At 38.2% G+C, this 243,793-nt stretch overlaps 1 protein-coding gene across 5 annotated transcripts; it reads right to left on the reverse strand.

Moving 5' to 3' along the window:
• Positions 1 to 11,242: 11,242 nt before the first annotated feature.
• ARHGAP28 (Rho GTPase activating protein 28) lies at positions 11,243 to 220,892 on the reverse strand. Of its 5 annotated transcripts, none has more exons than XM_079109222.1 (18): positions 220,622 to 220,892; positions 88,889 to 89,091; positions 80,132 to 80,349; positions 64,702 to 64,794; positions 58,239 to 58,328; positions 52,146 to 52,230; positions 51,021 to 51,163; positions 47,939 to 48,104; positions 47,738 to 47,829; positions 45,006 to 45,083; positions 38,093 to 38,255; positions 33,356 to 33,438; positions 29,992 to 30,189; positions 29,198 to 29,311; positions 25,499 to 25,555; positions 23,645 to 23,769; positions 16,232 to 16,296; positions 11,243 to 14,490 (listed from the first exon to the last, which is right to left on the reverse strand). In XM_079109222.1, the coding sequence occupies exons 1-18, from the start codon at positions 220,795 to 220,797 to the stop codon at positions 14,396 to 14,398; spliced, it is 2,244 nt and encodes a 747-aa protein (XP_078965348.1). In that variant the 5' UTR covers positions 220,798 to 220,892; the 3' UTR covers positions 11,243 to 14,395. The 5 variants fall into 5 exon arrangements, with proteins under 5 accessions (XP_078965348.1, XP_078965347.1, XP_078965350.1 ...); XM_079109221.1 differs by having other exon boundaries at positions 52,146 to 52,233; XM_079109224.1 differs by lacking the exon at positions 220,622 to 220,892 and adding an exon at positions 135,729 to 136,094 and having other exon boundaries at positions 52,146 to 52,233.
• Between the last annotated feature and the right edge of the window lie 22,901 nt (positions 220,893 to 243,793).

A 243,793-nucleotide genomic window follows, 5' to 3' on the forward strand; every position in this document is an offset into this window, starting at 1 on the left:
AGCTTTAATCGTAGTGTTAGGTCGTTTATTGTTGAGTTTTACTTCTTTTATTAAATGCGGCTCCATGAAATAAATTTCCCTCTAAGTACTGCTTTCATAGTGGTCCCAGGATTTTGATATGATGTTTCTTTGTTCTCATTACCTCTAAGAATTTTTTAATTTCTTTCCTAATATCTTCTGTTATCCATTCATCATATAATAGCATTATTGTTTAATCTCCAGATGTGGATAGTTTCTGTATTTACTCTTTATTAGTTTCTAACTTCCATCCATTATGATCTGATAGAATACATGGAGTGTCTACTTCTTGTATTGCTTACATTAGCTTTGTGGCATAATATATGGTCTATTTTAGAGAAGGATCCATGTGCTGCTTGAGAAGAAAGTGTATTCGCTCTTGGTTGGATGGTATATTCTATAAATGTCCGTTAGTCTAATTATTGATTGTGTTATTGAGATCTTGGTTTCTTTGTTCCATTTTTGTCTGGAAGATCTGTCCAGTGGCGTTTTAAAATCACCTAGTATTGTGTTATGGTCCTATTTGGTTTCGGAAATTGAGAAGGATTGTTTGAAACATGGATGAGCCACTGTTTGGGCGATAGATGTTATGATTGTTATATCTTGCTGATTTATGCTTCCCCTTAAGCAGTATGAAATGACCTTCTTTATCCCTTCTGACTAACTTTGGCTTGAAAGTCCACATTATTGGAAATGAGGATGGATACTCCAGCTTTTTTGCTGAGTCCATGTGCATGGTATGTTTTTCCCCATCCTTTCACCTTTAGTCTATGGGTATCTTTTTCTATGAGGTGAGTCTCTTGTAGGCAACATATTGTTGGATCCTTCTTCTTATCCAATCTGCCAGTCTATGTCTTTTGATTGATGAATTGAGGCCATTAACATTCAGGGTTATTATTGAGATATGATTTGGTTCCCAGTCAGATGGTTCATTTTTAAATTCTATTTATTTATTTATTTGACACTACTTGGTTCCTCCTTTATTTGACAATTCCTTTAGGATAATTCCTCCCTTTGCTGATTTGCTTCTTTGTTTTTCATCTCTTCCTCATGAAATATTTTGCTGAGAATGTTCTGTAGTGCTGGCTTCTTTTTGTAAATTCTTTTAGCTTTTGTTTATCATGGAAGGATTTTATTTTCATCCGTCAAATTTGAAGGTAAGTTTTGCTGGGTATAAGATCTTGGTTGGCAATCCATTTTCTTTCCAGGGCTTGAAAATGTTGTTCCCAGGCCCTTCTAGCTTTTAGGGTCTGGATTGAAAAATCTGCTGGATCTGTATTGGTTTCCCCCTGAAGTGTAATTGGTTCTTTTCTCTCACGCCTTTAAAATGCTGTCTTTATTTGGTATGTTAGGTATTTTCATTATAATGTGCCTTGGTGTGGGTCTGTTGTAATTTTGTGTATTTGGAGTCCTATAAGCCTCTTGAATCTTGATTTTCCATTTCATTCTTCAGATTTGGGAAATTTTCTGATATTATTTCATTGAAGAATTGTTCATTCCTTTGGCTTGTTTCTCTAGGCCTTCCTCAAACCCAATAATGTTCTTAAATTTGGCCCTTTTCATGATATCCCATAGTTCTTGTAGATTCTGTTCATGATTTCTTACCATCTTCTCTGTTTGTTCAACTTTGTTTCACGGTTAAATATTTTGTCTTCAATGTCTGAGGTTCTGTCTTCCGGTGTTCTATCCTACTGGATATGCTTTCTATGGAGTCTTAATTTGGTTCCATGTTTCCTTCCTGTCAAGGATTTCTATTTGGTTTTTTTTCAATATCTCTAACTCTTTATTGAAATGATCTTTTGCTTCCTGTATTTGCTCTTTTAATTGTCGATTGGTGCAATCATCAATGCCTGCATTGCTCTTTCATCTCATCATTCAGTGCGTGCATTTGCTCTTTCATCTCATCGTTTGCTTCTCTGATCATTTTAATTATGTACATTCTGAACTCCTGTCATTTCTTCTGCCATGCTGTCATTGGGTTTTATTGATGTAACATCTAGATTTGTTTGCAGCATTTTTTTTCCTTGTTTTCTCATATTGTTCAGGTATCAGTGGACCGCTGAGATATTGCAGATTTCCTCTATTGACTTACAATGTCCTGATGATTTCTATATATATCCCCTCTTAGCCTTCAGTAGGCTGAAGTCTTGGAGGAAGTTGATAATGCGGTGCTCCACAGGAAGCTACCTCTCTAGGAGTGGTGGCCTTCAGGTGGGGTATATTCCCTGCTAGTGGGCAGAGGTGCCTCCACTTGTTGACCAATGGTCATCCAAAGGGGAACTAGGCTGCGGGCTGAGCAAGGCCTGTTTGGGCCTGTGTCTCTGGTTTTACCGTCCTTGTGGGGAAACCTCACCTGGCAGGGAAGACTCACCCAGTGGGGAGGTCTCGCTGGTCAGTTCTCTCTCCTAGAGGTTCCCCTCAATTTACAGCTCCGCCTTGGCTGGGCTGCCTTCCTCTGCAAAGTTCCCAGGGGCCTGGCCCCACCTCCTGTGCCTGGGAGCCTCACCCTTCACAGATGAATCTCCTTAGGCTGCCCCTCCTCAGAGAATCTGCCCGCAGTCCTGGAACCTTCACTCCGCCCCTCGCGTGTCTCTGTGCGGCTCTTCCACCAAGAAGCCTCCTAGATCCTCGGACCCCTGCTCTGCACCTAATCGCCTGGCTATGTGGCCCCTCCTCTGAGCAGCCACCTGGGGCCCCGTACAATCGCTCTGAGTCCCAGAGACTCGCCACACGCCTCTTCCCCCAGTATTCTGGCGCGGTCACTAGGAGTCCAAGCAACTCACTGCCACCACCCACCCGTAGCCCTGGGCAATCAATCACTCCGAGTCAAAGTGACCCTCCCCGTTCCTCCTCCTCCTCCAGGTAACCCCCCGGGTGTTCAGGAGTGGTCGCTCTGAGTGTCTCTGAATCCATGTGACCCGCTGCACACCTCCTCTGGGCAGCTGTGGCCACTCGAGACCAAGCGACCCACCGCGCTCCTCCTCCAGGCAGCCCCCCTGTGTTCAGGAGCGGTCACTTTAAGTCCAAACAACTCAACCACTCGCCCTCCTCCTCTGAGAAGCCGCCTGGAGCTCTAATGCAGTCACTGCGAGTCCAAACGACCCGCCGCGCTCCTCCTCCTCCTCCTCCTACTCCTCCGGGCAGGCCCCGGTGTTTCAGAAGTGGTCTGAGTCCAAACAGCTCGCCACGCAGTTCCCCCTCTGGCAACCGCCTGCAGCTCCGGTACAGTCACTCCGAATCCAAGTGGCCACGGTCCTCCTCCTCCTCCTCAGGGCAGGCCCCGGTGCTCTGAGTCCCACACAGCTCTCCCCGCCGCCCCTCCCCCGGGCAGCCACCGGAGCCCCAGTGGTGGCTCCGAGTCCCAGCGCTGTGCTGAGCAGCCTCCTCTACAACGCTCCCAGTTGTCTGGGTTCACTGCTCCAGCAGGGGGAGGGGTGTCTCACCGGCAGCTCTATTTCACAAAGTTCCCTGCATTCCGGGACTACCATCCCATCCGGGACACCTCCCCAACGGGAGAGACTCACCCGGCTGCTTTGAGTTGGTCCCAGTCTCTCAATATCTCCTCTTTTGAATCCTGAGTCCTGGAGCAACAGGAAATGCAGCCACCTCTAGGGCCGCCATCTTGAAAACCCCACTTTCTTATATGAATTAATTTTATGAATTAACACATCTCCCTGGTTTTGAATTTGAGTCTATTATGAATAAAACTACAATAAACATTGGTGTGGATATATATTTTCATATTCACCTCATGTGGGTAAATACACAGAAGCTGAACATCTAGCTTATAGGGCAGGTATGTTTTTACTGTATTGTCAGTTTTCTAAACTGGTTCTAGTTACCCTCCCACCAGGACTGGAGGAGAATGCCAGTTGCTCGGTGTCCTTGCTGGAACTTAGTAGTGTATGCCTTTTTAATTTTGAGATTTCTTGAGGTCAGGTAGTGCCATCACATTGTGGTTAGTATTTCCCTGATGAATGATGATGTTGAGAGCCTTTTTATGCAGACTGACTTTTGTTAGGTGTTAGTTCCAGTCCTTTGACCATTTGAAATAAATTTGCTGTCTTTAACATTATCGAGTCGTTAGAGCTGTTTACATGTTTTGGGTATTATGTGTGCATGCATTTCCCCCCCAATCTGCATCTTCCCTTTTCATTAACGTTACATTTGCTGAGCAGAAACTCATCATTTTATGCATCCAGTTCTATGGCTGAGGTTCTGTTGTCCTGTTGTAGTGTCACAGAGTGAAGGCTACACGTAGAGAAGACTTTCCAATGTGTCATTTAAGGATATGGAGCTAAGGAGTAGAGCAAAGCCTGCTGCTGTGTGGGGATTAAGATGTCAGTCAAATGCACAGCAACTACCAAGCATGTGCTGACATGTTCTAACACAAGGTTTGTAAGATAATATCTTAGGTGTATGGAAGTGTTGTTAGTTGACAAAACTCAGGTGAACCGTTAAAAGTACCTCCTCCCCCAACTCTGTAACTTCTGCCTGGAATGTCAGGGAAGGTGTAATTTATTGCTGGGAAGAAAAGAGAAACATGACTTACTCAGGGGTAGTCCCAGCATCCTTGGGACGCCTGATTTTTGCTGGTCAGACTACATTTTGCATAGGTCTTTGGAAATGGGTCATCTGAGACAGTGAGCAGGTTTCCAGTTTGACCTAATGGAAAAGCTTGCCCCAAGACTCAGAGTCAGAACCTTCCAGGAGGTTAGAAGGTAGGGTATGCAGTTCCTAGTCAAGAGTTTGAGAACAGATAACCTAAATATGCCCCTGAAGCCATCAGTTAACTGGGTGCTGAGTATGACAACTTCATTAGTCATGGAAGCAGCAAGGAAAAATGGAACAGTCTGGGCACAGTAGTGCATGCCTGTAATCTCAGCGATTCTGGAGGCTGAGGCAGGAGAATCACAAGTCCCAGGCCAGCCTCAGCAATTTAGTGAGGCCCCAAGCAAATTAGGGAGACCCTATCTCAAAATTTAAAAAAATAAAAAGGGCTGAGGATATATTGCTCAGTTGTAAAGTACCCCTGGTTCAATCCCCAGTTACCCCCACCCCTTCTCCCAAAATGGAACACAGCAGGAACCTGTACCATGGGGTGACAATTTTCATTACCCTTATACATCTATCAGTTGGATCCATCCCAACAGAAAAAGGCTGGGGAAGGCGCATCAGCTTGGTTATCACTCAGGGGCTGTTCTGTGCACCAAAAGTCAGGAGCCATATCCCTGGGGGATTGCTATATCCTTATACAAAGAAGCTTTATTTGCATGGCGTGCCCCAGGCAGAGACTCAGAAAGAGGTGATTGATCCACCTACCCTCCACCGAAGTGCTGATAAGGACCAGGACGCCCTTTGAGTGGTTGAAGGACAGATGGAGACCCACAGTGGCTAGCACCCATGTTAGTGACAGCCTGATGGTGAGGCCCAGGGGATGGTGTTCACGCATGAAAGAAGCCTGGGAAATGTGCCCACCTCCTCCACGTCCAGCTGGGCGGAGGTCCTGCTCCCAGTCTAAACCCACGCTGTGGGCATCTGGGATGTAGGCCAAGGCTTTAGAGGCACCCCCAGCACCACTCTCTACGTAGGGGGACGATCTGAAGAACCTCTGTCCCCTCACTCTTCTGGAGAATTCCAACAACAACACGACTTTGCAAACAGCAATGACAACGTAACTGCAGTCACCCCTCTGCGCAGCTCAGACTACCTTAACTGTCAACTTGAAACAGAATCAAAACCCTCAGCTGCCTCCGGTGACAAATACTAGGAAAGCAGAACGAAGGTATCTATAATTAAAGATGGAACAAGGAGATGGTCTAAGTGGCTGGGCATAGTGGCACATGCCTGAAATTCCAGTGACTTTGTAGCAGGGGAATCACAAGTTCAAAGCCAGTCTCAGCAACTTAGCGAGGGAGGCCCTAAGCAACTTAGCAAGATCCTAACTCAAAAACTTAAAAGGCTGGGATGTAGCTCACAGATAGAGTGCCCTGGGTTCAATCCCCAGTACCAAAAAAAAAAAAAAAAAAAAAAAAGTGACAGTCAGTCTAAATGGTTTAAAAGTGCTCTCATTCACATGTGTAGAATCTAAAATGGTTAATTTCTCAGAATTTGAGAGCAGTATTGTGGTCCTAGAGGGTAGGAGGGAAGCTGGTCTATACCAAGTTACAGGTACTTAGGAAGAGTAAGTTCTGGTGTTCATTTATGGTACAGGAGGGTAAGAAAAGTTAACAATGATGTATATTTCAAAATAGCTAGAAGATTTTGAATGTTCTCACTGCAAAGAAATGATGTTTATAGTGATGAATATGCTAATTTCCCTGATTAGATCAATTACACAGTGTATACACATATTGAAACATCACACTGCATCTCATAAATATGTACAATTTTATGTACCAAGTAAAAATAAAATTTTTAAAAAGTACAAGCCAGAAGAATCTAGCCATGTTTGTGTTCCTTATGACTATTACTGCTTTCAAACTTGATCATCTCCAAATTTACCACTGGGTTGATATGGAAAATGCCAAAAGAAACTTGTCAAGAGATTTTTGATTTGAGGAACTCGAGATGAAGATAAACTTACTAATAATAATGTTTTTTTTTTTTCCAGTATGGATGGAATGGATTTTGCATGAAGATTTTGAAATCTAGTTGGCAACGTGCTAAGTTTGGAGTGCTTTAAAGGGGACACTTTTACTAAACTGGATAAGTTATAATGTACTATGATTTGATGTATTAAACACTATCATGTACTATTATTTAATGTAAAATATGTCCATAATCCCCATGATAAAAATATGAGAGTCCAACTAAGATGAACTGGATATATAATAATTGCATTGGTCCAGAGATGTAAGAGAGGTGGTGTCCCACTGGAAAAGTTAAATCCTGATGCTTATTTGTATTATCGCTTTTATACATATTTGTATATTAAGGGGGTTGGAAATAAGTCATGCCGTGAGAGGATTGAAATAAAGGGTTAACATAACTTTTTCTCCTCCTCCTCTGTGGAAATCTGACTTCAACTTTCTGGCTCCTCTCCCCTGGGAGTCCTGGCTACCCGGAGAGCATTGCTTCCTCATAAAAGAATGGCAGATCTAATGACACACATGTATGCTTAGTTATGATTTTTGTAACCTTTCTCTCTTGAATCTTATTCTCAACTTGAGTAGAGAGATGTACTGACATGAGGTTGTGGCTCTTGCAAGCACAGAAAGATCAACAGAAATAATTCCTCAGACTCACCTCTCCCTATGCATTGCTGAGGACAACCATGCTCAGCCCTGTTTTGCTCCTTGACGAGCAATTTGACAGCTTTGCTTAGGGGTTTTATATGGTGTCCAAAAGATACATAAGCTGCTCTTCAGGGATGTCATGCCCAAGGTCACTCAGGAAACCTGTCAATTCCTATACTTCTTCAACAGCGCTAAGCATGGCATCCTGGGATTCCTTATCATTGGGAACTTCTTGGACTTTCAACTAAAAACAAACTGGCATGAGGTGATGATATTAACTTGCTAAATTGATGTAGAGGGTTTTATTTTGTATTTGTTTTTATTTTCAATATATTTTGTGCCTATTAAGTATATCACGAAACCATACTTTTCGAACTATTTCATTGCTGAATCAAGAATTGGGGGGGTTAGGGCTGGAGTTACAACTCAGTGGCCTAGCACGTGTGAGACACTGGGTTCAATCCTCAGCACTACATAAATAAAATAAAATAAACGTACTGTGTATATCTACCACTAAATATTCTTTTTTTTTTTAATTAAAAAGGAGAGTTGTGGGATTAGAGAAAAATGTGACTGAAATATCATTGAAAATGAAGAATGTGCATTAACTGTTAGAACTGGACCACATTGTAATTATTTCTAAGCTATCTGTTGTGGAACTGGTAACCTCTAAAGCAAAGCACTGAAAGAATTACGAAACCAGAAAATAGCATCCACAATCTTATTGAGCATTAGTTCAATTTGTGAATTCACTATAAATAACGATGTGGTCTTATTGATTTGGGGATTTCTGTATGTAGATTGTTATGTGATTGGGTTGGTACCCTCCATGGTGTGGAGTAAGAAAAAGAAAAGCCCCTGTTGCCAGGCGAGGTGGTGTGGGCCTATAATCCCAGCAGCTGAGGCAGGGGGATCAAGAGTTCAAAGCCAGCCTCAGCAATGGCGAGGGGCTAAGCACTCAGTGAGAATCTGTCTCTAAATAAAAAATACAAAACAGGGCTGGGGATGTGCTCAGTGGTCGAGTGCCCCTGAGTTCAATCCCTGGTACCCTCACAAAAAAAGAAAAGCCCCTGTCATCTAAGGACATGAGTTATGCCCCAGGACACACCTGCAGCAGCTCCACAGTGCTAAAAAATGCTACAAGATGGAAGGGCAATCATTTAAATGAATTGTCCTTATGTACAAGATCACATATGACAGTGCACGTATGTTTGCTACCTAAGAAAGTTTGGGTAAAAGTCATATTAAAATTTCAAAAACATATTCAAAATTCTATTATGGAAAATTTCAAGCATAGAGAATATTATATCGAACATTAGCATGCCCATCAGCATTCTACCATAAATATTTTAATGTATTTGGCCTGGTACATATCTACTTATCTATCCTATTACTTTTTAACATGTTGAAATTAAATTGCAGACACTTGTAAATTTTATCCTGAATATCTCAGCATGCATACCATTCACTGCCTAAAGATCAATATTTATATATTATTTGCAGATTAGCGTCTTCAGAGGTGACATTTACACATAATAAAAATGCATAAATCTTAAACACTCACTGAGTTTTGACAAAAGCGTACATCTAAAATCCTACCAAAATATTGAACAGTACTGTCCCATGAAAATACAACGTGAGCCACAAATATGTTAAATTTTCTAGTAGCCAAGTCAAAGGAAACTGCTGAATTTTATTTTACTCATATATTAGCTAAGTCAATAAAATATTAGCAATTCATCATGCAACCAATATGCTCAGCAGGACTTGTGGCTAGTGGTCCAGAGCTGGACAGTGCAGATGTGCAATGTCTCCATTCCCTAGGGAGGTCCCTGGTGCCCATTCCAGTCATTCTCCATTCTATGCAGAGAGATTTTTGTGATTTCCGCCCCGCTGTGGTTCAGTTTTGCTTGTCCTTGCATTTCATATAAACAGGTCTTTTGACCTGGCTTCTTTCACTTTGCGTTGTTTCTGAAATCTGACATTCACGTCTATATCAATGTATTCTTTCTATGTACTGATTTTTCTTAATTGACACACAATAATGGCTCATCGTTATAGGGTACAGTGTGATAATTCAGTACTGGCCTGTCTCCAGTTACACTGCTATTGACAATGTCAGCATTCATCCATGCTTGTCATGATTGGTCTTTTTAACTTGAACTATTGGTGAGTACATACAGTAGTATCACGAGTTTTAGTATGCATTTTCCTAATGACTCAATATGTTGCATACTTTTTCACATGCTCATTGGCTATTGTTTCTCTTTTGAGAAGGGTCCATTTTTAATCCTTACACTCCTTTTAAAATTAGGTCGTTTTCCTTTTCATTAATGAGTTCTTTACATATCCTAGATCCCAGCCCTCTGTTAAACATGCTTTACAATATACTTTCCCCAAGCTGTGGTTTACGCATTGATTTCTTGATGCTCTCTTTAAATAGCAGTGGTTTTTTAAAAATTTTGTTAAAGTCTCATTTATCAGTCTTGTACATGTGCTGCATTTTGTTCCAAAGCACCTTTTTTTTTTCTTTAATTAAAGCCTAATGGATTTGGATTCTATGACCCATTTGGATGAATTTTTGTGTGTCATGGTAAGGGGTCCACTCCTGTCCTTCCTTTGTTCCTGCCTGCCTCTTTCTGTATGAATATCCAGTTGTTCTAGGGCCATCTGTTGAAGTTTCTTTTCCCTACTGGGTTGCTGTGTTGAAATCAAATGGATGCCTGTATCTGCGTTACTGTGTTTCACTGATGAATTCATGGATACTTATTATGCATCACAGTGTTTTGATAGCTCTAATTTTGTAGTAAGTCATAAAATAATTTATTCTAAGAACTCGACTACTCTTCAGTAAGATTAGATAGTCTAGATCCTATGTATCTCTATGTGTTTCATAGTAGTTTGTCATTTCTACCAAAAAAAAACCTATCTGATGTTTGGGATTGCACTGAATCTATAGATCTATTTGTGGAGAATTGATATCCTGCCAATTCTCTTTCATCCAGAAACATGGTATAATCTATATATTTATTTACCTATATTTTATACTTCTATAGAAACATTTGCAGCTTTTAGTATGTTTTGTGTATACTTTGTTTAACAAACTTGTAGGTATTTTACAAGTTTTGATACTGTAGTAAATGAAAGTTTAAAAACTTATTTCCCAATTGTTTGATGCTAGTATAAAAGTAAATTGACTTTTATACCGTGATCTTTTATGCATGACCTTGCTAAATTATCATTAATATGAATAGTTGAAGATGTCTAAGGGTTTCTATATGAATAATACAAGTAATCATACCATTTAAAAATATAGGCCATTTTATACTTTTCTAATCTTTATGTCTTTTATTTCTTTTTTTTTTCTTTTGTTTTTTATTCTTGGGCAGGATACATAATAAATACTGAATTAAAAATCACAAATTGGTTTTAAATTTTGTCAAAAGTCTTCCTGTATCTATTGAAAAGATCATGTATGTATGTGTATGTGTGTGTATAAATCATGTATTTAGAAATCATCTAACTAAAAACCTGCACAGACAAAGCACTAACGAATGAATTTAGGAAACAGTGGCTTATTCAAGTGATTCTATCCTTTACCTTTAACCGACCACCAAGCAGCTTTGCATAAGACCATCTTGTTCCTGAGAGAGATGGGCTCAGACACAAACCTTCAAACTTTAAAACTCTGTTTGTTCACGGGCACTCCTGTGTCCTCAGACTAGTCAAACATAAGAATTTTTGTGAGAATATTTTCATTTTTTTTTTCTCTTTATTTTAGGAGTAAAATGCAACATACCCATTCTACACGACAATGAAAACTGATGGGACAAGAGAGTCAATATGAACTTTGGAGATGGGAGGAAATGTACAACATTGGCATTTTCCAGAGTTCTCAATTTACACAGTTTGAGAAAATAGTTGAAAAGCCCCTGAAAAACAATAGAAGTTATTTCAAGTGAGGTGTGTGTGTGTGTATAAAACTGTTGAAATGCTTGAAAGTAATATTTTAAACCTATGTCATTTTTTTTTTATTAAGTGATATAGTTATGGAAAATAGTTGAAAAATGTCTGTCAGGGGCACTACTTAATCTCATCATATATTGATTATTTAGGCAAGTCATATACATGTGAAAAAGATAAGGGGACATTTTATTCTCATGTTATTTTCAGTCAAAGGAACTACATGGACAGCAGTTCCAAATGCAGGACAGACATTCCTGCTTCTGAAAACCTGCATCTCCATGTGATTAGAAGCACAAGATGGTCACTAAGGGACATAAATGCTCTGAGTATACCACAGGCCACAGTTGCAGAGTATTTTGGTTTAAAGCGTTGTTAAAAATACTTTACATCATTAAATGTATATTAATAAATGTACACTGAAAGCTAACTGAAGTGACTTAAATAATATGACTAAGACAGTTTGTAACAAAAATTGTTAAAGTCTATTAGTTTTTTCCCCAAGAAAGGCAAATGAGGTAGTTGATACTGTATATACATTGTAAAGAACTGACATTCCAGTTTGTTCAAAGATTGACTCAAAGAATCATGTTCCCAAGTGAGCTTTTGCAGAATGGAGGAAACAACGAGCCAGCTCTAGGAATTTTCCTGAATGAGTGCTCCTAAACGTAATTACTTTCCTGGAAGATATTATTTTCCTAATTATGTACCAAGAGCACTTGGGAGGGAGTGAGGGTGAGAACTGTATTTACAAGCCAGATATCTGACCTTCCTTTTGTTTGCAATACACTATTCATTTTTACACACTGGTCACTGAACCTTTTAAAAACAAATCTCGCTAAGGCAAAAGATCTTTCAAAACTTAAGATGACAGGCATTTTCCAATTTAAGGATGTGGCAAGTTGGAATAAATCTGAAAACCTTTAGAATCTTTGTGTAAGCTTTAATGTGCTTTCAGTCAAAAGACATGAAAACTCTGTAATAAGGAAATTAAATGAATAGATCTATGAATTCTCTACATAAATATAGCAGAATTTAACTATTCTAATAGAAATACAATGAAAAAGATCAGTTTTCAGGTATCTAGGCAAGCTACTGGAAGTTTCTTCCACATGTGGGCATAAATTACTGCCATCTTATGTCTTGGGATTTGGCAGCTATCTAAGGTGAAATGTTTATTTCTGTTGTTTGAATTGCAAAAATGATAAAAGTATTTTCTTCCAGACTCTGGAAATTCGTTATATAAACTCACATGCCATTGAGTAGCCAGCAATACATTGAAAACTGATGAAATGTAGGAATGAATATAAACTGACAGAATACAAATTTAGTTTCTAATGGGTTTTCAGGTTAAGAAAATAAAATTTTTCATACGGGTCAAATGAATGGATCATTGTTGCCCCTATAAAAGTGCAATAAAATTCTACAGGTCAGAAATGCAATTATCTACATGCTGAGTATAAATAATGCTTTGTATAGACATCAAGGCATAATGTAGCATGTGAAAGATTTCTTCCATATATGCACTTTGAATGTTATCACTTTATATGTTTTGAGACTTGATAAATACATAAAAAATGTTTTTCTGCATTTGTGATTCAGCTTTGAATTGCAAGAGAGTGGTTTGGGCCTTAAATCTTATTTAAACTCATACAAATCCATCAAAATCTCAATATGAATTCCATGTTAGAGTACTTGTCTGGGATAAATGAAAACTCTGTCCCTTTTCGGGCTAGCTGTAGGAGGCCCGTATCTGCAATCTCAAGATGAAAGGCAGTGCTGTCCAATCCCTCAGCACATTTCAGATTTGCTCTAAATTAGAAACACGAGGACTGTGTGTTCTGGCCAATTCCAAGTCCTGAAAATGGCTCTGCAAGATCTTGATATCGAGGCAGTTCTCAGCTTACCATATGATCATCTGATTCTGAGGCCTGATGCTAACTAAGCCACAGTGCTTAGCCATGTCTATGATTAATAAATAAAAGCAAAGTCTTTTACAGCTTATAAAATCTGGATCGAATGGTATTTTTCGGCACTCTTGGATAAAGGCAGTTCTGGGTTTTTAGTTGGGACTTCAGGAAATGTAAAAAACGATATGTTTGCTCAAAAGAGGAAATTGGTGCCTGGCACATGAGAGGATTTCCATTGAGCACCACAACCATGATGAGAAAATAGAGGCTCTGTGCCTGCTGACTACAGCAAAGGTTCAAAAGCGTAAGACACCCTTTGTCAGACTGAGCTTTACAATGGGGACCTGTGCTCATAAGACAAACAAGCCATAAAATACCAATTTTGAGCCAGGTGCAGTGGCACAGTCCTATATTCCCAGTTATTCAGGAGACTGAGGCAGGAGGATTGCAAGTTGGAGTCCAGCCTGGGCAACTTAGCAAGACCCTGTCTCAGGATAAAACTTTAAAAAGGGTAGAGGTATAGCTCAGTGATAGAGCACTTACCTAGCATCTGAGAGGCCCTGAGTTCAAGCCCCAGTACCAGAAATAAAAAAGACAAAAAAGTTAAAAACTCAAAAAGTCAATTTTCAATACTCAATAACAGAAATGTTCATTTGCATCAGGAAGTTGACTGTCATCACGCAGCATGGCATGACATATTTAACAACAGTTTTCTTTAGACCAAAGTTCCTCCTCCCCAAATTCAGAGGCAAGTCAGAGCACTGATAAAATGTCACTTTATAAACTGATTCTCTTTGGGAAGTAGGTCTGGATTATTTTGTAGGGCAGAAAGTAAGGCTATTTCTGGCATTCTTGCTCAAAAGAGGTCAATATATGTATATAACACAAGTATAAAAAAGGGTCTTTTTCACTTCTTGTGTTTGGTAGCATTGGCTACATCAAGAAGTGTTGCCGATCCCCAGGTACAGGGCCAAGTTCATTTCTGCCGCAAAGTCGAATACTAGAAATTATTAGAGTTCCGTATTCTCCATTGCCCTTTCTTCTGGAAGGATCACATTTGCTTTCCTTTTATCAAGGAAACGTGATGAGGAAGGTCAGCTCAAGGGATGAACCAGCTCCTCTTCCATAGTTCAAGTGGACAAAGCAGGAGATACCACTCCTTGAGAAACACAGACAGGGTTATGGGAACAAACACGTCAAGGCAGTCTTATTTCCCCCCACAAAATGTAGAATCTTTTGGCATAGAACATTCCATAGCAGCCATCTTCAAAGACTCGCTTGGGGCTTAATCACCCATTCTGCATGAGGATTTACACGATATACATCCAGTATATATGCATCTGGATCCAAGCAATGCTGTCCTAAAAGAAAGAGAAATTCAAAGAATGTTTTCAAGAGGGCACCCTTCTGCCTGTGCACGTGTGTAAGGTTCAAATCAGGCCAAGAGTTCTCAGCCAAAAGTATATTTATTTTAAAGTTTTTTTAGCAATGCGTTCCTCTTTTCTCCTTCCCTCCCTCTGTTTCTAAGACTGAAATAATTCAAAGAAATCTCATATGAATTGTGGAGAAACAGACATAGCCTCCACAGGCACAGTGTTCCCTAGCTTCAACACGTCTATTAGAAAAACAAGGCAAGAACTTCTTTCAGTATAAGCTGACCATTTATATGCTAATACATAGCCTCTAATGGTTTTACAGACAGTAACTTGAGAGGGGCTGAGAAGATTCAGGTTTATTTTAGGAACTGGACATTTTGTTGCTTTGTGGAAGTAATGCTCATAAGCAGGGGAGGGGTGACATGCAGGCACTATTCTAGGGGCTGGGGCAATGCCCCAGGTGGTCACAAACACTTGCCCTTAGGGTGCTTATGTAGTAGATAAACAAGTAAAATAAAGTCAATTCAGGGGTGATAAAAATATTAGAGAAAAACAAAGCATAGGGAAAGGGTACAGGAGCCAGGAAGACCTCACTAGAAGAGTTATCAGCCCAGAGGGGGAAGAGGCGAGAGACAGAAGGATATCTGAAGGGAGGGCATCCTGCAAAAAGCCAGAGCAAAGGCAAAGCCACCAGGCAAAGTGAGCCTGGTGACTAGAGGGACTGTTTTGGGGCCAAGGAGAAGCCTGGGGTATCTGTCAAGATGAATCAGCATACAGGTATACTTAAAGCCATGAGATGGGCTGAGAACATTGTGTGAAAATACTGAAGGAGTCTAAGGAAGTCAGAAGCTTAGATTATCCTCAAAATCAGGAGAAGAAAGTGTGTGTCAAAGAGAAAGAAGACCTCAGGCAGCCAAAGCACAGAAGGGATGACTGGGCCTCATCCTGAGTTCTCTGGTGGCACTTGAGAACAGTCTTGGAGACGTGCTGGGGGCCAGGGGGAGGCTTGACAGGAGTGGCTTCAAGAAGAAATGGGAGTAGGGATAACTGACCGACTGAAGGAGTTTGCTGCAAGTGGAAGAAATGGGAGTGGACTCGAAGGGGGTCAAGAGAGTTCTGTAGAGTTGAGAGAAATGACCCACATTTTTTATTCCAACAGAAATGAAGCCATTGGGAAGGAGAAGTGGATGGTACAGGAGAGAGCAAAGGCAGGACTGGAGCAAGGCCCTGACCAGACAAGAGAGGACCTCCCTCAGGGAAGCCAGGGAGGAGGCAAGAAGGCCACACGTTGGGGCACAGACAAATGCAGGGAGCTCAGAGCATATGGACAAGGGTACAAGGAGAAGGGATTTTCCTTGGATCCAGTCCTATCAGGGAAATCAGAAAAATGGTCCTGGGCTCTGAGCTAAAGTGGGAAAATTGAAGAAAAACGGTGTGGTGCTTCTCGAAGTTCTCAGTGCTCTCTGTTATGCGTGACTCTCCAGAGAGACTAGACCTAAGTCTGTTCCACATCCAAACTGAAATATTATCACTTAAATTTTAGAATATTGTAGACAGGTCATACAACTGTTTTTACATTAGATTCAAAAAATGGAAACTTACTGATTTTGACTTCTCATCCAAAATAAATAGATAGAACTTATAAAATATACCTTTATAATAACAACATATTTCTTTTCAAGTCATCAGAGAATTAAGAAGTAAAAATTATTTAAAAAACACTTACCTATATTTCCTCCGATTTCATATAATCTTTGGTTCTGAATCTTAATACATTCTGATGAACCATGACTAAAAATAGAGAAGGCAATAAAATTTTAACTCTCTTTCATGATTTGAGGTAAATTTGCATATTAGACAACATGAAAATAAACAATTCATTCTGTCTTGATGAAATACACCCCATAAAACCATGTGACAGCTGAAGTCATGACAGAAACAATTTTTTCCTGTTTGAGACAGTTAAGGAAGTTGAAGTGCAGAGAATTTGGGATGACTGCAAACCAAGATGGCATGCTCTGTGGCCTCCACCACCAGAGAGCCATTCTAGCCATGACTGTCAGCACGCTGTTAGGGAGGGAACGGACGCTGACACATCAAGGCTGGCCAGGGAGCAGCTGCATGTTTAATAATGACTTGTTATTGGCCACAATTCAAAAGTCAAGTTTCATTTCTGTATTTGCCAAAAACTGAATGACATTCTCTGCTCAGCCCATGTCACATTCCTATGTTTTGCAAACTAAGGTTGACTTCTTTGTTAAGTCTCTGCCTAGAAAAAAAGTAAGTCAGAGAAAACAATTGCCCAATTCAATGTTTCTACCCCAGACTTGAATGCTGGGATAGAATAACCTGAAAAGACCACTGCTGGTCTCCCTGCACGCCAGGAGCTCGGTTACTTCAGATTGCCCTTGCCTCTCTGTTGTGAGGAAGAAAGATGAGTGCCCTCTTCTGTCTGATTAACTTTTTATTTGAGATAACTGTAGATTTGCATTTATCTGTGAAAAATCATAAAGACAGATCCTGGTACCCTTTGCACAACACGACGTTGCAAAACTCCAGGGCAATTCCACAACCGGAATGTTGACCGTGATGCGTCAAAGCACAGAACACTTCCATCACCACAGGCACCCCTGCTGTTGCCTTTTTAGGGTAACTTCACCTTCCTCTCCCTACTCTACCCTACCCCCACCTCATCCCTGGCAACCACTATCCTAGTCAGCATTTTACAAAATTCACAATTTCATAAATATTGTTGTGCAAATGGAAACACACAGTATGAAACCTTTCTGTATTGCCTTTTTCCTCCCACTCAGCATACATCCTGAGATTCACTAAGGTGTTATAGTTTCCTTGCTGAGCCCTATGCCCTGGTGTGAGTCATCCACCTGTTGAAGGACATCTGGTTTTATCCAGTTTTGACTACATTAATAAAGTCGCTGTGAGTATGTATGTGCAGGTTTTTATATGAACACAAGTCTTCATTTCTTTGGGATAAATGTTCAGAAGTATGAATGCTGGGTCACTGTTGCTGAATATTTAGCTTTATAAGAAACTGTTGAACTGTTTTATGCTGTAACTGAACTATTTTATATGCCTGCCAGCAACATAGGGGTGATCCAGTTTCACTGTATCTTTGTCAGTATTTGGTGTTGCCACTTTGTATTAGCCATCCTCACAGGTATGTAATGATATGTCATTGTGGTTCTAATTTGCATTTCCCTAATGGATAATGTTGAACATTCATGTGCACACCTATTATCTGCGTATCTCTTTGGAGAAATGTTAACTGTATGTTTCTGCTAAGTGCATCCAAGTGCCCCTGTGTTAGAGGCTGTCTCCAGCTTGTCAGGGCTAGTGGGTCTTTAGGTAATCCCCTTGAAGGGGATTATGGACCCCGGTTCTTCCTCTTCTTTTTGCTTCCAGGCCATCAGGTGAACCGTTTTTGCTCTGCCATTTGCCCTGACATGAGGTGCTGTCACGGGCCTAAAAGCAATGAGGCCAATCAATCTGCGGACCAGAACTTCCAAACTTTTGGGTCAAAAGAAACCATTTCTTTCTATATATTGATTTTTCTCAGGTGTTTGTTACAGCGACAGAAAGTTGACTTCATAATCTCTTTGGTAAATGTTTTGTTCATGTTCTTGCCCATTTTCAAATTGGGATCCTTAGGAGTTTTCACTGTTTTGAGAGTTTGATTTATGTATTCTAGATTCTAGTCCTTCATGGAATACGTGGTTTGCAAATTTTTTCTCCCAGTCTTTTGCATGTCTTTTCATCCTACTCCTAGGGTCTCTCAGAGATAAGTTTTTCAATTGTGATGAAGTCTAACTTATCAATTTTACTTCTTGTGTATCATGGTTTTGGTGTCAAGGCTAAGAATTCTTCACTACTCCTGGGTCACAAAATCTTTCTCTGCGATTTTCTAAAAGTTTTATAATTTTACATAACATATTTAACTGACCCATTTTGAGTTAATTTTCGTATGATGTGTGAGTTTTAGTTCAAGGTTTTTTTATCCCCCTGGGGATGTCTAACTGCACCATTTGTTTGTTGACAAGGCAATCCTTCCTCTGTCGAATTACATTTGTGCTCTTGTCAACAAAATTAGTTTCTAGAATAGTCAAATTCATAGACACTGAAAGTAGAAGACTGTCTACCAGTGGCTAGGGGCAGAGCGCCCAGTTCAGTGGTATTAAATATATTCATAATGTCATGCTACAACCACTTGCATCCATCTCCAGAGATCATTTCATCTTATAAAACGGAAAATCTATGCCCATTGAACAATAACTTCCCGTTATCCCCTCCCTCAGCAACTACTATTCCACTTTCTGTCTCTATGATTTTGAACTCTAACTAGCTCATAAAAGTGAATCATATAGTACATGTCTTTCTGGAACTGGCTAATTTTACTTAAGGTTCGTGTGCCACAAATAAAGTGCTATCTTCATCATATCTTTTAAAGGGTGACTTAAACATGACTTACCCCTGTTAATCTTGATTATGTAGCTTGAATCAGATTTGTAAATTATAGAATTGTTTTTCCCTCTTCATTTACTCTTTGGAAGGAAGTCACTTTAAATAGATCATTTCAGAGGTCTGGAACCCCATCATTTTAAAATATAATTGTCTTATATGCATTCTGTACACATACTGAATACCATGTCAGATGGTGGGAGCTTTGCCTCTACCATCACACATGATTTAAGAAATGCCTGAGAAGTTGGATAGTTTAGTATATTTAGCACTATTTTTTTTTTATCCATTGTGATGTTCTCCTTCCCTATCTTATGTTTCAAGCCTTGTTATCATTTTCTGTCTGTTTACAGAACTTCTTTATAGGTAGGTTTATTGGCAATAAATTCTTAAGTTTTCCTTCATTGGAGAAAGTCTTCATCTTCCCTCCCCTTCTTGAACAATATTTTTGAATACAAAATTGAAAGTTGATGGATCTTTTCTTTCAGTACTTGAAAAATGTTATTATACTTCTTTCTGACTTTCATGGTTTTAGATGAGAAATTCACTATGATCTGAGTTGACATAGCCTTACAAGAAATCATTTCTTTTTCAATACTTTCAGGGTTTTCACTTGGTCTTTAATTTTTACAAGTTAATTATACTGTTTTGCCATGAATTTCTTTAGCTTAACCCTTTTGGTTCCCTAAGTTTCTTGAGTATGTAGTTTATGTCTTTTGCTAATTTGGGAAGTTTCCAATCATTACTTATTCAAACATTTTTTCCAGTCTCACTCTGTGGCCCCTCCTTTTGTATACTGATGATAGGAAATCTAGCTCCCTTTACAGTCCTGGGCAGGTTCCTGAGGCTATGCTAATTTTTTTCCAGTCTATTTTCTCTCTTGTTCAAAATAAATATACTTTATTGACATTTTTTTTCCCTTAGCAAAAATTTTAATTGGATAAGGATAATGATAACAAGCACAAAAGAGTAAGGAAAAGATAAACATACAATTTCCAGCAATGATGAGATAGAGTAAAACAATAATTTGATATCTTTTTTCATTTTCTAGAATAAAATATAAAGTTCTTCCTGCTTTCAATAATCATTTCCTAAATGGAATGACTGTTATTTGAATTGTATGGTCATCATATGACACAGGAATATGAATTTCCCAAGGTTAGGCAATTTCACAAGACCTTGCCTTCAATAAAAAAGCAAACACTAAAAGTCCTGGAAATATAGAATGGTAGAGTATCCCTGTGTTCAGTTCCCAGTACCAAAAAAAATGGTAGAGTAATTGGGGGCTTTCAGATGAATATATGTTTATGCAAATGCTCAACTAGCTCCTCATAAATTACATAGATGACCTCCTTCTCTATATTCTGATATTTAAAGTATATGTTTTAATCTCGACAAAATACTAATTTTGCCCACTACAAACCTATTTGCCCTATCAGAGGGCTTTACTGGTGACACAATTAGCCAGTTAAATTTTAGGAAAGGTTCACTCACCATTTGGGAAAGCATTTTCCTTCTCTTACAATAGAAACATGGGAAACCACGTTAGCTGGGTAAGAATGAGGTAGTATGTCACTTAAACTGCCTCTGGCTGCCATATTAGAATAATAAGAAAAGCAAATTTGAGATTAAAACATATACTGTAGACATGTTAAGTTTTCTAATTCAATCTTCTGTTATCTCCACTCCACCACTGAGTCTATTAAGCAAGATTTTTATTTCAATTATTGCATTTTTTTAGTTCTATAATTTTCATTTGGCTCTTTTTTTTTTAATAACATGTTTCTTTGCCCAAATTTTCTGTTTTTTCATTTGTTCTAAGAGAACCCATAATTACTTGATGAAGCATTTCTTGGTGACAGTTGCTCTAAATCCTTGTCAGATAATTCTAACAGCTAATTTCATTTAATGTTGGTATCTGTTGTCTTTTCTCATTCATGTTGTGGTTTCCCTATAATAAATGATTTTGCATTGTATTTGGGTTATGACATTGTGAAACTCTGATCTTCATTTTCCAGTAGGCAGTCTTCCTGTTGACGTTTAGCACAGGTCTAGGTGGACACATGTATGTTAGGCCTCTTGCTGAGTCCCAGCTGCCTCTTTGCCTCCATTTGGGGTGTAGAATGAGCTTGCTGATATTAGGGTGGGAGTTAGAGGCTGACACAGACTGCTTTATTGTTGTGGTGGAGGGTAAAGCTCAGTTTGTCATTGGTGCCCAGTAACAACAAAGGAGAGAGGGGGTAGAAGCAGAGTGTACGCCATTTCTACTTCCTACCATCTGTTTTACCAGACATTAGACAGAAACTGAACTTCCCACTGGGAGGGCAGAAATCAGTGGGGGCAGGAGAGAACAGGGATGCTTGACTCAACCTGTCTGTTTCAGTTCTTTTGATCGGGGTGGGGTAGGAGCTCAGCTCCCCGCTGGGCCTTACTGACCTGAGGGAGGAAGTGGAGCATAACCTGCCTTTTGCTGCCTCATTGCTGTGGCTTCCCCAAGTCTCACTGCTGCTGGGGGAGGTGGCAGTTCAGCTTACTAAAAGACCCCGAGAGTGCAGACAATCCAAAATTGGGAATCAGATCCCTCTTTAGTTCTATTAAATGGGGAATGGGAGATCTGTTCCCTACTTGGTCCCACTGAAACTGTGTGGCAGTGGTGTGATTTTTCTGATGATGTTCGGTTGGAGTAGGGGTGCTACTGCTCACAAGGTTCTCTGTGGTTAGGCGCCCCACTCCAGGTCCTTTGGTAATGGGAACAGGCTCTCCTTGGAGACCCTTGTCATCTGCCTGATGTGAGGTCCAGGCTACAGGCTACTGCAGTGCCTGCTGGGGTACATGGGAGGCAGTAAGGAACCTCTCACACCTCACAACCATGTTGTTTCTCAAGGCCTCTTCTTTCCACCTTTCAGAGTCTTCCTGATTGTTGTGTTCATTTAAGAGGGAGGTCCTGGGAGGAATAGTACTTATTCCCACTTTTGGTGCTTAAGCATAAGGAGCAGTGAATAGAGAGAAAATAAGCCTCTGCTATCATAGACAAAACTGGTACCAGTTTGCAAGTTTAAAATTGAGCTATCCCTACTTCTAATAAAAGAACACCCCAAGATCTTCTGAAGAAGCTGTTTCAAAGGATTTGAATCTACCTGTAGTCATTGGTTCTCATTTGTTTTTATTTGAAGCATTTTCTTTCTACAAAAGGTCTACTTGAGAGTACAGAGGTAGTTTTGTAATATATGAAAGTAGGAATCTACTGGATACCCAAGTCCCTGGAATGCTATTTCAAGTCTTTATATGATTTCCTAGGAGGTAATTCTACAGTATTTTAGGTGCCTGGGTCAGCAGCAGAGAGGAGTAAACATTCAGGGCTCCTGTTGGCTTCTGTCTACTTTTCCTCTTTAATGTAAGCTTTTACATGTACGTGTGAGTGTGTACGTGTATACGTAGAGTGCACAAGTCACAAATATATGACTTGATGAATTTTCCAAAGTGAGTACACCATGTGGCCAACACCCTCATCTAAAAAAAGGCTTGGAGGCCTCCAACATGCTTTCTCACTATGCCCTCCCCCTGCCACCAGAAAACCACCATCCTGACTCCTAACATCACAGATGACTTTCACTGGCCAGCTACTCTTGTTTATTCTTTTAACTGAAATTTTTATTAAAATAATTGTAGTTTCACACATTATTGGAAGAAATGATGGATTCTTTGTACTTTTGTCCAGTTTTCACCAATGGTGACATTTTGCAAAACTGCAATCAGGATACTGATGATAAAATACATCAGTATCTCCCAGCTTGACTTGTACTCAATTTTGTGTGAATGAAGCTCAATACAATATTACAGAGGTTTGTTGATCCACCACACAGTGGAGTCCGGCAGCATAGTTCCAATTTCACGAGCATCCTTCATGATGCCCTTTCATAACCATGCCTGTCTTCCTCCCAAAATCACCCAAGTTAATGGCAGATATTAATTTATCCTCCATTTGTAGAATTTTTCATTTAAAAAATGCTATATAAATGGGATCAGACAACTACACACTTTTGGAAATGGCTCAGCACTGCTACTCCTTTTTAATATGAGTGGAATGCTTTTTAAGGCTATCCATGAGTTTAGACCATTGAACTATATATAAGCTACTCATCATTTGAAAATCTCAAGGCAAAGGTTTATCCTTGCATAAGCATTCCTAGACAAAAAAGGATTATGATTTATGCTCTTTATGGTTACTGATGGCAGATATCTAAAATCTAAGTATTATTCTGAGTCTAAGGATTATTAGTAGTAGATTAGTGTATTTTCAGGAAAGCAAAAACTATGGTGCACATGAGGATGTCTAAAGTAATGACATTCCTGGAAAACTATCAAGATATCTACAACTAACTTGCTTTATTTTTTTCATTCTAATAAAACATACAACTCATTGAATAAATGAAGCAACTAAGAAAAACAGTACCTCTGAAGAACCCCACTTGTAGGATTTCCTTTAGAAAACAACTTATGTGTTTGACTATTCTCTACTTTTAACCTTTATAGCCTTCTGGTAAAATTCACAAAATAATAGTTCTAATTTTTCAAAAGGTCAACTTTGCAGGTGCCTGGAAAGTTACTCATCTGGTACAAGTCACTCTTCCCTATGAAGGGACCTTCCTTCATGCTCACTCACCTGTTTTCATATTGAAATTTTGCCAATATGTCTTTAGCTTTGGTTTCACTATTGAGTTGAATGGCCATGGACACCTTAGAGAGAAGCGGAGCATGGACCCTTATGACTCCTTCCGGCACGTCAGACTGCCAATGAGGGAAAATTCAGTACATTCTGTCAAACTAGGATGAATTATCAGTTCAATGACTGCATTTAAGAAACATGAATTAGAAACCATGTAATTGGAATTAGAAAATCATGTCAATATGACCAACACTTAACCAGAATGAAGCACTGTTTTCTTTTTAACCAAGAGAATAACTACTGACCAAACTTAGTCTGGGTTTTTACTTTCACTTATTACACATTACCTTACTGTAATGCCTTAAAATGAGAAGAGTAAAACTGGGGTCTGCCAGAAAACTAATATTTCCATCCATGTCTTTATTGAACAATGTACCATATAAATCTATTTTAAGCATAATTCAACACTTAAACTATTTTAAGAAGTCAAATTTTTGAAAATTTTAGGAATCAATTCTCAAATACCCTGTTTTCTTAGTTAGTGACCATGAATGGCCAGCCCAAATAAAATTCCACATGGGCACTTGAAACTAGCCTGCAAATCACTGTACAGAGAAGAATGTGGACTTTGTTGGGGAAGAAGGTGGCTTTGCTTTTGTAAGATGTGATTGGCAGACCTTGAGACTTCCAGCTAAATGGAATATGCACAGGGTTGGGCTGCTGTCTGATTAACAGAAGTTTCTGTCTTGTCAGAGTAGAAAACTCCATTTGTTTAAAAAAATTTTGAATCTTTTAACCATTGATTACCTGGTAGAGGAAGAGAAATAAATTTCTATTTGAGAATCTGGCTATTCCTCGGGTAACTGTTCTAAAACTCTACATTCTTAAAGGAGGGCACTACTGATGAAGAAAGTACATAGGAATTGACTCTAAACATACGATTGAAAAACAACATTATAGGGTGAACTATTTCCCTAGAAATCATGTTTTGAAGTCCTAACCCCAAAAACTTCAGAATGAGATCTTATTTGATTATAGTAATTACAGATGTAATTAGTTAAGATGAGGTCAAACTGACATAGGTGAACTCTTGATCCCATGTAACTTGTGCCCTTCCAGAAGTGGAAGAGAGACAGGGACACACATCAAAAGAATGCTATGTGAAGATAGAAGCGGAGATTGGAGTGGTGCATCTATGAGCTAAGAAATGCCAAGAACTGTTGGCATCACCAAAAGCTAGCAGAGAGGCCTGGAACAGACCTTTCCTCACATCCCTCAGAAGACTTGGTCTTGCTGACATCTTGATTTGGACTTTTAGCCTCCAGAACTATAATTTCTATTGTCTTGAGCCACCCTGTTTGTGGCGCCTTATTATGGCAGACTTGGGAAACTGTAACAATGGTTTTTAAAAGGGTCGGTTCTTATAACATTTTCCTAGTATTATCAGCAAGAATTGAGGAAACATGCCAGAAAATGGATGCTGAGGGATTTGGATTTGAGAGGTGGCAGAGTCCCCGGCTCACTGCAGCCAAGACTGTACTCCCAAAATATTCCTTGATTATCTCATGTCCTTCCCCTCCCAACTCCGCAGGCAGAAGCCTCTGCAAGATAAATTTCACACTTTGACATTATTGGACCTATGATCATAACAATTCCCTTACAACTTTCAGTGGCATTCGCACTTGTATACAGGATTCCTAACCACACCTCTATACAACTGATCTATGTTCCATGCTACAAATGTCAAGTTTGAAGGATTGATCATGACCAAAATTATACAGGAATGTGGTAAATGCAGCCAGAGAGTATGTAGGTTGTTAATAGGGGAAGGGAAACTATTTGTTTTCTTACCATTCTTCTAGAAGAGGGTGATTTTTGTAGTACCTTTGATGTCTTGGGGCTTGTAACCTAAAGAAAACAGAATTCATGTTGGGAAACAAGCATATGCTGCTTGTGGAATCTGGTACAATCTTTATGGAAAACATTTTGGCTGTATTTATCAAGTTATACAGTGCATATGAATTTTGACCCCATACTTCTCCATCTGTAAACTTATCCTACAAATATACTTCATTTGTGAACAATAACATAAGCAAGTTTATTCTCTTTAGTACAAATTATAATATCAAAAGATTGGATGCCATCTAACTGTTCAACAATCTGGGGATGCCTAAGTAAACCATAAACCTATGGAAAAACATGCAAAATAAGCAAAGAAGCAGGCTTTGGGAACTCATGCAATGACAACTATGATTTCTTAAATCATAAGGCAAGATGCAGGACAGTGGTTCCTGTTTGTTATCATTCATGTAAAACAGGGAAGAACATGTACAGTTGACCTTTGGTATCTGCAGGGCATTGGCACCAACATGCATGGATGCTCAAGTCCTTAATATAAAATGCATAGCATTTGCACATAATCTAGGCATAGCCTCCTCTGGATGACCTAGGACAACATATATGCTATGTAAATAGTAGTTATATTTTTAAAGGAATAATAACAAGAAAAAATGTCTACATGTTCAGTGATAATGTGATTTTTTTTCTTCCTGAATGTTTTAAATCAGATCAGCAGAGGTGCACATGGACACAGAGGGTCAATTGTATTCATATTTGCCTATATGTGCACAGAGCATATGTGAAAGTATATATACTTGTATGCTCCTGTGTAGACACATTCTATTATTGGTGAAATTATTTGTCTTTGGGGGGGGTAGTCAAAACTGGCTAATTTTTTCCCAGTCTTTTCCAGCTTTTCAATTCATAACTCACTAAAGACCTATCTATTCTAACCAAAATTAAGAATTAAAAACACAGTATATTGCTAGGTGTGGTGGCGCACACTTGTAATCCATGGCTCAGGAGGCTAAGGCAGGGGGATGGTGAGTTCAAAGCCAGCCTCAGCAACTTAGCAACTTAGTGAGACCTTGCTTCAAAATAAAATATAAAAAGGACTGGGGATGTGGCTCTGTGATTAAGTGCCCCTGCGTTCAGTCCCTGGCAACAAAAACAAACAAACGGCTCCCCCCATTATATTATAATAGAGCTTAAGAAAGACCATTTCTTCATTTTTAAGTGCTTCCTTCTGTAGTATTTATAAGCTTTATGTTTGACCTTGGTGCTACATAAAACCAATCCACATACATAATCCCAGATAGTAAAAGAACTGACTCTCATATAGCAATATAAAGTTTATAAAGTGCTTTACATACACATTATATGAGTCAAACATAGTGATAATTCTGTGATATAGATATGACCTTTCTTCCAATTCATAAGATAAAAAAAAAAAAATTGAAGCTCAAAGAGCAAACGAAATTTTCCCATGCTTATAGGTAGTAACTGGCAACCAAGCCTCTTCTTCAGCTCCACGTGTATCATATTTGTGCCATTAATATTTTTCCAAGTGAAAATGACAGCATAAGAAACTCTAAAAGTCTGTCCCTCCATAAAAGCAATGGCAAGCACTGTCAGTATCAACTTTTCAGAACTCCAGAGGCTGACCCAAAGGTTGCAACCAAGGGAGTGTCTGAATAAGAAAAACAACTGAATCTCAGTAAGAAAGCTTTGTGGTGTTTCCGCTTACACTCTTCCCATCCCTTCTCCCTAGCTCTGCAAAAGCCTTGAAGACAACAGCCTGCATTCCTGGTACAGGTAAGGAGGGAAAAAAATGGACATTATTTACAAGGAATCCTAATAAATTGTTTTGACCTGTCTGGGCGCTCCCTGGAAGACTGGTTCAAAACACACGCTTCATGCTGTCTAACTTGGAACCTGACCTGTGCTAAGAGGTGTACTATTGAGGACATTTATAGGCAAACGCTACAGTCACAGTTGCCTGATGCAGTGAATAAGAGCTGGGGAAAACAGGTACGTGAAAATCCTGAAAGTCAAGGCTGGGGACTGAGATGCATTGGGGAATAATGGTTTTGAAAAGCTTTGACATATCTGAGAATTTAAAGGGCTAAGTGCTTGCCCAGTAATGGAAGCACAGGACTGAAAAGACCTGGAAAAGGCATAAACTCTAGCCTCTGGCTGACCTCCAGACTCTGTGCAAGCAGGAGGCAGAAGGCTCAGGCAGAGTTAGAAACTGCTTGGTGGGTGTGGGGCGGGGGCCCCAACACTCACATAGCTCCTCTGCAAAGACTGTGAGGTTGGTTTGTTTGTAGGCATTGAACAAAGCTCCCATCCAGGCATCAGCTAGCCAATAAGCTAAAGGAGCAGAGAGTTCAGTAGCCACACAAAACAGTACAGACATTAATAAACTTAGTTCAGCAGAAAAGTCACTAAGCAGGTACAAAAGCAGTGGCAATCGACTCTGGGCAGGGGGAGGGATCTGATTTCTAAAGCTGCCACATTATAATATTTGGAATGTTCAGTCTTCAACAGAAAGTTAGTAGACAGTCAAAACAGGAAAGAAAATATGGCCCGTATATGCAACTACTGAAAATAGAAGTTTCAACATTGTGAATATACTTAAAAAAAAAAAATCACTGAACTGTAGACTTTAAAAGGTTAAAATGATTAATTTAATAGTTTAAATTTTTCATGAATTAAAACTCTCCCCTTCCCGAATTCAAGTGTTGGTTCTCCTTATGTGAAGTCACTTTACCTACAATCCATAAAGGACTACAACTCTTCATCACAACTGTAGTTAATCAGGTAACAATACTGCCTCCTGCCTCCAGCCTCCCTGCCTCCCTGCCTCAGTGTTTACTGCCCTCTTTCTCTGGACAAACATCCCATCCTTTCTCTCTTTTCAGTGCTACCCAGCCTTCGTGATATAGCTTGCATGCCACTTCCTCCGTCAAGTCATCCATGATTCCCCAAGCTGGAGCACTATCTTTATCCTCTGCACAACCCTGGAGCACTGTCTGCAGAGTTGGTCTGTCACTCATGCACACTCCTGGGTATTCATGCCCTTAGACACACTTGTTTCTCACATTAGGTGCAAGTTCCTTCAAAGGCAAAGTGAGTTTCAAGAATCTGGATCCTCCTTAAGGTTGAATGTAATCAATGCTTGACATTCAAGTTAAACTGAAGCAATAAAGACATTTCTTCTAAAACCTGTTTCCATTATGTACCTTTACACAAATAACTGTGTTAAATGAAAAATTCCTGGGAATGCAATTAATTTACAGAAAATCATTTGGTGATTCTCTCTCCTATAATTCAATCACTAAGGAGATCTCTTTCCCTACTTATTTGACATACTGGATCCTGGATTGCCCTTAAATCTAGTTCACAAGGACAAAAATGTCGACTTGTAGCTTTTTTGAGGACCATTTTAGCTGTTCCAGCAATTCCTTACCAAAATGTTAAACAATCTTCATGACATACGTATCTCAACAATGTCAGTCAGAAAGCACAAAATTCAACCAACAGAAAGACTACAGTACTCTCTTTATGGACACACCTCCCACAATGTTGATAGTCACAAGACCATACATACAATTTTTGGTTCTAAATTACCAAAAGTTACTTTGGCCTTCATTTGAGGAGTAAAAGTCTAGAAAGTGAGCAGTGTTGAGTTCCCCTTGTTGCTCTCACCTCACGTTCTATGGTCTTCCTCCGGAGCAGCTTTTTCACACTTGGGAGCTGCTTTTTTAACAACATGGTGGCTTCATTCATCCTTCTGACTTGGGTGATTAAGAAAGATGGAACCTGGAGAAGAAAAATAGCTTGATTAAAGGGAAACCACTTTTAAACCTCCCTCAGTTATATTAGCTTCTCCACGCCACTCAGCATCTTGGAACCAGGAACTGTGGCATTTGACTTGTAGAAGTTGGGGGTGTGGTGGGGGAAAGATTTCTGTTCAAGAGGGAAAACGTGCTAAAAAGGAGTTCTCATAGAATGTACAGGCATCGCTCGGTACTCAAGGCAGACTAACTGGTTCCTGGGATACCCTCAGATACCCAAATCTGAGGATGCTCAAATCCCTTCTATAAATGGTCTAGTATTTGCATATGACCTATGCATATACTTCCATGTTCTTTAAACCATCTCTAGATTACTTATAATACCCAGGACAATGTAAATGCTATGTAAATACTGTATTGTTGAGGGAATGATGATACAAATGATCTGTACATATTCAGTATAGATAAACATATTTTGGAAATATTTCCAAACATTTCTCTGAATTTTAATCTGTGGTTGGCTGAATCTGGAGCTGCAGAACCTGTGGATTTGGAAGGCTGGCTGTATGTGGTCAGTATAGCATCTGTCTTCTCAATTTCCTCCCTCTAACTAAGAGGGTTGTGTTCAATCCTGGAATCCTTATATCTCCTGGTGCTGGTGGACTTTGGAGGGGAGCCTGACACAGTCATCTTGTTGCTACTCACCTTCCATAGAATTTTCTGGTACTTAAGCATTAGGCGAATGATGTGGGCTGCGGTGTTTGCTAACAGTAATTCTTCATAGTCAGAATGTTTGCTTCTGCTGAAGAAAAGGTTTGGTGCCATTACAGTGGAAATGTTCCACATACTCATTCGGTTTTTTGATTCATTGGCAATCACTTTATTGAAGAAAGTCATGAGGGCCTAACAAGAAATAGCATTGTGTCACACTACTGTAAACTGTCCGAAGGTTCCAGTGGCAGCGACCACTCATTTCTATACCCATTCACTGTGCCACTGCAAAACTGTCAAAAGTGTAGAATGCATGAATGTGTCATATTCCCCACAGACAGCTTAAAAGTTCTAAGAAGAAAAGTGTATTCAATTGTTTATTTCATAAAATAACTCCAGTTTTAGATAATTTATTATTTGGTGGGTCTCTACAAATTATAGTTTGCATTTTGTTATTTCTTTTGTCCTAAACAATTTGACAAATATCAAAATTAAACATAAAACAGGGAGCAAAAACTCTGTAGCTCAAATAAACATGAAATGCAGCATATCAGGGGGATAAAGTAATTCTTCAATAAAACCTTTAATGTGAAGCATTACCGTTAAAAATGATTTACTGTTTCCTTGAGAAATAAAACCCATTTAAACAACATGAACATTTCATTCTTCTGCCCAAATGTAAATTTGGTTGAAAAAGTTTAAAAATTTTACTTCTGGGTGATATTTTTCTACTGTTAGTCATTTCTGAAATCTTCAACTAGCCACAGGCAAATAATGTTTATGTACAGCTGTTCTAAGCAGAGTAGAAGGAAGGAGGAAGATAATTTGAGAAATCTTGTTAAGTTTGCACAGCCACCGAAGTATAGATTCTCACCTTTAGAAATTCACCAAGAAGACTGAAGTCTCAAAAGGAACTAATCTTTGGTTTTACAAATTTCAATTTTACTGCAATTATTTGTCATTGAGAAAATGCATAGCATATGATAGCAATAATAGTTCATTATTTATGTGAATAGTTTAGTATTTATCTGAAGATTTAACATAAGGCAGGCATTATTCCTAGTGCTTTATACTTATTTGCATCCTTCTAAACCCTAAAAGGTTGCTACTACTATTAATCCTATTTCACAGATGAGGAAACTGAGAAGGGCCCAGTAGCTTTTCCCGGCCCCAGTTAATTAACTGGCAGAGCCAGGATCTGAACCAAGGGAACCAGTTCTTGAGCTAGCATTCCTTTATTTCTTTAAATATTTTTTTAGTTATTGACAGGCCTTTATTTATTTATATGTGGTGCTGAGAATCAAACGAGGTGCCTCATACATGTGAGGCAAGTGCTCTACCACTGAGCTACAACCCCAGATCTTGAGCTAGCATTCCTGACCTCTACACCACACCATTATATCCAGGCACAATGCATATGTGTGTGGGTACATGTGCATGAGGGTGCACGGACATGGTGTACATGTTAAGTATGAGCATTTATAACATCACCAGTTCCATGAACTTTTGGGAGGATCCTCTGTTAGAAATGTATTGGATTCTCTTGACAATTGCTGCATCCTCAGTTATATGAAAGGGTAGATGAGATTTTGACTCAGATATGTATTTTTTAATTTAAAAATTAGCTGGGCACAGTGATGCACACCTGTAATCCCAGTGGCTCAGGAGGCTGAGGCAGGAGGATCGCGAGTTTGAGCCAGCCTCAGCAAAAGTAAGGTGCTAAGATCCTCAGTGAGACTCTGTCTCTAAATAAAATACAAAATAGGGCTGGAGATGTGGTTCAGTGGTCTAGTGCACAAGTTCAACCCAGGTACCTCCAAGCCCCGCCCCACCCCAGAAAAGCAGGAGGATCACAAATTGGTAAACACCCTCAGCAACTTAGTGAGACCCTATCACAAAATAAAAACTAAAAAGGGGTGGGCAATGTAGCACAATGGTAGAACATCCCTTGGTCCAAACCCTAGTACCACAAAAATAAAACTAAGTTTAAAAAAATTGTGTATTCAATATTTAGCCAATCATTTATTTAAATCTCCTTTTAGAAGCAGGACTGAAAACCTAAAGTAAAAACTTAATAACATACAGAATTTATATATACCTTTAATTTAATTTCAGTCTTTAGGTTCTAAATTTGAATATAAAATGTATGTTAATATACCAACTTTATATTCAATGCCAAATATGTTTACTCAACTAATGATTAAATCAGAAATAACACAGCTATAAAACTAAAGACTGCATTGGAGTAGAGTCCCTTTAAATTTCCACTTTTCTTTTTAGAGCTTGACTAATAACTTGTTTGGACACTGCCTAAAATAACCATTGACTCAGATATTGGGCACCAGATGAATTTTTGATTTTGATAAAATAACATTGTTCAGACAAATCCCCAAAATGAGCTAATGAATTTCTCTTTAAAAAAGTTAATGAATTATATTAGAAACTGACATTTTTATGGCTCTTATATGTTGAGGATATAATCAACACATAACTGACATAAATGTTTTATACTGTGTTCGGGAAAGGTCCTCACCACAGAGTGTCTGACAAGAGGCAGCACAGTTTTGTTTTCAGCATATGTTTACTGGGCTCAATATTATGCACTTTTCCAAAGATTCCAAATATCTGTACACTTAAAGTTTCTATTGCATACAGATTTATCTCGGAAATGGCAAGAGAAATGTTTTCTTTTCTTTTTTTAACTGTCAAAGAGCAAAGAAATAAATTTGAAATAAAGGGAGGGATATCTGGAATGAAGAACTATGAAATATGATTCTATCAAATGGTCTGTTATATGTTAATGAACAAATCACTTCTCTCAACTTCATTTTCCTAATCTGCAGAATGGCCAGATTCTATCAGGGGCTAAAATTATGAAATTCTAAAATTACTTACTTTGTATTATCTTCAAACATTTTAAAACATGAACATTTTAGAAATTTCACTTAATTCAATGACTTCAAGTTTCCTCCCAAAGACACCCATCATATATATATTTTTTGTCACTAAAGTGAGCAGCCGAGGAGCTACAATAACAGTCTTGTATTTCACAGGTTTCAAAACGGCCTCATTTACTTCTGACATTGTTCCATTTAAACCCTTCATCTTTGTCTCTTCTCCTCCTTCTAACACCTAGCCAGTGCCCTGCACGTGGGCAGACACTCAGTATCCCTTGGATACTGCTTCTCTTCCCTTCTCTTCCTCAGCCCAGTGGCAGTGAGAGGGTGCAAAGGCAGTAAGGTTACAGCCTGCTCAGATGGCTCTGTAAATTGTCACCTATTTTCAACTTTTCCCGGAGCAGTCACTTCTTCTGAGCAATATGAGCCCCATGACAGACCATGAGGTCAACACAACATACCTGGGCTGTATCCCTGTTGGCGTCAGGCAGTGCCATGACCATCAGGTGCAATGCTTGAAACTGCACTTTGATGTGAGGCCCTCCTAACAAGAAAACAGAAATGATCACACGTTTGAAACAACATTGATGTATTCTGACAGTGTTTCTTGCTAACATCTGGTGGCACAGGAGGGCTCCTGACAGCTTTCAGTGGTAAGAACTCAGGTTCTGCGCTCAACAATGTAAATTTGTTCATTTGGACAGGAGCCTCAGTCTATCAACTCCCCTTCACATCCCACAATGCCACTGTAGAGGCAGGTGGCCAACCAAATCCTTAAAATAATCCCAGATTTGTATAGCATCTCCATTTTCAAAGAATTTTAATAGACCTTGCCTTACTTTTATACCATAATACAAAGTCTGATGCTCAATTTAATAGCAGAAAAGTCAATATGCAGCAGGGTATAGTTATTAAGAACATTCGTTACAGAACCAGGTTCAGATCCTATGTCTATTACCAAATCAGTGTGTGAGTTTGGGCAGGTTATGTAAGACCTCATAGATTTCTTTTTATCTACAAAGTGGGAATAGTCATCCTACCTACCTCACAGGGCTGATTTGAGGATTAAATGAGTTAATAAATACGCTATGTTTAAGTCAGTGCCTAAATATAGTCATGGCTATATGTGCGTGCTCTTGCGGTCAGTGTCACCAGTTCTAGCTGTTACAGGGACATTTAAGGAAGGTGTCTATGGTTTGATCTTTGGAGACTGTTAAGCAGTCTATTCCTTAAAGTCGCAAGATGGCGCCAGAGGGTTGGATTTATATAGAGGGAGCCCATCCACACAGGATAATCCACAAGCAGCCATGCTGAAAATTTGAAGTACACTAGAGAATCCAGGCTTTCCTTCATCTTTCTGTATTCTCCTCAGAATGGTCTCTTGGTGAGGAGTTCCTGCAGGAAAGCATTATGTGCTGGAATCCCTTGGGAGTTCTCAAGTTGAGGAAAATCTATTTATATTCAATGGCTGAAAGGCAGGCAGTTGCTTATAAAGTTACTGAGCTTCACAGCAGTGGAGATGCTTGTGACAAGTCACTAGGCTAGTGGAGATTGTGTGTACTGGAGTTAGGGATGGGTGACAAGTGTGCACAGTCATGTAACAAAGCAGCAGTGAGAGGCATATTTATAAGGATCAGACCACATGCTCTTAGCACAACCCACATATCGTTTAGATATGTATGTCAAATTCGTAAACAAAAAATTACATAAGTTCAGGATGTAATTGAAAACCACCAGTGCACATTGACGTGAGCTTGCCTGAATAAGATCCATCGAGAGAATGTCTCCATACAGAGCATTTAGGGACAGAGAGACATTATTTTAATACATAAACTGCAGGTTGAAGATTGTCTCTAATCTTCCAACATAATACAAAAACACCTCTGGGTGGGGGAAACGAGAGATGCAGATGTAGGCTTGGGAGCGCTCTATTTCCATCCATTTCACAGAAATTATGAAGTTCTCTTTACAATTAAAAGTTTCATTTGGCAAATAATCCATTTTCATTTTACTGAGGAAACTTGGCCCTAAACCGTTCTGTGGTTAATAGTTTTGTAGTTAATTCATTTAATTCATCCTAGTAGAGAACATTCTTTTTCCTGAGGTCATTATTCTCCCAGAAAGTTATTAACACTTTCCAAGAAAGTATATGAGCCTCAATTGATGAGTCTTTTAATTGTACAAGCAATTTTGGGGCCAAGATTGAAAAGAGAAAGTAATTACACAAGTGGGAAAGAATCTGTGCTCTATGAACTCCATTTGAGTATCAAAAGGGTTGCTTAAACACACACGCACGCACGTGTTCACAATTCTCTTCAGAAAGTCTCGTTACAACGAGAGCTTCCTTCAGGTGGCAAAAAGGCCATTATTTCCTGCTGGTTGCAGGCCAGAACTCTGGGCTTCCTGCAGGGTTATCTGGTATCAAATCAATCACCTGCAATATGGTATTTTTCACTTTCAAAGTCCTACAAAGAAGTGTGGACTCCTTTGTGAACCCTTTCAGGTGATTTTTCAAATTATCCCCCCGACAGTGAAGTGCACCGGCTCAGTCACAGAGCGAGTAAGGGTGGGAAGATTCATTTATTCATGTGCCTTCCTTAATGTGATTCTCAGAGTGGCTCTGACCATTGGAGGGCTGAATCCTCCTTGCATAATTCATATTACCAAGACTCGCAAACAAGTAAACAAAAACACAAACCCTCTGTGGCATGGCTTCCTTTGATGACTTCTAATTGACATATGAACCACAAAGCAAAGGGAAACTAATAAGTTTGCAGTCCATTTTCTAGGGCAGCAAACATCATAGAAAATCCTGGAAAAAAATTTTTTTTTAACTTAAAAAGAGGAAATTCTGTTTCTGTTTTGGCTGAGTGAGCTCCTACTAAAATCAACCATCCTAAATAATCTTCAGACTAAGTACAAAATCAAGTTACCTGGGCCAATGGAAAGTGAACAAAACAGGCCAGCTCAGGAGGGGAATAGGAATCAGCACAGGGAGAGTGTCATGTTTACCTGGCTCCTAACCTGAGATCAGACCACAGTCAGGGCTGTGTAGGATGCCAAAAATGCAATAAGGACATAAGTAAATAATCCTACTCTCTCTGGCCTGAACCATAGCGTAGGGTTGAAGGCAACCACAGTTCCTGGAAAGTTATGGAGCAGTCAAAAAAAGGAGGGATTCAGAGATGGAAGGCCCTGTTTCTGGAATAAACTCCACCCAAATCAATGGCTGACCCATGAACCATGCAGGTGTGGGACAGCACAGCAGAGATTGGATAACAGAACTGAGACTTGCTGAGCTGCAGTCCAAATGACACTAGCAACTAAAGTTCAGTCGAGCAAATTACCAGCTTAAAACAGCACAAACAAACCAACAAACACTCTTTAGAGGATTATTACAGAATCCAGTCTCCAAACACACATTCATGATGTTCCAAAGAGAATTTAAACTTACTTGACATACAAAAGTAACAAGGAATTATAATCTATTCTCAAAGGTGAAGACGGAGATCACACCTGAGATAACCCAGCTAGATACTGGAACTAGCAGACTGGTTTTTTTGTTTCTTTATTTGTATTTTTGTTGTGGTTGTTTTATAGTACGGAGGATAAAACCCATGGTGCTTTACCAATGAGCTACCTCTTCAGCCCTTTTTTATTTAGGGAGAGGTTCTTAAAAAGAGGCTGAAGACTGGTCTTGAATTTGCAGTCCTCCTGCCTCAGCCTCCCAAGTTGCTGGGATTACAGGTGTGAGCTACATACCCAAACAGGGCTTTTGAAGCAGCTATCAAAATTATGACCGACGAAGCAAAGAAAATGATAGGGCATCTCAGTGTATGAATAAAAAATATTTAAAACTCACCAACTGAAAATCCTAGAACTGAAAACTAAAGAACCCCACAATTACCTTTAATAAAAATGACTAAAATAATGACTAGATCTTAGGGGAAAAAAGAAAAAAGGTACTGGTCACAGACTACATATTTGAATTAAAGCTTAGAAAAGGGTTGCCTTGACTATTATAGTCTCTTAATAAAAGACACAAAGGATTATTTTGTGACTCTGGTTCAGTTAAAAAATTTTAAAGACAGGGAACTTATAATCTTTTCAGACAAATTTTCTTATATAGCTTAGGATCTATGTTATTTTATTTCATTAATATTTTAGTTATTTTATAGTTCTAGTCAACCTGCAGAAGGTGTGAACTATCAGATATAAATATCACGTGTTAAGCTCACATTAACATTTTAAAATTTGCATTTCTGGCTGACATTTTCAAATGAAAACTTTTCCCATTAAAGCCTGAATTTGGTTCTTTTTTCCTGCATGGTGACCATTACCTGGAGCTGAGCAGTGGCCAGTTTCTGTAGATGGGATGTGTCCTCTTAGTTTGGTCACAGCCCTTTTCCGTTCATGTAGAATGACCATTTACTTAACGTACTCACATATTCTTAGGCTCGTGGTCCCTGACTTTACCAGGTTAGTAGGCAAAGCCCCTAATACCCAACCCATTCCACTTTTCTGAATTTTTCTCTTGTCATATCCTCTAACAATACTCAATCCTTAATATCAAACATTTAAATTATTCCCTGATTGCCAAATACTGCCACACAGTTCAATTTTGTGCATTCTGTCAAGTACCTCATTTAAGATCTAAGTGATGAGACTCTGTGATTTTCAGAAACACTGTGATATTATGATTTTCAGGAAAAAAAATGTTTCACACTTGTTGCATGTTGCATTGTCAGACACAGACAGATTTAAAGAAGGGAGGGATCTCATGTTTTTGAGGGACTATTACACACAAGGCACTATTCTTGATGCTTTTATTCAATACCCACAATGACCCTGACAAGTTATTATTTGCAATTTATAGGTGCAGCAGTTGAAGTTCAGAAAGTTTGCATGACTAAGAGATGGTTACACAGGAAATCAAACCTTAAGAGCCTCACCCTCCTGCAAATCCCTCTGCCCTTTAAACTAACACAAAGCCCTCTAAATCATATCTACCAAATTTAAATACATTAGTATGTAAATGGATGAGTGTTTATGATCAAACTTAATATTTCAACCAAGCATCGTCAGGAAACAGCGAATCGATACATTGTGGTCACATGTCATTGGGCACCTCTCTTCTGTTCTGTAACTTTATGGACCTAAGCTATGAGGTCAATTCACATTTAACATCTTCCACTTACTTTCCATTAGAGTGATGAAGGCAGGTATATATTCCACAGGGAAGAGAGAAGTGGGTAGTTCTCTGAAAAATGCTTTCAACATTACTGCTGCTTCTCTATGGCACATTTTATCCCATTTAAATTTATCAGCATTGAACTTGGCATCCAGTTCTTCACGGTATTGCTGCAAATCAAGGAAGACAGCAATGAGATGTAGTGCGTTTTTACTACCTGACGCTCTTTATCCCCTTTGAACACTATCATTAATTAAACAATTTTTGCACATAGAGTGATAACGCAGAATCTATTAAACTTTTTTGCAACATGATTAAGAGAACTGCATGGCTGATTATGAATGAATTTTTAAAAATGGTTTTGAGAATATTTAAAAAATAATGTTAATCTTGAACTATACAGTATAAAATTTCTTTACTTAGGTCATAGTTTCCTTTCTTTGGTTTTGGCAGGAAACCACTATCCCACGTGATAAATGCACTGCTAGATTTTGACAAAGTCCCCATTCCCTTCTTCTCTTAATCCCTTCTGCCTTTGTCACTTCTATTTCTAAAGTAGATCTAGAATGTGCACCTCTCATACAGAAGGAGAAATATTCACATACAGAAGGAGAAATATTCCAATAAAGTACCTCTGACCTCACTACACCATGCAGGCCAATGACATCTTCCTGGAACAGTTACAGCAAAGTTTTATGCCAAGACACACACATGTCCTCCACATGTTTGCATGCCTGCCAAATCCTTCATAAGCTTTGGAGCACTGTGCAAATACTTCAAAAAACAAACAAAAAAGTACTAAGCCCCCAGAGGTTCTACTTGTCTTACAAATTTTACATTATCAGTTCATCTGATTATCTTGCCACCCATTATTTCTAAAGTCAAACTCATTTTCTCCTGCTCCCTTGAACTACAAGGTTTACCTATTATAATAGGTAATTAGTCAGTCTCCTGACTGACACTAAATGCTCTGAAGAGGATACTTTGACAGAAACTCTGAAAACCCTTAGAAGCCTAATTCTTCTGGCTTTGAACACACTCAGCCAAAGTCAGTCCACACATCTCACCTTTTCCTAACATGAGCAGTTTATTAATATGCCAGGCACAGATGCTCTCGTGGCTCCCAGAGTCTGTAAAATGGAGATCCTTCATATGACAAGTTACTTACAGAGATATATGAAACTGAGATCCACCCTCCAGCCTCTACCAATAAGTCAAAAGGACATTTCTACAGCTAACCAAGAGATACTTTGCTGATAAATACACTGATTCCAGTTGTCCTGAATAAAGGATGTCATGCATCAGATTAGCTCTGGAAAAGAAAGATGCATGAAATCTATTCTCTGCTTTTCGGTGTCTTGTACACCAGTGGAGGGGACCATTTCATGAATTGATAATACAAATTTGGAATGTAAATACTACAAGAAAGTTCACATATTGGCACTGTAACAGCCATCAGAGAGAGTAAACCAAACTGCTAGAGCCAAATCTTGAGGAATTGCCAGAAAAGAGGACACACAAGGGCATGCTGGGTAGAAAGAGCAGCTTGAGCAGTGACAGGTACTCATGGACATCCCAGTGTGCTTGGAGAGCCCCAGATTGGTCAGTATTGCTGGAGGAAGGAATGAGCCTGGGAAGCTGGCCATGGACAGTCCGAAGGGGATGGGACTGCTTCCTGTAGTCAGTGAGGCAACTTGGGACATCGCTAAGCTGGAGAATGACAATGTTGGATTAATCTTTTGAGGACATCCAGACTGGAAAAATTATTTGGGGAATTTAGGGTTTGGCACAGATCAGAAGTAAGCAAAAGAAGTAATGAAAACATACAACATCCACCAAAGGACTATTACCAACCAGTTATAGGTAGAAAGGAGAGAGATGCAGGTGAGTTGAAAGAAAAAACAGGAGGAAGAGCAAGAGTTTTCCATCAGTTGCCTAGTACCCCTACAAAAGGGAAGGGACAACTGTTCTTCAAATGGGTAGGAAAAAGCAAGAGCAGAAAAATTCAGATTCATTTTCCACATACCTCTGCAAAAGGAACCCATCTCATTTGACTCTCCTAACCTGTAAGTGGTTTCCGGTCACCTAAGAGACAACAAGGCACCAAGACCTAGGATAGGCAATATTATCAGATCCCAACAACCCAAATGACTGATTTGTATGGCCTGTGCTTCAAGATTCTCACTGTACTATAGGGGTATTAAAATGATCTCCCTTATCTTGAATAGTCAAAACTATCTTGAATGGAAAGAACAAAATAGGCATTACACTAGCTGACTTCAAAATAACTACAAAGCTATAGTGATTAAAACAACATAGCACTGGCATAAAATAGACATATGGACCTATGGAACACAAAGTCTAGAAGTAAACCCACATACCTGCAGCCCACTGATGATCATCAGCAAAGGTTCTAAGAACTTGCATTGCAGAAATGACAGTCTTCCAATAAATGGCACTGGGAAAATTAGGTATCCACATGCAGAAGAATGAAATTGGATTCCTACCTTTCATAAGTTACAAAAATCAACTCAAAAATGAATGAAAAAATGAAATGCAAGAAATGAAACTACTGAAAGAAAGCATAGGAGAAATGCTTTAAGGACACTGGAATGGGCAAGGATTTTTTGGACAAGACCTCAAATGCACAGGAAAAAGAAGCAAAAAGAGACAAATGAAATTACACAAACTAATTATGCTTCTCCTTAGCAAAGGAAACAATTAACAGAGTGAGGAGATAACCTACAGAATGGGAGAAAATATTTGAAAACTACTACTGACAAGGGGTTAATGTTCAGAATGTATAAAGTCTAAAGACTCAATAACAAGAAGCAAACAAGCAAAAAAAATCCAACCAGAACAAAAAATGGGCTATAGATCTAAATGGACAGTTCTCAAAAGAAGACATACAAATGGCCATCGCATATAAGAAAAAATGTTCAATGTCACTAGTCATCAGAGAAAGGCCAATCAAAACCACAGTGAGGCATCACCTCACTTTAATAAGAAGGGCTGTTATCAAAAAGACAAAGGAAGTGTTGGCAAAGATGTGAAGAAAGGAGACCCTTGCACACTGTTGGTAGGAATGCAAACTAGTTCTGCTGTTACAGAAAACAGTATGGAGGTTCCTCGAAGATTTAAGAATACAAGTACCATATGATCCAGCTATCCCACTATGGGTATATGTCCAAGGGAAAGGAAATAAGTTTTCAAAGGGACAGCAGCAGGCACTGTAGCATTATTCACAACAGTCAAGAAAGGGAAACTAACTAAAGTGTCCATTGACTGATGAGTAGATAAAGAAGATGTGTTCAGATCCACCATGGAATACGATTCAGCCATAAAAAGAATGAAATCCTGCCATTTGCAACAACATGAATGGATCATCACGTCAAGTGAAATAAGCTAAGCACAAAAGACAAGTATTATATAATCTCACTCACAGACCTCGCTCATATATAGGCTCTTAAAAAATTCATCTCAAAGAGGCTGAGAGTAGAACTGGTGGTTATCATAGGCTAGGGAGAGTAAGGGAAAGGTTGATCAATGGGGACCAAGTTAGAGTTAGGAATGAGTAGTTCTGGTGTGCTACTGCACTGCAGGGTGACTGTGGATAATGACATTGTACTGTGTATTTCAAAAAGCTGAAAGAAAGAAGTCTGAATGTTCTCACCATAAAGGAGTGATAAATGTTTGAAGAGAGAGATATGTTTAATCTGATGAAAATATTATAGTACATATACATGTATCTAACTATTACATGGCATCCCATAAATAAGTATAATTTTTATGTATCAGCTAAAAATAAAGGTAAAAATGACCTCCGTGAGATTAAAATGGATAAAACCACATAAAGCTCTCAGAGCAGGGCCTGCTACACAACAGTAAATAAAGGCCAGCTCTGCTCCCTCCTCCTAGGTCTCGTCTACCCAGTCTTCAGTGTCAGTCCCACGGGAACCTACAAATGTAAGGTGTGAGTGTTTGGGCAGCAACACCACATCCTCTTGTCTAGATGGCTGATATAAAATAACACCAAGAAAAAGAATGCCCTCTTCTGATTTTGACCAGAGCAGGCTAGAGGGTATGGGCAGAAATGACATTTCCACGGCAGCCCTACATGTGAAACCACATAAACCAGGTATGAATTTACTCGGCCCCAAACAGGGAGCACCCAGAAGGTATAGAAGTCAGTTTTTTCTGTCAACTGTTAATGAGACCAGAGGCAAGGGCTGGCACTTGGGTTCTTAAATCTCCTTTGAGCAGAAGTGCAACCGGCCAAGATTTTTGAGGTAATTTTCATACAAATGAAAATGACTAGCCTGCAGCCACCAGCTCAGGAACAGAAACCAAGAGGCCAGGTAATGTAACTACAAGCCGTTTAGTGCTGCCAGAGAATAATTTAAATGAGTCAAAAACCGAGAATCTTACATATCAAACTGTCTGCCTTCTTCAATAAAATATTCTCCTCAGTGTCTGGCTCAGATTTCCGCCATATTTTGAAAAGAAAATCACTAAACACACCAAAACATTAAATTGGATCCAAATGATCTGCAGCCTCCAGGAGCTGGCCTTGTATTTGTGTCCCTCTTTGGCTAAAGTCTTGCAATCTCAGGGCTGCTTTCCGATCAGTCTTATCAAGTGTTCACAACACAAAGCCAGGCTGGATATTCAATAGTGAAGACCCCAAATAGTTGCTGTCATTTACTTGGCACAAGGTGAGGATCATTACAATATAATAATAAAAAAAAAAAAAAATCTTTTCCCCAAAGTACACTGTCAGAAAAGGTAGTGCAGTGGCTGAAGAAGAAAAGAAAGAAAGAAAGAAAGAAAGAAAGGAAGGAAGGAAGGAAGGAAGGAAGGAAGGAAGGAAGGAAGGAAGGAAGGAAGGAAGGAAGGAAGGTAGTTTGAGGTTTGAATAAAGGAGAAAAGTCAAAGCCACTGTAGTACATCAAGTTTCAATGCCTCTCTAACTGTAGTACTTTCCTGTTTTTGTTCACTGGCTCAGATTCCTTTTGCATTGGTTTTCTTGGAGCCCGAACCATGAAAACATCTGGATTACATTTTTCAGACTAACAAGGGATGGAATAAATAGGCTGACACTAGATAAAACCGATTAGGGTAGAAAAGGGACTTTGACCTAAATGTGGTTCAGGAATGCATGTGTCTGTAAGAATACTTTGAAAGGATGATTAGCCTTTGATAAACATTTTTCAAAGATTAGCTCAAGAACAGTAACTTTTGCTATAATGTTAAACTTGGTGCACATAAGATATATCCTACAGTTTCTTCCACTGGTTATTTAGGAAAAAGAAATTTAGATCTTACCCATTGTGCTTTTCATAAACTCATGTGCACATGCACACACACACAGATAGAGGAACCAGAATATAGGCAAACATAGCTTTCCAATTGGAGTCTGATTTTGTTCAGGAAATTCATTTCTTTGACCTTATACTCGGGTTTCTGATTCCACTGATAACCAAAGATTTAACCAAAACTAGTAACAGTTTTCACCTTCAGATTTAGGAGTCAGAAGTAAATCTAAGAATCAATTATTTGAGAAACTGAGACAAAAAGTAGATTGAACATGGAAAGTATAAACCTAAGGAGCCATTAGGAATTTACCTGCCTTCCAAGTGAAGCTATATTTAGCGAACTCTGCTAAAAAGAAATCACAACTCTGAATATGCTCTCATTCCTGACATCACTGGAAATGGCCTGGCACCCTGCTCAGATTTTCCTTCAAAAGAGAACTTGCCACTTGCATCTGCAAAACATTCAGGCAGTTGACTCTCCCAGCTGTTAGCCCCTTCTCTGCAGGAAGCCCAGTCCGTGGCTGCTAGGTCTGCTGGATGGCCTGAGGCTCACCCTGCCCAATCCTGCTTCCTGCCCCCTAGAAAGGGTAACCTTCAGAAGCACTATCCCTTAATACAACTCTCTTCCACTACTAATCCCTCTTAGCATCAGCTCTCTAGAGAATCCAAAAGACATGGGCTATTTACTCTGTTTCCACTTTAAAAATATCTTGCCACACTTCTGTATAAAAGCCCTGAGACTTCTTGATACAAACAGAATTTCCCAAAATAGGTACCAAAATGACTTAATGAAGACACACCTTTCTGCTTCTATGTGTTTCCTTGGAATAATTCTTAACACAACCAAATTCATTGTTGCCTCCCCCTGAGACTTTTTTCTCAGGGGATCATCATTTAATATCCACAAGCCAGGGCTGATCCAAGGACAGGGATGAATTCTTCATTGTATGTGCCCATCAGAAGATGCAGTGGGATATTTTACTGGAAATTAATGAGAAAAGCTTTTCTTTTCAATGATTCTTCCCTTTACTGTTTTGCAGAGTTTGCACTTTTATAGAAGAAGGCAAGGTAAAAGGATTCACATGGCTTGAGTGGTGTGTGTGTGTGAACACCAACATTACCATAAATGGAACTGGGTTTCGGAATTGCGGAGTGAGTGCTACAGTGGTTATGACCACTGTTACAAACTCTTATAAGAGCTTCAACTGAAAGGAAAACCAATGAATGTCTCTAAGCGTAAAGTGGTAATGGAAAGAAGGGCTGGCTCCCATGCTGTTGGCTTAGTGACTTTCATGACAAAAGGTACACAACCAACTAAAGTGGTTAACCCACAGAACAGGGATGGGGCATTTTGAATTTTCAAATTGAAAATAAGCAGCAGTTTTTGAAGTGTTGTTTTGTTGTTATCGCTTATTATTATTAATGTTTAATTTAAAAGGATCATGAAACAAACACATAATCATAGGTACCAAGGAATATTAGGAAGAGTCAAATGATCGTATCAAATAATTAGTGACAACAAGGAAGACTACATTCCTGATTTCCCTTTGGGTTGAATCTAACTAGCTTTGATTTCTAACAAGGAACAAAGAAAATGTCAGGTACCTTAACTTTGGCAGTACATCCTGAAAGTCGAAAAATTCCTTCAGATTCCAGACCTGATTCCTCGACTTTCTCAAAAAACTAGAAAGCAATGATATATTACAAAATAAGCACCTCTATATAATTTCAAACATCTAAAATAATGACGATAGCAATAATCAATATACTGAGCATGTACATGCAATTGGTACTTGAGTGCTGTGTTAATTATTCTCAACCACCCTCAAAGGTCAACATAATCCTCCAATTTGCAAATGAGCAAATGGAGATTTCGAGTCCTTACATAACTTTCCCCATGATCAACCTCCTACGAGATGGCACTGGCTCTCCCAAGTTTTTGTTCTTAACTATAACATGTTGTCACTTAACACTTTAAGATTGAACTACTACTGTATCTTCTTCTGAAGACTGATCAGTAAGTAAAGATTCTCAATCTTTGCAACCACCCTGGCTAAGACCCTATGGGACTTGTAGGTATCTGACCAAGGAGTTAGGGATTGCACAGGTTAATCACTCTCATGAGTTCTCACAGTGGTGATGGTTGCTTAAAAAAATAATTGGAAGATCACTATTTACTGTATATTGCAGGTCATATCTTAATCTCAGAATTTTACATATATTGGCTTGTTTAATCCTGGCAGTAATTACATATAAGGTAGGTACTATTAATATTTTCATTTTACTGCTGAGAAGACTGAGGCATGGAAAAGAGAAATTTCACACAGTAGAAGGAGGATCCAGCATCTCTATCTCCTCTCAAGAAATGATGGTGCTTGGAACTCAAGTAGTTCTTCTAGGTACAAAGAGAAATAGATATTCAGGAAGAAAAAATGTGTAAAAAAGACTCTCCTACAGGAGTGAAAGAGGGCAATCTCAAATTGTCTTATATAAGGAATGCCTAATGTCAATAGTAATGATAGCTAATGTCTACTGAGTGACTAATGTGATAAAAATCCAGATTTCCTTTAACTAGCACCTCTTGAGCATCTTTTGTTTGCTACCATTTGCTAAGTTCTGTGCTAGGTTTTTGGATCTACATAACAACATAAATTTATGTGTTGAATCGTCTGTCTTAGATTTCTATGAATTTTTCTTTGAACTGTTTCCTTCACGTAGAGGACAAGGGGCATTGTTTTGGTTTTAATTCAAAGCAGGGAAGAAAATCTTAGTCACCACGAACTCTGGGCCTGGAGACATGCTGCGTTCTTTTTCCATGCTACCTCTTGCTGGCTGTGTGATTTTGGTAAGTTATCTTACCTTCCTATGCCTCAGTGGCCTCAACTGTAAAAGGGAGATGATAACACGGAGCTCCTTGGGCTGCTCTGGGTTGACTTGAAGGACATTATGTGGATGACACGGATGCAGCCCAGCCCCAGGGAGATGCCCATGGATGAGCCTTGTGCACACAGGTGTCACCAGAATCCTCTGGCTATCTCACTGCCATTCTTCCTGTTCCGAATCTCAAATTAGTCCCCAGATTTAAGAGAGTAGCTCAATTTGTGGCATTGGTAGCAAAATATAGGAAGATAGAGGATGGATGAAGAATTGTTAGTCTGAGTAAATGAACTATGTTTCTTCAGTCAGTGTTTTTATATATTATTTAAAAACACTTTAAAATTCAACAAGATTTGGGTTAAGGGCCTGGAATTTTAATTGTGCCACTGGATGTCACTGTTGAATAAATGCATACTTAGGTAAACCAGCGTGAACTGCTGCCTATAAAAAACAACATAACTTAAAAGTAAATCAGCTATTTTGCAAGGGTAGTCACAGAGATATTTGAATAATAGATAAGATATCACTTAAAAATCTTCTTCCACCAAAATTCTTCTCTTTGTCTAAAAGTATCCTGTCTGCCCAGTCACACCTGGAAAACTACGAATAAGATGAGTTTTAAAGTTTGTTAAACTTTGTCTGGAAAATTCATAAAATGATCACACACACTAATTCATAAAAATCCTATATATAAAAATCCAGAATTAACTTAGCAAACACTTAGCAAACACTTGTATGATCTATAAATATACTGTTAATAATAATCAGTGGTCATCTTTATCTGACATAATAAATAATATATACACACATACATATGGACAAATAACATTTGAAAAAATATTGGAAAAAAATGTAACTGAAGAAGTGTTGAGTCAGGGCTTCTGTGTCCATCCTCTGACGTTCTACAGTCAGACAGTGTAACGGGCAAGGTTGCTGGGTGTGGATGTGGTTTGTTCCCCAAGGGTTCATGTGGTCCTCTGTGTGGTGGACTTGAGGCGATGGAACCCGTAAGAGGTGGAGCCTAGTGGGAGGCTCCCTCTCCCCGGCTTCTGCTCTGACCCCCGTGATCTCTCCCTCTCACACACGCTCCTACCATTGTGGTACCACCCTTCATGAGGCGATGCAGCTACGAGGACATTCCCTAGAGCTGGTGCTACGCTCTTTAGACTTCCAGCCTCCAACACAGTGAACTAAATAAACTTCTTTTCATATAAGTACCCAACTTCAGATATTTTGTTACAGTAATGAAAAATAGACAATAGGAAGACCAACTAGTCTAAGTGCTTACAGGCCATTGTGAGGATACATGGAAACAAGTCAAAAATTGCCAAGGGCCTAACTCCTAATAGGGCCTAGTGTCTTTCAGTCTAAAAGAAAATTCATGAGTGGATTTACAAAGTACCCAAACACAAGCACACAGCTGTATTCCTTCCTCATTCATTCATTTGCATTCTACTCACTTTTTGTAATACAAGGGGAACTTTCACTTCAGGGTCTTTCTTTCTGTCATTGTCCAGGAGGACTGTAAGTGGAACTCCAAAAATCCCATTGTCTTCATTGTAAAATAGTCAAGAGAGAAAGGAAAAAAAAAAAATCAGAAAAGCACTGTCTTATTCCAGCATGTCAGGATTAAAACCAAAGCAATCAGTCCTCTTAGCTACCTCGTCCTTTTACTTTCTCTGTTTTGTTTCTTTTCAGTTGAATTCCAAATGCATCAAAAAAGGCAGTCAATTCAATCAGAGAGAGATGGCGAATTTTCTTCATGTCTTCAGCAGACAGGTCTCCTGCTTCAGTTAAGCCAAATCTGGTTTTCTGAACAGTGAGTTTCTAAAATCATACAGTGAAGATATTCATTTTTAAAGGCAAAGGAAAATTATACTTTCACTCATATTCCACCCAGACACTCTAAACCTATAGAAGGAGACATGAAAAAAGCTTTGAGAAGCATACGGCAACATAAAAATAATATGAGTCTGTTTTCAGAACATTTGCAGATCACTACTATACTAATTAGAAGGAAAACAGTAGTCTGAAGTCCATGATAACACTGCTATCATAACTGTGGAAATTGCCTTTTATAGGGAACATGCTACATGGTCAAGCAACATACATGTCAAGCATCACGTGGAATGTACCCACTGCGGGTCCTTAATCTGGATTACATGTACCAAACACAAACAACACAATTCGGTGTAGCCCAGGAGAGATCTGGATTTTTAATTTTTATATTTTGATAGCCAATCTCCTCAACTCAGAATTCATGTACGCTGTACTGCATACTTATAAACGCTTGATAGTCTCCTAATCAAAACTGCTGTCTCAGCAGGGTTTGTTTAAAAACCAAATTTAGTTGATTCTAACTTCTTAAAAAAGCAAAAACTCACCAAATGCAACTAATCCTACTATTTCTTTTGAAGACAATGATACTGTTATGTTCTACATTTTCACACTAAGAAAGGAAATACACTAAAATAATAACCACAAATCTTCAATGATCCAGAAACGTTGTGAAGAATCTAAGCAGCAAGCAAGAGATTATTCTTATATAACATCTATAGGTACACTTTGCTTTCAGAAAATCTGGTGTTGAAAAATATGCTGAAGGGCTGGGGATATAGCTCAGTTGGTAGAGTGCTTGCCTTGCAAGCATGAGGCCCTGGGTTCAATCCCGAGCACAGAAGAAAGAAAAGAAAAGAAAAATATGCTGAAGAAGAAAAATCCTACAGTTGTTTAAATTACAAAGGCTCAAGAACACAATCTAGGCTTCCCTAAATTGGAGTTTTTTTTAGGGGTTATTGATTCACTCATTCATCAACAATTTTTTCACTGGAACCCCAAGTATATATGTATGCATGTATTTATACTGTGGTGTTGAGGATTGAACCCAGGGCCTCACACACTAGCTAGGCAAGAGTTCTGCCACTGTGCTATATCCCCATCCCAGAACTACAGGCATTTAAAAGGGAAACAAAATGTAGGATGTGCTTAGGATATGCTAATAGCCTATCTTATGCTATTAGCATTTGGTTATTTCACCTTCTTCTTGAAACCAAGAAAGGTCTGCTAGGCTGGTGGTGCATGCCTATAATCCCAACAGCTTAGGAGGCTAAAGCAGGAGGATCACAAGTTCAAAACCAGCCTCAGAAACTTGTAGAGACCCTGTTTCCAAATAAAGTATATTAAAAAAAAAAAAAAAAAAAAAAAGAGGCTGGGGATGAGACACTTAAGTGTCTCTTGGTTCAATCCCTGGTACAACAAAACAACAGTAATACATGATAACAGCAACATAAACAAGAACTGCACTCATTTATTGAACAATTATTGTGTGCCAAACCCTATGTCAAGTTCTTCATAGGGGTCTGACCTACACACTGAATGAGCCAAAACCTCTGGAAGCTTTGATGAAGAGACCTGGGACCAGTGTCCTTTTCTGGCCACCTCTCTCTAAATAACAAAAAAGAGGGACTGTCCTTGGAATCGGACTTTTACATAGGCTTCCTTCTTTGCCTCCACTCTGCCCGCCAACACAAAGACTGTTTAGGGGCCAGGGAAGATTTTGGAGTTTGACATATTTTAGGCTTAAATTCTGTTCCCACAGAGCTTTGGAAATGTTACTTAGTGTCTCTGGGCCTCAGTTTTCTCATTTATAAAACAGGAATAATCAAGAGGGTCCACCTTACATCTAGAACATCTGGTGCGGTGTCAAAGCCCATGGAGGGTGCTCAGTGAGTTTTTTCCCTGTCCTCTTCCTCTCTCCCTCATGGGCCAGCTGTCAGGGTTTGGTCCAGGCTGACTCCACATCATGAACTCTCATGCATGCATTATTTATTGAACAGTGAATCCATCAGTGTGATAGGCTTTCAGGATAAACCATCCTGGGTCTGTGTGTCTATGTTAGGCTTTCAGGATAACTGACTGTACAGCTCTATTTGTCTTATCATGTAGTAATATAAATTCCTGAATTGGGTTTGGAAAGTTTTCAGTATCTATCTTATGAGCTCTACTTGTTATTTTTGTGGACTATGACTTTCTGCTGTACCCTCTTTGGATATGTGATTTATAGAGATACAAATATATATAGTTAGAATCTGCACTGACTTATATGCGAAACTAAGAATATGAAGTCCAAGAAAACTCACAAACCAGGTGGAAAACCCACTTATCTGTGCCACAGTATGAATCTTGAATCTACCCCCAAAGACTCCTGGATTAAAGGTCCTCAGCCTGTGGTGCTTTGATGGGTAGTGGAAACTATAGGAAGTGGAGTTTAGTGAAAGGAAGGTAGGTCATTGGGGGTGAGTCCTTGAAGGGGACATTGGAACCCTGGCCCTTGTTCTTTCTCTCTTTGCTTCTCAAACATCATGAAATGAGCAGCTCACTCTACCGTATGCTTCTTCCATGATGGTTTGACTCTCTACAGGCTCAAAAGCAGTGGGCCATCTGACCACAAAACTGTGAGCCAAAATAAATCTTTTCTCTTATTAAGTTGATTTTTCTCAGACATTTATCACAGTTATGGAAAGCTGACTAACACCACCTGTAAAACAATATTTAGGCATATGAGTTCACAACTTTTCTTAACCCAGCCAGGTGAACTGTGCACTACGTGACAAATAGTCCCCCCCAAATGTGGTATGCAATACTGAAGCTCGTCTTCCCAGTCTGCTTAAGCATGTTAAAAAAATAATAATCCTAATTTGGGCTCAGGAAGTTACTGGAATAACTGTGAAAGGTTTTACTTACAGTTAAAGCATAGTCTTCTTTCTTAATCTCTGACTTCTTAAATCTATTTCTTTTTGGAGCCTCTGTAACCATTTCTGAATAAGATACTTCAAAGGATAGCTCTTCAGTCTCTGCTGGAATGTTCTTTTCCAGATAATCATCATCTAAAAACACAAAAGATATAGAATATTTAATATGCCACTTAATCACGTAATACCATTTACTGCAAAATAAGCATAAAATATTCACAAAACAACCCAAAACTATTTACATGCAAGGGCAAGATTTATTTGATTACAAAAAGAACTCATATTCTCTTTTGCCCTCTTCTCTAGATGCGAAAAGGAACAAAAGGCAGAATTAATGGAAGACCTAATTAATTTTACATTAAAAGCTGTGTGGAAAAATTTATAAAACAACAAAAAAATGATATTCCAACTAGTAATGCTAATTGGAAACACATTAAATGGATGCACCACAAATTTCAAAAATGGCAAAAGCAGAGTTGTGAGTTCTTACTTATATGGAGATTGGTTCTGAAAACTTTTGAGCAATCAGAAAAGTTCATGGCCCTCAAGGGCCTGTTTCCTTCTACCAGGTGGATTTGAGATTCCATTCTGAGCCCATGTAGGGAGCTCACCTCTCAGGAGGAAAAGGCCCAGACAAAAGTCACCCCTGCAACCCTGTATGTTGCTAGCTGCCCTGGTGTGGCATGTTCTAGAGCAAAAATTGGGGAGTCTTGGAAGAGCCTGTTTTCCTGGGCAGATCCAGGGTACTTGTGAAAGAGGACTCAAATCAAAGACACTGCTCAAGTGAGGAGTTTCTAAATGATGTGGTTGGTGATAAAGGAGGAAGAAACTGCTTCCAATCTGGCTGTTAGTTTTGTTTCCTGTGACAGATGGAGTGTTTTGAGGTGAGAGGAAAAGGGAATGCTATTTAACCTGATGGAATCATTACCCAGTGTATGCATATATTGAAACATCAAATGGTACTCCTTTAATAGGTACAATTTTATGTATTTATGTGTTGGTATAAAAATAAATATATTAAAAATAAACTGTAAAAAAGGAAACTCACTACTGTGTAGAGTGCCAAACACAAGTGAGAAGACACAGCTTAAGTGCAACAGGTGGACCTGTCACTCACCACTCGGTGCACTCTGAGCTGACTGCCCAGCGTCTGCAGATCCATTGGAATGAACTGGTACGTCTGGAATAGCCTCCAGTATGGACTGCTAAGCAAGGGAAGATGAGCACAGAACATTTTACCACAAATACAGTCTGCCCTTCATTTCAGTCTGAGTTCTTTTTCATATACACAGAGTTCTTGATTTCATAACTAGTCTGCATTAATTTTCATTGTTGCTGCATTTGTTTAGATGTGTACCACTCAGGTTTCTTGGAAGGGAACAATGTCAAGGTCAATATAACCCTGCCTTCTTAGCTCTTCAATATTTGCTGTTTAACCTCTGCTAAGACCTACAAATTATAAAACCTGGTGTCATATAACTTGAAAATTGTATGATTTGCTATTCTTGGTGCATTTTGTCTTTGTTAATTATATTACAAATATTAACATATTAATTCCCTCATTGCAAAATAGTGACAATAACAAAAATTAAGTATCCTTTCTAATTTCATATCTTGATCAATTGGTACTTTCTTCATTGAAATCCTGTCAAAGCATTGAACTTTGCTGTGATGTCATCAGAAGTTGAGTATCTCTCTTTGTTCAGGTCTAGATGGATATGTAAGACATTTACACAAAATTCTACCAAATTCTATAAATTTTTGTGCAGGAGTTATCTGTGAACATGTGTGACAATGAAAATCTCCTATTTGATCAAGAATCTTTTGTATGCTATTCACACATAAAATCTATTCTTTTTCTGGTGATGTTGTTTCTTTTATTCTTATATTTATTTTGTAATAATAACTGAACACGTGTTTCATAAAATAGTCCTTTATTATGTTCTACAAATTGCACAAGGGAGTCTCAAATTCTGAGCCTGATTTTCTCTTCTATTTCTATTTTATTTCAAAGGAGATGATATACTTTTAATTGTGTAAATAGATTGCCAATTATTAAAACCCAAGTGCCCAAATACTGTTATCAATGGGAAAAAAGGCTGAAGGCTATATAAGAGCTAGGTAGTTAGTTCACTATCAGTCAGATTTGTGGTGGCTCTAAAATCAACAGTACAGAATATAGTTTGGATCTGGAATCTCTCCTCAAAGGTACAAGTATTAAAGGTGTGGCCCTCAGCTTGGAGTTATTAGGAGGTAGTAGAACCTTTAAGAGGTGGAGCTAGAGTGGGAGGTCATAGGTCACTGGGGGTGTGCCTTTGAAGGGGATTTTGGGACCCTGATCCCTCCTCTTCCTCTCTTCTCTGCTTCCAGCTGCCATGAGACAAGTGCCTTGCTCTGCTATGCATTCAGTCATGATGTGCTGCCTTGACACAGGCCCAAAAGCTCTGGGACTGACTGACCATGAACTAAAACCTCTAAAATTGTAAGACTAAGTAAACCTTTCTTCCTTCTAAATTGATAATCTCAGGATTTTGTTGTGGTAATAGAAAGCTGACTAATATAGCCACATATGAAAATCCTTGAAAAGATGTGGACAAATTTTCTGTGGTTTCCTAAAGTTTTCCAACAAAGAAATGATTTGTCAGCCTTTAAAATAACTCCCTGGTGGGAGTGAAGACTTCCAAAAATTGAGAGACTTTTAATTTATTGAGAATTTAAAGTTGAAGGTTTAGGATGCTTAAACTTACTGAATGTCAGTTTCTTAATCTGTAAAGTGGAGAAGAGTCCATCTGTGCTCAGTGTAATTGGCCTCTAGCCAGTCTGTTTTACTGATGAATGGCTGCGCTTTGTAGTATAAATTACTGTGGGACAGAAGTTTGAGTCCTAATGCCTCCTCTTGGGCTACTCACAATGAGGACGACAAAATAACACATACAGAACATTATTAGAAGACATGCAATTCACTGTTAAGAACTTATTTCTACAGAACAAACTATAAGTAATACTGGAAAATGAGAAAGAGGGAAGAGGAGTTACCTAGATGGTATTTATGGATGAAATGTTTGAACCTGAGCTTGAACCAAGGGACAAGGAAAAGGACTTACAAAGGCCTGAAATAGAAGAAGAAATTTCAAATATGGAGATATCTGCAGTGTTTCAGCACAAGGATCATGGGAAGCTGATCCAGGACAAATATTAGAGAGAAATTAATCAAGAGGGTCAGCTCAAATTAGAGACGGGGCTGAAAGCCACATGTAGACACTGAGACTTAGAATCATAAGGGTCATAAATAAAACAGACAAAACAAAGGAGCCCTCTCCTTTATTTATTTATTTATTTTTGTACCAGAAATTAAATCCGGGAGCACTTAGTCACGTCCCCAGTCCTTTTTCATATTTTATCTAGAGACAGGGTCTCACTAAGTTGCTTAGGGCTTGCTAAGTTTCTGAGGCTGGCTTTGAACTGACAATCTCCTGCCTAAGCCTCCCAACCTGCTGGGATTACAGGTGAACATCACCATGCCCAGCAGCTCTCTCCTTTTAAAATCACCCAGTGAAAATGAAGGAGGAGGATCAGCCTGCCCACAAATGGTTCTTGAATTTTGAAGTAAGTCAGGTGGAAAGGCTGAAGGCTTAGCATACATACAGTTGTCCCTCAAGATTCACAGGGACTGGTTCCAGTAGCCCCTGTGTATATCAAAAATCATGGATACTCAAGTCACTTCTATAAAATAATGTAGTCTTTGCATATCACCTACATACATCTTTCTGTACACTTTAAATCATCTCTAGATTACTAGATTACTCGTAATACCTAATACAATGTAAGTGCTAGGAAAATAGATGCTTAGGGAACAATGAAAATGGAAAAAAGTCTAGATGTGTTCAGGACAAATGCAACTTTTTAAAAAGTATTTCTGATCTGCAGTTGGTGGAATCTGCAGTCACATCTATTTATTTTAATAGTTGCTGGACGATAATTTGATATAATGCAACCTCCATTCCAGATTAAAGCAACTGCAAGTTTTAAAACCTAGAATAAGTTACTTAGTGACAAAATATTAGAAGAAAAGACCTACTTATTTTTTTAAGGGGTAGGCATTCATCTGGAAGAAAAAAAATCTAAAGAAAAGAAATCTTGGATGCAAATTTTTATGGGAATGAATACACTCTCACAGATTTTAAAAACAAACCGTAAGATAGACCCTTATAAAAGTGGGGATTTTATCTTTTTTGTTTTAATTTTTAATTTTTTTAGTTGTTGATGGACCTTTATTTTATTCATTTTTTTATACGTGGTGCTGAGAATTGAACCCCATGCCTCACACATGGTAGGCAAGCACTCTACCACTGAGCCACAACCTCAGCCCTCTTTACTTATCTTAATAAAGGTGGCATTTCAAATATGTAAAGAAGATTACAGGTTGAAAAAAAGATAAAGTCAGATTACCAACTTTATGCCATTTCATAACATAAATCCAAATAGGGCAATTGTTAGGGTCCCCTGAAGTCTTCAAGAGACAGTAAGGTGTCCCTTGGAATTCATCCTAGTGGAATAGACTTAACTTTACAGGTGTTGTGGCCAAGACCTCCAAATCCCTTAATCTTACTTCACTCAAGTACTAAAAATACCACGGCCTCAAGAGAACTGGGAGTCAAACTGGGGTGCCTGTAGTTCCTTTATAACCAAAAACCATGTGGCTGGAAAATGTAGTAACCTCATGGTAAGAAGGTCCGGGGTCCTTTCAGTACAAGTACAGTGGGGGTTAAGTCAGTATCTGAGGCCTATTCTAGCAACTAACCATTTTGTTTAGCATTTCTAAATAAAGATATTTTAAGTAACAAAGAATCCAAAGTAAGTCAAATTAGAGATTGATGCCAGTGAGATTTTTTTTAGACCCAATATTGCTTTATTTATGTCATTACTGGAATCCAATTTGTTTTCTGAAAAACAAAAATGAACTCTGAGTGTTTAACTTACTGTGGACAGTTCTACCTGTAACTGTCATGGCAAGATCATTTTCTTTATCTCACATCCTCAAACTTCCAAGCATCCTATTTGTAGACAATAGGTTTTTTTTCTTTTCTTATTTTTAAAAATTTCTCCTTTTTTGAAAAGCTTTTTCTTCTTCTTCTTTTTTTTTTTTTTTGCTTAAATTTTTTTTCTTTGCTTTGTAGGCAATATGTTTTCAATAAGGATTTGTCAAATGAAAGAATGAACCAATCATATGGAAAAGTTAGCAGCAAAGAAATGAAGAAATGGAAAAACATAACTAGCTCCAGTCTTATTAGTAACAAAATAGTGGTCATTAACTGCCATAGAAAACTTAAAACACAGGCATATCTACCTTTTCTTCACCCAATCATGCAACCACCGTATTCCGTTCTGCTCCATGTATACATGGAACCACCTACAGATCTTTGTTGTTGGCTTGAACAAGACACTGAGGGTATTCAAGTCAGCTAGAAATGCAGATGAGGGGTCAGACTATGCCAGGAGCTGTCATGTTAATTGCAGGGTTTTGGAAAAGCACCTTAGCCTTTAAGTGACTTGCAGCTCTGAGAAAGATAGGCTGAAAGGGCACAAAGCTAATGACTGGGAGATGGCTTATGTGGCTACTTCAGCAGTGCAGAAAGTAGTTTTCGTACAAAAGAAGTGGTTGTAAGAAAGGGGGAGGAAGGAGATGTATTCTCCAGTCATTTACATGATAAAATTCACAGGTCTCAGGGATGGGGCAGGAAGAAGCGAGAAGGCAAAGTTACAGTTAATGCAAAGGGATGACTCGTGGACACATGGATGCTACCAGCTAAGATGGAAGATAAAGAATCCTGGGCAAGGGGTAGATCAGGAGGCTTCAATCACAGGCATACAGTGTTAGATCTATTGCAGGGAACTCCTTCTTCTGATAGTTACCAGAGTTTGTGAATGATTTACTTTGTTTTCAATAATAAGTAGGGTGAATTTGAGATGATCTCTAAAACAGAGACATCCTTTACTTATTTTCATTCCAATGCAAGGTCTCACATGGGAAAAGAAAAGCTAGACTTCCAGCTAGTGGGTCTGAAATTGTGGGTATCCTTCAGCTTACCTGTGCCATAACTTAGAGTTTCTGATAAGTTATTCATGGTAAAAGTCTTCTTGTTCTTCCTAAATGATCTTTACACAACAAAACAACCCCCTAACCAAACATTAAAAACTCAGTAGAAATCTAACTACTTATGAAGTTAACAGTATTAGTTCCCTGAAAAATGGGAATATCTGGGGAGTGTGTCATGTAACCGAATGTCAGCTATCCTGTTTTCAAAATGGGCAATGATTGAGAAACTACTGCCTAGAGGAACATTTGAGTGTGTCACCTTCATCGTACTGTCATTGGCACTAGTTGCTGCCATCAAAGAGCCCTGCTACCTCTCTAATGGGGTCCTTCACTGTCTCCTGGGGATGTCCATCATATCTACCTGTCAGAGCACACCATCATATCTACCTGTCAGAGCACAAGCTATGAGACAGTGAGCAGAAGTTCTTGGTGGAGGTAAGTAGAGGGGGAGTGACAAGAATGTCTGACAAATAAAAGTACACATCCTCGGGCTGGGGATATAGCTCGGTTAGTAGAGTGCTTGCCGTCAAGCACAAGGCCCTGGGTTCAATTCCCAGCATCGCAAAAATAAATTTAAAAAAAAAGTACAGGTTCTGTTACTTAAGGTCAAGTAAGACCAAGAGCCCTCAGTCACAGGGATAAGGAGAAAGAGTTTGCATGAGTAAGCCCTGAGAACTAAGGCTGGAAATGTATGCAAAAGTGAGAGCCTTCAAAATCAGGAGGAAAAGTTTAAATTTATACTGTAGATAAAGAGACTTATAGGTTAAGGTGGCAAAGTTAAGCCAAATCGTCAAGTCTCTGGTATTTTTCTATGTGAACTCAGTCAAGAGGACCAAAATTAACAAGTTCCTCTATGCTTATAAAGAACATTCTTTGGTTTCTGGTGTTAATTCTTGTAGTCACCTTTCATTTATTCATTCCTAAGTTTTGAGACTCCTTCCTGGCTGTTACAAGGTTGGTGGGTCTGCCAGCAGCTGTGGCTTCTTTGAAATCCCAGTTCAAGTTTTGGTTTTTAATTTGTCTTGAAGAAATCAGTTCTTACCTTTCTGCATTAATTGCCTAGACTTGAGATTTTGCCTTGGCATGCAATTGTGTTAGCATGACAGAACTTACCATGGAGCCAATCCTGGGATCTACAAAACTCCCTTCTTCATCTCGGGACCCATTGGACAGGGGAGTACTGTTGAGAGAAGCATCATCTGGCTAAATGGAAAAATGAAAGCACTGTTCTTATTCAGGCAAATGCTTTGTAATATGTTTGTGCATTCATATTGAGATATGTCTGGAATACATAAAATAATGACTGCCTGGGAACTGATAGGTGTGGTCATGCTGGGAGCCATTTAAATGCCAGTTCCTCTGACAAAAACTGATCTCTGTGCTAGACAGTGCTGCTGTCTGCTACAAACTTCATTTGCCTCAATACTACCTTGGTTTAGTTCCAGAGAGCTAAGTGATAAATCCAAAAACTTGATCTCCAGATTCATTTGCAGCTAAGAGGGATCACGTAACTAGTGTGGCCAATAAGTGTAAGAATAATCTTACCTAGTGCTTCTGGGAAAGGTAACAAACAAAAAACCAGCAGGTATATACTCATGACGGGACCTAGAGTTGTCAGGTATCTTGTACAAATAAGGATGACAGGCATCATAAGGATGATTCTGCCAATGAGGTTGTGTCCATGAGAAGAGGGCATCGCATGGCTGTCCTGTTACACTCGGTCCACCTATGCTAAGCATGTCCATGTGAAGCAAAACAACTTTTTATTACACGCACCCAAACGCAAATTCAACTGGTCTAATCATTTTTGGTTTGTGTTGGCAAATTCCGTGATTATTCTTTTGGAGTGAACAGAATTCAGCAGCAATGGTACCAACTCTATTTTCTTTTTCATTCATAAAGCTGAAACTGTTTTTTTTTTTTTTTCTGTAATGTACAATGATTATACTGAAATTAAAAGATAATCTCTTTTTCTTTGCCAAAGGAAACATAGCAAAATTGAATATATTTGATACTTAAGAAAACATACAATATTTTCTTTTTAAATAACTGTCATTCTTTATTTCATTTGACCATATTTTCTCAATTGTCTATAGATGGCCTGTATTGTTTTATAAAATGAATAAAGAACTTTTCTTTAAAGAAACAAATAAGACCCAAGAACTAGCACAAGAAATCTGAACCAAGATGGAAAACATCTACCTTCCTTCCCACCCGTATCACTACAATGGCAGGGAAACATGTATTTTTTGAGGAACATATTGTTAACAGCACTGGAAATCAGCAGAATATTCTGTAGCAGACAACTGGCAGAAATTTCTAGATGTAAGGCAAATGAGATTAGTTTGGTAAGATTAAAAACCTCTGCCTAAAAGTAACATAAAAGAAAATTTCTAGGGATAGAACAGAAAAATAAAAAATAAAAAGGAAAACGCAGGCAAATTATTAAGAAGTGTTTGCAAAAATGAAAGCTACATAGACCTCCCCCTTCCTTAAGTTTGCAGATAGTCCTTAAATATAATCCTAGGGAAAATATAAAAAATACAATCTAAATAAAATTATCTAAGTGGTTGGGATGGGTGGGTTCCTAGTGTGAGCCCAAGGGTCTAAGGGAGAAGGAACTCCAGAACTTACAATGAAGACATAGAAGGGAGAACAAGAGCAGAGATCAGCCTTGTCCAGAAATAAAAAACTAAGAGTTCTTCATCACCCTCATTGGTTTTGCATTTGGAAAGAGTGGGTACTAACCTATCTTCCCCTCTACACACCTTGAAGTACAGCATATTCCACTCACTTAGATAAACACACAATCAATAATTTCAGCCTTCTGGGAAAATAAATCTACCTAACTGAAGAGGAAACATCAAATAATTTTCTATACCAATCATTCAAAAAATTGATGAAGTCTAGCTCTGCAGAAACTTCAGGAACTCAGAGAGCTGTTATGTCCAGAGCTGTTAGTTCCAGAAACTTCAGGAACTTAGAAAGCTGTTATGTCCATCTGCAAACGTGCTGAAATCTTCTGCCCTGTGGAACACCTTTCAACTATGTTTCCTTGGGTGGAGTCTTTGGGTGAACCTACCACCCTCCTTTGTGACAGGGTGCTGATAGGCTGGGGGAAGGCCTGGGGAGCTGGACAGGGAAGAAACTCCTAGGACCCACAGTCTTGGTCAGAAGCTCTCCATCTACTGGAGGTCACTTGCTGACACTCAATAGGATGTGTGCAGTTTCCTGATAAGATGGTGCTTACATTCCAGCAGACACTTTGCTGTTTATATCACTTTTTGCTACACATTGCAAAAGCTACCATGCTCTCTTACACAGATTATTTATTTGGAAAATCACTGGAAAACACTAAACATTTATATCTTAGTCAATGCTGAAAATACTGAAAAGAATATTTATAGGATAGTCTGCAAGCTTACCTCCACACAGGATATGCATAAACTATTTTTGCTATCGTTACATCTGCCTATAGATTATTTTAAAAACAGAATTTAGTTGTTTTGAACTTACCCATAAAATTATTACTTGCTGAATTTAAGAACCTTGAATGATGAGGTTGTATGTGGTTGTGTTTACTAACAATCTCAATTATGTGGCATCAATACCCAGGAGAAGTAAGAGTAGACATACTTTAGATTATGTTAATGTTCATGGCAGCATTGCTTATAACAGCTCCAAACTGGAAATGATCCAAATGTCCATCATTAAGTGAATACATATGCCAGTAGTGGCATATTTGTACAATGGATTATTAGTTATAGACTACATACAATACATGAGTGTATTTTAAAATTATGATCATTAATTTAAAAAGCCAGATTCAAAAGAAATTTTTATAACTCCATCTATATGGAAGGGGAAACCAACCTAATGCATTAGGAATCACAGCAGGGTTCACCTCTAAGGGACAGAAGAAACACTGACCAGAAGGGTTGAGAAATTTCTGGTGTTCTGGAAATGTTCTACATTTTGGTGGACTGTGATTATGTTGGTTAACACATTTGTTAACACTAATTGAATTATGTACCAAAAACGTATACATTTATTATGTGTAAGTTATGCTTCAACATATGCCTTAAAAAAGTTGACTCTGAAAAATAATTTAATTCTTATCTTCAGAGAGATTTAATGGGCTATGGCAACTTGAATCAGAACATACTACTATAAAAATGACTAGATCAGAGTGAAACATGTTTTTATTAGGAAATAAGAATATGTTTGCTGACATTTACAAATAGAGTGAAGCAATATAATGATGACCAAGAAAAAAAATTAAATCCGGAACATAAAGTTGAAAAAAATCTAAAACATAGGACAAACAGATTAACATGAGAGAAAGTTTAGGAAATAAATAATAATAATAAATTTTAGTAATTCAAGCAAAGCAACAACTATGTATTCTAGAAGGACGGGACTTAGAAAATGGGGAGAAAAAAATAATTGAAAACATAATGAAAGACAATGTCTAGAAACTGGAAAAAACAGTTCTTGGATGGAAAGTATCCACTGAGTATTGATCAGAAATGAAGGAAATAAAGGACAGATCTTTGTGAAAGTTCAGAACTCCAGAAATAGATGCAAAATTCATGAAATTGAAAAAGTTGTAGAGAGGGTAAACAAACATATGAAAATCCTAGAGAAACTTACATAAAAAGTTAAAAAAAAAAGAGGTTTGGACAACTAAAATAAGAAAAACAGAAAACAAATACAAATGTCCTGCTAAGAGTGTCAAAATCTGTAAATGAAAAATAAAATAAATTTTACTGTGCAGGTTTTCCACAGAGCTAAGGTTTTGTGTTAAAAATGAACAATCAATTGGCACATGTTCAGCACAGTTTCTAGAGTTTTCTGACCATCCTGTAAGAATAAAGGGTAAGTCCACATGCTAAGGGGGCATTATGCAAAGGAAACAGCAAGAGGTCTGTAGCGGTTGCCACCGAACTGTACTGCAGTTATATCAGCTTCGGTTTATCCGCCATCAGCTTCTTATTTTGTGATTAAAACAAACTCCTACTTGTTTAAATCAAGGTTCCTTAGATTTTCTTTTATAGGAAACAAACACAGATGCAACTGATGATGTTTAACAGATGGTGTGATTGTATTTTGTAGTGAATTATGAATCAATAGCAAGTGTAGCTATTTGATTTTCACTTAAGACATTGGAAATAAACAAGATTGATTACTTTGCCTTTTCAATAAACTAACATCTCCATTGAATATTTCATTTATCTTGGCTGAACATAAGGAAAATGTCTTCTTTTAACTATATAAGAAGTGATTTGTAGATGAGGTTTCTGATCATGGCAGACTGGATTGTAAATCTTTTATAAAGGCAAATTTAGGGGCATTTGTGCAAGAATCAAGGGTCAACCACAAGTAATACATGAACGGACTATTCATTTATTGTAAGTAGTTTACTACAATAAATGTTGACTATAAATAAAATCATAATCCTGTGTGTGAACTCCTTTTAAACACTTGTTCAAAGTTCAAAAGTTTATCTTAATAAACTTTTGAGATACTCCCAATATACAATTAATTGCATATTTAAATCACAATATTTAAACTGACAAGTGCATATTTAAACAGCAATATTTAAGGTGTATACAGCATAAAATTTGACCATTTTTGACAAAATATAGACCTATGAAACAGTTCTAGTCAAGATAAAGAACAAAAACAGCACCCTGAAAAGTGTTTTCAGGTCTTGAGATCTCTCCTCCCCCCTCCTCTTCACCTTCCCCAGATCCCTAGCAATTCACTGATCTTTCTGTCATTCTAGGTTCGTTCCACTTTCAATAATTTTATATATATATATAGTATATATCATATATTATATATATATATATATATATATATATATTGAATGTTTTTTGGTCTGGCTTCCTTTACATGGCACAATTCTTTTGACATCATCCATGTTTTGTGTAGACAGTTCATTGCTTTTTACTGCTCAGTAGTATTCCACTATGTGGATATAAAATTGTTTATTCATTTACCTGTAGATGGACATCTGGGTTGTTCTCAGTTTCGGGCTATTACAAATAAAACTGCATTTAAACAGTCTTTGTATGAATATATACTACCTGCTGGTGGAAGGGTAAGTACATCCTTAATATTTTAAGAAGCTGCTAAATTATCTTTCAAAGTGGATGAGTCACCTACATTCCCAGTATATAAAAGCTCCAGTTGCTCTGAATTCTTGGCACTGCTTAATGAGGTCAGTCTTTCCCATTTGAGCCATTCCACAGAGCATCTAGAGAGAGCTCACTAAGGCTTTATTTGCGTTTCTATGATAGTACAGTTTCATGAACTTATTTGCCATCTGTGTGCTTTCTTTGAGGAAGTGCCTGTTTAAATCTTTTGCCCATTCTAAAAGGCAAGAAAAAATCTAACAAAAGGTCAATACTGGAAGACCTAAGGTATGTGCCTGGTAGAGAAAGTTGATTTGTTCTTAGAAGTAGATGGTTCCTGTGGTTAATTCAAGGGAACCAAGGGTTGGGAATATCAGCAGGGAGCAGACGGTGAAGAACTTTTAATATCAAAAGGAGTTTTTATATTATTTCTGTAAACAAGAGAGATTATAATCTGGGATACAATGGTTGTTAAGTCAGTTGACCAAGCCTCTCTCTCCTTAAGCCTAACAGAAAAAACAAGATGCAACTAAAAGACAGGAAAGAATCAGCACAGCAGCATTCATACAAGTCAGAGAGAGGTTTCAGGAATAATGTGGATTCTTTCCCCAAACCTACCTCCTACTTCAAGAGGCAAGCATAAAAGATGAAGAAAATACAGAAAATAATGAAAATGATTACACAGTACTCTCTCCTCTAAAGCATGAAGGGAAATAACTAGAGGTATGAGTAGCCACAGCTACGTTCAATCTGTGACCATCCCTTCAAACTAAAAGTCTCTGCCCAACGCTATCTCTGCAGAGAAGAAAGGACCTACTGGGATTTGCCAATCTGCTATTTTCCCAGATAGAATCTGGGAAGAAGTCAGGAGAGGGGTTAAGAAGATGGAAAAATAAAAGGCAAAATAAATTACATAAACTCTAGCAAAGGAGAGAAAAGAGAGCTTAGGCTAGGCAGCAAGTAGAAACAGATGAGAAAAAGTGGTGGGTGAGCATAATAAAGCAACCTTTTCCTGCTGTACTTTGATAGAGGCCTGATCATTCTCCTGGCTTGCCTGACTTTACCCTCCCTGCTCTGGTCAAGCCGAAATAGAAGTGCTTTCTAGGGTAGGGAGGTTTGTAACTCAGTGGTACTAACACTCCTGAGAGAATTTTTGTAAATGAAAGAAAAAAAAATGTAAGGACATTAATCTGTCAAAAAAGAAATGCTTGTAATCATAGAGTTTCTCGGTTTACGTCTATTTTCATAAAATATGGATTTATTTGTGGATTTACCAAAATCTTATTTTCTGCTAAATATATTTCTTGCAAATTCATCAAAGGTAGACAGTATGTTGAAAGCTGTGGTTGTACAACCCTCTTAATTACGCCACAGTTTTTCCAAGGCTTCCATGACTGTCTTTCATCTCAACCCCAAGTTCCCCATCTACAACTTACCACAGGGCCGCTCGTTTTGATAACTCCCGGTACCTCTTTTTCTTCCTCAGTGCTGCCCAACTGAGTGGTATGGTTGTCACAAGTATCATCTGGCTAATGACAAAAAAAAAAAAAAAAAGTCATTTTTATCCAGGCATTTGTCTTTCCAAATGTGGCAGTGCCTTCCATTATGCATTCCACCAGCATTTGTATATATCTGAACAGTTGTGTGGAGATTAGAGAGTTAATGACTACCTGTGGTTTGATAATAGCACTTACCAATTTGCACATAATCATGCTGATTCTCAAAAATGCCATGCTCTATAAGAGAACTGGTCTCAGAAGTAAAAAAAAAAAAAAAAAAAAAAAAAAAAAACCACTTCCAGTTGCCTGCCAGAATCTCCTTTTGTTTTTTAACTTATGAATATCATGATTTTGCACCATGGACAGAAAGACTGAAGTGTCATCTATAATGGCTACATCCCATTAGATAAGAGTGAGATTCTACTTGGTAGGTTATCCAACAGTGTTCTCTTGTTGGGATGCAAGAATTCAACTGACCAGTGCTTCTTCCAGGAACATGGACATGGAACCAGAGATGTTCAGAAATCCTATCCTATTAGTAATAACGATTAGCCTATATGCTAAGGGAACAAAACGAAAAGATAAAAGAATTGGTAGATCCATTCTGGGGCAGCCATTCCAGCCTTGGCCTTCCTACCTTGAGTTTCTTGTTTTATAACAAAAGTAAGTCTTTAATTTTCTAATGAAAAATCAGCTCACTGATTAATACCATGCAATTTTAAAAGCTAACTTTATGGCTGCATTTTGCAGTGGTTTATAAATCCATAGCAAAAATAGTCTTTTTTCTATTATGAGAGAGAAAATACATTAGATTGACTACTTCATGAATACATAGGACTGAACTAAATATTTCATTCCCATTCACTGAATATTAGAAAAGCTCTCATTTTCATTATGCAAGAAGTGTATTTAGAAACTAGGTTTCTGATTGTGATGGACTGCACTGTTGGCCTGTGCATAAGCTGTAAGATTTAGCAACATCTGTAATAAAGGCATTCTCCCAAATAATATTCAAATATTATATTCCATGGTTAAAGCAACTTTTTGCAAAATTAAACATACTGGATATTACTAAAATCATTTATGATTCCATGAAACTTTAGAAGCTGTTATTTTATCTTGTTTCTCTGTTTTCTAACTTTCCCCCAAAGTGCACATATTATATTAATAGAAAAGCATCTGTTTTTAGCTGTAAACAATGCTCAAGAGAAAACACATGCCTTTTTGGTTAGAACAGTAGACAGCACACATCACCTACTCTCCCCTACCCAAACACATTTCTTATAAAGAATCCCTTTCTGTAGGTGCCCTTGTATCCCAATCCCTTCTTAAAAGTTCTACCTCTTAATACTATTAAATATAAATATTAAATTATATTTCCAACACAAGCTTTTTTGAGGGACCCATTCAGACCATAACACAAGCACATAAGAAGGTATGTATTTTGATAAGAAGAGATTCAGAATGGCATTAGAACCAACAAAGTGTTCTAATGACAGATCAGAAATTGTTAGAGATCCCTGGAAAATCACAAGTAAATAATTTGTTTGAAAATTGTGGGACTATTCTCAGACTAAGAACAACATAAGACAACATTTCTGGTAAGGAGAGGACAGATCCATAAAAAATTGCAAACGAACAACAAATAAACATCTCAAAGTGAAAAATACAAAGGGCAAAGGCTAAGGTAATTTATTATAAAGTGTTTCTCAAGGAAGGGCAGGAGAGACCCCATGAAGATCAGGGAATAGCAATATATGAATTCAAGAAACACACTCTGAAGAAAGTGCACGATCTTTGGGAAGATTTCCAGGGCAGACTTCAGGCTTGGAACCAAAACAGATCTCAATATCAGGTTGCTCTGGACCTTCATGGGAGGAAGAATAAAAGGGAAACATTGACTGTGTGTGGAACAGAAAGAATTCATGAAGTCATTCACCCCTCCCTTTAGGCATTCCTGGTGTGTGCTTGTGTTATGGTCTGAATGGGTCCCTCAAAAAAGCATGTGTTGGAAATATAATTTAATATTTATATTTAATAGTATTAAGAGGTAGAACTTTTAAGAAGGGATTGGGATACAAGGGCACCTATGGAAAGGGATTCTTCATTGAAAGATGAGTTTGTGCCCTCTGACTTTCTTTCTCTTCCACCTTTAAGGTGGGATGATGGAGCACAAAGGTCCTCACTAGATAGTAGCCCAGCCCCCAAATTTTGGAGGTTTCTCAGTTTTGGAGAACCGTAAGAAATCAATCTGTGCTGTTATACATTACCCAGGCTGTGATATTCTGTGACAGAGACAGGAAATGGATTAAGGTTGTGTGTACATCTACTTTTACATGTGTGCTGTCAAACTAAGTTCCACTTATACATGGCACACATACTGTATTGATCTACCCAGGGCTCATAGTCAGTGCTTTAAATCGACATTCAGGAAAAGAAATATAGTGTGGTATATATCCTGGTAGAAGCAGATAATTGAGAGAAGAAAAGAAAGCTTGTAATGATTTAATATTTTCAGAGATTTGAAAGGCTAGTGCAACCATAAATCAGTAACTATAACTAAAAAAAAGGGAAATCAGTGAAAATTGAGGAGTTCTAGTGGACCAATAGTATGACTGCTGAATTAAATACATCAAGGGGCATCATGGAAAAAAAAAAAAAAGAATTGGGTACCCAGTTATGTGACAAACTCAAACTCTACTAGCATACAGAGAAAAAGAGACACGGGAAATGTAAGAAACAATTTAAGAAATGTGAGTTTAATCTAGGCAAGGAAAGGAAGAACATAAAAAAATGGGATGAAATAAGTAAAAAAAGACAAGGAGGAAAATGTTCAAAATTGAAAGGAATAATTTTTTAAAACAAAAAAACTGAGTGCTGACCATGATAAAAAAACAAGATGATTTTATATCTGGATGATATTTCAGGTCTCAGCAATAAAGCTATACCTAAGAGCTCCCAGAAAAATAAAAAATTAAAGTAGAAAATAGAGGAGTAAAACTTAAAGAGGCATCAGACTTCTCAATAATAAAGCAAATGGGCTAATAATTAGGAACTTCTGCAGGAGTCAAATTTAGGGTCTAGTATTCTGACGTTCACCAATTTAGAATTTATGTTTTTTGGATATGAAATTTTTAGTATCCAGAGACATTTCCTATCAGATATGCTCAAAGGTTAAAAGGTACGGTCTATTAAAATGTAACATTTTATAATACATGTGATTATGTAAGCTGATATTTTTATTGTTCTCTGTAGTGACTTCATTATCTAGCCTTCATCAAGTGCCTGTGTGAAAGACCAGGACACATGGTCCCTGACTTACAATGGGGTCACTCATGATTTTTCAACTTTAGGATGGATCTTAAAGATATACACACTTGGTAGAAACTGTAAGTTGAGTTCTGAATATGGATCTTTTCCTGAGCTAACTGTATGCAGTCTGAACCCCTCTCAGTGCTGGGTGGGGGTTAACCAGGGCCTGAGGGGAAACCACTGGCATGCTATAGGTGCTACGTTGCTAAATAGTGATGTTCAGGTGAGGTGTATTACAAGCATTTTTTCCCCCAGGGCCTTGCCCATGTTAGGTGAGTACTTTACCTCTGAGCTCCACCCAGTCCTTCAATGCTTCCTGTGTGTGGGGTAGGGGGGGTGTTGGAGATCAAACCCCCTTCAATGCATTTTTGACTTAATATTTTCAACTTTTAATGGTTTTATCAGACGTAGGCCCAGGAACCCCATCATAAGTCTGGAGCATCTCTCCTTGCTTTCTCATTCTAGAAACTGACCAGCAGTGCAGGGGTGAGGCTGGCATTAAAACTTAAATGCTCTCTTCTGTCTCAGTGAGAGGTTTATGCATATATTTGGCACCGTCCTTGCCCCATGATTAACCTTTCCAATGTGAAAAGACCTTCAAGGATTTTAAACAAAAGAAACAGTGAAAGCCAACTGGAGGAAGAGTGTGCTGGCAGTAAGAGACTGGGAAGGAGAAGGCTACGCTGGAACCTGCAGCAATCCTGTTGCAGTGTGGCTGCCTTTGGGGACCTTCGGGTCTTCTGGCACTTAATGATTCACGCTCTGAGATGGAGCTCAATGTGGAACTCCTTCACTTACACCAAAGCAACAGCCAAAGGGTCAGCATGGCTTAGCAGGGAGGGGTGGAGGGCAGCAGGTGAGGGCAAGTGGAGAGGGGTTAATGTTCCTGCCAGGCTGATAAAAAATTATTTCATGGACTTTCCGTTCAAAGGCCAACTGTTCCCGCACTTGGTAACTGAACTACCCTGTCTTGCCTTCTAACCATTGTTACTGCTTTTGATTGTGTATTAAGTTCATTTTTAGGCTAGAACACAGGTCATGTAGGACTTTAATTATTGAACAAACGAACCGTGAACAGCAGTTACACTATTTGGGAGTCCTGATTCAATATCAAGGTCATAAACCTACTATTGATATGAACTGTAAAGCAGCTCTGCACTGTTATCCCCAGGAGAACCGGTTCTGTTCATCAGTTACCTGTTCAATTAATGATTTGATAACTTTGATTTGTTTGGCCTGGGTTTTATCCTTCAAACCTTTGCTTAAATTCTAAGGTCATCCAACCAAAATTTTTAACCCATAATTTATTAGCTCTAGTAGAAGTTATAAATAAATATATTCTGTGGATTAATTAATTAAGCTCTGTAGGGTCTTCTCATCTTATTTTAAAACCCTTGCTTCTTCATGGGGAGGTCAATTTCATGATCATAAGTAATAGAATTAAAACCTCAGTTAGGCATTCATACAAGTCCCTATCTAAGGAACAAATGATTTTGCTACCTTTGCACAGTCTGGATAGTGTACCTGTTAAACATATGTCACTGAGAAGGCAATGATTCTAATACTTTTAAAGCCAGAGGTGATGTTTTTGGCAAGCAGCTAGGGTTTTTGTTTACTGAGTTCCTTTTACTTTTTAAAATATTTCCCTGAGTGCAGACCTGTGAGGGGTTAATAATATAATTAATACAATCTAATAATTCCGGTCAAAGATGTACAAATTCTGTGTTCAAGGGTCATGTCTTCTCATTGTGCTATTGCCTAGAGAGCCGGGCAGTTACTGAGTGTTCAGTGAGCACCTGCAATTGCTTCATTCTGATTAACTTACAAAGGTTATTCTGATCTTCAGTTTTTAAGGGAAGCAGAGAAAATAAAAGGCAAATGGAAGAATTTTATTGCCACAAACTCAGCAATATATTCTTTCTATTGGAAGCTCTTCAGGAAAGAGTTCTTCCCAGGGCAGGCTTGGGACACTCTACTTACAGAGGCCTGTTTGCAAAGCTGGCTCTTGTCTAGGATTTCAGAAGGTTCACATCATTCCCTAAATGTCAGCACTGGTTCCATGATCCTAAGCTGTTTGTGCAAGCGATATAGTTTATGCTAACCACCCTCCTGTGTTCCTCCTGGGAGTCTGGAATTTTGCTATATACTAAGTCAAGGGTGCCTATGTGATTGGCTTCCCCAACAAAAACTGGGGCTCCTGGGCTCAGATGTCCTGGCAGACAGAGCTTCACATCATGAAACCATGTCATGGTTTGCTGCTGCAGGAATTAGTCCTGTCCTGTGTGATTCCAATGAGAGGGGACTCTGGGAAGCTTGTACCTGGTTTCCCAGGACTCGATATATCCCAGGCACCTCTCTCTTTGCTGCTTTTGCTTGGTATTCTTTGGCTATGTAACAATCATCACCATGAGTATGACTATATACTGAGTCCTATGAGTTCTAGCAAATCCACCACACCTGGAGTAGTCTTGGGAACACCCAACATAGGAGCAAATGAGGATATAAATATATATGTGATATTTATATCCATACATTTTCAAATCCAGTTTAAACCAGGGCAAGTATTGGTACATGCCTATAATCCCAGCTACTAAGGAGGCTGAGGCAGGAGTATCTCAAGTTTGAGACTAGCCACAGAAATTAGCAGAGACCTATCTCAAAACTAAAAAAGGCTGTAAATCAATAACAGAATTGCCTCTGGGTTCAATCCACAGTAACACGCAAAAAAAGAAATCAGTTTATAAGTGTTTTAACACAAGCATTTTTCTAATCTACACACACACACACACACACACACACACACACACACACACACACACACACACACAGAGTTACCCACATTGTTATCTTCTATTTGAGATGCTCATATCTAAAAATGATGGTAGGAAATACATTTTCCAGCCTCTGCTGGCCTTATGCAAAGTCTGCTTTCCAGTTAAAAAAGTGACTCTCAGAGCAAAATATAAAAAATACACTTCTAATGTAGAAGTTCCTCTCCAATATCATACTGACAGAGGAAAATCTACAAAAATGCACCATTTTATTCTCTCTAGTTTGCAAGAAGGTAAAAGATGCACATGAGAATGAAAAGAGAAATAAAGCAAACCCTGGCTAAGGACAGTCAGGGCGGCGGAAGTGCAGGCGTGGTGGGTAAACACTATTCACTACCTTGCCGTCTGTAAACCTGGAGACCATGAATGACTCCACGGAAGTTCTCCCGACTCTGCTTCTGCAGACAAGGTTCCCTCCCTGTCAACCCTCCTAATCTAGGGCACCAGACGGACTTCCTGCGTATCCCTGAGTAGTGGCTTCTAGTTCCCTGATGGCCTGTGGAATTCTTCACACAAGCTGATCACTTCCTCCTGTGGGAATCTGGGGCAACACACCCCTTGTTTCTACAAAGCCTGAGACCCCTGGTTGGTCACTTTTAAGAGCATCACACAAGTGACCCTGTGTGGTGTGCATTGTCCTCCTCCACTGGACTATGAGTATTTTGACTTCATGTGTCCAATGTAGGGTGCCTGGTGTTCAGCCATCCTCATAAGCATCAGATGGGAATGTCCTCATCAGTGGGGCAAGGAGAAAAGTAATCAAAACAGGAGACAGAGGGAGGTGCGGTAACAATCACAGAATCCAGTATTTGGAAATACTCCAGCAGTATCTATTCTCACTTGCCCCTCCTCCAGTTGTCCGGAGGGGAATGAAGAAGCAGAGAGGAGCAAACACCCCAGATCAAGTGTTCCGATTGGACACAAGGACTTTAAGATTCCTCACACTGAGGGACTAATCCAAAAACTGAGAGCACCTGCTACCAATTTCACAGAAAACATAAAGGACTCTGGTTGGATAGAGTTAATATTCTCATTATAAATTTTAAAAAAAGAAAAGAAAAGAAAAATTTTAGAGATGAGGTCTGCAAAACAAGATAGTTCTGGGCACCAGTGCCTCTACTCTCCCTCCAGACCTCAGCCTGCAACAGAAGAGAAGCTAGGACACTAACTTGCCATATCCAAACCACTCAGCAGAATACTGGAAGGACTGTCAGCCAGCCTGAATTGGGACAACTGTAAGATCCAGATACACGGTCTCATGTAAAATTAAAAGTGAAAAAAAGAAATCATTTAGAAACTAAACATCATCATCACCATCACCATCCTCACTGGATCTGGGGGGGCGGGTACAAGGATTATTCTTGGAGCAGAAAAGTATCCCTCTTCTTCTGACAGAAGGGGAAAAAGAGTACATGGAGTCAGAGAGAAGGAAACACACTGAAGTATAAGGGAGGAAAGGCTTTCACTGCAACTTTTCTGTTGCCATGAATCCAAATGGAGGTAGATGTTGTCACACCCCTGTTCTTCCATGGCCCCTACCCACGGTATACAAACTTAAAAAGAGGACCAAACTGGATTCAGTTCATAAGAATAAAACCTTCTATTGAGATAGTTTTATAGGCAGTTTGAGCTCAGATGAGCATTTCTTGAAACATTGCTAAGATGGACAGATATGGTTTGGATATGAGGTATCTCCCAAAAGCTCTTGTGTAAGATATTAGAGGAATGTTCAGGGGTAAAATGGTTGGGTTGTGAGAGTTGTAACCTAATCAGTGGGTTAATCTATTGATATGAATTAACTGGGTGGTAACTGAGCAGGTGGGGTGTGGATGGAGGAAGTGGGTCACTGGGGATATGACTTTGGAGTTTATATTTTGTCCCTGGTAGAGGATCTCTCTCTCTCTCTCTCTCTCTCTCTCTCTCTCTCTCTCTCTCTCTCTCTCTCTCTCTCTCTCTCTCTCTCTCTCTGTTTCCTGGCTGATGTGAACTGAACAGCTTTCCTCCACCATGCCCTTCTGCCATGATGCTCTGCCTAACCTCAGGCCCAGAGCTGTAGAGTCAGTCAACCATAGACTGAAACTCTGAAACTATGAGCCAATATAAACTTTTCTTCCTTTAAGTTGTTCTTGTCACTAAAACTAAACTAGTTAGCTTTAGTCACTAAAGCTAACTAAAACTAAGTGGTGGGCTGAGGGTATAGCTCAACAGTAAAGCATATGCTTAGCAGGCATGAGGCCCTGGGTCTGACCCAGCAGCAAAACCAACCCAACAAACAAAAAATACATAAAATGGACATGGTGGGTTTTAATGAAATCATATTCACTGTCTATGCTACATAATACATTTCTATGCTAGATAATACATTTTCCAACTTATTGATACACATTTAAGATGATATAGCACTGTTTCCCACAAGATATTTACATTTAGAAAACTGAAATGACAAAATATATCTTATGGTAAGAATTAAATGAATATTGAAAGACAGATGGAAGGCAGCATAAGATTTTCCATTATGAGCTCATTAAGAGAACAAAAGTGGAGCTGACAGCCACCTCCATGTTTTGACCTCTGGCTGTGGCTACAGTCACAGTTGTTGCCATTTTTTGTTATTGAAGGTAGAGGTAGGGCATATAGTTATTTGTGGATTTAACTACTTAATTATTCATGCCTGAGTTTAAGAGTCTCCTTTCTCATCATTGTTTCAAGGTCAGTGGGCATTTCCCATCCCATGTTTTCCTAACTGCCTTGAAATAATTACTTTTCCTAAGTTCCTTACACTCGATATTGGTTGACAAATAGCTAAATGCAATGAACACTGCATAGGCAGTGATGGCTATGACAATCTCAATTCCCTTCATTTTATCTTACCAGTTGGCTATTTCCGCAGGGGATTATTGATACCCTTTCCTCATCCAGGGTTGCATAGAAAGGAGGGGCTGGAATACAACAAAAATCACCTGGCTGTTAAGAAAAATGAAAGTGCATTTTACTTAGAAATAGTCTCCCAAATTCAAATATGTAATCAATCACGTATTATGCACAACATATGTATATTCATACAGATTTGTGAAGATCACCATAACCGTGATGGCCTATGCACTGATCACTGCATTTACCATTTGTCAGCCAATATTGAGAGCTCAATGAATGTCAGGGACATAAGAAACCCTGTTCTCTGCACAAGATACTGTCAACTGTGTACATCAAATCCAATCTGTTCTCTTCCTTAACAGTATTCTAATTTTGCTTCAGGAATTTATGTTTACAACTAAAACAAAGAACCAATATTTCACATACTCCTCTGTAGCTAAGGATCATGTAGTTCTGAGCAATAGCAGGTAACTGAAATTCTACAGAGTGGGATATCTAGGAAAGTAAGTTGCTATGGTTTGGATATGAGGTGTATCCCCAAAGCTCCCGTATTAATACAGGAATCTCTGAAAGTGAAATGATTAGATTATGAAAGTTGTAACCTAATTAGCCCATCTTAGTCTGAATGAACTAACTAGGTGGTAACTACAAGCAGGGGGGGTATGGCTGTAGGAGGTGGGTCACTGGGTTGTATGCTAGAAGAGTTGTTCTTTTTGTAGCCCTTCCCCTTCCTCTCTCTGATTTATGGCTACCACAAAGAGAACAAAACTTTTCACCATGCCTTCTGCCATGATGTTCCACCTCACCATGGGTCCAGAGCAATAAAGTTGGTCCACCATAGACTAAACCTCTGAAATTGTGAGTCAAAATTAACTTTTACTCTTGTAAACTCTTGTCAGGTACTTTGATCACATTGATGAAAAGCTGACTAACACATGAGGTCAGAGGAATGGAATCCACTGATATAACTTCTAGAAATTGCCAAGAACATGCATATGGTGTCTGGAGTGGTGCATCTAAAGGTTGCATGTGGAAGACAAAATAGGAAGATGGACAGAAGCTGGGTTCATGTTAAGAAAAAGGACAATTTATCTTTAACGTATTCTTTTTAAAATTATTTTTTTTAGTTGTCAATGGACCTTTATTTTATTTATTTACATATGGTGCTGAGAATTGAACCAAGTGCCTCACACATGCTAGGCAAGTGCTCTACCACTGAGCCACAATCCCAGCCCCTCAACTTATTCTTGAGAGAGAAAAGCAAGTCCCTATTTGTCTAAATCATGATTTCTTGAGTTTTCTGTCCCACACAGTCAGTATCAAGAGATATAATCATGTTTTGTGCATACTGCATGACTAGTCAAATATAAATAGTTCTACCTTTAGCTAGTTGCTTATCAAGTATAAAATTAGATAGGAGATGAACTATATTTCCCAACTGAATGTGTTACTAAAAGGAACATTTAATCACATCCTTCTGAATAATAGAAGATACATTCAGATACTGGAAGTCTGCTTATGATGAACAGGACTGTAGACCATGTGTTATGTATCTGGAGATTGATTTGGCATTTTTGATTCAGTGTACAATGACTCTACTAAAACAAGGGCTAAATAGTCTAGTCCTTCATTGTAAGAACTCCACTGAAAATTTAAATTTTTTGGATATTTAATGAAATCAGAAAATTTATTTGGATCCACAGAAATTCTTATGTTTTACCATACTTTCTGTTTTCAGTAAAGATTATGTATTACTTTCATAATAAAGGGAAAAAACCCAGACTTATTTTTTGAAAGGAACAAATACTATTGAAAAATCAGTACAAGAAAATTGGATCAAGACAACAAAATGCACATTCTACTTTCTCCTTTCTTTGCAAATCACTCTAAGTGTCACAAGAGATATCTTTTTAAAGGAATAGATCTAGAAACCACTCAACATTTCCATTAGCAGAACAGAAATTGTTGGAAGTTCCTGGAAGATAAAATGCAGGCAAGAATGATTTGATAAAGGCAGAAGATAACCTCAGCTTGAAAAAAAGGCACAAGAGGAAAATGAGTAGAAGGTAAATGCTTATTCAGAAAAAAGTCTATATCGAGAAGGAAATAAAAATATCAGGGAGGCACCTCCAATTCAGAAGACAAAACTGAAGGAACTGAAAAATGGTTTTCCTTCCTGGAACACTGCAGAGCAGGCCATGGTGAATTCTTAGTGACAGAGTGACTGCCTTCATTGGTGATGGTGGCTGCCCTGGTAAGGGTGTGGTAGTCAAGGACAAAAGGAAGACTGAATTACACCTCACTTGGGGCTTTCTAAAAGGATAAGGGCAGAAGTATATACACCCAAGTCTGGTTTACCTGAAAGGGAAATAAATGGCAGTTCTTGAGGACTCTTGTTACTTTGGCATTGACACCATATTATGTGTCTTAAGTGAAGTGTGACAACTGATATACTGCAGTACTCAATGGGCCCTGAATACTATTCACAGGAGTGTTCTTAGAGAAGAGGTCTACACAACAGCATGGGAAACATGCAGCCATCACCTACACAAATGGAGCAAACTTAAGAAAGACACATCAATACCCTCAAGATCAAAATCAATTAAACAATGGCAATAGGAAAAAAAATGATGCTAAAAATAAACACATCGCCCTGAAGGGAATAGGTACTTCAAGGAAAGGGAAAGAACTTTAGAATTTAAGGTTTAATTACTACCTTCAGAGTGCCAGGAGACTATCGAAGTTAAGAAAGATAATAAAAGGGGAATCAGGAGAAAGAAGGAACTTCAGCACATTGGAAATGACTGTTGCATTCTAAAAAAATTAATGAAAATCACAAGTATTAATATAACTATAGCCAAATTACTAACATAATAAATGAAGCTGAAGAGATATCCAAGAATGTAGAACAAACACTGGGGAAATGAGAGAAAAATTAAGAGACGAAAAAGTTCCATTTCAATCAATGCAAAATAGGGATAACAGAAGGAGATCACAAAGAAAGTGAAATGAATAAATGCTTCTTTTAAATGTTTTAGACAAAGGTATATAGAACCTGAAGTAAGAATCAGCTCTCAAATTGAAGGGGCTCATTTTAGTACTGAATAGGATGATTTTTTAAAAGGCAAAACTGGTGAAATTTCAAGATTCTAATAATAAAAATAAAATTCAAAAAGCTTCTACTTCATTAAAAGACTGAGACTGGTGTAGACATTGTTCTTTGCCCTGGTGATCGTGCATGAGAGATGATTATGGAAAGTATCTTTGAAATTCCAAAGAAAAGTGATTTTTGAGCATGCAATTCTATGAATAAAGAAAAAAATTAAGAAAATGACTAGCATAATCTACATGCCTATTTTTCAAATTATTGAATTTATATTCTCACTGGGTCAAATTAATATATTTAAAATTAATGCAACGTCTTATGAATCTTCACTAAGAAAGCAAAATGGAAAAATTTAGAGGATTAAATTAATGTAGGTAAATATTGCATAGGAAGGCATAAAGGGTAGGAAGGGGAGAGAGAGGAATAGAAAGAAAGGAGGAGCAGGAGGACAGAGGGAAGAGCACACAGAGAGACAGATCAGGACAGAGACACAGAGAAAGAGGAGGGAAAGCAGAATTGGCGCTTATGCTGTCAATTTTGAATAGAAAACTGAAAAAGCTGAGGTGCAATCCTTAGAAACATCTAACTTTCTTGCAAAAACAGATGCTGAATTTTTAGGAAAAAACCCAAATGTGTAAAGATGTTAATTAGACCTTATATATTAGAAGAACACAATATTTTTGTCAAAGACTAGGTTTATATGGCTTTGTACATTTCTAACAAGGAAAGATCTGAATTTTTTAAGCAGTATAGACAATGCCAGGCATCTACTGATTCTTAATTCTCTGATTCCCCCATTTTCAAGTATAGCACAAGAATTCTCTACTCCCTGGAATAGATAATACATGGTCTTTCCTTTGCTTTCAGTGTCCCCACTGCCCCATCTTAGTTACCATTCTCAATTCATTCTAGAACTGGGGCTTTAACAGTAAGACTGAAAAGAGAAAAGGAAAGCAGATGGAAGAAAGAGCCCTGGGGCCATTCTCTCCTCCATAGATGCATCAAGGAGGCCCTTTCTGCCCTTCCCAGAGTTGGTGCTGAATAGTAGACAGCGCATATGTATCTCAGAAAAGGAAAAGACTCTTCATTTCTTTTGACACTCGGCCCAGTGAGAAATTTCCCATTTTATCTTTCTCTTTCTGGAGGGTTAATGTCAAAGAAGAGAAAGGTACACAAAAAGGAACTCTTTATCTTGCTATATTTACATTACTAGAAGACCAATAGTCTTAGGAAACCTGAAAAGGGTATTTACACATTTCCTGAGCAACTGAAGGATTCAGGATAAGTCTATAGAGCCTTTTCTATTTCATAGTTTGCTAGAGTAGAGACAAAACTTTAGTCTGAAGTAGCTGAAAACAGATGTGAGAAAGGAAGCATATAAGCAAAGTGTATAGGACCTTCACAATTATAAACCTGAAAGTAATTAAAAATCAACCCAGGGAACTTAAAACATTAGGACAAACCTTTTTTTTTTCTTTGATAGGCATCTTGGCCAGAACACCTGTAGCTCAGGTCCTGGCTTCAAGTTGTAGGATCCATCTTTACTCAATTACAGCCATAGAAAAATCCCACCATCCAGAAAGACATGGGGTTCGACTAAGTTGAATGTTCAGACATCAGAGAACCTAGAAGGCACTTACTTCAAGATATCTGCTGTCACAATAGACAGAAGATTCTAGAACTATGCTGTTAGATACATAAGCTACAAGCCACAGGTGACTGTTAAGATTTAAATCAATGAAGATTAGACAAAATTAAAAATTCAGTTCCTTCTTCACACTAGTCAAATTGCAGCTACAAGTTGCCACATAGGACTGTGGACTCCCACATTGGACAGAGAGATTATTTCTATCAATGTAGAAAATCTAAAGGGTAAAATTCCTCTAAGACACTATTATCACAAATGGAAAGGTCAACAATGCCTATGTGAGCTTCCCTGGCAACTATCCTTAATGATTAATATATCTAAGTGAGAAGATGATTTACAGACAATCTAAAGTCATTCAAATTGGTGACCAAGTCTTCAAGCATAATTTCCATCCAAGATCCTTGAAGTTTTAATTTATGTCATTACTGATAATTCAATGAAACAGATAAGAAACCTAAATCAGAGTGAGTAACTAAATTGCCCCAGGCAACTTTTCTATAACCATAGAAGAATATCAAATTTCCTTTTTTCTATATACTAATTACCTGCAAAGTTCCAAGAATCCTATCTACATAGAGTCTAATAAAGGACCTTACATAGAGCATGTATTCAATAAGTATTTGTTAAATCAATGAAACAATTACTGCAATGCAGCACTGCAGTGGCACAATGAATTAAATATATGGTAAGATGGAACTAGCAGTAAAACTAATATAGAAATAGGAGAAAAATGATAGACTCGGAAGCAAAATTTGTGACCTTGGAACTGGTAAGGGTAAGCTGGAATTTAGTCATTTCTCATAAAACCTGTGATGCTTCCTTATGGTGTTTGAATCATTTTCTTGTATCTTCCACTTAAAAAAAAAATTCTTTTCCTTAGTTGTACAGGGATACAATGCCTTTATGCTATTTGTTTATTCTTTGAATGTGGTGCTGAAGATTGAACCCAGTACCTCACACTTGCTAGGCAAGCACTCTACCACTGAGCTCCAACCCCAGCCCCATCTTTCACTTTTTAATTATGTTAATTTTTCTGAACATACAATCTACTCTACCCACTTCCCCCCACAGCCATTTAAAATAACCCACATGGGCTGGGGTTGTAGCTCAGTGGTAGAGCACTTGCCTAGCACATGTGAGGCACTTGGTTCAGTCCTCAGCACCACATAAAAAAAAATAAATGTGTCCATTTACAACTGAAAAAAATTTTAAAGAATAAAAATAAAATAAAATAACCCACCCACTTTCTCACAAAGTCTGACCACAGAATTCCCATTTAGTGCTTAGATTTAAGTAAGGCACTGTGTATCCCATCCATAAACACCCACTCCACTACCAAAGAAGTTACCCTCAAACTTCAACACAGAAGAAAATTAATTTGGTATGGAGAGAGAATGCAGTTATGAGAAATGAGGAATGATCATGCAAGTTCAAATTTATAAAATGCTGCACTATGCTATCTGCTTCAGTTTTCTCTGAAAGTTGATATGGAGCTAGCCTTTCCTGATCATTTTTTTCTATCCTTACCATCCCCCCAGCCACCCATCCCCCACCAAAAATCAAAGCAGCACCTTTTGAGCCACATTCATTACTTACAGGAGATTCACTGACTCCAAAGATGTCTCTGACATCCCTGACAGGTTGCTTATTCTTTTTTCTCAGGGTTTGAGTATAGGTATTATATCTCTTTTTCACCGCAGCGGCTTGGGTTCTCGTTAACGTAGAAAGTAGGGCCTTCCCATCTTCCTCTTCACCACCTGAGATCAGAGTTGATAAACCCACATCTTGCAACCACTCTGCTTCGAGTTCTCCTTCTGTAAGACAACATAACCAAGAGAAGGTTAGGTAGGACCTTTTCCATATGACGGTGTATGTAACTATAGGTCTGTGGACATCAGACAATGAGAAATATCAGTAAGCAATATGAGATGTCTCATTTTTTATAGTAATTATGGGAAAGGACTATAAGAATGAATAAAAAATCTGTTTGCATTTTTAAATTTAGTCCAATTATAACATAGTGTCCAGTACAGCAAGGTTGACTAGCCAATTTGGAAAGATAATTTTCTTTGCCAGAGGGTTAAACATAAGCTGTATCTTTACTATCAATGAAAAAAAATGATAAAGTATAAACATTAAGACTAAAACAATAACAGAAAAAGTATGGCTTACTAGAGCACAAAGTGTTCGTAAGTCACTCAAATGCAGGTGCAAATCCCAGTGCTATCATAGATTTTGGTACATGCTGAGATACCTCCAGCAGTGTCCCCTCAGCAAAATGGGTGTAGTGATTTATGTTGCCTTGGAATTTATTTTCATGGGCCTAACTTCATACCGGAAGCAGGGCTCAGTCACCTTGGACAGTTTCCAGTTTTCCACATCTTCCCAGTTCCTCCAGATATGTGCCTTGCACAACTTTTTCCTTCTTATCCATTCCTTCCTACTTGACTGGCTCTGCTGGCCCTACCCCCCTCATGGCCTGTATGGAGATGTCACACTGATGACCTTTCAGTCACAGCCTCAATCCATGAAGCTTTGTGCCAGCTTTTCTCAACCCACTAATTAGAACTCCTCCTAGAGCATTCTCCCTGGACTCCCTGAACTCAAATAAGGGCTTCGGCCCCGAGGTACTATGCTTCTTTCTTGCTCCCCATTCACTGGCTGAATGTATGGGTCCTGGATGACTCTTTTCCTCTTCCTTTTGTTCCTGTAAGGTACAGCCCTCTCCTCTCTAGGACCTGTTAGTAATACACTGCTTCTGTTACTTCCTCTGAGTCTCATCTGACCAACACATACAAACCTAATTTCCTTCCCAGTCAGGGCTCTCCTGAAATGGCTATCTTGCTAAGGATAAACTGGACATAGGTCAGACAAGAGCTACAAGGGCACCTGCCACATAAATAAGTTTCCTATAAAAAGGTCAACTGGTCACAGTGTGGTAGAAGCATCTCATGGATAAGTACAAACATTTATAATCACATTCCCTGGAGCTCCATCAGGGCAGAGCTTGAATTAATAGCCATCATCTTGAGAGTGACCACAATACCAATAATAGGAGTATCAACAATGGGAATAATAATGGCAAAATATGGGTTGGACATGGTGGTTTTTTTTTTAAGCAATGAATTTATGAAGATGGCAAAGAACCTGGAATAAAATAAGGTGTTCAGTAAGTGTTTATTTTCTTGTTTCTCTCCTTATTCTGAACACAGGGCAATGATCCTATTTTTTCAAAAGGCAACTTAAAACCTTAAGATTCATCCATGAGATTAGCTGCTATTATAAACTAGAGGTATAGAAATAAAAGGAATTGAGGATAACAACATACCACAAAAGCAAATGTACTACATGTGCATTTCTGGGTACCAAGCTGAACAGGCATTGCCTGAATAAAGCTTGTTTAAAGAGCAGATTAGACTGATTTGTAAACACATGTCAAAGCAGCAGTCTAGTAGTCCTGGACTCTGTGTACATGATTGTATCATTGATATATAAACAAAGCCTTCTACTGTGCTTTACAGGCCCAATTTCTTAGCTAGACAAATATTTTATTTGCTATCTTCTTTTTATTGTTTGTTTGTTTTGTAAACTGTCCCTTTAAAAAAAAAAAAAAAAAGAAAGAAAGAAAAGAAAGGCAAATTTACAATTAGTAGCTCTATTCTAAAATAATAAGCCTTTTAAATCAGTGAGTAGTGACTGGGAAGTCTTTTGTAAGCCTTAGGTAGGATTTTCACTTCTGAAGACAAAAATTAGATATATAGTTTAATATTAAAGCTTTAAATTGGATGTTTTTCTCTTCACTTCTGTAAGGAGTGATGATAGAGTGGGAGGAAGGAGTAATTGGTAGGTTAGAGTTAACATAAACTAGGGGTGAAGATGGCATACGTAGAATATGTTTTCCTAGGTAAGAAATGTCTAGGGCAGATATCAGTGTGTCTCATTTGCTAAATTACGTACCAGGCAAACCTATTCTCATTACTCCAGTTGCCAAATGTGCAACTTCAGCCCAGAGCAAGCCTTTGAATTTCAGCTCCATGTATCAACAGCCGACTTAACATCACCTTGGCTGTATCGATCACATCCTACTCAACACGTTCAAACCTGAACGCATCCATCATTCCCAACTCTAGGCCTCTTTCACTGTCCCACCTTTCAATAAACAGAACATCTATTCTAGTAATTAGGCAAATGAGTAACTCAGAAGACATTCTTGACATCTTTATGCATCAACTCTAGCACATAAGCAAGAACTGTTTTATTTTCTTTTTTACAGTATTGAGGATAGAACCCCGGGGGTGCTTTACCCCCAAGATATACCCCACCCCCCCCCCACCCTGTTTTTATTTTAATTGAGACAGGGTTTCACTAAGTTGTCCAGGCTGGTTTCAAACCTGTGATCCTCCTGCCTCAGCCTGTCAAATCACTGGGATCAGAGGCATGCATCACCAGGCCATGCTTCACCAAGACCTTTTGATATTACTTCCTTATTTCATCTCAAAAGTGTCCACCTTCCTTAATCTCTTCTGCCATAGACCTGATCCAAGTTGCCATCATCTTTCACCTGAACTGCTAGGTCAGACTCCCAATAGTTCTTCCTACAGCCATTCTTGATCCCCTTCCAACTTCCTTTCCATATTATAACTAAATTAGTCCTTCCATATGCAAACAAAAATAATGCTGACTTTTCCTTTCTTTAACATGGGCTGCAACATACAAGACTGCTTCCTTTTCTGGACATACTCATACCATCCTCTCCTTACGCTCCTCAGAAATACCAACTACTTTGAGTCCTCAAAAGTTCCATGCTCTTTTGCTAACAAGGTCTTTGGGCATGGCAGTCCTTCAATTTGACCCTTTAATTATTGACCACTCAAACTGTCAGATCTATTCATTCATCTCTCCCTCAATGAAGTCTGAAACCATCAGACAGGGTTATATCCTACTTCTATCAATTCCAATACTGCCATTCTTTTTCCTTCAAGTAATCCCCTCCCCCAAATAGATTTAGTTATACTACTTCATTAATTACTTTCTCTTTTCCTACATTACTAATTTGAAAAGGAAACATGTCTGCTTTGCTTACAGTCTATCACCAACACCTTTCAGTCTGCTTAGTACATGTGTGTTGAATTAATTAAATAAATAAAGTTTCTGTTGAAAAATAGAACTAAGAAAATTATTCTAAGAAGTCATAAAACAATGAATACAAATACCAACTTTTAAAAATAAACCTAGCTATCATGCATACCATTCCATACTGAAAATCCATCAGCTTGGAAAGTTCATTGGAGACACGTATCAAACAGAATAAAATCTTCTGGTGAAAATGGAGTAGCTTATACTGACATAACTGTCTTGTATTAACTGTTACAAAAAACTGTTTCAAAAAACTGTTATTTTTTTGGGAAAAAAATACACAAAATAACCACATGAAGATACTAGAGAAGAACCAAGCACAAGACCTAAAAAAACTTAAATTTTTATAAAAGAAAATGTACTGGATAAAATTTGCCCTTAAACTGATCATCAACTGAGGTCATTTTCCAGTATCTATAGGACAGGTGACTAGAACTCAGACAGAAAGTCACAGTTTTATTTATTTGAGGAGTCAGAGAACAAAGTATGGGATTTACACCAACAGCTGGAAAGTAAGTAGCATATTCCTGTTCATGTTCCAAAATCTGTGCACAGATTCTTGACTAAACCTTGAACTAAAAAGGTGTGTGGGAGACTGCAAGCATCCCACTGGGGGTGGGGGACAGCTGAAGGTTAAAATAATTGACCAACAAGAAAGAAAATTTGGGAGGATGAATCCCGTCAAGTTAATTGCTAGAACCAAATGAACTTGGTTCATAGAAGATAACAGAAAACAGTCTCTGAAACATATTGATCATGTCGAACAGAAAAGTAAGGCAAATGAACAAACAGAAAAGTAAATCAATTTAACAAGAGAAAGGTAGTCAATAGAAAGTGACTCCAAAAGACTAGTATTAAATAAGGACATGAAAGTAGCCCTCCTACCTATGCTCAAGGACTTAAAGGAAAAACTGTTCTGATGAGTGAGCAGACAGGGAATCTCAGCAAAGACTATAAAATAAGTCTAAATGAATTTCAAAGATTGCTACTACAGCACCTAACTACAATACAATTAACTTAGAAATAGATAACAAGAAGATGTCTAGAAAATTTCCAATTATTTGGAAATTAAGAAACATACAATAAAGATGAGAAAACATCTGAAACAAAACTATAATGAAAGTACAATATATTCAAAATTTGTAGGGTGCAGTGAAAGCAATATTAGAAAGGTAATGGGAATTGTTCATAAACGCTTGAGGTTTCCATCCTAAGGAGAAAAAAACAATGAGCAAATTGAACACGAAGAACATAGTTTAATAGAAACAAAGATTTTATTAATTTTTTCAATGAATCATGTGGGAAAAGCATATAACAAAATTCAACACCTGAAACAAGAAAACCAAACCAAACAAGACTAGAAAACAGGACAAGATAGCCATCTTGTAAAGAGCACCTTTTAAAAGTTCACAGTTACCATCATATTTAACAGAGAATATTGAATCATTTTCCTGTAAAACTGGGAACATAGCAAGGATATGTGTTGTTACCACTTCTATTCAATTTGTGCTAGAATCCCTGGTCAGTACAATAAGACATAATTTTTTTAAAAGGCATAAAAATACGAAAGGAAAACTTTCTCTATTTTGCCTCTATTAATAGACTTCTTTGTTTCTCTGTAAAAATCCTAAGAAATAGAGGAGACATTTGCTAGAATTTAGAAAGGTAATGTGATATAAAGTTAAGATACAGAAGTAATGGAAGGAAACCAACATTTGACCCAGCTGTCCCATTCCTTGGTTTACACACAAAGGACTTAAAATCAACATACTACAGTGACACAGCCACATCAATGTTTATAGCAGCTCAATTCACAATAGCTAAAGTATGGAACCAACCTAGATGCCCTTCAATAGATGAATGGATAAAGAAAATGTGGTATATATACACAATGAAATATTATTCAGCCATAAAGAGCAATAATATGGCATTTGCAAATAAATGGATGAAATTGGAGAATATCATGCTAAGTGAAATAAGCCAATCCCAAAAAACAAAAAGCCGAATGTTTTCCCTGGTAAGTGGAGAACGATATATAATGGGGGGCTTATGGAGTGTGAGAAAAGAATGGAGGAACTTTGGATTATGTAAAAGGAAATGGGGGGGTATGAAAAATGGTGGAATGAGACAGACATCATTACCCTATGTACATGTATGATTACATGAATGGTATGAATCTACATCGTGTACAACCATAGAAAGGAAATGATGTACCCCATTTGTGTATGATGAATCAAAATGCAGTCTGTAAAAAAAGTTAAAAAATAAATAAATGATTTAAAAATATAAATAAATAAATAAATATTAACAAAAAAAGAAAGAAAGAAAATGTGGTACATATATATATGATGGAACATTACTCAGTTTTAAAGAAGAATCAAATTCTCCTGGCAAATAGATGGAGTTAGAAAATATCATGCTAATTGAAATAAGCCAAACCCAAAAAACCAAAGGCAGAATGTTTTCTCTGATATGCAGATGCTAATTCACAATAAGGGGGTAGGGGAATAGGGAAGAACAGATTTACCTTATATTAGGTAGAGGCAAGTAAAGGGAGGGGAAGAGGTATGGGGGTAGGAATGATAGAGTGAAACAGACATTATTACCATATGTATATATGTGACTGCATGACCAATGTGATCCTAAAGTTTGTATAATCAGAAAAATAAGGGATTATACCTCATTTATGTATGATCTATCAAAATGTATAAATGCATTCTACTGTCATGTACAACTAATTAGAACAAAAAAAATTTAAAATTTTTTTAAAAATCCAGAAGTTAGTTGTTATTTCTATATACCTGCAGCAAAAAATGGAGGGAGAGGAGGAAGACTCAATTAAAAGACCTCATTTAAGAATATGAATAGGCAAGTCAACAGAGTGAGAAAATATTTATAGTACATATGTCTGAGATACTTGTATCCAGAATATATCAAGAAGTCAAGCAAATCAATAATGAAAAAGCCAGTTTTTTAAAAGAGTCAAAAGATTTCACAAAACAAGATAGATGAAAGGACAATAAGCACAGAAAAAAAGTTAAACATCATTTGTCACCAGTGAAATGTAATTAGAACTATAATGAGATAGTTTCATGCATCTCCTAGAATTACTCATATACAGAAAACTGATAACATCAAATGTTGCAAAGATTTGGAAATGGAACTGTGTGTTATAAATCGCTGGAAGAGGTGTAAAATGGTAAAGCTACTTTGGAAAATTTCTGGCACTTTCTTATATAGTTAAACATATCCTATATAAAATATGTGTCGAAACATATGTCCACAGAAGATTTCTTACAAAATTACTCATAGAAGCCTTCTTTACAATATCCAAACTGAAACAAGAAAACCAAACCAAATCCTGAAGTCCATTAACAGGTAAAAAGGATTTTTCAAAATGTGGTGTATTCATACAATGGAATACTCTACTATAAGTTGAATTGTGTCTCCAAGAAAGATGTGTTGAAGCTTAGCCCTCAGTATCAGGAAATGTGACCTTTTTTGGAAATGGTCTTTACAAATATAATTAGGATATAGATAGAATGCCCATCTCAAAACATCACCATGTGTACCATAAAGTACCAAGTTTTGTGGTACTTTGTTGAGGCAGCCCTGGTAAATAATACAAGCTTCCCACTAATAACAAGAGGAACCAGGGACACACTAGCTGAATCTCAAAAATAAGCCAAACTGAAAGCTAACCAACGATGCACAAACACAGGAACCATGGTTGCCTCTGGCCAGGGACAGTGAATCACTGAGTGGGATGAGACTGTGACAAGGCATGAGGAGATTTTCTGGGTTGCTGGAAATATTATCTCTCTTGATCAGTGTCAAGTTACAAGTGCATCCTTTTGTGAAAGCTCACTGAACTGCACACTGAAGATCTGTGAAAATACTTCAAGGGCAAATATCTGTAAATAAATATTAAACTCTAGTTAGTAAGCCTGCAGTTTATAGTTGTTTATGCTAGCAGACCTGAAAATATTTTCCATTTGTTCTAGGCAGGAACCAAAGAGTAAATATACTGTAGAGAGAGAGGGAGCCAGGTTTCTCATTATTGGAGAAGGGAGTTATGAATAAAGAAAAAGAGAAGACAGCAACAGACCCTGTGGCTCTAGATTTGAACTGGAGGTTATGACTGTAAGTTCACGGCTTTTCATATGGATCACTAGCTGGTAAGAAACAAAGGGAGATGGAATTGGAGGTGTCTTCCTTATGTGGCCACATAGGAATTAATGTATTTCTGGATCTGAAAATACAAACTGTAAGGAAGTAAGTGAAGGGGGTAAGAATACCCTTCCCTGATGGAGGGTGGTTCTCTAGAAGAGAGTCTCACGATCTGTGTGGTATGGTTTTTTATTACTAATGAAGTGGGATGGATACTAACTGTGTTGCATCTCAGTGATCACTTTTTAGTGCTGAGAAAGGCAGACTTTTTAGGAAAGGGAATGAAGACGGAGAAGTTTTTTTTTTTTCAGTTTATCCTAGCAGTTGTCTTGAGGCGACTCACAGGCTTATGAAAGCATTCTTAGAGGCATATTTACTAATCTAGCTTCAGCCCTTCTTGGATATCTTATGTATTTACCTGGTGATTGCTAGGGCTTGGAAGAAAGGGCCTATGCTTTTAATCCCAGGTAAGCAATGCAATTTTGCTTTTTGCGAACTAAGGAAAATTATACTCTTTTTTCCCCCCTTGTTTTCTTGTTTTGATCTCCGATCTTCTATTTTGTTTCACCAAAATTCAGAAGGCTAAACATGACTTTTATTTTTTGTAGAATTTTAGACAATCTAATACATTAATACAAGTACAAAAAGAAAAAAGAAAAAAAGAAAATGCTTCAAAGTGAATATTTTTCTCCAAAACCATACTAGGAAATTTCCTTCCCTCCATTCGTAACTAATAGTCATGTTTACAGAAGTAAAAGCCATCAAAACTAGAATACTCAAGTCTGCTTGATGGTGATGTACCACATGAGTAGAGAGGTACAGCATCTAAGTAGGGACATACAAGGGCCCGCCTGGTTCAGCTGGGGCTCAGCCCTCCTTCACGGATGAAAAGACAACTTGAGTCCGTTCAGCAGATAGAAATCAGTAGGAGCAGGGTGCTGATATGCCAAGTTATACCCATTTTTAAGCTACTAGTGGGGTGATTTCTGCTTGCCAACAGAGCACAGGAGAGCGTAGAGAGAGCATATTGGACAAGTGTCCCCTTACCATCCACAGGCTTGACCTCGGCAGGTGGCTGCTCCTCCTGCCCTCCCATGCTGTTCTCTTTAATGCTTTCTATTTCCCGCCAGAAATCCTCCATGGAGAGGCTGTCTACGGAGGCTTGTGAGTTGGAGCGGCTGAATGCAGGAGAATGTAGGGATTCATTGGAGAGCATCCTGTTAATTCTTCGGCAGCGAGGAATGGATTTTCTGAGGAAAGAATAATATCTGTGAGTGCAAATCAGTGTATTTATGTTATACAGTCACAGAATTTGACATCAATTTGTGTGAAAGAGAGGGATCCGAGGTCATCGTCTCCACTCTGTGGCAGCCCTTCTTTTCCATCTCAGTTTTTCATAATGACCCTGTGGCCATACAGGAATCAACGCCAAAGTACATTTTGTAATTCTCACCCAAGCATAAAATGGGAAGTTAAATATACCTATCAGTCAAAACATGTATGGGAAAGGCTCGTTTCTGTAAAGTACCTAGGACGATGAATGAAAAAGGAGCGACAAGGTGACTGCTCTCAAATTCATTAGGACAAGAAATTTTGGCAAGGAGGTGGAGAAACTGGAAGGTTTGGGCGCTGTTGTGTGAATGTAAAATGGCACAGCCTCCATGGAACACACTGTGGTGTTTCCTCAAAACTTTCTAAAAATATATACCATGTGATCAGCAATTCCACTTCTGGATATACACCCCAAAGAATTGAAAGCAACAACTCAAGGAGATATTTGTTACAACCACACTCACGGCAGCATTTATTCACAAGAGTTAAAAAGTGGAACAACCCAATAGATAAGAAAATTATGGTGTATATGCCCAGTGGAATATTATTCAGCCTGGAAAAGGAAGGGCATTTTGACATAGGCCTTGATGCGGATGAAACTTGAGGACAATCTGCTAAGTGAAATGAGCTAGTCACAAAGGAGAAAAGACTGTATGATACTATTTATGAGGGACCAAGAGTAGTCAAATCCATAAAGACAGAAAGTAGAATGGTGGTTGTTAGGGGCTGGGAGAAGGGAAAGGGGAGCAGTGTTTAATGGATCGTGTTTCATATCTGTGAGATGAGAAGTGTTCTGGAGAAGACTGGTGGTGGTAGCTGCACAGCACCGTGAATGCACCTAATGCCACTGAACTACACAATTAGAATGGTTAAGGTGGCAAATTATATGTTATGTCTATTTCTCATACTTTAAATGAAAAAAAAAAAAAAAAAACCAAATCCTATACAAAAATTAACTGCTAAGGTTGTAAGTGCAAAGAAATAATCTGTAACATTAAGTGGGAATAGCGATAACCCAGCCCAGAGACCCTCGGTCAGTTGGTGCAAACGACTTCCCCACTAAGGACGGGGTACCACCGTAGGCGTGACGCATAGGCTGCTGGGGTCACTCGCTACCTGAGAGCATCTCTGCCAATCTAGGAGTAAAATAGCCTGAGTGGCTTCATGGGTCCCCTCCTTATGGAGGTGCTGCCAACACCGATGAGTCAGCACATGTCAAGTATTCAGAACGTGAGACTTTCAATGAATGTTAATTTTAAAAACACATTAAGGTAGACATATGTCAAAATGTTGAAATCCCAAGAGATTATGATGAATTACCTAAAAACAAAATTGACAAATATTACATTTCCTAGGAGCAGAGAACTTCTGGTCCCTAACCGTGAAGACTGAATGCAAGGTATACTTCTGTTGTTGTTCTTGCATGGTTTGTTTTCTCTTATTTAATTTTCAAACTTGATGTGTTTACATCCTCTTTCAAAGAATCTCCTCCAAGCTCACTTTCTTCCTGACTGAGACTACCAATGTGTGGTCTGAGTTGTTTCAACCCAAAACGAGAAACAGATAACCAGAGCATGGCCACAGTAATGTCAACTGTGGGCATTATGACTCCCTTAAGACAATTAAATTTTGATATGCAGAGCAGCAATGGATCGTTATCAAATGCAGTGTTACATTTAGATATGAGTGTCCCCCAAAATCTCAATACAAGAAACAATACAAGAAAGTTCAGAGGTGGAATGATTAGATCATAAGAGGTTTAACCTAATCCGTGGATTAATCCACTGGCGTGGATTAACTTGGTAACTATTGGCAGGTAGGGTACAGCTGGAAGATGAATGTGACTGGGGGCCTGTCTTTGGAATTTATCTTTTGTCCCTGATGAGTGCAGATTTCCCTCTCCTTCTTGGTTGCATGTCCTGAGCTATTTCCCTCTGCCACATGTCATGGTCTTCTCCCTTTGTCATGATCTTCTCCCTTACGTAGGCCCAGAGCTATGGAGTCAGCCATCTGTGGACTGAACCTCGGAAACTATGAACCAAAATGAACTCTTCCTCCTCTAAGCTGTTCTTGTCAACCCTTCCTCCTATAGGTCGTTCTGGTTGGGTCTTTTAGTAACAGCAATGCAGAAGCTAACTAAAACATTCAGGCATGTCCTATGGCATATGTAAAACACAGTGATATGCACGAGAGTACAGGAGGTGGGGGGAAATAATGTTTCCATAAGTTTGACCAAATAAAGCTTCCACGAGTATGACCAAAAAATCCTATTTGCTTATATTCTCTATACCTCTGGCGATCCTTCTAGATTTCTAAATTGTCTTGGTAGAAAATTCTGGAATTTTCTCATAGATCCTTTCATCTATGGTACCTGATTGCAAGTAGTTCTAGTTTTGATGTTAACTGATGGTAACAGAGACAATTTACGTCTTTTTAAATTAAAGCATTTCAGAAAAAAATGAAATGCATTGAATGATATTTTAAGTATTTAGGTAGAAATTTAGGCAGCTGTATTTGATAATTTGGTGGTAAGAGGTTTTTCACTGAATTCTTTATAATTGGACAAGGCAGGCCCATTCTGGTGGTTGAAAGACATATGAAATCGACTAAATAATAAGACAGTTATTGCTCCCTTTATTATTCTTAAGGCCTTTAAGATTTTTTCCTTTTCAACAGATGTGCAATATTGGTCATGAGCAGCTGAGTAATACTCTGGTTCATCTAAGACAATCCACCAAAGAATCCTTTAATTGCAATGATCAAGTATTTTTTTTGGCAAAGAAGTCAGACAGCATTTTTTGAGACAAACACCCTTGGAAGAGCTTTCACTTTCTTGGTTAGGGATCCAAGTGTTTCCCCTTCGTCCCAGGGTAGAGAACAGGTCATGACCTTCGACTCCCAATACATTACATAACTCTGGTCCCCAAGCCCATCCAGCCGAGAAGCCTTAATCTGCAGCTTCATTCCACACCATATTAGGAGAAAATCCAGTTTAGGCTTTATCAACTGTTTGTATTTTTTTATTCCAAAACAATACCAGGAAAATGTTACATGGAAAACAGAATGCAACTACGTGGCACAGCAACTTTTGTTGGGAAAACACCACTAGGTTTAAAATTAGACCGTAAATGTATGGTAATTACTATATATTCAAAGAGGCATTTAAAAAAAAAACAGGGAAGATGTTATGACTCCATATTTTCTTCCATTGTGTTTTAGCTGTAACTTGAGTTATATTTTAATGATTTCCAGGGATTTATAAATCATTACTACCCATACTGGATTAATATTTAATAACTTCCCCAAAATCTAAAGTCCTTGCAGAATACAGTTCTCCTCCTCCTTTATATTCCTATATGTTGTTTCTTCACATATTTACGTCTCCAATAATCATTGTTGTTGCTTTAAAATACTCAGTGCTCTTTTAGAAATCGAATAGTCTTTTAACTTATCCTTTCTGGTACTCTTCATTCTTTTCTGCATGTCGGTATATCCATAATGGGTCAGTTCAGCTTTGAGAACTTCCTCTAGTGTCTCCTATCTCATTCCTTAGTATAGATCTGCTGGAGACAAATTCCCTCGGCTTTTTATCTGAGTATGTCTTTAATTTATTTTAACTTTTGACAAATAATCTTACTGGCCATATGTCTCTAGTCTGGCAATGTTTGTTGTTGTTGTTCAAATCGTTTTAAGGAAGCCATTCCACTGTGTTGCTGACCTTATTAGTTCTGATGAGAAGGAAGTTCAGTTCTTATTGATGTTCTTCTCAGATATGAGGTCTCATTTTTTTCTTTATATTTGTGTTGAGTAGTTTCAATATGATATGCTTAGACTAGTTTTCCTCTTTATTCTGCTTGAGGTTTACTCAGTTTCAATCTGTAGTCTTCCATCATGGTGTGTGTTGAGGGGGCTCTTACCCATTTTCTTTCTGATGTTTCTTCTGTCCCATTCTTTCTACTCTCTTTCCGGAACTCTAATTACAGGACTGTTAAAAATTTGATATAAGAAATGTCTTTCATGATCCACCTTGTTTTTTCTCCTCACACTTGTCTCCTATGGGCTTCAATCGAAGAATTTCTATTTCTCTGAGGAGCTAGGAAAGTAATTCAGTGGGTGAACACTTGCCCAGTTAGACTTCCAGAACTGCAAACTTTAAATAAAATAAAAAGTATTTCTATTACTCTGTTTCAAGTTCATTTTTCTTTCTTCTACTTGTTAAGTCCATCCACTGAATGCTTCAATTCTCACACTATGTTTTTCATATTAGGACTATCCAATTCTTATTAAGAAATTCCATTTCTCTGTTGACATTATCAATATTTCTATCCCCTTTCATCCACTTTTCCCTCTAATTTATCTAAAGCATTTGCCATTGTTATTTGGAAGTTCCTGTCTCTTAACGCCACCATCTGTGTTGCCAACATATTGGCTAACAGTGATTTTTTTTTAAATGTCAGTTGTTCATGGATCACACTTTCCTTTTTCTTCACATATCTCATAACTTTATTGTCTGGCAGATACTGTTTTCAAAAGAACTCTAGAAAACCAGAGTAAACAAGGGTTCCCTGAGAAAGGGCAAGTGTTTCCTCTATTTGGTAACTGGAGTGAGGGACTTCAGTCCAATCAAGAGTGGAGCTGGGTATGGGATGGATTTCACTTTTATTATTATTTATTTCCTCTGGCTTCAAAAGCATCAAGGGGGAAATTTGTCCTTTGGATACCATAATCCCTTCTGCTAGGAGGGCTTTGGGATAAAAACCATAGAACTACAGAACTCTCTTTGCTTTGCTGTTCAGTCTCCAGACCTACTGTGTTGCTGCTGGATTCTTAACAGAAATCCCAATGTAGAGAATTGTAAGGGAGGGAGTCCTAACTCTGCATTTGGAATTCTGCAAATTCCTATCTGTTGTGCTAAGGCAGGCAGTCATCAACGGCTCCACTGGTACCTCCATGTCCCCGGAGAGTCCTTCTATCTGTGCAAGGGTGACCTTCTCCCAGCAGGGGAGAGACTCATGGAGCATTCCTGCCCAGAGAGGGACATGACCTCTGGGTTCTGCTCACCTCGAAAGAGTTCTTCTTTTCCTGGAACTCTGCTTCTTCCACACCTTAGTACCCACAACTCTCCAATACAGTTTTTTTTTTTTTTTTTTTTTTTTAATGTAACAATTTTTGTAAGTACCTAACATGAGCATGCGCTTAACATCTAAAACAAAACAAAGGTAACATTGGTACATTGGTACTATATATATATATCTGACAAGTGTGCATTAAAGCAATCTCTAATATAAAACATATAAAATGTGGAGCATACTTGATTTCAAAACAGAAAACAAATGTTAAGATAGGCACACCCACAATTCTTACAAAAACATGCTTGCAAAGATAAAATTCATCTGAGCACTCACTTCTCAGATATACAAAAGCTATGAAATTGTTAATCACTGGATATTGCCTCCTGCTTTTACACTAAGTTTCAACACTGATTGGTATGAATTCTGAATACACAATTAATTATTGTTATTTTTCATCTTTTTGCCATGTTCTATATAGAATGCATCTATCTAATTCCAATACAGTTTTTAAGAGATTTTTTGTTTATCCTTTTTCTCTTTAGCTATTATGTGGGGATAATAGTCTGTCACAAACTAGTCTACGTCCTAACTGGAAGCAGGACTCCCACAAAACATTGTAAACATAGCATGTCCCCCTTTTTAAGCTGTATTTGTAACGAGTAAGCTGGGGAACCTGTCGTTCTAGCTGCTGGGGAGGCTGAGGCAGGAGGATTGCAAGTTCTAGGCCAGTCTGGACAACCTGGGGAGACACAGACTCACAATAAAATTTAAAAAAGGGCTGGAGAGTGGCTTAGGGGCAGAGTGCTTCCTAGCATGCTCGAGGCCTGGGTTTAGTCCTCAGTAAAACAACAAAAGAAACCCCTATATTTGTTTAGGCACAGCTTGCATTAACCATAGTTTCACTTGTAAAATATATCCCCAAAATATTTTCAAAAGACATACTTCTTGCTAAGAAATACTCTATGGGCCTTTATGATGATCTCTTATTCTATGGAGAATTCTACTTATTACAATTTACTCTTATATGCATCATTTGATCCTTACATAAACCTAATGAAGTAGTCAAAGCCAGCACTTTGTGTCTCATTATTCAATAAGGGAATTACTGAGAGTAAAGGAGGGGCATGAAGCTTCCGTTGGAATTATAATTCATGCAAATGCAAATTCTTCCCTGTGACTTTAGGGCTCAGCATGTTCTGTCCTAAAACTTCAATCTCACCTTCCATCACTCGCCCTGGGCATTAGCATTAGGCATGCTAATCTTTTCACAGTTTTCTAAAAAGCCACGCTCTTTCTTCCCTAAGGAAACTTGGTCTTTTAGTTCTTTTCTGCCTAGAACGTTCTCCCACTGCTTTTTCTGCAGCAAGATGCTTCTAACCATCCAGCTGCCAACCTACAAGCCGCCTCTGCAGGGCACCCTTTCCTGGCCACCAGAATGCAGCGTTCCCCCAGTTATTCACCGTCTCCACCCCGTGGTGCGTGCCTCCTTCTTGCTCATCAACAGTAACCATTGCTTACTGATTTGCTTGCTTTGTGTCTGAGGGTCTTTCCCCCACTAGAATATAGATAAAGCACATCTGTTTAATTTAGCCAGTGTCTGGCAAACAATAGGAGCTCAGAAATACTTGCTGAAAGAGTGCCTATTTACATGGGAGCCAGTATATGAATTCAAACCTTTCCAATCCTGTCCAAATGGTCTCTCAGCAGTAATTTTAGCAATCTTTCTTAATCTCAAAAGACAGGTAATTGCGAATCTGTTTATAATAACATGTTTGTGTGTGTGTGTGTGTGTGTGTGTGTGTGTGTTTTATACCAGAGAAGGAATACTGTGTAGTGATTTTGAGAAAAGCTGAAGCCAGTCGGCCCAGGTTTGAATACAGACTCTGTGGCTTCCTGGCTTTATAACCCTGAGCAAGCTATTTAACCTCTGTTCCTTCATTTTCCAGTCTGTGAAATGGGCATATCAATCACATATCTTTCATGGAGTTTTTATGAGGATTAAGTTAACTAATACGTGTGAAATGACTGGTACATAGTAAGCCCATAGGTCTGTGACTGCTATAATTTAATTTGTTAGCATGCTCAGAGCTAAAATTTAGGATTGGGTTATAGGGGGGCCTAAAATCACTAAAATATTGCTGGAAATGCAAGGAGACAAATAAAACTGTATTACCAGAGCTCCCCTCTGACCCAATCCTATTCCCAAGTCTTGTTTGCCCACTTTCCTTATCCTAAACCCAATTCTAGCCAGTCACATAAGTGAAAGTCCTCTCAATGTTTCAGAGAAATATTTTCTTTTTCTAACATGTTTCCCCTTTTTCTTCCTCCTTCTCCTTTCTTGGAATGTGGATAAGATGACTGGTGCTTCAGCAGCCATCTTGCAACTTATGAGAGGAAACAATGAAATTATAGTGATCAGCCCCGACAATACTGAATCTCATAAAAAAACATCAGATGTTGCCTGTCTCTGGACTTCCAGAAATGTGAGAAAAATAAATGCCTATTTTTAAAAACCATTCTAGCTGTTGTTATTTTTGTTACTCTTATTTGCAGCCAAAATCTTTTCTAACTGATGTAACTGGAAGAAAAACTTTAATAAGTCATTTGGGGTAGGGTGAGATGAGACACCCACTCCACCCCACTAAGAGGAATAACCAAGTAATGACAGATGGAAAACAACCTGACTTCTAAGCAAAGAGGGGTATAACAGTGACTCTCACTTGTAAGGTTTGCCAAGTTATTAGCTTAACCCTGGATCTTGATCTGGCATTGATCAAGCACACCATGGAGTTACATTCCATGTAGGCTAACCATGCAGGAAAATTTTCATATTTCTATTGCATTTACATATTTTAAGAGTTTTAGGAAGAATATACCAAAACCAGAGATTTGGCCTCTTCTCCTTCCTAAAGAGGAGGACTGAATTCACCTTGTCACTGTCTGAGTGATCCTGGGAGCCGCACAGCATGGACATCTAGAGAAATCACCTGCCATGCCAACTGCAGGGTGCCTGCAGCAGGATCACTCTGGAGAAGTCGCTGCTCTCTGTGACAAACCTTGGGCACAGTCCCAGTTGGTTACACAGCTGTCTGCCCCCTCGGTTTCCTCAGGAGGCCATTCAGATAAAGTAAGAGGACAAATGCCTTGTTTTTTATGTTCTGGCTTCTCAGTAATCTTTGGATTCTAACATAATTATAAACAAGCTCAGCTTGGATGTCTTGCAAAAAACACTTGAAAGGCAATGACTATAAAAAGCAGCTATAGTTTCAGAGTAATAAAAGCAAGAAGCCAGAGGAGGTCCCGGCTCCCTTTCTCAGGCTCCCTGACTCTGTCATTCTGGTGTCCCTCCATTCCCATTCTTCAGCCCAGTATTCTGTTTTTCTGGCCTGCCTTCACCCCTCTTGGGGGCAACAGGAGAGAACCCATGAAGCTATTTGTCAAAAGGTAAACAAGTCCATCTGAGCCTCTTTGTTGGCGGTCAAGGACACAGAAAAAAATCTATTCCTAGATTGGGGGAGGCTTAAAACAGCAAATAAATCCAAGGTCACACAGCAGGGAATATTAGCAAGATGGACTTTAAAAAAAAAAAAAACCATGAGGTTCACATCAGCAGCTCAACTTAGGCTTTCATGTCGCCTGAGGACAGGCACTGTGCTTGGGACAGGAGTAGTGGCCATGGCAGAAAAAACAACTTCACACCACTATACCTGACCCCCAGGGATGCACGAGAGTGGAGAGCATATTGGAATCTTTGTGGACGGTCGGGTGGGGTGTCAGCAGCATGTTTTTCTGATTTTAGCTACGAAAGAGGAGCCATGCTTGACATTGAAAGTGACCTGTGCTGTGCCCTATCAACTCATCTACCAAGGATACAGGAAAAGCCACTGACCAGAATCAAAGGTTATATATTCACCATGTAACTGAAGTACACATATTATAAGGTGCATGTGTAAATATATGCAGACAGCATATATTTAAAATGACTCAACTTGGGTTTTTATTTTTTGGGGTTTTTTGTTTGTTTTTTTTACTTTATGAGGATGCAAAAGCTCTATGCATTCAGTAGAAATCGTTTCAGAGGTTGAATTCTGATCTTTTCCTGGGCTAACGAGATGTGGTGTGGTACTTCATGCTGGGCTCCACCAGCCCTCCAGTCAAGAGGGGAAGCGACTGGTACTCTACAGTGTGTGTAAACACACAGGGTCTGGTAGTTCAGGCCTATACAATGCATTTTCAATTTAGGATATCTTCAACTTACAGTGGGTTTGCCAGGATGTAATCCACTGCAAATTGAGAAGCATTCATTCAAATATATTATGTACAGTGCACAATATTACAAATATGTAATGCTCTTCAACTTGCAATTGGGTTACAGTTCCCTCATATACCCACTGTAAGTTGAAAATATTGTAAGTCAAAAAGGCATTGAAGCCAGGTGTGGTGGTGCACACCTGGAATCCCAGAGGCTTGGGAGGCTGAGACAGGAGGATCACAAGCTCAAAGCCAGCCTCAGCAAAATCAAGGTGCTAAGCAACTCAGTGAGACCCTGTCTCTAAATAAAATACAAAATAGGGCTGGGAATGTAGCTCAGTGGTTGAGTGCCCCTGAGTTCTATCCCCAGTACCCAGAAGAAAAAAAAAATGCACTGAATACTGAATATCATGGGTTAGGCCAGACTATTTTAAACACACTCAGAACACTTGCATTAGCCTGGAATTGGGTAAAAATCATCAAACATAGAGCCTGTTTTGTAATAAAGCATTAAATAGCTCATTTAATTAACTGAATACTGGACTGAATGTGAAAACCAGAATATTTGTATGGGTATGCTTCCATACCATCATAAAGTGAAGAAATCTGAAATCAAATCATCATATATATTGGGGACTGTTTGTAGTCTGTATTTTAGAATTCCCCTGGTTTGGGTGAAGGAGGGGAAGAGAGATGCTTATTTGGCATAGAGTTTCCTTTTGGAGTGATGAATATGTTCTGGAATTTTGATGCCAAATTTTTATAATTAGGCTCAACACCACCAAATTCTGCACTTGAAAATGTTGTTATGCTGCTGGGCGTAATGGTGCACACCTGTGATCACAGCCACACAGGAGGCTGAGGCAGGACTAGATGGCAAGTGGAAGGCCAGCCTGTGCAATTTAGTCAGGCCTTAAGGAACCTAGAGAGATCTTGCCTCAAAAATAAATACATTAAATAAAACGGGCTGGGGAGGCAGCTCAGTGATAAAGCATCCCTGGGTTTAATCCCCAGTACCTAAATAAATAAATAATGTTATGTGAATTCTATTTCTACAAAGAAAAAAAATGTGAAAAAAGTTATCTCTGCTTTAATTCTTTTTGAATTGATAATTAAAAATGCTTTGAGAGGCACTGGGTTCTATTCTCAGCACCACATATAAATAAATGAATAAAATAAAGGTCTATCAACATCTAAAAAATAAAGAAAAGAAAAGAAAGGCTTTGAGATTTCAAATAACTTTAAGGTTAAAGGAGGGTAGAGGGGTGGAGAGAGATGAAAATTTCCAAAAGGGCTGGGTTTAGGAAGACTGAAAAACATTTCTACAAAAGGCTACTGCTTGCGTTTAGCAAAGGACAGCAGTCACAAATAGGAAATGGTCTTGTTCCCTGTTCAGTTAATAATCATCTAAACTAGTGACAGCTAAAATGTCTGTTTTGCAGGCAAAGTCAATCACCAAATGTGAATGTTTTATGTTCTGGCTGTGTTAAAACTAATATGCTATTTATGAGCTTGACATATACATTGATTTTGGTGAAGCTCAGTCAATCCCACGAGTGACTCTTATCACATTATCCTCTGAGATAAATTAAAGTTATGAGCAGAGAACTAGTTCAGTGACACCTAATCATTGCTCAGAGGCTGTATTTTTTATCCAACTAGAGGATACTCAGGAAAGAATCTATAAAACAGAATGTGAGCAAAAAGAAGCTTTCTTTTGCTCTTTAAAAAAATTCCACCCTTTAGCCAAGTAGAAATTATGAGCATCTTGGAAATCTATATGTTTTGTGCTTCTGAAACTATACTTCACCAAGCAATCTGGATAAAAGCTTTTTAAAAGATTATCTCTTTATTTGAAAGTAAGCCATATTTTCTTCAATGGCTTAGTACCAACTGCAGTGCATATCCTTATTATGTGGTTTTGAGGTGCCCACTGCAGCTGGCACTACTGCATATTAAGTTATCAAAAAGATGAAGCTCCCATGCTGGCATCATCCTAGGGTTTGCTTTGATTTCCTAGTTCCCTGTCTGCCTCTCTGGTGTGGGATGTATTTGGTGGCATACGGCCACTTCTTCCACATGTCTGGTCTCTATTGCTATCACCCAGTCATCAAAGCCGAATTGTGAAAACTCTGCTCTATTGTATCCTTGTATTATTTTTCCATTGTTTTATCTGTCATTCCTTTTCAGCTCCAAAAATTCAATCATAACAGGATAGAAAAACAAAGAAGTTCAAAGGGCTCATCAGGCAGTGTCTGTGGGTGTCCCAGATGAACATTCTCATGCTTATGCGCTGAAAATGCTCTGCAGTCCGTCTTGACAAGGCTTTCCCTGACTGGGACTGGACTTCTTCCTCGAGGGGCACTCAGATCAGCTGAGCTTCAAACTATATAAAATGCAAAGTGGGATATAAGTCCAACCTATTGGATTCTGGCAGGCTGAGGTGGCCATTTGAATGAACATACACCAACATTTCCTGATGTGGCTTCTTTCACAGTATACTTTTTCATACTCAGACTTACTCCCTGGTGGTTTTAATTCTACAGCATCCCCCTAGGCAACAAAACCATTCATGTTCCATTTATTTTGATAGTTAATCCTGAGGTGGCTCCTTCCTAACTTCCACACGAACGGTTTTGAGTCAGAAAGCCATATCTGGGGTTTTCTAATGAAACAGAGCATCCTAGAATAAAAGGGCTAAAAGCAAATCTGGAAAATGACCAAAAAGACCACCACACTTTATATACAATAAAAATGATGCTCAGAGAGGTTAAAGAACTAGTTCAAGATCATATGATTAAATTTTGAGAACTAGGACTACAAACTTGGTCTCCAAATGTCTAATTCTATTTTTTCCCCCTGATGGCCAGTCTCCTGATCTATTTTTACTTTATTCTGCACTCTCTAGAATATTAAAGCTTAACATATTTCCATTAGAGATTATCCTCTTTTTTCGCTGAATGTATTTCTGAAAAGCATATGATAAAAAAAAAAAAATCAAGTTGATTATATTTATAATCAAAAAATTTGTGGAGAGTAATGTCCTTGGTCAAAACCTGTGCTAAAGAATAAAAAGAGCTATATGCAAAAGGGTCACATAAGATAAAAATATTTTTTTAAAAAAGGTTCTCTTAAGAATTTGAAAGTGACCTAATGAAATTGGCAAGAGTAGCAGACCAAATATTACTAATATTAGCAGACCTGGATAGAGGAGTTGTACCACAAAATATAGAAAGATATCATACATTAAAAAACAATGGCTGTGTCAAGTACAGTGGCTCATGCCATTAATTCCACTACTTAGGAGGCTGAGGCAGGAGGATTCCAGGTTCAAGGCCAGCCTGGGCAATTTATTGAGGCCCTCAGCAACCCAGCAAGACCCTGTCTCAAAATAAAAAATAAAAAGGGTTAGGGATGTGGTTCAGTGGTACAACACCCCTGGGTTTGATCTAAAAAAAAAAAAAAACCCAAAGGAACAGACTAGCACCATTTGCTATTAACATTAATCATAATTTAAATTTTTCATTAGTTGACATTTTAGAATGTATATTATTGAAATAGTGGCAAAATTCATGTCTTCTACTTTAAAATCATTTGAGGAAGTGAGAGCTAAGATTTCTAATTAACTCTGCTTTCCTTGTGATTTGCAGAAACAATACCAAAGTATCATAACCAAGTTAAAATAATAAATTTTTAAATTCACATTTGTATTACTGACACTGTTGATAATAGTAATTATAAAACTGGAAGTATTTGCAATTAGTTCTCTACCCACGCTCCACAGTTTACTTAAAACACTGCTAATCATATAAATTCCTGGAGAAAACCCTAAGACTGCAGTCAGAGTAATTCATGCTCTTTAAAAATGGCATAAAAACAACTGTTGGAATTACAGTCCTCAAAATTCCTTTCATAGGATGATAAAGCAAGGCAGAGACCAGCACCCTCCATCCACGGTAAATATGAATTTTGGAAAGACAAGAGCTGTAAGCTCCATCAAAAGAGAAGTGTATAACTATTCTGGCTGGCACTTCACACAATGGGGACTCGTGCTCTCCCACAGCTGAGACGAATGGCTCTGGTAGTTCAGTATCTAATTCTTGACAGCAAACAGAAGACTATAAATCCCTGATCAATACTTCATGCCACAGGGGATGGAGAGTTATTTCTTTTCTGTCATCTTAGTTGAAGGTTTTTATTTCTAAGAGGAATAACCCAACCTAGGAAGTTTCAACTCCTTTAAGGCTTCCTGTCCACTTCTTTTCCAATAATGTTTTCATCCTTCTTGACCACTTCCCGGGATTAATTACGATCACCAGTAATGCCTTGAATGGACTCTATTGTGAGCAAATCTGTTGATTTTCATCCAATATTTTTTTAAAACAACACAAATGATGCAGAGAAATTAGGTCTTGCATTTTACTGTATTTACTTTCACTTATTTAAAAAAGATGATATCAATAAATATTTTGGTTTTGAAGAACAGGTAAGTGGTGTTGGAAGAGAGTTTCCATTTTTGTTTTCATTTTCCATTCTCAAGTTTTCCATTTATAATAAAACTGCTCATGTTCTGCTTAACAAAATATCTGTATTTTAGTAGAACTGCAAAAGGAAATAGCACCAGGGCTCATACTTGCCCATATAGCACCTCTGTATGAATTTGGTAAAGACAATCTTTTCTGGAAGCATGTGATTTGACTAGTGGAGCAAGGGTGAATATCAGCCCCTTTTTGTCCCCTTGCATTTTTAGTCAATAAACAACTGGTAAAACTATATTTAATTGACCCTGAAATCTAAGAAATGACTCATTGTTTCCCATTTATTGTCAATATGGGAAAATGTCCTCAGCAACATTTTAGAATTACATATTAAAGAGAAATAAAATCATTTTTTAAATGGTAAATGTGGATTGATATTAATTTCTTGATTAAAAAGTAATAATTATGGGAAAGATTATGAATATTAGTCATGGAAACTTGAGTAACTTTAGAGAAATAATCTTTCATAAAACTGTTTTTAACTATATTTTCCTATACAGAAAAAAAGAAAAGAAAGCACTATGTAATACTGAACAGATGATACAAAAATCAATATTCTGTAACAGAAAAAGATATGTAATGTTAACAACAGGAGGAAGGTAAATGAAAGTTTTGGGAACCCTACCGCACCCCTTTGTACTTCTGGACGCATATTTGCATGTACTTAGCAGACACACAGCTGGTGACTTCTCCATAGCAAACCCTTAGAAAATGTTTACTGAATGAACTGAGTCCATTTAGTCCATTTCAGGTCCATCTCCGATTTTGAGGAGTATATGCATGACAATCAGCTCTCATGGTAAGGCTGGTTCGATAGCTCTTATCCCTTCTTCCCCGCCCAACCAGCCTTGTCTTCTCTCTAAATCTACCAAATTAGTTATTAATGACATTCATAGCAATCATATTTTAAATGACTTATACATTTAGTCAAGGAACATTTATTATATTAATATATCATTAAGTTTTATAGAAACTTGGCAAGATGTAACCCTATTTTCAGCAGCACGAAGATTCAGAATCCAGGAGCATCCTTTGAATGGCCAGATGCTATGGCTACTTTTACCGTCCAATTGTAATGCTGTATGTGACTCAACTGATGGAAGTTCCTTCTTCAAATGACTTCAGTGACTTGTAACATTTATTTTGCTAAAAAAGTTTTTAGAAAATTTTAAACTGCAGATCTTTGGAGCTTTCTCACATAAATTTCAGTTCAGAGGATTTGGGGAAATATATATATATATATATATATATTTTTTTTTTTTTTTTTTTTTTTTTTTTACAAGCATTCCACCCTACATCTACTTCCTGAACACTCTTTACTCAAGAATCATTATGGATTAGTATCTTTCAAGATTCCACCTTTGGCACACTCTCCATTCTACCTGGACACTCCCTCCCAAAACCTCTTCCTACTTCTCAGTTTAGCCTTAACCTATATGCTGATATGACCCAGGTAACTTGTTCTTAACTATACCATCAGACTCAGGTCCAACAGCATGCTGGACATCTCAATGTGGATGGTGCAGTGAGATCTCAAGACAACAGAATATTGCTCCTCAAGAACACATCCTGGAAATTAATGCCTGGCTCCCTGCTCCTGAGAGCTTTCCTATGCTTGGAATCCTCCCTCCAGCTCCAATCTGACTTGATTTAAGATTCATTTTAGGTGGTCTCTCCTGAAGGGAAGAACTCTTCATAACCCATTCTGCATTCTTCTAAACATGGGCTAATAGAATTTGGAGCATACTTCAGTCAATGCACTTAATAGCATCGTATGAAAAACATAAAAATAATTTGTAAGTGAGTGCTTTAAAATACATAGGAGACATTTCTTCTACTTAACTTCAACTTTCTCAGTAATCAGCTGAGATTTGGGTTGTTAGCAGAAGAGAAAACTAGATTTCTGCAAAGCATCTACAATTAAATTCTTAATTTAATTTAATTGTAGATGTAGGTAAAGATGGTTTGGGGAACATATGCAAAGAGAAGAAAAGGAATTTATTTCTGAAGAATGTTATTGGTTACAATATGATAAAGATGATGATTAAACAAATATTTATTGAGTATCCATGAATACTAGGTACAAGTTTTGAGATGCCAGACACTATTTTAGGTACAGAAAACAAAGCAACAAAAAGGTCTGCTGTCGCTCTAATAAAGGCAAAAAGAGTCAAAACAAATACTGTATATGGTCATGTGTGCAGATGTGTATGTTAACAACACATCAAGTAAACTTCTGTTTCCAGTTATGACAGAGTAATGGGGTTCAGAATTACCATTCCACTGTAAACAAATGGAAAAATAAAGGAAGAAATTGTTTTAAACTTAGGGACAGGCAGTACAGGATAATGCTGCCATGCAGAAAGGAAACAAATGCAGTGATCCCTCCAGTCAATGTAGCTTTCTATTTGAGGGCAATTTACAGCACCCAATCCAGAGAAGGAGTTCTTGCTCAGAGCCCAGCAGTCTCCCAGGTAAAGGAACAGAGACCAAAGCTCAGAAAGTCTGAATCAGCTAGAATATACAGATCAGAGCACCAGAAAGGCAGGATTGAGAAAGAGAAATAGCTCCAGGAATGGGCAGGAGGATCCCCTGGACTCAGGATGAATACTGATCAGGGCTGCATGAGTTGAACCTTCACAAGATCAGAAAAAAATTAACTTTTGGAAAAAGAACCAGGGAGCTATAATAAAAATATCCTCTGTAGGAGAATAATAATAAGTTCTCTTGCAGGAGAATAATTTTAAAAATTCTCATATAGGGCAAGGAATATGAATATATACTAGTGTGAATACTAAAAACATACCAGGTAGAATTCTTTTTTCAACCACAACTAAGTAACAACTCTCACAACAACCAAGAGTAAAGAGACATGGTCAGCCTTAGGATTCTCATGTCTTACTAGTAAGGCAAAGTTTGTCCTAGCCAGAAGCTACTCTAGAATGTTCTTACCCACTTCCTTAAAAAACCCACAATAACTCTTTGCCAATATAAAGCTGTACACAGTTTAAAGAAATACAACAATATCTAGCACATAATCACCTGAAATCCACAAGTGCCAGAATCCACTGAAAATTAATAGACATATGAAGGAAGATAGCTAAAAGAAAAATCAGTCAATTGAAAAAAAAACACAGAGATGATGGGATTAGCGGGAAAAATATTAAAATGTATATAACAAAAAAATTCAAAATACTTAAGGGCTTAAAATACAACATGAACATAATGAGGATACAAAAAGTTCTTAAAAATGAGATTTCTATATATGAAAATACAATACATGAAATAAAACATTCACTGGGTAGAATTACCAACAGATTAGATATTGGAGAAAAAATATTAGTGAACCTGAAGTCATACCAACAGAATCAACATAAACAGAAACATACGAAGGAAACACAGTGAAAACATAAAGTCCTGTGACCAATAGGAGGATGTCACGTGGCCTAATAAATGTGTCAACTTCTCATCAAGATGGAATGAACAGGAACCAGAAACACACACATGCACATTGAATAAATGTCACAATCTCAAGATACTCAATGTCAGGAAACTAAAAACGGTGATACTCCAGAGGCAGGAAACAAACAGGTTGAGTCCCACTGTGGTCCCAGCTTAAGAAAACTTCTGGTTCAGGAACAGGGAACCCAGCAGAGACTGATTTTAGGAGGTGGAGCTCTGAGTCAAGGAAGCCCCGAGCTCAGACAACAGGGTAATGGGGAGAGGATATCCACAAAAAGAGAGAACTCCAGGGATGCTCGGAGGATTCCCTACAATCTTCAGCAGAACATTTCTGCAAATTCCTGTATGGAAACTACCAGAGACCAGGCAAAAAACACAGGTACGACTAGATAACAGGATCCCAGTAATCACAGATGGCTGGGGGTAGTTTGTGTTCCCACCAGTCACACTAAAAAGTTCATAATTACAGGACCTTGGAGAGTTGTATTCTGAACAGAGCTCAGAAATATTTATAGAAAATAAAAATATCCAGCCCCTAACAAGATAAAGTTCACACTGAATTCCAATTTAAAAAATCAACAGACATGCAATGAAGCAGAACATGCTTTGCAATCAGGAGAAAACTCAACCAAATACAGACCTTGAAATGACAAAGATAATAGAATTAACAGACCCAGGACATGAAAAGAGTTTTATAAATTATAACTCTGTATGTTAAAAAGACAGAGGAAATACTGACATCTTAAATAAATATATGGAAGGTTTTAAAATGCCAGAGTAGAAGGTTGAAGTTTGAGGAAAACTCAAAAGTCACATATCCAGGAGCTCAAAAAACTCAAAGCATAAGAAACATGAAAAAACGATACCAAAGCACATCACAATCCCATTGTCTGGACTAGTGATAAAGAATCATAAAATCAGAGGAGAGCAAAAAACATGCACAGAGGAATAAAGAAAAGGATGTCAATCCCAAAGAAAACAGAACATCTTTTAAGTACTCAAATAAAAAACCATCAACCCAGAATTATATACTCATTGAAAATACATTTCAAATATGAAAGGGAAATAAAGTTTTTTCTAACATAAAAAAGATAAAAGATTAAGCAGTAGCAGATCTTCCCTATAAAGAAAGATAGGATATGTTAAAGGAAACCCTTCAAACAGAAGGGTTCCAGATGTAAAAATGCATTTATTTGAAGGGAGAAGAAGATAAATGATAACTACAAGGTAAATTTTTCTTATTAGTTTAATCTCCTTAAGGGCTAATTGATTGTTTAAAACAAAAATAATAAACATATGATAATAACAGAGTTTAGAAGGAAGATATAGAAAGAAACTGTTGTCAGGTTTTGTAGAGTGTTTTTAATCTTTTAAAAAATTTATACATAGTAATTATACATATTTATGGAGGACAGTGTGATTTGTTTGTGTATTTTATGCTGGGGTCTTTCTGTGTTGCCCTGACCTCAAATTCCTGGGTTCAAGTGATCCTCCTGCCCCAGCCTTCTATGTGGTGGGAATACAGGTGTATACCATGGCACCAGGAATCCAGTGCAACATTTTTTAATTTTACTTTTTATTGGTGTATTATAATTATATGTAATAGTAGGATTCAGTATGCTGTATTTGTACATGCGTATAACATAATTTGAGAAATCTCATTCCCCAGTCCCTGGTCTTTCCCTCCCTGCCTCCCCCATGATCTGTTTCAGTGTGTCATTTGACAAATGTATACAATGTTTAATGGTCAAATCTGAGTAATTAACATACCCATCATGTAAAATATTTATCATTTCTTTGTATTGGGAATATTAAAAATCCTCTCTTCTAGCTATTTAAAAATATATAATAAACAACTGTTTAATTTCAGTCATCCTACGTTATAGAACACAAAAACTTAAATTACAGATTTTGCAGATATTATAACAACAATATTAGATAGTACAAGTAAATTTATGCCAAAAAGTCCAACAATTCAGATGTAAGGGATAAATTCCTCGTAAAATACAATTATTAGAAATAGAAGAAGAAACAGAACATCTGAATAGCCCTTTATCTATTAAAGAAATTGAATTTGTAGGTAAAAACCTTCCCATAAAAAAACTGAAGGCCTGGGCTGGGGATGTAGCTCAGTTGATAGAGTGCTTGCCTTGCATGCACAAGGCCCTGGGTTCAATCCCCAGCACCCCCATCCCCCGCTCAAAAAAAAAAAAAAAAAGAAAAAGAAAAAGAAACTGAAGGCCCAAACGACTTCACCAGAGAATTCTAAAAACACTTAAGGAAGAAAAAATATACTTCTTCCCAAACTCTTCCAGAAAACTGAAGAGGAGGGAACACTTACTCTATGAAGCCAGCAATTACCCACATTCCAAAACAATATAGACATTGCAAGAAAAGAAAACCCAGAAATCAAATGTATGCAGATGAAAATATTCTTACAAAATTTTAATAATCAAATTCAACAACATATAAAATAGATAATACATCATGAACAAATGGCATTCATTCTAGGACAACAAAGATGATATAACATTTGAAAAATAATTAGTATAATTCATCATATTATTCCAGAAGCTCGAGGCTGAGGCAGAAGGATCATAAGCTGAAAGTCAGCTGCAGCAACTTAGTGAGGTCTTGTCTCAAAATTAAAAATTAAAAAAAGAACTGGAAATGTGGCTTAGTAGTTAAGCACCCCTGGGTTTATTCTCTGGTCCCCCCAGAGGAAAAATCATCATTTTAACAGACTGAAAAATAAAAACCACATGTTCATTGAAATTGACACAAAAAAGCAATTGACAGAATCCAGTCTCCAGTCCTGCAAAAAAACTCTTAGCCAAATCAGGAATAAAAGGTACTACCTCCACCCATAGGTGGCATCTAAGAAAAACAGCCAGGGTCATGTTTAATGATAAAAAACAAAGCACTTCCTTCCTAAGATCAAAATCAATTCCTGATGACTGCTTCAGATCTTCTCAACATAACATTAAAGGTTCTAACCAGTGCAAAAAAGCATGAAAAAGAAAAACCATCTAAATTAAAAAGAAAAAAAAACCTATCTTCATATGTAGATACTGTGATCATTTATGTAGGAAATCTTGTTACCGAACAAAAATAAATCTAAGAAAAGATGGCCAAGATCTGTACACTTAAAACTTTAACAATGCTGTTAACTGAAATTAAATTAATTGAAGGACATGACTTTTTCATGGATTGGAAGATTCAAACATTTAAAATGTCAATTCTCCCCTAATTCATCTACAGATTCAATGCAGCCCCTTATCAAAATCCCAGGAGGGCTGGGCCTCTGTGGCAAAGATTAGGGCAAAGATTTAAAAAATGGGACACAACAAGCATAATCCATAAAATAAAACACTCATAAAGTAGACTTAAATTTTTCTGTTCTCCTAAGAAAGAACACTCTGAAAAATCCATGAACAACTAAATCCCAGGAGGGCTGGTGTATGACCCTAATCTCAGTTACTCAAGAGGCTGAGGCAGGAGGATCAAATGTTTGAGGTTAGTCTGAGCAACTTAGTGAGACCTTATCTCAAAATAAAAAAAAAAGAGGTGGGATGTGGCTCAGTGGTAGAGTTTGCCTAGCATGCACAACAAGGCCCTGGGTTCAATCTAGAGTAAAACAAACAAACAGGAGGAGGTTTTCTTCCTGAAAACTGGCAGGCTTCCTAAAGTTCATGTGGAAATGCAAAAAATCTGGTATAGCCAAAACAAGTGTGAAAAAAAGGAGCACCTGCACAATATGTATCCCAGACTTATTATAAGTACAAAAGCAGTGTGACATTATCATAAATGGACTAAAACGATAGAACAGGGTCCAAAAATATGTCCACACATATACTGTCAATTCATTTGGGAAAAAAAAAAAAAGTGTGAAGCCAATTCTCAAGGGGAAAGAGAATCCTTCTGAAACAATTCAAGACTCATATGCAAAAAAATACCAAGAAAACGCCCTTCATCCATATGCAACAATTAATTCAAAAAGGAATCGTAGATGTAAATATAATCACTACAATCTTATAAAACTTCTAGAAGAAAACACAGGAGAAAATAAAAATCTCTGTGGCAAAGATTAGGGTTAGGCAAAGATTTAAAAAATGGGACACAAGAAGCATAATCCATAAAATAAAACACTCATAAAGTAGACTTAAATTTTTCTGTTCTTCTAAGAACACTTTGAAAAATCCATGAACAACAAGATAACATTTGCAAATCACAAAACTGATGAAGTACTTTGGTCCAGAATGCATAAAGAACTTTCAAAACTCAGTAAGAAGACAAATGAATTTTTCAAATGAGATAAAGATCTGCAGGACAAATGATTTTTAAAAGACGACTATATGCTTTGTTAAGAGAAAAATGAGGAGGTAGTGTATAAAACTGGGAACCAACATAAGTATCACTTTCTCTAGATATTGTCCCAAATGAAAATGATCTGCCAAGGAAGGCATCTGCATCCCACCATAAAATAAAACACTCATACCACCGACTTGAAGAAAGGACTCATCTTAACTATTTCAATTTAAACTCCTTGATATTATTAAAAACACCAGATTTATCCTGACACCCCTCAGTATTCATAGGGCCTGGCATGATGGACCTAAAATCCTTCATATAAGTAAATATTGAATGCATTAACATGAATTAATTGTAGATTAATATGGAAATGCTTTTTAAAGTGAATATTGTATGGAGGAAACATTTTAGAAAAATTTTTGATAGGTTTAATAATTTATCATTAAGTTCCTTTTTATGTGTTCCAAAACAATTTGAATTTTGATTTTTTTAAATATTTTTTTATTTGTCAATCGACCTTTATTTTACTTTATATTTATTGAACCCAGCCCCTCACACAAGCTAGGCAAGCACTCTACGACTGAGCCACAACCCCAGTCCCGACAATTTGAATTTTGTTAAACAAAATAAAGATGAATCTTCTTTCTCCTTCCATATTTAATCCTTTTCAAGTTTCATTTTTAAAATCTTGGTTTTTTTAAAACATCATCTAGTTTCCCTTCTAGTTTCCCTTCTCTCATAGGCCTCCAGATTGCAGAAATCTGTTCCAGGCAGTGCCAACTCCAAAAAGATAACGGAGGTACTACGATGGAAGAGCAAAGGAAATAGAAGACTCGGAAAAGGAGGGGAAACACCAGATAAACTTTCACAGAAATTCAGAACCCTTAAATTGTCTCTATCGTCCAAGAGACAACTGCCAGGATCATTCTGGCCTTAAACGACATTCTCAAGCAAAGGCAGACTTGGTCATGAGAGCCCCAGAAGGCCGAGATCCTTGAGTTAGCAGCCATCTTTTCTTCTCCTGTCTCAAAAAAACAGAGAACAAACTCCAAAATGCATCAAAGGGATCGAGGTTTTTCCCGTTAGTGAAGTCTTGCTGCAGGTTGGGGCTACTGCTGACGTCAAACGGGGGTGGGGCTCTCTTCCACAAAGCAGGACAGATTTCATTTCAGATAGACCTTACCACAAAAAGTCAACCTTACATAACACCTGAATGATGACACACAGACAAGGAACAAGTAGGCCCCACAGAATATTTACTTTCAATAAATATGTTTTGATCAAATACTTATAAACTTGCCCCTCTGGTGAGTTGTGAGTTCTGACAACCATATTTTATCGTCATCCCCAGTTTATACAGTGCCCCACCCACCAGACACATGGCTAATGTTTCTCCATTTGATTTTCCATTTGATTCTGTTCTTGTTAATTATTGTTGTTAATGATTCATGTTAACTTAGGAATCATTTTAAACATTTCAATTATTTTGACTGAAATATAAAACCATGAAATTGCGTGTGTATGTGTGTGTGTGTGTGTTTGTGCGTACACACAAAAAGGAGGGAGAAAAGCAAATAAGTCATTTTAAACTGATAAGGAACTTTGCTTCTTAAATTCACGAAAGTCTGGTGGTGACACTTTGCCAAATAGATTAATTTGCCAATCTCATTATTTATAAGACCTAGAGGATGTTGCAATTATACATTTTTTGGAAAGTGACAACAAAGCAGAACTTAATGGAATTCAGAGGAAAAAAGTAACTATAAAATAAATGCAGTTATGATGGTGCATGCATGTCACTCCAGCTATTTGGCAGGCTGAGGCAGGAAGATGGCAAGTTCAAGACTAGCCTTGCCAACTTACCCAGACCCTGTCCCAAGATTTGAGTGAGAGAGAAAGAGAGAGAGAGAGAGAGAGAGAGAGAGAGGACACACTCGGGGTATATCTCAGTGGTACCTGGACCCAATCCCCAGTAAAAGGATGGGGATGAGTGCAATGAATTGGTTACCAATGAATTTCTTAGTCTGGATGACAAACTACATTTTATGAAAAAAATGATTAACAGTGTGAGTGGAAAATGTTGTAGTCAAATGGTTATTTACACAGAATGAGGAAGTCTGAGTATCTTTGAAACAGGGGTTAGGAAGCTTGTAGAAAAGGATTGACTGATTTGTTGGGGAACAGGAGGGACCTAGCAAGGCTGCCAGGCAGCAGAAAAGCATGGATCCAAGTGTCCCAGAGCAAGTTCCATTTTTCTCAGTAAGGAATAAAGACAGGGAAGGTGAGGGTCTGAATGGAGAGATGCATGATGGAGAGTCTGTGTGATCTTAATAGTCTCTAGGGGAAAAAATGTTTGCAGGTAGGACCTGAGAGGCCTTGGGTTCAATACTGAGCACTGGAAAAAAAAAAAAAAACTGTGCATATGTATACATTTTTATACTTATGGGCATGTGTATGTGCCTTGCTAATGACCACTAGCAACTTTTTAAATGAATGAATGCTCACCAGTACAGGCATCACGCTGGTTGTCTACCAGTGGATCCGCTGCTCTTAGTAGATACCTGTGTCTGACTAAGAGTTATAAAATATTTGGACTATCACCCGAGCATGTTGCTATATAGTTTTTTAAGAATGTTGACACATCCTTCTGTCAGACTGCCCCCCAAAACAGAAGCCTTAGGCTTTACATATAACAGTCTAGCTGTAGTTTGAATTTAGACTCCAGTGTAACCTATGAACTGTAAATGCACACCTGGTTCAGTGGTTACTTCCCTTGGAATGTCCCAGGCAGTAGTGTGCATAAACACTTAGGAAAGCCAAATCTCCAAATGTCTGGTTATCCTTCCTATGAATAAGAACTGGGATGTTGACTCACATGAGGGGTTATACCCAGTTAGCCCAAAAAGAATGTGGGATGTGACCTAGAGTGAGGGTCAGAAACGACAACCTGTGGACAAATCTAGCCTGCTATTGATTTTTTGAAAAGACAGATTTATTGACATACGGTCACTTCTGTTGGTGTATACATAGTCTGTGGCTGCATTTGTATTACAATGGCAATATTGAAGAGTTACACCAGAGATGGAGAGATAGGGATTGAATGACTACAAAGCAGAAAATATTTACAACTGACCTTTTTCAGGAAAAATCTACCAACCCTTGATCTACAGCAAAAGATTACGAGTGGGGTACATGTAGCTGCTGTGTTCCATCTAGGACACACCAAGAAGAACCCTGCTTTCCCCAGCTTAGGAAAACACACAGATCCTCAGGAACCCTGGCTATTAGGAAGATATTCTCCCCAATTCTCTACCACCCATCTTACGGGCTGGGTCATTCTGGAGCACTGAGATTTGATTCTCCTTTCTGAGAAGAATCCCTCCGCATTTCTTCCTCCCTGGATCTCAGGAAAGATGGGAGACTCAATTAAAACACGCTTTTTAAAATTTATTTATTTATTTATTTATTTATAATGAGTATCTCTTTTGCCTAGAGAGAGAAGTGCTCTAAGATCCACTCCTGGATTTAGAAAGGAAAATGCTGTAATAACCATCTATCCATGAAAATAGAATTTCAGTGTTCCCATTGATTTCACCAGAAAGTCTGTTTAAACCTATTTAGCCTTTCTTCATGCATCTAGGGGAAAACTGCCATTGGAAAATTAAATTGATCATGTGATTTCAGAATTCAGCAGCTAATGTTCTGTTAAACAGAAACAAGATCTAGAATAAAGGTTTTAGATCCTTAAAGTGGGTCTAAAGCATTTACAAAAACAAAAACAAAACTGAAAACCAGTGGGAATTTTTTAAAATCACAAGTTACAAAAGGCAATGTACTCTAAAACAAAATTACTGGAGACTCACTTTGTCCTGCAAGGACACACCAAGGGATTACAGGGACCATTGCCCAATTTTCCTATTACATGCCGAAGGTCAAAGGGCTGATTTTAAAAAGTGACAATTTCACTGGTGTTTTTGAAGTCAGATAAAAACCTAAATCAAAAGCCACTGCAATTTACTTACTGTATTTCAAAGGAAAGAAAGACTGAAACTTTCTAGCCTATTAAGAAAGGTGAGTTTTGGGGAAGATCAAAAGAGGTTGGGGATAGTATATAATAGGTTTATTGAGATATGCTGTAGAAATCAAGAGCAAAATTGGGTGCAATTTTAAGCACTATCTTCTGTATATGTATTTTGCACCACCTTAAGCCTAGAATTGCATATCATACATAGTTTCTTTCTTTCCTTTTTTTCTTTTTTTCTTTTTTGGGTACTGGGGATTGAACTCAAAGGGCCCTCAAACATTGAGCCACATCCCCAGCCCTATTTTGTATTTTATTTAGAAACAGGGTCTCACTGAGTTGCTTAGTGCCTCACTTTTGCTAAGACTGGCTTTGAACTTGTGATCTTCCTGCCTCAGCATCCAGTGCTTCTGGGATCACAGGTATGCACTACCACACCCGACAATATTTTCTTAATGAGAAATACTGCTGATCTTTATCTGGAAAAACAGATTCACAGTGTTTGTCATCTAATATTTTTATTATTTTCTGACTGAAAATGAACAGAGCATTAATTTTATCATCATAAAAAATTTACAAATCTTTCCCCTTTCCCCTTAGTATCCACTCTGTGAATGACCTAACAGAGCCTTTGGCAAGTAACCCAGCACAATCCCATACAGATGAATAAGTCTGAGTGTAAAATTTTTCCATTCGCACTGTGAATTTTCTAATATCTTTGATTCAACTTAACCTTATGGGTCCCTTTGAATGAATGATAAATCTAGATCAAATCCTCAGCATATTGGAAGCCAATATTCACCCTTTCCTGATGAAAGCAGAGAATGACCTATCATCTTTTAAATGCCACTGCCAATATTTCACAATTCACAGTATAGCTTCGTTTGTGTGAAGGTGGGGGGAAGACATTCAAATAGTTCCCTGAAAATCAACTGCAACTCCTTAGTTCTCTTTCACTCAGAACACAACCTCTAAAGCCCTAAATTTAATTATCTTCTTCCATTCTATTTCCACCTAAGGCCAAATTTGTCTGTTCACTTTGGCTGTGGGAAGATATAGAGAAATAAACATGAAATGAAAGAGAGTTATATATAAGAAGAGCATTCATGGCCTGAATACTTAAAATAACAATCCAAAGTAACACTGAAGGACTAAAGTTCCTCTTTTTCCTTTATTTCAAGCATAAGACCTCCTCCACCCTTACATGCCCAGGTCTTCTACATTCAATCATGGACCGCAGCAAAGATGAACCTTAGACATTTATAATACTTTGAAGTTTTTTATTTGTCATTTCTCATAAGTATTTAAACTGGGAAGAAAGAAACACTCCAGATGTCAGGTAATTTGCTCAAGGTCAAGTTGAATGGACTTTTAAGAAGAAATGAGTAGTTTTTACACCTACTATGATCAGTATTAATGTCATACAAAGTACCCAGAATAATGAGAGTATTTCTTTCAAAGTTCTCATTATGTTCTGCTTAATGTTTAGAATTTGAGTTTGAGCCAGGTAAATGTGAACATCAGGCTGGTAGCACTTTGGGGGATGGATTTCATTTGTAAGCAGTTGGCAACTGGCTAGATGAGAGCCATTGCCAAGGGGAATGGAACATCCCTATGCCTGAAGAGTTCATCTCAGAACTTCTAGTCCAGAGAGGAAAGGAGTGGAGCAATTTATGCAGACACAGTGGGAAAAGTCTATGATTCCACTGGGGAGGGAGAGGGATGGACTTCCACAACAGGCATGATTACTACACCATGATGCTATTTCCCCCACTTCTTCCTTAGCTAGCATTGTAAAGATGAAGAATCAAGGGGGAGCATTTGATGTGGTGAACTTGTGCTTCTCCCCCACACTGGGTCACTCCATAGGGAGTGTTTTGGAATGCTGTGGGAGAGCTTTTTGCATGTTGCAATGACCAGCATTTAATCAGCAGGGCCAGGAATGCTAGGAGTCCAACAATGCAATGGACGGTCCTGCACAAGAAACAATCGTCCTGTGTCACAAATAACTCAAATTCCTGCTGGACATTCGCCATAGGTGAAAACCCTGTTAATAATGATTCGCAATTGTCAAAACCTAGAGCTTGATTTGGTTTCAGACATAAATGCAAAGTATTTTTTATACATAGAATTTTCTAGCAATACAACCATAATGTAAATTGAAGAAAAACCATACTTGGTTTTGTTCAAATATCCCCCATTCCAAAAATTCAGGTTATTTACAATATAACTCATGCAGACCACTCTCTTTTGATAGCTTTCCTATGCATGGTAATTCTATACATCAGAACAACCATCTGGAGCTGGAGTTGTGTAGCTCAGTGGTAGAGCACTTGCCTAGCACGTGCGAGGAGGTTTGATCCTCAGCACCACATAAAAATAAATAAGTATAATAAAAGTATTGTGTCCACCTACAACTAAAAAATATATATTAAAAAAAGAACAACTGTCTGACTCCTTCAATGTGTCCTTTAGTTCAATCATGTCCCAATGTTTACATCCTAAAACACTTATTATATAAAATATACTTTGATTTTTTTGCTTTCATATTACAGCTGTGACATTAGATTGATATTTTAAATTATGGGCATAGGGAGCTTATGTAACCTATTAATTTCATTTTGGAATGGTAGAAGAAGGCAATATGTCTGGTAGGCCTGAGAATCAGGACTGCAGACCATTCACTCTTTTCTGAAAAATCTCTCACAATGTTATTGCCTGGTTTTTTCGAGTGCTCTTTTTCAGTCTATTTCACCAAGTCCTCTTGTACCCAATCTTAAAAAGCATCAGAGTTTCTCAGAGTTTCACCCCACAACCATCTCTTCTTACTAACTTCCCTACTTATTTCTATGACTATGACAAGCACCGATTTGCCAAGCTGCTCTAAAATCTAGACTTTGAGTTTCCCACTTCTTTTGCTGATTCCATAGCACATTTCCACTTGACCATTCCACAAAACTTGGATTTTCTACCAGTGAAATATTTCAAATGCAGCAAGTCTGAAACAAACCTTGTTATCTTCTATGCAAACTCTGCTCTCCCTATTGTCTTTTTTTCTTGGTTTGTGATGATGTTATTTACTAAGTCTTCTGAAATAGAAAACCGGAGAGGTTTTAAAAGACTAGTTCATCATTTTTCATTCTCCCAAAGCATTTGCCAACCAAATCATATCTTAACTATTTCTAAAATTTAAAGCACAAGCTTTGAACTTTCACTGAAAGACAATATAGGCCATGTGTGGTGGTGCATGCTAGTAATCCCAGGGACTCAGGAAACTGAGGCAGGAGGATCTCAAGTTCAAGTCCAGCCTCAGCAACTTAGTGAGTGAGACCCTGTCTCAAAACAAAACAAAACAAAACAAAATCAAAGGGCTGGGGATGTAGCTCAGTGGTTAAGCATCTCTGGGTTCAATCTTCAATACCAAACAACAACAACAACAAAAAAAAAACAATATAATAGTAACAAAATATTAAATATGATCTAACTCATTAATTCTACTTAAGGAATCCAGCCCACAAAAGTAATTTTATACATTTATATACAAAGAAGTTAAATAAAAGGTTATTTATGAAAATATAGAACAAATAAGAAAAGGATGCTTATAAAAGCATCCATATAAAAGTGATCTTGAAGTCATTAAATTTATGCTAATGGAGCATCTCTATTATAATAAGAAATACTTTTTAAAGTGTTTTATAAAAAAATCAGGATATGTCGGGCGCAAGCCTATAATCCAAGTAACATGGGAGGCTGAGGCAGGAGGATTGCAAGTTCGAAGCCAGCCTGAGCAACTTAGTGAGACTATGTCTCAAAATAAAAAATAAAAAGATTTGGGGATAAAGCTCAGAGTTCGAGGACCCCTGGGTTCAATCCCTAGCACTGGAAAAAAAAAAATCAGGATCTAAAATTGTCATAAGTAAATAAAATAAGCAGGGAAAAAAATGGCTATAATGAATTGTCGCTATTGGCAGTCATCTGTGGAAAAAAGATCACAGATTATTTGTATTTTCCTATGTATATTTTTTGTTTTCTTCCAAATTTTCACAGTATTCGTACTTTGCTTATAAGTAATTATTTAAGTCCTTTTCAAGTCCTGTTAATTGTGCCACCATCAGAGTTCAGTTACCTGTCAGAACAGCTTTCTAACTCCCCTTTATTTGCTTCCTGTATCTTCTCCCTTTGGATTTAGGTCAATGCCATCATGAGACCATGAGATTAAACTTGCAGCTCTGTTCCCTGGAGTTTGCCTCCTGCAGCTCCCTGCTGCACAGGGCTGTCAGAGGAAGGTCCAGTGCCTCTCTCAAGTCTGTTTTCAAGACTCATCCCCTGCAATTCCTCACCAACACACCTTCCTGCCTTTGCTTGAACAAGCCATGGACTGTGGCGTCTTTCACAAGACTGTTTCCTTTGACAAAAATGTCCTTTTCCCTGGGCTGTCAGGACAAGTAACATACTTATCCTTTTTTTTTTTTTTTGTGGTGCTGGGGATTGAACGCAGGGCCTTGTGCTTGCAAGGCAAGCACTCTACCAACTGAGCTATATCCCCAGCCCCATACTTATCCTTTAAGACCCAATTCACATGTCATGACTTCTGTGAGGCCTCTGCTGTCTGCTCTTTCACACCTCTCTCTTCACAGAAGTGAGACATACCATAGGAATTCCTCTTACTGACTCAGTCTTCTTAGTATCCCAAGCTCTTGATGGAAAATCTGACAAAACTCATGGGAACACCTATAGGAACCCAAGCCACCAGATTAACCCAAGGATTGAACCCAGGGCACTTAACCATTGAGCCACATTCCCAGTCCTTTATATTTTTTATTTCGAGACAGGGTCTAAGTTTCTTAGAGCCTCACTAAGTTTCTGAGGCTGACTTTGAATTTACAATCCTCCTGCGCCACTGGAATTACAGGCGTGAACCACCACGCCTGACCAGATATCATTAATTTTTAAGTTTCCCCACTGTGAAGTACCACTAGCTTACATAAGAACAGTTTTAACCAATTATAGACCACATATCTGAAAAAAAATCAATGAAAAAGTATTTTCATTGATAATCTCATACTCAAAAGTAAAAAGTGATAGTATAAAGGAAAAATAAATAACAATGTTGCTTGATGAACTTTCTTCACTTATGGGGTGTCAATATTTTTAGCTTTTTTCTATTCTCAAAATACATTTTCAACACAAAATTCAAGTATGCATAGATGATCACATTTCAAAAATCTTAGACAACAGGAAAAATTCTAGAATAAAAAGAGCTTTGTTGATAAGAAACCAAGTTCTAAAAAGAAAACTTGCTAATTTTAGGAAATTTTTCTCTGTAGCAAATAGCTTTAATAGTTATTAATGTTAACATGTTATCAGCTATAGTGAATAGCTTTAATAGCTTTGAATGTCAGTTCTTCCTGTGGGGAGAATATGGTTCAATCCTTTTCATCAAATGTTGAGTGAAATCATGTTAAACTTTTAAGGTATCCACCTATCAATGGCAAGGACATTGGAACAATGGTTTCCAGGAATGAAATGGCCAGCACGGTCCAGCAAGGCATCCTGGTGGGTGTGTGGCAGGAAGGTCATATTGAGGTGATGGTGGAGGCAGGGCTGGCAGATGAGACTGGGAAGTAAACTGGTCCCAACTCTCTCTTCCAGAGGGCTGGTCTGCTTCTTTGGTGTCACACATTATTATCCTCACTGTCACCAACTTATTTTAATCTGGGTTTATATTTGTCCCTTTTTCTCTGACAAGGGAAAATTCTCTTAAATTTTTCCTTCAGTATATAAAACGAGATAATTTTTCAAAAAAATTCTTTGCTGAAAATGAAAGAAAACAGGAAGAAAGAAAATTAAATGGGGAAAAGTGGAGACTATGTAATACATAAGGTTGTAACCCAACAGTGGCTATTGTCTAGTTGCACTTTACCTGGTATAAATTAACAGCTCTAGACAGCATTACCTTGGCCACTTGATGTCAAAATACCATTTCACTCAACTAACTTTGGCCCCTACATTTAAAAGTAAGTACCTCCCTCTTAAGCGCTCCCCCTTCAAACTCCTCATTATTCTGAATACTACATATTTCCTAGGGGAATGTTTTCAAAAAATGTTCCACCTCAACCCATATCACTTAAAAATATAATTCTATCTCCACTCAGTACACACCTATATCATATACATACAAAAAATTCATGTAATAGTCTCATTATATGTGCTGTACTCTGATCTGTTTCCTCTTCTGTGCCACATTTTCAAATGCCGATAATGAAACTGATTTCTCCAGCTACTGCTGGGTCACTGGAAAACTAAGTAAAGCTGCAAATGTCCATCTCAGTCTTGTGCTCACATTTACATGGAAGCTCATTTATGTGATAGATATAGTAAACTCTTTTTCAGTTTCTCAACTCCACCCACTTGTTTGAATTCTCAGAACGCACTGGTTGGTTCAGTCATTTTCCACACAATAAGGATTACAACATACCTGAGGTCTAAGAATAGGGCCATCAGGGTATCAACTCCTGCAAGTGTGCACAGAAGTTAATCAAAGTCCCAGCTTCTCAAAAACAGAGGAAACAGAGAGGAAGAGGCAACATGTGTAGTTTAATGTAGTCTCAGGCCAAGGAAAGAAGAGGTAGCAGGAGAAAGGAAATTCAAGAATCCAGAATGATGCAGATATCTAGTTCTCAGTTCTACTGCCAGGAAAGGTAGGGAAAGAGCTAAGTAATGAGTGACACACCTGGTCCTTTGGAGTGAATGAATGAATGTTTTCATCAGTATTTACAGTCCTAAGCCAGTACTTCTTTGAAAATGCCATATTGATGTGAAATAGTGTTCCTCCATTTCTACTTGGGTAATTTAGAACCTGTGTTATTTCATTTATGTGAAATATGCAGGAACTTGAATAGGGGTGTTGCTTACAGGATTTCCTTCTGGGGGAAAAAAAAATCGATCCTTTAATTTTTAGGCTCTTGCTGCCCAGAGTCATTTGCTGCTCAGCAGCTGCCTTCATACAAACAACTCTGACTCCACAGATTGCTAGATGTTTCTAGTAAAGACCCTGGTATTTGTTTAAAAAAAAAAAAAGCATTAGAATAAAGTTTGAGGACAAGGAATCTGTGCTAGTCAGCTTTCCATTGCTGTGACAAAATATCTAAGATCCTCCAAAGTATAATGAGGTAAGATAATCTTGGTAAGATTTCAGAGGTTTCAGTCCATAGTTGATGGGCCCCATGTTTTGGCCTCTAGTGAGGTAGAACATCACGGAGGAATACGTGGTAGAGCAAAGTTTCTCACCTCATAGTAACACAGAAGCAAAAGAAAGGAGTCGGGGGTCCCCATGACCTATGTTCTCCAACTATGTCCCACCTCCTACAGGTTTCTGCCACCTCCCAATAGCACCATCAGCTGGAGACCACACCATCAACACATGAACTTTGGGGAGACTTTGATTTAAGATCCAAATCATAACATAATGCCTTTACTCAAGATTTTCAAATATGATTGAACTTAGAAAACACAACACTGTTCAAAGATTTTACTGAGACTTCTCACATTCATCAATCAAAGTAATTCTAGTTTGGATAATTTTGCTCCTCTCTCTGATATACCAGGTACTATATAGTACTTTCTGTACTGAAATTGAGTATGAACATGTCTTCACTTCTTCACTAAGATGAGTTGAGGGAAGAGTCACCATATTGTTTGTATTTCTAGTATCTACCACAGAGTCTGGAGTTTAGAATGGGTTCAATAAGTTTGTGTGATAGAAAAATAAGGAAAGACATATGAGGAACATGAGGCTGGAGCAGGGCAGGAGAAGCAAGAGAAGTTATAGACTTTTCCCAGAAAGAGAATACATTTAGAATGGAAAGTTTAAATCCAATGAAGGCTCCTGGCTACTTCCACTCTCAGAAGGGAGTTGAGCCCTAAAACCATGCATCTTTATCAGGTGCATACAAATCACCTAAAAATCTGTTAAAGTACAGGCTCTGATTCAAGAAGTCTGGGGCACATGGGTTACTAGGACTGCTGGTCTCCAGTTCAGAGATACCTCTAGAAACAGAAAGCACCCAGAGGTACCTGTGGTCTAAGTATCTACAACTGCATGGACATGATTGGGGTCCTGGGAGAAGTAGATAATGAACTAAAAGCAGGGTTCCTACCCCCAGACTTCAGCAGGAGGCTATCTGGCTCTTTTCAAATGGTGATCAGCATGAGGAGAAGCCAACAATAAAAAAATTAAGGACCTGAATTGGAATTGCAATTGGAAGGATGAGGCAACATCAACCCTAGTTCAGAAGCCAGAGGGAGAGAGTCACCAGAATCAAAAAGAACTTCCTAGCCAGAAGCGGAGGAGCAGGAGAGGGTCACGGAAAAAGCTGTGGTCTTGTGTGTCCTGGGAAAAGGATCTTTCTAGGGTGGCAAGGTGGGGGTTTAAAACACCCAGCCTCACTCTCTTTCCACCACCCTCTGCTCTCCTCCTGTTTCTCCCACTGGCTGGACTCAACAAGGAACCAGAGGGCAAGGGAGGTTTATGGATGACCCCAGAGCCCAGAGCCAAAGGAGAGTGGAAAGTGCACTGGAGAGCAAAGGGAGTTGTCCAACATAGGAACTTTGGACTCATTGAGCAGTTCATTATTTCCTCGGGTTAAAGTAAGTGCCCTTAAGACAGAAAAGGTCTGGATTTGTCTAAAAGGATTGCAAGAAAACAGCCTAGAAAAACCTGTGTTCATTTCTGCAGGCAAACTTTGGGAAGTAAAGAACCTCCAGGGGCTTGGTAAGTAGGACCAGCTTTAAAGATAAAAGAACAACAAGCTGAATGCCTGAGGCAAAGGCATAAAGAAGTATGAGATGCCATTAGAAGCCCAGCTGGGGGAAATTTAGAACCCAGAAGCCTCTACCGGAGCTCCTGGAGAAAAGGCAAGAGAGGTAGGGCCAGGACAGTCAAGGAGAGCAGCAGTCACTTTGGTCCTCCCAGGCACTTTGCCTGAAACCCTCTAACTCCTTTTTGTAATTTAAATGTAATATCACGGGTGGATTCCCAGATTTGGGGAAGAAAGCAGCCCAGGAAAAGTACAAGACAGTAAGCACCATAACTGAAGAGCCAGTTCCTAAAAGATCCAGAGGTTAGAGAAATGTGTCTGCACACACACTGGGTGTGTGTGTGTGTGTGTGCACGCGCGCAAGGTATATATAAATGTTATATATAATTAACCCAATCACACACACACACACACACACACACACACACACACACACACACAGAGTCATCCTCCCTCCCTGTATACTTTAAATCATTTCTAGATTACTTATAATACCTAATAGAAAGTAACTACTATGTGATGGTTGTTATACTGTATTCTTTGGAGAAAAACAACAAAAATGTCTGTACATTAGTAGGGGTGCAATTTTTTTTTTATGAATATCTTCAAACTCAGGTTGGTTGAATCCAGGATGAGGAACCCACATATTTGGAAGGTCCACTGGTATATATATATAATTACCTATATATCTCAAGCAATCCCTCATTGATGATGCAATCAGTCTTAGGAAAACATTTTAAAATAGAAGATAGATGTGCTTGCTTCGGCAGCACATATACTAAAATTGGAACGAAACAGAGAAGATTCACATGGCCCCTACGCAAGGATGACACGCAAATTCGTGAGGCATTCCATATTTTTTTATTTTACCTATTATAATTATTTTTCATTTGGCTTGAAAACATGGATTGCATTTTTGTTTCTTAACTACTTGAATTCTTAGAGTAAGAATTGCAATGTAGGATGTAGTCACCTTAGATGCAAAATTTCCCTCAGCATCTGTTCGTCTTCAGTATTAAGTCGTGTTTATTGCAAAAATTGGTTTTTTTTTCCACCTAGAGGCAAATATTTTGCATATAGGTAATTTATGGTCTGTAACTATTTATATGTACATATGAAAGCTGATACTGTGGCAACAAACAATTAAATTTATCACCATTAAAAAAAAAAAAATGGAAGATTGACATGGTTAGCATGAGTGTAGACTCAGTCACTCAGGAGGACTGGGGCAGAAGGATCACTTGAGCCCGGGAATTTGAGGTCAGCCTGGACAACATAGTGACACCCTGACTCAATAAAGAGAAAAAAAGTGCTGGGTGCCATGGCACACACCTGTAATCCCAGTGACTTGGGAGGCTGAGACAGGAGGATCATGAGTTCAGAGCCAGTCTCAGCAACAGTGATGGGTTAAGCAACTCAGTGAGACCCTGTCTCTAAATAAAATATAAATAGGGCTGGGGATGTGGCTCAGTGGTTAAGTGCCCCTGGGTTTAAAAAAAAAAACAAAACAGTGAACACTTTCACCCTAAAAACCAGTGCTCTCTCAACCCTATGAGGAAGGTGTCCTGCTCCACATCGGTAACAGAGGTACTTAGCAGCAGTCCTTGCCTGGCAGGAAGTGGGGGGTGTTCCTAAAAATGGCTGGAATTTTAAGGAAGAAAGGAATCACTCTGGTCCTTGATGGCAGGTCAGATCTGGAGGCTCTGTGCCAGGATGACAGGACAGGATGTTGACAGACGTGACCCCTCTCTCCTTTCCCCTCTTCCCTAAATCCACATTCCAAGAGATAAGGAGATGGCCAGGTGCCTTGGGGAGAGGTGCTAGGAGGAAAAAAACAAAACACAAAAACAGCAAACACTCCAAATTCTTGGCTCCAGTTCAAATGAGAGACAAAAAGTTTTGAGAAGAGACATGAACTGGCAAAACAAGTTTTTATACCACACCATTCCAATCTGAAGCCAAGGGGGGAAAAAATGGAGAGCAAAAGATCATTCTAAGAAATTTGAGGTCATGCTTCAGTGTCCCACCCCCAGAATAAAGCCAGATGTACTCCGGTGGGAATTGGGGTCTTCCAGGGTTTCCCCATAAAGTTCAGGAGGATTGGTAAGACACTTGCTGCCCACCTTCCTTCTTAGGTGATGAGGGGACACACCTCCAAGACATATCTCCTGTTGTCATAGAAGCAAGAAGAATGAATAGGGATGGCAGCCAGAGCTGAGCTTAATGGGGTCAGGAGTTCCCCGAATTGCCTAAGGGGGTGCTCATTTTAACTAAGAGGAGACAGAGATTGATTGATTCTCAGCCAGAGAGGCACACCTGGCTGGAGATAAGGGTTCAGATGGCAGCGGCTGTGACAGTGTCTACCAGAAACCAGAGGAGGCTATGGGCTCAGCTGAGAACAGGGAGTCAGGCAGGTGCCAAGCTCCTGGTCCCAGATACCAGTGTCCATCCCAAAGCCCTATATCCAACTCCATTGGGTCAGGACTCAGTAAAGTCGCTGAGTCCTAAAAGGATGTCCTCCTAGCTGCCCATATGAAAGCAATGACTTCAAGCAGCCACAGGGAGAGAGGAAGGAGGGGGATGAAGGGTGGAAACTTAATATTCCTGAATTTCACCCAGAAGCCATTTCAAAAGCACTAAATTGGATTGAGCTGATTGGCTTTCGGCTGTGACCAGATTTCGTTTTTCCTCAATGTGTCTGAAATGTGGACTCAGAATTAGAATATAAATTTTATTACAAGAAAAAGAAAATTACATTCTGTGACTGTGAAATTCATGTACATTACAAGACCGATTGATTTTTTCTCAGCCTCCATTGCTTATGTGCTATAAGTGAATGTTCAGGTTAAGGTCAAATTCTATCTGGAGGCAGCAGCCTGGTGGTCCGGCTTCTGCATACAAACCTGCTGATTCTGGCCAGCCATCGGGCCTTGTCACTGATCTTCCCTGAGCTCTGATTTAGAGCTGGGATGACCCGGGCACAACAGAGGCAGCCCTGCGTGAAAGTATGTGGGCCTACTGAAGTCCAGGCCTGCCTGAGGGGTGAGACGTGCTGCCAAGCCGTGCGCGGACTCGGCACGCCTGCTCTGCCACTTAGAAAGGGTGTGACCCTCTCTGCTCACCCCTCCTTTCCGACGTCTTACTGCAGCCTGGTGTATGCTGCAGTTTCCTAAGCCATTCAAGTTCATAGTGATCTCTCTTACTTACATAGCTAAGGACCCTGAGGTTCAATGTTAGTGACATTTTGCATTCTCTTCTATTTACTTTTATAGCTGGATGTTTGGATTCCTGCCAGAAAGACACACATAGGTCAGGGTAATTTTGAAGCCATAAAGAATTGTCTGAGTTCTGTTCTATTCTTGATGAATGGATCTGCACCATTACCTAATACATCTTTCCGAACAATGGGGAAGATGTTTAAAAAGGTCCACAAGAACAGACAGATGTTTCTCTGTCCATAAGACTGGCAAGCAATTGAAATTGACCTCCACAATAGAACCAGGGCAAAGAGTTTTCATGAAATGCTATTTAGGAGGACTGCAGTATAACTGACTTGGGAGTAAAACTTTAAAGAATCCTTATGAAAACAAAATTGAAAGTCTGGAATATAAATACAGTGTTCATATTTAGGGGGTAAAAAATAAGTAGATGCAATGATAAAGCCTCCTGCTAACTTGTTCTCCCCAAAGAAATGTGACAAACATGCAATTTCTCAAAATGCCCACTTTGCCAACACTATTATTCATTTTGAATCATGTAAATTCCATAACCCTAATCAGTAGTCCAAGAAGGATATCACTACTTACATTGGGACCTTCAATATGTTCTTAATATTGTAATTTGGGGTAATTTCATAGATAACATTATGCAGGACTGCTTTCAAATTGCAGTACACAGTGCACCCTTCAAGAATACCTGGACCCAAACTAAGCTGATATTTATAACATCCTAGGAAAAGGCTTAAGCTCCTTGCCTTCGTGATCTATGTCACAGACAGTACAGACTCATACAATACTCAGGCAAGCATTGTTTGCAACCTATCTGGGGAACAACGGAAATGAAAATAGCAAAAACTTCAGGGTGTTTTCGACTCCTGCTTATGTGACAGAGTTAGGTCAGCTCTCTGCTTACCAATGTGGGATTCTGTAAGAGGGAGGGAGGGATAGCCCGGTGATGTACAGTCCTCCCAGATCCATTAGAAGGAACTGCAGTGACAGCCCAACATCCCCAAATAACACAAAATCTGTTATTCACAGTACCATCTAGCCTAGGAACTGCAATATATTCAGAAAAGTCACACAGAAATATTTTCAGATAGTGCAGTAATCACAAGGGTATGAAAACAGAACAAAACAGAACAAAACAGAGTCACAGACTCTAGTCAAGATGCATTAATGTTCAGTAATATCTGTAACCTTCCCTAGTTCCTTAAGTTGAGTAATAGAGTTGTTGAATATCCTCAACAATTCCATGAGAAATCCTATAGGTACTATTATAATTTATTTTATAGAAGAGGAAACAAAGTTTTAAAGAGAGTCTGACACTGACCTAAAGAGGCATGGCTCGCTAGGAAGAAAAGCTAAGATTCAAACTCACAGCCACAACAGAGCCAGGACTTTGTCATGTCTTAGATATTTTCAAGTAGGCTGCTTGCAGTACTTTTGCTTCTCAGGTAGTGACCACAGCCCAAAAAGTTGCTTATTGATGAGGCAATACAGTTTCTTCTGCTCATTACCGAAAGAGGCACCACCATAGAATCAAAGAGCTCATACATTTTTTAGGACATAGGAAGCTGCAGTAAACTTTTTGAAACTTTTCACAAGAAACCTGAGCTAATTAAGGGACTGTCAGTCATTTCATGTGATTTCATCACTGCACTACTTCGCTTTAAAACTAGAAATGTATGTGCCAACTCTATGAAAAAGAAGTCCCAAAGAAAAGCTGACCCATATAATTAAACAAGTGATTTATGGAAGAGTTATCCCCAGCTCTAGACCACACAAATGCTTAGGGCAAGCCCCTCCTGAGGTGCAGTCTTGTGGGAGTGATGCCAGTAAGAATCAAGTGTTATTGGCTAAGCCACTGTTTGAGGAACCACCCTAAAGAGTGACTGGTGATCACTCTTGGAAGACATCCACATCCAATTAGATCCCCTAGTGCAGCACCAGATCGGAACAATGCCAAGGAGAGTCAACCTCAAAATTAGTGGCTCTCTTGGTTTCTTCCACTGCATTTTCTTTCATTATCTTTCTGTTTACAAAAACCTCAGTCCCTCCCCATGACCTTTTCCATTCCCATGATGTCATTTACAGGCTGAGAATTCCCAAATTGTGGGCCTAATCACACTTGGGCTCTGACTCTTTAGGACATCAAACTGCTTTCTGGATATTCTTCATTTGAAACTCTTCTGGTTCAAACTCACCTCCCTCCTAACTGTAACAATAACTCTCCTATTAACAATCATTTGATGAGGCTTCCTTGGTTGCTGAGAGGACATTCCAAACATATTAGCATGTATAAAAGTTCTTGCACAATATGCCTTAGCGTGCCTTTCTTTTTTTTTTTTTTTTTTTTTTTTTTTTTTATTTCTCTATCTTTTTTTTTTTTTATTTTTTTATTTTTTTATTTTTTATTTTTTTTTTTTATTTTTTATTTTTTATTTTTTTTTTATTGTAAACAAATGGGATACATGTTGTTTCTCTGTTTGTACATGGCGTAAAGGCATACCATTTGTGTAATCATAAATTTACATAGAGCAATGTTGTTTGATTCATTCTGTTATTTTTTTTCCCTTCCCCCCACCCCTCCCACCCCTCTTTACCCTCTATACAGTAGTACCTTCCTCTATACTTGCCCCCCTCCCTAACCCTAATTCTAACCCTTCCCTCCCCCCCATTATGTGTTAGCGTGCATTTTCACACTCATCTCTTCCCAACTTCAATAAAACATGCTAAAATTAATTCATAATGATCTAATCATGAATCTCACAAGTAGGGCTGCTGAATAGGAAATCCCTGGGCACAAGATATTATAGATGTTTAGAAAAAGAGCTTTGCTTTGTTAGACTGATGTGAACTGAATCACAGACATACCACTTATTGATGGACTAATCTATGTACTACTCTGAGACCCAATTTCCCCTTGTGTTAAAAATGAGATAATGTAAAACTATTATCAGAACTAAATGATATGTTACTTATTACAATCCTCCTTTTCTTCAGATATACTTATATCAACTATATAACATGGAGCAAATTTTCAGAGAAAAATACTCTGTATAATATATTATTGTTAGTTAATTGGTGATGTCTTTGAGGTTGTATCCTTTGTTCTCTAAAGCTTCTAGAATTGATAGCTTGTGAAGATGATTGTAATAGGTTTGTAACAATTAAGAATTATCCTGATGAGGTTCTCATTGTACCGAGTTTTCTACACCACTGACTTAGTATTTGAGTACAGAAGTTCCTTATAATATGTCTTATATTACTACTTCATTTACTGTGTGTTATATCTCCAAATAAGTTTGTGAGTACAGAAATTGCACTTTATTCTTCCTAACATCTCTATAACTACCCAAGGCAAGATTTTTGATAGGTGTTCAATAAATACTGAGGTCTAAGTCAGACAATAAGCTAAACATTGCTAGTCTTCATGATAAATGTCAAAAGTTAAACACATGAGAGACAAACATTTGTTTTCAAGGAATAAGGATTATATTTTATAAAAGAGAAAAGTCTTTTTACCGTTTCTTTTGTCGATTTGCACAAAAATGCAAATTAGCATGATACCATGGGCCTATAAGTTAAAATTAAGCTTTGAGCAAATAAGTATTATAATTACAATATTCATACAGATTTACTATCCCTTATCTGAAATACTTGGGACCAGAAATGTTTTGGATTTTTTTATCTTTCAGGATTTTGGAATATTTGCATATACATAATATCTTGGAGATGGCACCCAAGTCTAAACACCAAATTTGCTTATGTTTCCTATATACCATAAACTCAAAGCCTAAAGGTAATGTTATACAATATTTTTAGTGCACCTGCATTTTGGCTATGACCACCACAAGAAATCAGGTGTAGTTTTTTCCATGTGCAGTGTCACATTGATGTTCAAGAAGTTTTAGATATTGGAGTGTTTCATATTTTGGATTTTCAGATTAAAGATGCTTGACCAATAATCGCAGTTTCATCTGTCCATGATAATACCCTCATGAGGGGTATAGCTAGGATTTGCCTGCAGGCTGTCCATTCCCAGAGCACTCAACCATGATGCCATCTAGGCTCACATAAAATAGAACACAGTAAGTGCTAAGAGTTAAGACAATGTTTTGAGAATTCAAAAGAAGGAGAAAAAGTACTTCCTAGAAAGGTTCAGGATCTCAAGGAGAAGGATGGGCAGGATCCTGATGGGCAGGGATGGTGCAAGCCTGACACCACAGCAGGCAGAGGTCCTGGGGTGAGCAAAACTGGGCTGCCAGGGAAGGTAGGGGAACCATCCAGTAGAACAACAACCTCCGTAGACTTATGTTACAAACACAGAACCAATGGGAGGATAACATAACCAAGAATCAAATAATTCTAAAGGTCAGCTCTCAGGTAGTATGTGGAAGAGGGGACTGTTACTGGGCAGGGTGGGGAATCTGTATCCAGGGGGTCTACAGGCTAGCCAAGGAGACAAAAGAATGCATTTAAAAAGAACATTCACCTTGCTGAACAGGGGAGTGTATAAATATTAAAGGAAGGATATTGATAACATGGTCCTTAGAAATCTGGAGAAAAATGCCAGTGTGCAGGGTGGCAAGAGAGTGCTTTAGGAGAAAGGGGTGGGGTGGAATTTGAACTGACCTTTATCAGAGGGATCAGCTGACAAATCCAAAGTGGTCAAGTAACAGCCCCAAAGGCAAGCCTTCAGTAAACACCATGTAAGCAGATTATGGAAAACATTCAGTGAATCCACTTAGGCTTAAGAACACACCATCATTCTCCGTAATATATTCCTTCTCAAAATGGAGTTCCTTTCCTTTTTCTCACAACAGACCCCTACATACATACACACAAACACACACAGCCCAAGATTCACATCTTAGTGGGAAAGAGGAATGGAGACCATGAACTCCTTCAAGAGAGTAGTCAGAGAAGGAAATAAAAGTGGACTGAAGGGTCGACTAGCATGTGTGAGGTCCTGGGTTCCATTCCCAGCACCAAAAAAAAAAAAAAAAAAAAAAAAAAAAAAGAGAGAAGTACAGAACAGTTCTGGGAGCCAGGCATGGAGGTCCAGAGGCTTCTTAGGTTTTCTTCCTCTTCTATCACTTCCCCCAATTCCGAATTTAAAAACTCCTGTACCGAGTTTCCTATCTCCAAGTTTCCGTCTTACCCCAGTAGTCTGCACTACAATGCCACTCCTGCTACTGTCACAAAAACCGGGATTTCCAGTCACAGATGTTCCAATGCCTCAGGCACCTCTTACCATTGGAAACTATGCCATTTCTCAAAAAAGTCCAAGATAGGCTTGCCCAAGGCCAAGTTCTGATTTCTTCTATTCCATGGATTAGAAAGTGGGTTTTGAAGAGATTGAAAATTCTTATCCATAGACCAATGTAATTAAATAAAACAGATTGTTTAGGGTTGTTGTCTTTTTTTAAAAAAGAAGCTTCCAGAATGGATCATATGCTAAACCCCATAATATTTTTTAAACAAAATGTACAGTAAGATCCATACCTACTGAATGATTCATGGTTGACAAAGCATGAAATGAAAGACAATGTATAATGTACTGTTATTATTATAAAGTCTTTTAACATGAAATCATCAGCGAGTCTCCATTTTCATTACATCTCCTACAAAGTAACCCCCTGGAATATTCACAAAGTTACTATAGGTTCTCTTCACACCACCATGGGTAGGCAGGACTGCCGTGTGGTTACAGGCACCGCATCTCCAGCTTTCCCTTCCAAGTTTACAGAAACACAATTCGGAATGAACTTTCCACATGTGGAACAGGATGAAAAAACAGGGCAAAGGCATCTCCATTATTGTCTACTTAATTTGGAAGAATTCTGATAGTCAAACACCACTTTGGTACACAAAATACTGAAATACTGTGCTTTCCAGCTGTCCTTTCAAAGCAAAATAGATGGCCATTCCTGTCCCAGTGACTTTTGTGAGGCACTTAGCTGAATTCTCAGTAAGTCTAAACTAGTATGCTCTTCAGTCAAGCAAGGAAATATCCTTTACCTGTCTGGTCCCAGTTTTACCATGTATATTCATAAGAGAACAGGAAAGGTTTAAATCTTTGTGTTCATTTAATCAATGTATCTGCGAAGGAGAACTGTTCATGTTTTATTATCTTCAAAGCTAACAGACAACCGGGCCTGTTTACTCTGCTTACTTCCCAAAGTTTTTGGTAAGTGAGCTTTGGAAACCTATTACTTATTTGTCACTAAAGTCACCTAACAATGAGTGTTCATCTAATCAGTTTTTAAGCTGCTCAAACATTCCTCTCAATGGCTTTTTTTTTTTTTTTTTACCAGTAAATACTCCTGCAGGCTACTGTCTGTATTGCTAAAAAACAATTCCCTTTTTCTCAAACCTTCCATTGGTTTAGATAAGTGCTGGGGTGATTGTTCTTGGTGCAATCTCCCATCTATGACCGGTCTTATCACCAAGCAGCACTACCTGGGGACAGTACAGTGGCTGTTCTCCTCTGTCTCCCAAGATAGTGGTGAATTCTGCTCCGTGCCTGCACTGTAATAGCACTGTACATCTTGCTTGAACTGTTTTCACCCCTCTACTTCTGGAAAATTTCCAGGCAGGGTCTGTGTTTACGTCAGCAGGACTGACTCAAAACACCACTCTGGGGTTTAAAACAGGCATTAAAACACATTCCTAAGCTCAGCTCCACTGGAGTCAGCAGGAGGCCTTCCGGTAAATCTCGACTTCACTTTGTCATACTCATTATCAAGAGACATTGATTTCCTTTGAGCTCATCTCACAGGCTATTTTGTTATTGTTTTTTTTTTTTTTTTTTTTTAATTCAGGCAGAACCTTGGCTGACAGACTCTTGCATTATTGTGTCCATGGTCTTCAGAATTCCTTATCTGCAAGACATTCTGCTTGCTCAGGTAGCTGAGTGTTGTTCTGTTTTCTAACTGATTTTTTTTTTCTCTTTGGTTTGTTTGAAAGTCCTTTGTATTTTCAAATCTAAACATAAGTCTTATCATATTAAACTTGCTTTAGATTAGCCTGTCTGCTATTCAATTAATCCCTTAGCTTGGATCTGAACAATGGACTTAAAAAATCTGTCTATAAAAGACAGACCCATGGACAAAGGGGACAGTAGTGGGGGAGCCCTTACATGCAGAACTGTGGGGTTATCACAAGAAACAGTGGAATGTCAAACTTCAAAACAAGTTCTGAATGTAATGCAAATTTGCTATTAATTAGGAAATCTAAAGTCTAAAAAAGTCTCCCCAATTAGTAATAATCATCAAAGCACATGTTAAATTATTTTTTTACAAACAAGCACATCGAGCTAATGTCACATCCTGGGCAGGTATTATGCTGAAAATGTATACCCTTTCACAGAACCTTGGTTGGTTTCACTCATACCTCCAGAAAGCTGAAGAACTTGGGGGAAATAAAATCCCTCCCTGCCCTCCACATGCCAAACAATTTCATTATGGCACATTTCCTTACGAAACTCTAAAAAGAAGGCTCCATGGGATCAGAGTAGACTTATCTTTTTTTTTTTTTTTTAATATTTTTTAGTTGTCAATGGATTTTTATTTTTATTATTTATTTATATGCAGTGCTGAGAATCAAACCCAGTTCCTCACACATGGGAAGCAAGAGCTCTACCACTCAGCTACAACACCAGCCCAAGACTTAACTTTTTGATTACAGAATATACAAGTAAAACAATTTTAAAACAATAAAGAAATCATAAACACAGCTTTGTAAATATAAAGTTAATACTACATATATAAAAATTCCATAACACTCCGAAGCTTAGGATTCAAATCTAATTTAAAGGAAATGAAACTCAAACAAACAGCAATACCACCTCTCTCAACACTTCTCCTTTCCTCCCAAACACAACAGACAAGACCCAGAACAGAAATAAAAGACAAATAGAAAGTCATTGACAAGGGAGTTCCGAGGATGACAATGCTTTAAAAATTAAATATGAAAGGTGGTAAATCGATCTCACAGAAGCTTTTCTGGGTGGGGGGTAGTGAATTTATGTTTCTCAAAGTGGAGCCTCTACAATGAGACTAATTAAGTACGCCCTGTCCTCAGTCAGGAGTACACTCTGAACACTGGTGCTAATTAATCTGGAAGAAGGTACATAAGGGAGGAACAGATTGAAGCCAAGAAAAGATAAAAATAAATGGACAAATGTAGGTCACACTAATGCCTGGGCATAACTTTTTTCTGCAGAGCAGCACAGAATGAGACCTCCTCCCCACTCACCTGTCCTCTGCAGGACAGGGCAGTAGCCACTTCTGGCTGGTCCCCTTTGTCCCAGAGCTGAAAATAAAAAGACTTTTTAAAAGCCTGACCAGAAAAATGCATTAATTCCATGAAAAGTGGAATAACTGGCTTGGGCAATGGAGTTTACTTCAGCAGATGTTACTAAAATTAGACAATTACTAGGAAAGATTGGATTAGATAACTTAAGGTCTCTAATACAAAAACAGGAACTGGAATCAAAAGATGTTTTTAAACTACTCATTTTAAAGCATCTATTAAGATCTCATTTTAACTAGTCTTTTCAAATTAGTAACAGGATTTATCTGTTTTTCTTCTTCATTCCAGCTTTAGAAACTCACATTCATATCATAACAAAATCTGCTTTCAAAGGTTAAAAAAAACACCACAATTTACTATCATGTAACATGATGTGCCTGTAAACTACTAATAAAACTATAAGATCCACCTAAATATAAATTTTTAAGAAAACTGTAACAACTATTTATGTTTTCCCCGTCTCTTTTAAGTAAAATAAAGAATCAGTCTGCAGAAAGAAATCTGTCTCCCAAGTTGTTGACTTAGGAAGTGCTTGGAACCTTACCTTTCAGCAGGTTATAAGTCTTGGAGATAATATTCTTAAGGGAGAAGCACAAAACATCTCTGCTAAGGTGTCTCCTCATGGCCCAGAGGCAGGAAGGCCATCTCCAGCCAGCCTTCACCGCCCCCACACCCGCTGAGAGCTGACCCAACCTCCAGCAGGGCAGCCCTGGCCACCTCTAGCCCTGCAGGGCCACAAACAAAGGGCTGTGGAGTTGCTAGTCTAAGTGGAGAAAGAATTCCCAGTGCACGTAGCTATTTAAAGAGGTGGTGCCTGCTGGACAAATGCTGCCTCCGAGCCTTCCTGTTTGTGTCTCAGCTCAAACTTCCCTCCATTTCCTAAGGAAGGCTGCACAGTGTAATGGGCCTGGAGACTTATGAAAACCCATGCAGTGCTTGAGGCAATTTTTAGAAGTAGTTAATAGGAGGATGTCACGTGGCCTAATAAATGTGTCAACTTCTCATCAAGATGGAATGAACAGGAACCAGAAACACACACATGCACATTGAATAAATGTCACAATCTCAAGATACTCAATGTCAGGAAACTAAAAACGGTGATACTCCAGAGGCAGGAAACAAACAGGTTGAGTCCCACTGTGGTCCCAGCTTAAGAAAACTTCTGGTTCAGGAACAGGGAACCCAGCAGAGACTGATTTTAGGAGGTGGAGCTCTGAGTCAAGGAAGCCCCGAGCTCAGACAACAGGGTAATGGGGAGAGGATATCCACAAAAAGAGAGAACTCCAGGGATGCTCGGAGGATTCCCTACAATCTTCAGCAGAACATTTCTGCAAATTCCTGTATGGAAACTACCAGAGACCAGGCAAAAAACACAGGTACGACTAGATAACAGGATCCCAGTAATCACAGATGGCTGGGGGTAGTTTGTGTTCCCACCAGTCACACTAAAAAGTTCATAATTACAGGACCTTGGAGAGTTGTATTCTGAACAGAGCTCAGAAATATTTATAGAAAATAAAAATATCCAGCCCCTAACAAGATAAAGTTCACACTGAATTCCAATTTAAAAAATCAACAGACATGCAATGAAGCAGAACATGCTTTGCAATCAGGAGAAAACTCAACCAAATACAGACCTTGAAATGACAAAGATAATAGAATTAACAGACCCAGGACATGAAAAGAGTTTTATAAATTATAACTCTGTATGTTAAAAAGACAGAGGAAATACTGACATCTTAAATAAATATATGGAAGGTTTTAAAATGCCAGAGTAGAAGGTTGAAGTTTGAGGAAAACTCAAAAGTCACATATCCAGGAGCTCAAAAAACTCAAAGCATAAGAAACATGAAAAAACGATACCAAAGCACATCACAATCCCATTGTCTGGACTAGTGATAAAGAATCATAAAATCAGAGGAGAGCAAAAAACATGCACATAGGAATAAAGAAAAGGATGTCAATCCCAAAGAAAACAGAACATCTTTTAAGTACTCAAATAAAAAACCATCAACCCAGAATTATATACTCATTGAAAATACATTTCAAATATGAAAGGGAAATAAAGTTTTTTCTAACATAAAAAAGATAAAAGATTAAGCAGTAGCAGATCTTCCCTATAAAGAAAGATAGGATATGTTAAAGGAAACCCTTCAAACAGAAGGGTTCCAGATGTAAAAATGCATTTATTTGAAGGGAGAAGAAGATAAATGATAACTACAAGGTAAATTTTTCTTATTAGTTTAATCTCCTTAAGGGCTAATTGATTGTTTAAAACAAAAATAATAAACATATGATAATAACAGAGTTTAGAAGGAAGATATAGAAAGAAACTGTTGTCAGGTTTTGTAGAGTGTTTTTAATCTTTTAAAAAATTTATACATAGTAATTATACATATTTATGGAGGACAGTGTGATTTGTTTGTGTATTTTATGCTGGGGTCTTTCTGTGTTGCCCTGACCTCAAATTCCTGGGTTCAAGTGATCCTCCTGCCCCAGCCTTCTATGTGGTGGGAATACAGGTGTATACCATGGCACCAGGAATCCAGTGCAACATTTTTTAATTTTACTTTTTATTGGTGTATTATAATTATATGTAATAGTAGGATTCAGTATGCTGTATTTGTACATGCGTATAACATAATTTGAGAAATCTCATTCCCCAGTCCCTGGTCTTTCCCTCCCTGCCTCCCCCATGATCTGTTTCAGTGTGTCATTTGACAAATGTATACAATGTTTAATGGTCAAATCTGAGTAATTAACATACCCATCATGTAAAATATTTATCATTTCTTTGTATTGGGAATATTAAAAATCCTCTCTTCTAGCTATTTAAAAATATTAATAAACAACTGTTTAATTTCAGTCATCCTACGTTATAGAACACAAAAACTTAAATTACAGATTTTGCAGATATTATAACAACAATATTAGATAGTACAAGTAAATTTATGCCAAAAAGTCCAACAATTCAGATGTAAGGGGATAAATTCCTCGTAAAATACAATTATTAGAAATAGAAGAAGAAACAGAACATCTGAATAGCCCTTATCTATTAAAGAAATTGAATTTGTAGGTAAAAACCTTCCCATAAAAAAACTGAAGGCCTGGGCTGGGGATGTAGCTCAGTTGATAGGAGTGCTTTGCCTTGCATGCACAAGGCCCTGGGTTCAATCCCCAGCACCCCCATCCCCCGCTCAAAATAAAAAAAAAAAAGAAAAAGAAAAAGAAAACTGAAGGCCCAAACGACTTCACCAGAGAATTCTAAAAAACACTTAAGGAAGAAAAAATATACTTCTTCCCAAACTCTTCCAGAAAACCTGAAGAGGAGGGAACACTTACTCTATGAAGCCAGCAATTACCCACATTCCAAAACAATATAGACATTGCAAGAAAAGAAAACCCAGAAATCAAATGTATGCAGATGAAAATATTCTTACAAAATTTTAATAATCAAATTCAACAACATATAAAATAGATAATACATCATGAACAAATGGCATTCATTCTAGGACAACAAAGATGATATAACATTTGAAAAATAATTAGTATAATTCATCATATTATTCCAGAAGCTCGAGGCTGAGGCAGAAGGATCATAAGCTGAAAGTCAGCTGCAGCAACTTAGTGAGGTCTTGTCTCAAAATTAAAAATTAAAAAAAGAACTGGAAATGTGGCTTAGTAGTTAAGCACCCCTGGGTTTATTCTCTGGTCCCCCCAGAGGAAAAATCATCATTTTAACAGACTGAAAAATAAAAACCACATGTTCATTGAAATTGACACAAAAAAGCATTGACAGATCCAGTCTCCAGTCCTGCAAAAAACTCTTAGCCAAATCAGGAATAAAAGGTACTACCTCCACCCATAGGTGGCATCTAAGAAAAACAGCCAGGGTCATGTTTAATGATAAAAAACAAGCACTTCCTTCCTAAGATCAAAAATCAATTCCTGATGACTGCTTCAGATCTTCTCAACATAACATTAAAGGTTCTAACCAGTGCAAAAAAGCATGAAAAAGAAAACCATCTAAATTAAAAAGAAAAAAAACCTATCTTCATATGTAGATACTGTGATCATTTATGTAGAAATCTTGTTACCGAACAAAAATAAATCTAAGAAAAGATGGCCAAGATCTGTACACTTAAAACTTTAACAATGCTGTTAACTGAAATTAAATTAATTGAAGGACATGACTTTTCATGGATTGGAAGATTCAAACATTTAAAATGTCAATTCTCCCCTAATTCATCTACAGATTCAATGCAGCCCCTTATCAAAATCCCAGGAGGGCTGGGCCTCTGTGGCAAAGATTAGGGCAAAGATTTAAAAAATGGGACACAACAAGCATAATCCATAAAATAAAAACACTCATAAAGTAGACTTAAATTTTTTCTGTTCTCCTAAGAAAGAACACTCTGAAAAAATCCATGAACAACTAAATCCCAGGAGGGCTGGTGTATGACCCTAATCTCAGTTACTCAAGAGGCTGAGGCAGGATGGATCAAATGTTTGAGGTTAGTCTGAGCAACTTAGTGAGACCTTATCTCAAAATAAAAAAAAAGAGGTGGGATGTGGCTCAGTGGTAGAGTTTGCCTAGCATGCACAACAAGGCCCTGGGTTCAATCTAGAGTAAAACAAACAAACAGGAGGAGGTTTTCTTCCTGAAAACTGGCAGGCTTCCTAAAGTTCATGTGGAAATGCAAAAAATCTGTATAGCCAAAACAAGTGTGAAAAAAAAGGAGCACCTGCACAATATGTATCCCAGACTTATTATAAGTACAAAAGCAGTGTGACATTATCATAAATGGACTAAAACGATAGAACAGGGTCCAAAAATATGTCCACACATATACTGTCAATTCATTTGGGAAAAAAAAAAAAAAGTGTGAAGCCAATTCTCAAGGGGAAAGAGAATCCTTCTGAAACAATTCAAGACTCATATGCAAAAAAATACCAAGAAAACGCCCTTCATCCATATGCAACAATTAATTCAAAAAGGAATCGTAGATGTAAATATAATCACTACAATCTTATAAAACTTCTAGAAGAAAACACAGGAGAAAATAAAAATCTCTGTGGCAAAGATTAGGGTTAGGCAAAGATTTAAAAATGGGACACAAGAAGCATAATCCATAAAATAAAACACTCATAAAGTAGACTTAAATTTTCTGTTCTTCTAAGAACACTTTGAAAAAATCCATGAACAACAAGATAACATTTGCAAATCACAAAACTGATGAAGTACTTTGGTCCAGAATGCATAAAGAACTTTCAAAACTCAGTAAGAAGACAAATGAATTTTCAAATGAGATAAAGATCTGCAGGACAAATGATTTTTAAAAGACGACTATATGCTTTGTTAAGAGAAAAATGAGGAGGTAGTGTATAAAACTGGGAACCAACATAAGTATCACTTTCTCTAGATATTGTCCCAAATGAAAATGATCTGCCAAGGAAGGCATCTGCATCCCACCATAAAATAAAACACTCATACCACCCGACTTGAAGAAAGGACTCATCTTAACTATTTCAATTTAAACTCCTTGATATTATTAAAAACACCAGATTTATCCTGACACCCTCAGTATTCATAGGGCCTGGCATGATGGACCTAAAATCCTTCATATAAGTAAATATTGAATGCATTAACATGAATTAATTGTAGATTAATATGGAAATGCTTTTTAAAGTGAATATTGTATGGAGGAAACATTTTAGAAAAATTTTTGATAGGTTTAATAATTTATCATTAAGTTCCTTTTTATGTGTTCCAAAACAATTTGAATTTTGATTTTTTTAAATATTTTTTTATTTGTCAATCGACCTTTATTTTACTTTATATTTATTGAACCCAGCCCCTCACACAAGCTAGGCAAGCACTCTACGACTGAGCCACAACCCCAGTCCCGACAATTTGAATTTTGTTAAACAAAATAAAGATGAATCTTCTTTCTCCTTCCATATTTAATCCTTTTCAGTTTCATTTTTAAAATCTTGGTTTTTTTAAAACATCATCTAGTTTCCCTTCTAGTTTCCCTTCTCTCATAGGCCTCCAGATTGCAGAAATCTGTTCCAGGCAGTGCCACTCCAAAAAGATAACGGAGGTACTACGATGGAAGAGCAAAGGAAATAGAAGACTCGGAAAAGGAGGGGAAACACCAGATAAACTTTCACAGAAATTCAGAACCCTTAAATTGTCTCTATCGTCCAAGAGACAACTGCCAGGATCATTCTGGCCTTAAACGACATTCTCAAGCAAAGGCAGACTTGGTCATGAGAGCCCCAGAAGGCCGAGATCCTTGAGTTAGCAGCCATCTTTTCTTCTCCTGTCTCAAAAAAACAGAGAACAAACTCCAAAATGCATCAAAGGGATCGAGGTTTTTCCGTTAGTGAAGTCTTGCTGCAGGTTGGGGCTACTGCTGACGTCAAACGGGGGTGGGCTCTCTTCCACAAAGCAGGACAGATTTCATTTCAGATAGACCTTACCACAAAAAGTCAACCTTACATAACACCTGAATGATGACACACAGACAAGGAACAAGTAGGCCCCACAGAATATTTACTTTCAATAAATATGTTTTGATCAATACTTATAAACTTGCCCCTCTGGTGAGTTGTGAGTTCTGACAACCATATTTTATCGTCATCCCCAGTTTATACAGTGCCCCACCCACCAGACACATGGCTAATGTTTCTCCATTTGATTTTCCATTTGATTCTGTTCTTGTTAATTATTGTTGTTAATGATTCATGTTAACTTAGGAATCATTTTAAACATTTCAATTATTTTGACTGAAATATAAACCATGAAATTGCGTGTGTATGTGTGTGTGTGTGGTTTGTGCGTACACACAAAAAGGAGGGAGAAAAGCAAATAAGTCATTTTAAACTGATAAGGAACTTTGCTTCTTAAATTCACGAAAGTCTGGTGGTGACACTTTGCCAAATAGATTAATTTGCCAATCTCATTATTTATAAGACCTAGAGGATGTTGCAATTATACATTTTTTGGAAAGTGACAACAAAGCAGAACTTAATGGAATTCAGAGGAAAAAAGTAACTATAAAATAAATGCAGTTATGATGGTGCATGCATGTCACTCCAGCTATTTGGCAGGCTGAGGCAGGAAGATGGCAAGTTCAAGACTAGCCTTGCCAACTTACCCAGACCCTGTCCCAAGATTTGAGTGAGAGAGAAAGAGAGAGAGAGAGAGAGAGAGAGAGAGAACACACTCGGGGTATATCTCAGTGGTACCTGGACCCAATCCCCAGTAAAAGGATGGGGATGAGTGCAATGAATTGGTTACCAATGAATTTCTTAGTCTGGATGACAAACTCCATTTTATGAAAAAAATGATTAACAGTGTGAGTGGAAAATGTTTGTAGTCAAATGGTTATTTACACAGAATGAGGAAGTCTGAGTATCTTTGAAACAGGGGTTAGGAAGCTTGTAGAAAAGGATTGACTGATTTGTTGGGAACAGGAGGGACCTAGCAAGGCTGCCAGGCAGCAGAAAAGCATGGATCCAAGTGTCCCAGAGCAAGTTCCATTTTTCTCAGTAAGGAATAAAGACAGGGAAGGTGAGGGTCTGAATGGAGAGATGCATGATGGAGAGTCTGTGTGATCTTAATAGTCTCTAGGGGAAAAAATGTTTGCAGGTAGGACCTGAGAGGCCTTGGGTTCAATACTGAGCACTGGAAAAAAAAAAAAAACCTGTGCATATGTATACATTTTTATACTTATGGGCATGTGTATGTGCCTTGCTAATGACCACTAGCAACTTTTTAAATGAATGAATGCTCACCAGTACAGGCATCACGCTGGTTGTCTACCAGTGGATCCGCTGCTCTTAGTAGATACCTGTGTCTGACTAAGAGTTATAAAATATTTGGACTATCACCCGAGCATGTTGCTATATAGTTTTTTAAGAATGTTGACACATCCTTCTGTCAGACTGCCCCCCAAAACAGAAGCCTTAGGCTTTACATATAACAGTCTAGCTGTAGTTTGAATTTAGACTCCAGTGTAACCTATGAACTGTAAATGCACACCTGGTTCAGTGGTTACTTCCCTTGGAATGTCCCAGGCAGTAGTGTGCATAAACACTTAGGAAAGCCAAATCTCCAAATGTCTGGTTATCCTTCCTATGAATAAGAACTGGGATGTTGACTCACATGAGGGGTTATACCCAGTTAGCCCAAAAAGAATGTGGGATGTGACCTAGAGTGAGGGTCAGAAACGACAACCTGTGGACAAATCTAGCCTGCTATTGATTTTTTTGAAAAGACAGATTTATTGACATACGGTCACTTCTGTTGGTGTATACATAGTCTGTGGCTGCATTTGTATTACAATGGCAATATTGAAGAGTTACACCAGAGATGGAGAGATAGGGATTGAATGACTACAAAGCAGAAAATATTTACAACTGACCTTTTTCAGGAAAAATCTACCAACCCTTGATCTACAGCAAAAGATTACGAGTGGGGTACATGTAGCTGCTGTGTTCCATCTAGGACACACCAAGAAGAACCCTGCTTTCCCCAGCTTAGGAAAACACACAGATCCTCAGGAACCCTGGCTATTAGGAAGATATTCTCCCCAATTCTCTACCACCCATCTTACGGGCTGGGTCATTCTGGAGCACTGAGATTTGATTCTCCTTTCTGAGAAGAATCCCTCCGCATTTCTTCCTCCCTGGATCTCAGGAAAGATGGGAGACTCAATTAAAACACGCTTTTTAAAATTTATTTATTTATTTATTTATTTATAATGAGTATCTCTTTTGCCTAGAGAGAGAAGTGCTCTAAGATCCACTCCTGGATTTAGAAAGGAAAATGCTGTAATAACCATCTATCCATGAAAATAGAATTTCAGTGTTCCCATTGATTTCACCAGAAAGTCTGTTTAAACCTATTTAGCCTTTCTTCATGCATCTAGGGGAAAACTGCCATTGGAAAATTAAATTGATCATGTGATTTCAGAATTCAGCAGCTAATGTTCTGTTAAACAGAAACAAGATCTAGAATAAAGGTTTTAGATCCTTAAAGTGGGTCTAAAGCATTTACAAAAACAAAACAAACTGAAAACCAGTGGGAATTTTTTAAAATCACAAGTTACAAAAGGCAATGTACTCTAAAACAAAATTACTGGAGACTCACTTTGTCCTGCAAGGACACACCAAGGGATTACAGGGACCATTGCCCAATTTTCCTATTACATGCCGAAGGTCAAAGGGCTGATTTTAAAAAGTGACAATTTCACTGGTGTTTTTGAAGTCAGATAAAAACCTAAATCAAAAGCCACTGCAATTTACTTACTGTATTTCAAAGGAAAGAAAGACTGAAACTTTCTAGCCTATTAAGAAAGGTGAGTTTTGGGGAAGATCAAAAGAGGTTGGGGATAGTATATAATAGGTTTATTGAGATATGCTGTAGAAATCAAGAGCAAAATTGGGTGCAATTTTAAGCACTATCTTCTGTATATGTATTTTGCACCACCTTAAGCCTAGAATTGCATATCATACATAGTTTTCTTTCTTTCCTTTTTTTCTTTTTTTCTTTTTTGGGTACTGGGGATTGAACTCAAAGGGCCCTCAAACATTGAGCCACATCCCCAGCCCTATTTTGTATTTTATTTAGAAACAGGGTCTCACTGAGTTGCTTAGTGCCTCACTTTTGCTAAGACTGGCTTGAACTTGTGATCTTCCTGCCTCAGCATCCAGTGCTTCTGGGATCACAGGTATGCACTACCACACCCGACAATATTTTCTTAATGAGAAATACTGCTGATCTTTATCTGGAAAAACAGATTCACAGTGTTTGTCATCTAATATTTTTATTATTTTCTGACTGAAAATGAACAGAGCATTAATTTTATCATCATAAAAATTTACAAATCTTTCCCCCTTTCCCCTTAGTATCCACTCTGTGAATGACCTAACAGAGCCTTTGGCAAGTAACCCAGCACAATCCCATACAGATGAATAAGTCTGAGTGTAAAATTTTTCCATTCGCACTGTGAATTTTCTAATATCTTTGATTCAACTTAACCTTATGGGTCCCTTTGAATGAATGATAAATCTAGATCAAATCCTCAGCATATTGGAAGCCAATATTCACCCTTTCCTGATGAAAGCAGAGAATGACCTATCATCTTTTAATGCCACTGCCAATATTTCACAATTCACAGTATAGCTTCGTTTGTGTGAAGGTGGGGGGAAGACATTCAAATAGTTCCCTGAAAATCAACTGCAACTCCTTAGTTCTCTTTCACTCAGAACACAACCTCTAAAGCCCTAAATTTAATTATCTTCTTCCATTCTATTTCCACCTAAGGCCAAATTTGTCTGTTCACTTTGGCTGTGGGAAGATATAGAGAAATAAACATGAAATGAAAGAGAGTTATATATAAGAAGAGCATTCATGGCCTGAATACTTAAAATAACAATCCAAAGTAACACTGAAGGACTAAAGTTCCTCTTTTTCCTTTATTTCAAGCATAAGACCTCCTCCACCCTTACATGCCCAGGTCTTCTACATTCAATCATGGACCGCAGCAAAGATGAACCTTAGACATTTATAATACTTTGAAGTTTTTTATTTGTCATTTCTCATAAGTATTTAAACTGGGAAGAAAGAAACACTCCAGATGTCAGGTAATTTGCTCAAGGTCAAGTTGAATGGACTTTTAAGAAGAAATGAGTAGTTTTTACACCTACTATGATCAGTATTAATGTCATACAAAGTACCCAGAATAATGAGAGTATTTCTTTCAAAGTTCTCATTATGTTCTGCTTAATGTTTAGAATTTGAGTTTGAGCCAGGTAAATGTGAACATCAGGCTGGTAGCACTTTGGGGGATGGATTTCATTTGTAAGCAGTTGGCAACTGGCTAGATGAGAGCCATTGCCAAGGGGAATGGAACATCCCTATGCCTGAAGAGTTCATCTCAGAACTTCTAGTCCAGAGAGGAAGGAGTGGAGCAATTTATGCAGACACAGTGGGAAAAGTCTATGATTCCACTGGGGAGGGAGAGGGATGGACTTCCACAACAGGCATGATTACTACACCATGATGCTATTTCCCCCACTTCTTCCTTAGCTAGCATTGTAAAGATGAAGAATCAAGGGGGAGCATTTGATGTGGTGAACTTGTGCTTCTCCCCCACACTGGGTCACTCCATAGGGAGTGTTTTGGAATGCTGTGGGAGAGCTTTTTTGCATGTTGCAATGACCAGCATTTAATCAGCAGGGCCAGGAATGCTAGGAGTCCAACAATGCAAGGACGGTCCTGCACAAGAAACAATCGTCCTGTGTCACAAATAACTCAAATTCCTGCTGGACATTCGCCATAGGTGAAAACCCTGTTAATAATGATTCGCAATTGTCAAAACCTAGAGCTTGATTTGGTTTCAGACATAAATGCAAAGTATTTTTTATACATAGAATTTCTAGCAATACAACCATAATGTAAATTGAAGAAAACCATACTTGGTTTTGTTCAAATATCCCCCATTCCAAAAATTCAGGTTATTTACAATATAACTCATGCAGACCACTCTCTTTTGATAGCTTTCCTATGCATGGTAATTCTATACATCAGAACAACCATCTGGAGCTGGAGTTGTGTAGCTCAGTGGTAGAGCACTTGCCTAGCACGTGCGAGGAGGTTTGATCCTCAGCACCACATAAAAATAAATAAGTATAATAAAAGTATTGTGTCCACCTACAACTAAAAATATATATTAAAAAAAGAACAACTGTCTGACTCCTTCAATGTGTCCTTTAGTTCAATCATGTCCCAATGTTTACATCCTAAAACACTTATTATATAAAATATACTTTGATTTTTTTGCTTTCATATTACAGCTGTGACATTAGATTGATATTTTAAATTATGGGCATAGGGAGCTTATGTAACCTATTAATTTCATTTTGGAATGGTAGAAGAAGGCAATATGTCTGGTAGGCCTGAGAATCAGGACTGCAGACCATTCACTCTTTTCTGAAAAATCTCTCACAATGTTATTGCCTGGTTTTTTCGAGTGCTCTTTTTCAGTCTATTTCACCAAGTCCTCTTGTACCCAATCTTAAAAAGCATCAGAGTTTCTCAGAGTTTCACCCCACAACCATCTCTTCTTACTAACTTCCCTACTTATTTCTATGACTATGACAAGCACCGATTTGCCAAGCTGCTCTAAAATCTAGACTTTGAGTTTCCCACTTCTTTTGCTGATTCCATAGCACATTTCCACTTGACCATTCCACAAAACTTGGATTTTCTACCAGTGAAATATTTCAAATGCAGCAAGTCTGAAACAAACCTTGTTATCTTCTATGCAAACTCTGCTCTCCCTATTGTCTTTTTTTCTTGGTTTGTGATGATGTTATTTACTAAGTCTTCTGAAATAGAAAACCGGAGAGGTTTTAAAAGACTAGTTCATCATTTTTCATTCTCCCAAAGCATTTGCCAACCAAATCATATCTTAACTATTTCTAAAATTTAAAGCACAAGCTTTGAACTTTCACTGAAAGACAATATAGGCCATGTGTGGTGGTGCATGCTAGTAATCCCAGGGACTCAGGAAACTGAGGCAGGAGGATCTCAAGTTCAAGTCCAGCCTCAGCAACTTAGTGAGTGAGACCCTGTCTCAAAACAAAACAAAACAAAACAAAATCAAAGGGCTGGGGATGTAGCTCAGTGGTTAAGCATCTCTGGGTTCAATCTTCAATACCAAACAACAACAACAACAAAAAAAAAACAATATAATAGTAACAAAATATTAAATATGATCTAACTCATTAATTCTACTTAAGGAATCCAGCCCACAAAAGTAATTTTATACATTTATATACAAAGAAGTTAAATAAAAGGTTATTTATGAAAATATAGAACAAATAAGAAAAGGATGCTTTTATAAGCATCCATATAAAAGTGATCTTGAAGTCATTAAATTTATGCTAATGGAGCATCTCTATTATAATAAGAAATACTTTTTAAAGTGTTTTATAAAAAAATCAGGATATGTCGGGCGCAAGCCTATAATCCAAGTAACATGGGAGGCTGAGGCAGGAGGATTGCAAGTTCGAAGCCAGCCTGAGCAACTTAGTGAGACTATGTCTCAAAATAAAAATAAAAAGATTTGGGGATAAAGCTCAGAGTTCGAGGACCCCTGGGTTCAATCCCTAGCACTGGAAAAAAAAAAATCAGGATCTAAAATTGTCATAAGTAAATAAATAAGCAGGGAAAAAAATGGCTATAATGAATTGTCGCTATTGGCAGTCATCTGTGGAAAAAAGATCACAGATTATTTGTATTTTCCTATGTATATTTTTGTTTTCTTCCAAATTTTCACAGTATTCGTACTTTGCTTATAAGTAATTATTTAAGTCCTTTTCAAGTCCTGTTAATTGTGCCACCATCAGAGTTCAGTTACCTGTCAGAACAGCTTTCTAACTCCCCTTTATTTGCTTCCTGTATCTTCTCCCTTTGGATTTAGGTCAATGCCATCATGAGACCATGAGATTAAACTTGCAGCTCTGTTCCCTGGAGTTTGCCTCCTGCAGCTCCCTGCTGCACAGGGCTGTCAGAGGAAGGTCCAGTGCCTCTCTCAAGTCTGTTTTCAAGACTCATCCCCTGCAATTCCTCACCAACACACCTTCCTGCCTTTGCTTGAACAAGCCATGGACTGTGGCGTCTTTCACAAGACTGTTTCCTTTGACAAAATGTCCTTTTCCCTGGGCTGTCAGGACAAGTAACATACTTATCCTTTTTTTTTTTTTTTGTGGTGCTGGGGATTGAACGCAGGGCCTTGTGCTTGCAAGGCAAGCACTCTACCAACTGAGCTATATCCCCAGCCCCATACTTATCCTTTAAGACCCAATTCACATGTCATGACTTCTGTGAGGCCTCTGCTGTCTGCTCTTTCACACCTCTCTCTTCACAGAAGTGAGACATACCATAGGAATTCCTCTTACTGACTCAGTCTTCTTAGTATCCCAAGCTCTTGATGGAAAATCTGACAAAACTCATGGGAACACCTATAGGAACCCAAGCCACCAGATTAACCCAAGGATTGAACCCAGGGCACTTAACCATTGAGCCACATTCCCAGTCCTTTATATTTTTTATTTCGAGACAGGGTCTAAGTTTCTTAGAGCCTCACTAAGTTTCTGAGGCTGACTTTGAATTTACAATCCTCCTGCGCCACTGGAATTACAGGCGTGAACCACCACGCCTGACCAGATATCATTAATTTTTAAGTTTCCCCACTGTGAAGTACCACTAGCTTACATAAGAACAGTTTTAACCAATTATAGACCACATATCTGAAAAAAAATCAATGAAAAAGTATTTTCATTGATAATCTCATACTCAAAAGTAAAAGTGATAGTATAAAGGAAAAATAAATAACAATGTGCTTGATGAACTTTCTTCACTTATGGGGTGTCAATATTTTTAGCTTTTTTCTATTCTCAAAATACATTTTCAACACAAAATTCAAGTTGCATAGATGATCACATTTCAAAAATCTTAGACAACAGGAAAAATTCTAGAATAAAAAGAGCTTTGTTGATAAGAAACCAAGTTCTACAAAGAAAACTTGCTAATTTACGGAGAAATTTTTCTCCTGTAGCAAATAGCTTTAAATAGTTATTAATGTGAACATGTTACTCATCTATAGTGAAGAGCTTTATAGCTTTGAATGGCAGTTCTTCCTGGGGGGAGAATGATCGTGTAGTCAATGCCCCTTTTCAGTCAAAGGTTGAGTGAAATCATGTTAAACTTTTAAGTGATCCACTCTATCAATGGCAAGGACATTGGAACAATGGTTTCCCAGGAATGAAATGGCCAGCACGGTCCAGCAAGGCATCCTGGTGGGTGTGTGGCAGGAAGGTCATATTGAGGTGATGGTGGGGGCAGGGCTGGCAGATTGAGACTGGAAGTAAACTGGTCCCACTCTCTCTTCCAGAGGGCTGGTCTGCTTCTTGGTGTCACACATTATTATCCTCACTGTCACCAACTTATTTTAATCTGGGTTTATATTTGTCCCTTTTTCTCTGACAGGAAAATTCTCTTAATTTTTCCTTCAGTATATAAAACGAGATAATTTTCAAAAAAATTCTTTGCTGAAAATGAAAGAAAACAGGAAGAAAGAAAATTAAATGGGGAAAAGTGGAGACTATGTAATACATAAGGTTGTAACCCAACAGTGGCTATGTCTAGTTGCACTTTACCTGGTATAAATTAACAGCTCTAGACAGCATTACCTTGGCCACTTGATGTCAAAATACCATTTCACTCAACTAACTTTGGCCCCTACATTTAAAAGTAAGTACCTCCCTCTTAAGCGCTCCCCCTTCAAACTCCTCATTATTCTGAATACTACATATTTCCTAGGGGAATGTTTTCAAAAAATGTTCCACCTCAACCCATATCACTTAAAAATATAATTCTATCTCCACTCAGTACACACCTATATCATATACATACAAAAAATTCATGTAATAGTCTCATTATATGTGCTGTACTCTGATCTGTTTCCTCTTCTGTGCCACATTTTCAAATGCCGATAATGAAACTGATTTCTCCAGCTACTGCTGGGGTCACTGGAAAACTAAGTAAAGCTGCAAATGTCCATCTCAGTCTTGTGCTCACATTTACATGGAAGCTCATTTATGTGATAGATATAGTAAACTCTTTTTCAGTTTCTCAACTCCACCCACTTGTTTGAATTCTCAGAACGCACTGGTTGGTTCAGTCATTTTCCACACAATAAGGATTACAACATACCTGAGGTCTAAGAATAGGGCCATCAGGGTATCAACTCCTGCAAGTGTGCACAGAAGTTAATCAAAGTCCCAGCTTCTCAAAAACAGAGGAAACAGAGAGGAAGAGGCAACATGTGTAGTTTAATGTAGTCTCAGGCCAAGGAAAGAAGAGGTAGCAGGAGAAAGGAAATTCAAGAATCCAGAATGATGCAGATATCTAGTTCTCAGTTCTACTGCCAGGAAAGGTAGGGAAAGAGCTAAGTAATGAGTGACACACCTGTCCTTTGGAGTGAATGAATGAATGTTTTCATCAGTATTTACAGTCCTAAGCCAGTACTTCTTTGAAAATGCCATATTGATGTGAAATAGTGTTCCTCCATTTCTACTTGGGTAATTTTAGAACCTGTGTTATTTCATTTATGTGAAATATGCAGGAACTTGAATAGGGGTGTTGCTTACAGGATTTCCTTCTGGGGGAAAAAAAAAATCGATCCTTTAATTTTTAGGCTCTTGCTGCCCAGAGTCATTTGCTGCTCAGCAGCTGCCTTCATACAAACAACTCTGACTCCACAGATTGCTAGATGTTTCTAGTAAAGACCCTGGTATTTGTTTAAAAAAAAAAAAGCATTAGAATAAAGTTTGAGGACAAGGAATCTGTGCTAGTCAGCTTTCCATTGCTGTGACAAAATATCTAAGATCCTCCAAAGTATAATGAGGTAAGATAATCTTGGTAAGATTTCAGAGGTTTCAGTCCATAGTTGATGGGCCCCATGTTTTGGCCTCTAGTGAGGTAGAACATCACGGAGGAATACGTGGTAGAGCAAAGTTTCTCACCTCATAGTAACACAGAAGCAAAAAGAAAGGAGTCGGGGGTCCCCATGACCTATGTTCTCCAACTATGTCCCACCTCCTACAGGTTTCTGCCACCTCCCAATAGCACCATCAGCTGGAGACCACACCATCAACACATGAACTTTGGGGAGACTTTGATTTAAGATCCAAATCATAACATAATGCCTTTACTCAAGATTTTCAAATATGATTGAACTTAGAAAACACAACACTGTTCAAAGATTTTACTGAGACTTCTCACATTCATCAATCAAAGTAATTCTAGTTTGGATAATTTTGCTCCTCTCTCTGATATACCAGGTACTATATAGTACTTTCTGTACTGAAATTGAGTATGAACATGTCTTCACTTCTTCACTAAGATGAGTTGAGGGAAGAGTCACCATATTGTTTGTATTTCTAGTATCTACCACAGAGTCTGGAGTTTAGAATGGGTTCAATAAGTTTGTGTGATAGAAAAATAAGGAAAGACATATGAGGAACATGAGGCTGGAGGCAGGGCAGGAGAAGCAAGAGAAGTTATAGACTTTTCCCAGAAAGAGAATACATTTAGAATGGAAAGTTTAAATCCAATGAAGGCTCCTGGCTACTTCCACTCTCAGAAGGGAGTTGAGCCCTAAAACCATGCATCTTTATCAGGTGCATACAAATCACCTAAAAATCTGTTAAAGTACAGGCTCTGATTCAAGAAGTCTGGGGCACATGGGTTACTAGGACTGCTGGTCTCCAGTTCAGAGATACCTCTAGAAACAGAAAGCACCCAGAGGTACCTGTGGTCTAAGTATCTACAACTGCATGGACATGATTGGGGTCCTGGGAGAAGTAGATAATGAACTAAAAGCAGGGTTCCTACCCCCAGACTTCAGCAGGAGGCTATCTGGCTCTTTTCAAATGGTGATCAGCATGAGGAGAAGCCAACAATAAAAAAATTAAGGACCTGAATTGGAATTGCAATTGGAAGGATGAGGCAACATCAACCCTAGTTCAGAAGCCAGAGGGAGAGAGTCACCAGAATCAAAAAGAACTTCCTAGCCAGAAGCGGAGGAGCAGGAGAGGGTCACGGAAAAAGCTGTGGTCTTGTGTGTCCTGGGAAAAGGATCTTTCTAGGGTGGCAAGGTGGGGGTTAAAACACCCAGCCTCACTCTCTTTCCACCACCCTCTGCTCTCCTCCTGTTTCTCCCACTGGCTGGACTCAACAAGGAACCAGAGGGCAAGGGAGGTTTATGGATGACCCCAGAGCCCAGAGCCAAAGGAGAGTGGAAAGTGCACTGGAGAGCAAAGGGAGTTGTCCAACATAGGAACTTTGGACTCATTGAGCAGTTCATTATTTCCTCGGGTTAAAAGTAAGTGCCCTTAAGACAGAAAAGGTCTGGATTTGTCTAAAAGGATTGCAAGAAAACAGCCTAGAAAAACCTGTGTTCATTTCTGCAGGCAAACTTTGGGAAGTAAAGAACCTCCAGGGGCTTGGTAAGTAGGACCAGCTTTAAAGATAAAAGAACAACAAGCTGAATGCCTGAGGCAAAGGCATAAAGAAGTATGAGATGCCATTAGAAGCCCAGCTGGGGGAAATTTAGAACCCAGAAGCCTCTACCGGAGCTCCTGGAGAAAAGGCAAGAGAGGTAGGGCCAGGACAGTCAAGGAGAGCAGCAGTCACTTTGGTCTCCCAGGCACTTTGCCTGAAACCCTCTAACTCCTTTTTGTAATTTAAATGTAATATCACGGGTGGATTTCCCAGATTTGGGGAAGAAAGCAGCCCAGGAAAAGTACAAGACAGTAAGCACCATAACTGAAGAGCCAGTTCCTAAAAAGATCCAGAGGTTAGAGAAATGTGTCTGCACACACACTGGGTGTGTGTGTGTGTGTGTGCACGCGCGCAAGGTATATATAAATGTTATATATAATTAACCCAATCACACACACACACACACACACACACACACACACACACACACACAGAGTCATCCTCCCTCCCTGTATACTTTAAATCATTTCTAGATTACTTATAATACCTAATAGAAAGTAACTACTATGTGATGGTTGTTATACTGTATTCTTTGGAGAAAAACAACAAAAATGTCTGTACATTAGTAGGGGTGCAATTTTTTTTTTATGAATATCTTCAAACTCAGGTTGGTTGAATCCAGGATGAGGAACCCACATATTTGGAAGGTCCACTGGTATATATATATAATTACCTATATATCTCAAGCAATCCCTCATTGATGATGCAATCAGTCTTAGGAAAACATTTTAAAATAGAAGATAGATGTGCTTGCTTCGGCAGCACATATACTAAAATTGGAACGAAACAGAGAAGATTCACATGGCCCCTACGCAAGGATGACACGCAAATTCGTGAGGCATTCCATATTTTTTTATTTTACCTATTTATAATTATTTTTCATTTGGCTTGAAAACATGGATTGCATTTTTGTTTCTTAACTACTTGAATTCTTAGAGTAAGAATTGCAATGTAGGATGTAGTCACCTTAGATGCAAAATTTCCTCAGCATCTGTTCGTCTTCAGTATTAAGTCGTGTTTATTGCAAAAATTTGGTTTTTTTTTCCACCTAGAGGCAAATATTTTGCATATAGGTATTTATGGTCTGTAACTATTTATATGTACATATGAAAGCTGATACTGTGGCAACAAACAATTAAAATTTATCACCATTAAAAAAAAAAAAATGGAAGATTGACATGGTTAGCATGAGTGTAGACTCAGTCACTCAGGAGACTGGGGCAGAAGGATCACTTGAGCCCGGGAATTTGAGGTCAGCCTGGACAACATAGTGACACCCTGACTCAATAAAGAGAAAAAAAGTGCTGGGTGCCATGGCACACACCTGTAATCCCAGTGACTTGGGAGGCTGAGACAGGAGGATCATGAGTTCAGAGCCAGTCTCAGCAACAGTGATGGGTTAAGCAACTCAGTGAGACCCTGTCTCTAAATAAAATATAAAATAGGGCTGGGGATGTGGCTCAGTGGTTAAGTGCCCCTGGGTTTAAAAAAAAAAAACAAAACAGTGAACACTTTCACCCTAAAAACCAGTGCTCTCTCAACCCTATGAGGAAGGTGTCCTGCTCCACATCGGTAACAGAGGTACTTAGCAGCAGTCCTTGCCTGGCAGGAAGTGGGGGTGTTCCTAAAAATGGCTGGAATTTTAAGGAAGAAAGGAATCACTCTGGTCCTTGATGGCAGGTCAGATCTGGAGGCTCTGTGCCAGGATGACAGGACAGGATGTTGACAGACGTGACCCCTCTCTCCTTTCCCTCTTCCCTAAATCCACATTCCAAGAGATAGGAGATGGCCAGGTGCCTTGGGGAGAGGTGCTAGGAGGAAAAAAACAAAACACAAAAACAGCAAACACTCCAAATTCTTGGCTCCAGTTCAAATGAGAGACAAAAAGTTTTGAGAAGAGACATGAACTGGCAAAACAAGTTTTTATACCACACCATTCCAATCTGAAGCCAAGGGGGGAAAAAATGGAGAGCAAAAGATCATTCTAAGAAATTTGAGGTCATGCTTCAGTGTCCCACCCCCAGAATAAAGCCAGATGTACTCCGGTGGGAATTGGGGTCTTCCAGGGTTTCCCCATAAAGTTCAGGAGGATCTGGTAAGACACTTGCTGCCCACCTTCCTTCTTAGGTGATGAGGGGACACACCTCCAAGACATATCTCCTGTTGTCATAGAAGCAAGAAGAATGAATAGGGATGGCAGCCAGAGCTGAGCTTAATGGGGTCAGGAGTTCCCCGAATTGCCTAAGGGGGTGCTCATTTTAACTAAGAGGAGACAGAGATTGATTGATTCTCAGCCAGAGAGGCACACCTGGCTGGAGATAAGGGTTCAGATGGCAGCGGCTGTGACAGTGTCTACCAGAAACCAGAGGAGGCTATGGGCTCAGCTGAGAACAGGGAGTCAGGCAGGTGCCAAGCTCCTGGTCCCAGATACCAGTGTCCATCCCAAAGCCCTATATCCAACTCCATTGGGTCAGGACTCAGTAAAGTCAGCTGAGTCCTAAAGGATGTCCTCCTAGCTGCCCATATGAAAGCAATGACTTCAAGCAGCCACAGGGAGAGAGGAAGGAGGGGGATGAAGGGTGGAAACTTAATATTCCTGAATTTCACCCAGAAGCCATTTCAAAAGCACTAAATTGGATTGAGCTGATTGGCTTTCGGCTGTGACCAGATTTCGTTTTTCCTCAATGTGTCTGAAATGTGGACTCAGAATTAGAATATAAATTTTATTACAAGAAATAAAGAAAATTACATTCTGTGACTGTGAAATTCATGTACATTACAAGACCGATTGATTTTTTCTCAGCCTCCATTGCTTATGTGCTATAAGTGAATGTTCAGTTAAGGTCAAATTCTATCTGGAGGCAGCAGCCTGGTGGTCCGGCTTCTGCATACAACCTGCTGATTCTGGCCAGCCATCGGGCCTTGTCACTGATCTTCCCTGAGCTCTGATTTAGAGCTGGGATGACCCGGGCACAACAGAGGCAGCCCTGCGTGAAAGTATGTGGGCCTACTGAAGTCCATGGCCCTGCCTGAGGGGTGAGACGTGCTGCCAAGCCGTGCGCGGACTCGGCACGCCTGCTCTGCCACTTAGAAAGGGTGTGACCCTCTCTGCTCACCCCTCCTTTCCGACGTCTTACTGCAGCCTGGTGTATGCTGCAGTTTCCTAAGCCATTCAAGTTCATAGTGATCTCTCTTACTTACATAGCTAAGGACCCTGAGGTTCAATGTTAGTGACATTTTGCATTCTCTTCTATTTACTTTTATAGCTGGATGTTTGGATTCCTGCCAGAAAGACACACATAGGTCAGGGTAATTTTGAAGCCATAAAGAATTGTCTGAGTTCTGTTCTATTCTTGATGAATGGATCTGCACCATTACCTAATACATCTTTCCGAACAATGGGGAAGATGTTTAAAAAGGTCCACAAGAACAGACAGATGTTTCTTCTGTCCATAAGACTGGCAAGCAATTGAAATTGACCTCCACAATAGAACCAGGGCAAAGAGTTTTCATGAAAATGCTATTTAGGAGACTGCAGTATAACTGACTTGGGAGTAAACTTTAAAGAATCCTTATGAAAACAAAATTGAAAGTCTGGAATATAAATACAGTGTTCATATTTAGGGGGTAAAAAATAAGTAGATGCAATGATAAAGCCTCCTGCTAACTTGTTCTCCCCAAAGAAATGTGACAAACATGCAATTTCTCAAAATGCCCACTTTGCCAACACTATTATTCATTTTGAATCATGTAAATTCCATAACCCTAATCAGTAGTCCAAGAAGGATATCACTACTTACATTGGGACCTTCAATATGTATCTTAATATTGTAATTTGGGGTAATTTCATAGATAACATTATGCAGGACTGCTTTCAAATGCAGTACACAGTGCACCCTTCAAGAATACCTGGACCCAAACTAAGCTGATATTTATAACATCCTAGGAAAAAGGCTTAAGCTCCTTTGCCTTCGTGATTCTATGTCACAGACAGTACAGACTCATACAATACTCAGGCAAGCATTGTTTGCAACCTAATCTGGGGAACAACGGAAATGAAAATAGCAAAAACTTCAGGTGTTTCGACTCCTGCTTATGTGACAGAGTTAGGTCAGCTCTCTGCTTACCAATGTGGGATTCTGTAAGAGGGAGGGAGGGATAGCCCGGTGATGTACAGTCTCCCAGATCCATTAGAAGGAACTGCAGTGACAGCCCAACATCCCCAAATAACACAAAATCTGTTATTCACAGTACCATCTAGCTAGGAACTGCAATATATTCAGAAAAGTCACACAGAAATATTTTCAGATAGTGCAGTAATCACAAGGGTATTGAAAACAGAACAAAACAGAACAAAACAGAGTCACAGACTCTAGTCAAGATGCATTAATGTTCAGTAATTATCTGTAACCTTCCCTAGTTCCTTAAGTTGAGTAATAGAGTTGTTGAATATCCTCAACAATTCCATGAGAAATCCTATAGGTACTATTATAATTTATTTTATAGAAGAGGAAACAAAGTTTTAAAGAGAGTCTGACACTGACCTAAAGAGGCATGGCTCGCTAGGAAGAAAAGCTAAGATTCAAACTCACAGCCACAACAGAGCCAGGACTTTGTCATGTCTTAGATATTTTCAAGTAGGCTGCTTGCAGTACTTTTGCTTCTCAGGTAGTGACCACAGCCAAAAAGTTGCTTATTGATGAGCAATACAGTTTCTTCTGCTCATTACCGAAAGAGGCACCACCATAGAATCAAAGAGCTCATACATTTTTTAGGACATAGGAAGCTGCCAGTAAACTTTTTGAAACTTTTCACAAGAAACCTGAAGCTAATTAAGGGACTGTCAGTCATTTCATGTGATTTCATCACTGCACTACTTCGCTTTAAAACTAGAAATGTAATGTGCCAACTCTATGAAAAAGAAGTCCCAAAGAAAAGCTGACCCATATAATTAAACAAGTGATTTATGGAAGAGTTATCCCCAGCTCTAGACCACACAAATGCTTAGGGCAAGCCCCTCCTGAGTGTGCAGTCTTGTGGGAGTGATGCCAGTAAGAATCAAGTGTTATTGGCTAAGCCACTGTTTGAGGAAACCACCCTAAAGAGTGACTGGTGATCACTCTTGGAAGACATCCACATCCAATTAGATCCCCTAGTGCAGCACCAGATCGGAACAATGCCAAGGAGAGTCAACCTCAAAATTAGTGGCTCTCTTGGTTTCTTCCACTGCATTTTCTTTCATTATCTTTCTGTTTACAAAAACCTCAGTCCCTCCCCATGACCTTTTCCATTCCCATGATGTCATTTACAGGCTGAGAATTCCCAAATTGTGGGCCTAATCACACTTGGGCTCTGACTCTTTAGGACATCAAACTGCTTTCTGGATATTCTTCATTTGAAACTCTTCTGGTTCAAACTCACCTCCCTCCTAACTGTAACAATAACTCTCCTATTAACAATCATTTGATGAGGCTTCCTTGGTTGCTGAGAGGACATTCCAAACATATTAGCATGTATAAAAGTTCTTGCACAATATGCCTTAGCGTGCATTTTCTTTTTTTTTTTTTTTTTTTTTTTCACTTTTGAAATGATTTTATTTTTCTTTTTTTTTTTTTTTTATTTTTTTATTTTTTTATTTTTTATTTTTATTTTTTATTTTTTTATTTTTTATTTTTTTTTTTATTGTAAACAAATGGGATACATGTTGTTTCTCTGTTTGTACATGGCGTAAAGGCATACCATTTGTGTAATCATAAATTTACATAGAGCAATGTTGTTTGATTCATTCTGTTATTTTTTTCCCTTCCCCCCACCCCTCCCACCCCTCTTTACCCTCTATACAGTAGTACCTTCCTCTATACTTGCCCCCCTCCCTAACCCTAATTCTAACCCTTCCCTCCCCCCCATTATGTGTTAGCGTGCATTTTCACACTCATCTCTTCCCAACTTCAATAAAACATGCTAAAATTAATTCATAATGATCTAATCATGAATCTCACAAGTAGGCTGCTGAATAGGAAATCCCTGGGCACAAGATATTATAGATGTTTAGAAAAAGAGCTTTGCTTTGTTAGACTGATGTGAACTGAATCACAGACATACCACTTATTGATGGACTAATCTATGTACTACTCTGAGACCCAATTTCCCCTTGTGTTAAAAATGAGATAATGTAAAACTATTATCAGAACTAAATGATATGTTACTTATTACAATCCTCCTTTTCTTCAGATATACTTATATCAACTATATAACATGGAGCAAATTTTCAGAGAAAAATACTCTGTATAATATATTATTGTTAGTTAATTGGTGATGTCTTTGAGGTTGTATCCTTTGTTCTCTAAAGCTTCTAGAATTGATAGCTTGTGAAGATGATTGTAATAGGTTTGTAACAATTAAGAATTATCCTGATGAGGTTCTCATTGTACCGAGTTTTCTACACCACTGACTTAGTATTTGAGTACAGAAGTTCCTTATAATATGTCTTATATTACTACTTCATTTACTGTGTGTTATATCTCCAAATAAGTTTGTGAGTACAGAAATTGCACTTTATTCTTCCTAACATCTCTATAACTACCCAAGGCAAGATTTTTGATAGGTGTTCAATAAATACTGAGGTCTAAGTCAGACAATAAGCTAAACATTGCTAGTCTTCATGATAAATGTCAAAAGTTAAACACATGAGAGACAAACATTTGTTTTCAAGGAATAAGGATTATATTTTATAAAAGAGAAAAGTCTTTTTACCGTTTCTTTTGTCGATTTGCACAAAAATGCAAATTAGCATGATACCATGGGCCTATAAGTTAAAATTAAGCTTTGAGCAAATAAGTATTATAATTACAATATTCATACAGATTTACTATCCCTTATCTGAAATACTTGGGACCAGAAATGTTTTGGATTTTTTTATCTTTCAGGATTTTGGAATATTTGCATATACATAATATCTTGGAGATGGCACCCAAGTCTAAACACCAAATTTGCTTATGTTTCCTATATACCATAAACTCAAAGCCTAAAGGTAATGTTATACAATATTTTTAGTGCACCTGCATTTTGGCTATGACCACCACAAGAAATCAGGTGTAGTTTTTTCCATGTGCAGTGTCACATTGATGTTCAAGAAGTTTTAGATATTGGAGTGTTTCATATTTTGGATTTTCAGATTAAAGATGCTTGACCAATAATCGCAGTTTCATCTGTCCATGATAATACCCTCATGAGGGGTATAGCTAGGATTTGCCTGCAGGCTGTCCATTCCCAGAGCACTCAACCATGATGCCATCTAGGCTCACATAAAATAGAACACAGTAAGTGCTAAGAGTTAAGACAATGTTTTGAGAATTCAAAAGAAGGAGAAAAAGTACTTCCTAGAAAGGTTCAGGATCTCAAGGAGAAGGATGGGCAGGATCCTGATGGGCAGGGATGGTGCAAGCCTGACACCACAGCAGGCAGAGGTCCTGGGGTGAGCAAAACTGGGCTGCCAGGGAAGGTAGGGGAACCATCCAGTAGAACAACAACCTCCGTAGACTTATGTTACAAACACAGAACCAATGGGAGGATAACATAACCAAGAATCAAATAATTCTAAAGGTCAGCTCTCAGGTAGTATGTGGAAGAGGGGACTGTTACTGGGCAGGGTGGGGAATCTGTATCCAGGGGGTCTACAGGCTAGCCAAGGAGACAAAAGAATGCATTTAAAAAGAACATTCACCTTGCTGAACAGGGGAGTGTATAAATATTAAAGGAAGGATATTGATAACATGGTCCTTAGAAATCTGGAGAAAAATGCCAGTGTGCAGGGTGGCAAGAGAGTGCTTTAGGAGAAAGGGGTGGGGTGGAATTTGAACTGACCTTTATCAGAGGGATCAGCTGACAAATCCAAAGTGGTCAAGTAACAGCCCCAAAGGCAAGCCTTCAGTAAACACCATGTAAGCAGATTATGGAAAACATTCAGTGAATCCACTTAAGGCTTAAGAACACACCATCATTCTCCGTAATATATTCCTTCTCAAAATGGAGTTCCTTTCCTTTTTCTCACAACAGACCCCTACATACATACACACAAACACACACAGCCCAAGATTCACATCTTAGTGGGAAAGAGGAATGGAGACCATGAACTCCTTCAAGAGAGTAGTCAGAGAAGGAAATAAAAGTGGACTGAAGGGTCGACTAGCATGTGTGAGGTCCTGGGTTCCATTCCCAGCACCAAAAAAAAAAAAAAAAAAAAAAAAAAAAAAGAGAGAAGTACAGAACAGTTCTGGGGAGCCAGGCATGGAGGTCCAGAGGCTTCTTAGGTTTTCTTCCTCTTCTATCACTTCCCCCAATTCCGAATTTAAAAACTCCTGTACCGAGTTTCCTATCTCCAAGTTTCCGTCTTACCCCAGTAGTCTGCACTACAATGCCACTCCTGCTACTGTCACAAAAACCGGGATTTCCAGTCACAGATGTTCCAATGCCTCAGGCACCTCTTACCATTGGAAACTATGCCATTTCTCAAAAAAGTCCAAGATAGGCTTGCCCAAGGCCAAGTTCTGATTTCTTCTATTCCATGGATTAGAAAGTGGTTTTGAAGAGATTGAAAATTCTTATCCATAGACCAATGTAATTAAATAAAACAGATTGTTTTAGGGTTGTTGTCTTTTTTTAAAAAAGAAGCTTCCAGAATGGATCATATGCTAAACCCCATAATATTTTTTAAACAAAATGTACAGTAAGATCCATACCTACTGAATGATTCATGGTTGACAAAGCATGAAATGAAAGACAATGTATAATGTACTGTTATTATTATAAAAGTCTTTTAACATGAAATCATCAGCGAGTCTCCATTTTCATTACATCTCCTACAAAGTAACCCCCTGGAATATTCACAAAGTTACTATAGGTTCTCTTCACACCACCATGGGTAGGCAGGACTGCCGTGTGGTTACAGGCACCGCATCTCCAGCTTTCCCTTCCAAGTTTACAGAAACACAATTCGGAATGAACTTTCCACATGTGGAACAGGATGAAAAAACAGGGCAAAGGCATCTCCATTATTGTCTACTTAATTTGGAAGATTCTGATAGTCAAACACCACTTTGGTACACAAATACTGAAATACTGTGCTTTCCAGCTGTCTTTCAAAGCAAAATAGATGGGCCATTCCTGTCCCAGTGACTTTTGTGAGGCACTTAGCTGAATTCTCAGTAAGTCTAAACTAGTATGCTCTTCAGTCAAGCAGGAAATATCCTTTACCTGTCTGGTCCCAGTTTTACCATGTATATTCATAAGAGAACAGGAAAGGTTTAAATCTTTGTGTTCATTTAATCAAATGTATCTGGCGAAGGGAGAACTGTTCATGTTTTTATCTTCAAAGCTAACAGACAACCGGGCCTGTTTACTCTGCTTACTTCCCAAAGTTTGTTTGGTAAGTGAGCTTTGGAAACCTATTACTTATTTGTCACTAAAGTCACCTAACAATGAGTGTTCATCTAATCAGTTTTTAAGCTGCTCAAACATTCCTCTCAATGGCTTTTTTTTTTTTTTTTTTACCAGTAAATACTCCTGCAGGCTACTGTCTGTATTGCTAAAAAACAATTCCCTTTTTCTCAAACCTTCCATTGGTTTAGATAAGTGCTGGGGTGATTGTTCTTGGTGCAATCTCCCATCTATGACCGGTCTTATCACCAAGCAGCACTACCTGGGGACAGTACAGTGGCTGTTCTCCTCTGTCTCCCAAGATAGTGGTGAATTCTGCTCCGTGCCTGCACTGTAATAGCACTGTACATCTTGCTTGAACTGTTTTCACCCTCTACTTCTGGAAAATTTCCAGGCAGGGTCTGTGTTTACGTCAGCAGGACTGACTCAAAACACCACTCTGGGGTTTAAAACAGGCATTAAAACACATTCCTAAGCTCAGCTCCACTGGAGTCAGCAGGAGGCCTTCCGGTAAATCTCGACTTCACTTTGTCATACTCATTATCAAGAGACATTGATTTCCTTTGAGCTCATCTCACAGGCTATTTTGTTATTGTTTTTTTTTTTTTTTTTTTTTTTAATTCAGGCAGAACCTTGGCTGACAGACTCTTGCATTATTGTGTCCATGGTCTTCAGAATTCCTTATCTGCAAGACATTCTGCTTGCTCAGGTAGCTGAGTGTTGTTCTGTTTTCTAACTGATTTTTTTTTTCTCTTTGGTTTGTTTGAAAGTCCTTTGTATTTTCAAATCTAAACATAAGTCTTATCATATTAAACTTGCTTTAGATTAGCCTGTCTGCTATTCAATTAATCCCTTAGCTTGGATCTGAACAATGGACTTAAAAAATCTGTCTATAAAAGACAGACCCATGGACAAAGGGGACAGTAGTGGGGGGAGCCCTTACATGCAGAACTGTGGGGTTATCACAAGAAACAGTGGAATGTCAAACTTCAAAACAAGTTCTGAATGTAATGCAAATTTGCTATTAATTAGGAAATCTAAAGTCTAAAAAAGTCTCCCCAATTAGTAATAATCATCAAAGCACATGTTAAATTATTATTTTTACAAACAAGCACATCGAGCTAATGTCACATCCTGGGCAGGTATTATGCTGAAAATGTATACCCTTTCACAGAACCTTGGTTGGTTTCACTCATACCTCCAGAAAGCTGAAGAACTTGGGGGAAATAAAATCCCTCCCTGCCCTCCACATGCCAAACAATTTCATTATGGCACATTTCCTTACGAAACTCTAAAAAGAAGGCTCCATGGGATCAGAGTAGACTTATCTTTTTTTTTTTTTTTTAATATTTTTTAGTTGTCAATGGATTTTTATTTTTATTATTTATTTATATGCAGTGCTGAGAATCAAACCCAGTTCCTCACACATGGGAAGCAAGAGCTCTACCACTCAGCTACAACACCAGCCCAAGACTTAACTTTTTGATTACAGAATATACAAGTAAAACAATTTTAAAACAATAAAGAAATCATAAACACAGCTTTGTAAATATAAAGTTAATACTACATATATAAAAATATTCCATAACACTCCGAAGCTTAGGATTCAAATCTAATTTAAAGGAAATGAAACTCAAACAAACAGCAATACCACCTCTCTCAACACTTCTCCTTTCCTCCCAAACACAACAGACAAGACCCAGAACAGAAATAAAAGACAAATAGAAAGTCATTGACAAGGGAGTTCCGAGGATGACAATGCTTTAAAAATTAAATATGAAAGGTGGTAAATCGATCTCACAGAAGCTTTTCTGGGTGGGGGGTAGTGAATTTATGTTTCTCAAAGTGGAGCCTCTACAATGAGACTAATTAAGTACGCCCTGTCCTCAGTCAGGAGTACACTCTGAACACTGGTGCTAATTAATCTGGAAGAAGGTACATAAGGGAGGAACAGATTGAAGCCAAGAAAAGATAAAAATAAATGGACAAATGTAGGTCACACTAATGCCTGGGCATAACTTTTTTCTGCAGAGCAGCACAGAATGAGACCTCCTCCCCACTCACCTGTCCTCTGCAGGACAGGGCAGTAGCCACTTCTGGCTGGTCCCCTTTGTCCCAGAGCTGAAAATAAAAAGACTTTTTAAAAGCCTGACCAGAAAAATGCATTAATTCCATGAAAAGTGGAATAACTGGCTTGGGCAATGGAGTTTACTTCAGCAGATGTTACTAAAATTAGACAATTACTAGGAAAGATTGGATTAGATAACTTAAGGTCTCTAATACAAAAACAGGAACTGGAATCAAAAGATGTTTTTAAACTACTCATTTTAAAGCATCTATTAAGATCTCATTTTAACTAGTCTTTTCAAATTAGTAACAGGATTTATCTGTTTTTCTTCTTCATTCCAGCTTTAGAAACTCACATTCATATCATAACAAAATCTGCTTTCAAAGGTTAAAAAAAACACCACAATTTACTATCATGTAACATGATGTGCCTGTAAACTACTAATAAAACTATAAGATCCACCTAAATATAAATTTTTAAGAAAACTGTAACAACTATTTATGTTTTCCCCGTCTCTTTTAAGTAAAATAAAGAATCAGTCTGCAGAAAGAAATCTGTCTCCCAAGTTGTTGACTTAGGAAGTGCTTGGAACCTTACCTTTCAGCAGGTTATAAGTCTTGGAGATAATATTCTTAAGGGAGAAGCACAAAACATCTCTGCTAAGGTGTCTCCTCATGGCCCAGAGGCAGGAAGGCCATCTCCAGCCAGCCTTCACCGCCCCCACACCCGCTGAGAGCTGACCCAACCTCCAGCAGGGCAGCCCTGGCCACCTCTAGCCCTGCAGGGCCACAAACAAAGGGCTGTGGAGTTGCTAGTCTAAGTGGAGAAAGAATTCCCAGTGCACGTAGCTATTTAAAGAGGTGGTGCCTGCTGGACAAATGCTGCCTCCGAGCCTTCCTGTTTGTGTCTCAGCTCAAACTTCCCTCCATTTCCTAAGGAAGGCTGCACAGTGTAATGGGCCTGGAGACTTATGAAAACCCATGCAGTGCTTGAGGCCAATTTTTAGAAGTAGTTTTCCTCTTCCTTCTATTCTCCACTAAGTAGACCTGGGGCTTTATAAAAGCTCTTTAAAAAGCAAAAGCAAAAAACTGGATCTGTTGTGACAAAGTTTTTCTTTCTTTCCTTTCCTTTTTTTTTTTTTTTTTTTTGGTGGGGGTGGGGGGTACTGGGGATTGAACCACAAGCACTTTAAGTCCCCAGCCTTTTCAGTTTTTATTTGGAGACAGGGTCTAAACTACCGAGGCTGGACACGAGGCTGTGATTGTCCTGTCCAGAGCCACTGGGATTACAGGTGTGCACCACGGCACCCAGCTGAGTTTTTCTATTCTTGACAGACTCATAATGTGAAATAGGAAAGAAATTGTGGGTGAATAATCCAATAGGTATCAAGCAATAATACAGAAACAGTGTGACTTATGGTCAGAAGACAATGAGGGTTTGACTGGAAAAAGCGGGGCCAGGCTGGGGGTACAGCTTAGTGCTAGAGTGCTTGAATAGCATTCCCAAGTGTAGGGGTTCAATCCCCAGTTTCATGGGGGAAAAAAGAAAAAGGTTTGCCACTGGCTAGCTCTGGGCCTTCAGAAATACACATACTCTCTAAGGGCCTCAAGTTTTTTCATTTGAACAAATACAGGGAGCTACTGTGAGAACTGTGAAGAATGACTGTAAGATCTCACACTTGACCTTAAGTACAAGCTAGATCAGTGGTAGAGCATGTGCTTAGCATATGCAAGGTTCTGGGTTCAAGTCCCAGCACCATAAACAAAAAGTCAGATTATGTTATCATTACACAGTGGTATTCAACTTCCCAGTTGTGGTTACACAACTATTAGACATTAGTAGCTGGATAAAAAAGTTAATATAGTTCCTCTCCAAAATGATATTATGCATATATCTGTTTCCTTGTATATTGTCTGACTTCCCCAGAAGCACCTATGTTACAGGTGAGGCAGAAACCTCATATGTTACACTGAAAAGAATTGTTCTTGGCATCTATTAACATATAATAAATATTTAAGTGATGGGAATGAATAAATGTGTAATTTCTGTAAGTTTAAGCACAATGTTCTGCACACAGTTGCCTGAAATAGAGACTAAATATCTATAATATAAAAATTCCAAATCTGAAATGTTAAGAAATCTTAAACTTTTTGAGCATCACTCAAATCTACATTCCCAATTTTGAATTTTCAGATTAGGGATGCCCAGTCAGTGAAGTCTATGCCAATATTCCAAAAATATGGAAAAGTAAATTCCCAAATCTGAAACACTTCTGGTCCCAAATGCCCTGGATAAAGACACTCATTCACTTGTTGGATTAGAGAATAAATACAACTTTCTTGTATAAAGAAGCAGCCCAGGGAAAATTCAATGTAATAGAATTTTAAAGTAAATTGTCACTTTCAAAAACAATCAAGATAAACAAGACTGCATGCTCTGTTGACTCACCCTGTTCAAACATATTTGTTTTTAAATGTTTTAGTTATACATGACAGTAGAATGTACTTTGATACATCATATATAATGGAGTATAATTTCTCATTTTTCTGGCTATACATGATGCAGAATCCCACCAGTGGAATAGTATACATGTACATAGGGTAATAATGTCTGATTCATTCTACTATCCCTCCCATCCCCACATTCCCCTCCCCTCCCTTTGCTCACCTCTACCTAATCTAAAGTAACTCTATTCTTCCCTATCTCCCCCCATCCCCACATTGTGAATTAGCATCCAAATATCAGAGGAAACATTCAGCTTTTGGTTTGAGGGAATTGGCCTATTTCATTAGCATGAAACATATTTTTAAGGTTAATGTACAAAGGAGCTTCCCACATCACGAGTACAATGTTTAATATTCACTAATTCACTGAAAAAAAAATTTACTTGGTTTGAAGTGTACATAAAATCTTCAGGCTGCTTCTGTTAAACGTGAAATTCAACATCTTTTCTCTGGTGTCCTAAAGTGCTTGGCAGCACTGGGACTCATTGATTTTTTTAAAGAGCATTATCTACACAAGACGGATAAAAACATATGTTCCCTTGTGGTTCTTCAGATACAACTGCTAATGTTTACTATACATAACGACACGCTGGGAGACAGGATGACCTCAAGGATCTGAAACAATGAATTTAGTTTTGGGTTTTCACATTATTGCCCAAATTCAGTTTGGGCCACTAGGAACAACAAATCAATTCCTTGACTGTTTATTATACTCTGTGTAAGGAAGAAAGTGACCTCAGTGGATATTTGTCCATTTTATAAAATTACCAAGAAAGAAAAGATCCCGAACCTCAAAAAAATCATGTGATCATGACTCCCTCCTGCATCTAAAAAGCTCTCTCACTCTAATTAAGAAACAGAAATCTCGGTGTCTCTTCTGCTCCTCTCTACTCTTAGTTCCCACTTTTTACATAGCTATCCTACGACAGATCATATTGCAAATGTTAATAATGAAAAGTAAAGATTTAAAGTTGCTTACTCTAAATGATTATATTTCCAAAATACAGAAGTTTCTATACATATAGAAATTAAACATACTATAGGTTATGGCCAATGAAAATCAGTCTCTGAAGAACGAAGAGTAGTGGTCAAATAAAAACAGAACCGACTGTGGCTAGGGTACAGCTCAGTGGCAGGGAACTTGCCTAGCATGAAGACTGGGTTCCATATTCCCTCTCTCTCTCTCTCTCTCTCTCTCTCTCTCTCTCTCTCTCTCTCTCTCTCTCTCTCTCTCTCTCACACACACACACACACACACACACACACACACACAGAGGAGAGAGAGAGAGAGAGCGAGAGAGACAGAAAATTAACTGCCTTTTATCAGTATCTATTCTTTTTATGTTTTTCTAAATTAAAAAATTCAGAGACTGGGAAAATGTTCCTCCCCAAATCCCTCCTCCCACCTCTCCTCTCACTCAGCTGCCCAAATGCTGGAGGCATTTTTTAATTGAATAATTAAAGATTCTAAAGAAGTTCTGAAATAGATTTTTAACAGCTTCCAGCAGGCAGACTTTCTCACCTTACATTTAGCCTCTGGCTTGACAAATACCAGTCCACCTGGAGCTTGTGAGTTTAACTACAGAGGGTTATCAGATGTGGCTTAAAGGCCTCCAGGAACACACACATTTGACCCTGGGGAAGTAGGGGGAGTGATGGATTGTGGAAACGATCATCCAATAGGCAAGTTTTTGTTTCTGCAGCTAATATAAGAACTCTTGTAAGGACCCAAAAGATCTGACATCTTCTCCTGAGGATGTTGATGTACCTGCCAGCTATTTCCTGTGGAACTGCTTTATTATCCCAGTTATTGACAGCCTTATAGATAGCACCCTGTACTCTATTTGGTTAATAAATACAAAGATAACTTCAAGTGACTGATCACAAGGTCTTGTTGTGCTATTTCTATCATTATTTCAACCCATATATCTTACTTTAATAAAATTCATCTAACAGTTGCTCATTATCTAATATTGCTGTTGTCTGTTAATAAACATTTGCTACAGAAAACATAAAAATCAATCTTATAGGAGAAGATGATTTATAGGCATGACTAAAAGGAACAAGAACCATACAACATATTACCTAAATCTACAGGATAATACCTAGCAATTATGAGATATGTACAATTCTTAACAGAATTAAAATGATTTTTTCCTTATTGCCATCTGTTGTTCTATAGATGGATAGTGATTTCCTATCAGGTGACTCCAGTAACTATGATTTGTGGGAGGTAACAGAAGTAAAACAAGGTTTCACTGAAATGTTAATTATGTTGATAAGAAAGTTTTTTGATAGCAAGTTAATTCCAAGAGTTTAGGGCTCTTTCTTTTCCAAAATAAGTGATAAAGGAGACAATATCTTCCTCCTTTTCTCCCTCTCAACTTGCTGTAGGCAAGGGCTTTGCTGGATGCTATGAAGACACAAGATGTGCAGTACAGGTTTCCTCTTGTAATCAATTCAAAAACTGGTACAATAAACTCGGAGATCACTACAGTACAAAGGCAGCATGTAGTAAAGAGGGAAAATATAACCTGATTCTGGAACACAAAGCATGAAATGAGAAGGGCATAGATTCAAATTCTGACTCTGTCACTGCCAGGCTGTGTGATCTTGGGCAAATTTTATAATCTCCCTAAATTTTACTTTTCTCCTAAATAAAAGGAAGATCATCCTACTACCCACATCATGGGGTCATGATGAACATTAAATAAATTATGAGTGCAAATGCCTTAACAGAGTGCCTGGTTTTTGGAAGTCATCAAATGATAGCTCTCATGCAGAAGAAAAAGATTAAGACTATGGACTTTCAAATGGGAAAAAAAATGAATGCACATACATGAAATAAGAGATATGAAGTTTCCAGCCTGGAAATTGCTTTGGAAGCGTGTGACCGTTCAGGATATCCCTGATCTATGAAAAATGATTTCAGAAAGAGTACCCGGAAAGAGCAGGAGCCACATATCACCCCTTATCTCCTAGCTGTCCCACTCTCTTCCTTTCTGGGATGCCCTACCATGATCAGCTTGAGCTGATCCTGAGCACAATAAATGGCCTTGGAGTCTCTTCTCTCCCTCCTTCAAAACTGCTTGTCTTTGACTACCAAAGAAGGTTTCAATAGCTATCTTACTGTCAGGAGAAAACAGAATACTCATAAAAATGGACACTGTTTCTGGCCATGGTGGATTAACCAGTATTGGATTAGCATTCCCACCATAAATAACTAGAAAACTGGAGCGACTCTACAAAACACTGCTTACAGATATTAGACAAAAAGAAGCACAAGCTGTGAGAGAATGAGAATGACTGAGGCCCACAGCTACTTATCCCAGCCTTTTGCCTGCATGCCCCACCCAGACCAGCAGTGCAGTAGAAAATCCAAGAACACTGGGTATCACTGAGGAGAACAGAGTTCAGGGAGGCTCAGGCAGATGGGATTTTCTAGGAAAAGTACCAGAGAGGAAGGAGCTAAGTAGACAGAGAGCTCAAGAAATCCTCATGGGGTTTACTTGAGTTTGTTGCTGAATATTAAGTCACACATGGGCAGGGTCAACTTCATAATGCTGGGCAAAAAACAAATGAAGATCTCAAAGTTAAACAATTCCCAGAGTTTCTAAAAGGCAGGGAGATGTCTGAGTTGTGAGCAGTTAGAATACAAGGTCTGTGTTGACAACAACAGATGTCTTCCACTTTTGTGAAACTAAATCAACTCTTAAGTAAAGGTTACTTTAGAACTAACCTAACAAAACTTACAATGAAAGACAACAAAACCTTATACTTGCTTTGTACCAAACAACACCAAAATGACAGGTCTAACACTCAAACAAAAACTACTATACATGTAAAGAAGCAAGAAAATGAGACACAGAAACAGACTTAGAAATGAAAGCATGGAGGAATTCACACACAAGTTCATTAAAGAGAAATCATAAATATGCTCAATTACTTGAGGATTTAAAAAGAAAGATTTGGAAGGATAAGTGGAAAATATAATACATGAAATTTTCTGGAAATAAGAAACACGTCTGAAATGAAGAATATACTAGATGGGATTGTCAGCACATTTACTAGCTATGAAACAAGAAACCAAAAAATTTGAAAACAAAACAATATAAAAAATACCCAAACTGAAACAAACAGAGGGGAAAAAGACTGAAAACCCTGAGCAGAGCCCCAGGGCCCTATGGGACAACATCAAGCGATCTAACATACGTATTCCTGGAGTCCAGGGATGGGAATGGGTAGTCGCAGGGAAAGAATACTGATCTAAAGAAATAGTGTCTGAATTTTTTCCAAAGTTGTTGAAAACTATAAATCACAGATTCAAGAAACTAAATGCATTCCAAAAAAGTTCACACGCACACACACACACACACACACACACACATACACACACAGAGGCATATCATAAGGTACTTGCTGAAAACAGATAAAAATATTAAACTAGCAGAATAGGAAAAAACAGTCATATTATGTACAGAAGAACAACGACGACTACAAACTTCTCATCAAAAAAACACAAGCAAAAAGCCTGACCATCATTAAAGGGCTGAAAAACTGCTTAACCTAGAATTCTATATCCAATGAAAGCATCCTTCAAAAATGAAGACTTTTAGATAAACTAAAGCACAGAGAATCTATGGGCAGCCAATCTGAACTGCAAGAAATGTTAGAGCAAGTTTTTCAAGCAGAAAGAAAATAATACCTGATAGAAACTTGGATTTATTTTAAAAGAATAAAAAGTATAGGAAACTGTGAATCTGTGGACAGATACAAGAGAAAATACATCCTTATTTTTTATTTCATTAAAATAATTGCTTTGTATTATGAGGTTTATGATATATCTAATAAAATAAGTTACATAATAATACAAAAACAGGAAGGAGAAAATGAAATCATAAGGTGTTTACAATATACATGAAATGATATTATTTGAAGGTGAAATAGAAGATAAAATGGCATATTGTAAACTTTGGAATGACCACTAAAAATAATGAGCAAAGGACTGCAAGAGTAGGGAGAAAATGCAATTCTAAAACAAAACAAAATACCTCAAGTAATCCAAAAGAAGACGAGACAGACAAGAGGGAGAAAAGGGAAAAATAACAGACAGTAAAAATAGAAAACATAAATAACAGACTAAACTCAAGCATATATGCTGTCTATTCAAAACCTTTAACTTACAGTTAAGGCACAGGAACTCTACAATAGAAATGAAAGTACACTGTGTGCATGTATGAATATGTAACAAATCCCACCATTAATGTACAACTATAATGCACCAATAAAAAATGTAGGAGAAAAAAAAGAAGTCAATGTATGTCAACATATACCACATAGTGTCCATGATGTGGTACCTGAAAAATGAAAAAATACCACATTTCATAGAATTTTCAACAAATGGCAAAGTCAAAATAAGTTAAGTCCACAAATACCAATCTGACATTCTGTACAATGAGCATTTTAAGAAAAACAAAAAAAAACAGGGCAAAATAAACTAATATTATTGAACATCAAGGTAAAAAGCAGTCGCCATCTATTTTTATACATCAGCTGGATGTCTTTATGCAAATGAGAAATCTATGGTACCCAACAATTCAGAAGGTACTAATTTAATAATCCACTTCATCTTTGTAGGTACTCTCCCTATCACAGAGGCTTTTATCTCAATATCAGGGTATTGTACTTGTCTTGACCAATAAAGAAAAGGCCCATATTATTTTAAACACAAAACAAAGTGAGTCTTGTATTTATAAATTGCCTTCCTTCTGCAATACTGAACACTTTGATTTCTGGATTTTCTTTTCTTTTTGTAGCAGTACTAAAGATGAAAAACAGGACCTCACCCATGCTAGGTAGGTGTTAAGCCACTGAACTACCCCCCCAGTCCTTTTATTTCTATGTTTACTTTTATTTTTGAGATAGGATCTCACTAAGTTGCCCACGCTGGCCTCAAACTTACAATTCTCCTGCCATGGCCTCCTGAGTAGAGGGAATTATAGGTGTGCACTAAAATGCCCAGCTGATTTCTATATTTTCTTGCTCTCTTATTTCTATTTACTGGTGATAAGAGCTATAAAGTGATAATTAAGGCAGTTATTCAGTAAGCTTTACATGATTGTGGGTAGGGTATTCGGGTGCCAGAGAAAGTATGAGGAGGAAGAAACAAGGGGGCGCGTCACCTTATCCCAAGGTGTGAGTACAAATCTCTGCAGCACGTGGCACACTTCATTTTGACTCAGGCTAGTGCTGAGATGTAAGAAACGATTCCTTCATTCAACAAATATTTTGAATGCCTGCCAGGTACCAGGCCCTGTCTTGGAGATAAGAGGTATAATGGCAAGCAAAGACAGACATGTTCTCTGCCCTAATCATCAAGATTACTGTCTAAAAGATAAGTGCTGGGGAGGAGGTGGAGAAAAGAGAGAACGTGCACACTGTTAGTGGGAATGTAAACTAGTACAGCTGTTATGGACAACAATATGAAAAGTCCTCAAAAACTTAAAAATACAACCACCATAGGATCCAGCCATTCCACTTCTGGATATACATCCAAAGGAAATGAAATCAGTTTGTCAAAGAGATAGCTATACTTCCATGTTTCCTGTGATACTATTCACAAAAGTCAAGAAATAGAAACAATTGATGAACTGATGAAGAAAATGTAGTTCTTATATACAATGGAATACTGTTCACCCATAACACAGAAAGAAATCCTGTCATTTGTGACAACATGGATGGAACTGGGGATCATTATGGTAAGTGAAGTAAGTCAGGTGTGGAATGACAAGCACTACATGTTCTCACTCACATGTGGAACCTAAAAAAGTTGATCTCACAGAAGTTGATAGGAGCACAATGGCTTCCAGAGGCCAGGGAGAAGGAGGGATGCGTGGAGGGTGATCAATGGGACTAAGTCACAGAAGTAGGAAGTTCTGGTGTTGCGCCATTGCACAGTAAGGTGACGATAGATAACAACAACGTACTATGTGTTTCAAAAAGATAGAGGAAAGGATCTTGAATGTTTTCATTAAAGGAAATGATAAATGAGGAGATAGATATGCTTACCCTGAATGAACATTACATAATGTATACATGTATTGAAACATCACATGGTAAATCATAAACATACACTACATATATGTGCCCAAAAATATTACTAAGGGGCCACTATTTCTATGACTGTAATTTCAAAATGGTGATACATGTCATGAAAATAAAAAGCACAACGTGCAGGATGGTGGAGGCCTCTCTGAGCAGAAGCTGCTTGAGCTGGGAGTGGAGGACCGGTGGCCTGCAGTGAGGTGCAGAGGCAGGCGGCAAGGCAACAGCCAGGAGAACTGTACAGGCAGTACAATTAGAAATGTCGGCAGTCCTGGGTAAAAGGGGGTGCCGGGCATTTGAGCAACCTGGGAGAGGACAGGAGCAGAGATGACCCCTGGAGAGGAAGAAGGGGCCAGAAGATGCCCAGGCTTGCAGCCATGTTAAGGATCTCTTCTCTATCCTTAAACAATGGGAAGCCATTGGAAATGGTTTAAGCAGAATTTTAGTATTGCCCTCTCAAACTTTTACTTATACAAAGTACACTAAGAGAAATCATGGAAATATAAATGACAATACTTCCATGGAGTCTCCAAATATAGTATAACATATAACATGGTCCCCTCAGATATGGTATATTTTATAATATAGTCCCTTCCAAAATGGTCTAAGGTATAATATGGTCCTTTCCAATATGGTACGTGTAATATATCTCCTTCCAAAATGGTATAACATCTAACATAATACCTTTCAATGTAGCATATAACATAGTACCTTCCAATGTGGTATAATGTATAATATAGTTCCTTTCAACATGCAATTAAAGCAACTTGACTTGATGTGAAAACAGCCACAATTTTCCCTCATTAAACAAATATTTATGGCGCACTGGACTATGTGGTAGACATGAGTCTAGCCACTTGAGATCCTTCAGTGAACAATACAAAGACTCTTACCCTCATGAAGATTAATTCTAAGGACCAACTGGATAATAAATAAAATAAGCAAATCATACAGCATGAGAGGAGATAATCTGCCATGGAAATGAGAAACAGTACAGAGGGTTAAGGATGATTCAAAGGAGGGAAGAACAGGGGAGGGAGAGAGCCAGGGAATTCAGCAGAGCTGTTATGCTTCGATTAGAAGATGACATTTGTATAGTTTTGTTTGTTTATAAAATCTTGACAATTTCTACTCAAGTAAAAGAATTCATCATTGTGATTTCTAGACACACTTCAAATTTAATGTCTAGGACAAAGAAGTCAAAGGGAACATGAGCTGTTGTTGAGCTCACAGCTTCTGCACTGTCTTCCTGGGATGGACCTTCTACAAAGGAAAACGTTTTGAATATTCATTGATGTCTTTATTGTACTTCCCACGTGGCAAAGACTTATCCAGGGACAAAACATACCTAGAGGGACAAGTGTTATAACTGCAGCTTCTTTGAGCAGGAAAATTCAGAGAGAATTTTGTTTTCAAAATTCCTTAAGAGTCAGGTGAGCACTTGTAATCCCAGATATTCGGGAGGCTGAGGCAGGGGCATCCCAAGTCTGAGGTTGGCTTCAGTAACTGGGCAAGACCCTGCCTCAAAACACAAATTAAAGAATGGGCTGGGATGGGATGTAGCTCAGTGGTAGAGTGCGCCTGGGTTCTCTCCCCAGCATTGCAGGTTAAAAAGTCCTTGTGCCACAAGAGATTCTTCAGAGTACCAGAATGCAGGAGGGGGAAAAGAAGGGTGAATATACATTACTAAAATACCATTAACTAATACCCTTAATTAAATGCCAGTTTTAATTAGGTTTTAATATAAGTATCAAGATCATACCCTGTCTCTCTTTTCTTTTTTAATGAAAATATCTGTAAATGATAATGTAGCTTCTCTGACAATCCAAGCAATTCCAAAATGATTACCAGGAGCAAAACCAACAAGAATGACTGTCAGGAGGAACTGTGCTCTGAATCCAGGCAGGTGAGTAGCTCTTGTTTACAGTGAGCCCTGAACAGCCAGCTCTGACCATCAGCTGTTGGGTGCCGGTGACCATTAACCCGACTGCATGCTGAGGGCCCCGAGTCACAGGATGACTGCCATGTTTACGCTATATTTCTACCAAGGCCTGATTTTACTGACAATTTTCAACAGCTTAAGTTGTAAACAACAATCCTTGGCAATTCTTCTGCAGGAAACAAGCAATATAAGTGCAGCTGTTATTATATAATCACATATGCATTCTACAAAGAACAAACGATGAAAATCAAGCCTGACAATCTACAGGTCAAACAAGTTATTCGCCTCACCTAATGGGTTGTGCCTTTACTTTTGACAATGATCTTTAATAAATGAAGTCATTTTCATTTTCCTCAAGTGTTAAGTTTCACGTGTTAGAAAGCCAAAGTGTGGCCCACTTTCACAGGGCAACATGTATAATCAAAATGTCATATTGGGATTAAATAATGAAGACAGAACACTTCATGCATTGACTAGCTACTAAATAGTGTTCTAAGTGTCTTAACAAACCTCATCCTCATTACCATCGAAGTCTGAGCTATTAACACCATCATTTTACAAATGAGGAAACAAAGGAACAGAAAGGACCAGTAACTTGCCCAAGATTACACAGCAAACTTTTTTTTTTTTTTTTTTGCTTTACTGGGGACTGAACCCAGGGCCTCATGCACTGAGCTACATCTCCAGCCCCTTGTTATTTTATATTGAGACAGGGTCTTGCTAAGTTGTCAACACTGTCCTCAAACTCATGATCTGCCTGCCTCAGTCTCCCAAGAAGCAAGGACACACCACCTCAACTGCCTCACACTCAGCCTTTTGATACCAAACAAGCTTGACATGCTTTCACATGACTAAAATTTATATTTTTATAAGTCCTCTACTTCTGGGAATGATATTTTATATCTATGTGGATTTGTGTGTGTGTGTGTGTGTGTGTCTATATAAGCATAAGCTGAATCAGGAAAAAGGTAGCTCAGGGAAATAATAACACGGTTCTCTTGTGATCTTTCCAGCAGCAGGTTGACTTGAAAGAATGAAAAACCTATTCAATTACAGTAGTGTATTCCCAAGGATACAAGGACTTTTGCAAAAGGCGTCACAACAGCAAGTGAGAAGAAGGTGTGGAATGCAAAGGTAGTCAGAGCTGAGCCCAGCACAGACACCTGGCTTCCACCAACCCAGAAGGAAAAGAAATCAATTTGGTTCTAAAAAAAACAAACAAACTCCCCACATGTTGTAATAAGATAAGGATGCTACATCTGTACAGAAACTTGATCTGTAAGCCCACTTCATAAGACAAGAAAAATCATACTCTTAAGTGTTCTCTGAATAGAAGACCTGAGAGGAAAATGTAATCACTGGGTAATATTTATATGACTTGTGGGGAAAGAAGAGGAATAAACTGATATTTATTCAACACCCCAGTTGGTCTAAGTTACTTGTCCCCATTTCATGTTTTAAAATCTTGACTACATATCTGTAAGTCATATTCTCCCCATTTCTAAGGATTAGAAGAATGGAGATTAAAAGAGGTGATATATGATTGTGGAACCAACCTAGATGTCCTTCAATTGATGAATGGATAAAGAAACTGTGGTATGTGTGTATATATATATATGTGTGTGTGTATATATATATATATATGAATATTACTCAGTTATAAAGAATAATAAAATTATGGCATTTGCAGGCAAATGGATGAAATTGGAGAATATCATGCTAAGTGAGATAAGCCAATCTCAAAAAACCAAAGGATTAATGATCTCGCTGATAAGCGGATGATGACACATAATGTGGGGTGGGAGGGGGGCAAGAATGGAGGAAGGAGGGACTGTATAGAGGGAAAAGAGGGGTGGGAGAGGTGGGGGGGAAGGAAAAAAATAACAGAATGAATCAGACAACATTACCCTATGCAAATGTATGATTACACAAATGGTATGCCTTTACTTCATGTACAAACAGAAACAACATGGATCCCATTTGTTTACAATAAAAATAAATTTAAAAAAAAGAGGTGATGTAAGTTATCAAGTAAACATGAGAAGTGGCCAGAGTGAGCTGAGATCCATCACACTCCAAAGCTTGTGTTACATGTACCTACTACTTTCCCATCTCAGGGGCCGTCTTTGTAAGAGCTGGTCTATTTCATTTGAGAAGCCAGATTGTACCAGGTCAAAAGCTGAGCTCTGTGGTTACACTCCCTAAGTGTGAATCCTAGTTCTGATGATGGCCAAGTAAGCAGTGCTAAGCAAGCTACTGGCCTTGTTGGGTCTCAGTTTCCCCAGTCATGCATAATGGGGGGGTCATTTCATAAAGATGCTATGAATATTAAACAAGGTGATCTACATGTGAATCCTTAAGGTAATGTCTAGTCTAGCACATAATTCTCAACACATGTTCTTATTTGTACTATAATTAAGGCAACTCTCTGCTCTGCTATTACATAAACAAAGCAAATACAGTCACCCACACTTAATGAATACGTTCTGAGAAATGTGTAGTTAGGTCATTCTGTCAAGGTGTGAATGTCATAGAGTATACTTACACATGCTAAGACATGTATGAAATCACTCAACCATGTGATCTTAGGTGACCACTGGAGCATATATGATCCATCATTGACAGAAACATCATTACTGGGCATATGACTATATTACATGCAAGTACTGCAAATCTATTGTGTCCCTGGCACTTCACCATAATCCTTGAACTGAAATAAATGTTTATTATAACAGTTTTAATGATAAGATAAATATCTAGACTAAAGGACTGTAAATAAACCTTCTCAGATTGGTGTACATAACCTTAAGTACGTGGCCTGCCATTACCTCTCCCACAGCATCTCCTACTTCAGGTCTAAGCCAATGTCTCTTACGGATGGATCCCTCCCTATCACCATTTTAAATTTTGATGACCCTCATCCAAGTCTCTGACACCTCTGATCCCCTATTACTTCAATGCCCTTATCAGAATACAACATACACTAAAAATTTAAAATTAATCTACTTCACTAACTACTTCCCTAGAAAGTTAAGTTTCATGAGAGCAGAAATTATTGTCTGATTTCTGTTGTATACTATTGCCTTCTCCACACCAAGAACAGGACTTGGCACTTAGTAGGTGTCATGGTTTGGATGTGAGATATCCCCCAAAAGAAAATCCAAGAAGGTTTAGAGGAGAAGTGATTGGGTTGTGAGAGTCTTAAACCAATCAGTGATTTGATCCCTTGACAGGGATTAACTCAGTGGTGACTGGAGTGGTGGGTGTGACCAGAGGAGACTGGAATTGGGGCGTGGCTTTGGGGTATATATTTGTCTCTGGCCAGTGGAATCTCTGCTTCCTGATCACCAGGTAAGCTGCCTCCCTCTGCCACACTCTCCGCCATGACGTTCAGCCTCATCTTGAGCCCTGACGAATGGAGCTGGCCTTCTATGAATTAAGACCTTTGAAACTGTGAGCTCTCGAATAAACATCCTCCTCTACAATATTGCTGGTCAGGTCCTTTAGTGATGGCAGTGAAAATAGATGACTAAAACAGTAGGGTCAATAAATATCTGTTAAATAGTTGATAAACATAAACCATTAATTTTTTTTTTTTTTTTTTTTTTTTTTTTTTGGTACCAGGGATTGAGCTCAGGGACACTTAACCACTGAGCCATATCTCTAGCCCTTTTTACTTTTTATTTTGAGACAGGGTCTTGCTAAGTTGCTTAAGGCCTTGGTAAATTGCTGAGGCTGGCTTTGAAATTGTGATCCTCCTGCCTCAGCCTCCCAAGCTGCTGGGATTGCAGGCATGCACCACCACTGTGCCCAGCAAGCCATTAATTTATTAAAGGTCATTATTTCAATTTCAATTTTATGTGGGTGTTTTAGTTAGTTTTTTCATTGCTGTAACCAAAATACCCAACAAGAACAACTTAAGAGGAGGGAAGGTTTATTTGGGGTATACTATTTCAAAGATCTCAGTATACAGATAGTCAACTTCATTGCTCTATGGCCCATGTAGCACACTGGTGAGGCAGCATATCAGGAGGAAGCAGAGGAAAGCTACTTGGCTGATGATAGGATCAGGAAGCAGAAAGGGAGAGAGAAAGAGATGAAGAGAAGAAGGGGCCTCAAAAAGAAGAGATATGAAGGGAAGAAGAGGCCTCAAGAAGAACAACTCTCCTAGGGCATGGCCCAGTGACCCACCTCCACCAGTCACACCCAACCTACCTACCAGTTAGTTCATTCAAAGTGGGACAGACCAAACAGGTAATAGGCTCTTATAATCTAATCATTTTACCTCTGAATATTCCTGCATTAATAGGAGCTTTTGAGGAACACCTCATCTCCAAACTATAACATTCCACCCTGGTCCCCAAAACCTCCTGCCCATCTCACAAAATAAAATGCCTTTAGTAGCTGGACATGGTGGCGCATGCCTATAATCCCAGCAGCTGGTGAGGCTGAGGCAGGAGAATCCCAAGTTCAAAGTTGGTGTCAGCAACTTAGCAAGACCATATCAAAATAGAAAATAAAAAAGGCTAGGGATGTGGCTCAGTGGTTGAGCACTCCTAGGTTTAATCCCTGGTACCAACAAACACACAAAAAAGGAAAAGCCATTAGTTTGTCTCCAAAAGTCCCACAGTTTAACAGCTACAAGCATTACCAAAAAGTCCAAAGTCTGATCGGAGACTCAAGGCAAACACTTTGCTATGAGCCTTTATAAAAATCAAAAGCAAGTTATATATATCCAATATACAGTGGCACAAAGTAAATAGTCCTATAACATCCTGTATTCTTGCAGAATGGATGACACCAAGGTCCACTGCCAGCTCAGAGAATACCTGGACCCTCTGGCATCAGAGCTATAGCAGCATCTGAGTACCTTCATGGCTCAGCAGGTGAAACAACTTCCTAGGCACCCCTGTGAAAGCAGGATGCCCTTATGATTTCTTATCAAAGGGATTTTCTCTTCTGTACCCTGGAGCATATAGTGAGTAGGTCATACAAATTCCTGAGATGCCCTCAAACCATCTTTTCTATTGTCTCTTTGCAAAGTGCTTCACTTCTCTTTAGTGGCTGGAATTGCTTCAACAAGCACATCTTCCTTGCCACCAGCTTTATATGTTCTTCTCTAGCCAAACTGCAAGTTTTTAAAATCCTTCATCTCTCCTTTCTATTCCCAATTCTCAGGGTAAACTTGGCTAAAAGCCTCCAGCAATATCAATGACACTTACTTAATGCTGTTCTACTCTGTTCCTTCACCAGAATAATTAGTCCATCAGCTTTTTTTTTTTTTTTCTTTTTTCTTTCTTTTTTTTGGATACCAGGAATTAAACCCAGGAGTACTTAACCACTGAGCCACATCCCCATCACATTTTATATTTTATATTGAGACAGGGTCTCACTAAGTTGCTCAGAGATTCACTAAGCTGCTGTGGCTGACTTTGAACTTAGTATCCTCCTGGTTCAGCTTCCCAAGCCACTGAGATTACAGGCAACACACCTAGCAATTAGTCCATCACTTTTAAGTTTAGCTTCACACAAAGCCTCAGGACATGGGCAAAATGTAGCCAAGTTCTTTACCAGAATATAGCATGAGTGGTCTCTAGTCCAATTACCAAGAGAGTCCTGATTTCCCTCTGAAACCTCATGAATGCAGACTGAATTCCTATCAGCATTCTGATCTTCTGAGCTACCACCAAAATATCGCCCTTGAGGCACCACTTACAATATCAAAAAGCTTTTCCAGTCTGCATCTCTAAACTTCTCAAAATTCTTCCCACAAACCTGTTCTAAATGCTTCTGAACTACATCATCAGGTTAGTCAGAGGAATGACCCCACTTCTCAATACCAATTTCTCTTTCAGTAAGCTTTCTCATCACTGTGATCAAAATACCTGACAAAATAACTTGGAGGAGGGAAAGTTTATTTGGGTTCATAGTTTCGGAGGTCTCAGTCCATAGATGATTGACGCCATTGTTATAAGCCCAAGATATGACAGCTCATCATGAGGAAAAGGGTACAGCAGAGGAAAGAGGCTCACCTCATGGCAGGACCAGAAAGTAACAAGAGAGGGAAGAAGAGAGGAAGGGGCCATAGGAAAAACAACCATTTCAGGTCATGCTTCCAGCCCTGAAATCTAGCCATGACCCACCTGCCCACAATTACCATCCAGTCCATTCAAAGTAGGTTAGACTGATTAGGTTAGAGCTCTCATAATATAAACATTTCACCTCTGAATACTCCTACATTATCAGGATCTCCTGGGGAACACCTCGCATTCAAACCATAATAGTGGGTCTATATACAGAAATTCATAATGATACATGCTGGAAAATAATAAAACAGCTGATGTACAGATAATGATGGGGATAAGATAACTAGTGAAATACAAATGCTCCTTTTCTACAAAGTTACTAACTTTGTATGTAAAGTAGAATTTCAGTTTCTGAATTTATTCATGGAAAGTGGAGAAAGTTGTCTCTATTTTATGGGAAATGAGAGCGTATTATTCTTTCTTTCAGAAACACACACAGTAAATAGATTCTGGAAGTTTGCATTTTTGTCTGAAACTTAGGTTGACTCTGCATTTCATCTATGATAAATGTCCCTTATTTTTTCTTTTATATCAGCAAAAGTACGTTACTATTAGTCTTTGCTTTCTTATCCTGAGTTCCTTTGGGAACAACACATTTTCTGTACTCTGCCCAGAAATACCAAAAGTGAATTTAGAATGGGTACACAAAAATGCTTTGAACAGAGATTTTCCATTCCCACCCTCTACGGAAATGACCAAATCTTGCTTCTCTTTCCTGTACTGTTATTTTATTAATCTGGTCGTAAAAAAAATTAAGACAGTATAGGAGATATTAACACACTATGCATATTCACAGATCTTTTTAAATACAAAATAGACCTAAATATGTATGTCCCTATCATCTGCGTTGCAGTATGCATAAGTACTATATGACAGTTCATACACTTATGAATATGAATTATGCATATACTAATATATTATATATAGAATGTTCTCCACACACACTGCATTCAAAAATTAATATCAAGTTTCTATTGTTTCATCTTTAAAAATTGCAGGGGCCAGGGATGTAGCTCAGTGGTAGAGTTTGTGCTTAACATGCACACAGGCCTGGGTTCCATTCCCAGAACCAAAAATTAAATGAATAAATTAAAAAATCCCAATTTACTTATCTTTAAAAACTTATCCAGATATTACCAGCTTCAAGAAACTATGCCTGGCTCCCTCAGTTCTCAGAATTAAACACCAATTCTTATATGCAGTTCACATCTGCATTCTAAATTATGCATTTACATATGAATCATTCGGTGAGATGGTAAACTGAAGGGTAAGAAGTCTATCTCTGTATGCCAACCCTAGAATAGTGCTTGGCATCATATAAGTGTTCAGTTCAATTAACTCCATGTGGAACTGAATTACTGATTATAAATTCAAAATAAATGTAGTTAAAGAAATGACATCACAGCAAGGGTAAATTAACAGAACTGTTTGAAAGTAGGCACTCTTGAATTGCGTTTGTGAATGGATTTCTGAAAGTCACTTTTGATGATGATCCTTTTCTTGGAAAAGTTTTACTTAATTTGTCACAAGAGATGCCTGATAGATCTGGTTTCATTTCTAAGTGTAGCTGCATTTTTGTTTAAAGGTCTTTCCCTCACAACTCAACCCAAACTCCCCCAAGCAGTAATGGCCCTGCTTCCTCTGTACCCCCAGGTCTGGAACTTCTTTCTATCCCAGTCTGGTTCCTTCATTGTTTTATATGCTCTCATGTCTGCTACTAGGCTGAAAATCCCTTGAAGACAGAGACTGTCTTATTATCTTCTTATCCCAATGCCTGGCATACAGTAATATTCATACAATGAATATTCACTAAAAAGTAAATTAAAAGTGTATTTGAGTTTGGAATTTCATTCTGCAATAGTTTGGCCCAGGTCTCACTGGAGTTGGGGGTTCAGAACATGGACATGGGCTTGTATATCAATATTCATGCACCCTGGATTATAGGAAATGCCTGTGAAATTCTCAAAAATGTACCAGCTTGGATTAGTTTATTTTCTAACATCAAAAAATTCAGTAGGGTCAGGGGTATAGTCCAGGAGTAGAGCACCTGCCTAGCATTTACAAGGCCCTGGATTCAATCCTCAGTGCTGAAAAAAGAAAACAAACAAAAAACCCAGTAGTTGAGCTATTTTCCCTTTGTTTCAATGAAATCATTCAGGGGGTTTTGTTTAAATTTTGTTTTACTTTTTTTATGGTTTTACTTTTAACTGGGGATTGAACCCAGGGTACTCTACCACTAAGTTACAACCCCACTCCTTTTTTTATTTTGAGATAGGGTCTGACTAAGTTCCTGAGGCTGGTCTAACAGGATCGTCCTGCTTCAGCCTGCTGAGTCTATGGGATTACAGATGTGCCTGGTCAGTCTTATTCTTTTATATCCATGGTCAACTTAAAAGTATGGAGAATTTGATTTCATCTGATCTAAATTTCTGAAGAACAACGTCTTTATTTAAAGTTGTGATAGAACAAAATAGTCAAAAGAGGGCCAATCTAATTATAGGGATAAAGATTAGAAAATTATACATTTCTTGATAATTATTTCTCTGCCTTAATACTTTCCTTCTCCAATCCCAAAAAACAGAACTTCAAAAATGGGGGAGAGAAGAGGGAGAAGATGGAGCTGCTGTACTCACCTGGGTCCTTTCACCTGGGGCCCTCACCCTGGGCCTCTACCTATGCTTCTGTCCTTGTGTCCTCCCTACTTACAAAGCAGTGCTGCTGTTCTCCTTACCTATCCACAGGCAGGCTGGTCCCTGGCAGCTTATCTTCCTCTGCACTGGAGCTGGTGGCACCCAGGCAATATTTGTGGGACACACACTAAAACTGGCTGATAGGTGGGTGGGGAAAAAATTCAGATAAGACTTTGTGCTTCTGGAGCTTAAGAGACTAGCAAAAGAAAATTAAACAAGTGTTTGCAATAAAACTGAATGATGGCTATGCTATGGTAAATAAGGCTAGTATGCTGTCGAACTCTCATACTTGCATGAGAATATTCTACCTTGGCAGATGAGCACTGAGGAAAAAGAATGAGCTCATTTGCACATGATCACAGTTTCTCTTTCCTCCAGGTTCCTAATCAGTAAATGTAGGATAATAAAAATATCTCCTTCATAAAATTGTGAGGATCAGATGGGATGACACAAGGCAAAACAGTGAATAGAGCTGGCCCCTGGTGAATGGTCAACACTTCTTTGGTGTTGTTATTAGGCACCTGGCCTAACTTGAGACTGTCCAGAAAGAATGGGACAGTCTCGAGCAAGGCCTAAAGAACAGCAGTGAATCCACTGTGAGTATATCAGTCCACTCAAGCTGCTATAACAAAATGTCACAGAACAGGTAACTCAGGCAATGGAATCTTTTTTCTCATAGTTCTTACTGGAAGCCCAAGATCAAGGTCAGCAGGGTTGGTTTCATTCTGAGGTTTCCAACTTTGGCTTGTCCTCTAGTCATCCCTCATACCTGTTTCTATCCTAATCTCCTCTCCTTATAAGGATACCAGTTCTACTGGATTAGAACCATTTAACTTAACTCTTTAAAGGTCCTATATCCAAATACAGTCACATTCTAAGGTACTGGGGTTTAAGCTTCAATGTATGAATTCTGTGTGAACACCATTCAGCCCACAAAAACGGGAAAGTCACTGAGAAGAATGACTGTGTCCGGTTGAAGAAACAATATGTAAACTGAAAGAAGATTGTGAAGTTTGCTGAAGAGTACATGAAATTAAACCCTTTGCAATGATAGGAGTTGAAGCTATAGAAGGGAAAGTAGAGGTAAATCAAGTCACAAAGTTTTTTTTGTGTGTGTGACAGGGTTACACTAAGTTGCTGAGAGGCTCCCCTCAAACTTATGATCCTCCTGCCTCAGTTTCCCAAGAAACTGTAATTACAGGTATGTGACAGTGCCTGGCTTCATGTAAGGTCTTATAAAAGAGAATATAATATTAAGCAGTTGGAAATATTGTAAAGGAAATGGAAACCATTGTAGAATTTCAAGCAGGGTAAATGTGTCACACAATTGAACTTGCATTTTTGAAAAATCACTCTGTCTGCATCATAACAAATTATTGGAGCAGGGGGAATATCTGGGAGACATGTGAAGTAAGACAGGTGAGAAAGGCTGGTGGCTTGAGTCATGCCATGGAAATGAAAGAAACCCATACAGTCTAGAAAGCTAATCAATGTCTCAGTGATTGACAGCGGCAGAGGAAAATGAGAGTGAGATGTTCCCAGCATCAGGGCAAATCATGGACAGGGAAGATGACAAAGCCAAAACTGGAACTTCTGAATTCAAGAAACAAATAGAACTGCAGTACAGCTCTGCATTTTGATAGCACTACCGCTCACCAAACACTTCCTAAACACCATGAAGTATGCCAAGAAGGCTATACATACTGTCAGGCACTTTTCTACTGATGAGGAAGATGGACCTTAAGGAGATAACTTGGCCAAAGGCTCACAGCTGAAAGGGGAATTAAGTATTTCTAATTGCAGAGCCCAAGCTGAAAACCTTCACTGCCTCAGTGGAGAACTCAAGGAGGGTGCCCGGAAATACGTATTTGGACATAATTGGGTCTTACTCAAAGCTAGTGGTAGAGCACTTGCCTAGCATGCCTGAGGCCCTGGGTTTAACACCCAGGAATAGAGGAGAGGAGGGAAGGGGATGAGATGGGAAAGGAGAAGAAAAGAGAGGAGAGGAGAAGAGAAGAATGCTTAGCCTACACGTACCATGGGCTCTAACTGACTCCAATCCTTGATTCTCATCTGTACCCATTAGCAGATTATAAAATGGATGGCAGGTTAGTGGTCCAAGCCCAGGGCCTAGGAGCCCAGATTCGTGTTGTGGGGCAACTACAATAGCAATCTCTGCTCTCTATGTAGACTATTTCCTTTTCTTATCACCATGGGCCAGTCTCAGGATTTGTGAGATAAATGTGCATAAGAGTAGCACCTCCAACTTGTAATTCGGTAAGGATCTGATTCAAGCAGGGAAATCAAAATACAATGTTTACTAAAGCACATACCTTGCTTAAAAATTTTTTAATGTACTACACATGCAAAAAGTGAACAAACCATAAGTGAATAGCTTCATGAATTTGCACAGACAAAATACATCTATGAAACAACATTGAAATCATGAAAAGAAGATCTCCCCAAGTCCCTTGCATACTCTAACTTCCCCTGCCAAACCCTACCTCCAAGGCACCACTATCCCAATTTCTGATATATTCATCTTTTCTGTTTTTGTACAGTATATGAATGGACTTGAACAATGTATGTGCTTTTTTGTGTATGTCTATATGTGTCTTAAAGTCTGAAATGCAACTTGAATATAAAGTTTGTCATAGACAAGATATAAATATAATCCCATGATCTCATCTTCCCATATTCTACAGAACCCTGACGTACAGTATCTGTATGTTTGTATTCTAAATTGCACCCAGGTAAAATCAGTCATGTGAAATGAATCCAGGGAAGTGCATGCTCCATTTTGGTGCTGTGTTCTCACAAGGAGACTGAGTCACTGACGTGGACTAAGTGTAACAAACTGTATGAACTAAGGATTAGAAGGGTACAGTAATATTAATGGTGACGGAATTTTAAAGGGAAAATTCTATTATAATTGCTACATTGAGGTAAGCTTTGGATAATAATAAATTTGAAGTTACTCTATCACTTTATCAAAGCAATCTCTTTTTCCAGTGAGAATATTTTACATTACTAAGGAACTAGTAGTTCCTTAAGTTTTTTGCATAGGTTGTAAAAAATAATATAAATGTCAGAAAAAAACTTTTACTAGTTCAAAAAATTCTCTTCTAAAATGATTTAATAGAAGTCATGTGTCATTATGGTTTTTTAAACTATACAATTCTATGTGGTACTTGCTGAATTCTGAGTTTGGTTCTTAACGTGAACCTAGGAATTTCTTGGTGGGGTGGGGATTATAATCTTATATTAAAGATGATAAGAAACTTTGATAGTTCTCTGATTCATATGAATTATATGACTTTTGCTTTCAATCACACATAAAATCTTAAAATTAATTTTATTTGGAAATGAAAACAATCATAGTTGCAAATTTACTGTTACCAACCTATTAAGGTTGCCCAGTGTTTGTAATGGTAAAGAAAACATTCACTGCAGTTATACCAAACACATAGTCTCTGTGTATGTTTATTTAAACTTACATAGGCACAGTTGGAATATAATTTCATCATGAAGATTTACTTCATTATTAGTACAGGGATTTTTTTTCAAAATGATTTTAATAAATTTATTTTTTTCTTTCTTACACAAATCTAATGAAAAATTTTTCATCCATCTCTACAATTAATTTGAGAGTATTTTTATTATCCCCCAAAGAAACCCTGAACTTCTCAGCTATTATTTCCCATCTTTCCCATTTCTTCAGTCCCAGAGAACAGTGAATTCTTTGTGTGAGCTCCTATTGTGCATGTTTGGATCATAATTTCCCCTTAAACCCCTAATATTCCTAATTATACCTCAGCGTCCCTCTCTGAGAAAATAGCCAACAATTAGTTCAGCCTTTGTGTTGAACCCAACAAGATTCTGATTCCTATCTTAATGAATTGCCTTGTCAGAAAAGAATCAACCACCTGTGACTACAATATTGCCTGCAGGACACTAGGCCTGGGAAGCAACTCAGGGTGAATTTAAAGTCAGGCTATATATTAGCAGAAATCTGCATCTGGGTATGACAGCCTAGTTTCTGTTATTCTTTAATTATTTTCAAGGTAAGGTAGGAACCTGAGTATTCAATTTAGCTACTTTTTACTTCTTATGTTTGCTATTGTAATTTTCCTGTATGGAAGAGCAGACTGTATGTAGTTCCTTCACTCACAGAAGACTGATGTTTCACAAGCATCTCTGACTTATCTACAGTTGCTAGGTAAAGAGGTCAAGCTCCAAAGACACATTTTTAAAAATTAACCAACCAGATTTTATACAGCATGATTCTGAGTAATATTAGTAAGATTTTTAAAAATACAGAATCATAGACATGAAGATGTCACTGCAACACTACATACAATTCAGAAAAGATTTTTTAAAATGATAAAGACTACACCTAAGCAGAGGCTTTCATTGATTACTAAAAGGATGTTCTAAGTGAAAAGTAGAATTCCTTATTCATTTCTAAGCCTCTCTTTTTGAAAGGCCCAATTTGCTCCAAATTTGCCTCAGAATTCTTTAATAAAACTTTCTGAAATTCGAGTAACTGTGTCTAACTAGATTTGAGATGAAGAACTAAATCTCCATCTGCCAGTTAATCTGAATTGGCCTTCTTTTAAATTGTTAGTGAAGCAGTTCTGGTGAAATACAGACTAAAAGAAAATGCAATAAGCATTTAAAAGTCCACTCACTTCATACATACAAAGTAATTTCCCTTAAAGCTTATTGCACTTAAATTGATTTTAGCCAATTGCTTTATTCAAACATACCTTTTATTGTGTCATGTGAAATTAGTATGATTTAAAAATCTCATTGATTAAAAAATCATTTAATAAAGTAACAATATCCACATTATTTTAGAACAAATCTAAAGCAATACTGGGTTCTTACCTAATTCCTAGAATAAATAGTCACTATTTTGCCTTAAATCTCATTTGACTGAAAACAACAATTCTCATTTACCTGAGATAGTAAGTGGATGGATAAAGAGAAAAAAACACATATACCATAAAACTTCATTTGCAGGTCTGTCTACCTACATCTATCTTTAACTAGATCTCTTTAACTAGACCACCCAGTCTGGAAGAAAATTGGATAATTTATAATTCCCTTCATGCTATCTGGGGCAGTGTTTTAAAAAAAACAAACAAGCAACAGACCAGAGCAGAATTAATGCCCTAAACCAAAGAGGAAAAGAATAATCTTAGTTAATCTTAGTTATGTTCTATGGATGCAATGTCCGTTTTCCATTTCTCATCTGATGCTTTAATTATAAGCTCTGCTATAGAAATTTCTTACTTTGAATCTTCTAAATATTATATTTTAGCAAGCCTATAAGCAGTGACATATGTAAAAAGATGACATCCTCAAGTGTCAAGTCTGTTTTCCCAACAGCCTCCCCAACACTTGGAGAACAGGACTCAACAGCACTTGAAAAAAGTTTCTCAAAGACAAAATGTACAGCCTGAGCATGGAAACGGTCCTCTAGAAACCATCCTCAAAGCTTTCTGATTTGACAGCGTTATGCCACCCTAAACACACAGAAACATAAGTGAATTTCTGCCCTGCCCTAATCTTGTCTGTATGGCCTGTGGGCCAGAAATTCCTCTTCAGGTGGGCTGGCCAAAACGAACTGGACCTAAGCTGGCTGCCAGAGTGACCCCAGACAACCTCAACTTCATTATAATTCCATCTGTCTGCTAAATGTCACCCCCCCACCCAGTGCATGACAGATGACGACTGCCGTGATGTCAACCAGAGCCATGAAAAGAAAAGGAGGTGACCACAGAAGTCCCAGAAAATCTCCTCCTGTTCCCAGAAAAGACATGAGTACCCTCCCCTTTATTAGCCTATCATGCCCCCTCATTTCTTTTTCCCTGAATCCATAACTTCCTGGTTGAGAAGCTGATCTGAGCCTTTCTCCCTGCTTCTCTTCTTGGTCAAGAATAAACTTTCCTTCAATGTTCAAGTGGCACTAGATTTTTTTTTATTGGTTCTGTAACTCCAAGACGGGAAAAGGATCCAGTTTGGGTCAAAACTTGGTTAGAACAGGAAACCAAGATGCCGAGATCACGCATTCTCTTCTGGAGTAGTGAGACGGTGTGAGCTTGACACAGAGTCCTGCTCGCCTGGGTTGAACGAGACTGCTCAATACTTTATTTTATTGAACTCTGGAAAGACTCCTGACACCAGCTTTTAAAGAATTTACCACAAGGGTCAGGGATATAGCTCACAGGCAGAGTGCTTGCCTCGCAAGCACAAGGCCCTGGGTTCAAGTCCCCAGCACCACAAAAGAAAAAAAAAAGAATTTACACAGTTGCTGAAAATGATATATTTCCATGTCTGTGATGTAATGTGTCCTATTAACTTTGGAATGATGGAGAGAAAGATGTAGGGAGAAAGAGATCCCAAAATTTTGGGAAATAATATACAGACTTGTCACTGCTTTGTTTTTTTTGTTTTTTTTTTGTTGTTGTTGTTGTTGTTTTGTTTTTTTTTTGAATCCAGGGCCTTGTGCTTGACAGGTAAGCACTCTATGAACTGAGCTATATCCCAACCCCACTGCTTAATTCTTAATTCAAGGATAGGTACACTGACAACGACTTAAATGCTTCTATTACTAAATCTGTATGAATTGAATTTCCTGAAAGTAGTATTATCACAGTAATAGTAAAATCTAAGCATTCTGTTATCCTCAATATATTCCTATAATTTCTAATTGAAATTCATTCCTAACAATATGTAATGCTAGCCAAGTTTCTATTCTCATTTTTCTCTGCCTCAGATCCATCTTTCTAGAGACATTTTGTTTCTTTAGGTTTTATGTCATTTTCCTTCCTGTCTTTCAAAGTCTGCCCCAGTCCCTATTCCCCTCTGTGTATTTCTGCAGAATATGTATCAGGGTTTTCTCAAAACTTCATCATGTTAAAGAATAGCTAATCCAGCAGTCGATTTCTATGTTTTAAAAATACTGCTATTCGCCATTTCTGATCACTAAGAAATAGGTCGTGCTCCATACAAAGGGTTAGAAAGCACATTTCTGAGAGATGGTTCCATGAAGACTTAGTCTCATTACCTGTTTTAGATTTTCAACAATATAAGGTGGTAAAGGTGGAGCAGGAAAGAGAAGAAATGATGACTCAACGACTTGTGGGGAAAAATGGTGCTTCCTGAGAACATAATAAGGACAATTAATTTTTTATAGATTGTGTTCTAAGGTCTTTATTTATACTGGGACTTTTTGTGTGTGTGTGTGTTTTTTTTTTTTTTTTGAACCAGGGACTGAAACCAGAGGCACTTAACCACTGAGTCAATTTCCAGTCCTTCTTATTTTTAATTTTGAGAGAGGGTCTCACTAAGTCACTGAGGGTGGCCTCAAACTTAGATCCTCCTGCCTCAGCCTCCCAATTCACTGGATTACAGGCATGTGCCGCCATATCCAGTTCTCTGAGTCTTTTATTATTCTACATATGAAATATAATAGTTGAGATAAATACTCATTTAATATTTTTGGTGCTCATTAATATACAAAGAAATTGTTCAAATGCTATTCAAGAGTTATATTCATTTTTGGAAATATGTAATTCATTTTATGGTATTTAGACTGAGGAAGAGGATGACCATATATCCTACTTTGAAAATCTATGTCCAGGTAAAATTATTAATGGCTTTTCCTTTCACTATGGAAATTGTCTCCTGCCTCAACTTCCCAAAATGCCGGTATTGCAGGCATGCACCACATGACTGGCATCACATGATTCTTTATGGCAACTCCAGAAGCCACTGGAATGTGGCTATTCACTCTCCAGCATTTATCTTTTGTCTTCATATACATTTTTTTCTTGTTTTGGGGTCCCATCCTCAATCTTTCTACATAACAAGAAATTTTTTGTTTTGTTCTACCTATAAATTCACTGGGACTACTAATTAACTATAATACTTCTGAAAGGCAAAAATCAAAATAAAACAAACACCCTCCTTTCCCCACCTCAAAGAGTAAGTAATAAAAAACTTTCTGTGCATGCAAGCCTGTATGTGCTTACCTCCTAAATGTCAGCTTTTACTATCACACATGCTTATAAAGGGAGGAGTCTATTGACATTTTCTTCTCAAACACTTTTACAGGATTTGGTACATCACCACATGAATTCTAAAGCATCTTCTTAGAATCGTTACCTGCACAAAAGTTGGAAAGCACTGCAGTTGGTTTTAATAATTCCAATCTTCCATTTTTCTTTTTCATTTTTTTATCTCATCTCAATATCAGTTGTTCCTACTATCGTGAGCTCTCTAGGGCTTTTCTCCATTTCTCTATTCTGCCTCTTCCTGCCTTCCAACACCTTATTTCCCTCTAGTCCTTCTGCTAAATCACTGCCTCTCCTCCTCCAATACTTTCTAGTCTACAACAACCACCCTAATGACATTCTTATCCCTAAGGATTCCATTATCACCTTTTGGAAACAAGTTACCGTTTAATTTCACTGTCACACTGCACTGCCTCCAACTCAGCTCTTGCCTTAGAAGGCCTGTTTTTCTTCACATCACTTCAAAATTCTGAAAAAAAAACCTAATTTCTTTTACCCAAACCCCCTGATCTCCTTATCCTTGGATCAAATCTGTCTAGTCACTCAGCTGTACTGTCTCCTCAGGAAACAGCTAGCAAATCAGGCTTCCCAACTCCTGGGCCTCATTTCACCATATTACTTATGAAGATCTTTGGGATGGTGACCTGTAGAAGGCAAGGAGAAAATCTCTGATCCACCTCTGCTGAGCTGCTGAAGCACTGGACTCCATTTGTCCCATCTTGGTCTACAGAGTTATAGATGTTGTAGACTAGAGTCAAGCACTAGTCCAAGAAAGTGACTCCATGCCAAAGAAGAATTAGTGTGAGGGAGACAACTGCCCACTCTAGTCTGTTTAGTGGTTTGAAAGTTGTTTTTTGTTTTGTTTTATTTTGTTTGGTATTTTATTTATTTTTTTTTTTTACTTTTTTTACAGACTGCATTTGATTCATTATACACAAATGGGGTGCCTCATTTCATTTCTATGGTTGTACATGATGTAGATTCACACCATTCATGTAATATTTTGATAAAGCTCTTTCTTAGTTAGAATCTCAGTATCTAAATTTGTCTTGATGATACTACTCAATAAATAACTGCATTCATCTTCACCTTTCCTTCTTATACTATGATTTACAACACTAAATGATCTTAGTTATCCAAAGATAAGTATCATCTCACTAGGATAATGACATATCATTATTAGGTTCTCTACAAAAGTTGCTTGGACATATGGTACTTTTCTGGAAGCACCTGTAATAAAGACTAAAGATCACATTTAATAGAAGTGAATTTTATTAAAGATTTAAAAAGAGTAATTAATAACTTAGAGTTGAATAGCCAAAAATAAATTTTTTATTTCACTCCATAATAATGTTTTAAATAGTCATTTCTTCCTAATTACCTGTTACTTTATTCCTTAATGCAAATAATCTTGAGAGAAATAGATATCAAGAATGAAGATGAAATCATTTACAAATAGAGAATCGATGGTATCATATATTTTAGAGTTAATGTCAACCTCAAGGACAAGTTTGTTAACTAAGACCAGAATTTGACCAAACCCTATTCACAAAACAGTCAGCATGACTCTGTGTCAGCTTCGTGATTAGACTCATAAGAATGTCAGCAATCTCTTTTTGTCTTTTATGAACAAAGAACATATGTGTTTACTACGACTAAAATTGGTAGGCTTGGGTAAAATGTTTGAAGATGAAACTACTAGAGACTCAGAAACAGGCCGCAGGCATGCCTCAGAAGACCACAGAACTCAAAATTTTAAAACAGCAACAAAAAGAAAGAGGTCAACCACTTCAGTCCCATTTTTACAGACAAATCCAGACATTATCCTCTCATTTAAATTACAAACTAGCCAATTTATTAAAAATCATTTTAAAAAGTCAACCTCAAATCAGACTTCATACTATGTGAGGTTGATTGTTCTTCAAACTGTGGCCTGTGTTTACAGAATAAGGTAAAACCTTTACTGCATGACATAGAGCAAATCACAAATACAGAGAGGGAAAGAGAAGGAAAAAATATAATTAATCTCAATTAATTGTGCTTTCAGGAAAACATGATATCTGTCCCTACTGTCACTATGCATTAGATTAAATAGGAATATCTAAAAATACAACACATTTTTAAAAGGCTAATTTGAAGAAATTTATTTTTAGACAAGCACAATGGAACACATCTTAATGTTCTTGTTTTAAATTTTTACAATTGCAATATTGTTCTGAAAGTAAGCAGAAATATTTAATGATCTTTTTCAAGAACTCCACCCTTTAAAATGCAAATTAAAAGTTGCCATTTCAAACTGTGCACCTACATATTATAAATCCCTATTTGTCTGTCTCCCAAAATATAAATTCAGAAACACTTGACTATGCAACATTTCTGTAAAACATAGTTATTGATTTATTAGGAAAGGCTTGAACATATTTTCTAACCACATCTAAACCCTTACAAACAGTATTTATAGCAAAAGGGAGTGGGGGAAGGATTGTCAATTAATAGGCCAAAACCAAATTTCAATAGGATTTTAAATATATAAAAGAGAAAAAATAAAAAGTATCCCTTGGTGTACCCACACTGACTTAGTTTCCTAGAAGCCTAACTTATACATTGTGATCAGGGACAAAGTGTTGAGAGGAACAAGGGAACTCATTGTTACCTGTCTGTACTTTTCACTTGAGAGGAGGAAAAGCCTATTGTGTCACTACACAGTAATTCCTGGCTAAGAACTGACCTTGAGCTCCATGAGAAGCTTCCAGAACCCATTCCATAACAATTCTTTACATGGTCCTGTGTGCAGAAGCTGAGTGGTTCAGCAACTGTGGTTTTGCTGTATAAACAATCTTTGTTGGAGGGCACATGGTCTGTGTTACCTGAACACACAAATGGTCTTGAATGCAGAGAGTAGAGGTTGGGAGAGGCTAGGTTAGAGAGAAAGAGTAAGAATAAGCTAGTAAAGAAAATTTATAGTTAAGCATCAGTCCTTTATTGACTTGTGACACCAGTGATACAATCTGCACAGGCAGGAAAGTCTTTTTTCCTTCATTATTTGGATTTGGGTCTGGAGACCCAGTATTTTATGACAATGCTCACATTTTGTTGAAAGGATTCCAAAAACTGCAGTCAAGGAACTCAGAGGGGAAAGAATTCCATTTGGCCCTACTCCGATTTTTCTTCTAAGAGTGGTAATGAGGATTAATAAAAGCCATGGCTGAACAGAACTCTCATTAGTTCACCAAAAGTGGATGGGCATTGGCCAATTTGTAGAGGGAGCTAAAATTAAATTCTTAATATAATCTAATGTCAATTAAATGCACATAATAAAGAATGACCACCCTGAAAATTAATCTACTTAATAGTTAAAATGTAATCAAATTGGTCTAGTCTACAAATGTAGTTCTCCTTCCTTTCTAATTAAAGATTGGTTTATGAAGTTGAATTTTCCAGATGCCTGGAATTTTTTTTTTTTTTTTTTTAGTTTTAGTTTTTTAGGCAAATCCTCAAAAGTAGAAGGAACTTCTCTATTTCTTATAATAGGAAAATTGGCTTCTTGTCTCAGCAATGGCCAATTGGATTGCAACCCCAGGAAATTTCAAGGACAGAAAATCAAACTAAAATCAGAAATGAAAATTACAGGGTAAATGTTATGGTTTGTGCAATTACAAAGCGACAGCACTATTGTATTTTGAAGTCTATGATGCTGTCAGGGGCAGCAGCAGCTGCTGGGGGCTGACGGTTCCCTCCATGGGTGAAACACCACAGAGTAAAACAAATCTGTACATGCCCCCCATTGGATGATCTGTTCTCATTGGCTCAGCTGGCATAGATCATTCTACCTTTCTATGTTCTGGCCCTAACAGTCTCAATTTTTCTGCATATTCCTTTTGGCCATCATTTTCCAGCTTTTAAAATTACGTTCTCTGATTCCCTCTGAATCATCCCAAATCACTAGCTCTAAATTAGATGCTGCATTATAACAGGAGACAAATTATCTCCAAGAAGAGGGACTGCCTCACAATGAGGTCATGGAAACTCCAGTTTCAATTTGAAAAACAAAAGCATTTCCCTTTCTCTTTCACCTCCCGGGGATAATTTTTTTTTTTTTTTTTTTTTTCCTTTGCAAGAGATAAAATCTTACAAAGTAAAAATATAAGCAGCTGGCCTTGTGGAATCTGACCCAGATTAGCATTTCTCTCTGTTTCTCTACTGCTTCATTTTCTATTTCTCAATGTTAAAAAAAAAAAAAAAAGTTTTCTGTGATAAATTTCAACTAAAGTCAATTATTTTGTTTCCCAATTTTGGAAAAGAAAATTTGTACACTGCCTCCCTCCGTTTCATAAATATTTATAGGGCATGTTGCTAGGTACCAAGACCATAAAGATCAATCCTGACTCCCCTCTCGGGGAGGCTGCAGTCCAGCATGCGGCAAGAGGGTACCTACAAAGAAGTCACATCATAATTACCAGTGGGAATCTGAAGTTGCAATTCCCCCAGGGTTCACTGCTAAGTATAAAGGAGATAAGCTGAGCCAGACTGAAAGAGAGTAGAAAAAGGTATTAAAGGTTTTCTAGACAACATAATCTATGACCCAATCTTCAGGGATGATGGGACTTAACCAGATGAAGACAGGAGGGCAAAGGAAGTGGGATATATATATTCAAAGGGAACTTAGCGTGGTGGTGAAGAGGCATGAGCTCCGTCATGGTATGGACATTCTACACAATTTAAAAAATAAATAACAGTACCATGGTTTTGGGGTGAAATCTTCATAGTTTAGTTGGGTAAATGACCCTCTGTACCTCAATTTCTAAATCTGTAAAAGAGAGAGTGCCCAGCTTGTAAGAGTAAGGCCCTTGGGGCTACAATATACATAAAGTACTTGGAACTGAGTTTGCTTTATAGGAAGCACTCAGTAAATATTAGCAATTATTAGCATGAACACAGACCAGGAGAGCCTAAAAGGGTTTGGTGCCCCAAAAGGAAAAGTTCAATAGAAGAAAGGATCCCAGAAAAGAGAACAGAGCTGGAGGTCTTTGGAAATGACATTGTGAAGGTATGCTTCTTTCCTCCCTGGGGTCCTCACTGAACTTTAAATGCATGCTGAGGGTACTTCCTTGAAACTATTTACACTTTAATTACTACTTGGAAAAAAATCTGTCAGTGAGAATTATTTATATCTTAATTTTTAGTTATAAAAATTAAAATAGATCTTTTATCTCTGGCTTTCCTCTCCCCCGACTCACTTTCTTTCTCCTCCTCACTTTTCCACTCTCCAGCACACGCCCTTTCTCTTTCCCTTTCTTTTCCTCTCATTTTCTCTCTTACCCTGCAGAGAGGCACTCTGTTTGCTTAATAAACTCCCTTATGTGAAAAAAAAAATTAAAATACTCCTTTCCATTAAGTTACTTCTTTTCATAGGACAGACTAATGATGGTATTGTAAATAGGCTGTCTATCCCAAGATATGAGAAGGAGTGCAGTCCTGTATCTATGGATACTGAACATGTGACTAAAAAACTGGTGTTACTCATGAAGAGATCATAGGTATGTTATGCTCTGATGCCACATATTATATGAGAAGGAATGATAAGAAGAGAACATGACAAAACATGATGAGGAGTTCTTTCATTTAAAAAAAAAATGGTATAGAAACTGCTAGTTTGAATCTGAAATGTCCCACAAAAGCCCATGTTTTAAAGGCTTGGTCCTTAGTTTGGTGCTATTGAAGCTGATAGAAACTGTAAGAGGTGGGGCCTAGCATGAGGTCTTTAAGTCACTGGGATCATACCCTCAAAGGGGACTATGGGACCCCAGTCTCTCATTCTTTTCATATCCTGGCCATGAGGTCAGCAGCTTTGCTCTGCCACAGACTCCCTACCATGATGTGCTGCCTCACCATAGGCCTGAAGCACTGTGGCCAAGAGCCCATGGATTGAAACCTCAAAAACAGCCAAAATAAAACTCATCTCTTTGTAAGTTGATTATCTCAGGCAACTATTATGGTAATGGAAAACTGACTAATACAGAAATGTTAGAACATTAAAGACTTGAGTTGCTTAACATCTTATTCTTACTGGAAAAATGAGGCTTGATATTTCTAAGGAATCTTGGGGCTCAAAAGTCCCACAAACTGATGAAAAGGCTGCCTTGAATCAAAGCAGAATCAAAGCAGAATACAAAACCCTGAGTAAAGGGAAAGATCTCTCCAGTTCATAACACTGTCAGACAATATTACTAAGGAATGTTTGCAGGAGAGAATGGGATCTGGCTTTTACATTCCTAAAGATATGCTACTAATTTGCTACCCATGAGCTTAGCTAACCTTCTTGAATCCATATTTTATGAGTATTATGGCCTACAGGATGGATAATGTGCCAACAGATTAGATCGCTTGTTTGCTCTGATTAACTTTTAGCTCAAACATTTTGTCTCTGCTGTTATGCTAATATAGTTCAGAGATGTGCTGGAAGCTCCATCCCCAATCTCAGAAATGCTTCATTTACATAAACCTTTTATTTATACCCACATTGCACACTAAACTAGACTGATGGTCTCAAATGTGTATACTCACCTGTGTGGGCATCTAAGGAAAGCACTAAAAACACTGAACAAATTCCCATTTAAGAATGTGCCATGGACTGTGGGTATCAGGGCCCAAAAGAACAAACAAACAAAAAAAGATTGATTTCCCTTGTTTTTCTATTAGGCAACAACTAACATTTTCCATTATGCACATGTGAAATACTAAAGGACTATATCTTCCTTAAGAAATGCCTAGAACTTAGTTTCTTCTTAGACCCTGACTTTGTTAAAGGTCTATTGCAAAATTTTTCACTTCTGAGAACAAAAACATGCTATTCAATATAGGGATTACCGTGCATGCCCAGGGCCCTCCCAGCCTCTGCCCCGTCAGCTTTCTCACATTGGCCAGAAAGTCCCAGCCACAGGAGTTATTCATCATGTTGACTCCATCCAAAAACATCCTGATTACAGGGAGACAACACAACAGCACCATCCAACATAGCAGTCACTCTAGCCTGTCCCTATTTCAGCCATGTGCTATTTTTACAGGAGACTTGCCCTATACTTGTACAAAGCTAATCTCTAGGCACTAGAGAAACAATTTTACTGCCACAAGAGCTCTCTCTAGATATATAATATGGTCATGATATATATAAATGTAGAGATACACTGGATGTTAATTTGTTTCCCTAAATAGGTACTGATGCAGTAAATGATTCATTTGACCACATACTTGCTGAATTTGAGGTTCATTCATGTTTGGCAATATGGGAACTCTGTTCTGGAGTGGCATCATTCCAGAAAGGCGGAAAATCTTTAACTGAATTTCTTTCACCACTTTCCCAAAACAATTAGGGGTGTATTCCATGATACCAGCAGCAATGGCTTTAACTGTACCTGACCTAATTTGAGATGACCTCCAAAATCTGCTCTCAGTAACATTTTGCCTTCATGGAATTACCAAAGTCAGGGTTTCATTAGAGTTGACTTCAAACCTTCCCACTCTGACTGCCCTGTGTGTGTCTTTGGTGCACAACACTAGGAAAACCCTGTTACCCACAATACCCAGCTGGGTCACCCAACCACAAGCCAAGTCAAACACTGAAGTAGCATGAGTCACTGGGCCAAGAGCAATGTATGATTCCACTGAATGTGAAATCTGAATACGGACTCTGGCTGAACCACTAGGATTCCTGCATGTGTTTGTGATTAGCTATGATCATCATAAGCCAGCTACTTCCAATGTGCAAATTAGTTTCTATCAGTGGTTTGAGTTTTGCTTTGGAGGGGGGAAGAATAAACTCTTCAAGAGTTCTAATAGAACTAAGGTTCTGCTTGAGTCTGATTCTTTAATAATTAACACTTTTCTTCAATACACTATATATGCAGTATCTATGAAGATTTGAAGACACCTTCCTGAAATGAGGAACTTTTAATAATTTATTTACTTTGGATGTTTAATTAACATATCTTTGACAACTTGTCTGTTCAGCCAGCCCCACCTTGCAAATAAAATCCCTTCAAATACATCTACAGAAACAATTACCATTTCCCTTACTAATCCCGCAATATTTCTAACCAGAATTATTGGCCCTTCTTACCCACTCTCCCTGCCCTCCACCCCCATCCATACACCAGTATGCACACATCACCCAGTAGATCCACATGCCCAACTCAAAAATCATTTCCTCCCTGAAGCAAACCCTGTTTTCTCTCCATAGGCAGCAATACTGAAGGCCGTATAATTCCCAGCCCTCTGGGGCTCTTTCTAACATCCTTAATCACAGGAAATGCATCTTGTTTAGCATTAATTTTTCCTAGTGCCTTCAAAAGAAGACACTCAATGGATATTTCTTAAAACAAAGATTTAAGATCAAATGGATGAATGAACTGAGAATCAGAGAATCTAGAGATTTCTATTTTCTCAGTTAAAATTATTATTTATTCCTCTCATACTCTTATAATTTTAAATCAATGATTTGGAAAATGAAGAGTATACTATGCATTTTTGCCAATAATTAATCTGCTTGCTTTCTTCTGTGAATTTTTTTGGGGGGCAGGGGAGTTAGCTTATTTCACTTAGCATGGTATTCTCCAACTCCATTCATTTACCAGCAAATGCCAGAATTTCATTCTTCTTTAAAGCTCCCATTCTTTCTTAAGACAACCTTTGCTTACATTTCCAGAATGCTATCACCTGAATTCCTTTATCTGTTTCTTTATCTCTTGCTTTCTCTTTTATTACTTTAAAATATTTGAGCTAAGATAGTTTCTCCAACTATCAATCCAATGGCATGTTTGAGTTAATGTGATTCCTCTCTATCATAAATGGAACAGAGCAATGAACACTTACAGACAGGATTTGTCTAGATTCTTTAAAAGTTACTATACTGGAGATTCAGCGTTCACACTTTAACAAGCACAGGTGGTAACAGGTGCAACTTCAGGTCCCTTTCAGTTTTCTATGGTCTGAGAACTAATTCTCTGTATTTTGCTGTGACAGGCTTGCTATACGAGATTCATGAGTAGACAGAACAGGAAGCTATCTATGGTAGTCAGTTTCCCAATACTATGACCAAAACATCTTTAAAAAAACAACTTACAAGGGGGAGATGTTTGTTTCAGCTCAGGTTTCAGAGGTTTCAGTCCCTGATTTCTCAGCCCTGTTGCTTTGGACCTGGGGTGGTACCATACATCATGGTGGGAACACATCATAGAGGAAGTCTGCTCACTTCACAGTGGGTAGTGAAAAAGAGAGGAAGCAACCAATATCCAATATCCTTTTAAGGGTACATCTAATGACCTAACTTGCTTCCACTAGGCCACACCTTCTAGAGGTGCCACAGGCTGGTGACTAACCCTTAACACCTGGGCCTTTAGGGGACATCCAAGATCCAAACTATGACACTGATTCAGTCAGTGGCTGGAATATTATGGTCCATGGGCCAATCCAGCCTACTTCCTGTTTCTATAAATAAAGGGTGTTTTCTTTCTTTCTTTCTTTCTTTTTTTTTCTTATTTTTTGGGGGAGGGGGATTATAGGGATTTAACACACATCTACCACTGAGCTACTACATCCCTAGCCCTATTTATTTTTTTTATTTTGAGGGTCTTGCTAAGTTGCTGAGGCTGGCCTTGAACTTGCAATCCTCCTGCCTCAGCCTCCTGAGTCACTGGGATTATAGGTGTGTACCACCACGTCTGGCTCAAATAAAGTTTTATTAGAACACAATCGAACCTATTGGTTTAAATATTTGTCTATGTCTGCTTTTGTGTTAACAATAGAATTGCAATAGAGGCTATATAGCAAGCAAAGTCCAAAATATTGATCTCGCAGAAAAACTTTACCAATCCCCAAGTGTAAATAAGGTGCATTGAGGTGTGTGGCTTCCTGCCTAAAGAACTCTCTGTTCCCTGAACAAGGCCTATAATTTCACCATCAGAAGTTTTTAAAAAGTACACACACACACACACACACACACTTTGGAAAAGTAAAACCCCTTAAACATTAAAGCAGGTAGTTTCTTGGTGGGAATCAAATGATCCCCACATGATGCACTGCAAGGAAAATAGAAGGGCTTCAGGAAGCCAAAGCAAGTTAGACATAAAAATAAACTCAATTCCATCCCAGCTGGGTCTGGGTCTACCACGGAGATATAAGTCTCCAGATTTCACAAACCGAAGCAGAATAGTGAGTTCAATTTTCTGACACTGTGATGAGTTTTAACTTAAGCCTACTTCCTTTCCTACCCCACCCCCTTACATCCAACAACCAATACCTGCAAGATAGCTGGATGATAGGTACAATGATAAAATAAAACCAGCAAATGCTCTGTCTACCTTATTACCACTTTCAAGCTCTGATGAAATGATATGCTTGAGTCTCCAAGACCATGAAAACAAGTAGAGGAAGCCAGACAAAAACTAATATCTTCTGTAATATTTCATGTATACAACTACCAATAATAGGTGATACTCATCTGCAGTGACGGAAGTCAGAAATAGGTTGCCTGGCAAGGAGGAGGTAATTGAAAGAAAATGAACATGAAGGAAAAGTCTGGGATGATGGAAATGCTCCCCATCTTGTTTGGAATGGCACATACATGGGTAAAAACTTGCCAAATTGTGCATTTTTTTCTTATATTGGATATTCTTCCATTTTTTTTTTAAGTGACTGATAGAGCGACATAAAGGATTTGGTTTTAACTGTTTCTGGGAAGGTCTTTAGAAATCCTGGAGGTCTTTAGGACCATCACCATTATATAATTTCCCCTCTAGAGTAACAGATAAAAAGGGAAGAGAAAGAGAGAAAAAAAGATGGCGAGAGGGGAGACAGTTCTTGGAGACAGTTCTCCAAGCACATTTCCTTTACAGGCACATTCTTGCAACAAGGCCTCAGCCTTAGAACCTATTGTGTCAGAAGAAGCTCAAAAGCAGAAAATAAGGAAAAAGTGAAGAGATTTCTTAATTTGTGTATATGTGTGTTTTATTAGAATATTAAAAACAGAAAATATTCAACGATATGCTCAGGTTTTCTGGAAGTCTGTTTTATTTAAATTGTATTAAATTTATTCTGATTTTCTACCAAAATAACTATAAATTAAATTACTTAAATTGGATTAAAATAATTAAATTATGTAAAGTATTAAATATTATATTAATACAATATTAACAAAATGTCTTTCAAAAAAGAAGTAATTTAGTGTGTACTATCTAAAAATAACAATAGATATATAAAAATAGATTTAAAAAATAAATAAAGGGTCATGGCATTCTTAAATAGCACCCTACTCGCCTACGAAACAAGCTCTCAATTTACATCTGAAGAATGTAAATCAGTTCTGCTTCTTTGGATAGGCTATATTTTTCAAAGAGAAGTTTGAAGATAAGCACCTTACTGATCTATATTAATCCTGACTTAGGTTGGTTGTAGTAAAGCAAACTCAGTAATGGGATGTACTCAAACTAGTCAAAAATTCATACTACTGAAACAGCCCAAGTACCTGAGAGATTAAGCAAATGAGCAAAGCTAAACGGGAGGGGGAAACATGTTGTTATAAAATTAGTACAGGTCTAGGATTATCTAGTTACTTTCCACGTTAATCACAGAGGAAAAATACATTTGTGCATTAAAAGAGACCCTAGAGGTCAGCTAGTAGAATCCCTTCATTATCCAAACGAAGAAACAGCATGGCCCTGAGTACAGGCTGACCCTAATCATTTCACCCAGCGTGCACCCTGAATAGTCACCGCCTGTCCACTTGTCTCGTACTGGATGGCCTCAGCAAGACCAGCAACTGCAGCTACACACTGCAATACCTTTCTCTCTTTTGATGGCTCATCTGCCCAAAACTCTTCCCACTCTTAAAATTCCCATTAACTCGTGCTCATTAAGATTTAATTGGATCATCAACTCCTCCAAGAAGCATTTCTTGAGCCAGCTCTCACCAACCTCAGCCTCGAGTGTTAGTTAAATCTTCTGTTCTTCAAGAGTATCTCATGCATTTTCCTCAGTGATTCATTCATTCATTCAACCACTCAAATACTGAGTGTCCATTCTGGGCTACTAGGCTGAATGTCTGGGATACTGAGACGAGGGACCCAGTTTCTGCTCTGGGGGCGCTCCGTCCTTGGTTGCTGCTGAAGTTGATCCTTAACATACCTATCTATTCTCACTTAGGGATCAACTATGAACCACTTTTGTAGTGCCAACATCCAATATCATATATGGCATACAGAGGCTCAATAAATGTTGTTTAATTGCACTTTTATAAGAATCAGAATTTAAAATTTTCGTGTTTTAATGAGTGAAATGATCCATAGGTAAAACTTAATCTTTAAAGCAATAAGTATCTAGGCATGCTATATGCTTTTTTTTAACCTGTCAAGGTATGGGTGTTTACAACAGTTACCTGTTTTGATTTTTATTAATTATTCTTCAATTGATAGCATACTTGTGGGAGTTTGTTATTCTATGAATGAAGGTTAATTTAGAGGGTCCTCTCTCTGAGAAAATTTCAGAAAAGAAGAGATGTTCGTATTTCAGAAGACATACCTGGATAGCTTCCCACCAAGGGGAAGTCATATTTCCACATTTCAGCTCCCACTGTGTTCATTCAGAAACCATTTGTTAAGACCCTTAAGTGTCAGGCCCTTTGATGGGGGAGGGAGACAACAGGTAAGGACTCAGTGATGAGGAAAATAGATAATATTCTTATCATAATGATACTTCCATACTACTGTGGGGTTAAGGATAAAGTTTCATCCTATAAGAAAAAAAAAAAAAAGCATTGTAATAGTCCATTTTGTGTTACTATAACAAAATACCTGAGACTGGGAATTTTATAAACTAAAAAGGTTTAACTGGCTCATGATTCTGGTGACTAGACAGTCCAAATGGTATGATGCCAGGATTCTGGTGAGGGTCCCCTGGCTGCATCACAATGTGAGAGAGAAGAGAAAAGAGGATTGGTTGTGTGGAGAAGGGGCCAAGTGCATGGGGTGACCTCATTTTATAACAACCTACTCTCAAAAGAACTAACTCAGTCCTTCAAGAACTACATTAGTCCTTGTAATTCTGAGGTGGGGTGCCAATAACCTAATTACTTTTCACCAAGCCCTACCTCTGTTTTTTTTCTTTTTGTTCTTTTTTGGTACTGGGGATTGAACCCCAGGCTGCTCTACCTGTGAGCTACATCCCCAGTCCTTTTTTTTTTTTTTTTTTTTTTTTTTTTTTTTTTTTGAGACAGGTTCTCACTAAGTTGCTTACCACATAGTCTTGTACTTGCAATCCTCCTGCCTCAGCCTTCCCAGTCACTGGGATTACAGGCATGTGCCACCATGCAGGCTAGGCATTACCTCTTAAAGATCCAGCACCTCTCAATATTGTAACATTGAGGGGCCAAACTTGTGCACAGGAAGTTTGAGGGAACACACTCAAACCCAACATAGCATGCATTAGCCAAGGATTTTAAGAATGGAAAGAAGTATGTTAAGTATTAAATTTTAGAAATGCTAGATTTCTTTTTTCACTTTTATCAGGTTTTTGGCTCTTTTTGGTAAGTTTTAAAAACTCCCAAGTTCAGTCTGCCACTACTGTCTCTTTTCTTCTCAAAAGTAGCTTTTAGAAGGAATCACTTCTCACTCCTCCATTTGCTTCCTTGACCTTCAATTTTCAACCTGTATCAAACTGGCTTCCAATGCTACAACTCTTAAACCCACTGCAACAAAGGGTGTCACTTATATCCACACGGAAAGTCTACTGGGTGATTTTCAGGATCGCTCATCTTGCTACTCATTCTGAGTCCAACACCATGGCTTCCAGATGGCTCCAATCTTTCCGGTCTCCAGGACGCGCTCTCAAGTCCTGCTTTTGCTTACTTGGCACTGCTCCTCAGGTTTCCATCTTCCTCCTACCACTGTCTACAGGAAGACTACTCTCTCCTGCCAAAGCTCATCCTATCCCAGTCTGAACTATCCCCCAACGCTGAAATCTCTCATAAACAAAGACTTTTTAAAACTTTTGGCCATAACCTCCCTCCTAAATTTCTGACTTGTACAGTTAGCCGCCTGCTATACATTCTTACTTCATTATCTCACAGGAATCTAGAGTTCTGATTCCCATGCGAAACCTACTGTCACACCATCTATGATGCCAGAATTCACAATTTCAGTTAGTAACACTCCCAGACAGAAACCTAAGCCATTTTTTCCTAGTCCCCATTATGCATTTAATCACTAAATCATATCAATTTGGCTGCTAATTTTCCCCATAGAATCTATTAGTCCCTTTCATCTATATTCCCATAACCTAAATATAGGCTCTTGTCATCTCTACTTGAACTAATGCATCAGCCTTCTAAGCCATTTCTCTACCCCTTCCCTACTTTCAAAAAACATTTTATGCTCCAGAGGAACAAACAGACTGAGAGATCCTGGAACCAAATGAGAAAATGGCTAGAGATTATACTTTCGATTATATGGATTTTGACCCAATAGCTCTTAAATCAGATTAAAATAGAATGACCCAATTTGGTTTGCACAGGGTATGAACAGGAGTGTGAAAGAGACAGAAGAGAGGGTAAATGGAGGTAAGATTTGGCTAGCTGAAAAGAACTCCTTTTTCAAGACATTTTTTTTTTTTTTATTGTAAACAAATGGGATACATGTTGCCTCTCTGTTTGTACATGGCGCAAAGGCATACCATTTGTGTAATCATAAATCCACATACAATAATGTTGTTTGATTCATTCTGTTATTTTTTCCCCTTCCCCCCACCCCTCCCACCCCTCTTTACCCTCTATACAGTACTTTCTTCCTCCATACTTGCCCCCCTCCCTAACCCTAACTCTAACCCTAACACTAACCCTTCCCTCCCCCCCATTATGTGTCATCCTCCACTTATTAGCGATATTCGTCCGTTGTCTTTTTGAGATTGGCTTATCTCACTTAGCATGATATTCTCCAATTTCATCCATTTGCCTGCAAATGCCATAATTTTGTCATTCTTTATGGCTGAGTAATATTCCATTGTGTATATATACCACAGTTTCTTTATCCACTCGTCAATTGAAGGGCATCTAGGTTGGTTCCATAGTCTGGCTATTGTGAATTGAGCAGCTATGAACATTGATGTGGCTGTATCTCTGTAGTATGCTGATTTTAGATCCTTTGGGTATAGGCCAAGGAGTGGGATAGCTGGGTTAAATGGAGGGTCCATTCCAAGTTTTCTAAGGAATCTCCACACTGCTTTCTAGAGTGGCTGCACTAATTTGCAGCCCCACCAGCAATGTATGAGTGTACCTTTCTCCCCACATCCTCGCCAACACCTGTTGCTTGTATTTTTGATAATCGCCATTCTAATTGGGGTGAGATGGAATCTTAGGGTGGTTTTGATTTGCATTTCTCTTATTACTAGAGATGTTGAACATTTTTTCATATGTTTATTGATTGCTTGTAGATCTTCTTCTGTGAAGTGTCTGTTCATTTCCTTAGCCCATTTGTCGATTGGATTATTTGTATTCTTGGTGTACAGTTTTTTGAGTTCTTTATAGATTCTGGAAATTAGTGCTCTATCTGAAGTATGATTGGCAAAGATATTCTCCCACTCTGTAGGCTCTCTGTTCACATTGCTGATAGTTTCCTTTGCTGAGAGAAAGCTTTTTAGTTTGAATCTATCCCAGTTATTGATTCTTGCTTTTATTTCTTGTGCTATGGGAGTCCTGTTGAGGAAGTCTGGTCCTAGGCCGACATGCTGAAGATCGGGACCTACTTTTTCTTCTATAATCTGCAGAGTCTCTGGTCTGATTCCAAGGTCCTTAATCCATTTTGAGTTGAGTTTTGTGCAGGGTGAGAGACATTTTAAAGACCCTCTCAGTAGCAATGCACTTCCACAAACTATGAGAGAATTGGTGCTAGTTTTTTAACTCCCATAATGAGAACTTGGAAGCTTCTGGAAAAGAGGAGCATCATGCTTTAAGATTGGTGTAATCAAAATCAGCTTAATTTGGGCTTCCAATAAGCAACGGCTCATGTTGTTTTAGCTGGTACTGACTCACTGCCTCACCAAGCATGACACAGCCTTAGATTCTCAGGACATGGCCTGCTTTTTTCGATTACATGTGCCAGCAACTGGAAAAGTGGGAGTCCTCCAGCATGGAGCTTTCTGCAACTAAGCACAATTCAGACTTTATAAAAAACCGTTGCCAAGTCGACCCTGTAATCCCAGAGCTTTATAAAAGAGGCGGAGAGGAGTTGAGTATGTTAAAAATCACAGGGCCAGACATCCTCTGTTTTTCAAAACAGAAACTGCGGAAAACTTTCAGTCAGCCCTTTTCCCCATTAATTGCTTACTCTGTTGAGGTCAGTAAATGTTTTTCTTTAAGATGCCAATGAAAAGTCACAGTAAGTTATGTTTTCAAGCCTCTGGGAGATACTCTTGGTGAGATAGCATACATAGTTTATGGCAGCTCTGGAAAAGAAGCACAGGAAATGCCATTCTCAAAATCCACCTCAACGCTTCTCCAGTTCTGCACTTTGATGCTTTCCCAGTCTGGAAGCCAATCTTCCCTACTCTGTGTGGCCCCTGCTATTGGCCTGACTGAGCACAGTACATCAAGGCACCGCCCGGAGTGGATGCTGCAGCGATTGGGGCAGGTGACGGAAATCAGCAGAACAAAATTCAGAGCCTGGCTCAACAAGTTCCTTTCCTGCTTCTTCCGAGTTCGCCTCCCAGTTGAACCAGAGAGTGATCTTGCTGTCCTCATTCATGACTGGTCTTCATGAAGCTTAGTCCTCTCAGCAACACATTCTGACCTCCCCAGCTCGTTAAGAAGAGGAAGAAAACACTCCTAGAGACGTGACCGTTAGCCCAGAAGCCCAGACCACTGTTCACACGTGCCTAACATGACTGTCCCGATATCTGTAGTTCTTGTCTACGAGGAACTGAAGTTTACCAAAGTGAATACCTAGAAAATAAACACCAGCAACCAGAGACTGGAGGCCATTCTGATTTCTGGCCTCTATAGAAAATGCAAGGTCAGATTAATAAGGACCCAGCATTAGTTTTCTAAATGGAAATATTCAAAGCTCATTTTAGGTCAGCATCATCCGTGACCCTAAGACCACATAAGTAAAGGTTATGCAATGCTCTGGGATCTAGATTTCTACAACCTGTCCTATCTTATCCTAATTTTTTTTTTTTTTTTTTTTAGAACAGGTTTTCACTCTGTTCCCCAGGCTGGCCCTGAACTCCTGGGTTTAAGCAATCCTCTCACCTCAGCCTTCTAAGCAGCTGAGACTACAGGTCCTCACAGCACCCTGCATCACCCTATATTTTGAGCAAGATTTAGAATAGAACTGATCTCCACATAGTTTAGGACCTAACTTGGTCCCCTGGTTGGTTCCAAATCAGGATGAAGGCCCACTAATTTTCATGAAGTACTGTTTATCAACTTGCATCAAAAATTCTTATGTTATTAATCATACTGGAAGGAATTAAATCAAATATATGTTTTTAATCACATAAGTCTATTCTAGCACCTAATAAAGCAGTTAATAAAACTGAAGGGAAAAATCCTAAAATCTTGTTACTAGGAACATGAACCGAAGGATTAAGGGATTAAAAATTGTCCTTCCCCTTTCCATAAAGGGGCGGGGGGAACCACAGGAAGATGTCCTCTTACTGATTGCTTAGATCTTACTTTCTTGGTATTTCTTGCTTGGATCTTACTTTCTTGGTCATTTTGAATGACTTTAGCAAATTTTGTCTAAAATATTGTTACCTAAATAAGACTGCATGAAGGGCAAGAATACAGCTTTGAAACAGGGGATGGGGTAGAATCCTATTACTGAAGTTCCTTCAAGTGATAACAAAATTTCCCAAATAAACTGTTTATATCCATTCATATGTAACCATTCTATGCTTATTCTATTCAAATAGAAGAGAAAATCTGGCAAAAGAAAAGACTAAATCAAATCTGAGTGTAACATTTATTACGTGAAAGTTACTATGGTTGGTGCTAAAGGGGATACGAAGATACTGTGCCTGCTCTTATAAACCTGTAATAAAACTGAAGCATAAAAACAATAAATCTATAATATGTTCAACAATGTTACAAGATTTTAATAACAGGCTAAAAGCACCAGTTTTGGAAGGAAACTGAATTATGGCTCTGAATTATGGAATGAGGTCTCTTTCTTTACCTTGCTGTGTGGTCATGGGCTACTTCTCTATGCCTGACCACTAAGGATTAACGGGATAATACATGAGTTAGGCAAGCATAGTGCTTGGCCCCTAGTAAGCTGTCAGTAAAACCAGGTCTGTCTGTCTGTTTGTAAGTGACATCACAGGAGGTAATACAGGACTAATTGCTTGCCAAATTATAATTATATTGGCAGATTATATTATTATGGTAGCTGAGAACTGTTTGGGCTACTACTATTGTCAAGGAAAACTTTGGAAAATAAGGTCGACCTTACTTCCATGATTGCATTTATTTTCTCTTATTTTGCTTTTCACCTCTGGTCCCTTAAAGATGGGTTTAATCCAACCACTGACATATTAACTTGGGCCATTGTATGAATGTTTTAAACGCAGTTGTGAGAGTTAGGGTAGAAGAGGGGAGAAAAGAGATCATCATACCATTAAATATAATTTAAAGATTAGTTGTAATTCAAAGACATTTAAGATTTTTTCCAGATTTTTCTACTGATCTGAAATAATAAATGCACGAATGGATCTTTATATAAATGCAAATGCATTGGCAGGTATTTCTTTAGCAGCAAATGCATTGGTCAGTGTTTTCTAGATTGAGTTTCATAAATGAATAATGGTCAAAAACTTCAAAGGAGTCTCTTCCTTATAAATTACGGATGTACAAAAGAAAATTTTGTGGCAAACCACAGTTTAACACAGATATAAAGATTTATCTTCATATATAAAAGATAATCAATACCACAACTTAGAGTGACTAAAGTAGTACCAATAAATCTCGAATGTTTGACAATCTAAAAATTACTACACACTACGTTATCCTCAGTGTCGGGTATCTCCTTACTGTCCTTTGTATTGTGTTTGTGTGTGTTTATCATCTATTTATCGGAGGGCTCTGAAATAGAATGCACTGACTAAATTAGTTTTTAAAGGTAATATGAGACACACAACTGGTTCTCTAAGTGAGGTCCAGTGTATGCTCTCCCACCCTTGAAATTACTTGGCACCTCACCCTGTCAAATGAATGGTTAATCGTTTATCAAGAGGAATACAACATATGATACTCAAAGAATTCACCATAAACCTCTTTTTAAGAAAATGAATACATAGTAAAATAATTTGCTATTTTCTTTACTTCCGATTTTAGAGACTAAAGCATCTGGAAGATTTTGGATACATTATTATTTTGTTTTGACACACATCCTCCAGGAATCACAAAGAAATGAATAACTGGAACTTTGTGTGACAATGATCAGTTTCACAAAACTCACCAACTCCAATAACTAGAAACCAACAAGAAACCCAAAGCAAGCAAACTAAAACTCTCCAAGAAGCCAAAATAAATAAATCCTATCAAATTCCTCAACAAAGATTATACATTGTAGCCCTTTGAACAGCATTATCTTTTTTTTTTTTTTTTTTCCGGGTAGGGGGGCAGTGGGGTTTCCTGGGATTTAACTCAGGGCCACTCTGACCACTGAGCCACATCCCCAGCCTTATGTCATATTTTATTTAGAGACAGGGTCTCACTGAGTTGGTTAGCGGCTTGATTTTGCTGAGGCTGACTTTGAACTCGTGATACTCCTGCCTCAGCCTCCTGAGCCACTGGGATTACAGGTGTGCAACACTGCACCCACCTGAACAGCATTATCTTTATCTACGAGCTTGGCTATCTGATTAAAGTAAATTCCAAAACAAGTTAGAAAGATAAAAAAAAAAGCCTGTTAAAGACTTTCAAGGATGTCTGAAAATAAGGAGGAAGTAATGATAAAAATAAGTAATAATTTAAATTATATAAGAAAAAAAAAAAACAATATGCCAATATAGGCTATTTACTAGTAAGGCAAACAAACAGTATTTTAATAGGTGTTTTTACTACTGCACTTTAAATCATGCTGTTTATGATGACAGTCACTAAGGTTAATTTCTACACTATTTAAAGGTATGCCTGACTTTGTCATTTCGTCCAAAGTGGCTTAAAAACAATATAAAGCTGATTACTTAACTGGACATAGTTTATTTCCAAAATTTCACTCTGAGAAACATTCAATGCACCTCTTTTGCTTTGCTATGTAAGAGTAAACTATACATAGTTTATTCTTGGCTAGAAATCATTTGCAGAGAAGTAAGAATGTGGCAATTATTTCAGAAATGAAATTGTTGGTTTGAGGATGGAATGAGAAGATTCTGATTATATGTAAATCAGAATGCTTACTTTAGTTAAAATACATTTGCAGATGTTCATGTAACATCTCAGGAAAGTGTTTTCCATCAGCTACCAAAATACTTCTAAGAAAATAAAAGATAGTTATACTCTCTCAGAAAAGTGGGATTTAAGAGCAACCACATTCTCTTAACAAAGTATTTAATTTAGTAACTTTCTGTTTGTTTATTTTTTCTCTTGAGCCTCTAACAAAATTTTGCTTCCAAGAATTCAAGGAACTTTGAAAATTAGGGAATTTACCTTTACAGTTTTCATGCGCTTAGACCAGGCAAAATTAAGTCATTTTATTGTACTTTGTATCTGAACTGAACTCTAGATTTAAATGCCCACTTACATTTGGTTTACTTTCTAAAGGTGAAGAACATAAAACAATAAAATCTAAAGGAATGCTGATCGTATATTTTGTTGTATGTAAAATAAGCCAAAAAGTAGAAGGAACAAAAGAAATTTTAAAAAGTCATTAGCCTGGGGCAGTGGTGCACACCTGTAATCCCAGTGGCTCTGAAGGCTAAGGCAGGAGCATCAGAAGTTCAAGGCCAGCCTGAACAATCTAGCAAGATCCTATTTTCAAAATAAAAAATAAAAAGGGCTGAGATTGTAGCTCAGTGGTAAAGCATCCTGTGGTCCAATCAAGAGCACCCTGCCTCCCCAAAAAGCCCTTAAAAGACCAAAGTAATAAATTTTACTGACAAGATCCACAGATGGTTGCTAAAATCAGAGGAAAATTTGAGGAGAAGGATATTTGCATAGTCTCAAAGTATGAAGATAATTATAAATTACAAAGGACGTAACAGTAACTTCATATTATGGAATGTGGCAGATACCATCTTAACAAGACCCATTAACATCATGTACCCAGCAATGATGATGGCCTAACATCACTTCTGCAGAATTTTCATCAGAAATGCACAACTTCAATCTAATCGTGACTAGACATCAGATCAATCTGAATTAAGGGACTTCCTCCCAATCACCAACTAGTCCTCAAAAAGTGCCAGGGTCATAAATGACAAGGACAAATTGTCACATATTGGAGGACACTCAGAAAGTATACCTAAATTCAGTGTGGATATTGAATTCAACTGTACAACAGGGAGATTCCATTCCAGAAAAAAAAGAAGGAAGGAAGGAAGGAAGGAAGGAAGGAAGGAAGGAAGGAAGGAAGGAAGGAAGGAAGGAAGGAAGGAAGGAAGGAAGGAAGGAAGAAAAGCTGGTAAAATCAGAACATAATCTGTACTTCAGTTGACAGTATTATGCCACAGGTAATTTGTTTAGTTTTGACAATGGTAACTCTGGCTATGTAAGCCTTTAATACTTGGGAATCCAGGTTAAGGTCACTTTTGCAAGTTTTCGACAAGACTAAAATTATATCAAAATAAAAAGTTAAGATAGAGTTCCCATCTTCATCCACGTGAAGGCAATTCTACAACACTCTAAATTCCCTGAATTTTTTGTAAATACAGTAGGGATTAATGATCAGGGAAAAATGAGCAGATTACAAATGGACAGGGCAACTGACCAAATGTTTACTCAAATGGCAAGATCAAAGGAAATGCGCCAGATGCTTCCCAGTAGCTCTACACATGGAGGTACCTAGGCTCAGCAGGGATCCTACTGTAAGAAGAAACCAGAGACACCAACTCTGGTTTCAACCACAACATAAAGAAAGACCTATAAATTCCTATTCTCTCCCAAGAATATCATTTCCGTTACTATTTCTGAATCCTCTAGAACAAATATACCTACAGGCCCCCAGAATATGGTTTTCCTGTGCATGTATGCATGAATTAATGTTTAATTTAGTAAAAGTTAGCACCTTGAAATAAATCTTTCTTAATGAATCAATTTCAACCCAGAAAGTTACCAATACATCGCTAAAAGTTTCTAAATGTAGTTCTTCCTCAAAATAAGATATGTACTTCCTAATCATCATTAATTACATTTTTCATCAAATTATCATACAAATAATTACACTATTCAGAAACAATATCTCCTTCACAAAAGTTGAAACACTGCTGTAGATTGAGAATTCCAGAGATAACCTTGGTTAGCATCTAAATTTGTTTTTGAGGAAGAGTTGCTTTTTTTCTTCCTCTATTTTTGTCCTCTCTCAGGAAGTTTATGGAATAACTAGATAAACATCAGAATAATCAAGGCCATTTTATACTGTGCATTCTTCAAAAACTGTTGTACATTCTTATTTGTATATAATTAAAGAAATCCTTGAAAAAACAGACATCTAACTTTATATTTTCAGTTACCTCTTATAAATAAAATTATTTTATATATCTGACAATATTCTCAGGATTGTAAGAAAAAGCTTAGCCTTTCTAAAATCCTTACTCTAGACAATTTTAACCACTTATTTTAGCAAAACAGAATTCATAGAATCTTGATGTCTCTCTTGCCTGCTCCAAAGAAACAACTTGAAATTCAATGTCACGAGCACTCTCTAAGAAGAGTAGCAACACAAGTAGACTTTGTAAAGTCCTTTAATTTGTAAGAAAACTTCAAAAGGCAAAAATAATGTAAGGGTAAAAATTTAATTATAAAAATTAACAAGCAAACCTATCCACCTTTCAGCTCTGTCAGAATCAAGGTTTATGATCATAGAGATTGTAAAAAATAACTTAGAATTCTTATAGAAACACAGAGGGGGAACAGCCCAACGGCTAGAAAGGAAATACAACAATATTTAAATGATCTAACTAATTTCCTCAAGCAAATTCAAATCGCAAAAAACACAAGAACAGCCCCAAGTGGTGACTCATGCCTGTAATTCTGGTGGCTCAGGAGACTGAGGCAGGAGGATCACTAGTTCAAAGCCAGCCTCAACAATGGTGAGGTGCTAAACAACTCAGTGAGACCTTGTCTCTAAATAAAATACAAAATAGGGCTGGGGATTCAGCTCAGTGGTTGAGTGCCCCTGGGTTTAATTCTGGTTATCCACCCCTACCCTCACCCCCCCAAAAAACCAGAAGAACAAAGAAGCATTAACTGTTCTTATTTACTGGCACAATGTATCCTCAACTTACCTGAGGCTGCATCAGGATGAGATGCACAAAGGATAATCTGAATATTAAAGATCATGATATTAATTTATTTACATTGAATATTGATTTTTTAAAAAGAATTTAAATCTGGAGAGGACTATTGTCAACCTAGCCCAACCTAAAATCTATTAGGTACCCGTAACTCCCTCTAAAAGTCATGTATTCACATGACTGGAGATGATTTCATTTGTTATATCCCATATAGTTTGAATCAATCTATCAAATGAGATAAGAATGAGTGATCCCTTGAATCTTTCCTACTTCTAAAATGGGAGCCATAAAACTCAGATATTTGAGTTTTAATGACCCCTTTAAAAAAAAAAAAATAAGCTCTCTTGACCCTGTTTTGTTTCCCCACTCCCCTGATAGGGATACAAATACCAAAAATGTTTTACTTTCTTCTTTACATCAACCACCACTGTAATAGTAGTCATAATACAGCTAACAAATACATCTGGGGCTTCCTTTGGGTGGGTCCATATTCTAAGCAGCTTAAATAGACTGCCAAAAACCACAGGGTAGTAATTGGTGTAGGCAATGGTCAAAGTATGGCAATTTGATCCCAAGTCAGAGTATATGACAAGTACAGTTTACTGACTACTTACTTCAATAAAATATAATGGGCAGCCCCAAGAGAAATTGCAAAGGACACTCCACTTCAGTGTTGAAGAGCAATCCTGACAGTATGACAAACAGGAGCTCCCGTGGTCCATACAGTGGAACAGACTTTGCTATTACTCAGCCTCAGGCAGGCTGGAGTTCCTGAATCCTTTGATGTGTTTTCACTGGAAGTTGGAAATACAGACTTGTAACTGAATCCTGTTGATTTATAAATGTTGCCACTTATTTCATCTTTTTTCCTGAGAATTCCATTGATCTGCCCACATTTTGGGGGCAAGAATTAAGACTTATTTTTCTTGGTTAATAAGTGTTACTGGCACATGATATGTGCAAACAGGTTGAGTTCAGCTGTAAAAAATCCCACCATTTTGCAGCCACTCTGGAAAGCAGTATGGAGATTCCTTAGAAAAGTTGGAATGGACGCACAATTTGACCCAGCTATCCCACTCCTCAGTTTATACCCAAAGGACTTAAAATCAGAAGACTACAGTGATGAGGCCACATCAGTGTTTATAGTAGCTCAATTCACAATAGCTACATTGTGGAATCAATCTAGATGCTCTTCAACAGATGAATGGATAAAGAAACTGTGATATATATAAATAATGGAATATTACTCAGTCATAAAGAAGAATAAAACTATGGCATTTGCAAGTAAATGGATGGAGTTGGAGAATATCATGCTAAGTGAAGTAAGACAATCCCAAAAAACCAAAGGCCAAATGTTTTCTCTCATTAAGTGGATGATGATACATAATAGGGGTGGGGAGGGTGGTAAAGGAAGATGGAGGATCATTGGACTGTACAGAGGGGAAAGAGGGAGGAGAGGGTGCGGGGTAAGAAAAGATAATAGAATGAGACAAACATCGTTACCATATGGACATGTATGATTACACAAACGGTGTGACTCTACTTCGTGTACAGCCAGGGAAATGAAAAATCGTATTCCATTTGTGTACAATGAATCAATAAAAATTTTTAATGTATTGTGTTCATCTACCAAAAAACCCACCATTTTATCTTGGTCATTTTTTAATCTTGGTTGGAATTCATTAATTATTCAAGAAATATTTATTGAGTACTATAATGTACATAAACTGGTACAGACATTCTGGAACACAATAATGGGAGGAAAATGGACAAAATCAGAGAGATAGAGAGAGAGAGATGGAGAGAGAACATATTATATTTTAGTGAAAGAAACAGGCCAAGAAAACTGAAAAAAGAATGAGAAAAAAAATCACATAAACTAAGGTGTGGTGAGGGCCTGGAAAAGAAGAGGGAAAAAGGTTTGCTTTGGATTTGAACTTATGCTACTGAGAGCTAAAGAATGATGACTTACAAAGTCAGATACAATAGTATGCTTTTAGGGACATACTGGTTATTACTTCACAAATAGGTTACAAATATGTAAGCGATTTAAAGGAAAGGGTGTTCTTGAAAGAGAGAGTGCTTTCTTCAGAAGTAGAACAATGCCATCTTGCTTCTTGGTTTGAAAGGAAGTATTGATCAGTAGTTAGTGAGTCAAAGGTTAATAACTTGGGGCTGATTATTTCTGTTATCAGACTCATGATTAATGATGTGGTGTCTTCTGGCTCCTTGTAAACACAGGGACCTCTTCTTTAGTGCTTTTACTGGGGACCAAGGAATTATGTTATTCTATCATGATTCCACTGTAGGAGGCAGGGTCCTGTAGAGAGTATAGGGCAATCATCAAAACTGCAAACTTAGAACAACGTAAATCTAATTGGCAACCTTATGGTAAAACACTAGCTATGACATGCAACTCTCTTGCTCTCTTGTATTATCATTCCACAAGACCACATGCTGAGCTAATAAAACTTCTCCCTCCAATTTGCTTTGGAAACGGATGTAGTTTCAGATATCTGGCTGGTGCTGCTAGACAGCTGCTGGCACTTACAAACAGGACAGCTACACCATAGTCATCTAAAAATGCAGAGCCTTGACCCATGCTTCTCACCAAGTCACTTACAGCTATTTCATAACTAGTAATCTAAGTAATAATTATTAATATTGATGCTTTTGAAAATAAAACATGCTAAAACATGATTGCATCTTTGTATCTTCAAGTAGCCTTTAAAATAATGTGCACTACTCCTAAAGCTGAAAAGACTACATTTATTTCTCACTCTCTTTATATAAAAATGAGATTTTACTCAACCTGTTATTTTTGGAAGAAACAATACTTTCTTTGTTAGCCAAGCCCAACACAGATCTCATGCCAATGTAGTTTGTTCCTCTCATGGATATCAGCCAAAAGTATATTTTGAGAAATAAAGTTACAAATCAATGAAATAGGAAACAGAAGTAATTATTATCACACAACTAAAGTAAAAATGTAGAAAAATCAATGTGATGAAATAAAAGCACAGCATTCAAATTGTCCAATTGTAAAGAAAAACATTAATCAACATATCCATAGCAGATAGTCATATTTAGACTAAATCTCCCCTAAATATGTCAGCTATCAAACCATATCATTCACTTAAATACTTTAGTCTATCCACCTAAACATTTTTGTTTCAGTCAATGAAAGTCTAGTTGGCTTTGATCCTGTGTCAAATAGATGAACACTGATAAAGCAATTTAACACACATCCCTGATTTACTAAATCTAAAACGCACATCGTGAGACGGTTATAGATCTCTTTTGACCCAAAGAAATAAGTAATAATCATATTTGCAGCATACAGTAGACATCAGCAAATATCAATGCTGACACCAATATATTTACATATTTGTATAAAGATACTTATCAATTTATATAATCTATGTTAAAAGTTTTTAACATCTAGAAATAAATATTTTTAAGTCTACTAAGATTTACTTTTTAAAGTGTCTCTCAACCCACTATTTAGTTCAGTTGGCATGCAGTTACTAAAGAAGTTTTCAATAGTTATTCTGAGATTTAGGATAATGTATTTCAACGTGGTTTTTTTGTGTGTGTGTGTGTGTTTCCTTTTAAATTATATTTTTTAAAAAGTCCATACTTGATAGGTGACTGTGGCAGAAATGATGTATATGTCTTACTTATCATAAAATTGCATTAAGACTGTAACTCCACTGCTAACCTCTGTCAGGACAATACAAAGAACAGTCTCATCTAGTCCACCAAAACTTAAAACAACAATCAAGCGACGATCGTGGTGTGTCTCAGCAAATAACTGCAGGACACTACCCCCAACCCCCAGCCCAGCCGGAGTGGGCCGCCTCCAGGGTGCAGTTCTCCGTACCTGCTGAGCGGGTGGCTGGCGGCGGACCGGGACGCGCAGCGCGGTTCGGTGCTGGGCGGCTGGGAGCGCGCGTAGGAGTGATAGGCGGTCAGCACCACGCCGCCCGAGTCCTCCACCTCCATCCTCAGCCGCGCATGTCTCGGCGATGGCCCCAGAACAAAGACCGGGACCAGCATGGACCAGCGCGCCTGGAGCCTGTCACCAGCCCTGCTGCGCGTCCTGCGCCCAGGGGCTCTCTCCCCGCTGTCAGGCCGCCAGGGTACAACGGCCCCTCCCGCGGGACAGGATAATTAGCATACACTGTGAACCACGCCCACTGGCGCGGGGCGGGCAAATTCTCATACATTGAAAGCCACACCCACGGGCGCAGAGCAGGATAATTAGCATACACTGAAAACCACGCCCAAGGGAGCAGGCCGTCGGGGGGAGGGGGATCCCTGCTTCGAGGAAACTGGAAACCTGCCTGATACTTCGGGGCTCCTGCCAGCTGCCCTAGTAAAGTTTGTGTTTTTCTTTCTTTGTTTCTTTTTTTCCTTGTCTCCCCCTCCCCCTTTCCCCTTCAAACGAGAAGCTTATCCTGTGGCTAGGAACATTTCCTGCCTGGCAGCCAGAAGTAAGAGAGAAAATCATGCTTTAGGCTGAGGAGAGAGAGGCCAGGTCTAAAATGTGTGCCCCTGGAATAAAGGGAGAAAATGTGACACTCTCTCATTTAAAGCATGCACATCAAAAATTGAAGAACCGGATTACATTACTGTTTACTTAGTCAAGTTACAATAAACTTGATTTCCTTTTGGGTCAGGTAATTCCCTCTACAGCAAGGGAACACTTCCCTCCCACGCCCTCAATGCCACAACAGACCCTTACCTCACTCTTCTCTGACCAATCTTGATCACATCCAGAGTCTGTTTCCAGCTTGCCTGAAAGTTAGACCTAGCTATCAGGTTATTTCCAAGGGTCTTTTTTATGAGGGGGAAGAGGGTAGGGGCTGGTATAAACATATTTAGCACAAACAGAAACGGACATTCTTAAAAAGATAACCGGAGGTTTGCTAGAAAGAGGTCACGTGACTTTGTGTTTTGATCTGTAGTTGTCTCGCGTACACCTCTCCCAGTAAGGTGAAGTGGAAAGAGATGTTAGTTTGCTCTTTAATGAATAGTGGTCTGGATCATGCCACTTAACCATCTCAAAATCTATTTTCTTTATCTGTAAAGCCGGGAAGTACCATTCATTTCATGGGGTTAGAAGCATCAAGTACATGTTAGGTTTCCATGAAATGCACCTTCTCTCCACTACTTCTTTTGCATTTGCCAAGAAAAAAGACATTTATTTAGGCTGTACTTTCAGAAGTTGGGAAATCAGAAAGTTTCATCCAAAATGTTTTTTTTAAATCATTTTGCTGATTTAAAAGGTGGGATAAAAATGATTAACATTTACTAAAATATTTATATGTCAAATCTAGTACATTAGTCCTTTACACAGAATGAATTAGATGGTATTATTATCCCAATTTTATAAAGAAACTAATATAGTATCAGTGCCTGGAAAGGGCATAAAGAATGCTTCATTCTCCAAAATTTTCAGATAAAAAGATGACATTTGTTTACCTACTGTCTTTTCAAAGATATCAAAATCAAGAAAAGTTTATTAAAACGTGTAATAGAGAAATAATATTAAGTTCACAATGCTTCACCCTTCACCTAAAACCTTGGGGTCAAATATATTTCAAAATTAAACCCCATTTCCCTTTCAAAATGTTCCTAGAACACACGACATTTTCTTTTTAAAAGCCCTCAATTGTAACTCACTTGCTACAAAATAAAGTCCAAACATCTTAGTGTGGCCTCTCATTAATCTGTTTCTATCTCCTAAGACTTCACCGGCCTGGCCAAGTCCCTGCCCCAGTCTGTCATGTGCTCTTACTTTGCCCTTCTGCCTCCTTACCATGCTCCTGCCTAGAAACTCTCTACCACCATAAAGCCTCTCAGGTGTTCCTAATTCAAAGTAACTCCTCCTCTGGAAATTGCTCTTATTTTCATTTCAGGAACAATTTCATTCTACCATGTAATTAAAGCACCATCAGCCACACTGCTAATACGTCATACAGTTTGTTTTTTTTTTCATTGAGCCAAAATAGAGCCAAGAAACCTTTCTCAAAACAGAACCCCAAGCAGCAAAAAAGCTTCAAAATGAAAACTCTTTGCTAATCCAAGATCATGATACTATTTTCCAACAAATCGGTGTTTGGTTTTTGTTTGTTTGTTTTTACTAAAGCTATAAGGTACTAGAAGGGTTGGTATCTTTATATTTCATATTTATATTTATATTTTTGTCTTTATGTACCAGAGCTCATAGTGTTTTGCAGAGTAGGCACTCAGTAAGGAATATTTGTTGAATGAATGAAAGCATAAATCAATGAGTGAACTGATGAACATGAGCTGGCACTCTTCAGCAAAGTAGTTCCACTCATTAAGGGTAGCCACGGAATGCTGATGATTGGCTCATAAGTCTACAGATTTAATAGCATCAGGGCTGCTGAACAAAACACGCACACAAAAGAATGTTGCATATATATTCATTGATATTTTTCAAAGGTATGCATAGGCTGTATGTTAACTTAATAAAATTTTTGTGAGCATTCCTGGGTTCTCCATTTTCAGAAAGATGGTACAGTGTACATATTGGAGATGATAGAATATATTGTTTGGAATATTTCCATTTGCCCTCCAGATCCACTGGCCATCCCCAGTATCTTCCTGGGTGCCCCATCTAGGGACTCCTTGCCTCAGGTAATCTACAGCCAAAGATAAAACCAGCAGAAATCTGTAGGGAGGGGAAAAGCAAGGTTTTTTTGGTTTTTTTTTTTTTTTTTTTTTTTTTTTCTTTCTCTAGCTTCTTCACTGTTATTTGCTGCAGGTTGGATCCCTTATACAAGAAACCATGGTTCCTGACTATATCCCTCTCCAATGCTGCTCTCTCTGGACTCCCATAACTACCATCTCTACCTGGCCCTTCTCACCTAGGAGTGGTTATGGCTCCTGGTATGTCTAATAACTGTTGTACACCATCCCTCTTTGCTTCCTTCCCTCCTACCACACGTTTAGTCACAGTTCCTTTAACTCTCCTCATTCACGCTGGCTGAATGCTCCATGTCCTTCGACCAAGATCCTTACTGATATATGTTCCTCTGCCCTGAGATGCAGGGCAGTATCTAATAAGTGAAATCATTAAGATGGCTGCAGTAAACCATATGATTCCACACACCAGGGACAGATGCAAACTACAAATAGCCTCATGTCAGTTCAGGTGATATGTCACTGACCAAATTCAAGTCTGAGCAGGTTTTGCAATCAAGTGAGTCATGGAAAACGCTTTTGGTCTTTGGATTTCAGAACTATACATATGGCAATGTGTACCTGTTAGAATCTTTTAACATTTTGATGTACCAAACATTGTTGGGAACCACTGGCTAGGGATGACAGAAAAGGCAATGACAGGTAGCTAGGCAGTGGAGCAAGTGAGGAAGGGAACCCTAGGGAAGATCAACTTTATCCTACAGTAGACAGTGGAAATTTAGGGCATGGAAATAGCACTTTCAGTTTACTTGAAATAGGGGCAAACATAGAGGGACAATTCTAGTCTCCTGTGCTGTACTTCTCTGGAAACCACTGCAGCAACTAGCACTGGTGTGAGAATCAAGACCTAGGTGTCAGCACCAATCCCACAACCAGCAGAGTAGGAAACCCTGAGCAAGCTGCTGAGTGACTACTCTGTTTCTTAGCATATCAAAAAAATACCCCAGTAAGTATGGAGTACTTACCTTGTATTGATTCTGTTCTAGATGTCAGAACATCCACTCAGGAGATGCTCACAGCAGCCTTCCAAGATGAGATAAATACAGTCATTCACCACTTCATTTTACAGTAAAGACAGTTGGGTTACAATAACTTGCCCAAGAACAGCTAGGCCAGGATGTGGCAAACCTGGGATTCAAAGGCAGGCAGTCTGGCTCCTGAATCTAGTCTCTTAAGTATTATATTTCTCTTTCCTAAAAGGTTTGCTCAGACTCAAAATACAGACCTTTTAATATAATGTAATGAAAAGAGTAGGATATGATTAATGTTTCTTTCTGATAGCTTTTCATAAACCTATTTAATATGTCAGAGGAAAAATATCACTAGCATACAATAACAATAATGAAAATAATAATAAATGAAGTAGGAATTACATGTTTTTTTAATGTACAACACTTTTTATATGTGTGTGGGTGTATGTGGCTAATTACTTTCATTAGCTGCTCTTAAAATGAGTTGAAGTCTAATTTCACTTTCATTCTGCCTTGTAAATTTGCTAGTGGATATACATAAATAAGGCTTTAGAATATGTGAACCACAGGTGCACAAAGACTGCACTTTTCTAAATGAACAGAGCAGGCAGAGTGGTAGACAAAAGGTCAGACAGTGGAGTCTGAGTCTGAATTATGAATTTGCTACTTACTGGTAATGTCACTTTAATTTCTGCTTCAATTTCCTCATTTGAAAAATGAGGACTAATAGTATCCCCTCCAAGAGTTGATGGGAAGATAAAGGAAGATCACATATTTAAAACATCTATCATAGTGCTAAGCATATCATTCATACTCAATATATGTTGGTTCCCATCTTTTTCACTCTTCTCTGTCAGCATGCCTCCATCTGGGTCCTTCTGGAAGTATTGTTTGAGTTCAATCCTCAAGAGTAAACAACCCAGACCTAGAGATTCCAGAGGGATTTCACAACCTTTATTGGGAGATGAGTCAGACTCAATTCACACAATGAAACCTACCTGGGGAGGTCTCACTGGTCCCCAATATCCACCAGTTCTAAGGACCACAAGGAATAGAGAAATTCCAAAATATTCAACCCTAGCAGGAAAGACAAGAAAACAGAATGTTTATGCAAAACCTTAACATGAACAAAAGAAAGTACCTCTCATGGTCTTGGCTGTTTATCTGGCAGAACTGTTGCTTGGATAATCGTTTAATGCTAGAACAGGAAAACAGCTGCGGCTGCAGGAGGCTTCACAGCCACTGGCTGGCCGTCTTTTAGCAAGAGGTTTGGAAGCAACAGTCACTAGCCCTGAGTTACAGGAAATGAAGGCACAGTTCTTACCAACTGAGGGGATCATGTAATTCTGCTCACCTTCCATACATTCTGTTTAGATTTTATCACTGCCCCAAAATCTTCTGGAAAGACTGGGGAGAATTAGGAGAAATGAATTCTTGGCTGCATATATATATATAAAAAAATGCATTAATAAGACAAGTATTTTTAAAAATATCTGAAAAGGAAGCATATAAATCCTTCACCCTCGGTTCAGCTGATAATCCTGAATTGTTATCCTGAAATATTTTTTAAAATGTATTGGTCTTACTTGAATTACGTAAATTTATTTTGAGTACTATCATGACCATGACACAGAATCTTCAGACCACTCTGATTTCTATAAAGCTTTCTTAGCATCTACTTTGAAAGAAAAATCAGGGTTATTTTTCTTCATTAACTGTTCTGGGCTCTATAATCAATTTGGTAATTAGGTTAAGCAGATTATGTCACCATGAGAGCAGGTCAACCAGGTCAAAACTTGTGTTATTTATGTGGTGGATATAACTGAGTCACATAAGTGACTTCTACAAATAAATTGAATTGTTATTGATTGGAAATGAATCACTGCTAACAGACCCAGGCAGGGTGGGGGACGGGAATAGACCAGTCATAGGCATGAAGCTTTAGTCTAAAAAGACTTGCATTATGGAATACTCAGCAATGCCAAAATAGTTTGCAATTATGTAAGGGCGTTATTCATTTATTCTTTCTTTTCTCTATGTAACTATCCAACCAACCAGCCAGCCATCTCAAGAACCTACAATTATCATTAGTACCTTTAAGATGAGGAGGAGGGGGATAACAAAGATGAATAAGAATTTGAAAGCACAATCTAACCTGATCTCTGCAGGAGGGACTTGAAGAAGGAAATCATCAAAAACAGCACTTCCCAGAGGAGTTAAGGCCAGAGATAATCTTAAAAGATGAATAACAACTGGGTAGCTCACAAGTAGGCATGGGTAGTTGGGGGCATGAGAGGATAGGCAATCCAGGGAGAGGTAGTAAACTGAAAACATGCTACAAATTAACAAATGGCATGTTCAGAAAGTATCTTTAGCTTTGCTGGAGAATAAGGTATGAAGGAGAGAATACTGGAGACCACGCCATAAGAGACAGGTGACTGCCAAGCCTAATGAGGAGTTAAAACTTTATCCCTGAGTTCAGATGGGGAATCCACTGAAGGTTTAAAACAGGGTGGTTCAGGGATCACTTTGGGCTTTAAATCCCAGCCCCAGGGTGCTGCACAATCTGGTTTTCACTCCAGTTCTGACTTACATCTCTTATGCTTCCCAACCTTTTCTGGAAGCCTCTACTGGAGCCTGGGAAAGAAGAGGGCCCACTATCAATGGCCCAGTGCCCGAGTCCCAAGCAGAATCCTAAGACAAAGCCCAAGATTTAAATAGTTGTTGAAAATAAATTTACTTTAAAGAATCACACAGATCTCAGGGATGGGGGTGGGGGTGGCAACTGGGGAAAAGACTTTGGCCATCCCTCTCTGTGTCACTAGCTCATTGTTCTAGATTAGCTGCCTGCCTGAGTGGTTAGCAGTCACCCTGGGTGGGACAGGCCCACCTGACCTGTGGTCCCTTAGTGAGGGGAGAACAAAAGAGTGAGAAGCTCAGGGAAAGAGGAGTCTGCACACAATCTACCAACAAGGAGGAGAGTTCTTGAGCTGCAAATCACAGAAATATTTCTGATTAAAAAGAATGTTTCAGAACAATCTGGTTGCTGCACAGGATCAAAAATCAAAGCTGAAGAATGAGGCTGGGAGCAGGAATAAGAACATGATATTGCCAGAACATAATCTTGCCAAGATGTCTCTTATGAAATTAATGAATTTTAACTTTTTCTTCCATCCTTGCTTCTTCCTTCCCAGGGTGCAGAGTACCAGAATACTGCATTGGATTAGCTGTACTTGGACTTATCCTCCACCTGTCAATCCCTGATATTAAGAGAAGGCTCTTCAGGGACCCCACTCCACCCCAACTGCCTGATCTAATGGTAAGGTGGGGTCCAAGATCACACACATCTGATGGAGGGACATCCATAAATCATCCTTTTAGATAGCAGAATTGGATGACAACTAATTATTTCCTAGAGCATGATTTGGTGAAGCCTTAGAGAGGCAGGGCTGGTCTAGCATCACTGGCCAAGAGATGCTGTAAACAAGGATGGTAAAGATTCCCAAGATCTGGGAAGGGAAGGGAGCTTATAGAAAGTGAGATGAAGTGATGCCCAGGCCAGGTAAGATGGCACACACCTGTAATCCAAGCAGCTGAGGAGGCTGAGGCAGGAGGATCTCAAGTACAAAGTCAGCCTCAACAAAAGTGAGGCACTAGGCAACTCAGTGAGACCCTGTCTCTAAATAAAACACAAAATGGGGCTGCAGATGTGGCTTAGTGGTGGAGTGCCCCTGAGTTCAATCCCTGGTACCACCCCCCACTGCCAAAAAAAAAGAAGTGATGCCCAGAGAAAAGATATGCCTAGATGTGGCCCTGAACAAGGAAGGTATTTTTTTCTGGTTGAGGCCTGGGACTTTGAAATGAGGACAGGAAGGTTCAAATCCACATTAGCTAAATTAGTCCTCAAATAGGGCACAGACTACACCATTCAATAAGACTTACATGACCTGAGCGAGTCTTCTGGGTCTGGGGAGTTGAAAGAATAAAGTTATGCAAGGGTGATAATGGTGTGACGAAAGGAAGATAAGGTCTGGGACAGGACAGACATAGGAGTAAGCTCCCTTTTTCACCTTGGTGTTTGTGGCTGTGACTTGTTAATCTTTCTGGGACTGCTTTTTCTCATTTATAAAATGAGAGAATACTTATCATGCAGAGCTGTTGGCCAGGATTTCAAAAGGATAACCGGTAAAACTGCAGTACACACAATGCTCAACAAACAGAGGTTCCTTTTTATTATTCTATGCATTCAAGGAACTGTTATTTTAGATCAGGAACAGTGGCACATTCCTGTAATCCCAGAGGCTTGGAGGCTGAGGAAAGTTCAAAGTCAGCCTCAGCAATTTAATGAGACCCTGCCTCAAAATAAAAAATAAAAAGTACTAGGGATATAAGTGAGTGGTTCAGTGCCTCTGGGTTCAATTCCTCGTACCAAAAAAAAAAAAAAAAAAACAAAAAAAAAAAACATTAAATTGTTATTTTCCCTTCTACTTTGTCAGAAATACCTACTTAAGTTTCAGGGAATTTAACAAACTCAAACCACCATTAGTGAGTCAGTAAAGAGATTTCAATAAACTTTGAAGACTATGGATACATCTACAGAAAGGAGAGTCATTGTGTTAACAGAAAAATAGCAGCAATAGTAAAGAGCAGGAAATGGATATCTGTGTGTCAGCTGAAACATTACAGAGTGATGTACTTAGTTCTTACTGATTATTATCCTGCTTAAAAAAAAAATCCCTAGGAAGCCTAACTGACTGCCTTGGTGTCCCTCAGGTGGAATACTGGCATGACCCTGAAGAGGATATCTTGACTCATCGTGCTGACATTCCTGATCAGTGGCTGGGGTCTCAGAAGTTTCCTGGTGCGCTGAGTGTAGCATCTGGTACATAGGCTGAAATAGTAACTAAATGAATGAAGGAGCTCACTTCAACTCAACTCTGTTTCTGTATATGCAAATGTAAAGTGTAACTATAGTACTGTAATTACTAGGGAAGCAAACCACAGGACTGATACCTTACTGTGGCTTTCTCAAAAAGTGAAGGACTCAAAAGTCACTGAAGAGCAGTGCCCATAAGCCTCAAACTAAAGACAGCGATGCTGTGTAAATGTGCCCCAGGACTGTGTGTGCAGCTGGGTGAGAGCAGCTATGAAGACCGGTGTGTACGGCTAAATGAAACAGCAGTTGTAGTAATGAACCTTCCGGTAGAGGGAGAGGACAACTGCTGTCACCTGCTGACCATGAGACCATGTTATACTTTTTTTAATCTGTTTGTGATTCCTTCCTCTGGAAAATCCACCTAAAGGCATTGTAACCCGCCTGCCATTGCTGAATAGGAATAATGTCATACTGAAAAATATGACAGAAAAACATGGGAATAAATTTCATGTTTTTCACTCAAGTTGTATCCCCAGAACACTGAAAGGTGTTTGGTGTCTGTCCTCTCAAGAAGCACATACGTTTATAAATGAATGCTTAGTAAGCAGATCCAGGAATAAAGGAATCCACCAATGAGAATGGCGTGGAGAACACTGTAGTCTTACAGTAGGGAAATAACTAGGCTGGTTTTCCTGTTCAATGACTGCAGCCAAATGACTCTGCTGGGAATGTCCCAGCTCTGAGCACAGTCTTCTCTACCGGGACCTGCAGGGAGCAAAGAAGCCAAGAAAAGGGAAGTGGCTAGTCTGTACTGTATCTGTAGAGACAGATTCAAATAAGAATGGGGCAGCTGTAGGAAAAGAAAAGAAAAAAGAAAATCATAAAAGAAGTAGACTTTGAATGGCTATCGTTGCCTGACGGTAAATTCCCACTAACCAAAATTACTTTTAGAATCATATTTCATGATCTGTAGATAACACATATTCCTCTAATTTAGAAAATGTACCCTTTTCTACCACTGGCAGCTGAAGTGAATTCAGAACAAAGAGATTCTAAATTCTTTGAAGTACTGTGGTAAAAGGTATAATAATTCTTTCTCTAGTATATCATCATCTTAAGCCTCTTTTCAGTCACTTTGAGAGGAGTTTTTAAAAATAGCCAAGCCTCAAGTCACCATTTATTCCTACATGTGATGGTGAAAGAGACAGACGCAATCAAGTCGTCAGTTGCAAACTGCAGTTCATCCTTCCTTTGTTCCTTTGTAGAAAGGAACAAAATTGTTTCTTGTTTTTAAGGAATAATCATGATCCTTAGTATCCAGCTTTCATTCCAAATCCTCAGAGCTGTTTGTAAATATAAACTCATTTATTCCCACCTACCATGCACCACTCAGAATGAAGAAAATGGAATGAAGTACTAAAATAATTACAAATATTGTAATCACTACCATTTACTGAAAGCCTCCTGTGATACAACATATCATTTATTCCTTACATTGGAGGCTCATAAACATTTAGTTACTTGTCCAGGTTCACAGTATCAGTCTAGGTGATTAAAAGGCAACATGGCATAGTTGTTAAATTCCTGGATGCTGGTGCCATACTACCTAGGCTGAATCTAACCTACATCTCTTTCTAGGTGTATGACTTTGAGCAAATTAACATTTCTGGGCTCCCATTTCCCCTGTGCAAATTCAGCTCTCTAGCTAAAACTTTAATGTTCAGATAAAGATTGGCTCTTGAAGGACATTCCAGGAACAGCAATTGGAAAAACAAAACAAAATAAAACAACAAACAAATAAACAAAAAAACAGGATTTCAATGACAAGAGTTAGATACTTGATAGTTTTCTAAATTCTAAAAACATCCCATTAATACTTATTGCCAACATTTGGGGGCTCAAAACGGAGGTTTTAAACCATGATGAGGTGGGCAGACAGTGCTATAAAGAGGGTGACCTCCCTTCCACACAGGGGGGACTGGGAGAGACAGCAAAGAGGGAATTGCACTTTGATGGAGCTCTGTAAGCTAAAGAGGAGACATCACATCTGGCCCTTCATGGGTTAAGTCTCCTGTGGAGAACCCAGGATGGCTGACACTTCCCAGAATGCTTCATGGGTCCAGAATTTCTATGTCCCCCAGCAAGAACAGACTGATAAGCTCTCAGAAGAATCCCTATCACCCAAGATGAAATGATCTTGTGGAAGAGGGTCTCACTCAAGAGTTGGTTGCCCAATCTCAGAGTAGAGTCAAAATGTAGGTCTAGCCAGGCCACAGGAGATCACACAGGGGATCATATTCAGCAGTGGGAAACACCAGGGCTCCCAAGGAGAATTGCTTGTGTCCACAGGAAGGATAAGAAGCCCCACCAGCAGTGGAGGTAATATGCAAAGAGTCTTCACCAAGGGCTAAAGCAGATGACCAAATTCTAGAGGGCAGCACCATCCCTCGATGTTAATGTCCCCACACACCATCTCAGAAAATCAAGCAGGAAAAGGAGAACAACCATGATAAGAAATTGGAACTTTGAGGATTGAGCTTAAACCCTGAATTGAGTGATTTCCTGAAAAAAGGCTTTTTTCAATCAAGAGACTGGCTATCTTTGAAATGGTAGGAATAGATTGAAGTTGAGTTCAAGGATAGTTGAATAAAGGTGTACATTTTATACATCTGACCAGGGCTGTGTTGAAAATGTAAAACCCAGCACATGAAGATGAATAAGATAAAATTTCTGTGTTAAGAAGCTTACCATCTAGGGTTTTGATAAAAGGTGAAGCATGGAAGTCAGAAGTTTCCTACCTTATAATTTTGCATATGATTGGTCTTGACACCTTATGAATAAATACATTCAATCTTATATATTAGGCTTATGGGACTAAAGCTGAGGGTCAGAAATGCTAATGTTCTACTGTAAAACTGTGATGGCATCTGAGGAAAACAATAGAGTGGGATAAAAGCCTCCTGAAGGGCAATCTAAATAAGTTGAGAATGATCTTTATGAAAAGAAATATCAAGATGACAAATCAGTCAAGAAATGCAAATGCTAAGAGGGTACAGACTGAATTCTCTTAGTTTAAAACCTTCAGGAGCCATTATTGGATCCCAGTCCAAAAAAAAAAAATTTTTTTTTAAAAATGAGTTTCCATGGCCCACAGGTCTGATTCACTGTGGCAATTTTTTTGACTCAATAAAATCCACACAACAGCTGATACCTGGCATGATCACTGAGATCTGTATTGTATGTGCCAGGGAGGTGGGCAAGGTTCCGATAGTATGTTTACTGGTGTTATCTAAGAAATATCCCAGCAACGGAGCCCCTCTTTTCAGACCAGACCCCATTCTAAGGGATTTCCCTCCCAAATGCTTTACTATCAGATATTGAGAAAACCCAGATCCTACAGCATAATACTCATTCCCCCCAGAAATCAGAGGTGCAGACACCATCTACGCTAAGCACACACTCGCCCAGAAGGCTCTAAGTACTGCCCACTTGCCCAGTTATTCCTCAGGCAGACAAGGTCTGGGACTCAGAGGAGGTTGTGGACAAATGCACAAGAAATGGCCTGACTTTGTTCCCAGGACTTTGAAGCACCAAGCAGATATCTCACAACGAAGCAGATTTGGAATCACGGGAGCATAAGCAGTGCGGGGGCTGGCAAGGCCATTCAATCACAATGGATGAAACACTGTCATTAATTCCTCAGTGAGGAAGAACCAGACACCTGTATAAAAACAGTCCAACTCCTTTCCAGTTCATTTCCCAAATACTCAATTGTTTAGAGATCTTATTACAGAGGACAGGTTTAGTCATTCTCAACATATGTTTTTGATGCTTCCATAAAAATCCAAGTTAAATATACCTCTCTGTGCATATCCTGACTGGTTATTAAAATCAAGATTCTGATCAAGGGGCTCTAGCAGGATTTGGTTTTTTTTTTTTTTTTTTTTTTTTTTTTTCATTTTTAAGAGCATGCTAAATGGGCTATATTTACTTTGCCTCCAAAGCTCTAGTTCCCTATCATCTTTCCAAGCATACAATCTTTTGGCGATTTGAATCTCTTGTGTATCTAGGCTGGGGATGTGATTTCCTTCACGCACTGCTTTATAAATCAGCATATGAACTCCTTGTATTTATACCAGTAATATGCTGAAGCCAGTTTTTACTGACTCCTCAGAGTTGATTGTTAAATTTCCAGGAATTTTGTGAGCCAGTTGTTAAACACAACTGTTATTAAAAATTGAATCATAAGCCAGACATGGTGGCACAACCTGTAATTCCAGCTACTTCGAAGGCTGAGGAAGGAGGATCACAAATTTAAGGCCAGCTTGGGCAACTTAGTGAGACTCTGTCTCAAAATATAGTTTAAAAAGGGGGTGGGAATGTAGCTCAGTGATAGAGTGCTTACCCAGCCCGTGTAAGGCCCTGGGCTCAATCCCCAGTACTACAAGAATAAAAATTGAATTGTTTCAATGAATAATTAAGTAAATTATATTAAAAGAAATGGAAGAAATGCTTTCTAATGATCTTATCTTACAATTTCTTATGCCTTTGAGGTTATTAACATCTGTTGTTCGTGTATGGTAGAAATACAATGGTGACATGCTAACTGCTTACAAAAAAGGAGGACCTGATTGTTTTGATAATTGTCCACACTTTGAAAAATGATGGTGAAAAAGTGTTCACGACACAGATTAAACCTAAAAGTATGTTGTATCTGTGACTGTTACATTATAAATAGCCCAAGTAAATGAGGAAACAATTTTATGATTCAGCAAAATGACTCATTATCATCTACCAAAGAGTGACATTCTAATATATGTCTTCATTGTTTCACTGCTGCCTTACTTGTTAACAAATGCAAACAACAACCAATATTCACGTGGGAACTACACTCATTCATTAGTTCCTATTTTGGATTACCTTCAGATTCAAGGGTTCAGCAAAAACAAAAAAGCATTGCATGAGATTCAACTGACTGTATGGGGTGTACGGAGTTTATGAGAAAGGACATAGCATATTTTTGTTTTTGAATTATGTAGTATAAACCAGGAGTGCTGGCACACACCTGTAATCCCAGTTACTGGGAAGCTTCCAAGGAAGATTCCAAGTTCAAGACCAGCCTTAGCAACTTATGGAGATCCTGTCTCAAAAAAAAAAAAGTGGATATAAATCAGTGGTACACAGAGCCCCTGGGTTCAATCCTCAGCACCCAAACAGCAACAACAAAATTAGATAGTGCACATCTTATAAATAGCATTATAATAAACATATACACAACACAGACATTTTTTCCAAAAAGCCAGTTGATAAACATTAGTCCACATACCTCTTCTTATGAACTTTCTTATACAGAAAGGGACAGGGACAGGGGCAGACAGACCCAATCTGTTTATTTTTTCTCTTAGGACTCTCCTCTCTTTGTTGAAGAAATATCCACTTTCAGATTTCTCCTACTGGCTCTTTGTTTTCCCACAGTGTTAAAAGGAGCTTGTCTTAAAGGCTGCTACAAGGAATGAGAAGGCAGCACTCATCTATTTTCCTTATGATTAAAAGGTTTTTCGAGGATAAAAATGAGCATACTATATTGTCTGTGCTAATCAAGAGACTCAGTATGTTCATTCAAAACTTATTTGCCATGGCTTTGAAACTATCTTTACATTTGTGAAAAACATTTGAGTCTGATGTTTGAAAGAGTATAATAGCTCCCCTCACGCTTTTTTCCTTCTCTCTCTCTCTTCCTCCCTCCTTCCCCCCTCCCTCTTTCTTTCTTTTGGGATTAAACCCAGGGGCATTGTATCATCAAGCTACATCCTCAGCCCTTTTTATTTTTTATTTTATAACAGGGTCACACTAAGTTGCTTAGGGTCTCACTATGTTGCTGAGGCTGGCCTCAAATTTGCAATCCTCCTCCTGCCTCAGCCTCTGGGATTACAGGCCTGCACCATCATGCCCAGCTGGGGTTTTTTCCTTTTTTTTTTTTTTTCTTTTTTAAGAAAATGGTATACTACAGTAGTTTAGTGGTTAAGGGCATGGATGGAAGAGTCAGGACACCTTCATTTTAAATCCAAGACACATCTTCTCTAATAACCTCTCTGTCCTCCAGTTTACTGATCTGTGAAATGAGCATGATAATGGACCACTGCACAGGGTTGTGGTAATTAGATTAGTTAATATATGTAAAACATTTAATGGAGTGCTTGGCACTCGATGATTGTTGTATAAGGTCTGCCACTATCATTAACTTCTACTTCTGCTACCATTAAAATTGCTGTAGCTGCAACACAATCTAGTCATTTAATTAATTTAGAGATATTAAAAGTAAACTGCTAAGAGTTTTAACCTTAGTTTTACTCCAGTGCAGAAAAATTAACTTATGAAAGATCACACACAACTTCTAGCCTTAGAACGCAAAGTAGAAGACACATCTCCTGGTGACATATCCTCTTGTTAAGCTGCATGGCTTTTTTCTGAGCTTAGTTAATTTTTAGAAGTGATATGATTCTTTCATGAAAAAGAATGCTCTTCTCAGGCTCAGAATGTGGCGCAGTGGTACAGTACTTGCTTAACAAGTGCAAGACCAAGGGTTCCATTCCTAGCACTGGAAAAGGAAAAAAAGAAAAGAAAAGAAAAAAAAAGCTTTTCCTTATCTATCTCTATATATCAGGATGCGCTATAGGTATATTGCCCACTATGGTAGCCACTAGACACATAGTCAATTTAACATCCAATGTGTGACTAGTGCATAGTGAATGTTCTGTAAATATAAAAGACATACCAGATTTCACAGACTTCGCAAAAACATAAAATATAAAATGCTCCATTAATAATTTTTATATTACAAGCTTTGATTATAATATTTTGGCTATATTGAGTCCAATAAAATAGATTAAAATTATTGTTTCTTTTTACATACTTTAACGTGACTTTCAGAAAACTTGAAATTACCACTGGCTTGCTTTTGTGGCTTGTATTTTATTTCTGTGGGTCAGAGCTGCTCTATACAATACAAATCTTCAAATCCAACTATGAAAGCTGAAAATATTGTTTTGCTTAATGAAATTAGAAGTGATATTTGCCTCAGTTAAGGAACTATCATGCACCTAGTTGTTTTAGTCAGCTTTTTCACTACTGTGACTGAAAGAACTGACCAGCACAATTGTAGAAGAAGAAAAGTTTATTTGAGGGTTCAGTGTTTCAGAATTCTTAGTCCATATATAGCCACTTACATTCTCTGGGTCTCCAGGTGAGGCAGAACATGATGGAGGAAGAGTGGGGCAGAGGGAAGTCACTCACATGATGATCAGAAAGCAGAGAGAGAGGTCTCCGCTTGCCAGCTAAAAATATAGACCCCAAAGACATGCCCCCAATACCCAACTTCCTCCAGCCACACCCTACCACTTCAGTTACCACTCAGTTAATCCCTATCAGGATTAACCCTGTCTGGGTTAAGACTTTCACAACCCAATCGTTTCTCCTCTGATCCTTCTTGCATTGTCTCACACATGAGCGTTGAAGGGACACCTCACATCCAGACCATAACACTAGTTCTCCAAGTCAGAATCTGAAGGTTTTGTTCACTCCTCCCTCTTCCTTTGGACTGAACACTCAACAACAGTTGGTTCATTTTCAAATCTCTCTCTCCCCTCATCTCTTACCAGCACAGGCCTCACCATTCCTAATGTTGGTAGCTCCCCTACACTGGTCTTCTTGGCCGCTGGTTTTAGCTTCCAAAAGCCCATCCCAAAGATATCTAAAACACAAATCAAATCATGTCACTTGTTGTGATTTGAATATGAGATGTCCTGTGAATGTTCATATATGGCAATACAGTAATGTTCAGAGGTAAAAAAAATTATAGAGTATGAGAGCTGTAACCTAATCAATGTATTAATCCATAAGACAGATTAATAATTTGAAAAGACTGGTATACTGGGTGGTGACTATAGGCAGGTGGTATGACTAGAGGAAATGAGTTGCTGGGGGCATACTTTTGGGGTTTATATTTTGTGCCTGGCAAGTAGAGCTCTCTCTCTCAGCTTGGTGATTGCTATGTCCTGGGCTGCTTTCCTCTGCCATGTCTTTCCACCATGGATCCAGGGCTACTGAATCAGCCAACCATGGACTGAACTTCTGAATCCATGATCCAAAATAAACCTTTCCTCCTCTAAGTTGTTCTTATCAGGTCTACTGATCTCAGCAACAAAAAGGTGACTAAAACACCATCCCACTGAGAAAAGCCATTTCATTGGTTCCTATTTCCAAGTTTACTTGTAGATACACCTTTTATACACACACACAAACACACACACACACACAATCTGCCAAGACACATTGACTACTTGTCCAACATCCTTTCATTCTCCTTTTACATGAAATAAATTATTAAGTATGTATATATTCTTAGGTGTTGGGTTGTGGTGGGGTACGGGGAGTGCAAGAGAATGGAGAGACAGACTTAGGCAATGGCATGAAATGATTACTGATTATATTCCTAAACTCATTAGTAATTTCTTGAACAAAATATAAACAGATTCAACACCCTCTGGATGTCCTGGGAAAACAATCTATATAGTTATTTCAGACAATTTGCTCAGAATAGATAGTGATCTCCCTAAATGACACAGGAGGAAAATTGTTCTTAATTTATGACTTGCTATAATTTGTTAAATGATCATATATATATATATATATATATATATAAAGAGTTTAACATAGTGCCAGGAACACATTCGATATGCGATTGCATAATAACTGTTAGAAAATGAACTGAGTCACATTAAAATACAAAAGTGTATTTATGCTAAGAGCAAGGCATGAAGAGGATCACTCCAGACCACAATAGTTTAGAACTCCAAGGGGAAGGCTTTTTTAGTGGGGGGCTCAGAAGTAATGCAACGAAAACACTGGTTAAAGTGGTGCAGTAGCCTTATTTGGGTCATCTCAGTGGAAAGGCCCTAGTTAGAAGTTAGCTGGTGGTTTATGGCTGGGTGTTAGTTTCATTTTACTGTTTGCTTGTGTTGGCTTTCAGTTTGCTTATTTAAGAACTTAAGCACTGAGGCTACCTCAGTCCAATGGCTCCCAATTCTTAAATATCTCTTTGGCCCTTTGCTCACACCTCATCCTTACTCTCTAGTATCATAGGTCTCTGAACAGCAGTTCAAGGGGAACATTCTAAACTTTCAAGTACAACAGACTATTTAGCAAGAGATCACTTTCAACTCCTTTATCCAGGTCACAGACTACGGATTTCTATGGAGCTTAAATATATGTTATTACATGGGAAAAAAAAAAATCTTGGTGAGAATAACAAAGGCAAAGAAAAATAGAAGAGCCCCAAAAACAGAGTGAAAAATAATTAGGAAAAAAGAAAAGACACATTTCATGCACGTCTCTTTTCTGAAAAATCAAACAAGAAAAGAGAAATAGTATGGATGATCAAAGGATTTCTCTCTATATTCCAAAAATAATATAAAGTATGGGGACACATTGGAGAATCTCATTTAGTATTAACATGAAAATTTCATCTTGCTGAAAGATAATTTGCTTTCTGGCTAACATTCTCATTAACTTTCCTGCTCAAAAATCATCTTCACAGTCTCTAGTGAATCCTAAAAATTAAAATGTAATTATATATGGACTGACTTAAACCTCAAGTAAAAACCAATTACAAGAACATCATGGGCTCCTTGAAGAAAACTGCCATTATTCACTTTAATTCCTAGATGTTATTCCTTTAGAGATCTAGAATTAATTTATTTTATCTTTAAGATTAAAAACAGGCAGACCACCAGCAGATTGCCTGCCGCCCACAGTTGCCTGGAAGTCTATTGTCACAGTACCTGCAGGTGAGGTACTGGAAGCCTTCAGGGACACTATAAGACCACAGGGTAGAATCTGTACTGCCTCAGCTCAATACTGCTAGATGAGAAGACACACAAACAACATGAAAAAACAAGGGAACAAAGCAAACAAACCAACATGTTCCAACAATAGAAACCATGGACAACACGGTAGAAGAAATGTCAGAGAAGGAGTTTACAAAATACATAGTTAGGCTGATCTTTGAAATAAAGGAAGGTATTGGAGAGAAAATACAGGGAGTGAAAGATCACTTCAATAAAGAGGCAGGGATTACAAAAAGAAATCAAGCAGAAATCCTCGAAATGAAGGACACAATAAAGCAAATTAAAACTTCAATGGAAAGTATCACCAACAGACTAGACCACTTGGAAGACAGAACCTCAGACAATGAAGACAAAATATATCCTCTTGAAAATAAAGTTGACTGCACAGAGAAGATGGTAAGAAACCATAAACAGAACTTCCAAGAAATATGGGATGACATCAAAAGGCCAAATTTATGATTTATCAGAATAGACAAAGGCATGGAGATACAAACCAAAGGAATGCACATCTTTTCAATGACATAATATCAGAAAACTTCCCAAATCTAACAAATATAATAGAAAATCAACTACAAGAGGCTCACAGGACCCCAATGTACAAAATTACAGCAGACCCACACCAAGGCACGTTATAAAGAGAATGACTAACATACAGAATAAAGATAGAATTTTAAAGGCTGCAAGACAAAAAAAAAAAAATCAAATTACATATAGGGGGAAACCAACTCAGATCTCAGCTGATTTCTCAACCTAGACCCTCAATGCCAGGAGGTCCTGGAATAACATATCAAGCTCTGAAAGAAAATGGATGCAATCAAGAATTTTATACCCAGCAAAAATAAGCTTCAATTTGAAGATTAAATAAAAACCTTCCATGATAAACAAAAGTTAAAAGAATTCACAACTAGAAACCCTGCACTATACAACAGTCTCAGCAAAATATTCCATGAGGAAGAAATTAAAATAAAATGAAAATCAGCAAAGGGAGGAACTACACTAAAGGAAAGGTCAATCAAAGGAGAAACTAAGTCAAGTTAAAAACCAAAAATCAACCAAAATGACTAGGAATACAACACATATCTCGATAATAACCCTGAGTGTTAATGGCCTAAACTGCTCTTCAATCAAAAGACAGAGCCTGGCAGATTAGATTTAAGGTTGGATTTTTATAAAAAGACCCAACAACATGCTGTCTTCAAGAGACTCACCACAGACTGAAAGGTAAAAGGTTAGGAAAAAAAACATATCACTCACATGAACTGTGTAAACAAGCAGGGGTTTCCATCCTCATATCAGACAGAGTGGACTTCAAACCAAAGTTAGAAGGGATAAAGTAGGACATCTCATACTGCTTAAGGGAATCATACACCAACAAGACATATCATAAATATATATGCCCCAAACAATGGAGCATCTATGTACATCAAACAAACACTTCTCAATTTCAAGAATCAAACAGACCACAACACAATAATACTGGGTGACTTTAACGCGTTTCTCTCAGCACTGGATAGATCTTCCAAACAAAAACTAAACAAAGAATTAAATAATATAATCAATGATTTAGACTTAAAGGACATATATAGAATATTTCATCCATCAATGAGCAAATATACTTCCTTCTCAGCAGCACATGGATCCATAAATCAAATGCATTTCTATACATAAGCAACAAATCCACTGCAAGAGAAATGGTGGCGTAATAGGACCACTGATGAACCTCTTAACTGCAAAAGATACCAAAATTATTCTGGTTGTTCCAAATACCATTTCAAGTATCTTTCAGACTGCTGAGAAACTAAGTGAAACCCAGAAACTCTGTAATGATTGAAGATGGAGGCTTGAACAAAATTGAAGCTCCATAGAACCATGAAAATGAGTCTGTGTATAAGGCTTATTAAATTTGATTGGAAGTATTTTTAGTAGAGGAAGAGGAAGATCAAAATGTTGTGCCAGAACTACCTCTGAAGGCTATACCTTTCAAGTTCAGGATGGGACCTTTAACTTCTAGGCCATACAGCTGAGGCATAAACTTTGTTGTGTATTATGTTCAGTGTAAGTTTGTCTTTCTGTTTCTCTTCTAAGAGCTTTTTTTTTAATGTGGTTTGTTATTTTAGCGCTTTTTACAAAAAAACTATTCTTGAACAGTTCTAAACTGTACATACTGTATGAAACTTGACCTCTAAATGGGTTTCTTATTTCTAGGTGGAATTTCATATATTACAGTGTCCTATAAATAAGATTAAATTCCAAAAAAAAATAAATGCAGCAAATTAAAATATATCAAATATCTTTGCATCTATGAGTTATTTAAAAATTCTTTGTGAACAAATTGGTAAATGAAGGAAAATAATTTGATGCACATTTTACCTTTATTAAAAGAACTATACTGAGGGTACCCAAATAATGAATAAGGGAATCTTATACAAATATTCCAAATAATGACTTAAGAAGGAAAAACATAATTAAAATTTCACCTCTTTACAACCTCAAATTAAATAATGACTCTAACACAATGCACTTCAGTGGTTACTAACATTCCCAAAAGAGAGAAACCAAACATGTATCTCTTGGTAATGGTAAACAATATCAAATATGAAGTACTCTTGCAAAAAAAAAAAAATCTAACGTAAAAAGATCATTTTAGATCTAACTACTCATTTTATGAAAAAAAAAGACTACGGTAAATGGCACAAATGGCATGGAGTCACTGATCCTCAGGTGAAAGGAAATCTGCTTTCTTTAATAATAAGAAAGAAATGGTGGAGAAACATAATCTATGGGATTACTATTGATCTGAATGGGTATCATGATGGTATTGGTAGAAGACTTAAAAAGAGTAGTCTGTCTTAAGAGACACATCTAGAAATATTTATAGATCAAATGACAAGGTACCTGATATTTGTATCAAAATAACACAGAGGTGGAGGGGATATAGGTAAAAAGAAGAAGGAAAATTATCTATGATATGAAAAGGTGCAACAGAGTTCTTCATTAAGCACATCCCTCTACTTAGTATATCTTTTAGATTTCCCACAATAAAAAAAAATGCTAAAAGAAGCTTGCTGTCATAAAATAGTAGAGTACTGGTTAAATGTAAAGAAGTATAACAGTAAATTATTTTTAAGCGCTTTTATGAAGCCATCTTACAGCTATGATTTATAGAATAAATCCTTCAAATAGGACCATAAATAACAATCCATACTCCCATGATCCAGACATTTGAAGAGTAAAATTTAAATTACAGAATCAGAATTGTTTATGAAACTAAGATGGTATGCAGAATGAAATCAAATTTCTAACTTGAAAACAAGGTCATCGAGAACTTAGGAAGATTCCAAACAAGTTTTTATAGAGCCAGTCACTAATCTTGATGTTTCCAAAATAAGACTTATTTTCTCATAATGCTGCAGAGAAGAAAACACTTATCAGTTTGTAGTACCAGTGAGGCAGAACATCAAAGCTGAGACAAATGAGTATTACTGTGTTCTTAGGAAGCACACCATTGTGAAAGCCAAGAATATGCTCTATAATGAGTATGTCAAACTGAGCTTTGCTAAGTCAAGTCACCTGAAATTAATGTATGTAGGCAGCTGAGACCTGACGTGTGGAATCAGTACTATCTGACAAATGTGAGTAGCTGATGCAACCTTTAACCTCTGTGACTATCATGGTTCCTAAAGTTGCATTCCTAAATATTCAGCCCCATTGCTCCATTAAATTCAGCAGAGTAGGAGAGTTTTGCTAAAATTATACCAGATTAGAACCACAATTGCACATCAAAACAAACATTAATAGTTTGCTTCCCAAACTTGCTGAGTTTCTTATAATATTATATATAGTTTTGTATTGTCAGAAATAGTTGTGTTTTTCACAAATAGTTGTGTTTCTTATATTCACATCCCTACCACATATACATATGTCCATGTACATATACACATACACATAAATTCGGGAAGTTCAGCTTGGTGCCTTAATTCACTTTGAGTCACAGAAGCAGAAGTAAAATGTTCTCACACTTCCATCTATCATTCAGAGCTTCCCCAATAACACGCAAACTTTTTAGGCAATAAGAGTCTGTAGCACTTGAGCCTTGCTTGAGGCCTGGCGCCAGAAATAAAAAAGGCTTTTTAGACTATATAGATTTAGTTATTTTCACAACTTCCTATTGATCAGGACCCAAGAAAAGGTCCAGAGTTTTTCATAATAAAAATTCGAATGATAATTTAGCTATATAATATTTATCCAAAGGTATGCATAGCTGAAATTGCATCCAAAGCTTTTTATTAATTGTTGAAAAAACTTTATTTCTCAATTTGTACATACTACAAAATAAGCACTGTCAGTACTTCATAGATATTAACTAATTAAATCTCATAAACCAAAGACGTAGCTACTACTCCCAACAATTTTACTAAAGAAGAATTTGAGACACAGATTAAGAAATTTGTTCAAGTGGGTTGTGGCTCAGTGGTAGAGTGCTTGCCTACTATGTGTGAGACACTGGGTTGTATCCCCAGCACCACATTTAAAAAACAATTAAGGAATTAAATATATTCAACTTTGAA

Source organism: Sciurus vulgaris (assembly GCF_902686455.1).
Source record: "Sciurus vulgaris genome assembly, chromosome: 13".
NCBI classification, from domain to species: Eukaryota; Metazoa; Chordata; class Mammalia; order Rodentia; family Sciuridae; genus Sciurus; species Sciurus vulgaris.

Coding starts and splice junctions, on each gene's coding strand:
- ARHGAP28 (XM_079109221.1), bottom strand. CDS start 220,797: ATGCTGGTCCCGGTCTTTGTTCTGGGGCCATCGCCGAGACATGCGCGG. Junction 52,234..58,238: donor ATCCCAGGATTGGCTCCATG/GTAAGTTCTGTC, acceptor TCCCTTGCTTAG/CAGTCCATACTGGAGGCTAT. Junction 33,439..38,092: donor CTTCATCACTCTAATGGAAA/GTAAGTGGAAGA, acceptor TTTTCTTGTTAG/GAGGGCCTCACATCAAAGTG.